Here is a 210,215-nt window from a genome sequence, read left to right as displayed (position 1 = left end):
CTCGAAGAATCATAGGGGGAAAAGAGTTATTCACCTCCGGTCATCAATCGTTAATGTATAAAGGCCAATCCCCGAGAGAGGGATGAAAAAATTCTTATTATTCCCATTTCATCGTTGACTTTACTATCGAATGAATCGAGTTGGGAACTTCCTTCATGCTGACCTCTTGTGTAGGAACCTCAAGACAACCAAAATGGCCTTTATCCAACGCAAAACCCACCGTAGGCAAACAAACAACACCTCAAGATCACACCAGTCGAATTCACCTTGCCCAACTCATGTCCAGAAGCACCATGTAAGTTCCTAAGATGTGCTTGGGCCTTTCGGACCTAACCTGCACTCCCCCATAAATAGTATCAAGATTGCAATATATATATATATATATATATATATATATATATATATATCCAAATCGGGCTTGGAACTTTGAAACCTAGATTTAGTTGGACGGATAGTGACAAATTTTGGAAAAAACGAGTCCGATTGGATTAATTTCAATCGATGATCACATTTACGACTAATAGGATGAAAATATAAATATTGTTACGCGCAGTTTGGGGACCATTCAATTGCCTATCTGTTTTCTCAATAGAAAGTCTCTATCGTAGTACGCGAGATTGAACAACGACGCGTCATAGCACTTTTATTTTATGCCCGCTGTTTGACCTTAATACGCTGCTGGACTTCATTGACTGAGCCAACTTAGCTAGTTAATCGACCGTCGACGCAGTTACTACTTAGCGACCAACCATCGAACACTTGCGGTGCATGTCCGGCACCGTCATCGACCGAGCCGTATCGAACACTCGCGGTGCATGTCGGGGACCGCCACCGACCGAGCCGAACGCTTCTCCGCGACGCGCCGAGGCTTCCCACCGCACTTGGCGGACCGCTTTCCCGTTTCTTTTGTCGGTTTCTTCCTAGGAATGGGTGCATTTATTGTGCCACTCCAAACCGACGTGGATCACGTCTCGTGAGGCCATTTGGTCAATATCGCCATTGTAGGTGTGCTTCCCTCCGTCGGATAGTTGACAAGGTCAGCTCTCGCTTCTGAGACTCCCGCTGGTGGCTTCTGTCGTAGCAAGCTTGGCCCAAGGAAGACGATGTCGATGAGATGGACGCCCAGAGGATGAACTGAAAACAAAGGTATCGGGTCTCCAAGCATCATCGTTTGTCTTGGTAGGTTGGTAAGACGGGAATATGCACGCGGTGAACGCGATGGCGGTGGCGAGGGGGGTGATGACGATGATGATGGCGGCGGGGGGTGGCGGGGGTAAGGGGGAGACCGTGGCGGTGCTGCAGGAGGCGGAGGACATCCCGTTCGGGACGGGCTGGTGGTACGCCTACGCGGGGATCTCGTGCTTGCTGGTGCTGTTCGCGGGGATCATGTCTGGGCTAACGCTAGGGCTCATGTCGCTGGGCCTAGTAGAGCTCGAGATCCTGCAGCGGAGCGGGACGCCCACCGAGAAGAAGCAGGCAGGTCCGGCCTCTTTTGCTTCCCGTGCTTCTTCGGTTTCTTCTTTTGATTTCATCGCTTGATTGCTTCTGTCTCTATCAGTTGATTGAATTATGATCAAGATTGTGTTTTGTCGTATCCCACGCTTCTTCTTTTCCATGAACGTGATGTTAGTAGAGGAAAACGCTTCTGATGCAATCGATGTTCATGGTAATTTCTCGCCGAAAAAAAAAGTTCTCACAGTTCTTTCTATAAACATTAATTCCAATGTCGATTGTTTCTTGTTTTCTCCGTCATCAATCAATGAAAATAAATACTTTTAAACCCTTTTATTAAAGAATGTTTAAGGAAGTTTATTATCGAGCATTTTCACTTTCATTGTCTGACAGTTCTAGTTTGTGATATGTTACTGTTACCCAGCTGAAAACATGGAAATCAAAATACTTGAGATAATTGAATTTGTAGAAATGTTAATGGATTAATCTCTCAAATAAGAGAAAATCTGAGCCACTAGATAGATATGGCAGTCAACACTATCAAAGGATAGATTTTGTAGCAGTCAAAAACATTTTGGCTGTTTAACAGTGATTTACATGTTTTTAGAGGAAAGGGTGAATGAGAATATTTACCATGAGATAAACATGGCCAAACTTCTTATCTGTTTAGATAGAACTTTTTGTACTTGTTTAGTTGGAAATGCATGTAGAGACAAATGCTCATTATTGCATCTTAAAGTTTCTAAATTTGAACAGTATGAGTCCTATTAGAAAAGAAAGTTTGAACTTCCAAGAATTTTCAGAACTTCTACCTCTGAAAAGAAAAAAAAGAAAGAAAGAAATTAAGACATCAAGCATGTTTTCTTCTTTATCATTTTCAATTTTTTTACATCTATAAGAAAACAGTATGAAATAGAGGTGATGAGAATGCCCATGTCCTATGTGGTACAACTTTTTTATTTGCCAATTTGGTATTTATCTAGGACTTATTCTTTCATGGTCCAAGATAATTTATCTGAGCTCTTATTTTGTTGTTGTGCTCTATACTACATGAGTAGGACAATATTACCATTAACCTTGCATAAATTTGATTCCTGGGTCTGCGAACTTTCCACATCCTCGATAGAATTTTATTATTAGGATCGATAACAGGCAGACTCATCAAGTCTTTATATATTGTTAGCTGAATCAAAGTTTTTTATCATCTAGCTCACCAATTTATGCACATTTCTTACCTTTTATGGTTGTATCTTTGACAAATCTGTTGTCTGGTTATTATTGCAGCTACTATTCTTCCTGTTGTTCAAAAGCAACACCAACTTCTTGTCACCTTACTTTTATGTAATGCTGCTGCCATGGAGGTAACAGTTTCCTATTTTCTTTTCAGAAAAAAATTATAAATCTGTACATTCCTGGTCATGCACTTAAAACATATTTATTATATGATATATATATATATATATATATATATATATATATATATATATATCTCATGACAGGATATAACAAACTCCAAAAGGCAGTTTAGCTTTGTTCTTGATGGACTTTAGGATTTTTTATTTTTTCAGCACTCTTAACAACTTCGCTCTGAGGCAATTTGGAACAAAATGTCATAGAAGTTGAAACAAATTAAAAAAAGAACTAAAAGCTGAGTGATCTCATCGTTGTTCTAGATTATATTGTCGAATTGGTAATTTTAGGCCTTTAGGATGCGAGCATTATTGTTCATGTCAGTGCTACAGATGAAAAATGGGGAACCGGGATCTGATTTTTGAATTATGAAGTTGTTGAATAGGAAACAAATTAGGAGAACATATAAATGCAATCTCTCACAGAGAGTTGAATATGTTCATGATGTCTCAATGTGCAATGATGCTTTACCATTAAGGTCAATATACCATTTTCCACCTACTTAATATAATTCAGATCGTGAAATAAGCTTTTGTCTCATTTGTCAAGTTTGCATAACTTCTTTCATTTGCTTCTATTGCATGCACACTAATGCTGAAAAGGTTGATGCAGGCTCTTCCCATATACCTTGATAAGATTTTCCATCCTTTCGTTGCTGTTGTCTTGTCTGTAACATTTGTTCTGGCTTTTGGAGAGGTACTTTAACTGATCGTCGTTTAGCTTTTGACGCTTGGAAGTTGGAAATGCTAATCTTAAATTATACATATAAGAAAACAGTGCTAATAAGCTATGTTTTTGTGCAGGTTATTCCTCAAGCCATATGCACAAGATATGGACTAGCTGTGGGTGCTAATTTTGTATGGCTTGTACGCATTTTGATGATTATATGCTACCCAATAGCTTATCCTATTGGCAAGGTAATTAATTATATGTCAGAAGTAATATATGCATCATTTTGCAATTTCTTTTAGATAGTAGATTGTCCAGAAGTAAACGGCATTGATGATGTGGTTACACTTGACTATGGTAGGAGTAGGTCCACTAGAGCATGGGCAATGTCATGATGGAGACTGTCAAGACTTGGTTCCATGTTGTATCCCCAAATGGGTTTTCTCTAAGAAGGTTTGTTGACCGGGATTCAGGGACTTAAGAAAGGACTAGGATATGTGACAAAGAAAAAAGAATACATAATTCAGTACCATGATCGATGATATTGTGCCACGCCTCTTTGTTTTTTATTTTGTGTCAACCGATATGGACCCTCTGCTGCATCATGCCTGCACATTATTAGCACAGTGTGTGCCTGTGATATATGAATCCTTCATTATGCAAGGTATCTGAATAGCTCCAACTATATCGACTTTAATCATGTTGGTGTCATTGATATGGTCTCCCTTGAACCTAGGAGGGGTGTACGGGAAGTGGCATGGTGCAAAACATCCTAATTCATCTTGAAATACTAAAGATGAATTTTTGACCATATCTAGCCCCTCAACAAGGATGATGACGATGATTGAGTGAGCTTGTAGCACGAAAACACAAAGTAGGGCTTGGGCTCCTGCATGAGACTTGGCTACTACTGGGCATGGGCTAAGCAAGGTCACTTTATCAGGTTATTGGCTTAGTAGGCCAGATCTGGGCCATCACAAAAGGCCACAGGTTTTGTGATTTGGTTGTACATCTTTTATTGCAATCATTGTTGTTTACACACGATATTGCTTTGCTCACATTATTATTAGTTTTCATTACTAGTACTTTACTTTAGTATTGCTTATCTACTTCCTTTATATTAGAGTAACTCTAGGACTCCATGGTTTATGTAAGCTTATCAATTATTATGATTATCAAATAAGTGTAGTTTATTATCTCATCGGTGCTTAGTTAATAATTTGTTTATTGCAATATGTGTCACTGATGTTTTCTTTCAAATGCTATATCAGAAAATTTTATGAATATTTAGCTTTGTTTTGCTTTGAACATTTATTGGTTTAATTTTTCCAAATATGCCATTCCAGATTCTTGATTGTGCACTAGGGCATAATGAATCTGCACTTTTTAGGCGTGCTCAGTTAAAAGCTCTTGTATCTATCCATAGTCAAGAGGTAATCAACTTCTACATTCCGCTACCACCGACTTCTTATATTAGCTGTCCATATTTTCTTGGATTTAAGATTGTTAGAGTCAGCTCAAAATTTCGAATACATGATACTAGCATTTGTTCAATCTTTTAGGCTGGTAAAGGTGGGGAGCTCACACATGATGAGACAACAATAATTAGTGGAGCTTTAGACTTGACTGAAAAGGTATGTCTTATGAAACTTCAATGTTTGTTCTCTTTTGTTTCAGAGTGTACATCTTGATGAACACTTTTTAGTACCTAATCAAATGAACACCTGGTCTCATGTCTGTATTAACTAGTAAAACTACATAAGAAGATGCAGAAGTCATCAAACTTGTTATGTATATAAATCTGGAAAAATCAGCTTCTTAAGACTAGCAAATTAATCTTTGTGGAAGTCCTCGGAAATACATGAACCAGTGGATTTAATTTCGCTGCTTTCAGCTAATTATCTTGATACTAAGAAGGCAATGATAATAATCAGAAAAGCAAACAAATACTTGGCTAAGACATTATGGCATTTGATGAATGTTAGATTTTATCCAAATTTTGTGGTCACACAAACTGACATGTCTATACTTCATTATGTTATTAGCGTCGCCAATAGCTATAGCATAGAGTGGTTTAGACTCCATTCATATATGTCAATCTCTTGACTTTCTGTTTTCCATTGTAGGTGATCTTAGTCATACTATATTATATCAACAAGCCATCTGATTCCTACTACTTAGAGTTGGATACATGGATCTCTTTCCACTTTTGAGCTATGCTACAGGAGATACTGCTAGTGAAACTAAAGTTTACTTGTTTTTTCTTTTTGTTGTCTCTACTGAGGTTTTCTAAGGTCGTCTTTTATCTCTCATCATATCACTAGTTCTAGTTGACTCCTCTCATCTAACTTGTGCATGGGTAGGTTCCCTTTATACATTGATTTTAGTCATGGCAAGGTTAAATAAACCTAGTAAATTTACCTTGTGAACTTAGCACTTATTGGCCCTATTTAAGAAACCCTATCTGTTGAACTACCATCTCTCAGCTATTTAATTGGACAACTGAGCATGAAGATATCAAGATATCTCAGAAAAGGGGAGGGTTTTTACTTTTTATATAACCAGACAGACTGGTTTCTTGGTCATTGTATATTTGTTTGGTAATTGAAATCTCTTCCAGGACACCATGTTCATTCTAGCATCCCATGATTGGAAATAATAATAATAATATTAAGGTTATTACAAAATCTTGGACCATATATGAATCTATTGGAAGATTTAAGAGTACCCAAGTTTCAAAGGAGAGGAGTGTGCTTATTTGTTTATATAGTATGATACGCAGCTTTCTAAACCATCGTGCTTATTTGTAGCTGCTTTTTCCCTTCGGACATATTTAGAGACAGTATACTTACTGGATTCTTGTTAGTTGCTAATTCAATTTAGCTAGCTAAACGGGGATAGTTTATTCCTAGTTTCTCAGCCAATTATAACCTGCATAACTGCATGTTTCTAGAATTTCAATTTGAGATTACGGTTTGGGTATTATTAAATTATGTTTTCATGTGCAGACAGCTGAGGCAGCCATGACTCCCATTGAATCAACATTCTCATTAGATGTCAATTCAAAATTAGACTGGTGAGGGTCACCAGATGGAAATCTTCTCTTTTCAAACTTTAGTTGTACTGTTATTATTTTAATTAAAAAAACTAGATGTTAGGTAGTGTCTAAGCCAATATTCTATCCTTTAAAATATTTTGATATATTAAGTTTCCATTGGCTCTACATTTCATGTAATTTAGAAAATTTCTTTTGTATTTTTGTTCTGCTGGTTATGTGTATAATGGCATGTTGTCCTCAATATTGAGATACATGTAATCAACAACCTTTTTAATTACTATTCTAAAAGGTCATGAAACACAAGGGAATTTCAAGCCCACCACAAAACTATAAATATTCTTTAAGGCATACGATTATTGTAAACAAAAAAGTTTAATAAATATAGACCATTTCCAAATATAATGATCCAATCAGATTCTGGTTCATGTTTGCTGTCATGCAACAGCGATTTACTAAATAGCTTAGTTTGCTGTAGTACTATTGAATGCAAAAAAGTTCCTTTCCCCTCTATTTAAGATAACCTTTTTGGACAATTCTTTTCGACCACAAAGGGTTTCATCCAGAATCCGGATTACTTCATTCTTTTTCATATCCTACAATTATTAAAAAAATTCCCCTATTTGGTTGGACTTTTACCCAGGGAAGCAATTGGCAAGATTCTCGCTAGAGGCCACAGCCGTGTTCCTGTTTATTCAGGGAATCCGAAAAACATTATTGGCCTTCTGCTGGTGGGTTTTAGTCTTCTTCTTGTGTCACCTCTGGATTTATGCTGCTTTTATTTATTTTTCCTTCAACAATACTGCTGATTGTAGTAATTGCTGTTTTCTCATTTTGCATTTGCTTATTTGACACAGGTGAAAAGCCTTCTCACTGTTCGTGCTGAGACGGAAACACCAGTTAGTGCTGTTTCTATCAGAAGAATTCCGAGGTTTACACCTTGTATTGTTAAGCTTCAATGCTTATACAGCAAGTCTCTGCTTATTTCTGAAATTTAACAGGGTTCCAGAAGATATGCCACTGTATGATATACTGAATGAGTTTCAAAAAGGTAGCAGTCATATGGCAGCTGTTGTGAAAGCTAAAAGCATAAATGAGACTCCACCTGCTGAAAGGAAGAAATTGGAAGCGAACAAAGAACCTAGTGGCAAATCTGAATTGATGGTTCCTTTATTATCTGAAGGCGGAGAAAAATCAGATTGTGTTGTTGTTGACATCAACACATGGCAAAATAAACAAGTCACTGGAGATAAGCCAACCCTGCAACAGAATGATGCAGCAGAAAGTATAGTAGCTCGTTTAGCCGAAGATGGAGAACATGGGGAGGTCATTGGCATTATCACCCTTGAGGATGTCTTTGAAGAGCTCCTTCAAGTAAACATAACTATTACATGCTAAAAATTTAACTATTCTTTGTGTTCCATTAATTGCTTTAGCAGAGATCCTCATATATCACAGGACGGACCTTTAGTGTCTTCAGCTTCAACTTCTATTTTCCCATAGATGTCCATTATACCAACTGTGACAACTTATTTTTGTGTACACATTTAACTGACTCTGAAATCAGGAAAAGAACATGGAGGTTATTTTACATAATTTCTTTGTCAATGCAAGTGACATGTACGATCAGGATATCAGCATGTCTCTAGGCCATGATATGTTTCCTACATGATTGATTATAAGTAATGGGGTGGTTAATGCTTCATGCAGGAGGAGATAGTGGATGAGACAGATGAATTTGTTGATGTCCACAAGAGGTATGCTTTAGTGCTATTTTGCTGGTAGTTTGTTGTTCCTGTCTCAATATATCATGAGAAATTATACAATGATATGGCGTTCTCTCAGGATACGAGTGGCTGCTGTCGCCGCTGCCGCTTCTTCAGTTGCTCGGGTTCCATCTTTAAGAAGGTTGACTGGACAGAAGGCAGCAGTGAGTCACTTCCATCAATCTTTTAGTTCTACGTGCCAATATTAGCTCTCGACAATTAGCAGAAATCTCAGGATCAACTGTTTCATTTGTCAGAACAAATATTGTTGTTTTCAGACATCTAGATAATTAATCATGGTAGCCTTCATGATCGAACTTCGATAAAATCCAGAAATGATGCCTAAAAGATAGTTGGTTTTCCTCCTGGGATAGCTCATAACACTGCATCTCCATGATGGGGGCACAAGGAAATTGCTTTTATGGGTATTAAACCTTTCCTTTTTCTTCCCCAGGGTACTCAAACTCGGCAAGGACAACAAGCTACTGGAATCTTAAAGAAACACACTGAGGCTGATTCAAACACTCCAAGAAATCAAGTGAAACAAGAGGCGAAATAAGGGTTTGTTGCATGAGCTGCCACATGCATGTGAGTATCGTCTATAATTCATATGAACATAGATAATTATCTTGTGAAAAATGTGAGGCCATGGTTGCTGCTCAGCTGGGTTGGCCTTCACCTAGCAAAAACCCATCAGGACCATCTGTATATTCGTCCGTGGCATGATCATGATGTCGTTTGAGGTTTGAAGTTGGAAGACGGGAGATTTTTGTTGTGTTTTTTTTATTTGTTGAATTTTAACTTTGGATCTTAATTTTGAAATTTAAGAGTACACTGTTGTTCAATCTGTATGTAGCGAAAAGAGACTATTTGGTATGAGATTTCCTGCCCCTTCAAATCTGATTAGTCTAATGAAATCATATTTTTGTGTATGATATAATGAGTTGATTCATTACTAATTAATATGAGATGATCACTTAATCATCTTATGATCTCTCTCTCTCTCTCTGATCTCGAAACCTACTAATGGAGTCCTTGGAAAGGAGCTCCTGCAAGTTGTGAAGTAAAAGGAAAGCCATTCATATATGCCAATTTGCTCATTCATATATGCTATTGAGCATTTAGGCTTTTATATATAAACAAAAAAATTCATAAAAGAAGCTTCTAATTAGTTGCGGCTCCAAACGGTTCAGTTTCTCTTTGACAAATTATTATCTAAACATATACTCTTACTAATAATAATAATATTATTATTATTAGTATTATTATTATTATTATTATGATAATAACAATATTCTTATTGTCATGATAAAGAGAAAAATATTAAAAGAGATTTAATATTTTTCATATTATAATTAAATGATATTTTATTTAAATTTACGGGAATATACACAGGAAATGCTATTTCTTATTTTTTATAAATAAAATAAATTTCTCGGCCGAGGTGGTGAGTCGGTTTGACAAGGGTTTATTTGGTGTGATTTGATCCAAAACCGAAAAAACCCGACCCACCTGCAAACTTCGCACAGCATCCGATGCAACGGCGAGGGGAGCGACGCTGATGGCTTCCTCGGCTCCCCTGGCAGCAGCGCCTCATCCTCCTCCTCCTCCTCCTCCCGCTGCTTCGTTCGCCGTCCGGGCGGCCGAGTCCGCTCACCACCGCCTCTACGAGTTCGCCAAGACCGCCCTCATCAAGATCTTCGCCTTTCCCTACGCCACCGTGCGTCTCTCCCCCTCGTTTCTCCTGCCTCTCTCTTTCTTGTAGCTCCTCTCTCACACCCTCGTTCTTCGGCGACTAAATCAGGTTTGCGACCTCTACTGCGGTGGCGGAGCGAACACCGACAAGTGGGACGACGCCCAGATCGGCCACTACATCGGAGTCGGTATACTACTATTCTTTTTCTTTCCTTCCATTTCCTTTTTCCTTTTCTGTTCTCACTTTGACTTCAGATTCGTCTTGGTTTTCATTGATTTGATCGGACAGATGCCTCGTTGTCCGGCATTAGCGAAGCCCGCGACATGTGGGAGGGCCAGCGGAAGCCTTACACCGCCGAGTTCTGCGAGTTGGATCCTTCCGTGGTGAGTGCGCTTGTTCAGTTTTGCTAATCTGTGAAACTATACCTAGCAGATGCATCCGCCCGTCTATTCACACGCCACTGATGTGTTAATCAGACGGAGGGATAGAAAACCCTAGACGAACGAGGCCGGATGCTTGTACTGTTGTTTCATAACCTGCAGCCCATACCTAGGGCAATACTTCAGGGCTAATTATAAATTAACCTCTGTAGTTAGTTACATTTAACATTTCGGTCCCTACACTTTAAAATATTATATTGATCTCTATAGTTACGACAGTGAAACATCTAGGTCTATTTATCATAACGTCGTCGGTTTTACCAACGGAAACACAGAAACAAAGAGTAAAAAATATATTTTTAATGTTTAGTTGATGGTAGCGCACAACGTCGATGATAGCGGATGACGGTACCGTTGGGGGTCGCAGATGATTGTTGTGGATGAGAAGAGTGGTGGTGAGAGGTGAGAGCCGCTCTGCACCAGTGTTGACGCATACACAATTGCCGAGCGATCCTTTCGTCACTTTGCATCTGTATCGATGTTGATGTAGTTGTCGAGCGACGAAAGGACCGTTGATACAGATGTCGAGCAGCGTCGCTTTGCATCCGCTTCAACGTCAACGCAGTTGCCAAGCTACGCCATTCGACATCTACATCAATGGCCTTTTTGTCGCTCGGCAACTGTATCGACGCTGACATAGATGCAGAGCGGCCCTCACCTCTCGCCGTCTCTTTTCTCATCCACAATAGCCACTCATGGCCTCCAACGACATTACCGTCCGCCACTACTAATTGAAATGTTAAAATTATAATTTTTACCCTTTATTTTTATGTTTCTGTTGGTAAAACCGACGGCGCTAAGGTAAATTGACCTAGATGTTTCACTTTCGTAGCTATAAAGATGCTAATGTATCTTTTTAAAGTGTAGAAACCGAAATGCTAAAAGTAGCTAACTACAAAGGGGGGGGGGGGGTAATCTGTAATTAGCCCAAATTTCATAGTCATTTAGTCATCTCCTACACGTTGTATTTAATCCTTGGGTGTTAGATCATATCTCTTTGTGATGGATGGCTAGACCAACTTGACGACTTCACATGTTGCATCTTTGGTGAACTTACATGCTATTAACAATTAGTAATCGAAGAAAATTCTGGTTATGGGATATATTCGTGGTAATAATGAGGTGATCACATGTTGTAGGAAAATTTAGACTCGTATTTGCATGACAAGGGTACCCCAGCAGACATCGTATGTTGTTTGCAGCATTTGCAGGTACTTCCTTTACTTCTTTCTTTATAATTCTTCACAACATACTTCTAAAAGTAGACATCTTTGCAGTCATGCTTTGAGAGTGAGGAGAAAGTAAGGAGTCTTTTGAGAAATGTTTCATCATTGCTTAGACCAGGGGGATATTTTTTCGGTATAACTCCTGACTCATCTACCATATGGTATGGATACATTACAGCTTCTTTCCGAAAGTTCTTTATGTTGCAGTTTGAAAAATTGTAAGTAAAACCTGAAAGAAACTAGCACATGTTATGGAAAAGGACAGTAGAATCACAAATTGTCAAGAGAACATATTATAAATTTTGAACCAAGCAATGATTGATGTCACATATGGGCACTTTATACTAGCTATTAACCACCTTCTTGTTTCTTCTGGCTCGAAGCTGCCCCTCATGTTGACAAATTTTAGGAATTCTTATACTAGGTTTTGTTATTTTGTAGGCAAGATTAGATTATGATGTATGAGGTTTTAACTGCAGTAAAATGGTTTACTATACTCTAATGGGATCCAAATAATGCTGTAGAGTTTTGTGTTTGACTCTCTTCAAGGATTGTAGAAGCTAACATTTTTTTCAAACATGAAATGACCCAACAAACATGAAAAACAAAGGCCCTGGTTCAAATTAATGCCTTCATATTTCTTCTTTATGTAACTTTTCTGAAACTGAAACTAACAAGATTAGAGTGAAGAACCTCCAACCAAACATGTCTTTTAACACAGCCCGAACCCATTATTTTCACTCGGTATTCTGAGGTTTAGAAGACACTCGGGAACTACTGTCCTGCTACAAGATATGACAAAGTGTAGTTATAACAGGTCTGAGATATAATGAGAAGGCATAATGGATGTCAAAGAAATTCAATGCCTTCTGTTACAGAAATTGCTAATTTAGATGATGGAAGAATGTCATGATAACTATACTTGGTTGATGACAGTCTTTGCACTTTTCCTGGCTTAGATTTTCAAACCTTGCTTTTGGAATATTTTCATCATGTCATATGGAGATGCTACTTTGTCAGGGCAAAATATCAGAAGAATGTTGAAGCTTGCCACAATAAGGGAATTGGTATGAAGCCGAACGCTGTCCCAAGTTGCATCCGCTCAGAGAACTATGTTATTACATTTGAAGTTGATGAAGAAAAGTACTGAGTTAGTGACAGTTGTCCTTTTTTTTTTCTTTCTTTCGTATGTGTTATTTTATATGCAAATGACTTTCAGGTTTCCTTTGTTTGGGAAAAAGTATCAGTTGAAATTTGCTAATGATATGACTTCAGAAACTCATTGCTTAGTCCACTTTCCAAGCCTGATTAGGTTAGTCTGGTACTTATTTCGTATTATCTAATTTATAGAGACATCTGGTTTGTGTAATCTGAGGATATGACACTGATAAGCCAATTAATTCAGGCTGGCCAGAGATGCAGGTTTGGAATATGTGGAGATACAAAACTTAGCTGAATTTTATGATGATAACAGGTACATTGTGCTTTATTTATTTCTGCATTTATGTATATTCTTTTATTCTCCAGGGTAAAGTTGGCAATCAAGCTATTAAATGTTGAAGCTGTTAATGGTAGAAAGACCTTATGAAGTATGATCTTGTAAATTCTTCTAGCAGATATGCTTTATAACTTTAAATATAAGCGACACAAATAATCATGCAATAGAGGACAGAATAAAGGAGCAAAGACACAGAAAAAGAAGAATTTAGGCAATTATCTAAAACTATTTAAAAATGAAAAAAAATTAAGATGCAACATATATAACATTTATGTGTTTGGGCACATGGTATTTTTCAATTATTTCCACAAAGGATGTCTTTTGATATTTCAAAACTATTCAGATTCCTTTTCTTCTTCCTCCTTTCCTATGACTTTCAATTTGAGTAATCTTTACTTAAAGCACATTAGAGGTATGGGCTAAACATTTTGGGACCAGTAGTTTAGGCCTATCAACTTAATGGATTGATTATCCCAATATTGGATGATGATATGTTGGTTTAATAGAAAATAATATCAGAGTGACCTAGGGATAACCTGTTCTGCTTTGTTATTCAACCTGAAGCTTCAAGGAATCCTGATTCTGTTAATTTGTATAAACATATGATTGTCTGACACAACACTTAAATATAGCAAAATGCGGGGAATAGACATTAGAATCTTTAAATCCCAAAGGACCACACACTGTCCTAGGGAAGAGTCCATAAGTGGGACAAGAGTATCATCTTAAGTAACATTTGTCAATTTCAATGACAGGCATGTGTTGGTGCAACTCCATAATGTTGAGCTGAGGGCTATTATTGTCATGCCCTGCCAACAACAAGGCTTACCATATTTTGCATCAATAGTCATCTATCATGTTTGCGAATAATAAGCTAACAACATGCAAGTTTTTCACATTGTAATTGATCAAAAACATATCAAGCATGAGAAAATATAGATAGAATGTATGATCATTAAAATTTTTAAAATTGTTCCTTGTTTTGCTTAGGCATGTGCTCTTTTTGTACCTCTTGCCTCCGACATTTATGGGATTTAGTGGCTCGAGTGCATTGGCCCTTTTTCTAATGTGCTCAATAATTTTGTTCTGGTTAGAGAAGCCATGGTTATAATTATTATGTGTGAACGTTGTTGTCGTTGTGGAAAATAGCTCCTATAGACATTCTTTGTTACAAATGACAAGGAATAAAGGCTGCATTTGGATCTTCAATCCATCCTTTTTAGATATTCTAGTTGATAAACATGCTTTGGGAATCGGAGTTGGTCAAGCCTGACTTTTACCACTTTTATTGAAAATGTAGAGTTGTAATAATATACATAGCAAAAACACTTATTGACACTTATAAAGTTAGAGACTAGCATCATTAATCTTTGATCCGAGCATACTTAACATCTCCAATCTATCTGAAATATGACAAGATTGATGTTTGTTAACATCTCCAATCTAGCCTAGGGTTGGTTTAATGATTTTATCAAACATTGATGTCGTCCTATTTCAGATCCTATTTTATCGCCAAAGGTTTTTCCCTTTAGTTTTCTAGGTCACCAGACCTGAAGATACATGTCATTTGTTCTCAGAACACAGTTTGCCGGAATGCTCTTCAGCTATGGTGCAAATTTTGTGGATCCTCGAGGGAAGCTTCTTGCTCGTTCCTTTGATTTGCTAGGTGATAAATCTGTCTCCTGTATGATGCTTCAAGGATTCTCCCCATGAGGCTAACTTTAGCATCATTGTTTCTTCAGGTTTGTATTCCACATTTGTATTTCAGAAGCCCGACCCAGATGTCGTCCCACCCGTCGTGACCCCTATGTTGCTTGATGGAAATTACACTCATGAAGAAGTAAGTTGTGATGTTCTAAATTGAACTATATAGCCTTTGCTGACTTTGTTGGACAGAGTCTTATGTTCCTTAACCCTGTATTATTCATCTTATTAGCAGCACGAATGGTTAGGGGGCAGCTGGAGACAGCCGGCTCCTACAGAAGAAGATAGAAATGGGCAAACAGACACGAACCTTGTTCCCGGCACCATCCTTGGAGAGCATGACAAGGGCATCCTAGGCCCTGGACCAGCTGATCTCCGATTTCCAGACCCATTATAGGTTTGTCTTGTTCGGCTGGTGGCATGAATGTGTTTCTGGTTCGACCATCGCATCTATACCCTGTAAATCTGCGTCAGAAAATATGGTGCCTGAATGTTACTACCACTATCCAACAATACTAAAGATGTGCATCGAGTAAACCGAGTTTTAGAATTCTTGAAGCAAGAAATGTGATGTACATGAAGTTCACCTTGTTTTTGTTTATGCCATGCTGAAAGAAGTACTTGACGAAGCCCGACGATGAACCGTATTAGCTTTCCAGTGTGTGTGAGAGATGAAGGATGGAACGGAAGGTTCGTGTTAAAAGTTGATGATACGTGTAACATTATTGCTGCAGTTCCTATGCTCATTTATTTCGATGCTCCGTGTGGTTCTCATGTAAAGGAGTCGGTATCCAAGATTAGTACTTACTGGTACCAAAACATGATTGTGTGTTTCCCTTTTTTGGCCGTATGCATTCCTTACCACTACTCTTTGATTCGTTTCACTACATGCTAACAATAAGTAATATTTTCGTCTACGCATGCTAATCTCTCCATCGAGCCTTTAGTGTATATTTTTGGGTCTCGCAAAGTCACCGGTCTTCGATATTGAATTGCTCTCCCACTTGGACGCATTCCACAGCGAGGTGGTAAATTGTCATCAGATCAAATCGTGTGGGAAACGAACAGTGTGTCCGTCAGCACATTGTCATCAGATCAAAGCGTTTGGGAAACGGACAGTGTGTCCGTCAGCACATTGTCATCAGATCAAAGCGTGTGGGAAACGAACAGTGTGTCCGTCAGCACCGCAAGCATCAAAGCCCAATCGAAACAAGCAAGACAAACCACACCGCCTCTGCTTTTGCTTGCAATCGGGGCGAAGCAGGCTGCGCCTTCGTGTTACCCTCCCACTGGACCGCACTCGCACACTCCCATTGGATTGCGCTTACTATTATTTGCTGCTCCTTTTTCCGAGCCTCATCGACGTCACTCCTCGACGAATAATGGATGGGACGGATTCCTTCCGCAGACGCCAACGACCTTAAGGCCACCTCCCGCCGTCAATATATGCACGTATAGAAACCGCAAGTAACTCATCCTCCTCATCCGCTACTCTTCACCGTCCCGTCTCCCCTCGTCGTCGGAAGAGGGGGAGGAGGAAGCGGAGGAGAAAGTAATGGCGTCCCCGTGCCCCTTGTCCCTACTTCTTCTTGTGATCGCTTTAGCCTCGGCGCTTCATCCGCCGCAGCAGGTTAGCTTCTCTTTCTCTTAAATCAACCCTTGCATTTTAGTTACGATCTGGGCCATGGCGAACATCTTTGCCCCTAATCACCAACCCGATCGAGACCACCATCCGCCGCCCTAGCGGTTCTGCATCCTCCTCGACAGATCGTGTCGGAACACCGGAATCATTCACAAGAATGAATCATACTAACCGATTACCTTTTCCCAATTACTCTACGGATGAGAAGCTATCTCGACATGAAACCTACCTAATCAATCTATGCTTTTAAACGAGTGGAAGTGCACCTCAAATGGAATGTTTCCCGGAATTTTTAGAGACGGGATATTTTAGTTTCAAAGGTGGGAAAGGAAAAGGACAAGACTTTCACCATGGAATGATCAAGACTTCTTCTTCAAGAGATTGTGGGCGTGGACCCTCTAGATTGGGGATACCGAAGAATAGTAACATATATGTCGCTGCAGACAACCGCTATCCTTGTGTTTATGCATTATAACTTATGTCGATCGTGAGAGGAGATGTGGCTATGAGCTTAGGCGTTGTAATTCTAACCTCACAACTTCATCTTTTTGTTCGATCTGCTTGTACACCGACTCTGCTTTTTTTATAATAGTTCTTTCTTGTGTTGTTTTTGTTGATTAGCACCAATGATTCTTCACCTTGTATTTTTGCTTCAGTAATCATGAAACTAAAATTATCCTGTGACTTTTACTTCAAATAAATATATATATCTGTACAGGTCTTTGCAGTAAAACCAATGCCTCGACTCAGGACAGATTCAATGATACTTCAGGTGTTGCTTCATCTCTTTGTTCAGTAAAGAAAATGAACAACTCTGTGTTTTATATGGAAATTTCTTCTTCTTCTCTTTGCTGATGATGATAGTTTTTACATGGCACAGAATTCAATTATTCAAAAGATTAATGCTAACCCTAATGCTGGATGGAAAGCTTCCATGAACTCCCGTTTCGAAAATTATACAGTGAGGCTCCAGACCTAATTTCAATCATTCAGATTTGATTAATTACTTCTGACCATATGTGCCTAATTAATTACTTTCCCTTTTTCATTTTTCTTTTGTAGATTGGTCAGTTCAAGCGTATTCTTGGGGTGAAACCAATGCCTCACAATGAGGTGATGGATATTCCTACAAAAACTTATACAAAATCTTTAAAGCTTCCGAAGCAATTTGATGCAAGGACGGCTTGGCCTCAGTGTAGCACAATTGGAAGAATACTTGGTCAGCTGCCTCAACTTCCATTACTTTCTTTTTGTTGTTGTTATTGATGGAAGCACATTTTGACCTTCATGGAAGACTAACCCTTTTAATTGCGTGCCAACTATGTTGATGGGTCATTGATCAATTTGGTCAACAGATCAGGTAAGCTGGTTGATTTAGCTCATCTCCAGCGTTTAACTATTGAGGCACACCCTAAGGTATTTAACTTGTTCATGATGAGCAGGGGCACTGTGGTTCATGTTGGGCTTTTGGTGCTGTAGAATCACTTTCCGATCGTTTCTGCGTTCACTTTGGCATGGTAAGGCCTGCTCGGCGTTTCTGAAGGTTAAAATCATTTTTTTCATGAAAATGACAAACATAACTTACCTATGTTTTCTTTGTTTACAGAACATTTCTCTGTCCGTCAACGACCTTTTATCCTGCTGTGGGTTCATGTGTGGAGACGGCTGTGATGGAGGGTACCCCATACGTGCATGGCGGTACTTTGTCGAGAATGGCGTCGTCACTGATGAGGTAATTCATGACAATATAGTCAATCCGACTGTTGCAAATTTTCTACAAATCATGCAATTTCTTCTTTGCTTTATTTATGTAAAGGTACCTTTAGGCATTAGCAGTGGTTGATGCGCAGGAGTCTGGTATGAGCTCTTCAGAAGTTTAGTATTGGCATGTGGAGCATCACAGCATAATGTCATAAGTTGGCAGGAGCAAGATACCTTCTAATTTACTTTCTTGTTGTTCACTATCAAGCCATGTGCTACCAAAAAGTCATGTTAGATAAGTTCTGGAGTTTAACCAAAATAAAATGGGTCCTAAAAGCTTGATGATGTGTCAAATTGATCCACGAGCAATTAAGAATGAAATGAATAGATGAGATACCTTGTCTAGGAAGCAGAGTTGGAAGAGTACTTGGTCACAGAGTAGCACAAGTATAAATGTAACAGAATTTTCATTTTCTTGCGCCGATCAATGATGCCAAACACTGAAGAACAGTCAGAATTGGAACGTAATGTGGTTGTTAGATGCAGAAAATGAAGCTATTGAATTTTAATACGGAATGGTATCAAGGATTGATACTTCGGCTCAAGAGACTAGGAGAGTAGCCAAATATGATGTCAACTTCTGTAGGATTTTTAATGAAAGGACAACAAGGACAACAACGTTTGGTTGAACATGTCAATCTAGGTTGAACAAACCTAGAGAATTTGTCAAGGAAGAGTTGGTTTTTTGCCTCATCATGGCTGAAGAATATTAAAAGATGGTACCTCGTCTGGAACTTCTGGAAAGGCTGGGGAGTTTTGCCCTATGAGTATGATGAATTTGATAGGAAGAATGAAAAGAAATATATACGTTTCTGTTCCCTTGAATTTCTTTTTACTGCATTCAACACTACTGTTCTTTTTTCTTGTTTCTTGAAATCTAATCTATATTGCTCCTCTTTTTTAATGTTAAAGATTAACAAAGTTAAAAATACTTAATCTTGCAGTGTGACCCATATTTCGATGACATTGGATGTGCTCATCCAGGCTGTGTACCTCTATATCCAACCCCACAATGTGCAAAAAAGTGTCAAGTTAAGAATCTCTTGTGGGATGAGTCTAAGCATTTTGCTGTCAATGCTTATAGAGTAAAATCGGATCCACCGGCTATCATGACAGAGGTCTACACAAATGGTCCTGTGGAAGTCAGCTTTACTGTTTATGAGGTAAGTCAAATTTAAATTTTTGCCGAGGCCACAACTCATCCAGAAAGTGATAGAATTTATGGTATCACATCAACATTCTCATGGCATTTCTCTGTTTGTCAACAATGGTGTCAAAGAGATTACACTTTGTGCTAACTTAAGTGAAATCTTCCTTGTGCTTAGGACTTTGCTCACTATAAATCAGGAGTCTACAAGCATTTGACAGGCGATGAAATCGGTGGCCACGCCGTAAAGCTGATCGGATGGGGGACTAGCGATGAGGGTGAAGACTACTGGGTTGGTTGATAAAATCTTCAGCATCTTAGACTTACCAAGAAGTCAACCAAACACTGACTGACTTATGTCTACTCTAATAATCTGCAGCTTCTTGCAAACCAGTGGAACCGAGGCTGGGGTGATGTATGTATCAAGATCAAATCACCACAAACACTGCATGAAGTCTTCTTGCCTGTTTGATGGACTGACTCAACATCTGTCTGTTTCGTGCAGGATGGTTACTTCAAGATCTCAAGGGGCACAAACGAATGCGGAATCGAAGAGGATGTTGTTGCTGGGATGCCCGCGTCTAAGAACTTGATCGTAGATTATACTACCAGCGATCCAAAAGCCGCTGCCAGTGCTTAGTTTCACATAGTCCTTGTATCGAGGACGCCTATTATCTATGTTGTCAAGATGTCAAACCTTAAACCTAGCAACAGGTCATATGGTTACTTGGGTGAAGGGGATGATGATGGTCTTTTGCTGAATGATTTCATCTCGTTCTGTGATCATTCCTGGTTAATCTGATTAAGATGGCTAAATATTGAACCGGTTATTTGATGGTCCTGCCTTCAGTGTGCTCTGTAAAAGCTTCGAAAACAAAGATCTGAGGCTGTTCCTCTTGCTTTCTCCATGAAGCAATCAAGTTGGCTTCAAATAGCACGAAGGTAATAAATGAATTCACATTCAGATCTGCGCTTTTAGCTGTCTGGTGATTGAAATCTATGCATAGATATCGATGCGAAGTCTGTGCGCTCAAACATGACACTGATGCCATCACCATAATTACATATTATTACTAGTATCATAATCTTTATTTTTATATATTTTTTTAATTATAAAAATAAAATATTATTTATTAATAAAATATAAAAATAAAATAATTTTAATATTTTAATTGATAATGATGAACGACAATATCGTTGGAGTCACGAATAATTATTATGGATTAAAAAAAACGATAGCGATTGGTGAGGATCATTTTGTATCTGTATAAAACAAAATGATCCTCATCTTTTATCGTTGTTCTCATAATTTATAACCATCATTCATAATTTCTATTGACAATGTTGTCAATCACGAACGATGTTATTCGTTATCATCAATTGAAATATTAAAATTATTTTTTATTTTTTTATTATAAGAGATAATATATATAATTATAGTTTCTTTTGGATTTAAAAAAAATTATTTTTTCTTGCATTAAACAGCAAAAGATACACTTTGGTTGCAGTAAATAACGAGTCCTCTATGCAACTCCTTCGAGTTCGACATGTTATTACTATACCAACTAACAGAATTCATTCATTAGCTTGGATACTTCAAATTATATGTTCCTTTAATCAAAACAGAAGCAATAATATCAATAATAATAATAATCAAGACGGGGAATAATAAGAGTATTCCGAGCATCGACTTGCAAAATAAATCTGCTCTCACATGATAAATTTCCATCAAGCTGATAGGTGGCTGACTGACCATATTAGCTTAGTTTCTTAGCGTTGACCCACACGTAAAAGCTGTTCATAGAGGCCAAAATCACAGCAAAACCCATAGTAATTGACCACACCGTAGAAGCACGCAGCGTCATCCATACAAATATACACATACATGTATAGAATTCTCACACCACGATGAACTACGATTTCTTGACGGCGAGGTCAGCAACATGGAACTGAGCTGTGTACTTGTGAGCTGAATCGCTCAGCTCGTCGCGAGGTGGCTCATTCAGAAACGCCCAGTTGCTCCTCGTCCACCTGCTCCGGCAAAACCCCAAACCATATCATCATCCTTCATGTACGTATGTACTTAAGAGTTGTATACGGTGGCTTCTTCTTACCAGTCACCGGTCTTGGGAGGCTTCTCCATGTCTGGGATATCAGGAAACCCCATGACAGTCTTCTTTAGTCTCAGCCCGTCCGACTCCTACAGACACACACAAAGCTAAGTAAAAGCGAAACAAAGGAGGATGAAACAGCATCGAATGAGAGGAAAGCCACCTGAGGGGTTCTCGGGGAGCTCAAACTGGCTTGGAAGTCTTCTTCCTCTTCTTTGGTCGGCCTGTGCAGTCTCCAGAAGCTGTCGATCTCTTCCTTCGTCAGCGACTTGTTTCTCTTCAGCAGAGCTGTGCGTGTTGCAGCATAACACATCAGTAAATGGAGGAGGAGGAGGAGAACAGATGTAAAGCTTGTGATTCTACCTTTTTCTGGGTCTACAACAGGCGAAGACCAGCCGGCCATGAGAGAACCCATCTCGACTACTTCTTCTTCTTCTTCTTCCAAATCCTTTCTGCTACTGATGTCACAAGAAACTCGAGGAATACGAGCGTGAAGTCCCGTCGTCCATCTATATAGATGGAGAGTGGGGTGGGCTGTGGATAAGAGCACACAGGATTGGGGATGAAACAACTGCGATGCAAATCCATACCGGCTTTCGTACGTCCTCGGAAAAGCATGGAAATAATAATCCATTGAGAGCGACCGCCACCAAATCTACTTTTCTTTTTCCGTCGGATCAAGATTCGGTGAACGATGCCGTCCGCGGTCCGGTAAAGCCCGGCAGCCACGGCCGTCGGATGGGTGGGAGGGAGGTAAAAGTAAATCCAAGAGGAGGGCCAAATAAGATTCGAGATCTCTTACGGTACGAACCTAAGTAGAAGGGCTAATTATTTATTACTGCTATGGTTAAATCCCTTCAGCATTTCGATCTTTAAAATTAAAGAATTTATATTAAATTTTTCATAATTATAAAAATAAAATATTTAATATAATTATAAAAGTAAAATATTTTATTTTACCAAAGATATACGACGTAAGAACGATATAAAAATGATTAATAAAAAGATAATTTTAATATCATAATTTTATTTTTATTTATTATTTTTTAATTAAAATATTTTAGTTGATTATTACGATGGTTTAATGACGATATCGTTAGAGGTCATGGGTGATTATTGTGGTAGTGGTTGATTTTATCGATATCCAAACATTGACGATTGAGATTGTAATAGTCGCCATGCAGCTAACGATCGTTGATAATGAAGATTGTGAATCTCGAGGATACGAGGAAGATGAGAGAGAGACGATAGGAGATGAGACAAAAGGAGAAGTCGAAGAGAACGAAGATGATAATGTCATAGGAGATAGCATTGACATGACCATTGTTCTCGTGACACTGTCATTCTGCGATGGAAGAGGAGGAACGATGCTAGAGAGAAGGAAGAAGAGGTAAGTGACGATGGAAGATGAGGCAAAGAGAGAGGAGATAGTCACTCTTCCCTCCTCTTCCCCCCTAAGAAGTCACATAAGCTAGAAATAATGTCGTCGTTGCACTCCCTCCTTTTCCTCCTCCTTTGCGGGACGATAGTGTCATGAGAAGGATAACCGCACCGACTCTATCTCCCGTGATATTATCATTCTCGTCATCTTCCTCCTCTCCGTTTGTCTCATCTCTCACTATTGTTCTTTCTCTTTTTTCTCATATCTCCAAGATCGACCACCATCATTATCAAACTATCACCGTTGTCATCACCCTCATTTTGATTGTCGATGTTTGGATCGACATCGACAAGGTTGATCACCACCACAATAGCCACTCATGATCCCAACGGTATGACAATCTACGATAATCACAATAGTCAACAAAAAAGTTTTAATTAGAATATAACAAAAGCAAATATAATTAAAATATTAAAATTATTTTTTTATTTATCATGTCATTCTTACACATGTTATATATTTCGTTCATAAAGCTGATGATGTTAGGATAAATAAAGTTAAATATTTCACTCTCATAAATATAAAAATTTTAATATAATTTTTTTAAGTCTAAAGATCGAAATATTAAATGATCTAACTACCAAGATTAATTTATAATTAGTCGTAAAAAACATCGAATGAATTGTTATCTCATCTAGCGAAAAGTCCATCCCAATGAAATATCAACGCACTAATCAAAAGAATACATAGACGATGTGTGCTACACATAGCTCACCGTGGATCAATCATCCAATGTCCACGCTAGATCAATGATAATGTTGCTATTAAATCAAAATAGAAAGATTATATATATAATCATCCTGATTTGAAATATCTACCTAAATATGTGATTGCAAGTTTAAGAGGATATCCTTCACATTATAATCTATAATTTAGATGAATGCAACGATTCAACTTAGAAACTTATATTAGTTACGGATCACTCTCAGCATGACCCTTTCAATATTTATTATCCTCTCTTCGATCTACATCTTACACATAAATATATTCCTAACCTACTCGTCCACTTCAAACTTGTTTAGGTGGGGATAATGAAATCTGGAATGATCATGTCAATAATCTAATAATGCATTTCATATATGAAGGGAATAATCACGTCAATTCTGGTCATCCACTTGTGAGGAACGACCTCGATTTATCCTCCTATAATTCTTTTACGAATATGCCTTAGAAATGCGATTGGTGGATTTAATATTCTTTTAATGACGAACGCAATATATTTTCCGGTAGAATAATTTGTATAATAAATATTATTATACAACTCAGCTGACATCATTTTGCCGAACTAAAATGATATTTGTGGATTAAAAATGGAGATCACGGCAAAATTGCTTCGTCCTAAGGTGGATTCTTCTAAGCCTCCACATACTTTTTTCAACCATCATGGTAATGCTCCATTAATGGGGGACCCCTTCCGGTAGGTGAACAATTCTTTATTTGTGATGGGACATTTAGTATGGCGTCACCATGGACATTGAATCTGGGCGTTTGTGTATCCTCTTTTCTTTTTCTTATAGATATCAAGGGCGATGGAGAAAAAAAAATTCTTAATTTTAATAATTTTTTAGATAACACCCTAATTTATATAATAAAAAAACTCTATAAAATATCTTTTTATATATAAAAAAATTATTTTACTTTTATATTTTTACTCGTAAATGAGTATATCTTCGAGTCTTAGATAACGAGGGTCGTCAAGTCTTTATTACCTTCGACAAAAAAGATAAAGACTTTATATTCATCACTTTTAATGTTAGAGTTATCGATAGATATCAATAGTTGGATTCTCTATGTCGTCTCTATATATGAAAAACGATAATGCGAAGATGTAAGTGATAAGGGATGAAAGCGCAGACGATGGGGCAAAGATAGGAGGGTAAAAATATTTTTTATTAAAAGTATTTTTAGAAAATTTTGAAAATGATTGACACTGCGAGATTCTCATTTGGAGAATTTACCCTTAAAAACAATCGGGTGGGGTATCGGACAGTCCATTGAATGCGTCTCTTTCACGCCTATGCTTGTCTCCAACTGAGCAGGATTAGCCCACTAACTGTTTGCTTGGTTCACTCGTTGACTTCTCCGACTTATCTTACTCTTCGTCCTTATCCACTCAGGATATATATGATGGCTGCTGTTCTGAAGATAATATTACATATTTGGGGGAAACACGGAAAGTTGGAAGGGGGGTAGAAAGCAACGCCTTCTATACGCTGAAGGTCCTGTTAGCATGGGCGTGCGTGCCGACAACCCTTTGTGGAGCATATCGTAGATATTTCTGGCGCCTCCATGCCAGCACAAGCTTCAGGACAAGAAGGTAGAGCCACCGAGTGACGGCAAAATCTGCGACTTTTCTTTGTCATCCAAAGAATCACCATTAGGAATTCTGCCAATGGTAGAGTGTGGAGTGTCCTCTGCATACAGGTTTCTGATAAGGTTTCGACAAATAAACCAACCAGGCACCCCAGGTGGGTGGGATGGCCAACATAGATGGTAGTGATGGCCTGCATCTGCTGTTTGCATTCTGATGGGGTTGGGCAGTACAGAAGCAATTATTGATTGGAATCATGTAACAGTCATCTATTCATTCCCATTTAGTGATCGATGTTAGCTCAGCTGCTGAGCTCCTTTGTGGGTGCGAGGTGTTATTTCTTTTACCATAAAACCACCCCAGGTAGAACCAGTGAGGAGAGTGTGGCACGCCTTTGGGACAGGGTCAGAGCACTGCAGAGAAACCAGGAAAGACAGGGAAATTAAATTAAATTAAATTCATTGATAATTACATAGAATTCAATTAACATGGTGTAAGATTATTTTAGACCTGAACCAAACGCAGCATATCCATGTAGAAGCATCGAGTGTTTCTTCCGCGGACGACCTGCACAATCAACAAATACCATCAGAAGCAAAGCCCGAATCCACGCGATTCGGGCAGCAACAACAAGCACTTGCGCCTGCACACACCAACCTTGAAGCAGAGAGAAATCAGTCAGTGAAGGGAACGGACAATAAAAAACATGTAGCATTGACTACCTGGAAAAGCCAAGAGAATCCGAAATGAGCCACGGGTGTCAGCTGTGCACGGCAAATGGTGGTGGTGGGAAGAAGCCATCGGCAGTCTCAACTGAGATGCAGATGAACGAGAACATCAAGTGGCCCGTAGGAGAAATAGAAAATTAATAGATTGAAGAATAGCCATACACTTGACAGATATTTTGTACAAGGTTAACACATATTTGAGTAAATCCTGTCATTACAACAAACAACAAGCTATTCTGACCTTGGCTCAGAAAAAGAAAAAGGTGAGCTAGTAGGTAGAAACTGACGCATTGTAGCAGGCACACATGGTTTGATCAACAGGCACCATCACCACTGTTCATACTAAAAAATAAGTGACACGAATAAAAGATGGTACATCACCGATCCTGATCACCATTGAATCAAGTACGATATAGCATCAGTTTCACTGAAGCAATCAGTGCAGCATGTTCCGGTTTTGCAGACAAAGATGCACACTTCCGGTGGAGTGCAGCTGAAGGCTTCCAACTTTGATTGCCCAAATGAGTAGTAATTTACGATTACCTTTTGCTTGAGTCATCAACTGCAGGAGGAACCTTGGCAGGGTAATTTGACAAATCAGTAGCAGCCAATACTGAAAAATCATATGGTCGTGCAGAAGCAGCAGCGCTGTCTTTGAGCAATGAAGATTTGATTGCTTCCAAGTCCACTTGGTCTTGCAATCTGTTTGTAATCACAGGGCTTCCTGAGTTTGATGTGGAAACACTAGACAACCGTGTATCATCCAACTTCCCTGGGTACATATGTTTGTTCTTTCTCACAGCATCCATCTCCTGCCCCGTCGGCACAAAGGTTCGTGATCGATACTTTCTTGCTCCCTCATCACCCTCATTGTTGTTGTACAGTACATAATCATGATAAGTAGGGGCGAACTGTGTCAAGATAAACTGATCAGAATATCATCAACAGATAACATACAATAAGCTACTTAAATTCAATACAGGATGAAATAATTACTTTACAAGAGAGATCACCTGATGAACTGTGTCATGGTAGAAATCGTTGAACTTCAAAGCATGAACAAGGCTTCCCCTTAAACCACCAGAACCACCAATGTTAGCACCCGCATATTCCTTGTATGGAAATGCATACAAGTGGCCAACAGCTGCTGCAAGCATCTCAACACATAACACAAAGTTCTGAAATTCCGCAGCTGCTTCTGAATTTTTTATGAACCCAGACTTGGCTGCGAGAAAAACCAAGACACCCTGCATGAAAGATTGGTTAATAACTTTGTTAAAAGAGAAAGACGGTAACAAGCAATAAATTACGGTAAAACAAATACCTGCCAATATGTGAGGAAAACCACAGATTTAATTATGATGAACTTTGGAACTGGGTTGAAAGGCCGGAGCAAATCTTTGCATGCCACATAGAACAAAGCAAGAGCATACAACGCCATGGAATATGATACTGTGTAGATTATTGTGATGTAAAGATAGGCTTGATCCACACTGAAATTTCCATCTTCATATTTCCCTTTTGCATAGAGTATGAAGGTTATCACAACTAGAATAGGCTTCAGGATCACAAACTGCAAACCACCTTGCTTGCACTTTCTTATGAAACGCCTGTTTAACAAGTTCATTCAAAAATGAGTAACTAAAGATATGACTTAATTGAATTCATTGGTGACAAGTGTTTCAACAAGGGATTCATATGATAAACTTTAAATCCATCATTACAGGATAAGGGATTCTCAGAGAACAGACCCATCAAGGGGAATAGAAGGTAAACAGCACGTCATTAGGTACCAAGATGGCTTCAGAGATCGGCCACTTAAACTCAAAACCACTGCACCTGGGCCTCCCACCCATGCCAAGCAGAGCGAAAGGAAGTTATAAATAACCCAAGCTTCATAACTGAAACACATAATTGTTATTAGAACAATTATTGGACAAACTTGAAAAAGACTTCAGATCCTTGAGTCCCATCTGTACTAATGCTTCTCAGAGAAAATCTGAACATATCAAGTGAAACATTAAAAAGGAATCACAATAATCAAAATACAGCTTTCCCTAAATTAAGAAAAATCACAACTGTTATTATTTTTCTTATCCAAATTATCATGTACAGAACATTTTTACTCAGACAGAATAGGAATCACAGGCAGATACTAACAATCTTGGATCAATATTGAAAAGTCAAAAAGGATGTAGTGAGGAACAACAGGCGAACCAAACTTGCAGCTAAACATACCAACAAGCCAAAAAGGATAGAAATATGGAGTCTATTTTCTTTCTGAACTTCTTCTTATTCTCTTCCTTAAACTGCGGTTCTGTTTACTATCACCTTATGTAAATCAATTCCATTCCAACCGTTGATTAAAACAATCTAACTCATAATTCGGCATACCAGTGAATCTTGGAAAAAAATAACTATCAACTTTGAAAGCATGAGGTAAGGTTCAGAATAAGCTGAAGAAGAAAATATGGCTTTGATTTAAATGAAGACATGCTACTTTTGCCATCGAGAATAGAATAATCTCAATTGAACTGGGTTTAATAAATGATTCTGTTAAGTTTTACAAATCTCCCCCCTCCCTCCCTCTCTGTTAGGTTTTGCAAACCTCTCTCCATCATCCTCCTTTTACTCTCATTCCTTTTGCCAGCATGCAAAGCAAAGCAAAGCAAAGCAAAAGGCTTAATTTCATGAGAAGAGGTTTCTCTCAATTCAATCCAGAGAAAACATGAGTTTTTCTTGATCAAAGGAAAAATAATAACTTACCAAACATCTTCCTACACAATCTCATGTATCTATAACAGAAACAACAGGCACCTCAAAGAACCATCAAGTTGACCATAAACAGAGAGTCAAGCTATAAGAAGCTTAGTCATATGTTATAATGTCCAATATTGTATTTAAAACAAGCAACTATTGTAGTTGATGGTTACAGACAAAATGCTACACATGAAACCGCCTTCGTTTTGAGGTGTGCGGATATGCTTTCTCCATTTATCTTATTAGTCATCTTGACAGTGGAGTACATGTCACTGACAAATGTTAAGACCGAAAGAAATGTAATCACAGTAATACAAAGCAAGTTTGACTGATTTTGATCAAGACATTTAGCATGACAGAGATCACAAACATACTTACACTTCTCGAATAGAATTAAAATATATTGATCGATCATTAAGGATGAGAGACAAGAATGACATCAGTGCATAGACCTGCCAAAAAAGGTATAAGCTGATCAGGCAAGGAATTATGCAATTAGTATATGCATACACCAGAATTTGTATCTCAGAGCATAGAATAAATGAAACACTAACAAGAACCATCAAATCAGTTTATTCTTCTGTTGTTTTTCTTGAGGAAAATTACTGAATTAATTTAACTGAACCACTTTGATCCTCCAAAATTATTTTTGTCGGAGAATAGAGGCAAGATTTCAGACAGGTACTATTTATTGGAGATGAAAATATAAACAAGGCACATAAGCCAAAAGAAAATGAGTAAACAAACAACTTATACCATAGTGAAGTAAGAGGATTGAACCTCGAAGTGTTCCCAACACTTGAAAAGAAAAGAAAAGGTGTGGGATTACATGAGAGTTCGGGTAAGCATTTTAACTAAGAAACACATAATTCTTCTCATTATAAAATATCAGATAGGCACACAAAACTATGGACAAAGAATGGTAAATATTGCAAGCAACATTCTCATTCATTTTTCTACAACCAAGAAGTCAAGAATTATTAAGAATGTAGCAATACCAATCATGTCACATTGGACACAATTCATCATTTTACACAGGTAGAAATGCAGCATTCTCATCACTTCAGTAGACTCTGCACTTGTAATCCACTAGTACAATCACATCAGAATTAGGCAAAGACTTGAATTGGTATATAAAAGCTCGATGAATGTAATACTATTAACTTAACCTAGGCTTAAGCATCTTGGATCAGTGGGCTACAATCAACAAAGTAAATGGGCCAGTTGCTTCATTGGGTATTTGGGTTAGGTGATAACAGGCAGTGACAAAGCTAACCTACTATTCGGTATAGTGGGGGCTCCACTAAGAATGGGTTACCCATGGATGGGACTAGAGGACACATCACAACATGGAGCTACCATTAGGTTGGGTCTCACGTGCACCATTCTAGAGCTTAATTCTGAACTATATTGGTACTTGACGAGGATATCAAGTCTTTAAGTGAAGAAACTTGTATTTTCCAAAGATAGTCTCATATCGAAATTGATAAAGACATGATGGAAAATTATAATTCCCAAATATACTATAGTTTGATTCTAAACTACGTTGGTCCTTAATGTCAAGTCTTTTAAGTGGGGAAATTTGTAAAATATAGTCTTGAGGGCATACTACTATTAAACTTAAGAAATATTACCTTGAGATTAATCATTTTGAATTAGTAGTTTAAGCTCAAAAAAGTTAATTGATTAATTATCTCCTCGAACCGAGTCATGATAGGGCTTGTAGCTTGCAGCGATGGATAGCAGGATCTTAGCGAACTTTAGAGTTTACTTGAATCCTCAAGGCCAGATGGTCTTGTTTGTGCCCCATATATGTACACTTTAGAACATCATCTTGCATATTCTCCAAATAAAGTAGATAATGTATCATAGATTTCAACTGAAGCATAGGTTATTCACTAGTCAGAGATATCCAATAAACAAGTTTCAACTTTGTCCCAATGTACTAGGACCTGTCCTTTACTAGTCCATTTCTCAGCAAATTGCTAATTCTAAATGGTGTCTCTGTTGGTCTTTCATAAGAAGCAATATCAAGGTCCTTTAGTTTAACAACTAGCTTATAAAATATTTTTGGGTTTCGGTGCAGTTTAAAGAGTTAACACCATGCTGTACCTCGCCCGCATAATTTCAGCAAAGGGTTTGTCCCATGACAGAGTTGCATTTTAAATCGTCTTGTGTGTTGTTTTGTGAACGGGACATAACTGTTTTGTGAGTTGAGGTCATGCTGTACCTTGCCTGCATAAATTCAGCAAAGGGCTTGTACCATACAAACTTGCATTTTAAATCTTATTGTGTGTTGTTTTGTGAATGAGACATAACTGGTTTGGGACATGCAATGGAAATTTAGGTTCATACATCAGCTGATAGAAATCTAGAAGAGAATAAACAATATACTGAAAAGCATGAAACTCAGAGACATATGATTTAACACTAAAGAAACCATAAGAAGTACTCAAAGTAAACCCTTAAAATTCAAAATACTATAAAGAAATTAAAATCAAGAACCCATAGACATCCATCCACAAAAAACTAAAACATCCATTAGAGATTCCCAATAGATCTTCTAATTTTAAATGCAACTGATGATTGGTAACATTATAGCCATGAAGTAACTAACCCTAGAATATGTGATCACGAAAAATTAGGAGTATGAAAAAAAAATGGTGAGGAAGTAGCAACATTAGCAATTTTTAAATACTGAATAATAATTTCTAAGCAGAATCACCCAGCATGTTTCTAAGCTAAATAGTAAATATTGCAACAAAATGCGATGACGGATTGACGGTATACTTGCACAATCAAGCAAACAAGGAGATGACAAAAACAACAACAGGAACCAAGAACCAACGGAGAAAATAGCATACCGGTATCATGAAGATGATGCGAACTATGTAGCGCTGAAAGATAGGTTCTGTATAATTCAATAGGTGCCTGTATATGTGAAGCATCGCCAGTGCTATGGCTCCCACCGTACATGGGAATGCGATTATAACAAAAATAATGGGCGCCATGGAAGAAGAAACAACAAAACAAATTCCTGCCCTCCTCCTCCACCTGCAAACGTAGACCAATCTAACCAAAGCATACCAAAGCTCAGAACAAGCAAGCAGATCGGAACAAAAAAACAAAAAAATGAGTAGATAACAGTTGCAGGCAGTGTCAGGAACTCGATCGAACCTCAAGTGTCTGCAAGTTGGGCTTTCTCGCACTTCTTCTCTCAAGTAAACCTTGCAGTCTCACCGGTGCCCCTACTCATGGAACAAGGTCTACGACCTTCGATATTTCGGAGTCCTCCAACCAGGCCTAGCAAAAGAAGGGAATCTTGAGGTCAATTCTCGGAAGATCACCAACAGATTGTAGTCAAAACCAGATCCTGGGCGAGGAGAGACGGAGCGAGAGGGCGGAATCTCGGGGGAGTAGGAGCAAGTGATCGACAGACTATATATGGAAGCGTTAGGGTTAAAAGATTGTACCTCGTTAGGGTTGAGATGAAAGGGACGGCGGTAGAGGAGCTTCTTCTTTTTCTTATTCTCCGCCTTTCCTCTTTCTCAGGCGGAAGAGAGGCGACGGGCGACCGGAGGCGGCTCCTCCCACGCCCGGCGATGACGGCCAGGGGAGGAGTGGGAAGAAGAAAGAGGGCAGGAGAAAGACGCCACGGCGAAGAAACCCACTGTACACGCCACCAGAATGACCGAATGGAGCGCAATAATGTCTTTTCTCGCCCTCACTCTGGTTGTTACGGTTTCACCTTTTGAATTCAACGACTCCTGCCGCGAAAGAATGAACGTGGAACAACAAAATTATACGTATATTTATTCCTCATATTTAGTCTTTTAATATATATATATATATATATATATATATATATATATCTATCTATCTATCTATCAAATTTTGGAAACACATATACATACCAAGGATGATAAGCATATAAAGGATTTTAATATTTAGAAGGTAGATTTATAAGAATAAATATGTCATTTTCTAACTTTATAAGGATATATATAAGAAATAATAAATTCTCAAAAAATATCTCAAGTTTCTTTTTTTTCTACCTAGTACTCCTTTTTTTTTTTTTTTTAAGAGAATCCCTTATTTTACAAAAACAGGATTACCCTTGATTGTCGCGACTATCCCTTTATGCTTCGTCCCTCGTTCGTTATTGTCATCATACTCTTACTCTCATTAGTCATTGTTATCATGCTCTTATCATTATTATCTCGATCTCATCATGATTATGTTTGTTCGAATAAAGATTTACATAGACTTACGTGTATAGATCATGCGATCATCCTTGGTAACAAGGTTTTCACCAGTGCCAACTACTTCACCCTAGCCCACTACCTCATCTCATCCCTGGAGAACCTTCACGACACTCTTTTATCTTTTATCATCAATAATAATATCATCATCATCTTCGTCCACTCTCTCATCATCATTGTCATACCATCGTATCTACCTTTCGATGTAATCTTTTATCCGAAACTTCATGAGAAAAAGTGAAAGCTCGAAATATTTTTTAAAAATTTTTATTATTAAAATAATTTATAAAAAAGCCAGTTCCCTATTGAGGAAGTTAATTCAGTACCTATACCTCAAGATTTGCAACCACCTTGATGGACGGTGATCCTGCTCAAGAATGGAAGTCAAAATTATAAGTCAGTAAATCTAGTAGATTTAGCTTTAATACTAATAGTAGGAATTGGCAAGATCGGATGAACATTTAGGACTTATTATTTTATTTAAATATTTTGGTCAACTCATAGAAGGAAATCTATAAATTTATATATAAATTATTGATAAATTTTAAATCGACTTGGTTTGTTTCTAGGTTCCAATAATAAAAGTGATATTCTCATAAAATATTTACTCACATCATTTATTACAACGAGTATATATATATATATATAATATAGACGCAATCATACATATATATTTATATATCTTAAGAAGAGGTGTGATTTGTTAATTCACCCCTTTGAAATTATATATATATATATATATATATATATAAGGTATTGGTATGTTAATGATATATTAGTCCCACTTATCGAGGATCGATTATTTAAAATTTATCTCGATGACTTTATAATAAATAATTATCCAATGAAAGTATACGAGATTCATTTACCAAATATTAAGAATTTAAAATATCATCTTAAAAATTTTATACCTAAATAATTAGTATGTTTATGATATATCTATCTATTCGGATAAGGGTTTGAAATCTAAAATATTATAAAATCTCATTCGATCATTTTATATCTAAAATATTTTTTTTAGTAAATTAATTTAAAATAAAATTAGAATTTACAAAAGGGGAAATGGAACACAAGTCATTAAGTGTGTGACTAATCCATGTCAGAGATAATCCATTAGATCTAGCATAAAATGCTAAACAATGAGCTTGTTTGATTGAGCTTTTAGGAATGTGAGAATAACTAATGATATTTATATTAACTATAAAACATCTAATAAAATATTTTAGATAGGGCGTGGTAAGATCATTTAGTCCCATGTTGGTTAAGGAACATGAGAACCAAGGATTCACAAGTTCGTTAAGTCTCTCTTACCCTTATAGATCTCTTATTCTCAGAGATGTTTTTTAGAATTCATATATTATGAAAGGATAAAATCATACGAGTATACCCATCATTCAAAATGGATAATTTTTCACGAGCCTACGGGCCACACTAATGATCGACCGACCAAATGATCATTTATGTAAGCGATAGGTAAAAATTTTAGGTAAAAGTTTTGAAAAATCAAAACATCTTATTAAGATTTTGAAACGGTTAGTTTCGATTTTTCAAAACTATGAACCAAAATTGAATTATCAACATTTTGATTATGAAATTGGAACCGTTTATTTCAATCCAAACCATCGATTTATTATTATTATTTAGTAAAATAATTTTAAAAATAATATATATATATATATATATATATTAAAAAAATTTAAAATATCTGTATAACTATAATAAGCGTAATGGTATTTTTAATAAAATTATAAAAAAAAATCAAACTAAATACCTCTTTAAGAAAAAATTAAAATTTGAAGTCAGGGCTTCCACCAAAACACTTTCAGTCTCATGCCCTTTTCGCCCTCTGCTCTGTCCCCGTGACGGATAAGGGGATAAGACAAAGACACGGAAAAGAGGCACAGCGCCCAGCGAACGAAGAGGAAAGATGGAGGTGTCGCTGATGAGCAGCGCGCGCTGCTCTACCTTCTCGCCCGCTCCCACTAGGAGACCCACAGCCTCCCTCCTCGCCCGCCCCACCTTCCTCTCCTTGCGCTCCTTCTCGTTGTGTCCTCTCCGCCCTCTCACCTCCTCTGTGGACGTCCTCCCCCAGCGGTGCGGCCGTAGGGTAACGGTCATGAGCATGGAGGCGGGCATCGGCGTGATGGGTACTAAGCTCGGGATGATGACATACTTCGAGCCCGACGGAACCGTCGTCCCCGTCACCGTCGTTGGATTCCGCGAGGGCAACATCGTCAGCCAGGTCAAGACCGCGGCCACTGACGGCTACGACGCCGTGCAGGTCGGTTACCGCCGCGTCCGCGACCGCAAGCTCACCAAACCCGAGCTCGGCCACCTGGAGAAGGCCGGCGCCATCCCCATGCGCCACCTCCAGGAGTTCCGCCTCCAGTTCGTCGACGGCTTCGAGCCTGGGCAGAGGCTCATCGTCGAGGATATCTTCAAGGAGGGCGACCTCGTCGACGTCTCCGGCAACTCTATCGGGAAGGGATTCCAAGGTATCCTTCTGCTCCTTTCTCGAAACCCTGTTTGTTCAAGGGTTAGGAAATCGGACCCCAAAATTATAAGCAACTAATCAAGAATGCATAATCTGCCTTTCCCAATTCACCGATGAACACCAACAAATCAACATTTGGAGATCGTTTTGAAGGTAAATCTCACGAACTGCCAGCCTAAACAAGGTGACATTGGACATCTGCATCATGATTTGCTAGACACGGCGGTTGATTGGTGTAGGTTAACAATTGTGCGCACTATGAATGCTGTGGGCTCTTGGTGTTGTGGAGAAGCAACCAAGGAGGATTTATAATCTTACTTGGATCAATCGTTCGGTTTATCACTAAGATGACTGTATTAGACTTCTACTGGATGCTTCACTTTGGCTCCATCAACTGAAACATTAGTTTTTATGCACAACATGAATGTTATGGCCACAAACTTGGTAGTGTGTCATTGTAATGACCTAAATCTTATCTAATTTTAATGCGACAGCATGTAATTTAGAGTGCCCTAGTTCAAATTTAAATGCTACTTTTAAACAGCAGAACGGAATCAAGGAATATGTTCATTCTACTGACCTTTCTCTTGACACCGTCTTCTTAAAATGAAGAATGAGGATGTCCATGTCAATAGTAGTTTAGCATGCTTAAATTTGGAGATGATTTACTAAACCTGCTGTGAGGTATTTCCTCATCTTTGGTCTTAATTACTTGTATTTTTCTGTTTAATGGTCTACAGATCCAAGCTGCTTGCGGCGGTTTGTTAGTATCAACTTATCTGATTCCCTTTTTTCTGTAAATTTTAAGATAGTCATATCATGGCATCTTGTATCCAAATGTATACATTTAATTTGTAAGAGTTTAAACTGTGTTGACCCTGGATTCTATATCTTTTATGCTTTAAATATTTCCTAGCAGAAATTAGATTTTCCTATTTCTCTTGTGTTATTTAATAAACCTTACAAATAGCCATGTTTTAGCTTTATTTATTGAACACAGTACAAGAAATTAGCATATTCGTTGTGGTGAGAATATATACATGGCAATAGGCGTATGAACTGTTAGATTGAAATCTAGTGGTGGATCATGGAAGCTTGATCAAGGTGGGTTCGAGAAGTTTGGTAGGCGAAGGCCCTTAAAAGTTCAAATTATCAATTATCTATTTTTTTCATGAAATAGCTGGAATTTGGCTTGATAGTGGGGATTGACCTGAAACTAATTGACCTCAATCTATTTATGTCTAAATTTAGAAGGATCTAAGCTTCCTCATGGGTAGTGAGTTGATGTAACTCGGATAACTAACGTATAAACTTATACTAGAGCAGCTTCAAGGTTGATTGTTGGGTGCATTTGCACCCTTCGAGAAGCCTAAGGAGCAAAGTACAATTAAGGAGAGGGATGAGAACTGTAATACCGTAAATTTTACAATTGCAGTGTGCTCTTTGCTGTGGAACTCTTGGAGTGCAGAAAGCATCTGAAATCTTAGGGAAGGATCCTTAAAACTAATGTATGAACCTTTAGCATAAGGGTCAAGGGAGGAGGTTAAAGTATAATATTTTAGCAAGTCATAATAGCCAAAGTGTTCGTTGTGCTCAATTTATGCTGTTGGTTTTGTTGTTCTCTTCAGCTTTTAAGAGATGCCATGTTACATGAGTTCTCACCATCTCTTTTAGACAAGAATGATGGTGAATCCCTTCCTGCATTGTTTCTTAAAAAGGATCAACGTTGTATGGATTCAACAGTGACACCATGAGAAAAACTTAATGTGCCATTGTTATGAAAATTATAAATACTGAGCGGACTAGTATGTATATTTGTCTGTCCGACCAATAATTGGTGTCAAATTCAGTGATATCCAAGAGTATGGTATGCCGTTCTGTCACGACCTTAGCTGGAATTGCCTAAGGCGTGAGGCACCCTTGCGGCCAACGACGCGAACTTAGCTTGCGTTGCCTAAGTCGCGAGTCACCCTTGTGGCAAAGACGCGAACTTAGCTTGCATTGCCTAAGTCGCGCTTCGCCCTTGCGATCTTGCTCCGCAAGGATCAACCCACTTTGTAACCTCTCGAAGGTCCCGAAGGACCTGTAAAAGAGAAAGAAGTTAGTTCGAAAGAACGAGCAACGTACAAGTCCCGAAGTCTCGCGAAAAGGGAAGCTTTACAAGCAATTCGTCGAACACCTTGTGTGCACAAGAGAAAAGAGGGAGAGGGAGAAAAACAAGGCTTTCAAGGATGAACGAACAGCTGCAAGCCCACAAACAGCCGCTCACCTGGTCCCGGGCGCAAAACCAAGTTCCCGTAAAGGTCACGTGCGAACTTGCGAAAGAGTGTTCAACGCCCGGTATATAACCGAAGCCCCATCCAGCCATGTGCCACCCGGGGGGTTCCTGGGGTCTGAGATGGCTGACATTTTGGTGAGCGGAGGCAGCTCTCCGCTCACCTCCCGCGGCACGCGAAAACGGAGCTGTTTTGGGCTGTTTTGGGGTTGTTTTGCTCGGTTCGGTGAACGGTCGCTTTGCAACGCTGCAGCTTGTACGAACTTACATATTTACAAGCAAAATGACCCAAAACCATGAGAAAACATGCTGTCAAGCAGCTGTACATGCGGGTGTGAGCGACGAACGGTTCGTTGAACGGAGTTGTTGCGGGTGCGCGACGACCGTTCGTGACAGTTCAGTATTTTAATGCCATACTGATCTAGTAGGTTACTGAAGCTTTTTAAAATCTTGATCAATATTACCTGCTTTGCTTTTTTTTTTGGGTGGTTTTGGTTGCATGACAAAAGTAAGTGATTTTATAGATAAACCAAAAAGGATGGGGTCATAAGTATGAAAAAGAGAAGGAAAAAGCCTAGAAAGTGATATGCTGTTGGGTATTAAACATTATTTCTGAAGCTATCAACACTTTCTGCTAGATGGCTGTTGTACAAAAGACTTTGGAATAGAACTGTCGTGAATTGGAGTAGTTTAATCAAGAGTTCATTCTGTTGGTCTTGCGTGCCTATATACTTCGGACGTTGGAACCATTTACCTGAACCAAAATGATGGGACCATTGGAGGTGTGTCATTAGCTTTTGTCGGAATACTATGTTGCACAGGTTTGACCATAAATGACTTGTCCTACAAACCCTTCTACAAAGTGGGACAAGCATGTAAAGTTAGACCCATTACATTTATCATATGAGTTTTCTCAAATTTCACCTGAACCTGCCATTTGTGATCTAAGATTGTTTGGTTTTGCACTTGAGTTGCAGTCTCTGCTGGCTGTAATGTTCCATGTTAGCATCATATCAGCATGGAGGATAGTGCGATTAAGAACGGTTGTAAAGAGTAAATTGGTGTCGTCTGGCACAATGTGGACCAAATATTTCTATGGTTGATATTTGCTCTGATGTTACACAATGATGTACTCTAATTCTATCATCTACTCTTAGATGTTCTTTCATACTACATGTTTCTCTGTCTTGCATAAATTACTACTCGGAGGACAAACAGATTTTATCTGATTCAATTAGCACATGGATTTATCCTATAGTCCTATCATGCTTCATGAACTTTTAATTGTTCTTCATCATTATGACTTGTATATGCACATTTCAATCTATAAACTGGATAATCTTGTGTGAACTATTTAAATAACTGAAAAATATTATTTTGGTTGAAGTTCTTTCCTAAATGTACCTCAAGAATGCCGCTCCACATCAAGCGGAAGAGGATTGAGGATGGTAGACAGGAAACAACCATATAGATGAAATGTTCTAATGTTCATAGTTAACACACTCAAATATTTCATGCATAATCCAATTTTTACCTGTTTGATTGTAAGGATATGCCACTGGAATATCAAGTCTCAGTCTTCCTTTTCCTTTGCAGGTGGAATCAAAAGACATAATTTCCATCGCGGACTGATGACTCACGGTTCCAAGAGTCACAGAGCCTTGGGTTCGATTGGTGCTGGCACCACTCCTGGGCGTGTCTACAAGGGGAAGAAGATGCCCGGAAGGATGGGAGGAACCAAAACTAAGATCCGAAAGCTGAGGGTTGTCAAAGTAGACAGTGAACTGCGTGTGGTCATGATAAAAGGGGCTGTTCCTGGAAAGCCCGGCAATCTTCTGCGAATAACGCCTGCCAAGATCGTCGGGAAGAACATTCCCAAGAATTAGAGCTCCCATCTTTTAAGGTGATTGATGGTGGTGTCTTTATGTCTCATCTTTTCTGCGGTACGTATCGTTACTTCTTCTTTCATTAGTCTTCAATTCTACTTGCTTCTACTATGCCGTTTCTTTGTGATCATTTGGAATGTTTTTGACTAAACGAAAGAATTCTATTGATTTTGCATTGCATTTACAATTAGAGGCTTTTGTTCTCGTTGGCGGCTTCGTATTACGAGTCTCCTGTTATCGCGTCCGGTACGTGCAGTCGTAGCTACCCAGCACGCGCACGAACCCGGCGAACTCGTGCAGGAGTCGGATCCCGGCCTTGACTCGGGGATCCGACTCGGGCCCCTCCAGGTCCAGGAAGAACATGTAGTCCATGTACGTGGCCTTCTCCACGATGCGGATCGGGTTGGCTCGGTTGGGCCGGTGGTCCACCCGGCTCACCCGCACCCCGCGGCTCTCGAACGCCCACAGCGCCCGGAAGAGGTCTGTCGGCCCCCTCTCCAGGGAGAAGGCCACCGTCGTCTTCTTCCCGTTCCCCTTGCTGCTGCCCAGCGCCAGCTGAAGGTAGCGGTTGACGTTGGCGCCGGGCGGCTGGTCCTGGAAGTTGCGCTCGAGGACCTGCAGCCCGAACTCCCGTGCGGCCATCTTGCTCCCGATAACCGCGGTGTCGCAGATCCCGTTCTCCGCCACCCACTCGGCGGCGGAGGCCGCGTTGGACGCCTCCTCGATCTCCAGGCCGAGGCAGCCGAGGCGCTCCCGGCAGTGGGCGAGGGCCTGAGGGTGGCTGACGACGCGGCGGAGGGCGGACCGGCGGGCGCCGGGTAGGGCGAGGAGGCAGTGGTCGACGGGGAGGATGAGTTCGCCTACGATGCGGACGCCGGGGTGGCGGATAAGAAGGTCGAGATTGCGGTGGATGGGCCCGTCGAGGGAGTTCTCCATGGGGGCGACGGCGCGGTCGGCGGAGCCGTCCTCGAGCGCGGCGAACGCGTTCTCCATGTCAGAGCAGGGGAGGAAGGAAAAACGCCCGGAGTCCTCCGCCGCCGTGGAGGAGTTGAAGGCCGCGGCGGCAGCCTCCTGGCAGTAGGAACCGCGGACGCCTTGGTAGGCGACGCGGAGGGGGCGGCCGGGCGAGCCAGGGTCCGAGAAGGCAGGAGGGCCGTCCCCACGGTTGTACTCGCGGTAGATGCGCTCGAGGTCGGCCACGGCCATCTCGAGGCCGAAGCGGGCCGCGAGCTCCTCGGCGACCTGCAGCGGAGAAGCAACAGCGGGGGCGCCACCCCCCACCCTTCTCCGCTGCTTGTCTAAGCTACTGCTACATACAATTAGGTTGGTACCGGAAAACCTCCTCCTGCTGTTGCTACTGCTACTGCTACTGCAACTACTTGCGCCGCTCTTCTTGCACGGAAGAGAGGCGTAGGTATGAAGGTTTGCCGGCAATCTAAGAGCCATTGTTATCCCTCCACCCAATGGCGTACGAGACTCCTCTTCCTGAGTCCCTGCTTCTGCAACTGCTCTCTCTCTCTCTATATATGGAAGGGGATGAAGAGAGAGAGAAAGAGGTGGTAGGTGGAGAGGAGGGCGATTAACGCGCGTGGCGTGGAACACTGGCGATTTGTGTTCACTTGTTGACTGCGGCAACAGCAACGTGGCTTCCTACTGCGCTTTTAGTGGGTCTTCGCTTTGGCCTTCTCTCTGCCGCACAAGGCGGACCCCCACACGCTGCCACTCCATTAATGGATGTTGCTGTGGGGTTGGGGTCCCGCTCTACCCGGCCTTTCTTTCTCTTTTCGCAGCTGTTGCCGATTAGAAGTCTCCCCACTCCACCGGTCATTGGATATTAATATATGATGGTGAGGTATCGACCGCATGACGATGAGGTGTCAACAATCCTCAGCTTATCACCAAATCACCTTCCATAATTGTTAGTGTAAACAACTTTAAGCCGTGGCCGCGGGATCGACGCGGCTTGGTTCGGGTCCGGATGATAGGGATCTTCCTGGGACGCTCCTCCCGACTACTGAGGTGGTCGATCACAGTGTTCCGATTGGGACGGGGTCGTCGTTTCCCTCGAGAGAAAACCCCCGCCTGCGTCTTTGGTGGACGACCTCCGCCTTCGCACCTGCACAAAGGTCGGGTTGGAGAGCTCGACCCGACCCCTCCGATCAAGTTAGTGGATAGTCCTAGGGGATTTCTCCCTTTTCTTCCCTCTTTTCCTTCGGAGTGCGAGGGTTTTTATAGTGATAATTATCGTTGTCTGATGTGCTGGCCCGCAGGGAGCGGGACCGTACTTCTGGTAGCGTTTGACGTTATCGTTGGCGTGGCGTGAAAGATCGAACCTGAACAAAGCGTTAATGCGCTTTGGTAGGCGTTCTAGTCTACGTTGACCAGGTGCCTCATCAAGTCAACAGAGGTGTAATGCGTCACCTAGTGCAGCTGATGTCACGTGAGTCTTCTCGTAATTATTACCCTCATCAATAATATTTTTTCTCAAGTCGAAGATCCATATGGAGTCGACAAGTTCAACTCGTGCGGGCTCGGTCCGAGTCAACCCATTATAGATGAACTTTCTCTGCAATGGAATCAGTAAGATGAACGGAGACCAGACCGAGTCATCAGATTCCGCCCATCCCATGCATGGGTAATTGGAACGAAGGTACGGCGAAGAGCTGGGCGTTCAACGAAGTGGAATTAATATAAATGGACTGGTCTTTGAACACGTGCATGCAAATGGATGCATCGTTGACTTGGAAGCACGAGGAAGACTATACCAGCATCTTTCTATTATTCAAACTTTGCATTTGTGTTTTTTCCAGTAACACCTTGTTCTAGTCATAATGTAAGGCCAGAATTAAATTAGTTTATAGAACTAAATTTATTATTATTAGTAATTTAAATTTAAATACTTTGAATGTGATTTAAAATTATCAAATTAATAAGTCAATTATCCTATCGAATACAAAGGAAACTTATTATAGTAAAAATTGCTTGGTCGACATATCAATGTCACTCGTGTCGACTCTATATGGAGGACACATTAGCTTCATGTAACTAACCAGTCGACCCATGTGGCCAACACAATTATGGGTTTGGTGCGGGTCGAGTACAAAGTTAGATCTAAACTAACCTCCAACTCAAACAATAAAAAATTATCTTTAAAAAAAACTCAAAATGACTCCATATATACTATATTAAAAATAAAATTTCAAGTTATATCATTTATCACAACAAAGAAAGCGACTTTTAGTTTGCTCTATGAAATTGATTAATATGCAAATCAAATAGAAAAAAAAGATAAATAAATAACATTGTTAATCTTATAAAACTTAAATTGTTAGGAAAAGATTTAACCAAGAAAAAAAAAATTGCTGTTTCTCTTTTTTACATTTCATAGCAGAATTCCAAACATTAATAAAATCTTCACTTTTAGTAGTCAAATTATATGTGCAGCAGTATGTGATCCGGCACGCAAACATGACCTTAAAAGAAATAGCCTCTCATTCAAGCAGTTGGTGTGCAGAGAGAGAGAGAGAGAGTCATTGTTCAGGGTCGGATGAGTAACAAAAAGGCTCTACTAGTTCTATCATGTGCTTTCCTTCCCCAAATGTTGGCTGCAGCAGATGAACTCGAGGAGACAGACGGTGGTGGCGATCTGCACCACCACGGGGTAGGGTTGTTCAGACACTGTACAGCTTCGCTATCTTTACACTTCTGCTCTGATTTGGTCGGCTGACTTCCTCATTTGCTGAGTGCTCTGAGCGAGCTCTCCAGCTGCTCGTGGTCGAGCCCATCGATGTCCTTCACCGTGGAGCCGTTCTTGTACACCTTGAACGCCACCGGCCCATAGCTACCGATCTCCTCCAACGACGGGCTTTGGCTGAGATCCATCTGCAAGCAGGAACATGATACATGAGAAATCCGAAAAGTGAGATGCACTTGTTATCATATTTTTAGATTTATGATCGAAATTAATTTGATCAAAGACTAGATTACTCGAAACACAAAGAAATGAAGTATGAAAAGAAGCTTTTGGACATGGAGGTCTCGATAACGAAAAGATAGAAACCCTCATAGAATTCTTGAGACGATTCATGTGAGATGATATACAAGATGGAAAATTTTGAGGAGTGTCGTGATAGGACTCGAACCGCGAGGAAATTAACAGTGGGATGTTGCTTGGACATTTTCTCCATGAAAGGAATTGTTTGGCTTGGAAGTTCACTAGATTTGTTGAAGACTAATGCAACAGTGATCCCTGCCAAAACACAAATGAAGCAAGGTTTCTCTCATTCTCCACCGAGTCATTGATAGAATAGTGAATGATGACCCTTACCTGGTGCCATGATGAACTGCTTGAGTTGATCTTTGTTAGTGACACGGACGAAGTTGGCACCAACCTTGGTGTCCATACTGCCTTCACCTCTCTGTTTCTTGAGCTGCTGTCGAGCCTCACTCAAGGCCTTGCCCACCTCCTCGTCGCCCGGAAGCTGGTCGATCAGTGCTTCGTAGTCTTGCACTGATGCCTCCCACCGCTCCAACTGGTAGCCGGACATAAAGATTTCAGTCCTATCCTTTTGTTGCGGAACACGCATCGGAGAAGATAAATTACCTTTGCATTACAGTCGGCTCTTCTGAGACGAGCTTTGGTGTAGGAAGGACGCATGTTCAAAGCAGCATTACAGTCTTCGATGGCCTTCTCCCACTGCCCAAGCTTCGACCGGCACGCCGCCCGATTGCAGAGAAGAATCGCGTTTTGGGGGTCATGGTGGAGGCCTTCCCCGTACGCCACACAAGCCTCCCTGAACTTGGAAGCCTTGAAGAGATCATTCCCCGTCAAACGAGCTGAGGCCACAGCTCGAGTCTTCCGGGCCACCGCACCGACCTCTCTGCTGCTCGGCTCGATCTGAGCAGCCTTCTGAGCTACGGCAACAGCATCCTCAAACCTTACAGAGACAAAACCCAAGCATAAACGATCTGCATACTCTTCGATCTGGTAGAAGAGGAGCACAGAGTTTGGTTCTGACCTTCCTGTAGCCAAGTGAATCTGTGCTCTGACTGAGAGCAGATGTGCACTTCTGGAAGCCCCAAAGAACTTTGTAGACGCATCGATGTTGAACTTTGGGGCGCAATTCAATGTCGTTTCTGCCTCCTCCTGCCTGCCGAGCGCCAGGAGGGCCTCTACATGAGCAGCCACGATCTTTGGAACACAACAGACAAGATTTAGTAGCTCGGATAGATATATCAATCGGAAGTGCATCATCTCTGCATGAGTAAGAGAGTGTAACTGAGAGACCTGGGGAGATGAATCGGCACCGGAAGAGACAGCAGAACGAGCTTCTTTCAGCACCGAGTGCCAGTCCCGTAGCTTGCGGGCTTCGTTGCACTTGGAGAGATGGTTTTGGAGGCGATGTACTTGCGCAATGTCCTCAGAGGTCGTCTCATTTCGTGCTAGCTTGAAATGGTGGATTGCCTTCTCAGCTTCTCCCAACCTAAGACGAGTTCATCACAGATCAAAGATCCCAAGTAGGAAGAGCATGATGTCCGAGTTGCAGGTTGCATACCTGAGATACAATGTAGCTAATCGCCGATGCGCCCTGTCATAAGAAGGATCGATGCGTACTGCTTCTCTGCAATCACTGACGGCCTCGAGAAGGTGGCCCATGGCCATGAGGGCAGCAGCCTTGTTGCTCCAGTACGATGCTTTGCCCGGATCGATAAGAATGGCGCGATCGTAGAGCGCGACGGCCTCGGCGTATCTCCCCTTCTTGTACTCCTCGTTGCCCATCTCCTTCAGCTCCTCCGGCTCCAGTCTCTTTGACAGAGCCCGGCACAGCCCCTCGGGCGCCGCGACCTCCACGGCGCTGCTGTTCGGGGCGTGGCCTGCGGGGCCATTGGTGTACCTGGGCCCTTGGTTGCCGTCGGGGATCCCCCCTTTCTCGCTTGCGGTCTTGGGCAGGAAATCGAGCACGTTCCGGTTGGGGGTGACGGCGCCGGGCGCCCGGATGTTGCCAAGGTTGCTGAAGACCATGACGTTGCCGGAGGACGCGCGGACGAGGGTGCTGCTGCCCATGGAGCGCTGGTGATCGTTAATCATGCTGTCGAGCTCGCCCGCAAGGCCGAGATTGCGCGCGCGGCCCGCGTTGCCCGCGGGCGCGCCAGCCGGCCTTCCGGAGGCCTTGAGGTAGCCCGGGGCGACCGCCTTGGGATTCTGCGGAGCCGGCGCGACGGGCAAATGGGACGCGTTCGCGGGCACCAGGAGGGAGGCCTCGTCGGACGCGGCGCGTCGGCGCTTGGAGTCGGACGCCGTCAGCTTGGGGCTCTCGGCGGCCGAGGTGGGGTGCCCGGGGCTCGAGCTCGCGGTCCCGCGGCGGAAGATGTTGTTGTAAAGGACGAGAAGGCCACACCCCGAGACCTTCTTCCCGTCCTCCTCCTCCATACTCTTTGGTGCTTACTCTTCCAACGACCACGACGACAGGGGAAGAAGCAGCAGGCTTGCGCGCAGCAACAAACGGTAATGAAGGCGCAGCTCAGACGTCGCAGGACACGTTCGTCGGAATCTTGGACTCCATGAACAGACTAGAGAAAGACCGGACAAAGAGACACCATGTAGCCTCAGCCTGTCCCATTCTGCAGAAGGCGAGGGGGAGGGAGAAGAACAACGTACGGAACAAGGGAAACAGGTGTTACATTGACAGGGCAAGGGAAGAGATCCGTTCTTTCCCTTCCCTCGGATTCTGACTAGCTTGTGGGAGGAGAAAGAAGACGAAGGAGAAGAAGTAAAGGGAAAGAAAGCAGCGGAGGAGGAGGACAAGTTTGAGGAAAAGGGGTGGTATTTTGGCTTGTGGGCGAGCGGAGTAAGCGGAGGCGGGAGAGATATGGATCTCAAGAATGGAAGGAAGACAGGGTGGGCGGAAGCAGAAGGCAGCGCTACGTTTGCACACCACACCCCATGGCTACGCTTAAACAATGTAGCAGGCGAGCGTGCGTGTAATTTCATCAAATAGGTAGTTGGAAACGTCCTCCTGACCCATATAATATAAATAAGAGCTAATTACATATGGATCTCATTAAGCACGTAATTTCTATACTTAAAAATTTTATATTAAAATTTTTATAATTCAAAAAATAAAATAAATAACTCTATTTATCCTAACGCTATAAACAAATGACATTAGGATCGATATAAAAATAATAGATAAAAATAATAATTTTAATATTTTTATTTTTAATAATTTTATCAATAAAAAAATAATTTTAAAATTTCATATGTTAAAAATAGATAAAATATTAAAATTATTTTTTTGTTCATCATTTTCTACCGATTTAAATCATGATATCACGTGTTATGTTTTTCATCAATACAACTGATATTGTTAGAATAAATAAAATTATTTGTTTCACTTTCAAAACTATAAAAATCTTAATATAAATTTTTTAAATACAAAGAGCATGATACTAATAGAATCTAAATACAAAAGATAATATATAATTAACCTTATAAATAATGGGCCTAAAGGCAAATGACCCACTTGCAAATCGACCATGACTTCGGGACGATCTATGCCGCTAGTTTAGCCATGAATCGAAGGACTCGCAAACTCGTTTCGCTAACCAAAGTCATATGCTCTAATGTAACATATCTCACCATGGATCCATAAATGAGTGAAAAGGAATATGATTATATAAAAGATTAGCAATTAACTTGAACTTAAATATCATGGATCACATAAATTCAAGCATATAACCATCATGCTGGTTCCCGACACCAATTGCCATTTATATACACATCAAGAGTAGCTTCATCATGTGAGTGTTTTGAGTTTTTTGGGCCTAAGAAGAGAGTCATCGTCTTCCTACTGCAAAAATCTACATATTCTAATCATTCAAACTCTAAAGGATGACAGATAATTTTAACACGAGGTTTAGCTTCAGAAGAGAAGCTTCGACTGCACTACATTTGATTCTATGATCTAAGACACAAAGCTATATTAACAGTCTAAAAGCAGGTACGTCAATCTGAACCATCGCAAGATACATCCTCAGAATTATGGTAGACCAAGGTAAGCAGGTCGTCGACAGTGTACCCTAGATGTGAGGATGCAAGCATAGAAGCACCAACAAGGACAGCCAAGCCGAGGCCGCTCCAAATCCATCTTCGTTGCCGTCTTCTTCTTACACGATTTTGGCGAGCCAACTCTGTGAACACATCGTAAACAGTCAATCATGCATGATCTTGGATGCAATATCTTTTGATCAAACACATGAGATGTCGTAGAACCATGATGAAAAAAAGAGTTCCTACTACCATAATAGAAAAACAAAAGGGTTAGAAGACTGATGTGAATGATTTTATACAAAACACGGCATCGAAAAAAGAGGGAAAAAAAATAAACAAACTAAAGTTAGGTTTTATGTGATTTCTCTTCTAAAATTATTGATGCACTAGTATGTTGAAGAAAAACAAAGAACAGTTTAGCTGTCTACATAAAGAATTCAAATGTAAATGAAATAATGCAAAAGGACTTACTGATGATTTCCTGATTCCTCAGTGACATCTCACGGTTCACAGCCTCATAATAGTGAATTCGTTCTCGCAGCCGAGATATCTCATGGTTCTTCATATCAACAACTGCCTGTGCAGCTGCTTCAGTTTCAGCCCGGGCCAAACCCCTTTCAACAGCTTCAGAAACATATCTTGTAACTAGAATCTCCTGGCAGAGTTCTGCAGGATCTATCTCAAGCTGAAATCCTCCAGCTTGCTGGCTTACAGGATATGTAACTCCAATTTGAGACAGACTCTCTGCTAATCTCCCCCACTGGGTCTGCATATGGAGAAGGGCCATCTCAGTTGTCTTTCGTCTCTCAATCTCTTCAATAAGGTCGACCCGTAAAGTGCATAGTTCCTTTTCATATTTTATACTCGAGGACAGAGATGACTGTGAAGCAGAACCATCTGAGATGAAATCTGCAAAACCATAGCAGTCAGATTCAAAATGTTTAATTTGAGAAACTTGGTAGCCCAAATTAAGTAAAAGGACATCAATTTACAGTTTATAATTCAGATCAAACATATCTAATCTCCAGATATCAATTAGGGACTGCTGTCAGTTCTGATGATTTAACAACATAAAGATCTAATACACTTAAAAGACCTGAGTTTGCAACTTCAATTTGTTAGAAATCTGAATATATTTTGCATCAAAATTGTGCATAAACTAAGAATCTTTTTTAAAAAAAAGAGAGAGAAAAACAAGGATGGAGGAGGGTTGGAAATAATGCTCTATGTTCCTCTTTTCCAGAACAGACCAAAATGCATCTTTTTCCTCTTCATTTTTCTATATCTATATCTCATCCTACAACCTGATGCCAGAAAAAACTGCCAAACCTGCTTCTTTAAGCTGAGGTCTTAACCAAAATGTGAACACTTTCAAGAACCACTTTGATCCTTAGGTTGAATCAATCAAGTAATTTTTTCTATATATGGGTCTCATGATCAAGCCAATTAGCTCACATTGAGCTTTTTTCTTTGCTCCAGTCAATAAAAAAAAGATGTACTAAAAACAAGTTCGGTTGCCCATACATAAATGATTTTTCATAAAAAAATATCTTCTAATATTTATTCTGTAGGAAATATTTTGCTTTTTTTTAGATTGTCATCGCAGATTATATTTTCGTTTTTGGGGCTTAAAAAAACTGTAGGAAGTTATTGAAAACCTTCTTATCATTAATTTTTAAAACATCATCTAGAGACAAAACACTTTTGAAAACACCAAATTGTTAAAGAAAGAGTACTAACAATTTCCTTTTTGTAAAATCATTTATCTTGTCCATAGTTAATATACAAAAGGATGAAGGCTTTACTGATTGTTTCAACATTTCTCTTTCCTTAATGCACCTCTATCTCTTGTAATGGCACTTCCTTTTTGTGTTCTTGATCAATAGACCAGACGACCACTAAAAAACAAAAATCTTATTAGCCAAATACACCTCTATGTGGCCAAGGCCCTTGAAATAAAGACTCCAATCCAACACAAACATATAGGATCTAGAGTTCAAAGCAATGCCCACATATTACTTTATTAAGAATAAACAAGGGAACACTAACAGCTTTCCACATAAACCCATGAACATATGCCTTGGCACTTCCTATGCTCAGATTTATAATGCAAATATGCCTTACTAGCTTATTAAATAGCTATCAAGTTAAATCCAGCTAATCGAACCACAAACCATGTAAGCATATCTGATTGAAGGCGGTATTTAAAACAGTAACATAATTCATGAAATCTGTAGTTGTAAACTTAACATACACTTTACTGGAAAAGAAACTAAATAGGGGGAACTTTCACAGATTCACTTGTAGCAGGCATCTACCACCACAATAAGCACTTCTAGAATAACGAGGATGTCAGGACCAACTGAAACCAAGAATGCTCGAGCAAGAAATTTATTGTGAACAACCGCTATGACAACGAACATATCAATCAAGCTAAAAGCGAGGCATCATCAGAGAAGAACACCATTTCATCATCTCAAGACATATCAAGTGTATAAAAGAAAGACGCGCAAAAAAGATATAGATTTTGGGTACGAGAGAAGATAATACCTTCAATGGCATCATAGAATTCGGTATGGTTAGGTGTGCGGCTCCCAAATCCTGCGGAGCTTTCGCCACTGCAGCAGCTCGTAACGCTCCTTGTCTCACGAGGGCTCCAGAAACCATCTTCATCGTCATCTTCACCAACGTCCCTGTCCAGGACTTCCCTTTCCAGTCCATTTGTTCCCTTCTCCTCCCCTCTGCAAGAGGCATCCAAGCGGCCGCTCTCCTCGTTGCCTTTACGTCTGTCCATCGGAAGCTTCCCTGCAGCCAAGCAAAACTCAACTCCCCGATGAGCATCACGCTTCCGCTGAAACCGGAAGCCACCACAACCTGAAGAGACGGGCCAGGCGCCGTTGTTGTTGCTGCTCAGGCTACAAATATTTCCGTTAAGGACACGAGGGAAGGCGGAGGGGGAGGAGGAGTCGCGAGAGGGTGGGAAGGAATTAGGGAAAGCGAGCTCCTGGGAGAAAAGAAAGAGTTGCTGACGAGCCGAGAGGTACTTCTTGCTGTTGTCGCCATCCTCGGCTTGGAGATCTCGGTCGGAGGCAGAGAAGGCGACGGCGGATTGACCCCCGTTTGGCTCCAACAGCCGCTCCAATGCCATCGCCGCCATGCTGGGCATCCAAACGAACCGGCAGCTACTAACTCGCTCACCAGATCGAGATTGGAGAACACGCTAAGGAGGACGAGCAGGAGGAGGTAGGCTCAGTAGTATTTGATCTCTTCTTCGTCTTGAATCTTCATGATTGCCCACGTTTTCTTGGGAAGGAAGGCAGAGACTTTTGCCGTGCAGGGGCCACTACTAAGCAGCAGAGACCGATCCACGAGCGTCAACGGCGCCGCGCGCGAGCCAGCCGGTACCGTTGAACTGGGAAGAAGGAGAACAAGGGAGGCGCGGCCTGGGTCGGTGTGGTGGAGTCGGCCGCCGGTTGCCCTCCGACATTTGAGGCGGGATGGGTTTGATGGCCTCGGGAAAGTTGCCCCTTTTTGGGGGGTTTCGGTCATTCAAATCAAACGGGCGGAAAGAAACCCTAATTGGCGGGTTCGAAGCGGGATTTCACTTAAGTACAGGCCAAAGAAGATCCGGAATCCGTGAAGGAGTCGGTGGGCCCACCGGGTCCATCACATACCCGCCTCAACCGCTCGCGCTCTCTCTCTCTTTCTCTCTCTCTCTCTCTCGCTGTTGTTGTTCTCCATGTTGGGCTCGGTGATGATGGAGAAGCCCAACACATGGGAGTATGCGGGGTTACGCTTCGTCATGCGTCCCCAACTGCCCTCACTCACCCTGGGGAAAGCCACGGGCTCTAAACCGTGGGCACAAGAAGGTTCATCTACGTAAGTGAGCAGGCCGAATTGCGTTGACTCAGAGAATGGTTGACAAAATTAATAGTCTATGACAATAAATATCAAGATATTAATTTGACTGAACACAGCATGCTGCCGTATATGGTGACGTATGAAAGGGACGGTGACATGGTTGACGTGCATTCATCAGGACTCGAGCGGTTTGGGCGATCAATTGCTTGAAACAGATGGCCGGGCTCGGCTCAGCAAGTCAAATCCGGCACACACGTACTATTCATCACATGATCACCACTGCATGCTTAAATCCCGAACAGTAATTGATTTGGGAATTATGACGTGTGGATGTTTAATTGCAGTTTTTATCTTCATCTTCACATGGTATACATGTCACCCTTGAATGATTGCCATATTATTATTATCTTTGTCAACCTGGCTGACATCTTAACCTCCGTCCAGACGAAGTCTCATCTTAACTCATATGGATGCTATAGTAGTCTCTTTTTTTTAACAATATCTTTTCAAGGAAGGAGTTTTAATAGTATTTTGATTTTTTTTTAATGTTCTACATGATTAGAATGGTAAAATGAATCACTTTTATGCTCTCGAGGTTTATTTCGGTCAGGAATTCAGATCTCTTACATAGTTTAGGGTCGAGATTTCAGATCTCTTATATAGTTTAATGCCGAGTTAGACCATAATTGTATTAGATTTTGTTATTTCACAAATCAGTTGGAGCATATTAATTCCATGTTATAAGGTACAATTAACCAACAACATATTGCCATAATGAGTGGAGGAATAACTGACCTTGGAAAAAAAAGGAAACCCAAGTTACGAACAACCATATTACCTGATTTGGTAGCGTTTATGTTAGATGTTGACGTAGTCAACACTTGTCGAAACTGATGATGTCGTTGAACGACTTCCTTATCATAGACCACTTCTTCATGATGGTTATAATCTATCAAAATTTTTACCAAGCAGGCTAACAAATTCACTTGCTCATTCCATAAATCCACACGTAAGAGAACTTTCAGCAACCTTCTTAGAAGTAACAAGAGTTTGTCCACTTGATTGGTTTATTTGCTAGTGGTTCGCCAATCCGAAAACCAGCGGATAGAAATTAAGTTGGGTTTTCTGAATTCAAGGATTAGCTATTTAAAACTGATATAGTAGATTTTATGGGAATTTAAGGAGATAAAAGAAGATGCCAGAAAGATTACCTCAACCAATCGTACAGCAAGTCAGGATCAGTGGTGGGGGTGTTGCTTACAACATTTGAGAGCTTCTCTTGGATGTGTCTCGCTATCGGTACGAGGTAACGAAAACATTGTTCAGCCTCTGTGATATACAATACAGATGATTGTCAGCTCGGAAAAGAGAGAAGTGGCGGAGTCACCTATGGCGCCAAACTCGCACAAGGTAGATCATGCAATGGATGGCCCTTCTTGTTCCTTTCCATTATCCGCCTGGCCAAGGAGACCTGCTTGCCTACGACAAAGACGTAGGCCTTGCCTTTGCCACCGGCACCACGAGCTGTCCTCCCGACACGGCGGACATACTCGCTAGGATCACGAGGGAAGTCGAAGAGTACCACATGGTCCACACCTGCAAAGTCTATGCCTCGTGATGCCCTGTCGAAAGATCATCAAATACCAGTTAGGAAGAAAAGACTATTTTTTCTTCTTCTTTTCCAACAGAAGCATTAGAAGAACAGAAAAAACAAATATAAGTAGAAGGGTAGAAAGCATGACGAAAAGAATTGTAACATTAATTTTGATCTGAGACACAGTAGCAGATAACCAAGGATTACAATATATCATTAATTAATGTGCATGGTTAAAAAAGAACTATGCTATTATACCTACCTCAGCATGCAATATTAGTTTATCAGTCTATGCCTTTCGCTGCAATTGGTTATTTCAGCACAATCAAAGAATGATAACTCGAATGAGATATGGTAAAAAGTTCATTAGTGCAGCAGCCATGAAACTATATTACTTAAAAGAGTAAAGGACATGTGAAAAAAGTTAACCATCTAAACTGCTATCTGAACACCAGCATTGTAGCTTATTGAGCAACTCTCTCATGTTTCATAAGTGTATTTCCTGTGCTACGGCAGCATGGAATGGCAAGACTTGGATTTGTGATCCTTTTATAACTCAGATGTGTTTTTATAACTTGTTTTCTAATTCAAGCTACATAGAAAAAGTTGAACTAATGAATACAATATTTGCCACATTTCCATTACCTATCAGTGCAGATCAGAAACTTTGAATCTTTTGAACGTGAGTTGAGAAACTCTCTCATGTTTGATAAGCGTATTTCCTGTGCTATGGCAGCATGGAATGGCAAGACTTGGATTTGTGATCCTTTCCTATCAAAGCGATTCAATACATTCTCCACCATTCTGCAGGTTTCAATCTGTGGAACAAAACAAGTTACTGCTTATCATGAAAAGGAGATGCCCGGTTGGTTTCAATCTGCAAAGCTCGAGGAATAATTGCCTAATATTATAAATGAAGATGCCAACTTGAAGTATGAAGGGCTCCTACGCTAAGATGCATTCTTTTTAAATGGATCTTTAAATTTGCCAAAGTAAGAAAAACAATACTACATCCAGTCAGCATGAAAATAATGATCTCCTACACGTACATTCATTACTCATTTTGAATTATGTTTATAATTTCCATGTTTCTAATTAGTCAAAACATAAATTTAGAAATTCAATGTTACCTTATTGCAGAAAACAATAGTTTTAGGAACTGGCAGTTCTAAAAGCTGCAGAAGAGCAGATTTCTTATTTTGAAAAGCAGTATCTGGATTCTTCTCCTCCCCTTCAGCACCACTGCAGTCAACAAGAACCTGCAAGTGAATAATGTTAGTCATTAAAAGTTCCAAATCAAGTTAATTGCTACAGGAAATGGCCCCCATTCATCTAATTGAAGAACAAAGTGATAAGATATTTACAAAGTCAATAAGAACATGTTTCATATAAAGAAATTAATGGTATCTGAAAATTCTGCAGAGAAGCTTTCAGAATATTCACTAACCAAATCAGGATCACAAACATCACAATTCAGTTTCTCTTCCAATTATATAAAAATGGAAATATCTAAAGAATATATATGAAATTTGAAGACATCTGATTTTAGTTCTGTCATCAAGTGGGGAAGGTGATGATGATTATTTCTTTTGTCAAAAAAGCAGCCAAAACTCAGATTTTGTTAACCACCAACTAGCCTCTTATGTTTTCTGCAAACATATCTTTGCCTAACCTTGGCTATAAATTTGTCATTGAATCAGGAGGGTTGATGTCAATTGCCAGTTGGCCTAAAATTCCTGTCCACAATTCCAAGTAACCTGGGGCTTGAGTTGTTCAACCACTAGTGTTATACAAATGGACAAAGTACAAGAATGATAATTATGATGAAATATTTTTCGGGGTTGCCGACGGTTGGTCTGGCAAGTGATATTAAATATTTCATTAAAATTAAAATTGGGAGCAGTCACGAAGTAGGAGAAAACAATTTTGTATTTCTACTTTGATAAATTGAAGGTGAATGTGATTTTTTGTGTATATAAACACACAATCTACAATTAAAAATATCAAGTATTCCACAATCATTCATTCAGTTGCCAGAACCAATTATCGGCCATAATTACAGCTTGGCTACACCTAAAGACTGATTTTACATCCCATTTGTTAAGTAGCCAGAATCAATGATTTTACACGTCACTTCAAGGTAGAAACAAGCAGATAATGGAAGACTAACCTCTTCGAGACCGGAGCTTGTACGGTGCATGCCAGGTCCCATGATTACTTCAGAGTCCGGAAATATTTCAACCACTTTATTATAGATATCAACTGGAAGAGTTGCAGTAACAAAAAGATATTGTGCCGACACTGGTGCAGAACTGATGAAGCTCTCAAGAACATGTTCAAATCCGTCATCTCTGAATAGGATGTCCACTTCATCAAGGACAACACTGCATGTATTAAAGAGATTAGTTCATAGGTGTTTAAACAAGCTCTATTCTTTTTTTTACATTGCAACCTCACAAGAAACAACTTTACTTTTGTGTGCTTGATACTGTCTTAGAAAACTCCCGAGAACATACTGTGACTTAAAAACTTTTGCTATTTCTTTTAGAACTTTTAGTTCAAAACAGATTGTTGTTTATGGAAGCTACATTAACCTTTCAGCAAAGGTACATTAAGAACCATGCCAGTTCAGATCTGTACAAAAGAACATTTCTGCAGTCACATAAAGCAAACCAAAAGAATTCCAATCAAAATTAAATTTAACCGTGATGCTTTGATATAGCAATAACTGAAAAATGCAAACACGGATTACCATCTAAGGTTCGTTAGTTGCAGAAAGCCTTCTTGTAGCAGATACATATAACGGCCAGGTGTTGCAATGAGTACATCGGATTCTTCATTAAGATTGTCTAGCTGAGTTTTCTGTCGAAAGCCGCCTGTTGCAACCATAGATCTGAATGGGACACCATATTTTGCTATTGACCGGCAATTACTAAGAACCTGCAAATATAAAAGGTTCAGGCAAAGTCAAACGCTAACATCAGAAATAGAAGTTCCATGTCATTCACAAACACTTGAGTGAAATTCTAAATTTTATTTCAGCAGTTCCATCAATATGCATCACATGCACTGCATTCATATATATCAAATTCATGCTACTCCATCCGACACAATACCATCGGCAACACCCATTTCTACTTTGAATATGCAAAAGCAAATCCAACTCACTAAGCAATGATCAACATGGCGAAAGAAAAGGAACAAACTATTGAACAATAACAAGAAAGCCAATTATTAAGTGCATGTGAAAAGGCAGCCAATGACAGAAAATGAGAAAAAGCAAAAGAAGAAAAATCACTACGATTCCCAGAAAAGCCAACTCCAAATCATCCACTTCTTCTTTGCTGTGTAAATTTCAAAAACAATTCGAGTTTTTTAGGCAACCATTGTATTGGAGGAAGGACAAAGGAAAAGCAATCCACAATCAAAATGGGAGTCCAAATCAAGCATGCAATCACAGAGGAGAAGAAAACTAAGACATGAAAGTATAAAAAAAAGGACCAAAGGGACAAATTGTCAAAATCAAAACTACAGAGTCACAGACCATAACAACAAAGGGACAAATTGTCGGTTTCCATTTCAATGTAGGCCCTGTGGACTTCTCATTTAACAATTTTTGTGAGTTTGGCGATTTTAATTTATATTGATTTCATTACCTACGTCAAAAAGAGTTTAGAGAACATAAAAGTGATTGGCACAGAGTTATACATGATCGGAGTTATTCCCTTGCTGTACAGAGTTATTTATCTGGCCATATCCCAAGAGCATGCAAATAGATGATCATGCATGTCTATGACCAATAATTGGTTTCTAAATTTATTTGTGCTTTTAAGACTAAACAAAACACAATAAATTTCTTTCTAACTCATGCTCAAATAATACAGCCAGATTGTTCAATGATGTTGTTGTGTTTGGTAGCTTATGATACTCTTGTAAAGGCATTCATCTGTGTTTGTCTTAAATATGTCAATAGTCACTTATTTGGTTTCTCAAAGTGCTAATTATCACTAGATATTACACCTATTAGCAATATTGACCAGATATTATGCCAAGATTCTATATTCACTGTTGATTAATTAGTTGCACCAAACTAGCTAGTTTTGACAAGACAATCAAAACTGAACGGTATAGATCAACTTCAACTATTGGTGCCTCAGAAAGATGAAACACAGAGAGAAAAAGTTGGTGATGGTGACACCAAATACCAACCTGTGAAGCCAATTCAGCAGTAGGCACCAATATTATCACTCTTGGGCTCCTTGATGATGCTTTACCAAGACCTAGTATCTCTTCCTGTCTTAAGCATTGTATAGTTGGAGCAAGATAAGCCAATGTCTTACCAGATCCACTCTGATCAGCAACAATACAAGTCTTTCCTTCTATAATAGGTCCATATGCCATTGCCTGCAGTATTCAAAAACTACATAAACGTACTGCTTGAGTTTTCACAAGTCATTTTATTCCCAAATCAAACCAGTGATCAATTTGGATAATTTCATTGACATAATTGTGAACAGATTCAGAAGCAAGCCAAGGATCCAATATGAGAATTTCGCTGAACAGATAATTTATATAATATTTGCATAAGAGGAAACCCATAAAATTTTCTTTAATCGAATTTACTAGATTTGACAGTATCATCATTTTCTGAGATCATAGAAACTAAGCAAACTTATAAGGGGTTCATCCTATCAACCATGATCAGAGGTTATCATATAGTGTGAGACTTCCGGTATAGATCGAAAAAAAAAAAAAAAGCAAAGCAAATATTCTCAGCAGAAACTAAGAAACACCTGAATATGAGATGGGCGAAGGAACGTCAGTCCCCTCAAAGCACCAACCATGTCATCAGTGCAACCAACATCTTTGAAAGATTTCCTGCTAAAAAATCCAGCATTAGTAGCCATTTTCTTGTGCTGCTTGGACCGGACAGCTGTACCAGCCCGATTAGAAGCAGCACCTCCCCATCCCCTGAAGGAAGCATTCCTTGGAACAGATCTGTCTAGAAATGAAGCATAATCATCTTCTCTAGAATTCAAGCGCAAAGAATTTGTGGCTTCAGTCTCTTCATTCACTGCTGAATTGTCCTTCAAATCTGAATCCTTCAGACCCTGTGCTCTGCCACAACCAAATGAATCTGTTCGATTGGTATCACTTGAAGGTGAATCTCCAACAAACGTGACACTTCCAATTTTAGAGTCATCCATATAATTTTTGGAGGTTTTCTTTATCAAGGACTTCACCTTCTGTGCCTTCAGCCTTCCGAAACTTCTACGAGATCCACCAGCAGGCGCAACTTTCTTATTGCCGGTTTCATCAATAGGCATTGTCACATCAACTCCTGTGGTATAAAAAACCTCTGCAACCTTAGGAGACGATTGACAAGAAAGAATCAGGAATAAAACAACTCATAGTATGAAGACCAGCTCTTACTGAAGAAGCAGCAACCATCAACCTATCCTCACCAATCATGACCAGTTCAACAATGTGTATGTCTCAACGAAATAATTTTGTAGTTTCCAATGCAAAATCAAGAAAAGGAAAAATAAAATCGCATGTCGGGTTTTTGACCAACTCATTACGCGTTCTTTAGAACGTGAAGTAGGGTTTCTGCCTCATGAATGGAATTGTAAACGACGAAGGTTACAAGCGGGGGAGAGGACAAGGATTGCTCACCTTCCTGTCGACCGTCGGCGGTAGGGGGTTTCCAAGAGAGGACCTCCGCGGAGGGGATGGGGGTGTCGGCATCGTCGTTGTCATCGGACCCTCCCCAGACGATGAACTTCTCCCCAGTCTCTCTGTCGACCAGGCGGTAAGCGCCGGCCGTCTCCATGGGGATACGCTCGTAGCCGTGGCGGCCGGACGCTGCAGCCACCACCGGCGACTCATCCCTCTCCCCTCGAGCGGCGCGTTCGAAGGAGCAGCCACATCGGCGGCGAAGGGCGAAGAGGCGCCGAGTCGGAGAAAGCAGAGGAGGAAGTAAAGGGCTTTGGAGAGAGTAGGAGAAGAGGAGGTCCTTCTGAAGAAGGGGAGGAGGAGGAGCGCTGCTCGCCAGCATTTTGCTCTCACGTCACTCTATCGAGAGAGAGCGAGCGAGGACGAGGCGAGGGAACGACGAAAACCCTCAGCTACCCCGCGAGTCGGGATAAGGATTCCTCGCAATAAAAAATCTACATAATTAATTAATTAATTTGTAATTTCTATTCTGCCCTCTTCCTTTTTTTTTTTACCACTTCAAAATCATATTTGAATTAAAAATCAAATAACAATGATGATTTTTTTATGATAAATTAATTATATAATGTTGAAAGGAAAGCGTTGCGGACTTGACTTCTTGCAAATGCAGAGAACGATGCAGATAGAAATGCTCTATCGATGTCGCTCAACAATTACATCGATTATGACACAGATGTAAAACGATGAAATGATCGTTCGCTATTTATATCGGTGTCGATGAAAATACATAGCATCGTATGGTATTTGCATTGATATCAAAGTAGATGGAGAGTAGTGTGACCTTGTCCTTCTTTCCCCTTTTATCAACATACGTAAGAAGGGAGGGAGATAATGAGTGATGCAAAACAATACGAGAATGCCGAGTATCACTCATCCTTCTTCCCTCTTGCACGTGCTAAGCGACAAATGGAGAAAAAATGATAAGGGTCACATCGCTTTATATATACGATGGCATCGACATAGATACCAAGCATTGATGCTGATGTCGAACTGTTTTTTCATCGTTTTGTATCTGTGTTTTTTGCCAACATAGTTATCAAGCAGCTTCAATGCAAATGTAGAGCGTCATCGTCGACATCTTCATCTTCTTTTGCATCATCTCTTGTCATCATTTTTTCTCCTCATTCTCCTCCTCCTCTCTTACAAGAAGCCACATAAGTATCCGGTGTTCTCGTTGATCACTACGTCATTTTCGTCGACCACAACTACAAGAATCACCTATTCTCATCAGGACTCGGGCGGTTTGGGCGATCAATTGCTTGAAACAGATGGCCGGGCTCGGTTCAGCCCATCAACTCGGCGACCGGTCTGGTTCGAAAATGTCGAACCACCACATCAAATCCGCGTCAAGAATGCAGGCATAAAGCCATTTTGGGCCGGTTCGGTCCATGGCAAATCCTGCCCGACACAAACGGAGATATGCGCAGGTAGTTTTTCTTTATTTTCCCGCATAAAGAAACAAATAAACCGGTATTTAAGTGCTGATATGAAAAAACATATTTCAAGTCAGCATCTCGTCATTCTCTACGTGCTATAAGAGACTCGGCTCCATACCATAAGAGTAAAAGGCCAAGACTCTCGTCCTAGATCACCAATATATGCTTAGATCACGATCACTATTTGATTTAGGAATTATGACATGTGGATGGCTACTCGCATCTTTCAAGTTAGATAATAAGAGATCGTGATTATGATAATTAGATCCATTCATCACCATAAAAAGATATTTTCGATATGTCTCCAGATAAGATTTCTTCAACTGTATAAGGAAATCTCGTTATTCTGTCGAAGGAAATCTATAGCCAAAATCTAACGAGGGTTTCTTTTTGCGACGACAAAGTTCATTGCGTACACTTCTGTAACAAGGAAATGTTTTGTGAGGTTGTGGTACAAGTGAAGAGAGCAGAGCATGATGCTGACATGTATCATCCTCTTCTACCTGCGTACACTGATGCTGTTCCTCATTACACTATCGTCAACACTCCGTGCTCATCGCATACTCCACTATGTATGGACGAAAAGGCTGAACTAACAAGCCGGCAATAGAGATCGACAAGCATGAAACCATAGGTGCGCTTCCCTCTCCAACGCCAAAGGGAAGCCGCCTGATGTGGTATGGTATTATTGACCACGACTTCCAGTCTACCTGCCTTTTCCTTTGTCGTGGAGGGAAGACTCCGGCGTGGCAAAGGCCAGCGGTGTGTCGGGCACATCGTGCACCACCGCTACCTCCTCCACCAGCGTGGACGTGTCCCCCTTGGGATCGTACCTCTGGATCACAACCACCGACGCTGTGGTCGAGAACTCTGAGGCGGCCAGGTAGCTCCCCACGGGTCCCAGCTCCGGGCAGTCGCTCTTCTCGACCAGGGCGACCGCCGGCGGCGAGCGGCCCACGATGAAGATGTTGCACCGGCCTAAGTTCTTGATGGCCGCTATGATTCCCGCCTTGTCCGAAGACGATGTCTCCTCGTACTTGACCGACCCATCGGGTGCCGACGAGGATGGCAAATTGGCCCTGAAGTTGGAGATGCAGGCCTCATCTTTGGCAAGCTCATCCTGGTCCACTGTAGCGGCCGGGAGGAAGCGGAGAACCATGAGGGAAACGCCCGGGTGCTCCGCCATGCGCGTGCCGTAGGCTAGGACCTCGCGGTCGTCGGGGCCGCCGAAGAAGAGGACCGCGACTGTGTAGGATACCTCGTTGGAGGTGATCTTAGTGGTTCCGCCGAGGCCGCGGTCCACGAGAATGGCCACGGAGCAGGGTGCGTGGCGGAGGACGCGCTGGTTGACGAGATGGTATGCGTGGCCTATGGATTCGAAGGTGCCGTCGATCTGCTGCAGTTTGTGGAAGGGGAGGAGGATGAGGGCGGCGCGCTTCTGCTGAGCGCTGGTGACGATGTCCTCGTGGATGGTGTCGAGGTCGGATATGGCTGTCATGGGGCGTACGGTGACGGCGCTGAGCTGCCGGTACGCTTCGAAGGCCACGACCATCTGATCGGCGTTGCCCCCCTTGTTCCAGAAGGGTAGGCCGTTGCGGCGGGCCTTGTGGACCATGGAGATGGCTGACGACCGCTCCGAGAGCTCCATTAGGTGCATGGCATACACGGTAAGGCGGCGACGGCGGGTGCCGCGGGATGACTCGATAACGTTGACCATGGTGGGGATATTGCGGCTGCCGTGGAAGCAGGCAAGGACGCGGAGCTCGCTGTCCATATCTGACCTCTCCACCGTCCGGTGCTTGTAGGGCGCTGCTCGCCGGGCAGGCTTGTAGATGCCCATGACGATGGGAGTGGTAATGAAGGTGGTGAACAAAGCCATCAGCACCATGATGGCGAACGTCTCGTCGTTGAGCACCTGTTCGATATAATGTCGGCATAAGTCATACTAATAGGACGGGGGGAAAGGTGTATACATTGTGAATAGAGGAATACGTATCAGACCTTGCGGTCCTTGCCGATGTTGAGGACGATGAGCTCGACGAGTCCCTTGGTGTTCATGAGGAAGCCGAGGGTGACGGCCTCGCGTATGGGGACCTTGGCGACGACAGACGCGATGATGGTGCCGACGATCTTGCCGACGCAGGCGTTGGTGATGACGAGGACAAGGAGGCCCCATGAGCGGCCGCCTTTGATGGTGGCGACGTTAGTCTTGAGGCCGCTGGAGACGAAGTAGAGCGGGAGGAAGAGGCCGGACACCAGGTCCTCCACCTTCTCGATGAGCACCCCCGCGAAGGGCCCATCCTTGGGCACGGCGATGCCCACCACAAAGGCGCCGAAAAGGGCGTGGATGCCGATAGCATCGGTGGTGAATCCTGCGGCGAGAACGAGAGTGAGGGTGGCGCAGATGTAGGACTCCTTGACGGGCTCGCCCTCCGGGGAGCGGCGGGCCATCCAGGCGAGCACGGGGCGGAGGAAGACGGCGACGCAGGTGACAAAGGCGATGCCAGTGAGTAGGACCCAGAGGGAGACGATCGGGGAGCCGTTGCCGGAGAGGGCGATGGCGAGGGCGAGGAGGATCCAGGCGGCGACGTCGTTGACGGCGGCGGCGGACATGGCCATGCGGCCAAGGTCGGTGGTGAGGAGCTTGAGCTCGGCGAGGATACGGGCGAGGACAGGGAAGGCGGTGATAGATAGGGCAACACCCATGAAGACGAGGAAGGGGCCCTGGCGGGTGCCCTTGACGATGGTGGAGCGGAGGACGACAGAGGTCCCGACACCGAGGACGAAGGGGAGGGAGATGCCGGCGAGGGCGATGGCCAGGGCGCCCTTGCCGGTGCGGCGAATGGCCCGGATGTCGAGCTCCAGCCCCACCAGGAAGAGGAAGAAGATGAGGCCGATGTTGGCCACGGTGTCGAGCACCGTCATGCTGTGCTTCGGGAACACGTTCTCCGTGAACCTTGTGCTGCGGCCCAGCGCTGAGGGCCCCAACAGTATGCCGCCCTGCAAACATTTCGTCCCCCATTTAGCACATAAAGCATATTATTATATATCTGTAGTTTTCTTGCGATCATAAATGCAATAAAGTCGGCAACATCGACATGCGACGCTGTGCCATCCTACCAAAGGAATAGGACGTGCATTCAATGCCTCGGAGTCAGCGCTATAAGTGTCCTATCAACAAAGGTTGCTGTCATTTCACGGCACTGGCCTTTCAGTCTTTTAACTAAAGGTTTGGCTCGTATACGTCGCCACGCAACGCAAAGTCAAATCATATGACTCACGTTGGAATCCAAAGTCAAGTCGTACCAGGATTCCGTAGATGCAACAACAGGTGGATGTCTAAGATCTCTTTAGCTTCTAAAATCATTATACTGTTGGGACACAGAACGTCCAGATCTCTGATATCTTCTTTTAAGATTAGGGTTTGGATTCACGACAAGAGGAGAGGAGAAGCATTCTCAACACTCTCCACCTTGATCATCGGGCTCGTAAAAGAACAAAGGGACGATTGTCTGAGGAAGACGAAGTAGGATGAGGAGGATAGGGGCTTACGATGATCTCTGCGATGACGCGGGGCTGGCGGAGGGGGCGGAGGACGAAGGCGAGGGCTCGGGTGACGACCACCACCAGGCAGATCTGGAGGATGATGAGCGGCAGCGCGTGGTGCAGTGGGTTGTCCCCGTCCCACGACCCATTCGACGTCACCGTCGACGGTGTCGGACACGCACTCGTCGTGGCCATAAGTATATTGACACCGAGGAGGAGGAGTGAGAGGAAGAGGAGAGCAGGTTTTTGTCCCTCAAAAGGTAGCCTGGCTTCTTCTTCTTCTTCTTCTTCTTCTTCTTCTTCTTGACGGAGAGACTTGGTGCAGTTTGGTGACGCGCTGCTGCGCTATTTATAGCTAACAGCACTGTGCCACGTGTCACAGCATGCAGACTTCTCTGTGTACTACAGCATGCTGCAATGATAATGGCAATACTTTTATCACATGTATTAAAATGATCGCGATCGACGTGGCTGAATCACATCCCTTATTTAATCACTGATATAAAACAATAATGATCTCAGCAACTGTCATTCGCTCGATTTAATTGACCAGCCGTGGGAAATACTACACGCCGTTGACTTTTGCGCCATGGAAGACCAACCGGTTCGAAGTGAGAGTCAAAGTGTCAGCTGCTCCCGGCCGACATAATGATCTTGAATCGCTGCTGCTGTGTCACGTACTGCTAATCTGCTTATTCCCAATCGTGTAAGCAAAGCATAACCAAATGTGTGGGTCAACAATTCTACATGTTGACCTTATCAATTTTTCCGTCATTTTTTATTCTCAAAGATTAATTAGAAGTGATGAGTTGTTCCGACAAGCTGTCGTAACACACAACAGAAAGCTATACAACGTTCATGAACTGCTGTTCTCCTCTCCTGCTCAAGTCAACCCTGATGACAACGTTAAATTCTATTATTATATTGGACACTCCTTAGGTTGCATGTCAACACATTACATGGGACTCATTCCTATCCTTTGAAGTATCAAACTTGGCATGTTCCTCCTCCTTGTAATCTAATTCTTCAGGAGAAACCACATACACACATCTGTCATGGACCGAGTCGAGTGTGTATTGCTTCCGGTGTGCTATTGGGTTGGATCCATCGATTAGGAAGTACGAACTCAAATGCAGATCTAAATGTGAGCAGTAACATATCAGCTACAACATATTGGATCTGCGTATTGATAGAGAATTACGATTCGATCCAATAGTTTGGTCAACGTGATTCCATACTTCTGTTGCTGCGGTGTCGGGTTAGCGGATCATCCAGATCCATTCACATATTTATACTCTTGAAGTTTGAAAATAACATATTTGCCCCTTTTAAAATTTAGGAGTATATATATCCTTCAATTATTTTGAAAATAATATTCGTCTCCAATCACATCCGGACATGTGGCCTCCTAGTCAGACAAAAAAATCCTCAGCTACCAATTGTCATGTGACGTCAGGCATCCCACGAAAAGAAGGTAACTGGCCACAATCATCGAGGGACCCACCCAAATATCCTCATTCTCACGTGGCATCACCCGGTGTGGGTTCCGAAGGAAGACTTTTGGCAACCGAAGGATGATGCTGCGTGCATGGTGGGGACAACAAGATGGAAGTCAAAGAGTACCCAACGCAATCATCCTTCAGCTTAGGCGTGCTTGAACTCCGGTCAACCGTCGAAGCAGAACTTCTCCAAACACACAAGATACCAAAGATGATGATAAGCGAGACAGGGTGGGGGAGGGTTACAGCCGTTCGCACGCACTCGATATACTTTGGGAGTTAAAGAAGAGAGAGACAGAATAAGTCAGAGACGACTTTTTGATTTCTGTACATCAATGGAGCTGCATCCGGTCAACGCCGTTTGGGCGTAATATTTTATGGGCAAGAATTGAGGTGAAGAGTGCGTCTGCGGAAGACTTGATTAGCAGTAGAGCAGACGGTGCTTTCATCTGATAACTTTTTCGGCGCTGTAAGCAAGGAATCTGACTCGTATCTTATACGTACAGTTCCTCCTCCGTCGCCGGGTCGTCTGCCACTTTGGGTTTTGCCGTCTTTTATCTCAACCTGTAGAGAGAGAGAGAGAGAGAGAGAGAGAGAGAGAGAGAGAGGATAAGTTCTTTCTTGTATTGAATGCATAGTTGTTGAGGTGTGTTCCATCTTGTAGTTTGACGACGATAATATTTAAGGTTTGAGAATACATAGAATAATCTACATGTGAAGGGACGGAAGAAGAACCAGTCATGGCGAAGCACAACAAGATTTTATTGATAGAAGATATATTTTTATGAAATTAACTGACATGTTCTCCCTATTTATAGAGGATATGATCAACAAAGCAACGAGATTTTCTCGTACAAGAAATCTTATCTGATATCATCACCCACTCTTTGGAATTCTTGATAAGCCGAATTGCCAGTCAAATGTTTAAGTCCAAGTTAATGATAGTTATAAGTTCTTATAAATCGATTTAAATCTTTTCTTACGCTTTGACGTGGTACTAAACAAAAGAGCTTGAAGAACAAGAGTCATAAGACTTCATTCTGAACTCATCTGTGCCACAACATCATCGATGCCTTCTCATCGATTCTTCAAGCAATAAAACAGATCTATGTACAAGATCTAAATCCGATGTTGAATTATGCATGCAAGATTTGTATCCACTGCATAGACTTTTTGTTCCCGAATCTACAGAGAATAAATCTTAAAGCTGTCTTAATCGAAGACTGCAACTCTGCAGTTCAGAGGAGTACAAAATTCCTTGTGCATGCGCGAAAACCCTATCCGTGAGCATGACTTGGAAGACAACGATGGAGCACATGAAATTAATGAGAGTTAGCTTTGTAAACCACGCACTTAAAAGCATGCTTACTTGTGTGGGCCTTCACGCCTACCCTCTCTGAATCGTCAACACACTACTCCACTCGTCTTTGTTAAGGTTAGGTCAAACTGTTACAAAGAGAATCTCCTCTCTCTCTCTCTCTCTCTGTGTGTGTTCATACTTCACCGTGATGTGTAACAACACAGATTCGCCATTAACATTTCATATATCCATTGAATTCTTCAGAGAGAGAGAGAGAGAGAGAGAGAGAGAGAGAGAGAGGTGTTTATCTTCTAGATACTATATCAAATTGGAGAATACAACATGACGTGATGCTCGAGGGCAGTGTTTATCTTCTACACACTACATTAATTTGGAGAATACAGCTTGAAATGATGCGAGTAATATTATATACCGAGGTAGAAAATAGAGTTGTCTTTATTCCTGTTCCCACTCGCACGCATGGTGTCGTACGTAAGATGTACGTAAGCCATGCAGATGATGACCAATGCCTCCAAGTATCTCGACGACTTCCGGGGAGAGTTCATTTACATGATTCGATCCAACTCTATAATAGAATATGGAATTGCTAAAGTTAGATAGATCAATAAATTTATTAGATCCAACGTGGATCTTCTATCCTTAACTAGTAACTCGTTCATATCTGACGTATGATGCAATAACTTATTTGAGTGCGAAGATTATCTTCCGCTTGGTCATCCTTAGGTTCTTATCGGATTCAAGTTCGGATCCTAAATGAATCATGCTCGAATCATATCAGAACATTTGAAAAGTATGGTTATCATTGTGACGCATCAACTACTCTTACCTAACACTGACAAATGTTCTTCCTCCCTTTCAGACGATGGAGACTTATCATTCAACTGCATAAGCATTTGGTTGCATTGAACTTTGGAGAGCTCCGCAAGTCGATCGCAACAAGCAAGACAAATGTGGATTGAATGGGGCTTCTTCTGACCCTACTCACCTTTCACATGCAATCTTCCACATTATTCACTCAATATCAACAGCAACAACAACAACAATAATAATAATAATAATATATACTTATATGAGTTTTAATAGATTAAAATATCTACTATATCCTTAAGATTAAGCATCATGATAGAGGAATTTTTAATGATATTTAGATAAATTAAAAGTTTTGACTAATAATTGACATTCAATAATCGATGAAGATCGTGCTAAAACACTTTCTTCAAAGGACTAAAATATATCGTACAAAAGCAATATGACGAATGGTGAGTGCCCACATCAAGAGCCAAGTTAATTGCCTATGCGACTCAAATTAGTGGTGAGTGCGACGTGAACGAGTAGCACGCCACCATGAACGAGTAGCAGTGATGGGTGGCGTTGGATTCGGCGTTCGAGGGTGTGGTTTCCAAGTCGACATGGAGGCGTGTGGGAATGCGACGATCCGTGCGTCACAGCTTCGATCACTAAGTGATAAGAAATATTTTGAACCAACACGCGTCATAGTTAATGTCATACACGAATCCATACCAAGATATTGTTTGACCCACGTGCCATCATGCCAGCCCAAGAATCAGTAAGGGGAACACCCCCACACGCCAAGTCAAAATCCGTACTGAGACACGGGTTCGACATGTCCCGTCCCGAGAACTCGAGGTGGTGCCGTCTGATGTCGCTCCGTGCGTCTCGAGACGACAGTCGGTTAGAAGTGTCGTCTCAACTCTCGAAGATCAGGGGCCACACCGAACCTGCGCGCAACCGACCCTCGTACAAAAGTATAAAAGCCCCTGGTCGGCATCCGCTCAAAGGAGAGAAACAATTTGACCCACAACTGACTTGCTCGTCGGAGGGGCCAAAATCGGAAATCACCCGACGAAGGTCATTTTTGCAGGAAAGCAACCACCTACGACCCGCGAGCGTCCTGACCTCGGAAGTTGCCAACCGAAATCCCCAAGGCAAGCCATCAACTAGTACCCGGACCGAGAGACACTGATCAAGACGCCGTCGTAAGGGCCCGATCGACCTCGGCATCCAGCTCGGTCGACAAAAGACTCCGGACATTGACCCGTGGACCAGGCCGTGCTGACTCACCAACCACGACACGTTTGTTCACCAACAACAAGTAGGGATGACCCGAAACCGGAATCGAACCGTCCCGATAGTTCATTGATTTGGAATGGAATCAAATCATTTTGAGTCGATTTGGCACTTAATTTTTAAAAAATTGATTAAATAGAGTAAATTATATATATATATATATATATATATATATATATATATATATATATATATATATATATATATATATAAAACAAAAAGAGTGCTCATGTTATAATGATTAAAGTGTTGATTTTAAATTAAAGAAACCTTAGTTTGAATCTTTATAATGTCATTTATTTGATTATAATTTTTATAGTTTTATAATTTCATATAATTTTTTTGTATGCTACTACACTCATTATAGTTATATATTTATTTTTTTAAAATAAAATTATAAATATATATATATTTTATATTTTAAAATTATTTTTAATAAAAAAAATTGATGATTCGAACCAAAATCGGAACTGCTTGAATCGGAATAAACTGTTCTGGTTCACTTCCAGAATCTGAACTTGTGTAGTTTAGTTCTGATTTTTAGTTTGAAAAATCAAAACAAATGATTTGAAAATCAAAATCGATAGTTTCTAAGTCACGATCACCCCTATTCCCAAGCACCAAGTCATGAGACATTGATGTAAGGGATGTGGATGATGACAAGATCAATTCAAAAACGACTCAGGTATTTGTTTAGTGGTTGATCTATACAAAAAACAAGATTGGGTGGGATTCTCAACGTGATCCCTTTGACGATTTAGTTAGATTCCAAAACGGTAAAAGTTTTGAATAAACAATCATTGACATCGATTCTTGTAGCCAAATTGAAATTTTATAATAGATTTAATTGAAAGAAATATTTTTCTAATTTACTATTTTGGATTGATGTCCATATGACTTAATTGTTATTAATACTTTTTTTTTTTTTTTACAAACTATGCTATCATATGTATTAAAGTAAATATTTTTCGTATCAAACGCCTCCGTAAAAATTTGAAACGATGACTTTTTCGAGCAATGCTAAACTCACAATGTTTTTGGTTTTTGATATCATGTTCTCCGAGAGAAGTTGGATGAATATGAGAGCTGGTAATTGAAGCGAATTGGTCATGAACATTCTTGGATTAGACCATATCCAATCAATGGAAAGACATCACATCAAGCATGATTAAGGAATAAATTCTTTCAGAATTTATTGATGATCATTCACAAATAATATTGAATGTAAATCGATTGTAATTGATAACTGACACTTGTGAGGATCTTGATGTCCATACAAGAACCATTTGATCCTAGTACTTGCTGATGTAGTTGATAATTTACACTTGTGGGGATATGGAATGTTTCAATGATCCATCGGATCAGAGACATGATGTGTAGATAAAAACAATGTAAAATAGATAAGGTTGATATGTGCCAAAATCTTTCATGACAATGAAAAGCTGTGAAATGAAGATACAGCTTGGAGATGAGTCGACCACTTTATTTGCTCGTAGTTCTCCAATCCCACAACCAGCAGATAGAAAGAAAGCCGGTGTTCTCGAGTTCAAGAATCAGCTATTTGTAAGTTCAGAGCATGATATGAAAAATTTTATGAGAATTTAGGATGAACTGAAGCATAAAAGATGATGTCAGAAAGATTACCTCAACCAATCAGGTTTTCGGTGGTACACGGTGTTGCTCTTGACAGCTTCTCTTTGTCATCTCGCTATTGAAACAAGAAACAGGAGCATCGGTCAAGCACCTGTGGTATAAGATAGAGAGGATCATCAGTTTGGAGAAGAGAGAAGCAGCAGTCACCTATGGCATGGATGGCCTTTCTTGTTCCTTTCCATAATCCTCCTGGCCAAGGAGACCTGCTTTGTCTGTAGGCCATGCCGTTGCCTCCGGCGCCCTGAGCTGTCCTTCCAACATGACAGACATACTCGATAGGGTCACGAGGGAAGTCAAAGAGTAACACATGGTCCACACCTGCAAAGTCTATGCCCCGTGATGCCCTGTCGAAAGATCATCAATATCAGTGAGGAAAAAAGGACTAATTGCCATGTCATTACCTACCGAACCCAGATTCTCGGTTTTCTTTCTTTTTTATTCAACAGAAGCATAGGAAGATAAAAAAAAAAGAAAAAGGCAGAGGGCATGATGAAGATAATTGTAACCAAGGATTTCAATATATCATTAATTAATGTGTATGGTCTTAAAAAAACTATGCTATTATACCTAATTCAGCATGCAATATCAGTTTGTCAGCCATGCCTTTTCCTGCAATTGGTTATTTCACCACAATCAAAGTAAGACAACTCAAATGAGCTACGGTAAAGTGTTCATTAGCCGGAAGCCATGACAGTATATTACTTACAAGAGTAAAGGACATGTGATAAAAGTTAAACCAGCTAAACTGCTATCTAAACACCAGCATTATAGCTTATTGAGCAACTCTTTTTCGCTACACACTTTGCTAGATTTGGAGCAGGCTCCCAGAATTCGAGGATTATGAAACTAAACAAGTCACATGCGTTAGTAAATCAGATGTGTTTTCTAATTTTCATGCTTTCTAAAGCAAGCTACATAGATAATTTTGAGACAATGAATACAATATTTGCCACATTTGTGTTATCTGTCAGTGCAGATCACAAACATTAAATCTTTTGAACATGAGTTAAGAAACCCTCATGTTTGATAAGAGTACTTCCTGAGCTATAGCGGCATGGAATGGCAAGACTTTGATTTGAGATCCTTTCCTGCCGGAGAGATTCAACACATTCTTGACCTTTCTGCAAATTTCAATCTGTGGAACAAAACAAGGTAACTGCTTAACATAAAAAGGAGACACCCAGTTGGATGCAATCGGCAGAACTCGAGGAATGATTGCCTACTATTACAAAAGATGCTGCCAACTTGAAGTCAACATATGAAGGGCTCCTCGGCTAAGACACATTCTTTTAAGATGGACCTTAAATTTGCCGAAGTAAGAAAGCAATACTATGTCCAGTCAGCATGATTACATTACTCATTCTGTTTTATTTTTATAACTTCCATGTTTCTAATTAGTCAAAACATAAATTTAAAAATTCAACATTACCTTATTGCAGAAAACAATTGTTTTAGGAACTGCCATTCTTCTAAAAGCTGCAGAAGAACATATTTCTTATTTTTCAAAGCAGTATCTGGATTCTTCTCCTCCCCATCAGCACCACTGCAGTCAACAAGAACTTGCAAGTGAAAATGTAGGTCAGTAAAAGTTCCAAATCAAGTTAATTGCTACAGGCAATGGCCATCATTCATCTAATTGAAGGACAGAGCGGCAAGATATTTATCCTGTAACAACAAAGGGACAAGCTGTTGGTTTCCATTTCAATGTAGGTCCACTAGATTTCTCATTTAACAAATTTTGTGAGTTTGGCAACTTTAATTTAGATTAATTTCATTCCCTGTGTCAGAAAGAGTAAGGAGAACATAAAAGTGATCTGCATAGGATTATACATGAACGAAGTATATCGCAAGAGCATGATCTTGGGATACACATGATCTGCACAGTGTTATACATACCCTTGCTGTACAGAGTTATTTATCTGGCTATATCCCAAGAGCATGCAAAGGGATGATACTGCATGTCTATGACCAATAATTGGTTTCTAACTTTATTTGTGCTTTTAAAACTAAACAAAACACAATAAATTCTTTCTCATTAATGTCAAATAATACAGACAGATTGATCAATGATGTCGTGTTTGGTAGCTTATGATACTGTTGTAAAGGCATTCATCCGTGTTTTTCTTAAACATGTCAATAGTCACTTATTTGGTTTCTCAAACTGCTAATTATCACTTGATATTTCACCTATAAACAATAATGACCAGAGATTAAGCCAAAATTCTGCATTCACAGTTGGTTAATTAATTACAGCAAACTAGCCACCTTTAACCAAACCATCAAAACTAAATGGTATAGATCAAGTTCAACTATTGGTGGCTCAGAGAGAAAAAACGATAAAGAGAGAAAAAGATGGTGATGGTGACACCAAACACCAACCTGTGAAGCCAATTCAGCAGTAGGAACCAATATTATCACTCTTGGGCTCCTTGATGATGCTTTACCAAGCCCTAGTATCTCTTCCTGTCTTAAGCATTATATAGTTGGAGCAAGATAATCCAATGTCTTACCAGATCCACTCTGATCAGTAATAACACAAGTCTTTCCTTCTATAATAGGTCAATATGCCATTGCCTGCAGTATTAAAAAATACATAAAAGTGCTACTTGAGTTTCCACAAGCCACTTTATTCCCAAATCAAACCAGTGATCAATTTGGATAATTTCATTGACATAATTGTGGACAGATTCAGAAGCAAGCCAAGGATCTAATATGAGAATTTGGCTGAACAGAATTTATATAATGTTTGCATGAGAGGAAACCCATAAAATTTTTCTTCGATCAAATTTACTAGATTTGACAGCATCATGATTCTCTGAGATCATAGAAACTAAGCAAGCTTATAAGGGGTTCATCCTATCAAACATGATCAGAGGTTATCATATAGTGTGAGACTTCCGGTATAGACCAGAAGAAAAAGTAAAGCAAATTTTCTCAGCCGAAACTAAGAAACACCTGAATATGTGAAGGGCGAAGGAACATCAGGCCCCTCAAAGCACCGACCATGTCATCTGTGCAATCGACATCTTTGAAAGATTTCCTGCTAAAAAATCCAGCATCAGTAGCCATTTTACTGTGCTGCTTCGACTGGCCAGCTAAGCAGCACCTCCCCATCCCATGAAGGAAGCATTCCTTGGAACAGATCTGTCTAGAAATGAAGCATAATCATCTTCTCTAGAATTCAAGCGAAAAGAATTTGTGGCTTCAATCTCTTCATTCACTGCTGAATTGTCCTTCAAATATGAATCCTGAGGAGAGTCACCCTGTGCTCTGCCAGAACCAAATGAATCTATTCGATTGGCATCACTTGAAGATGAATCTCCAGCAATCGTGGCACTTCCAATTTGAGAATATTCCATATAATTTTTGGAGGTTTCCTTTATCAAGGATTTCAGATTCTGTGCCTTTCAGCCTTCCGAAACCTCGAAGAGATCCACCAGCAGGCGCAACTCTCTTCATTCACATCTATGGTTCATCTTACCGGTCCATACCAGTGTGCCGATCAGCTGTTGGTACAGTACGTACTGTGTTGTATCAAAGATACCAGACACATGATATATAAAGATATACCAATGTACCGCCTATATTGGTCTTCTATCGGACTGCGTACCGAGCGGTAATGCAAGCCGACTCACATCAACTTCTGCGGTATAAAAAAACCTCTGCAACCTTAGGAGACGATTGATAAGAAAGAATCAGGATAAAACATCTCATAGTATGAAGACCAGCTCTTAATGAAGAAGCAGCAACCATCAACCTGTCCTCACCAATCATGACCAGCTCAACAATGTGTATGTCTCAACAAAAGGAAAAATAAAATCGCATGTTGGGTTTTTTACCAACTCATTACCGCGTTCTTTAGAACGTGAGGTTGGGTTTCTGCCTCATGAATGGAATTGTAATCCACGAAGGTTACAAGCGGGGGAGAGGACAAGGATTGCTCATTTTCCTGTCGATCATCGGCGATAGGGGGTTTCCAAGAGAGGACCTCCGCAGAGGGGATGGGGGTGTTCGAAGGAGAAGCCACATCAGCAGCGGAGGGCGAGGAGGCGCCGAGTCGGAGAAAGAAGAGGAGGAAGTAAAGGGCTTTGGAGAGAGGAGGAGAAGGGGAGGTCCATCTGAAGAAGGGGAGGAGGAGGAGCGCTGCTCGCCAGCATTTTGTTCTCACGTCACTCTATCGGGAGAGAGCGAGCGAGAGCGAAGAGGGAGGAGTTACACATTAGCCCCGACAGCTTACACCTATTTTATTCTAGATTTAAAAAAATTATATTAATTTTTTTTATAATTATGAAAAATAAAATATTTAATTTTATTTATCATAAAATGAGTAAAAAAATAATTTTAACGATGATGACGAATTCGTGGGTGACTATTGTAGTGGTGATTGACGATGACATGGTTGTCGACCTTGCCAATGTCGATTCAAATATCGATGACAAGAAGGAAGAGGAGGAGGGAGATGAGGCATCTGTATTGGCGTTACACCATTCTACCTCCTCTGAAATTGTTCTGCATTTGTGTCAAAGCCGAAGGAGGAAGAAGAGGTAGGTGAGACATCTACGTTGCCAACAACGAGGAGGGAGGAGGAAGAGGAGGCAAGTGAGGTAGAGTGAATATGAACGATCAATCTCAAAACCCTAGCCAAAATGATAATTCTCACAATTCAAAGGCTAACCGTAATGATCCCATCGTTTCTTCGTTATCTCACTCGTTGTATCAGTCATCGCCATCTTTCTGATACTCTCCCCCACCACCACGGTATCGGAGGTGAGCGGGAAGGAGGATGAGGGTTTATTGTCTCTGCCATCATCAGATTTGTACTATTTGGGCCTCCATTTTTCGTCCGATTGGATCCCCTCTAATTGCGGGTGGAGTTGATCCAGAAGCAAGTTAGCGACCATGCCTCTATGGTCGAGACGTATGCATCGTTCGTGTGTCGGCTAAAGCCTGAGAACTCGAAGCAAGTATTCCTCTTCACTGACCTCGCTCACAACCTCTCTCTCCTTCTTGTCGCCCACCATCCTTTTCTCGAATCCACTATGCCACTGGATGAAGTGATAGTCTGAGGATTTGAGCATGGTGTTATGCAAATGCCTCACTACCTCCTCTTCCTTCTCCCTCATCGTTGTCAGTGGCACAAATGCCTCACGTGCCTTCTCTTCTTCCTCCGGCATTGACGCAAATGCAGAGTGGCCTCGGAGGAGCAAGAGGAGGTAAAGTGGTGTGGTATTGATGCAAATGCCTGACCTTCCTCCTCTTTCTTCTTCGGTGTTGATGTAAATGCCTCATCTTCCTCCTCGTCGTCGATATTCGGATTGACATCGACAAGGCCAACCATTGCTTCATTGCCATCGACTACCACCACAACCACCATCCACGATGCCACATATTGTATCTTCCATAAAATCGACGATGTTAGGATAAATGAGGTTAAATAATTATTTTCATAATCGTATAGATTTCAATATAAATTTTTTAAGTCTAAGAACCATGATACTAAAAATGTCTAGCTCGAAAGGAGGATGACGAACCCTGATTTCTATATAATTAATTAGTTTGTAATAAAAAATCTATTACAAACTAAGGAGGATGACAGAAGGAGGGATAAGGATTCCTCGTAATAAAAAATCTATATAATTAATTAGTTTGTAATTTCTATTTTGCCCTCTTCCTTTTTTGTGCCACTTCAAAATTATATTTAAATTTTAAAATAAATAACAATGATGATTTTTATGATAAATTAATTATATAATGTTGAAAGGAGAATTTGATTATATCAAGGGAATGAGCTGTTGGCAAATGCATGTAGAAACTATTTTCTCATTGTAGAACAATTAACTTGTTTGATTATTTTATTACAAGAAGAATCGAGTAATCCTGTTTAAAAAAGTCAAAATAATCTCCATCTGAAATTATTACTACAATAATTAATTCTCTTTAAAAGATCTGAATAACATTTGCCCACTTTGATGAAGTGGAATGGGGAAGTTTGTAATTGCCACTACTGGTGGTTGTTTTACCTGTATAAGAATATTGTAGTAGGTTTCAGTGAGAAGTTAGGAAAATAGAAAGGGAGTTGACAAATGAACTGTTCGCAAATACCATGGATTTGTGGTCGTAGCATCCAAAATGTAACTATAAAGATGTCAAGTGAGTAACAGAGCTATAACATTTACCATGCAGAAATGTTGTTGATGAAGTTTTATTCCGGCTGTATGAGATATTTTTATCCAACTCATGCAGGATATCATGATCAACTACAGCAAGCACGCTGGGACTTTCACATTTTTCTCAGTACACATCACTTGTGTAAGTATGGATTTTCAAAGATCTTAAGGATTGTTTCAGTCATCAACTTTTGCATTGGATAAGCCCAAAATGGGATGTAAAGGAGAGGAAGTCTCGTTCCTGATGTCCAAACGAACCATAAACAAAAATACTGATCCAAATTCAAACACGGGCATAAATTGGACCAATAGCTGCTTCGGTGGCTGAGTTTAGGATGTCTGCTGCCTTCCATCTGGGATCGCAAACAGCACAATCGGCTTAGAAGGCCTTAAGAATGGCACGTCGCATCTGTAGTAGCCTTTCCTTTCAAGCTGTATTACCTCACCCTGTTTCAGGTTCCGCATGTTGGCATCACCCAGGGCTGGGATTTCCCATCTTGTGCAAGGATTTAAGTTATCAAGAAAGTCTTCCCCTTCTTCAAGCTGTAGTTCCACCAAATCAATCAACAGTTTTTCAAATGCCACAAGAAAAATGTCATACTCCACAGGCATTAGGATGTTAAAACAATGAGGTCTATTTACAATTCTTTTTTTTGTAACATGAACAATGACCACGACCAGTTGGTAAAATATTCGTCGACTTCAATTATATTTCTTTTCTCATGGAAGCATCAACCTATTTTTGAAGGTTTTCTGTTTAAAAATAAAAGATACAACTAGCAGAGTAGATGAATAGAACCCAACATATGTAGGCAAATGAGGGCAACCACCCACTGGCACCACATATAGGTAATGGGGTGTAAGCCATCGACTGCACCTGCAGATGCGGGCGCATAAGTGGACGTATGAACCGCTCTTCAAAACTGCAATCTTTTTTGACAGGTTAAGATCAATTTCCAAATATTTAAAGGCCACCACTCTCCCATCAGAAAAACACTGGTTCACTTCCCAAGTTCTATTAATAGACAATACCCCTTTAAGATTATTCAGTGTTTGTATAGTTTCTTTCTCATGTTCGATCACATAATTAAATATAAAATGCATTAACAAACAAAATACTTACTGTTCTACTATACTTCAGATGCTGGAAAGATACCGATTTTCTAATTCTACAAAAAAACAGGGAGGATCTTTGAATTCTTAGCATGCAGTTCTCTCCCTTTGAATTGATTATATAGAACTCACTTTAAGAACATTAAATTTCAGTTCCCAACCTAATTATATGCAGACTGCCAAGTGAACTCATAAATAACAAGAGTTTGGAATTGCCTGATACACATGATGAAATCATATAAAAAAGGTCACTATGTCAAGTGGAAATTTCAGTGGCATCTTATAGAAAACATGCTTAGCCAGAATGGGAAGCAATTGATCTTGTGGTTACTAAATGAATAACTCGGTAATATATCAGAAGATATAGATGAGAGGAAATATTGACCTTCTAGGTATGACGAAACTAAGTATGATGATAAATGAACAAATAGTCACAAAAAGAAAAAATCAAGCATGTTAACTTGGAAACAGTAGCAACTTACCTTCTTCTTCTTTATTAGGTAGTCAAATTCAACCAGTGCAAGATGAACCAACTCCTCAATTTCAGGAAGCCATGTAAGCTTCAATTTTGTTGCTTTAACAGAACCTTCAGGATGGAGAACACCAACCAATTGGGTTATAATTCCATCTTCTTTCTTGATTTCTTTTACAATAGCATTTCCCCAGTCCATTAACGTGACCTCTTCACCCTCTGTAATTGATGAAGCATCAGCATAGTCTAACCATATTCTCTTTGTATACGTTGTAGCCTTTTGGCCAGCAGGTTCATATTTCTTATGCCTAGGCACAATCCTAACAAAGGGCTTCTCGGGCCCATTTTCAAGGATTAATATTACACGTCGTTCCTCAAGGACAGCTGTATGCCTTGGACATATGGGATCAATTATCTTCTTATTGATGGTCCACAATTTGTCCCATTCCATTAGGTTCAGGTTCTTAGAAGCACCCTGCACAAAAGGAAATGCTAAGCATAAATAATGAAATCAATATGTTTCATAGGACAACAGGTTAAGGGAATTATGATGCAACTGACCTGTTGAAGAATGAATTGTACTAGTGCCTCAACCTTCAAGCCTCTACGTACAATGCCCTGGATGGTTGGGAAGCGAGGATCATCCCATCCATCGACTTTACCATTTTGGACAAACCAAAGAAGTTTTCTCTTGCTAAGAAGTGTATATACCATATTCAATCGGCTAAACTCATATATTTGGACATTTCGCAGGCCCATATCCTCAAGAATACGGTAATACTGTGCATTGCGATCATGATATTCACTTGATCGAAGAGCATGGGTAATGCCCTCAATAGAATCAACATATGGACAAGCAAAGTCATATGTCGGATAGACCTTATACTTAGACCCGATACGGTGGTGAGAAACCAGGTTGCAGCGATAATAAACAGGATCTCGAAGGGACTTATTAGGATCCTGCATGTCCAGCTTACCCCTTACACAACATTGCAGACCTCTCTCAGACCCGGCAATCATCTCTTTCCACAACGCAAGATTCACATCAACAGAGTTGTTCCGACATCTTGACTCAATCCCATCCATCCTCTCCTTTTGCATCTGCTCCCTTGGTGTATCATCAACATAAGCTTTTCCTTCCAATATCAACTTTTCAGCCATTTTCATCAAATCCTCAAAGTAATCTGATGTGTAAGTAACCTTTTCAGACTTGATGCCCATTGTCTCAATGTCTTTCAGCACATTATCAACAAACTCATTACTTTCTTTTGATGGGTTTGTGTCATCAAAGCGAATTATTAGCCGTCCTTGGTATCTCTCAGCAAAGTACTTGTTCAGCAGAGCTGCCTTTGAGTGCCCAATGTGGAGATACCCACTAGGCTCTGGGGCAAACCGCAAGCACACATCCCCAACTTTTGCACCAGGAAGATCTACTTCAAAGCCACCAGCAGTTTCCTTTGGCAGAGACCGCACATTTGTTTCTTTGGAACTGCCACTGCTTACTATTCCCTTAGTGTTACCTACAGGAAACTTACCTAATCCTCTTTTCCCAACATATGCAGCAGTGACTTCATTCAGAGCATCTCCATGTTCTGTTAATATGGAATTGAACCAACGAACTAAATTTTGATACCTTTTAGATTTTCTAAGGCTTTCCCACCTCTGCCCAGTGCCTATGGTGATAGGAGGTAGTATCATGATATAAAAAATATCAATAAGAATCCAATAATAGACTAATATTAGAAATATAAGATGTATAAAAAAGAAAAAGCAGCATCATGCACAAGGCTCATGCTAATGCAGAACATCAGAAGGGTCAATATATGCAGCCTTACCACTGCAAGCAGAAAGGTTGTCTGTGAAATATAAGGCATACACATGAAAAAAAATAGAACAAGTAGCAGAAGTTAAGATACTACCTGCAAGAGCAGACCATATTGCAATGTCAGCAATGGACAAATTAAAACCGACCAACAAGGTTCGGAAAGTTAGATGTCCATCAACATGCGCACAAGCATTCTCAAATTCAGAGCCTGATAGAAAGGTTGAAGAAAACTTGAGCCATTTATTAATCTGTCAAAAACACCAATGGACAGTTGGTCATGCATCTTCAGTGATCCAAGAAGCAAAAATGCCTCAAAAGCAAACACTAAGCCATGGTGTTAATACCTGCTCTTCTTCAAATGCATCCTGCCCAAAGAAATTAGGAAGAGCTGCAAATTGCCCAATATAGCGCAGGAGAGAGTTAGTACCCTGCAAGGTCTCTCTGTATCATCAAGCAAACCAAAAAAAGTTAGGTATATAAAGTGACTTAGAAACCAAAGATATCCAAAAGCAGAAGTTATCAAATATCAAACTCGCTTACCTACCTAGGATCATAAAAGGGGTTGCAAAGTCAGATATCCTATAATTTATAAAAATTGAATCTTATGATACGTATATGCAACTATTAAAATTTATAAATAAAGTTTTATGATTTAGTAACTCACAATATTCTTAAATTAATAATTATGTTTTTATTAAAGTGAATGCATAATTTAATAGTAATGTCGCTAATTTTAATAAATAATAATTTTCTTGTTTTGTCTATTTTTTATTTAAAGATCACAATGAGTCAATTGGTATTTCCACCCAAGACCAGCATAGAAGAGCAGAAAAGAAAACAAAAGAAAGAAAGAAAAGGTGAGATTAGAGAATCCGCAAAGGAAGCCAAAAGAATTGGGATTCGGTAACACGCATACCCGTTGAGTAAGAAAAATAAAAAAGTCCGTAGGAACATAACCTATACACTCAATGACCAGCAAAAACCCTCAAGCAAAATCAAAATTACAGTGTTTTCTATACAGAGATCTAGCAGGAACAGAAAATAGAATCGCCGCATTCTTCGACGGCAAAGTTTATCCGCAGACGACAAGATCTATGTTTGATTGACTTCATTTGCACGCCAATAATTAGACTGTACACAGCAGAGAATCGGAATCAACAACAAGATTTTCCGCATTCGCCGAAGGGATCCTAAGCATGAGACCGTCCAAGAACGAGAGAGCAGCAGGAGGGAGGTAGAGTTCTTACCCGGACGCGAGGCGGAGGACGGGGTCGGAGCCGGAAGGGAGGGAGGGGTCCGTCGAGAGAGCGACGCCGGCGACTCTCGCAGCGGCGATGACGGACAACGGCGGGCTGTCGGCGGCGAACGCCACGCTCGGCTCCATTGCTAGTCAGAGAAGGTGTGCTGATCTTCTTCCCGCCGCTGGCTTCGATGGGAATTAGGGTTGTGGCTGAAGCCAACGCTAACTTTTTCCACACTGACGGCTAAATTTTTTATCGCTGCGCCAGCTTTACGCGGGATCAAATCGGTGGGTACCAAAACAGACGTAAGGGGCCATTAAATGGATCGGATCCAACGCAGTCCGATTTGTCTCAGATCCGATTCTCATGAAGTACAACCACAATAAGCCATACCATCTCAACCAAGAGATTGGCTATACGATTTTTTTTTAAATCATAATAAATATTTTAAAAAAGGTAAATTTTCGAAAAAATACTTAAGTTTGAGAATTGTTCGCTGGGCTGAAAAATTTTGGCATAGCACCCCTTTCTCAAAATGATCATTTTATTATTATCGATCATCATCCTTTGTCCTTCGCCCAACCCTTAGTTGTGCCTCTGTCTTGTTGGTCGCCCTTCTCTGCTAAGGCCACCCAATGATAGAGGTGCAATGACCCTGGCCAACGATGGAGATCATGGGTGAAGACGAGTTGTCTCTCCTTCTTCCTTACACGTGATCGACAATAAGAAGAGGGCATGAAGAGACTATACAACTAGTGATAAAAGTGTGATAGTAAACCATCACACAAGAGCCATAGATAGTGACGCCAAACCCTTATGCAACCAATTGCAAAGTGGAAAATAGAGTTAAGAGTGCTAGCGACAAACAATAAGCCCCACATGAGGGTTACGAGCTAAAGGGACAACCAACCATGGGATAAAAAAATGGATTGCTAGAGTTGTGAGTGATATGACAAGGGCTACGTATGATGGTACAGAATGAAGATGAGTTGACGAAGGTCACGATAAGTTTAAAAATAAAAAATAAAAATAAAAATTTATTATAAATAAAATAATCTTTTCACATGACTATGATACAATAAGATTTTTTTATAACTTGAGACACTGGCTGAAAAATTCTTAAACGTAGAGGTTTTTCTAAAAAATTCACCCTTTAAAACATTCACTATTTTCAATAAAATATATCAATATTTCTTTTATCTCACTCCACATCCTTAGTATTAATCAATTCATCTTTTTGTTCATATCTTATAAGACAGATCTTTAATCTGATGCCTTGTGCATTACCAAAGTGAGAATGCATACATACATACATAAGAGAGGAGCAAATTCCAAAGTAGTATTTGCGTGCATAGCACACCGATCTCAGTTGATGGCTGTCACAGTAGGGTGATTCCAAAACGAGCAGGTTAACCTGTACACATGCATCAAAGAGGAGCCTATACACAAAGGCGATACAAAGGAGTAGAATTATGGACAATAAACTACAAAGGAGTATAATTATGGACAATAAACTACGCTATCTCCTAGTCATACATGTTTATCCACAGAAAGCTTTCACTTTGGCAAGAAAATGTAGAAAACGAGGCTAGGAACGACCCGCACGATTCCTACATATCTCGGTATCTACCAAAAACCCGTAACAGCTGAAGTGAATGACCTTGAACTTCCACTCCCCCTTGATAGGATCAAACGATATGAACTCGGCCCCCTGTTCTTGAGTTTTCTGTGTCAACATCTCCTTGTACTTCTCGACCTTGGGGCCTTCTGTATACTGCTGCCCTGTCCTCTTGTTCATGCACTTGACATTCAAAAGAGTTATCTCAGCCGGCTTGTTAAGACCCTGCCCAACTGGAGGCTTCTTGCTGTCATCACCGTAAACAATCACTTCACGGTTGTTGAACTGGATGATTGACTCCAAGTCAAGCTGTCTTACGTCGGTTTCTCCATAAAACTTGATGCTGCCATACCCGTGCCTGCCAACCACAAAATCTCTGACATGGCAGTAGAAGCCTGGTTCTGCAAGCTCTTTTGCAGCCAGTTCCTGGATGCTAGGTTCGGTATAGTAATCAGCATGGCGAAGTTTGGGCATGAGAGCTTCAATGCCTGCATCGTGCTTGTATGCAGTTGCAGCCTCACCAGGCCTCTGCCCATATATTTTCACATATGAAGAGTCTGTTCCCTTCGGCAGCTGATCATCATCGGTTCTATTTGTCTCATGCAAAGGCTCTGTAAGTGGCATAACCGTGTCAATTTGCTCCCTTGTGTGACCGTTCTCAGCACCACGTTCTGCGTCATTTTAAATGCAAGTGAGAAATGAGAATCTGAAAATAGTTATCTTAATAATTCACCCCAAAAGAGAAGTTTTAAGGAAGGTATATAATACTAGGACTAGTCAAAGAAAACTATCAATAAATCTATCCAAGACAACTAAAGAAAAAGTCCACTCAAGATTTGTTTTTAATTGAACTGCATACATCCAGATTATTAATTTGTTGGTGACCTGATTAATCATCTAGAGATGCTAGGCTAAGAACGAACCTAGTTGGGACTTGGGAGTACTACTAGTAATTGATTAATCATTTTGGATCATGTCACTAAAGATTAATCTGTGCTTTATTGGTCTAGCAGGTATTATCAGATCATGGCAATTGGTATCACAAAAATAATCACTAGCACTATATTAATTGCCTTCAATCAGCATAAAAAAGATGACAAGTCAAAAATAAGGCCCTATATATTATCAAATATACACAAACTACATTTAAACCCACACAATTTACAACTAAGCTCTCCAACCATTGAGGAATTCAAACAGAAACATCTGTAATGCCTGTTTGATACTAGAAATAAGGAATTTCCTCTTCTGCTGAAGACAGGAATTTCCAATAGTCTCTCAAAAAAGACAAATAGATGAAATGAACTTACCATCATTGTCACCTGCATATGGTTCTTTAAAAGTTGGAGCAAATGGCTTTTCTGATACATTACCTGAAGAAAGAATCATCGTTACACATGGTTGGAGTAACAAAATGAATCAAGGCTATTACAACCAAACAGAAAAAATATTCAAGTTGGAGCAACATAGAGAGTGACCAAACATTCAGCAAATAGTATTAGTGAAATTAATTTGATGGAACACTTCTGATGTGCAAGACTAATATTTATTTAAAGAATCAGTTGATAGAAATTACAAAGATCCAGGAAAAGGAAACAACTCACTCACAGTGAGCACTGAAGTTACACAATACATCTTCAAATTTGATATCATGTAAGACAAAAGTTCCAAGCAAAGGTACGTTAACTACCTAACATATCATTATCTCACCAATAACTAGACTCGAAATTGAAACTCTGCAACAGAATGAACAAAGAAATCCAAGATAAAATCTTCTCCTTGAATAAGCATTAGCATGCAAGGATGATGGTCCCAACATGCCCCCTCACAACAGCACTATATTTTTAGACTCATCCTGCTTCAAGAAAATGATACGAGATCCCTTTTGCACCTGACATATTGGATCCATCCTAGTTTCAAAAGAAAGAATATTTGCAGTCTTCATCTAATAAATTAATAAGAAGTCATCATTGCATTGATTCACAGAAGTGCCTTGTACAGAACTGTAGATAGGCCAGACTTACTCTGCCCAGCATCACCATTGGGTTTCTAATCTTTGCCACAAAGTCAACTAGATGTCACCGCCGCCATCGACTTACTAGACCACTGGATACCACAACAATCTAATCACAGACATCATTTATATCCTTTAAACAGTTTAGTTAAGACTACATTTTCTATGGTTTCCCTTATTAAGAACAGAAGCTTCTCTATCATAGCATAGTACTTAAAATAATGCAAAATATCTTAAATGTTCTCCACAAGAAATTATGTAAATGTTAGAAGAACTTATAGGTCTAAAGATCAAATAACTTCTTTAGCGAAAATATGAAAAATGAATTGTTGCTAGATTAACATATAAACAATAAGTTCTGAATTTGAATGGTGTAATCAAGAAATAAATATTAAACCCTAATATGTACAGCATATGAAGCCATTGACATGTAAGAAACAATTGTAAATATTGCTGGTGTGCTAGAGAGATCCATTGAAGATGCAGTAGAGGAAAATCAATGGAATTTAATTTGGAAATTTACAATGAAGACCAACTAGAAAATCCTAAGATCACACCATCATCTTGCCACTGTGTGGGCTGTAAGCCCACAGGTGGTCAATATCCATTGTGTCTGACTGGATATGAGTGGAAAATTTTCAAATCAGTAAGGATTAATCCAGACTAAGATCACTGTGACTGCCTGGGGTCGACCAGGATTAGCCATGAGTTACAACTGAGTCTGATCGATCCACAAACTTTAAGGCCACAAGAATTCTCAATGTCGAATTTATTGGATCAATATCACAACTTTCTTGCACAGAAACTTTGATCACGAGGCTTATTAAATGTTGTACACACAATGTTAAAAATAACTGTCATTACTTGCCTTCTGTTTTACCTCTTTACAGCAAAAGCAACAATAACAATTGGATATTGTTACTGTTTTACCTCTTTACTTGCCTTCTGTTTTACAGCAAAAGCAACAATAACAATTGGATAGAATTTTAACGAAGATGGCCTCTTTCTGGCACTTAACCATCCTGATCTGTAACCTTTGGAAACACTTAAGATAGGAAGATAGGACACAACTTACAGAAACAATTTTATCAAGAGGGATAAGGTGGCCCATAAAAAAAAGTTAGGATTGTACTTGGAGAAAGTAATGCTAGCTTCAGCCATTAACTGTGCAATACAAATTTTGTGAAAATGCATGCAATAGTTCTCGTTTAAAGTTTTATACTTTTGCTGAAGAAAAGATAAGTATCCCCTATGCGTTAAAATCTATTTTTCGTAGCTTTAGAGGACAAAAGATTCAGAGACTGACCAATCGACGTGGTCCTTGTTTTTCTTACTCCTGCAAGTTCCAAATCCTTTTTCACCCTAGAACATGCTTACAGTCGAACTTTTTAGTAGTACAATCCCAAGAAAATTACAAGGGAAACAATTTCAGTTTTCTTGCTAGTTGCCATATGTAACTCCAGTTTCAAGGCCTTATAGTTTTGTAGACCAGTTCATTTCTGGTCTGCAAGTTATTGGATTAGTTCCTTTCTGACTCACATCTGCACCTTGTTTCCAGTTTCTGGACATAAGCACAAAGGAGATCCTGGTCAGTGGTCACTCTAAAACCTGTATAAAGATTCTAGGGAACCCTAAAAGCACACGGACCTTCAATGAAAATAAGGTCATCACAGAACACTCCAAAGCACCCAAATTGCTAATGTATCGCTGAACTTGTTTTCTTCTTTAAATGAGCCAGTTGGTTGCTGCACATGTGAGCCTACAATCTTATACTCTTCTACAATTGAATGTGTTGTTGATCAGCTTAGCATCAGCTCGTAATTTCTTCCTTCAAATTTCATTAATCATAACAAGTAATGCAAAATGAAATGGTGTATCCATTTGCATACTATCCAAGTGACGACTCAAATGACAATTACAGCAAATTGCTCTTATATATCCAAGAATCACTAAGGTTAGACACTCTAATAATACCATATTGAATAAATACTAATCCTCCTTTTTTACCTCAAAAAAAGGTTTTATAACCAACCTAATGAGAAGTGAGAACAAATCAAACCAACTGTACCATACAATATATTGGACACTATTAAAATAGTGTATAATGTTAAAAATTTCTGCAGAAAAATCTTGTTGCGAATTCAAAGTAATCAGGTGGTTAATGCATCCTGAGCGGGAAATATTTTACCATTTTCATTAGCAGTATTAGTTGGTCCACCTTTTAAGATACTTTCTTTTCCCAAACTACTTCGTGAAGGCCATTGCTCCTTTGGGTGAATAATCAGTGACCTAGGGTTTTCTCTGGGAATGAAAAGTGCATCTGCCTTGGGTGTTGAAAGTGTGTCTTCATCATCAGAAAAAAAAGGCACCTGCTATTAGAAAAATAGTGACTTTTCCTCAGGAAAAATGATTAATATAATGCAGGACATCTTTCAAACTTACATTTCATTAACTCATAACCAAATAATTCTTTTTGTTGAAAATCTTATAACAAAATTATTATTGTTGTAAGTTGTCCCAATATCAATCTCTCACCCTTGGGCCATCAGTTTTAGGAGAATATTTCCTTGGAGGTAGCCTAATGCTTCTTTGAGATCTGTGTCTAGGAACCACCAATGGAGAAGTTCTTACTGGAAGAGGCTTATCGGCAACCTGTTAACAGCAAAGAAGTTGTTAATAACTTAAAATTCACATAATGAATCTCTGAAGCATGATATATGATAACAGCACAAATCAATGATAAAATCACAGCATGTACAATCACAAGAAAGATTCTGGTACTTTCCTACAGTGTTCCCTGTCTTGGAAAAAAAAACTTACAGGCATGCTAGAAATTCCATATTGAATTGAAGGGGTGGAGCCCAAACGACCAATTGACATCTGAGGCATTGCTGGAAGTGTTCCGAAAGGATTTGCAACAGGTGCTGGTTGCATGACCATATTGGATTGACTAGAAGCACTGGTTCATAGACAAAGAACAGGATATAGACAGAAAAGGTCAAAACATGTACTTAGGAGATAAGACAGGACTAATAGCAGCATTTTCATGAAGCCTTACATACTGTCCCTTAAAAAAAAAAACATCCCACAGGTTGTTCATTTGCCCTACTGGATAACAACTAAACATCACATACTAGCTTGAGCATTTGAAACAAAAGATAGGATAAGTGAACTGTTGTCCGGTACTCTCACTTCCAATGTAGTAAACAATATATAAGAGATGTTCAGAACAGCTAACAGCATATTTTACCACAATATGCTACTATTCACTTTTACTTAGTACCATTTTAGAAACTCTTGAATAAAGAACCAAAACAGTCATAATTACATGGGAATGGCAACTAAAAACTAAATACAACAATAACAAAGCGGTAATCTGAGGAGAAAAAAGAACAGCAGAAGAAAAGGAACATACGACTGTCCAAAGATGCCTTGATTGAAGATATTTGAAATGCCACCAAAGCCACCAGAAGAGGCTGAAATGCCAGAAAGAAGAAAAAATATGTAATACATAACAAAAACAAGTAGAAGAAAAACTCATCAAACATACTTGGATATGCCTGACCAAAGTTGGCAAAAGAAAATGAACTTGATGTCGGAGCTACCGGTACCGATTGAAAAGGTGTCTGCAGAGAAGGCTGTAAAAGACAAGCAGTAAGTTCAACTACAGAATAATGCAACCAAGTCAGGTATAAAAATTTATTACATGCAAGCATACATGTATATGTAATATGTATATCAAAATCTGACCAAGCCAGCATAACTTGAATATTACTTACAGCTGTTTGACCAAATCCAGCAGGAGTACTTGAAGGAAACAGTGACGGTGTTGAACTGCTGAATAAACTCCCCCCAAAACCAGTGGATTGAGTGCTGAAAAGATTTGATCCAAAAGCAGAGGAGGTTTGCTGAAATCCAGTACTTGGCCCAAAAGGTGATGATGTCTGACCAAAGGGTGAAACAGAAGACTGGAATAACCCAGACGGTTGAGTGTTGCCAAAGGCCAGGCCGGTCCCAAAAGCAGAACTTGACCCTGATAATGAGGAGCCAAAAAGTGAAGTTGAACCAAAGGCAGAAGTTGTTGCTCCACCAAAAGGTGAGGATGCTGAACTTGCACCAAATGCAGAACCAGTAGGGGCACCAAACAGTGAAGCCGTGGAAGAAGTGGAACCAAAAGGGCTTGATGAGGATGTAGTGAATGGTGAGCTAAAAAGTGAAGTAGATGTAGAACCAAATCCAGATGAAGCAAAACTAGGAGGTTTAATAACAAAAGGATTGGAAGGTGCTGTGGAGGAAAAGGGGTTTGCAGCAGATTGGTGAAATGCACCGGTTGAACCAAAAGGGCTGGGTTGAGATGGAGAAGAAAAACTGAGTGGCCCTACAGGCTGTCCAGAAGGATTTGGGCCCCCTATAAGATCACAAACAAAAAAGACCAAGTCAATAGTAGAAGCAGAAAATTGTGGGAAAAGAAATAAACATTAAGACAATGAAGAACAATAGTTATGGAGAATAGCCCCAACCAGGATGAAGAATGCTTTAGGACATACAATTACCAGAGAAAGATACATAAAGCCAAATTCTCACGAGGAAACAAAAGTTTCAGCCACAAAATGCTAATTTTTTTGCCTCAGGAAACAAGGAAACAATTGATCTACATGCCAAATTAGGGTTGTCGTGCTACCTACAGAACTTTCAGCTTTAGAATTTTTTGTTTAAACAGATTCAGAACCTCACTTATTCTGCCGTTTTCAGAAGAAAAAGATATCACCTGGTTAACATGAACTTTGGAGTTGTGCAATAATATGAAAAAAGAAATATTAGCTTTACTAACAGACAAATATAGAAGTTATGCAAGTTCGCCATACCCTGAGAAAAGAGCCACATTGAAAGGGTTAGTTCTTACCTTTGTCACCACGTTGATAGTCTTCCCATCGTAATTCCTCTTGACTCTTATCTTTATATGCAGGCATCGCCGATACTGATTCCAGCTTGCCAGCAGGCTGACTACCAGTGCCACCATCAATGTCAGGTGTTGGACTGTATGCTGCAACTCTTGTTCCTCCAAATGCTGACTGTCCAAAACCTGGGCTACCAAATGTTGGTGTCATCGCCTGAGCACCTGCAAAAGATTAGCACAAGAGGGGAGAACAAAATTCAGAATAGTGATAAGAATACCAATAGGAAGGGATCCAAAAGGGTGAGCAAGAGAAGGGCTTTGATAAATGAGTACACTTCTATTCAAAAACGTACTCCAGAGTCCAGAGCACTATAGGATATAAACAAGAAATTCAAAATAATTACTACACAGACATGCTTTTCAGGTTATTCTGACCTCAAGGAGTATAATTTTTTTGGATAGAAGGACAAAAAGAATTACCAAATGGGGAACTCTGAACACCAAAAGGAGATGGTGACACTCCAAATGGTGTACTTCCAAATGCAGATGCTGACTGCCCAAAGGAAGCGGTGGAACCAAAACTGAAAGAAGGAGCACTTGATACACCAAAAGCAGAAACCGTAGGAGACCCAAACGTGGGAGCAGTAGATGCACCAAATGCTGGTGTACTTGAAGATCCAAACACAGGGGTAGTTGGAGTTCCAAAAGATGGTGTCATTGTTGAACCAAACGCTGGGGAACTTGAAGCCCCAAAAGAAGTTCCTGTGGTACCAAAAAGTGGTGCCGATGTTGAGCCAAATGAAGGAGTTGTAGTACCAAATGCGGGCATGCTTGGGGCACCAAATGCTGGTGAAGTTGTGGCACCAAAAGAAGGGGTGGTCACAGAGCCAAAAGCTGGGGTAGTAGTAGCACCAAATGCAGGTTGACTAGATGCACCAAATGGTGAGGTAGAACCAAAGAGGTTGCTCCCATATGCTGGTTGTGTCTGCTGAAATGTACTACCAAAAGGACTTGATAGACTGGAAGATGACCCAAAGCTCCCAAAAGCTGGCTTCTGCCCAAACAAAGAAGGACCTGCGACAGAGTCACAGAACAATAATAGAAAAGCAAATAATTAAACCCTATCACTTGTAAGCACTATGATTCATATCAGAGAACATGGCACACAAATATCCGACAGTATTGACAGGGCACACTATGAACTGAATTGGAAAGTATCCGGCTATAACATATAAGAGTATAGATTTAACAGGACTTGCAATGAAAATCCGTGGTATCAAATCAGCTACATCAGCTACAACGTATTTACATAAAAGATCATCAATATAAAAGGAGTCATCTAAAGAGAATCCATTGGATCTTCCTGCCAAATATTTCCACCCAAGAGTCTTCCACAAAAACATGCTCAGTTATGTAGTAAAACTCCAAATCAACAAAACTAAGATTGTGCAGAACTTTCATGGAGTTATAACCTAAGCACCAATCCTCCAAACATAGTATTCCCAGCAAAGTATTAATCAGTACAAGGCCTTGTTGAAGACTAAGAAATTAGTTGTGTGACACCCTGGTTTAGTCCCACCCTGATCTAGTCTCGCATTGAAGTGAAAGGAGTGAACATGGTTGTATACCGTACTATATGAGATTACTATCATTAACACCAGCATATGTACATTTTGGATCATATGGTTCTAGGCTCATCAAGTTAATGAGTCAATTCTCTCGCATTTAGCTGCGTTGTCAAAATGGGTACCAGAGCACCTAGCACTAGGATGATTAGGTGATCCAAATAGACAAAGGACTAATCATTAACATGGCTACAAGCATATCATGATATGTAGTTAGTTTTTGGATCTCATGTACTACCCGCCAGAACTGATTTTGTTAGGCTTAATCAAGAGATCAAGGCTTAAATGACGGATGTTGTGACATCCCAATTTAATCATAAATTGGAAGTGTCAGGATGAACACAAATGTATCTATGGCTAAACAGACCTAGTACCATTGACAAGGCTTTAACATTTTCAGTGACATCGTTCTAGGCTCATAAAATTAATGGATTAATTCTCTCATTGAGCTGGGACATGACAAGTTGCTCATGAAAAGGCTAGATCCTCATCATCATCTCACCTAGACTTATCTGTAAATAGATCGATGACATCATATATCCAGCTTACTCAAATAAACATTTTCAGTCCAATCAGCAGCAATAAAAGAGAACTTCACCAATGAAGACTGTATAATATAACAAAGCCTGTGGCATTCACGTAATACAAGCACAGACAGAGACCAATGAGATTCCCATAATATATAGATCAAATCTTTATATGAAGAGTGTTAGCTGTTAACTAAAAACAAATATCTTATTAGTCATAGACCTGTCATAAGACAGAGACTCCAGAAACAATAAATGAAATTTGACGTTCCTTAGAGGTGTCCAGATTCCAGACTAAGATTCTCCTTTCGAATGAAGCTATGTTTTTTTTCAAATAGTCTATCAAAAGCTAGTGCAGAAATATTAGTCACGCATGCACTGGGAGACCTAATTCTTAAAGCCCAATGGCCAAAGAAAAAAGTGAGTAAATAAGCATTTACTTTGTAACAACTCCCAAAGGTAGCTTTTTCTGCAGGATTCAATACTGGGATCATCTGGTAAAGAGTCCTAGTCAACCAGACTACCAAGCTCTTAAATGACATAATTACTTTTTCCTCTTCTAATGGAGAACAAAGATCACCATTCATTCCCCAGAACATCCAGATATAAACAGCACCATCGATTAGCTTATTCTCAGAATAACTCACTTATTTCTTCAGATACTTGAACCAAAGAGGCACTAGGAATACCATGTAGAAAATTACTTGCTAAACTTGACATGTACAACACCAAGTTAGCTAGCAAGCAAAAAACAAATTTACGAAGGATTCCATGCATTAAATCAAAAGCATCAAAAAGTTAATAGCCAATACCAAAAGATTTGATTATGACCACACTAATAATTGCCTGTTCGAGATATACTCACCACCAAAGGAAGAGGAAGAACTGCCAAATGCAGGAGTGGACGATGCCCCAAAAGCAGGCATGGGACTCCCAAAAGCCGGAGACGGAGAAGCACCAAATGCAGGTGTAGAAGGCTGTCCAAAGACACCAGTAGATGTGCTACCAAATATCGAACTCCCTGTCTGTGAACCAAAAGGATTTGGACTTCCAAACGGTTTGGGGGAAAACGGATTAGTGCCACTGGTGCTTGTTTGCCCAAACATTGACTGGGAACCAAATGGACTAGAAGGCTGAGCGAAAGCTGCACAGCAAATTAACCATGATTTTTTCAGAACTAGAGAAGAAATAACAACATAAATCAAAACAAGAGATAAAACAACTCCACGGTAGAGAGAATAAAATTTGCAACTGAAGGCTCAATAAAGCACAAAGACGATTAAGCGAGCCACAATATGAACTCTTGAGAACAAGGCGGCCTGGCAAACAGAGCATCGACATACCAGTACAAGCTAAAGCAAGAATTAGAGAACCCTACAAACATACCCTACAAGGAATTGGAAGGGCACACAAACCAATACACCATCAAACTACCACCAAATCGAGCCCACGAAAACACCACCGATCAAGAACGATATCCTCCCACCGAATCACTCTGAGAAGAAATCTTCACATCATGTGGCATTGACCCGGTTCGAACGAGTCGGTGCGAGCAAGTAGCGTAATCTTTGGAAACCCGATCAGAATCCCTCCGACAGAACCCAAAATCAGAAGAGAAAAAGGACCTAAAAGAACGTATACGAGCACGGGAAGAAGAGAATGTGATCGGACGCGTACGGTTGGTGGAGCCGAACATGGTGACGAATCCTCCTCTCCTCGATCGAAGAAGAACGACTAGGGTTCTGCAGAAGCGGAAAGGTGGAAGAGGGAGTGAGCGCACCACTGACGCTTCGTCGGAAGGCCTCTTTCCGCCCTCTCTCTCTCTCTCTCTCTCCAAAAGCACTACTCATAAGGACACACTGTCTGACCGAGAAGTTGCTTGGCTTATGGAGTTAGCTTGAGGCCAACGCAGTAAAATAAAAATAAAACAAATACTAAAGATAAAACAAAATCAAACGTCAGACGCGCTGTACGCGTAAGGATTGATGACGGGGAAAAGGATCAAGGAGCGGAGCGTAACATGTGATGACGTGGTTGGGAGCGAATGGGACCCACCGCAGTAGGGGACTTCCACTTCTGGCCTTTACGTGTGGCTCAAGAATAATAACGCCATCAGCTTACCTTCACCGCCTCACTAAAGATGACTCGATGAAACATCTGGAAATTTGATGCAAAGTGCATCAATCAATTTGAGGGATCAGTATGTCTCTGTCTCTCTGGAGCTTTGGGATATTCTTGTTATAGCTAAGGCTTACGTGTTTGATTGGACGACGTATTTTAATCGGCTATCTACCTATGAAATGCTAAGTTTAGTGGGCATTATTCCAATGGAAGTGTGTTGTGTGTGAAGATGAAAGTGATGAACGGCAACATTTATTGATGGAATATTCATTTGCTAAAACAATTTGGTACATACTTGAACTACAACTGAAGGGTTGGACACGCAAGAATCCTTGGAACTTGAAAGTACTAATTATAGACGTCTTGTGGTCGACTCGGAAAGGATAAAACATGATGGTTTTGGAAATAGAAAAACTACTGCTCCTATTATTTTCTCGAGGTAACTGCATATATTATATATAGAAGCAAGTCCAATAAATATGAGGAAAATAATATAAAGTAAAGTCTTAGAGGGCTAGTAATTAAATCCATATGGTTCCTTTGATCAGCAGATGGGGGAAGGGGGTGTTGATTTCTATTAAAATTAGTCACTAGGGCTAGTAATTAAACAGAGATAAATTGTTTTTATTCTTTGCAACTTTATAGCATTTTCTTGAGGACATTGCTTGCACCATAAGTCAACTTTATAGTATTTTCCTGCGCAAAGGACAGCAAAAAGCAATACCAACATCTCATCGAGTTATCGTCCCAAAAGTTTGCATGCTTTTAAGTACTAAAGTGGCAATATGAATGGTGTACTACAGGCCCAGCCACGGCAGCATACCTTTTAGCCGCAGCTCTCGGCAATGCAGGCGATCACTTGACCACTGATGTCCCATGATATCGTAGCTCGGAAGAGAGATGCCAGCAAATAAGCACAAATAAACCATGAAACACATTTAATAAATTAACATAACTACATCTACCATTAAGAACTACTAGTAAACAGGTTCGGCCGAGTCGTATCATAAAAGCCCAAACCGTAGTGCAGATAGGATCGGCAAAATACGAACCAACAAAATGGTTCTCGTCCGCTCAGTCAACAAGATGCTATGTTTAAGCACAGACTGAATTTTCCAATTATTTCTTCTTTCTTGCACCCACGGTTTTAGACTTCTTGTTCGTCGAAGTTTCTTTGGCCACTTTTTCCAAATCCTGACAAAAGAAATTCAGCAATGTTCTCAGCAAGGTACTTCTATCATTAACATGCAGAACAATCCCAAATATGCTGTGAAGAGGTTAAGAACAATAATTAGCATTTTGCAATGATCGATCAAGTCAGAAACAGAACAATGGATTCGCATGTAACCATTTGCCAGGCCATCTAAGCTGTCCCAATTCTGTGCATTATCTGAACATGTAGATATATCTCATATGTTTATAATGGCTAAATATCTTATCTAAGCTTGTTTGTGGTTTCACTGGTCAGTCAGTTACCTGAAAAAGAAAAACAAGGGTTTGTTCTTTACAAACTCCGCTTTGACAGCAGATACACAATTGGCATCAGTACAGGCCTTCACATTCAATATGCAAATTCACACTACCTATGACTCACGACTTCCTTGATTCTTTTAAAGACAGTTATGGCAAAGTCACATAAGACAAGTAAATGTTCCATCATCTGGATTTCCTGAAGTTTATTTCAAGTACTCACAGCATAACACATTTACTAAGAGAAACTATTACTCATTCTTTTGACAGCCATGAAGACCAGAAAAAGATGCAAGGAGAGAGGTGGTGGCTATGGCACTTACCTTTCTTTTAGGTGGTGTAGATGCACTTACAACAGGCTTAAAGAACGACTCCAGCCTGAGTAAATGAAAGTGCTCTTGTTGATCACAAGCAAAATAAAACTTCAGTTAACAAAGTAATAGAAAACATACCGTCCTTGAGAAGATTTATTCTTGGCTGCTTTAATCTTGTCTACTGCCTAGAAAATATACACACACCAAATAGCTAAGTACAGAGAAAACTATTTCGTGGGTAGTTGCAATGATCAAACTGCACAAAATACATGCCTTTGTAACTCGATCATTGTTGAAACCATTCTCAGTCACCAGAAAGTTCACAAGACCCTAGGTATGAGAAACAGAAATGCCTGGTTAGGTTGTCCCAAGATGTCTAATATATGGATCGGAAGCACCTTTATTATTTTCGTTAGTTACCTCCTCATCTGGAGCAGTCCACTTCAGCTCTGGTACATCCATAATCACATTAGGTTCTTTGAACAGGTGACGAGCTTCTTGATATGGCCAGTCCTCAGGTATTTGGTACCTGCAATAGAAAGTGCATGCTATGAAGTTGTGTGAAGTCTCAAAGACATAATACAATCAATGGGTCTCCAGAAATGGTGGGCCTCTTGCACCTTCATTAACTAAAAGTCTAAAACAACTAAAGATGTCATAGCTGACATTCATGCATATGCTACATGCAAATATGTAAAGTGACGAGCATGGCCTAGGTGTGCTTAGGACAAATGCAACATAATCGCCTTGAACAAGCTTGAATCGAGACAAAGAACTCACAAGTGGAGATAGCCATCATCTCCAAATCCAAATCTTGCAGATACATAATATACATGATTTGAACAAGCTTGAATTGATATCTATAAATAAGAATATATAATCACATTAAGTGTTGGTGCCAACTGAAGTGTCCAATAACAAGTAACTTTATGCGATACAGGGTGACATGCGATAACATAATAGTTGGGGGATGTCAACAACAGTTCCACAACAAGAAATAACAAGAAAGTGGATTTGCATATATGATTTGCATTTTGGCATAATAATTAATAGGCTAGAAGATTATTCAGGTACACATGGTTTCAAATAAAATTGAAAGCAGGAGAGAATAAAGATAGGTACTATTAGGAAGCATTCAATGAGGGAAGAATATATGGATCTAGTTCAACCAGGACTGACAGATAAGTCACCACTTGGTGTAAGCTAACATATGCTAAAATGGCATTAGTAGCAGTGATTTAAAAAGCGCTAGGCGCCAAAAGGCGCCAAGGTCCAAAAACGCCCGAGGCGCTAGGCGCTCGCCCGAGCGAAGCGAAACGCTAAAATATAAAAATATATAATATAATTAATAAATATAATTATTTAAAATTTTAAATAAAAATATGTTATTTAAAATTTTAAATAATTATATTATTTAATTATAATTATTTAAACAATTATAATTATAATTGTTTAAATTATAAATAATTTAAACAATTATAATTATTTAATTGTAATTATAATTAAATAATTATAATTAAATAATTATTGTTGCTCGCCCAGGCGCTCCCGTGAGCGGCGGCAGTGGCAGCGGCGAGCAACGACAGCGGCAGCGGGAAAGGGAGCGGGAGCGGCGAGCAGCGGGAGGCGCGAGCGGCGACAGCGGGAGCAGGAGCGGCGACAGAGGCAGCGTTTGCGAGCAGCGACAGCGGCGAGCAACGGCAGCGGGAGCAGGAGCGGCGACAGAGGCAGCGTTTGCGAGCAACGACAGCGACGAGCGGCGACAGGAGTGACGAGCAGCGGGAGGCGCGAGCGGCGATAGAGGCAGCGTTTGCGAGCAGCGACAGTGGCGAGCAGCGACAACGGCAGCGAGCAGCGAGATCGGGAGTGGCAGCGGGTTAGGGTTGGGTAAGGGTTATATCGGTTTAGTTGGTTCGATTGAACCAACTAACCAACCGAACCAAGACCGAACCAGACCTAAAATCCTGGTTCCGTCGCCTTGGTTTACCCAGGCGCTCGCCCGAAGCGCCCAGCGCCTGGGCTCGGGTGAGCGCCCAGGCGACACCTGTTTGAAGCGCGCCGCCTGGGAGATTAGCGAGGCGCTCGGGCCTCGCCTCGCCTCGCCCGAGCGCCTTTTTTAATCACTGATTAGTAGACACGAAAATGGTGTCCCGTGAGACATCAGGAGCATTTGCAGAAGAATTATGTAATACATGATGAATCCTGACGAGGATGTCAGGAATCTAACGTAGGAGATTATGACATCTCAGTGATGTACTTCTAACATAACAATATTGATCTACACGTCAGGAAATAGTAAGATGGACTAAATATGTTGGTGAACGCCTGCTACACCCAATTATTAAATCAGCCAGTTCCTCAAGTCATAACAAACTTGGCTTATGGCTTAGCCTTGACTAGTACATCCTTTTGCACTGGACTTTAGCAAGTGGCTTCTCTAATGGGCATGCCAAAGCATTTCAAAAAAAGGGAACAAAACCCAGGATCTAAGTCTTCAATATGCTAGCTAATGAATACAACTTTAATACATAGGTTTGAGCCCTGCCAAGTTAAATGGCCAAGAAGCACAAGATAATATAAGGTGGTAGCAAATTTACTGTAGTTATTTCCTTGTTCAGATACTGATGGCATGTTAACTCATTATTGAAGAAAATGAACTTGTTTTTTGCCAACTAATTACCTGTAACATAGTAAACATACATAAAGTTTAGGCAGAAGCTTTAGAATTACCTGGATAATATATAAAGGCCAACAAGATCCAGAAAGAAAAAAGCATATAGCACAAAAGACAACACCTAATAAGCACAGAAATAAGAAACTACAGGAAAAACAGAGTTTCACTCATGATGATGATTTTTTTAAATAGCTTTATTAACTAATTTGTGACAAGCACGAGATAAATTATTTTTTTCAAAAAGAAGGAAAATTTGAAATTTGGACTGTTATCTTAGAGTTCACAAGTGTAAACTAAAAGTTAAACCATTATTACAAAATAAAAGCTCCGGCACCAATTGTCCTAATTGTTTGAGTGAGGGCTATCATGTGTACATACATACTAGTTGTAGCCAAAAAATTCTAGGAAGTTGAGGTTTAGATAATAATTGATAACACACACAAAACTCAATCCTACCATCAAACAATCTAATTTCCAAGAATAAGTCAATCCTATACATGGCAGGAATGACCTAAGCTGATGACTATACATCCTGAGCACTCCGAAAGATGGACTAACCACCAAAGAACTGCTCTCACAGCATACAAATTCATCCAAAGCATTAGTTTATATGCATATATTATCCTCTTCAAAAGGAATAAGCAAAAAATTAGATACACATAAACTTATGTTTCATGATTTTTCAAAAAATAAATTTCCACTATCATATATAACCAACTTCGGTGAAGTTCGGTGAAATATGCATGTTTCAGGTATTATAATAATGACAAATATTATAAGAAACCTTTAATGAAGGTTTTGTCTATTAAGACAATATACAAGAAAAGAAATGGTAACAAAGAAACCTTTTCCCATAAAAGTATTACGCCTGGTTCTTGTAAAATGAGACAAGAAAAACCACGATACACTTGTTTTTATTTTTTTAACAGAATAAGAACCCTCAAAGTAGAATGCAACGTCAGAGCAATCTGAGATGGAAGACAACAATAGCAAAGTCTGTAGGCAAAACACCTCTAAAAGATATATCATCACAATTGCCACCTATAAGTCAAGTCAAAGCAATCTGCAAACTCATACAGCAAGAATGGCAAAGAACCACCATTTTTGAGAACAAATGATCAAGTTGGCATGTTTCATAGATGTTTGTCTTAAATGCAAGACATTTTTGACACACAAAATTCTGAGAACAAAGGATGAAATCAGCATTTGTTTGGTGGATGTTTGTCTTAAATGCAAGGATGTTTGACACACATAATAGATGCATATGGCTACTCTTTCAACAGCAAACTTGTTCATTCTGAGTATGTTATAAACAATAAAAGAACCAATACAAATATCCATTTTTAAGAAATATGATTGAATAAACTTCATGACGATCAATACCTGTGCTTTATGGTTCTTACAGCTAAGTGTATAAATATCATAAGATCAGGGTATAATCTGGCATCAATCTCAACAGATTAAGATTCAATTTTAATCTTGCTCTACCTTTCTTTGTTTATGTTCTCCAAGATATTCTCTATGCAACCATGCTGCCGAATAAGCTTCAAAGCTGTTTGACCTCCAATACCTGCTTCAAAAGCAATTACTTACAGCTATCTAATCTAGCACAGATCTTCAACACATATAAAGTCAGAAAGAATTGAATGTATCACATGCATAATGATGGAAAATCCATTATGAAACTAAAATTACAAGCATACCAAAAGAAGTAATAATCTGTTCTAGAGCTCATATACACTTTTCTAAATTAAGAATGGGCACCTTACATCAAGATTCTTTGAATATAACTCGAGCATGAATTGAGAAAAGGATGTATTTTTATACTATGTCATACGAGAAAATTTAACAAAAATAAGAAACTTCATCAGATAAGTTTCCAAGTCCCTAACCTTTTCTCGCTTATGCTAGCTTGGGGTTTCTAAATATATAAAGGAGACATTTAGCCAAAATAGACACTAGAGATAAATATTTATGGTTAGACCTAACCAAGGTATCAAGCAAGGTTCGTCATACCGTACCGTACCGGAGTTTCGACCCGGGCTCGGTACGGTATGGTACCGGTGTACCGGGCTGTCACGGACAAACTTCTAAACAAGGTGTTTGATGTAATGCTTATGTATGTCCGTGTCGTTTGGCATGTTCATGCCTTGTACAGAATGTAAAGGGGCGGCCGAAGGCTTAATAGTCCCATTTTAGTTGGGTTGGTGGCCTCTTTAGGCTTGTAAATAAAGATTGTGTCATGTAGACACTTGCGAGAGCTTTTCGGTCTATAATGGACCATTTTACCCTTTGTTGTGCCACTGTTCAGAGCTTGTAATAGTCTGTTTGTAATTTGCATTGTCTATGAAGTGTTTTTCGGAGATGTTTGCTTGTGGATCCCGTTGGAGGCGTTCTCTCTAACCCGTTCTCTCTTTTGGTGGTCCTAAGGGACAATGGGAGGCTTCGGGGAGGCTGACCTTTGCGGACGGACGCGCGAGGGTGCCGCACGACTTAGGCAAATCCAGCTAAGTCCGTGTCAGGGCGGTACACCAGGGCGTACCGAGCTGTACACCCTGGTGTACCGATAATTTTATATTATTTTTGTATACTGTAGCAGTGCTACAGTGTAGTACTGTAGTACTGTAGCGGTACCGGGCAGTCCGCGTACCGAGTACCTGTCGGACTGGTACGGACGGTATGCTTCGGTACGGCAGACACTGGTATCAAGAACCGAACCCATAGCAATGTACCAATATACCATGTGTTGGTATGTCGATAAATACCAAATTTCGGAGAATGCCTGGCAAAAGCTCAAAAACCCCAAAAAAGAAAAAGACTATCTCGAGGTTCCCATGAATTGAAACCTGCATTTACTTGGTGCACCACATTAGATTCTTACATCACAAGAGTAAAAGGGCACCAAGGTTGATTAAGAAATCGGAGGGTATTTATTGCTTTGAATCTGGAAATGCTCATGTATGTGCACCTTGTCATTCCTATTTATGCAAACCCATGTATGTGCACATGCCACACCCATGCACATGCACAAGCAGAAAAATGTGCATAAAAACAAATATATAATCATGTGTGGGCCACCTGGCCATAAGCCTAGTTATTATAGTTATTATAGTTATTAACTTATTATTTCATTGAACTGAATCATGGTGAACGTAGATCACAATACCACAAAGCAAAAACTAATGGGTGATGACAAAATTTTAGGAAGACTAATTATAGCTAAATAAATTTTAGGACAAAATAGCCTTGTTTAAAATAGACATAATGGATGTTAAAACTAGCAGAACATCTAAAACATTCCCATTTGTTTAGTGCTGGTACCACATTCAACGTAAGACCTTGTCATTCTTGTTCCCTCTTGCCAGTGACAATGTCAAATGAGGCATACTTCTTCACTAGTGTGTCCCTGGTGATATTTATGTGGATTCATCTGCAATATTATATCCAGTGGCTAAATTGAATAAGATAGTATAGATAGACTTCCTTAAGCAAGTTCTCTAACTTCACTTATTTAGTAATAGTTTAAGCTCAGAAATAAGATATGAAAAAAGGAACTTTATTACATTTGTCACAATGATACAAAGTATATTGGTCCTCGGATAATAATTGCTGCTGGCACTTCCAACACTGAGCCACTAATTGCCCTATACTGCACTGTTATAGTGAGCCATTAGAACTGAAAGTGGGTCAGATGATATCAATCTAAAAACATTTTCATAGCTGGAAAGAGCTGGACATATATATGTATATGCATGTTATGTCCTATATCAATGTGTCCATATTATGAATCAAAACTTGAGAGATGTGATATAAGTCTTATCTATATCTCAATATATGTCTGAATAACCTTAAAAGAGTGACAAGTATTATCTGGAAATTTTTTAGAGATTTACAAGTACAACTATGTCTAAACAAAAAGAGATTGTTCAATACATTCTCTATGTGTTCTATATATTTCCCTTCTTTAGGTTAAATACAACGTCATATGCAAGAAAGTATACTCATCATCCTAAGCATAGAAGTCCGACAAATATTATCGAAAAGGAATCAAGAATCATGACCAAGGATATCAGAAACATGGGAAACATAAACTTTAGTTATAAGACGATTTGTCAATCAATCTGCACAAATATTTGCATCCATGTGGCTTGTGTTGTATACACTGTTAACGTGCAATATGTGCAAGATGCATCTTACCTTTTATGCTATCACAGTAGTCACATCCAGAGAGAATGCACAAATCAATGAATTGATCCATGCTGAGTTCTAGCTCTTCAAGAACCTGAAACATAAGCATGAGATCTGTGTACTCGTAGTTCAATTAACCAGAGTCTTGTCATTTAAAATAAACATACCTTTGAAACTTCAAATTCCATAACAGGGATTTTTTTGGAGCTGGGATCCATTAAGTGGCGAAGAAATTTCGGTGCTCCAAAAGTTAAAGAATCCATGTCTTCAGATGCAACAGCATATACCTAGACATAAAGACTAAAAAAGATGAAAATATGTTTAGGATATCACAATAAAATAAAATTTATGGAAGCGCATCAGTTACCTTGTCACTTTTGCAAAGAGTTGCACATTGAGCTTCTGCTTCACAAGGTGCCTTTGGAATAAAAAGTGAGAGCTTAGCTTTTTGAAACAAGGCTTAAAAATCAATTAAGGAAACACATGCAACTATTCAAAAAATGCTCATATGCCAAGCCAAATGGACATTGTCATCGTTAGCAGTGCTTGTTGAGCTTGATTCATCATGCAATAAGGAGAAAAAGATAACTTGATGAATGGACAATGCAAAACAATAAAACCAAGTCTCCCTGATATGCTGTAATACTTCATCCTGTATGTGTATGAATGCATCTGTCAATCATTCAACAAACAGCAACTTAAACCAAGTAACTTTACCTCAATGATAGGCACACCCATAAGTCTTAAGAGACGTTTGCAATCGTCATTATGTTGTCTAGTTACCTGTCAAAAAATGGAAACTTTTAGCAAGCAAAACCAAAAATCATCATGAAATTAGTGCATAAGTACAAGGTATACTCAGAGTTTTGCAGAATTACAGTTCAAATTAACTAAACAGTTGTCAGCACTGACTTCCCTAATAATTGGTGATGACTGCTACTAATAAATACTTCTTCAATGCTGATACTGTCTAAAATTCTGAATTTTCGAACTTGATACATTTTACGCGTGATTTCTTGAATAACAAGTCATACATCCATCTATCCTCTTCTTGCCAAATATATAGGAGTTAAATTTGTTACTTTATCAGACTGCTTATCTTTCTTTAGCTTCTTATGTTGATGAATTCGAAACAGCTCTTGAACATTCCATTTACCTATTTGTGTCTTAATAAAATTTGACATCTTCAATCCCAAATCCCACCTAAACAACTGCACCCAAGAGTCAGCTAAGTTGGGAACAAAAAGTCTAGGTTCACGTCAGATTGCCTACATTATTGGTTGTTCACTTACCTTGCCAGTTGGTCACATCACAAACATTGGTCGTAAAAAAATTATCTTTTAAATTATATGCAGTTTGAAATGGCTTTTATTGACCCAGATCCATATTTTCACTATATGGGCCAATTTACTTAAACATAATAAAGATGTAAAATTAAACTTTTCTACTTTATGAATACTAGGTCAGGAAAAACTTAATGATCGAACATATTGAGTCCTTTATAAATGTAATTGAGGATTGTTGATTCAAATAATTATACATCAATATTTTCTTGTTTGTTTTCTGTACAAACACTATGGAAGAAATGGTTGTTGTAAGAGTGGTACCAATGGTAATTCCTGTACCATCTCTGGTTGTTCTTGTCCACATATAAGTCAATCATAAGTAACATAAGACTGAGGCAGATTAACTGCCAAAGCAGACCATGATGTCACCAATAGGTGGACAGCCTGATCTCATAAACAGCTTACAGAAATGCAGCCAATTTTGATGAAACTTTGGACATCCATCCAAAACGAGCAACAGAAATAGAAAGCAATTATAAAATAGCAACGAGATGCTTGCAGTTCGCTTTTTCAGATGTCAAATGCATTACACTAACCAAAAATTAGCTTATTCACTTTGAATACGAACTACATCATATTCCTAATGGTATTCATTTCCCCGTGTCAATCAGACAAGCATTGCATTGTAATATAGTGTTTAATAGCTGCCCAGATAGTTCTTCCAAAAGCATATTAAAAAATAGGTTGAAATATTTGGATTACATCAGCAAGAAACAACTTAAAGCTTCCTTGTGCTAGTTTACACAAGTAAATATCAATATCATTTAGGACTAAAAAGTTGTCAACAAGACCCTCACGGCATATCATCTGTTGAAAACTAAAAACATGTAAAACTACCTTCACTGTCCTTTTGCTATACTTTTCAATCCCCTCTGTGTCACCAGTCTGCAATGGTAGAAGCCATCACCTAAAAGGGTTAAAAACAGAACAAGAGGGACCAGAAGCAGCATGAGGGGAAAAAGAAACAACCTATAAAGTACATCTCAGGTCGTAAGAAAGCACCATTATGGAGAAGCACTTACCTCTATTGCTGTGTTCAGATCCTTGGTTGCATCTTCCCTCTTTGAGTATCTAAAATCACAACAAACTTAGAGAACATCATTATTCAGCCATGAGAATGTAAATAAAAGAAAAAAGAATATAGCAGATTAGCAAAGACTTGCCTCTTGGCAAGTTCTTGTTTCTTCAATTCTGGTGGCTGACCATCAAATACATATCTGGCACCACATCCACAAAAACAGAAACTTGATGCTTTTAATCAAGAGTTCGAGGAAAACCAAAGAACTGGAATAACTGTATTCAAAATAAGAAAATGAAAGGATAGTGTTTGAGATTAAATGCTGACTTACACTGGCTTTATTCCCGACTCCAATAATCTAATAGTTCGATTGAACATCCCTTGCAAGTGACTTTTTTAGACCAAACAAAACGTCAGAACAAGAAGAAGAAATAAATAAACCCACTGAATAGAAATGTTTATCGAGATTCAAACTTTTCTTGTCACTTATAAAGAAACGGAAAGAAGAATAAAACTAAAGAAATGCTTTGTAACCTTGTGACTTCGCCAGCCTCGTTGGTGAGGGTTTCCATACCCGTTCTTCCCACGACAATCTATAAGAAACAAAATGACTGTAAACCATGAATTCGCGTAAGATTAGGGGAAAAAACAGAGAGCTAAAAATCTCAGGCGCTATCTGCCAAAACCCAAAACCCTAGAACTCATCTAACAAGCAGCTCTATGCTAATGGCAAATCCAAATAAGTTCCGAACGAGAAACACTAGGAATGAGGCCAAGAGATGGGGAACGGACGAGGAATTGGTAGATGCTCATGCTGGCATCAATCGCGATCTTCCGGCCGAAATAGCTCTCAAACTTCTGCTCCTTCATGGCCTTGGGGGCGTTATCCGCGAGGAGTTTCGTCAAACCCTAGCAGGGACAGCAGGCAAAGAAGAGTAGGAGACCGCGGTCGCGGTGAGGATGCCAAGAAACAACTGCAATAGACGGAATGAAACGAAACCCTAACCTTGATTCCCATGGCAATGACAATGTCGAAGGGTACCAGCCCAGAGTGGGAGACCGCGGTCGATCAAAAGGAGAAGGAAAAGGAAAATTAAGCTCCTGGGAGGGCTGCTCTCTCCTTTCCCGCGTCACTGACTCATTTATACTGCGTTTGTGTCCTCATGATCCGCCGCTGCTCCGCATACGCCTACGAGTCGGATTGAGCACGCGACGAACCCTAACTAGTCAATTCGAAGGAATGGGAGTTGAGCCGGAAGCAAAGAACCAGCATACCGCACGTGACATTTTAGTAAATACACAGGCATTTATGTGCACGTGTACATATAAACAGAAGTCAATTCTGAAAATATTAGATGGTAAGCTGATGTTCTTTGTTCTCTTTTGACTCTTTTGTAATCGTGCTTTATGAATTATTATAGTTTTATATTCTGAAAAAAAGAACAAAAGAGAGATAGAAAATGATTACAATGACATAAAAATTTATGTTTGGATATATCAAGTTAATGTTTAGATATTCAACATAGTCAAAGATAATCTTGCTCCAATATAATTTTTTTATGATATAATAAGAGGTGATGACATGATATACTAAATTATAAGAAGTACATGTGTTAGTGTAAACAACCTCATGGTCTCGGGGTCGACGCAACTGCGTTCGTGTCTAAATGATTAGGGATCTTCCTGGGATAATCATTGAGACTGCTGAAGTGGCCGACTGTGATGGTTCGATCGTGAAAAGGTCACCGTTTCCTCCGGGAGGGGGCTCCTCGCTTGAGCGTTTAGTGGGAGGCCTCCGTCTTCGCACCTGCACACAGGTCGGGTCGGGAGAGCTCAATCCGACCCCTCACGATCAAGTCAGTGGATAGTCTTAGGGATTTTTTTTCTTCCCCCCTTTTTTCTCGAAGTGCGAGGGTTTTTATAGTGAAGGTTCCCGTTGCCTGATGTGCCCGCTTGTAGAGAGCAAGATCGTACTCCCGGTAACATCTGACAGCGACGTTCGTGGCTTGATGGACCGAGCTTGAGCAGGATGTTAATGTGCCTCGACCGGCATTCCGGTCTGTTTGACCAGGTGCTGTCAGGTCAATCGAGGCGCGAGGTGTCATCTGGGGCAGCTGACGTCAGACCGGGTCTTATCTGGGACAGCTAACAGCTACCGTTAGACCGGGTCTTATTATCATTATTACCCTCATCAACATGTTCATTGAGTTCACTGTCCTCCTATATGAAACTAAATTAAGATGATGCTGTATATTTCGAGTCGAATCAATAAGTATTTAGATTGAGTTTAAGCTATATGGACAGACCAAAATAGCTTAATACGTCCATTGGAAACTCACATCTGTCGTGGGAACCAAACGGCATTCCTACCGTCTCTCTCGCTCTCGCCATGGAGACGGCGGGAGGATCGAAATGGAGCTTGATACGTCCCTTCTTGGTGATCCTCCTCGTCCACTCACTCGCCATCTACCTATTCACCCGCGGCTTCCTCCTCACCCGCACCGAGCTTGCCTCATTCAGCCACTGCTCCGATCTCACCCACTCCCCTTGCTCCTCGATCTCCTCCTCTCATCGCCGCAGCAACTTCACTCCCCCGCCCGACGAATCACCTGATGAACTCCATCAAGATCGCCGCTGCTGGACGAAGCCGGCTGTCGATCGCCTTGTTATCATCGTGCTCGACGCCCTCAGGTAATCCTTCTTCTCCGCCCTACCAAGACTCCTCTCGTCGTTCCATAAGCAGATCGGCTGGCGAAACCCCGATTTCTCGATCCGGTTTCCTGATTTTTTTTTTTTCGCTTGTAGGTTAAGTTTCTAGGTTTTCGTTTTCGAGTTCTCACACGATGTTTTTTCTTGGACGTCAGATTCGATTTTGTTGCGCCCAGTACGTTCTTTAAAGGTCAGTGTTCTTTCTCCTAATGTCTATCTTGTTATTTCCAATAATCCACGAGTATATCGGGGTAATATATGCGGTTTGCTGCAGATAAAAAGCCATGGATGGACAAATTACGGGTGTTACAGAAGCTGGCCTCGGCGGAAGGATCATCTGCTAGGATCTTTAAGGCCATCGCAGACCCACCAACTACAAGCTTGCAACGATTGAAGGTTAAATTCTGAAAGTTATTCTCGTCATTCTAAGCTATAGTATTTTAAGAAGCACCATGTATTGATTGTATGACTATTTATGCTAATCTGGTTGTGGCTTGCACGGTGTGGTTAACACATATCTATCATGATTCCACATTCATTTCAATTAAGTGTTACAATTATTGTTGTTTGACGAAGAATGTTACACCTAGTGCTTTGCATGTATGTTTTTTTCTGATTAAGTGACACAATGATGAGAAGTATTTTCCAGTACAGTTATCTTCAAGAAAAAGGGGTAATAACCCATGTTCCTAAAAATTGTTATCTTTTTAATAATTAGCTCCGTTAGCTCGAAATAGATTCATTAGCTTGTCATTAACCATAGCATTGTACTTCCGACATAATTAGGAGTTGTAGAATTGCAGTCACATTCCTGTTTTCACATTACTATTACTGTTTTTAAATAGAGCCATTTTCCATTACACTGAGCTTCTCATTGCAAATATGTTTTTTATTTCAGTAAGAAGTTTCCTTTAGAAAAAGTTTAAAGTTTGTTAAATTGTTCCATCCTTTTTAGGTATTGACATCATGAGAGTGGTGGATTGTCTTTCTTTTTGCCCCCAGGTTTAAAGTTTGTTATCCATTTATACTATTGCTGGCATTTTTTTTTTCAAATTTTCTATCTAATATTCTGATGTACACCTGAATGATTGACCATCTGCAGGCTCCTTAAAATGGAAATTCTTAAAGGAGTAAGTTAGAACACATACACAAAGGAGCATCTTTTTCAATTCATTGATTCTGGCTTAGTGAGGTGTAAGATTTTAGTAGGTTATCCAATGGAGAACAAAATATGAGGATCATATGAGGAGAGAACAACTCCAATCAAATTTGAAGAAAATATGAAATGGAGAGAAATACAGAATTACATTGCTCTAGATGTTTAACTTGTTACAGCTGATACTGAGCTCTGGAGAAGGCTTGATGTTTGTGGTTATACTAATTAACAGCAATCTTTTGTTATCAAGGATGTCGAGTGAGGTGCTTATTTCATAAATATTACAAGAGCATGTTCTTCCTGTTCAAGCTATATCTGACACAACCATATACTTTGTCGCTGGTGTTTCTTTTTCTTATGTTTATAGATAATTTTTGAAATATACTTTATCTGGCATCACAACAATTAATTTCTAAGAAATGTTATAAATCTATTATTTAGTCATAATTCCTCTTCTCCATGCCTCTTTTTTTTTTTTTGTGGCTTGTCTTCCTGCTACCTTGTTTAAGTTTTGAATTTCTGTTGGGACATCTTCAGGGACTAACTACTGGAGGACTCCCAACATTCATCGATGTTGGTAACAGTTTTGGAGCTCCAGCGATTGTGGAAGATAATCTGATACATCAGGTTTGTTTGTCTAGTATTACATTCACGTTGTTCATGCATTGTAAAAAACAAAGTATTTATCGATTGTGGAAGATAATCTGATACATCAGGTTTGTTTGTCTAGTATTACATTCACGTTGTTCATTTATTGTAAAAAGCAAAGCAAGTATTTAAACAAGAAACTTCTCATTATTTGTCTTCTTGGCCTAATATTGTCCAATAGGCTATTATTATGCATTTCAATTTTTGAATTTGTTACTTCTTCATATGTCAAAACAGTTGGTGAGAAATGGAAAGAGAGTGCTGATGATGGGTGATGATACCTGGTTGCAGCTGTTTCCTGATCACTTTAATACATCATATCCTTACCCTTCCTTTAATGTTAAAGATCTTGACACGGTAAGTTCACTTAAATCTATGTTCTCAATCCACCAGAAAATGGTGCCTTATTCTTAACAAAGGACATGATATATACACATATTTTCTACTGATATGAATCAGTCTCTATCTGGCAGGTAGATAATGGTGTGATCGAACACTTGCTTCCATCATTGTACAAAGAAGACTGGGATGTTCTTATTGCACATTTCCTTGGTGTGGTAAGTCGAAATAATTGTGTTATGATAAGTTCCCCTCCAAACTTTAAAATTAAATTACCTGCGTGTAGGTTATATCGATGGATGAACATGCAAAATTTGCTAAACTTTTATACTTGTATATGACTATTTGTATCTTTTTGTCCTTTCATCATAACTTGGTTTTCTGCTTGTTTGGTAAATAATATTTCGTATAATCACATTGTTAATCTTTTCAACAGAAGGCTTAGCCAGATCTTTAATTCTGTTTCTGTTGCTTCTTGGTAGATGTTGCCATGTAATTGATTTTTACAACATCACAAAATTCATGATGAGAGAGAATTTGTTGTTCAAATGCATAGATTTCATGATAAGAGAGGATTCTACATCACTAAAGTTAAATCTCGAATGAGTACTTTGTGATTTATTACAAGTAAAATCAGAGGAACCTAATATTCTCACCTCCCGTTTGACTGCAGATGCTACTGTGTGACTGATTCAACTGTCAATAAGTTTAGAAGGTCTGGTAGGGTCACTCGTATATTTTCTTTCTTATAAAAGATTCATCTTTCATTGTTCAAGTCTTCCATATTCTGATCTCACCTTCATTTAGTTACTAATGCAGTTCCAGTAAGTTAGCCTGGTAATTACTGGTATTTCAGATGATAGGGAAAAGAGGTAAAGAAAATAGAGTAGACATACAACAGGTGGACAGAAAGGACTTTTACATTGACCTGAAGGCATAAGAAGGCTTGTTTATTATACAAAGGATTTATGTGGGCTGATCTCTTTTCCAGCGACATGAATTATTCTTCGGAGCAGATATTATTCTTATTTCACCTAGTCTAGAACTCTCTAGATGTGAATAAAAGGAATTCAGGTGCCCGCAAGACAAAATCTAAGAGAAATACTACTAACTAGAATCCTATGTTTACTTGTAAGAGACCAAATTGCAACACTTATGATATTCAGTAAAAAGGAGAAGAAAATTCAACGATAGAGAAACAGGACTGAGCGACTTGTGTCTCAGGACCTTGCGTTGGTTCCTGAATTCAGTTTGACCTAATCTTATCTGGAACTTATTTGGCACCGATTGATGTGCTTCTATTTTGCTTATATTGACCCCGACAATTTCTGCAGTTTGTTACTTGTTTGGTCTCTGATACAATGCAATGAGACAACTAGCTCTGGTACCCCTTAGGGCACTGAAAAAATACTTGCAACAGATGTGCTTGCTCTTTGAAATTAAGATGCTTGACATCCGATTAATCATCAATGCAATCCATGCATGAGCGTCACAACCTCCTTGCTTTCTCCTAAATTAGGGTAGTCAATTCATTGCATCACATCAGATTTGTGATTATGTAGGACAACTGGGACAAATGTTCTTTGTGTGAGCAGATCTGATTCACAACTCATAATAGTTTCCAACGAAGATTTTGAATTTCTTCAGGAAATCATTTTGATCTGCAACCAAGGAAAGTGGGAACTAATTATCTGAATTTTGTAGAATCCTTCATGTAGCCTTTCTTATGAGAACCCCCATTTCATACTTAGGTTCTTGAGTGAACCATGTAACCCTGAAATGATTTTGCTTAGTTGTCCCAATTAATACATTCAAATAGTTGAGATGTATATGACCAAAAACAACTAAGATGCCACATGTGCTGTGACAGCTTTAATGAAGTGGTATAATATAGAGAAAGTAGGGCAGTGAGATACTAGAAGAAAATAGATATAAAAGAAGAGAAGGAATATGTATGGGCTGTCAGGGCTTAAGGAACTTGCCTTAAGAGGAAACTCATGCATGATAATTTTTCTCTTGCTTTCAGGGCCTCATTGAAATCATCTTTTACCTTTCTTGGACTTTTTAGATACAAACAGAATGCTTCCATCCTGTCATATCTCATAACCTTGGAATCTTCTCTGAATTTATTATCAATCATGCTTCTGTACAAACTGCAAAAATGATCCACAAGTTAATTCACATAAGAGCAAATGAAAGTTATGAAGAAAATTTTGGGGTTTGAAATGTAGATGATATTTATCATGATCCAACTCAAAATTTGAAAACATGAATTGAATTTAGTGTCCTAGTTTCTAGGTTATATTGGTTTTTCCATTTAAGTGGCATTTTGCTTGCATAATTTTTTGCAACATATATGATACTTAGATGATGATCAATTTCTTATTATCAATAGACAAAATAAGATGTGTTCTGAATCTTATCTTTTCTTTTTAAGGTAAGTCCTGTAGTGCTATTTGAGTAAGATAGTTAAGTATTCAGAGGAAAGAGAGGGGACAAAAGGGGCAAAAGGGAGAAAAAACTAAAATTGTTATAGATGGAGCATTAGTCTCACTCCAGACTAGAGGTCTTGATACCCATTCATCTTCATGATGGGTATGTTGATTTTTCATTCCAAATAACTCCAGATTTAATTTCTGAGGATGACATCAAGGTTGGAGTTTTCTGGTAATTCAAAGAATTCTTGCCTTCCACAACATCCAGCAGGTGAATGTGAACATGCCATCTCAGGAATACCTCCACCTCCCATTTATCCTATGCTTCTTCCATACTTGTTAACACTTTTTGACCCTCAGAAGATGTTCACAGCCACTGCAAGTAACATCCTTTTGCCAATTCTGTTTTGCAAAACTGCAGTTTAGGTTGTGATGTTTCATTACATAATGCCAGCCACGTTAATCATAACAAACCTTTGTTATGAGGCATTTCAATCTGTTTAAAGCTGGGTATTCTATAGATTCTGTTACTACTTACTACCAAAGTTTAGAAACTGAAGAAGGGTAAAGAACTGCACCCTCTGTTGACCCATTTTGATATAATAAAAATGTCATCAATTTTGAGAGAAATACCTCTTCTTGACTTAGAGCCTTTTTATGGATTCAAAGTAGTTATTGCATCCATAAGTAAAACACATGTTTCTTTTTGCAAAAGATTTTTCACTTTATTAAATGTGGTGATGCTAATCTTTTAGGATCATGCGGGGCATATATTTGGTGTTGATTCTGCACAGATGATACAGAAGTTGGAACAATATAACAGTATTCTTGAGGTATTTTTGCTGAAACCACTTGCTCAAAATTTTCTGTTTCCTGCTAGCCTTTATTGTTAACTACAATGACCATTGTGACATAACTCATGCTTTCATCTAGTAACAACTAACACTACTCTTCAGGAAGTTGTTGACGTGCTGAAGAGCGAATCTGGAGCAGGTGGCCTTCATGAGAACACTTTTCTCATTGTAATGGGTGATCATGGCCAAACCACAAACGGTGATCATGGTGGTGGCACAGCAGAAGAGGTTCAGTGTATTTCTTATACCATTTTAAAGTTTCGTGAGCAACTTTATGCTTGTTCTCCATACACTTCTTTTTATTTTAATTTGGAGTTTCTTGCTCACCTATCTATTCGTTTTGAGCATGTACTCTGCAGGTTGAAACATCACTCTTTGCTATGAGTTTACAGAGTCCTCCAGCTTCTGTTTCATCTGTTCTTGATTCAAGTTTTTGCCATCCTGATTTGGTATGTTTATGTCTCAGTGAAACTAATTCATTTATTGGAATCAATTTTGTAACTGGTGGCGGTTTCATATCCTTATTCTACATTATACCACAATTATTGTTTTATGTGATGTGCAATCTTTGATGCAGCACTCTTCCCCTTCTAGTTAAAGCTAGTTTAGAACAACTAATATCATCACACTTTGCACATTCATTTTAGTAAATCTGTTTCATTTTTTCTAAAAGCAAAATTGCTCTAATTATGCAATAAATATGGTAACATGTCTTTTGTTATCTGCTTTCCTAGATGCCTTGTACGCTTTTCCAATTGTCATCAACTCTTTCCCTTCTCAAGATTATTACCATATTAAATTAGAGGTAAGATATGATCACCTTTAGGATGGGAAAGAAATTAATTGATGGATGTCAATGGAGATGATATTAAAAGATAATTTAGGAGTTGTGAGGAGGTATATGGGTCAGGAAGAAATAAGGCTTTGCTTTTCACATGTTTCTAGTTTGAAAATGTTGATATTGAAGGCAAAATCTATTATTATATACCCTATGCTGGAGTATCTTACAATTTATTACTAGTTAAAGGCAAATGCAACGGACAATTTACACTATATGACAAAAGTTAGTACATAATAGTTAGGAACTTAGGATAAATTAATAAAGCATTGATGGCCCAAATGAAAGTTGATCAGGGTAAGATGCTGATGACTAGGTTTGCATAGCATCAGTAGCTGGTATTAAGTAAAGCTGAGCCATTGACCAGGATGAAACTGAGCTCTATAATGCCAAATAGTAGGATTAAAAGATGACAATAGTAGGGTTTAAAGTTTAAACTAACATGAACTAGTGGAGACAACAATTTGTGGAGCAAGATTGCATACTACATTACTTCAAATTTTGGTGAAACTGAGGATTCTCTCAGTCGAAAAGTAAAACCTAAGTTTTGTTATATGTATTTTGATTCATCAGTCAGAGTTATGTGGTGCCTTGTTGCATACATTGAAAATATTAAGATGTCTGTGCTGTTAGTTTTCAATAGAATGATATTTTGTTGCTTTGTTTTTAAATTTTTTTATTTCTCAAATTATCAGGATGGTAGAAAGCTATGCGTTGGCATCTTCGAACAGGTTAGGTCCATCCTCATGTTCCCTAATATTGCGAATATAGCAGTTCCTTCAATTCCTTCAACTGTTTTTTTCTTTTCTCACATTTCTTTTTATACATGCAGCTCGACTTTGCAGTAACTATTTCAGCACTCCTTGGTATTCCATTTCCTTTTGGCAGGTACATTTCAGAACCCTTGAAAGCCAGTGTTTGATTCCAGCACATTCAACCTCATTAGCTCATGATTATGCTATACTTAAACCCATGATTTACTGTTTACATATTCTGTTTTGGTAGTTGTAGCCCTTGAACCAAAGGAAGCGACATTGCATCTCGCTGCTCAACTTGTCAGCGTTGCTGATTTGATGTTCCACAAAAAAAGGGATACTTTAAGATATTAAATATTTAGTTTCTAGGTTTTTTTTTTTGTTTTTTCATTAGAGGTATAACCATGTCAGTTTACAATGTTTGTCTGTGTGCTGTTTTCGATGCCATAAGTGTGTGTCTATAGGTTTACATGTATTCGCGCGCGCGCGCGCGTGTGTGTGTGTGTAATATTCATATGTTTAAACTTAGGTGCTTTCTGTTACATAATTTCCGTGTTACCTACTATACATGGTGGCTTACAAGAATGAATTTTTCTCTCTGTAGCATTGGGCGTGTTGATCCTGAAATATATGCATTGAGTGCTCATACATGGGAAGGTCGAGGAACAGGTACAAACGATTGTCAACCATCATCAGATTTGGCAGCATGGAAGCAAAACTATGCTAATGCTCTCTGCATAAACTCATGGCAGGTACTACTTGAAATTGTGTAATAAAATTGTGCTACTACTACAGTGTAGTTAATTTACTTTTGTTAAACTATTTGTAGCTAAGAGTCTGCCCTGATTATGCCAAAGAGGTAAAAAACTATAATATTAGTGTTATACTCGGAATTCTACCTAAGGTTATTTTGCGGATTTCTTAATCAAATTTAGGTTAGCGTTAATTAGGGACATTTTGGCAATTTAACTTGGACATTGGTATCCCTCCTAATTATGTTAGGAATGGACTTTGATTAAAGGAGGGAGGTGGAGGATTGACCAAATCCTAAATTAATTAGGAGTACAAATAACAACAACAATAATAACAAAGTCATAAGTTCCAACTATTTGGGGTCGACTACAAGGATTTGAATACCATATTGTACCGTTCAGAACGGGCGGTACATACCGGTCTACTAGCAGATCGGAATGCGGACCGCCCGCTACCGGGTGGTATCAAGTATTTAGCCCTATATCGAGCGATACGAGGCTGTACTTAGCGGTAACGGTCGAAATTGATCGTTATCGAATAGTAGCAATGTTCTGATCATTGGAGGCCTCCTCAAGGGTTTTTAAACCCTTTCCTTCCCCCTATTTCAATCTATTTTACTATTACACTCTCTTAAATTCTCTCAAACTCATTTTTTTTCATATTCTTTCTCTTATTCTTATATTTTCACTTTCCTAAACTCAACAAAGCAACAAATTATGGATTGAATTAAATTTAGGAGGCTAATTTGGGAGGATTAATAGGAAATTATTTTTAATCAAGAGGTTCTACAACCATCGTATTCACAGTCATTGTATTATGGAGAATCTTATGGCCAACAACAGTATAGTGATAGTTGATCATATTTCTACGAGCAACAGTATGATACGAAGTAGCAGATCAATAGCGAAAGTAAAAGTTGTGACATTCACCAATTCGTACCTCAGGAGCCGCCTCGGACACATGTGATTTACGTTGATCAACCTACAATCATCACCACATTGATGCACCAATGACATACGGTGTATCAATACACTATATATGAGATTAATTTCAGGATTGTGTCCAACAAACATATCATATTGATATATAAATACATAGGATCGAGGACCTCGATCCACCTCCCATAGAGGTTCGTCGTTCGTTTTGGTGGTAGAATTAGGTATATCTACACATATAATTATTTAATTCATTTGAATTTTAATGTTTAAATTATATATAAAATAATCCAACAATTCAAATAATTTTTCTATAGATAATTCAATATTAACGGAAGGATGATCCGGAATGGATCGAAATTTGCAAACCTTGCACAAGGCTACTCCTCAAAGTTCGAAAAAGATTTGTGACACTATTCTTAACTTAATTTACATTAGTTTTGTTAAAACTATACTAAATGTATATTTGTTTCTAACTTAAAAACCCTATCCTAACTTTTTTTTCCCATTTTTCAAGTATTTTCGGAGGGTTTTATGCCTATTTTATACGTATCGCTTGGTATGTCATTTCGTATCGTACCGAGCAAAGCTCTATACATCGGTACAATACGAGATTAAAAACCTTGGTCAGCTACATGGATCTTCTGTCACCATTGAAATATGTAAAAAGCCATAAGTTTAGTTAAGTTCAGAGTACTTAAATATTTATTTATAGTTTCCATTAAAGTCCTTTTAGGTCTTTCTCTATATCCAAATTAAATTACCAAAATGTCCTTACTTAACTTTAACCTAAATTTGATTAGGAAATCCCCAATATAACTTAAGTAGAAATCCAGGTATAACAATTAGCAGTATTAACACTTCTGTTAAGTTCTGCTTCAAGGCAGTTCCTCCAGTACTTTATTGTTGGAAAAACCGAATAAGCCACGAGGTTAGCATCACATAATAGAAAGCTTTTTCTGTTACTTTTCATTTTGGTTCTTGTTTCTATTCTTGTGGCTGAGTGTGATACTCTTTCTGGTTGTGTCAAGCCACGACATTAGTAACAACAAACATTCAGAAGTAAATTTAGCATGCCCATGATATGCATGTGTCATTTCATGTCAAGAAATTGGCATGAGATGACATAATTCAACTCTATATATCTGAGATAATTAGATTGGGCAATCGGTTTTATGTCCATTAATGAATGAATTCAATGTTATTTTTTCTGTAGCCTTTTACCTTGCGTTCTCATGCTTTCTTATGTTCATTTGGACAAAGGAGTTTTGTTTACCAAATTATGGAACTAACAGATAAGAATCTGTATCTAGTTGTAGGAGACATTTGAATCTGGACTAGTCTAACATCAATTTTGTTATTTGCCTATCCCAATTGTAATCTTCAGTTGGGAAGGTTTCCTCCAATTCTCTTGCCATGCTTCTCTTAATTCAGTTCCTTTTTGGTCTGTTGTTTACTTTACAGGTGAAGAGATATATTGATCTTTATTCTGCCACATCAGTTATTGGGTTGCCTACTGAGGATCTAAACCATGTATCAGAGTTGTACAGTCAAGCTCAGACTAACTGGTCAGATACTGTGAGCAGCGGTTACTTACCTATGGGTACCCCTCACAGGATTCAGGATAGCGAAGAGTCACCTTTTCAACAGAAAATTGATGCATATTCTGACTTCTTAGAGAGTGTTGCCAAGCTTGCTCGATCAGCTTGGACAGAGTTTGATGGAACTTTGATGGGTGTTGGACTCAGTTGTATGCTTGTTTCTCTTGCCATTCACCTATTGGCGATCAGAAGGCTAAATATTCTCTGTAAGCCTTATCAAAATGCCCTGAACATTCTTGGTAATTATTTCAGTCTGGTTTCTCCTCTTCTCTTGGTGGCAATACGGGCAGCCAGTTTTCTGTCAAATAGTTACATATGTAAGCTCAAAACTACTATGCACACTGTATTGTCCATATCTTTTACTATTCTAATTGCCTTCAACTATTATGAATGTCATTCAGTGGCAGAAGGAAGCGTTGCAAATTTTCTTTTAGCTACTGCTGGTATTATCAGATTACAGCGTTCGATCAGGGAATGGAAGCTTCCGACAGATGTTAGTATTAGTTCCATGCAGATAGATGTTTCTGATTTTCATATTTTTTATTTTTGTGATATTTGGTTTTTGCAGGAACTTTTCTTTCTTATTTTAAGTACCATTATTAGATTTGGAATAGAAATTGGGATGTCAAAGGAAAGCTCTGCTTCGACATTTTTGTTTACCTTTTCTAAAAATATTTTTGGTATCAATGAAGGAGATCCTCTTTTGACAGTTTTGACAGACATATTTCCAATAATTTTGCTATTCGTTTTGGCAATCATGTTTTACAAGTTCATTTCTGGCATATGTTGTTGGCCACACTTTAGATATATTCTCTATTTTGGAACCGTATGTAGCTATCTGCTCATAGCATTACATTGGGCCTCCGAGAGCAATTTGATGCCTATTTCTTTGTTTGTTCAATATACTGGAAGGAACTTTGCACCTCAAGTGGTTTATGCTATTGGCTTTGGACTTCTGGTATTGTCAGTGCTTTCTCGGTTTCTGGACAGTAGTAGGGTAAAGCCAACAGCAAGGATGACAGTTTTATCTCTGGCCTTAGTTTCTTCATGGAGCCCAACTATCTTGATTCTACTGGGAAGACAAGGTCCCTTTGCTGTTTTGATTTTCATAAGTGGAGGTATTCTTTATCTCAAGTTTTAGTCCAGTTGTTTTGTCTACGTGTAATGATTATAAATCTTAAAATAACAGTCTACTAGTTTGTAGATTTTTATATTACATGCTTGGAAGTTGTTTTGTCAATGATTTTTCTGCTATGTTTTCCTGGAATTCATAAGTGTAATACCGTATCATTTGAATAATCTTTATATGACAGCCTGGTTTATAGTAAAGTCATGGAGGGAAGGATGGATAGAATCCACAAGAAGAGATTTGGGAGCCTTCGTCATTGATCCTATACCTGTGATTCAATGGAGCTTTCTAGCTGTTTGTTTATTCTTTTGCACTGGTCACTGGTAAGTCACATGGATTTTATAAATTTTTTTAATATTAACACCTGTAGAATATTTTTTTACATTTAGCTTAGGCTAGAATAAGTTATCAGGGGACTGCATCAAGTTAACCTGTACCCCATAGCTAATTTCATGCATTGGTTAAGATTTTCACCTAAAATTTTTGCTCCCTGTATATTCACCCTGCACAGAAGATACACTAGCTTAGCATGATTGTGCACATATCTGTACCCACAATTGTTGGAATAATACATATGACCCCCATATCTTTAGCATGGTACCTCAGTTTGTTCTGCATATGGAAGCCAGTTTCGTTCCTGGTGTTCAATTTATTATGTTATTAGTGACCATAATTCACATATTTGAAAGCAGATGGAATTATTTCCCTGGAGGATGCTATACTTTTTCTCAAATTTTTGTGTAATTTTCTTTTTAATGCATACTGTGGAATGATCCTTCTATGACTGCATTTAGAGATATGATGAAGGAAGACAATAGTTTTGTAGAGGTGCATCATTTAAATGCCTGAAATGCTATTATCTGGTAAGATGAAGTTAGTTGTACATTTCTTGTGTACTTTTCCAATATTTTGACTAAAATACTTTTCCAGTATTCGGTGAATATGGACTTCCTCAGTAGCATGTGATGTGAAAATCATGTATATTGATCTTGAAACAATGGCCAATATGATGTGATGAGTTTAGTTGTTATTTTGTTACAAATGTGATAGGTAGACATGCATGGTTTATCACATGTCCGGACAGATTTCACATTTTTCATATCCTGACATATACGTGGAATTTCTAGTCTTTATGTTTGCCCTTTTCACACGTAACCTTTGTGTATAATTATGCAGGTGTACCTTTGATGGTCTGCGTTATGGTGCAGCATTTGTTGGGTAAGTCGAGACGTTCTATATTTCTTACTGATTAAACTGCAGATTTTCTATGATGCATGTTTATGGTTACTCATAGGTCACTACCTTTATAAGTCTTTTAGGTCCTTTCTTCACCAATGCCTTTGCTTTTGTTTGGAGGCTTAAAATCTTCATTTACAAAAGTGATACATTTATTACCTTATTGTTTTGCAGGTTTGATCATTTCAATATCATCCGTCAAGGTCTTCTACTTGCAATAGATACTTTTGGTGTGTCTCACATTCTTCCTATTCTTAGTATTCCATTTATTATCACAATCCAGTTGCAGAATAGTAAGGAAAACTCTGCTGAGGGTAATACTTTTCTCTACCTGACACAGGTAATTTGATTCATTTTTTACAGACCATATATCACATTTTGCAACTTCTCAAAAATTACTTTTCCCTCTCTTGTTCTTTTTTATCGATAATTGCCATGGTGTAGATCAGTGAACATTCTCCCTGTTCACTTCTCTGTCCTGAATTTTCAGTTTATCCCTAATCATTTGTACCATTCTTGTGAACGTTCAGGTCTTCTTGATTTATGGGCTTATAACAGCTACAACAACTACATTGACAATCATATGCGTCACAATTCAAAGAAGACATCTAATGGTCTGTTTCTAAGGAGATCTTATTTTTCAATTCACCATATTTCCTCATAATATTAGCTTTTACTACTTTAAACCAATCAATGATGATAAAGCAATAATAATTAATCAACCTTTTTATATTCTGAAAGAATTTCTTTGATGTTCCCTAAATAAAAAGTTGTTTCAGAAAACTTGTAAAAATCATTTTTTTATCTGGTGATTAGGTACTATATGGGCATGTTTAAATCCATAATAAAGTAAATCTTTAAACCTTTTTCAATTTTCTTGCAGGTTTGGGGATTATTTGCACCAAAATATGTTTTTGATGCCATAGGCCTTCTTGTGACAGATGCATTAATTTTTATGGCTTCTCTGTACTATTACTGACATGGCAGTGATGTGTTCTGTAATGGCATGAAGACTCAGGCTCAGCATTTTCCTCCAAATTTTTTTCTTGGAGAACTAGATTCATTACTAATTTAACCATTTTTATTCAGTAGATAATTAGATGAATTTTGTCATGGTCCGGTCTTCATTGGCTGCTCTGAGGCATATTGCCTAATGGTAACAACTTCTTCACTCTATGGTTATTGCTAACATCTCTTGGAACTTCAAGTTTATATAAAACTATGATATTTTTAATGATACAGGTTTCTTATACAAAGGACATAAATCAATGGATTATTGTTTGATAAAAGGGAAAAAAGTGGCATGCATCTTGGAAATCTCATATTGCTTCAGATCTTTCCTTGGAGCTTGTCAAATTGTTTAGGTCGTGTTTTTCATGTTATGATAAATGGCTATTGATGATTTAGTTGATTTCTTCTTTTACCAAGGGATGTCAATGCGGCTAACTTCAGTTGTCGAACATTGAAGACAATTTTGGTGCCCATTTAGTCACTAGAGCAACCTGGCAGGATAATGAGATCCAGGATATAGCTATTTTATTCCTGATAATTTTATACACTTTATTTGTGAGAACTGATTTATCATTTTGAAAGATGAGCAGATTAGTGTGTGTGACCATCATTTGGCATCTAGTGTACCTGTGACGCTCTAGATAATCCATCATTTCAGCCTCTGGTAGCTGATCTCATATCAGCTTCGCTAGATAAGAGTTTAATGCACGTGAATACGATCTGTTATTATGTTAATGAAGATATGAGAAGCTAAGGTATGAAAACCTTGACCGTGGATGCTCTGTGGTCACTGAGCTTTACTTTTACCTTTTGATGCTTTCTATTCTTGCTTGCTTCCTGTGGTTATGCTCTTATATGGAAGACTTATTTGATTATCTGATGCCTATTCTCTGTATTGAGTCTAAAAGCAGCGGAATGCTTTGGTTTAGAGAGGAGATATGCAAATTATTCTCCATCTTCTACTAGGTGGACAAATTCATTTACAATTTTGTTTCAAGAACTCACTGGTGCATATCGTCACATCAATTGCACAAATGGTTTCAGTTAATCATAGATGTGCAACAACTAATATTTTGTAGAGGCTCTGCTCCATTTTGTATCGTCACTAGGAAACCATTAATTCTCAGTTTCCTGGAACAAATTGTTTGTCTTTCGTTGCTTGCAGCAATATGTTAGGGAGTTCAGTGGTAAAGGTAGATCACATTTCAATAAATTATGATGTCGTGATTATAAAAAAAATCAGAGTCGTTGAACGCACTTAATTCATACCTTGTATTTTTTGTGTGGTAGTACATATAATTAATTATGGTGAAATGACCTATTGCAGGAGAATTTGGCTTGACTTTGTCGTCCTACCTGCGAGCATTTTATTACCTTCAATAGATATTTTGCCTCTTATATAAATCTTGCCTCTTGTTAAAAGAAAAACAAAGTTTATCATGCTTCTCGCTTGCATATTGCTTCTGAATATGTTTCTATCCTAGTTACTCCTGTGCATAAATTGATGTCTTAGCTGCTTTAGATCAGCATGTAACGTGGTCTGGGTAGTTAATAGTTGTTGAATAGTCTGTGGTTTAGACTTTGTATGCTGACTTAAATGAGTAGAAGCATTTTGAACTGACCTGTTTTAAGATGCACATGATTTGGGGACCTTGTGGAACAATATATTGTAGAAACAAGAGCACCAGCATGACCATGGAAAGCGTGCAAAAGATTCTAATCATATTGTTCATCAAAGGTGCGTCATGTTTAGTTTGAAGAATTTTACCTGTCTACAAAAGACCTCTCATCTTTCAAGACCCCAGTCCCATATTTTATTGACGGCATATTAGAACGAGAACATTTTGTTTCCTTGGTTGCGTATTGTCCATGTCTTTGCTTAGTGTTTATTATGTCAAAGCCCGTCGCAATTTTTTGCCCGCACAATAATGGAACCATACAGCAGAAACTGTGGAGCCGACTTCCAGAGTTGTTTCTCGTCAATTAATCACTAAACTCACATAAACAGGGTTGCCGTCTCTTCCCCAGCATTCTCTGGGCCACAAGAAGGTCCTTCTGTGCTCGTAATGCACCCGGAAGGAAGGTAAAGTCTTATTCTGATGTGCATCTTCCACCAGCATATGCAGATGGTTGAGGTGAAGCCTTCACAGCTTTTTCTTCCAGTATTCCTGTTCATGGGGCCTCGCATCGATATTTGGTGAACCCTCTGTTGCTGCTTTCGAGTCAAATCAGGTGGCCAATCTAAATTTCCTTGTTGTACCTGCACCCCTCTTTTTTGTCAGGCTAAAGAATCTGATAGGGAATGGGCACTCGTTGAGCTCGGTAAGATTTCTTATTTTTACTTGATTGCACGTTTGTTGTTTCTTCCTTCGTCTGTTTATGTTTAGAGTTGGTCATATTATTCCTAGTCAAATCACTCCCATCCTGCACGTTTGTTTAGGCATGTGATGAGGTTTCCTGTCAATGTGATGAGGCTCCCATCTTGCACTGCAGCAGGAAGACAAAAAGAGGAGCAGATCTTTCGAGGCAGACTTCCTTCTCCTTCGTCAATTTGGTCTTTGCTTCTCTTTTGATTATGAGCCTTTATGCAACTTACTGCTTGCCAGCTTCATCATCACACAATCGCTGTTCTAAATGATTTCCTCAACATAGTGACAAAGAGAACAAATGTCAGCCTCGGTAGACTATCGAGCCACTCTCCAACTTCTACACGCAACCAGGAAGCGCCTCCTTTTGTGGCACTTTCTTCATGAACATGTATCTTCTCATGCTCAAGTATATATGATTTGTCTCGTTTAATATATAGCTCGAGAATTTAGAGCCTCGTAAGCCTCATGATCGAAGCTGAGGTGACCTGAGTAGTTATCGGATCATTCAGCAAGAGGTAGACGGCCATAAGCAGACAGTGGAGCGCAGTTGCCTTCACAGAATTGATTGTTGACTGCCAAAAGGCAAAGGATTGATGGTGTTAGTGATGAAGGAAACTTGAAGGGGACTCCTTAGAACATAGATTTTTTTCCACTTTTCATGGCAGCATGTCAACTGCATCTATGCAAGAAAACAGCGAAAAAGAAGGAGGTGAAGGTGACTGAAAAGAAGCTTTTATTATCTGCACTCTGTCCCAACCTAAACAATTAAGTTGGGATAACACTGCCACCCTGACAAATTATTCGAAGATTACATAGCTTACGACTGTTCTCCGAGACTTATGTGCATGAGAAAAATCTTGTAACACACACCCACACACACACACACACACCTGTGAACTACTCTGCTGTCTTCTCTTTGCTTCCGAGTCCTCCAATTCAGTTGCTGTTTCCGAGAACTCGATTAATGAATAGCTGTATGCTTCTCTCCATTGCTGATTCCATACGAGCACCGGCTTTGTTTCTTGATCGTGTCTGTCAATCTGATGGTGCCGTTGAGGTACTCCGACCATTTGAGATCCTCTGGCTCGCCTTCGAGATGGATTTCCGCTCCCTTGTTGGGCAGCAGCTCTGACCACGGGAAGATGCCATTGTCGAGAAAGGGACTGTAGCTCTGCAACTCCACTCCATTGCTACTGTTGCCGCTGCTCGCGCTGCTGTTGCTGGTATTGCATGCCTCGAAGTACTGGAAAGGTAGCAGGGAGGCGTCCGGTGGGAGACCGGCGGGCATCGGCTTTAATTCCACCGAGGTCGATCGAGTCGACGGTGTGTTGTAGCTCAATTCTGGGATCACATCGAGCAGCCTGCAGTTCTGGGCAAACCAGAGAGGCATATTTTGGTTGACGATGTCGCAGTTAGAGCTCCGAGATGCATGCTGAAGTGCGATGTAGCTCAATGAGCTGGCCAGGGAGGAGCTCTCCACGCTTCTGGGAAGGCCGAGTTCTTCCGTGGCTGTCATCGACCTCCCAATTTGGTTCCGCTCCAGCATTGGCATCAATGGCGCAATCGGCTGGAGGACGGCGAGCTCCGGATTCCCCGACCCGGGCGGCGCGAGCTTCTTCGGCTCGCCGGATTCTGACGCCTTGTAGCCGTTACCGGCTGCTCTTGCCTCTCCGCCGTCTGCCTCGTTGAGCGGCTTGTGGGTGTCGGGATCGATGCCGCTCTGCTTCAGCTTCTTCTTCACGCAGGAATTCCAAAAGTTCTTGATCTCATTGTCCGTCCTCCCCGGCAACCGGGTAGCAATCCGCGACCATCTGACGGAACAGCAGTCAGAGCTTGCAGACGCATCTCTGGGGATGCCATGTATTATTATTAGTAGTAGTACCTGTTGCCTAACACCGCATGGAGTTCGACGATGAGGTCCTCCTCCTGCTGGGAGAAGGTGCCCCTCTTGAGATCAGGCCTCAGATAGTTTATCCACCTCAATCTGCAGCTCTTGCCGCACCTCTGGAGACCTGCAAGTTCGTAGCTTCAGCTCCGAGCCGAGTCTCGAGCATTGACGCAAGTGAACAACAGAACACGTACCTGCTAACTTGGGCACGGAGCTCCAACATCCATGGCCGTACTTGGTGATATGATTCAGAAGCTTCTCGTCCTCCTCGGGAGACCACAGGCCTTTCCTCAGCTTCTGCTTGAAGCAGCAAGCGTGCCTCCCCATTCCGGCCGGAGGGATTCGACTCAGAAGACGGGGGCGAGCTGAAAGGGCAGGGCGGCCATGGTCAAACCTGCCTGCCGTCGTTGGATTTTGGATTCTCGGCCTCCTTCCTTCACATTCATTCAATCGCCACGGCCTTTTAACGTAGGGGGCTGAGTGCCACATCCAGCTCGTAGACTTAACGTTCTGCTGGTCCAACAGTGGGGGCAGTGTCTGCCACCATTCTTCCACAGCAGACTTTGTCCATGGCAGTAAAAAGTAAAAGGCCATGCAAAAAAGGCTTCTTGGAATTGACCGATCAGCGTATCTTTCCACTGTAAGCTTCGAGAATGCATGTATCTCAAGATTACGTTGGTCTCAAATCCAGGTGGTGGTAAATTTCAGCTCCACTTTCAGGGAGAGAGAGTGCACACGAACGTGTTGGGCATCATGCGTCAGGGGGGAGAACAGCTCCTCTTTTGCTTTTTGGTGGATCTCTGATCACATCCACCGCGATGGAGAGCCTTGTCAAGGTTGTGTGAAGTGGCTGTAAAGGCAAAAAAGGAAGTTGCTCGGCTTCCCCGTCCCGGAAAGAACCACCGACTCCCCAAAACTCTCTCTCTCTGGACAGGGGTAACTTTTCGTGTGCATCCCGAGAGAGTTCCATCATCATCCCTGCAATTACAGAGAGAACCAGCGAAAGCTCACTCCAACATGGCTGCGTGTTCCGAGCAGTTCGGATGCCACGAAATCGATCCGATTAAAGTAAAATAAATTAAAATTAAAATCAATTGGTTCAGTTCGATTAATCGATTTATAAATTTAAATTGATCGAATTAATTTTTGTATTCGATTCACTTTTTTTGATTGATTGATTGATTGATCGAACGGATCGTAGCCATCCCTTTTTAGTGTGGCTCGTGCTGCATTGGGGCCCTCCATTAGAGGAGCAACCTCATCTTCATCGTTCGACACTGCCTGTCCTTGCTGTGTCCAGCTTATGCGAGGGGCCTTTCCAGTAGTCATCCGTCCATGACCACGCCCGCCCAAGCACATTAAATGCTGCTATTGCTCTCAGGACTGAAGTGTGCAACCTATCAGACTTCGATCGACATCATCCATTGCTCCGCAAGCTTCTAAATAGCTGTCGGGTGTCGTGGATTGCCCAATGCAAGAAGAACCGGAAGATGTGATGTAATTCCCCGTCCGAGGCAGCCACATCCTCCTCGTCGTACTTGTTTCTGAACGACACCAAGATTACTGACATGAGAGAGAGAGAGAGAGAGAGAGAGAGAGAGAGCTCCAGCCGATGGTCCTCACAGCTGATGCTACCTGTTCCTGTAGATCCACGCCATCAGAGGTACGACGGATGAGGGATTCCAGTCACGCGACGCGGACGATTCGGAAGGGGGGGGGAGGGGGGCCGGAGCGGAGAACCGTGCGTGGTTCGTCTAAAAAAGAGACGCATCGGAGACAGAGTCGAGAGGGGCGAAACCCCACCGAGGGACGGCGGAGCCACTGCAAATGGTCCAACCGTGAACACCGCACCAGCATTGGTACTGCGTGCTGAAGTGACGGAGGCACTCTCGCGGTGTTAAAAGAAGCATCGGCCACTGTTTCAGCGGGCGGATGCATGTCGACCTCAACCACATAGCCTGGTGGCGGACAACAAGCAACCCACCATCGACAGCACAGCCGCCCTCACTAACGCTCCCTCCATCCATGCATGCGTGCCTTCGGCTCCATTGTTCAGCTCATGACAAAACAGGCATCGAAGACGTTCGATATTACGGTGCGATCGCAATGTTGCTTGGTAGGGGATGAGATCCGAAAACATCTCATACCAATCTTATAACGAACATGCATGCATCTCATGTCCAGCAACATCAAATATTTGTCGGTCAATTTTAATTGGTAAAGACTTTGATGATTTGTCGACTCTCATTTTCATCGTTTATTTATTCATTAAAAAAATCAAATATTATCTTAATAAACTTCGATGTGATAAATCTTTTAACAAATATATGATATGATTTTATTTTCCGAATCATCTCTAGCATATCGACACGTCCGACTATGGGATCAGACTCAGCATCTTAATTATATTCGCTTCGCTTGATCCGAATGTTACTCGGCAAGAATTGGGGGTGGTGGGTTGGTTTGTATCGTAAACAAATGACACAGATGTAATAATTACGATAATTACGATAAGACTTGCGTGACGCTCGCTGATGCCCAGCCCCCATGTCGGACAGCGCGTAGGTGACACGGGTCGTAACGCCAATCGAGGCCCATTAACGACCGCTCAGACTCGATCCCGCACGTCACGCCAACAGCGACGTCAGACGTCATCAAAAGGTATGATCCTACCCCCTGCGAGCAAGCACATCAAGTAACACCAAACTCCCCTATAAAGATCCTTGCATTCTAAACGGGGGGGGGACTGGGACGAGCAACGTCTAACTTAACCATTAGAGGGGTCGGGTCGAGCATCCCGACCCGACCTGCGTGCAGGGACGAAGGCGAAACACTCCTCTCCGGGCGCGTCGGCAAGGAGCCCCTTCCTGAAGGAAACGGCGACCCGTCATCCGGACCCGAACCGAGCCGCGTCAACCCCGAGGCCACGGCTAAGAAGTTGTTTACACCAACAAAAATAATCATTCCTAATGATCTTATTGGTCTTGATATGTAGGAAGGCTTTTTCTTATGTATTTATATGATTCAAATCATTGATTGATTTATGTTATAAAGTTAGTTGGTTGGGGAAGAAGTGTATTTATATGAGTCTAATGTTGTCCATTTTTGAATCTTGATAAATGTTTCTAACATCAAAATATAGTTAAGAGATGCCTCCTATGCATTAGAGATAAGAAGATGTTTACGTTGGATGTTTTGGATTTTTTTGTCTTAAGATGAGATACATTATTATGTTAAGGCCCTTCCGATAGTTTAGATACCTTTGTCTTGTATTGATGCATCGCGTATGAGATAACTCAACTCGTTAAGTTATATCGAACGCTTCGAGTATTTTTAGCCTAGGTAATGTGTTCGCTTAGGATGAAAACATTCAATGGAGCTTAACTAAGTGAAGTGTCTTATACATGTGATACTTATGGCCAAGAGAGGCATTTGAAGTACCCAATGTATCTTAATCGGGTGAAGTGTCTCTTGCACATAATGCATTCTCTAAGACAAAAACATCCAAAATGTCTAACAATATCTTTTGTGAGATTTATCTGCCTAGAACAAAAATATCTTTTGCATAACATCTGACTCATCCTAACGAGACAAGACATGTGCTTGTGTCTAATTCGTCCTCCAAAACCAAACATTCAAAGCACCTTGTAACTAGTTTTTTTAATGTAAATTATAACTATCAAGATCACAAAACAAAATAGACAATATACTTTTACATGGATAAACTATGAGATAATTGATATTGCAAATATAAATGAGCATTAGGAACTATAGTTACAGAGTAAACACAATGAGGGCATGACGCTTTAGATATGATTACTTCAAACGTAATCAAATCCGAGAAAACGATCTAACTCGAAGAACTCCACCCCATCAAATTGACGATCAAAATTAAATTAACAACACTTGAGTTCTAAATGAGGGATTCGATTGTGGTAACAATGCTCAACCTATAAAAATTTAAATTATAGATGCTAAACTAAAGATTTGATGTATCGAAGTATATTGTTCGATTGTATATATGATATGTATCGGTTCGACAAAGAATCAACACATATTAGTACAGCTCAGTGTATCATGTGACGATACGCACGATATAGTTATGTACATATCATACCATTAGTTGATGATCGGTATATGAGTCCAGACCGATAATACTATTCACCATCATAAATTTTACATAAAAAACACTTAATATTACAAACTTAATAAAATATGAAGTGTCATAGAAATCTAGTCAAATAACACTTGTCCGTCCATAAAAGACTGACATTTATGATATATTTTCTTTGGATCCTCTCCTTCTTATGGATACACTAAATACCAAATTTGATATTTAATTATTTATTTAATAAAGGATGGCTCTCGAGTCTTGCTTTCACACCCCAAAGATATGCATGACATCGTGATACAGACACTCGTCGTGGCACAACTCGCACCGCATGTTATAGCAAATCCATGAGGTTTTGACCAACGCCAAAGTAAACAAAAGCCGGCATGTATAAGCAAAATCTTCCATGCATTGTGTGCATGGGATGGGGACAAGCAAGCACTGGAATGGCATCTCCATCTCTATGCCTCCACCTCCACTTGATGGCACCAAATAGAAAACTGAGACCCCCTCTCAAGCATTATGAAGCCGCCCTTGTCTTTACTGATGTTTCCAAGCACAGATGGGATGAGGAAAAGGACAGACATTTTGGAAAGAAATGCTAAACATAATACACTTGTGTTTCACAAAATATTGTAATCCACAGGGCCTCACCTCACCACTGCAAGCCACATGATGTCCTAATTGTCAACTGTACAAGAAGCATCTAGTCTTATCTTTTGCAACCATCAATTATTAGATGTGTTTTCTTTTAGAAAACATCAGGGAGACACATTTAGTTATGATTAAGAAGAGGAAGAAGAAGAAGAAGAAGATTCCATGGCACTGCTGGTGATTGAATTTACTGTGCAAAAGGATCATTGGATATGGATGGTCATGAGACGTCTGCTTGGCTACAGCTGGATGATAGTGAGGTAGCATCTTGGCGTCTACTGGTGTGGAGCAATGAGGCAAAGCTATTGTAGTCCTGTTGTGACCATCACAGATTGCCGTGAGCCCCAAACCTTATCTCGTCCTTGAGGAGGAGGAGGAGGAGGAGGAAGAAGAAGAAGAAGAAGAGCATCCCTGAATCAATGAACCAGGTCAAAGGGTGGTCCACATGCTCGTTACAAGAAGTATGTGTTGTGGGGAATACCACCAAAAGGGACTCCCATCGCCGGTGGACGTTTCTCAGAGACTGCAAAATGAGTCGAGGAAGAGTGCTCACAGGTCTTGGACTGGTTTAGGTGTCTCTTCAATTCAACTCGACCGCATAAGAGATAAATGGTACGATGCGTGAGGTTCCTGCCAACACAAAGTTTGATGAAGGATATTGTATACATACAATCTTATAATTTTAAACAAAGAATGCACACCAAAACATAATATAATAAGATACCTGCCATGCCGGTGTCTTCATGATTTGAGATTCCATGCCCTTTTTCAAGTTAGGGGTTCTCTTTGTACTCCAGCATGCCCCCATATTTAAATTTGATGCAGCAAACTTCAATCTGAATTTGCTTGTCAACATAAGCATGTGAGCCAAAACATGTAAAAGTTTTGTAGTATTCCTCTCCTCTCTTTCTTTTTACATTATTAGCACAATTTGATCATCGGGTGCCAATATTAACTTAAGGGCTGTTGGGGTCCAATCCATCTGCACTGGCAGAGAGAGATAGATGATACCTAATTCTCCAATTCTTAGGGTTATGTCTCTGCACCTTATCTTCCAGTTTCTAGGGTTATGCCTCCCCTCCTACTCAAGGCATGGACAGGAACATGGCATGCAACAATTTTAATTAGGCCGTTACTCAGTTGTCGTACTCCCCCTTCTTCCTATGAAGAAGGAACCACAGTGGGTCATTTATAGACATCTAGCTCAAAAGGATTTCCACTCTTCGATTCATACTAATCCACAGGCTACACTTTAGTTGGGTCCTTAAGTGGCACAGAGAGCAAAGTGCTATAGCTTTTCGTTCAGAAAAGGAAGGTGTGGGAGGCCCAAGACATGATGGCATTTGACCTTAGCAAGAATAAGGAAGAAAGAAAAAGTTCAAAGTGATGAATCCACTAATTATAGGATCCTTGTTGGATTGAGAATGCCACTTCGTCCCCACAACACCCAAGTGATCATGTTCTCACTCTTTGTTATGAAAGTGGAGCCTGTCATCAAACCGTGCATCATTTAAGTGCTACAATTTGAAGAAGGAAGATTGGCCACCGTAGTTAGAAGTTAATTCTTCCACGACGTGTCTCACTTGTTTCCACCCAAATGTCATCTAATGGAATCGTACAAAATATTAGGTCAAGTGGAAATAAAGATGAGGAAACAAACAGTTCAAATTAAACATATCAGCAGTTAAAAGATGCTGGTGAATAAAGGTGAAGTGAAAACAAGAATTTATCATCTGAAAGAAGTCAATGAAGCCCTATTAAGGCAATTACGAGATGGTCCATAATCTTCCAATTTTTTAGTCTTAACTGAATTTGCTATAACACTCTTCTATAAGAGTGATGTTACCAATCTAGTGAAACTACAGTTGTTCATCAACATATAAGTACTACAGTTTATGATTTTAACCTATGTATCATAGCATCAACGAAAAAAATTTATGCATGACAATAAACCATGCTAAAATTACAGTGTTGCCAAACTTTATAACCAGGAACTTCTAAAGGAATAAGGGATCTCTAGTTTACTTTTTGCATAGAGGAATAGGAATTGATCTGATTTAGGGGTCGGCAAAAAGTTGTGCCGATCATAAATTTTTGCCGACCCCTAAATCATCACTGGCTACTGCTGAATCTTCCACCATTATGGAGCCTGTAGGCCCTAAGCATTGTCAGCACTACCACTTGTCACTACCAAGACAAAAGTTTTTGGAGAAAGAAGACAACCCAAAAGTTAATATTGACAATGGACAAACATTTATGGCACACGTCCAAGTAGTTGAAATCCAGGGAGAAAAAGGAGCTGGTTGAGGACGAGAGAAAAAACAAGTAACAAGTCCAAGACATAACTAGATTGACAAAACGTTGTCCCCACTGTTTTAAATAAAAGGGGAATTCTTTGAATCTGATACCTCATTAGTAGGACCAACCAATCTTGAACTGTTCTCTGAATTGACGTCTTCAAAAAGCTGAAGAATGATATAATGCAGCGAGGCAACAAACAGTACCTGTCATTAAATGAAACATTTTGAAAATGATCGATGAATTAATGGCTTCACCAACATATGCATGAATTCCATTAAGACAATAAAACAACGTGAATTGTTTATGTAATTTAAGAGGTGTGCTCACCAACAGCCAATAGAAGATCTGAGGCCACAAAACCATGTTATCGTTGCAGATGTAATTCTGATATCAAATTGTTATCTTCCCAAAGATAGTGTAGCCAAGTTCACTGCAACTCAATGATCCCAAGAGGAGATAACAATGATCAATAAATGATAGAGGAGACAGGCAAGATCTATTCCTAGGTGCTATTGATTTCTGCCAAATATTGTTTAGCAGAATAGAAGAGATCATTGATTTAATGATCTGTTCCTAAATATGAACATGTGATGAGTTCAGTGATTTGTTTGCTTATAAAACGAAGTTCTTGAAGATATCCAATGTTCTAGAGAGAATTGTTAGTAGAATAGTTCTCCAAAAATCTCTCACATTCATTTATGAAATACCTGAACACATCACCTTGAAAATTGTGTTGTCAGATGAGAACAATTTTCTGATGTCAACATTTTAAGTTAGCATCTAACATCATCACAGAAGGATGCTTGACAGCACAAATATAGTCCAAGAGAGACCAATTTGCGGATCAAACAGAACTTCAACATATTATCAAACTCACATCAATCGATCAACAATTGTTGCTTGGTTGTTGCCCATGTCAATTCAGACATGTCAAGGACATTAAAAATAAAGATAACGAGTTGATTCAGTGTAGAACTTATCGAGTTTAGTGTTTCTTAGAAGGATCACGATTTTTCAGGTTCAAAGTCATCAAGATTTTAAAATAAAGAAGATGAATGGATTCGGCTAAATATGGATCACATATTTAAAACTCAACATATCTCAAAGAAAAACAAATTTTGATTGATCAATCCTGTTTCACTACAAGAACAAAAGAGGAAGACTGGACTAGATTCCAATAAAATTTCACATACCCTCAACTCTCAAAGGAAAGAACTCCTTGAAATATCATATTCTGAAAAAATTTATTGCTCCATTTTAACATTAAGAAATAACTATGACTGTAGAGAGGATTAGTAAAAGCCGCATAAATCTAAGGTCTACAAAGAACTCTAATTACATGGCGAGGACACAATATCATAGAGATGGTCAATTGAGAAAGCGTAAAAATGTGTCACTGCATCACTGTCATAGCATCCTTTACCAGTCACATATGGTGATCACTGGAAGAGCTTATCTTCCAACAACCTTCCTATGAGGAAAAAATGAACAGATACATTGTTCTGAAAGAAATCACTTTTTGTGGTCCATATGCAGCATATACACTTGTTATTGCTGTAACCATCACATGGTATAACAGTAGGACAAGAGGAAATTATGCATCCTATATACATCACCATGCATCACTTTACGTGGACGTAGAATAACACCTGATTACAAACAACCTTTTACTTTTCAGGTTCAAGTATCATCACATCAGCAAGTGGTATGGATGACCAACCATGAACATGGACAGTTCAATATTAACATCAAGAATGTATACAGCAATTAAATAGTTGCAGGATTCTTTTTATGGACACTTCTTGGGAGAACTTCTGTTTGATTGATGATTTAATATGTATACACAAATGTATATATATAGAAATTAATATATGATTAGATAGATTGTCTATCTGTTGCTCTTACGCATTAGATATTAATTAATGAAAATTTTTAAAAAATTAGCTTCATTTATTACTTCTTAACAATAGTGTATCAACATAACATAGATTCGATTTTATAATTGTGTTGTACCAAGTGGTAACAGTATGTGCCGATCCAAGCTGGGATCGGTATGGATATGAATTCCAATATTTTTAACCATGACCTAGAATAATTTTCTCTTTTTTTTTTATGATTGGAATAGGATGCTAGTTATTCATTGTGATGTATAACTGTCTATGTTAACATCATAAATAAATTTCAAAATTTGAAATATATGGTACCGTATATGTAAAAAGATCTCTTGCCAAATTTCTGATGTATGACAGCCTAAATTAAGGACTTAACACATCAGCATATTTCTATCATGTCATGCCGGTATCTGTATCTCTATCTTTGTTCCACATATGTCAAAGGAGAGTCCTCTGAACTCGTAATTTTTTTCATACAAAGATGAGCACTAAATTATGATTTGAATGAGCAATCAATAAGTCCAGCTCCAAAGTGACAGGAATAGGAGATAGTTTTGCTCAGGACAACCTCAAGTATATACATGTAGTTAGAGATTCACATTGGGGGATGCTAAACATATACAAGCTCAATAGTTGACTTAGTCTACATGAAACTTGCGCTGAAAATTCAGCCAATCAATTTTCACCCACAATATCATCATCAAAAATTATATGCATAGGACTAGAGTGAATTCTTATTAATTTTTTGCTGGGCATTCATTAAGGACCTATCAGATGAGGATGAAAATTCTCCGTGACCTAAAATGAAAGACAGCAAAAACTTTGTGTTCAAGATTTCAAGTAGATTATCCTAGATTTACCATGTGAAGCATTAGATTCCAATCGATCAAAGTTGACATTTTTTGCCTTAGCCACAAATTTTTACCACAAAGCTCTTTTGCCCTGCCCTTGATTAGAGTCATTCACATAAAACTTCTACTTTCTTTAACTTGTTCGGCCTGACACTCTGCTCCTCGTCAAGTCTGCTCTTCTGAAATTTTAAGAAGGTTAAAGGAAATAGACTATATAAAACTATGAAAGCATTGCTCATGGCAGGTTAGTCCATTGAACTACCCTAACCAGATTAGAACCTTTTTTCGGTTAATATCTCTGGAAAGATAACCGGGCACCAAAATGATCATGTAGATGATTGCAATGAGATATAAGAAAAAGAAAAAGTGCCATCTTGGCTTTGTAAAAGCAACCAGTGAAGGAAAACTAATCAAGGTTTCTGCAAAAAAAAAAAAAAAAAGTCTACTTTTCCCCCCTTATGAACAGCTCGATGATGAGTATACAAAGAACGCTGCTTAAACGATTATAAACATATAAGAAAAAAGAAAAAAAGAACGAAAAAATGGTAGTTTAAAAAAATCTATAATCTCATCATTTCAATCACACGAAAGCTAACTGCGTATCAAACGATCGGTGCAGCCCATCAAGCAGAACACAGAGACCCAGTTCCGGATACTACATGTCTGAAACCAAGATGAGAGTGAGATAAAGTTCTTCAGACATACCTACGACAAGCATCAGATGATGTTGACGATGATGATGACAGAAGCAAGAGGAGAAGCGAGAAGACGACGGTTTGGGTTTCAGGACCATGGAAGGGTTTGGGAGGAAGGATGAAAATTATTGCGCCCAATATTGAGCCTCGCTATCATTTCCCTGCTTAGATGAGAGTAAGATCAAGATGAGAGTAGGATCAAGATCTTCAGACATACCTACGACAAGCATCAGATGATGTCGACGATGATGATGACAGAAGCAAGAGGAGAAGCGAGAAGAGGGTTTTAGGACCATCGAAGGGTTTGGGAGGAACGATGAAAACGACCCGTTAATGGGCCTTATTGGGCCCAATACTGAGCCTCGCTATCATTTCCCTGCTTTGATGGGACCCACCGAAAGATCCCGTCCATGGGCCTAATAATGGGCTCTCTCCATGAAGCCTATTAAATCAAAAACCGTATTGGACCCATTCCCCTACCTTGATGGGGCCTACTTCTGTGGCGCAGTGACTCGGACGAACCTGGCATTGGTAAAGGAAAGTAGCTTATTTTCTGAAGTTGATGTAATTACTTATTCATCTCTGAGAGTTCGTGACAGATGATATCGTAACAGTTATATTTCGTAACAGTTGGGAGATCAAAATCAGATCAACCAACCGCAACATCAAAATATTTCCCCCTTCCAAACTTGATCAGAATACTTCCCCCTTCCAATCTTGATCGGCTATGGCACCGCTGCAGTACATGCACACACGCAAAGATACAGAGAGAGAGCGAGAGAGAGAGAGGATGTGCGGGTTAGGGCACGCCACATGCATGCACGGGTGCTGAGCTGTACCTTCCCGTGGATTCCCCATTGACCGTCACAAGTGCAGTGGATATGGGTGATTCCCATATCGTTTTCGATTGGACGCTTGTCGGGCGTGTGCTCGCTGATGCAGCTGTTTGCTGTTGTTGGGGGCGCAGCCGAGCGGACCTCGCGGGTGATAGGTGCGGATCGGGTGCCGGCATCGGAACAGGGAGTCGCGGTTCGATTACTCACCTCGTCAGCGATTGACGTGGCTGATGGCCGCGCACCAATGACGTTTCTCCAATCGTATTATGTAATGGTGATTGTGGACCGAGGTGGATATCCGATCCCGTTCGAATCCCGTTGGTAGCCCGTTCACACCCCTTCGTGTTCGGCTGCCCTATAAATGAATGACGATGGCAACGGAAGGGGGTGTACGAAGCTCGGTCCTTGCCTGCTATGGCCCGGAACAAGGTGAAGCTGGCATGGATCGTCAACGACGCCACCCGCCGCGCCACCCTGAAGAAGCGGCGCAAGGGGCTGATAAAGAAGGTGCGGGAGCTGAGCATCCTGTGCGGCGTGGAGGCGTGCGTGGTGGTGTACACGCCGCACGAAAACCAGCCGGTGGCGTGGCCGTCCCTCCAGGAGGCTGTGCAGATGATGGCGCGATTCAAGAGCATGCCGGAGATCGAACGCAGCCGGAAGATGGTCAACCAGGAGGCCTTCCTCCACCAGCGGATCGCCAAGCTTCTGGAGCAGCTCCGCAGGCAGCAGCGCGAGAACCGGGAGATCGAGATGACATGGCTGACGTGGGAGGGGTTCCATGGCCGCAGCTTCGACGACCTGGACGTGGAGGATGCCTCCGCCCTCGCCTGGTCGGTGGAGACCAAGCTGAAGGAGGTCAGCGACAGGAGAGAGGAGCTCCTCAAGCGGCTGGCCATGGCCCCTCCGCCACCACCCATGCCAGTGGTTCCCGCGGCCACTGTCACGGGGATGATGCCGCTGCCGATGGAGAGGATCAACACGGTGAACCAGGGCCATGCAGCGGAGGGAAGCCAGAGGCTGAACTGGCTCATGGACATAATGAGCCCGTGGTCGGAGGAGGGGCAGATGTACGTGGATCCCATCAGCTCATGGCCGGACTCGTTGTTCCCTTGAGATCTCAGATGAGCTTGCATGGCGAAGATCTAATAATCTCCTTTGTCCTATGTCCACTAGTTTGTCTGCGCACTTCCTTTCTTCCCCAAAGATCTATGGGGCCTTCTCTTGCTCTTCATGCACTCTCCACCGTGCCATCCTAGTGTTGGATGTTGGTGGTAAAGCTCGCTAGTCAATACATATACATCATTTGTGTGTGAACTTGTGTCTTTTCTTCTTTCTCGTGAATAAAAATAAAATTATTATATTTATGTGTAGCTACATCACTTTATTATCTCGCATGTTTACATAGTGGCATGTGATCTCCCTAAAAAAAATTATAGTTTCTCAACATTCATACATAACAATAATTCGATCTTCACGAATAAATCTTACGAGACACTATCATCCTGAAAAGCATCACTTAGTAACATCGACTTGTGTCAATGATTTGATTGTCTTTTACGTGTAACGTCATAAATTAAACAATTTTTCTATAAATTTTTTTTATATTTTATATGTTTATTAATTTTTTTAAAAAAATAATGTTTTAAATTAAATTTTTTTTAAATGTTTTTTTTCAAAAAATTATCTATTTTATTATTAGTTTTTATCTATTATAGTGTTTTCATTTGGTTCATATATAATATTTTTTAATAATGTTTGTATTATTTTATTAATATATTGAAAACATTGTAAATGATGTCATATCATATTTTTTGTTTGATTATCATTACCTATATATCATTATAATATCATATTTTAAGTTTATAATTAGTTTGATTGATGGTAGTAGTATGTTTAGATCATTTATAGTGCTTTTTTGCAGTTTTTTTTTGTGATGGTTAAAAGACTATAACAAGCTAAAAATATGGTAATAGACCAACACAATATAATAGATAAAAATTATTATTAAGTAGTAATTTCGATATTTTATAATTTAAAAAATACTATTTGAAAAAAAAATTAAGATGAGGATGTTTTCTAATAAAATTACCCTTAAAAAATTATAAATAATTAATTTTTATGTGCAAGAGAAAATGTATATATATATATATATATATATATATATATAATTTTGAAATGGAAAATTATTCGTAGCTGTATAAATTTATGTTTTCTTCTTTCCTCTGCGCTTGTTGAAATAAGCCAAACAACCTACAAAAATCATCTAATGACAAAAGGTGACAATGTTTTCTATGTAGGAAATGAAATTAATTTGGTTTAGAGGTTTTTGAACCAATATTTGGCATAGCTTATGTTGCCAAAATCAAACTCAATTCTTTCCGAGAAAGAAAGAGCATTGGAAAAGGCAAAGAGTGTTAGAACACTCAAATTATCCTCTTTATTTGTCCTTTAGATGATCACTATAAATATTGTAATAGGTTAAAAGAGATTGAGAATTGATATTATAATCAGATTACGAAAATATAGGACAGGATTGAGAAATGAATGACGATGGCAACGGTAGGGGGTGTAGGAAGCTCTCTAGCTCCTCATGCACTCTCCACCATGCATCCTTGTGTTGCATGGTGGTGGTAAAGCTCCCTAATCAATACATATACATATGTGGGTGGACTTGTGTCTCTTCATTTTTATCATGATTAAAAATATAAAATTACTATATTTGTACATTATTATCTTTATTATTATAATATGAGCGATCTCATAAGTTTACTTCATGAGATGTGATCTCTCTCGAAAAGCGTCGTTTCCTAGCACTCAGACACGACAATAATTCGATCTTCATAAGTAAATCTTACGGACTAAAGTTACATCATTATGAAACATTATCTTAATAAAAAACATCGCTTTGTAATACAGACACGTGTCAATGATTTAATCTTCTTTTACGCTCACACATAAGGTAACATCAGAAATCACTCAATTTCTTAGAAAATATTTTATATTTTATATGTTATCAAAAAATTTAATAATATTTTTAAATTTTAAAATATTTTATAAATTTCATCAAAATTGTGTCCTTTTTTGTTTTTTTAATCAATTATAATGTTTTTATTTAGTTCGTATATAATATTTTTAATAACATTTATAGTATTTTATTAATATACTGAAAACATTGTATGCGATATTATATCATATTTCTTTGATTATCATTGTTTACAAACCGTTATAATATTATATTTTTAAGCTTATAATTAGTTTGATTGATGTTGATAGTTTACTTAAATAATTTATGGTGCTTTCAAGTAAGTTTTACAATGTTTTTTTTTAATGATGGTCAAAACACTATAATAAACTAAAAATATGGTAATAGATGAAAAAAAACATTAAAGGATAACTTTGATATTTAAAAAAATAAAAACACTATTTTAAAAAACAGATATGGCAGTACCAATCGGGAAATATTCAAAATTAGTATATTTTCTAGCAAAATCACCCTTAAAAATTTATAAATAAATCATTTTGATGCTCAAACGAAAATTTATATATATATTTTTACTTTTGAAATGGGAAATTATTCATAACTGCATAAATTTATGTTTTTCTTCTTTCCTCTGTGCTTGTTGAAATAAGCCAAACAACCTACAAAAATCATCTAATGACAAAAGGTGACAATGTTTTCTATGTATAAAATGAAATGAATTTGGATTAGAGGGAACCAATATTTGGCATAGCTTATGTTGCCAAAATCAAACTCAATTCTTTCCGAGAAAGAAAGAGCATTGGAAAAGGCAAAAGGTGTTAGAACACTTAAATTTGTCAGGATTCAGATATGGCTTGTATTGCCAAAGTGGAACTCAGTTCTTTCCAAGAAACACAAACACATACAATCTGAAGTTTTGATTAAAAAGGAAAACACGCACATTTCAAATATTTCTCTCTTATTTGCTATTTATATTTCACCAAACAAATATGTAGAACATTATCTTTTCCTTCTCCTCCTAAGAAAAGAAGCCACATCAAACACTGGTGCAGATTTCATGTCACATTGTTGTTGACTACTTTATCCTCACTAGCATAGGAGTGCCATGTAGAAGCTTTCACCAATGTAGAATATCTATCTCATGTCCAGAAGTTGCCTTCAGACTGATCTTTCATGTATCATAAATGGGGGAAAGCATATGCAATGAATTTGGTATTTTTTTTTGGAGGAGCACTGCATTTTTCTTTTTATAGAAAACTATAAATATATGACAGAGAGAGATGTTCTGTGCAATGATGCATGTAGATAGATAGAAAGGTGTAGTTGGTACATGTGATGTATTTGGTTGGAAGATAAAAAATTACTAATAAGAATACAACATTATGGGTCATATTTAATGACTTATTTTCTTAGATGCAGCAGTCGAAAATATAAGATAATATCGGAGCGAAAGGGTCATATATTCAAATCTTATTCGAACCATACACTAAGAAAATATTTATATTTTTCAATTATGTTGCTATCATATGATCAATGACATTTTATATTTATTTATTCATTTTATGTTATTTTTCCTTGGAGAAAGTTAAGGTGTCAAATGCAATGCTTATTTTGCCAATTGGCCTATGGAACAAGATGAGAGAAAATTGTACAAAGATATTAAATCATGATAATTATTACCTAAGATTAAAAAAAGGTATAAACAAAAATATATTTCCTAATTAGAGTTCAAATAACTAATTATTTAATTATATTCAAATATGATGAAATACCCCTTCCTATATTAAAACATCTACTCATCAAGTTGTATCCTTGTACATAAATAATTACCATAATTTGAGATCATATTTGGATATATATATATATATATATATATATATATATATATATATAGTGGCCGTTCATCAGGCTGCGGCACAGCTCTTAAAGTGCCCTACAACGTCGAATTCGAATCTCAAGCAACCGTGATGTTGACCAACGGACGATGGTGATTGGATCATTGATGCAGAGAGAGATGTAGATGACCATTTACAAGCTTCCCCACAATTGCATGGCCAAGTGTTTGTACAAAGGGGACGAACTGCACATCGTGCTTCACCTAACAATGCCATGGGGATTCCAACCAAGGAAAAGGCTTCACAGTACAAAGGCCAAGTCGACTCTCGTTCTCCAACACCAGAGCGATCGTTTGGCCGACCAGAATGTACACCTGCACAACATATAAGAGACTCGGGGGGGTCCTCAGCGTCGGGCATGATCTTCTCCGGGGCTGGACTTGTCGAGGATGGACCACATCACCTGCACGTCGTGGTAGGAGCAGGCCATCACCTCGCCGTGTAGTGCCGTCCTGTGCCGGTCGTGTCCCGCTGCAACCGTTCATGCTACTTCACCATGAGAGGAAAGCGAGAAGAAGACGAAGGTAGCAAAGCAGCAGCACTTCACCTGTTTGCGGCTTCTTGTCTCTGGGTGGGCTGATGAGGGTGCAAGCTTTCCTGAAGGGGGTAGTGATGGTGCGAACCCAAGAACCCATTGCAGCCTCTTCAAGTGTTGTGTTCCGTAACGCTGAATCTGGATTCCCTATGTGCTTTAGATATAGAGGAGAGAGAGAAGAGAGAGAGAGAGGGAGGTCCGGGGGAGTTGAAGATAGGGTGGCAAGATCCGTGAGAGGAGGTTCGATCCGACAGCCGACGTCACACCGCCACATGGATCACCACATCTTTCTGAAATGGTCAGATCCACCACCACCTTATTTAATGGAGACAGTATCAAACACGCACCAAAAAGAAGTCTGAATGCATCGCTTCTCGGCTAGGTTTTGCTGGTGGTTTCAGCCTTCGTTGCAGCTTCGAGGAAGCTGGGTTTCTTGTGCTGAAACAACCTCGTGCAGAAGCTTTGTGTCACGCAAACTGCACACAAGACCCGAGGAACATTAAACGCTAGTCAACAACATGTACATGTCTTGACTTTAAAGCTTTGGGCGTCTTCTTCCCGGAATCATCGCATTCTCGGGACACACGTTCCTCCCACGCGACGGAGGGAGACTGTGGCATAGGTGTCGATCTGTGATACAGGTTGGAAGATTGGTTCGTACAGTTTGAATAGCAGAAAGAGAGGGGGAAACTGATCGTCTCAATTGGGAACGGTGCTTAGAATTCTGATATCACATCTTATGGTACCACCTCATGATAACAATCAGTATCAACACGGAATCTCAGGATTGCTATGGTGCATCAACGTGATACGGTGGACTGGATGGGACGATCACCTACTCCTATGCTATCCAAGGTCGTACAAGACGATATCGCATAGTATAGAACTACTCCGGAAAGTTCGGAATGACATCGCGCAGTGTCGATCCGTGCAAGTCGATCAGTATCCTCATGGAAAATACGAGTCGATCGCCCGAGGAGTCAATGTCCATTAACAAACCATGTACGATCGACTTTCATTCGTAGATATAAAAGTCAATCTCCTGATTGGGGATTTGAACACTCAACTCCTCATAACTCCACTTAACACTAGCTTATGCTTTGATGGGGTCGAGTCAAGAAATTTTCCTCTCGACCTCGGCCTCTATGCAGGAATTCAATGACTAAGAAGCAACAATTCAGTGAAGGAGGAAGAGCAACTCCTTGCTCTACCTCAGACAAATTCTAGAGATAAAACATGTACATAACCTGACATTGATTGCCTCTATTTGAGCATCCACGTGGGCTACTCCGCGCACTCAAGATTGGACCAAGTCATGCTGATCGATTGGCCACGATATAAGGTTTTCTAATATTTTTGATGCTAGAAAAAGGGGTCAATGTTGCAAGAGTGTCCACCATTGAACAACCCTAACGAACACCCTAGCGAGAAGGCACTCGCCACCATCTCCACCTTTGACCTCAGAGGGCAGCTCCCCACTCTCCCACATATGGATGGAAGCACCTTGACTCAAACTCCAAGGCGTTATTGCCATTTGTTCAACAATCCCGGGCTCTTGCCTTCCGGGGTAGCTAGTCATCTCCGCCAAAACATTCCTCAACCTTACCTATTAGGTAAAAGCATTGGCTAGGATTATGTAAACCATCGCATCCCTTATACCCCAGCTAGCTCAGCAGATGGTTCTCCCCCCATAGCCATTGCCCATGATCTAACCTACACTCATCCAAGCACCTCACAATGTTACCCCGATCAACCAACCACCTTTGGCTCCAGATGCCCATCCCCCAACCGGGGAGTAGTTTGGACACCCGAGGCCAACAATAGAGCATAGTGTCCCCGTGCCCAAATATGCTACCTCAACCTTCTTCGAAGCCAACACCCTATCATCCAACTCAGCGGATGACTCGTTCCAGACTCAGTTACGATTGGTGAATCAGTGTCTGGACAATGTTCAGAGGGAATTCTATAAATCCAAGGAGGAGTTCAGGAAAAGTACCTTGGTTGGGTCCCCCTTTGCCTAAGAAATTCGGGACAAGCCTATCCCCTTCAACTTTCGCCTCCTGACGTTAGAGGCCTATGACGGTGGCTTCGATCTGGTGGAGCATATCATCACTTTTCGAGCCTAGAAGGCCCTATATGGCACTTCCGATGCCATAATGTGTTGGGCATTTCCTATCACCCTCTGTGGCCCGGCTTGGATGTGGTACAACCAATTGAGATCGTCCTCGGTCTCGTCTTTTGATCAGCTTATAAGGGAACTCGAGCTTCATTTCCTAACTAATGCATGACTTAAACCAGACCATGCTACTTGAGCTAAGGCAGAAGGAAGACGAATCCCTCTCTCTCTCTCTCTCTCTCTCTCTCTCTCTCTTCATCGCCCACTTCACTACTGAGATCTGAGGGGTTCCAAATGCCCACCCCTCTCTGGTTATGCAAACATTCCTGATGGGCTTGCAGCCTTCAAGGTCCTTCTAGTCGATAGGCCACCAGCGACCATTTCCGAGATGTTCCAGCAAGCTAACTAGTATGTTGCTACCAAAGCACTGGTGGTAAAAAAGTGCGAGGAGTCACACAATTGAATCTCGGTCAGTCATGTGCTTGAGTTATGAATCTTCACCTCAGCCAAATAGTACCCAAGTCATGCACCTCGACCAAACAGTATCCAAGTTGTACACCTCGACTAAAGAATAGGAGAGAAGATTTCCTCCAACAGAATAGAGGATTTTCCTCGACAGAATAAAGAGATTTTCTTGAGAAAATCTTATATGCACATGATGAACATAAAACTAGTATCTCTTAACAAAATCTATTTAATGCTTAAGTGCATCACATATTCGATGTAAAAGAATATTATTAAATATAAATATAAATAATAATATACTTATATTGCGTCTAGAGAGTTCCATCTTTTCTATTTTTTTTCATTTCGTAAATGAGCAGAATGAAATCAAAATTTCACCTTTAGCTTTGAATTAAAGATATTAAAAGTGATCAAGCAACGTTGACCATAGCCCCTAGCCTTCAAGAATAACGATATGGATTCGATTCTTGGCTATGGTTCTGATTGTCTACGGCTAAGTATGATTAGACATGTTAGATGGAGAATATTTTTATTAAGATTTAGTGCTGATATGATAAATATTCTAACATATGAGAACATTTTCCATATTAGAAATATAATCACAAAGCAAGATTAAACTGATAGTCAAATGCATAGCGACAACCACTTGAGACATATAAATTGATATATTGTACGGAGAGAAGGATTCTCAAGTTTGAAGCCGAAGTTAGATATTCCCACTTTTCTCATCATATCACAGCAAGATTCCCTGTCGGGTTTCTGATCCCGTAGGCTTAATTATAATCACTTTATCCCTATTTATTCTTGTAATGTACACAGTCATCATTGTTTAAATTATGTATCTATTATTTATACTTAATAAATAATATGTGTGTAATATATGTTCTTCATTCATGTTAATTTGCACCATACACTTAGACATGTGTCCCTCTCTTTTGATCTTTAACTAAAAATATTTTAAGAGTTTGAAATTTATAGCTATCGGTTTTTCTATGTATCTGATTAAGAATTATTTATGATCAGATCTATCAAAATAATTTGTAAATGAAGTGAATTAAAATATTTTTTTATTATTTTCGATTGATTGATTGATTGACCCAAAAAAGAGAAGTCTTGCCGAAAGAGATGGGAAAGAACATAACATATTGCATGTAATACATCCTCTATGTTCTGTCTCCTTTATACGGTTCACATTGGACTTTTAGCTAGTGAGGTGGGAAGACAATAACGTGCTGCTCCACCCAAGTCAACATAGGTCAATATATAAAAATAACTTGGGTCAAGATGACCTATGTGATTAATCAAAAATTTATAGATGCATATTTTGATTGAGATGGTAGATAGGTCATGGAAAGTAGCATAAGACATGATATATATGTAAAGTCAAAATTTATGTGAACTTAGTTCACTCTCTCATTCATTCTATGAGTTTAAGAGGTTCTCGTTCGATGTCATTCTAAAAATTTTTATCAGATCACACTCTATAATCTATAGGAAAACTAGACTCTTCATCTTCTATTTACTTAGATGATCATTATAAGTGATGTAACAGAAATCAAAAGAGATTGAAAATTGATCTCTTATAGTCGGGTTGTGATAATAAAGGATAAGAGTCTTTCTGAGTCATCTATCATATCATATCATAAGTTTATTATCTTCTAAGAAATCTTAATTATAATTAACATATAATTATATTTATAATATATCTTATATAACTAAATATGATCATAATATAATGGACTATAAATGGATTAATTTAAGGAGTTTAGTCTTTCATGGTTCAATGATGAATCTAATCCATGGTGGTAGAACGATGGGTGATGCTAATAGAAAAAATAATTGATGTCTTAAATTACCTTGATGATCAAAAGATTTCTTTTGCCACATTTATGTTGAAACGAGAGACTGATCACTAGTGAGGAATAATAAAAAAATTACTATAGACGAAGGGCAGAAATAATAAGAACAGTTTATCAATAAAAATAAAAGAAGTGATATTAAAGCATGATATGAGAAATTATAATATTATTAATTTAAGATAGGATTTCAATTACTATAATTCGGGGGGCATGAATCGGTAATTCTATATATTTTGATTGAGAGAAAAAATATGATATTTTATTAGAGTCAACTTGTACCAACTCCAATCAACATTAATGTAAGTCTATATTTAATTAAATATACTTTGGTACCTATAATTTATATAAGACCCATCGTCCCCCTTTCACACTAATCTTATGTTGCTGTGCTGCCAAATCAAATTATGCCAACCATATTAAAACATGTACATTATATTGTATGAATTTGAAGGATATGTTATGATCTCCCCCATATGACAAAGGAGGATGAGGATAAGCTTTTGAATTCCTACGTAAATTTAGCTCACTCCCTCTAAGTTTGGAAGGAGATTTGCTATGAAACTTCAACGTGGAGCACATCAGATGATCATAAAAAAATTGGATCTCTCGCGTTGGATGGAAGATCAAAATCGAATTATAAACCCAATCTTTCCTCTACGATTAATATTTTCATGTCCATTTTCTCATCCTCTCAATCTTTTATTATTCTATCCATTCCATCACGCCAAGGATACGAGGAAGAACGACAAAGTCCACATCCACATCAACTCATCCTACTCTAACAATGTGATCATTCGAGACGCACATCCATATCGTTATCATCAAAAGCATGCATGGCATGGCGAAGACCGAGGAGGCAGCTGATACGCCTCACCTATGTATCTCGTTTGACTTGGCATGGTGGGGAGATTCTTGGATGGTCGAGGAAGACATGGAACTGCTCCCCTCCCTCGTTCATCTCCTTGGAAAGCTACGTTGTCTGCAGTCGAAGCCAATCGACACGAGGAAGTCAATGCTTTTACTATTCCACATTGCATTCCTCATGGAAAATGATAATTAGTCTATTTCTTGAAAAGTATTCTATCTATAGACATGTCTTTCACATTCAGAGTTTTCTTGTCGTATTCTAAAAACAGGTTGACTTTAATATCATAATTTAGATTTACTGAATTAATTGATTTTATTAAATTATTAATTATATATTTAAATTAAGATTAAGATTGATAATAGTAGACCAATCGATTCCCAACAGTCGGACGTCAAAGTGGAATCCCTCTCCGTTCCCATTCTTCCTCCTCCACGTTGGGTTCAAATTGAGAACCGCTTCCCACGCACGTCATCTCCTTTGCGACGTCAAATCTCCATGCACCAAAACCGTCACGTGTTAACGAGTGCCACACGTGGCACATTCTCGTCTCTCCGGTGTGCATCACCATACCTCCTTTCTCTCTCTCTCTCTCTCTCTCTCTCTATATCTATTATGTTCTCCAAGATGCGGTGACGGTGGTGGAGATCACCGTCATCCTCTTCTCTCTATAATGCCATGGGTGGAGTCATAAACAGAACAGCCACAACGGTCGCACCCACGTATTGTTTGTAGAAAAACTATATATATATATAAATATATATATATATATATATATATATATATATATATATATATATATATATATATATATATATATATATATATATATATATATATATATATATGTCAAAGTGGATGTTCATCCAACGCAATGATAGATTGGCCACCTACAATTAGGAGTAGATCTTCACCATCCTTTTTCTTGAATTTCCCACATAACGTTTTGTTTTGAATTAGGGTGGAAAAAATAAATATGTTTTTTATTAAAAAAAGTGAGAAGATTAGCTTTTTAAGAACTTATTTAATATAAAAAAATATAATTTTTTAATAATTTTTAATTTATAATTTTTTCTAGTTGAATCGTTGTTATTTTTTGAAAAAATTAGATTAGCCTCGGCTTTCGCCACATCGATGATCGTCTTCGTTCCGTCATGAGGTCTACTCGTATTATTGTTATCGGCTTTCACTCGTTAAATAATCAATGATGTTAAGATATGACACAAAGGAGATGAAGTTATATAGATTTAACTAATTTTATATTTAAAATAAAAATAAAAATACTTTAGAAACGAAATAAATAAAACGTGCTTAATTTTTGATGAATTTACCCAACATGATATGGAAAAATAAAAATAATAATATAATAAAATGATGGCCACCTATTTTGATTCAATCCGTATCCCCAAAAGAAAAGAAAAGAACCACCAAGACAAGAAAGACAATACAAAAAGGGCACGGCCACGGTGGGGTGGGGGGCGGTCGTTGGCCCTCGTCAAGCCTGTCCTCAGCTTTCTACCTCCCGTCGTCTCTCCTGCTTTCTTCCTCGCCCTCGACTCCACGACTATCACGAGTAGATATACATTGGTAGGTTCGTAGATTCTTCATTTACTCCTTTCTGGCCAATCCATCAATCTCTCGCCTTCTGTCTATATACAGGCTCACAAGCTCAACGTTTCATCTTCGTCGTTAGAAGATTTGACGAGGGGAGGCCCGTCGATCGATTCCGGTCCCCATGGAAGAGGCGCAAGGTAGGATCGCAATCTTCGTTGTCTCTGCTGTTGGCTTTGCTCGTACCGCTTCACAATCTGTTGCGAATTGCCGTCTTCTGAATCCTGCCACGGGATCTTCGCATAAAGTTGCTGCCTTTTGATGGGAAAAAAGCAAGATTTTCCGCGTGTGGTTTCGACCTGACGCCCTTTTTTGTCGTTGATTTGGCTGTATGACAGATTTTTCGCTGTTTTTTTTTGGGAATCTTGGTTTGTGTTTTCATCTTGTCTGCCGCTGGAGAATTTTACTTTCTTCACACCACTATGATTTAATCTAGCTGGTTTCATTATCTTCTTCATAAGAAATCAGTGTGGTTCTGGAATTACAGGGTTCGTGGTTTCAATTGTGAATTTTTGGGGAAATTGAATCCGTAATTATTGTTTTTGGTGGGTGCTTTTGTAGGAAATTGAAGGGATATATGTGTCTAGAATTAGAGTTTTTTATTTTATGTTAAATATGTTGGATGTTTATTTTTATCCGGAATTAGAGTTGTTTTTGATGCGTCAAATTTTTATCCGGCAGAAACTCTGCAACCTGTTCACCTTTGCTTTCTCTTGCTAAACTTGATGTTAATTTTTTTTGGTAAAATTCCACATTTATCCCTTCGAAACAAGTGATTTTCGAATTTATCGCGTTGAATTTTAGTTTAGCATATATGTGTATATATGTTTATATGAGTGTACATCTTAAAAACCTAAAATTTGCATATACGTTATCGTAGTTACATCTCGTTTAGCTACAATAACTTTGCTGTTTGTTGAAACTTGAATTTGCATTTATACTCTTAAAAAAATCATCATGATGCCAAAAATAGTTGGTATATTTTAGGTAATTTATATTGTTATATGCTTGTTTAACTCAAACAAGTAATGTTAATCACGATCGAAGGTGGTTAACCTGTTTTTTCTGGATGAATGCTAATGAACATTGGCATCGGGGAAGAATATAATATTTGGAGAGTTATATATATGCTATTAAAATTTGTTATGGCAAATATGTTCTTTTTCAAAACTTTGCAAGGATATGTAAAGTACTCTATTTTTTTTATCTTCATTTTGAGAATAGCATGCTGTAGTTAGCAAATTTCTTTTATACCTTATCAACATGCTTGTCATTCCTCTGTTAAATATAAAGTAGAGCATGGAATTTTTTATCTTTTATTAGATTTTTATTCATTATCTTTGCACAATCTTGGGTAACAATGACTTTGTCTGGAAAGCATGGAACCGGATCATTTCTAATGTTTTGGTGTTTACAGAGAAAAGCTTATAATCTTCAGATGATAAGCCTTTATTGCTAGAAATTTTATCTGCCCCTTCCACAATCATTCTTTTGTACAAATATTTCATATTTGGATAATCGTTGAGGATGTAATTAAATTGAATTCTCACTTATTGTTGTTGTTATTATTATTTATTGCCATTTGCATTTTGGTCTCAGTGGTGGAGTCAAAAGGGACCATCTCTGTGGCTTCTGCCTTTGCTGGCCATCATGAAGGTAATTGTGTCACTTTTTTGCAATAATTGTTTACAATCCCCTCTTTTGGTTGTACGGTACATAGTATGAAGTGAAAGATATGCTTAGTTGGATGATCTTTCTTTTCTTTTCCTTTTCTTTTTCTTTATTGATCTGAGATTTATTTTATTCCCTTTCCAATTTTTTGTCTCTTTTAACATTGTATTATTTTAAGCAGCTGTTCAAGATAGAGATCATAAATTTTTGTCAAAAGCTGTGGAAGAAGCATACCATGGAGTTGAATGTGGTGATGGAGGCCCATTTGGTGCAGTTGTCGTTCATAATGATGAGATAGTTGTTAGTTGTCATAACATGGTGCTGAAGAACACTGATCCTACTGCTCATGCTGAGGTGGCTGCAATAAGGGAGGTAGGTACATTAGTTGTTCATATTCTTGTATAATCTATCTTAACATGATCCTTGAATCAGCAAAATGCAGTAATATATTCAACTACAACTGATCTAGTCTGAGTGTTTTGCTTATACTTCGTTGTCAGAATCTGATAGTCCAGAGAGCACCTAAACGGTCCCATTTCAGAAGTATAGACTGTAACTTTATAAAACATTTTATCTAAATTAATTGATCTTTCTATGGTCAAGGTCCAAATTTTGACCTTTGTAAAGCTTGCCAACAAGGTCCAACATGCCAAAGATCAAATTATTAGATAACCTGGGAATATATTCCATTTATGTGACCTTCATTTTCTTTCTCCTTTTACCTTCTGTAAAAATCTTTGTTATGTTACCCATGATACGCTCAACATCATTACTGTGTCTGTTCCAAATTCAATACTAGTCGATTAGGTTGAGCTAATATGTGATGGTGTACTTTCTGACATCAGAGCATGTATCACCTACAATGGTGTTGTTGACCTAAGACGGATGCTTTGAGATACTAGTTGCTTGCATCAGTTCTACTCAGACGTTGCTTTTTAAGTTAAAGCATGTCCGAAATACTTGCATCAGTTCTACTCAACTACACCATTGTAGGTGATACATGCTCTGATATTAGAAAGTACACCAGCACAGATTAGCTCAACCTAATTGACTAGTTTCGAATTTAGAACAAAAAGACGGTAATGATGTTGAGCATATTTGACCCGATCAAATCTTTAGGAAGAAAGATGGGAGAGGGAGAAGAGACTGTTTACGGTGTTGACAGGATGTTTCAGGCTTAAGCCAACCCATAGCAGGGGAGGAATAACAAGCAGCCAAGCTCACATGTCCATTCCCATTACAGAAGTCTACATTTTATGTTACATGCAGACCACCTTCAACTCTCAATCTTACCAAGTGCGAATCCTCGTGACCAGCAGTTAGGGTCTCAACTGCTATTGTCTCCATTGTACCGAGTGTGAATCCTTATGACCAGCCAAAAACCATTAGGAAGGAGCTCATCTTTTCCTCCACCTTGTAATTCCCTCCCACACCTGCACTCATATCGGTACAGAACACATTAACCATAACGACCACATATGTTACGATAACAATTCAGGTGCGTGAAAGCTTTGAATCACAGTCCATCAAGACCAACGACAATGCCATTGTCAGCCACTTCGTGGGGAAGGTATCGGCTCTCCGTGGCATGCCGAAGGCATGCTGGAGGAGGTGCTGATGAACTCGTACAACGTCTCTAGGTAGGTGACCAGGCGGCTAAAGTTCAATCGAGGAAATGAGATGACCCTCTTCACTTCCAAGTTCAAGAGAGAAGCGAGAACTTAACGTAATGTCATGGAGAGTGTTGCTACAAACAAATACACTTAGGCTTTTGGATAGAGAACCCAAGACGTTTCGAGGAATAAAGCCTATCTTGTTCTGAACTCCTCATTTTTGAGTTCTCCATGTCCTTTGAAGAGTTTCCTTCGGTTGCTTGATATATGAAAAATTCCCATTTCAATACTTCAGAACTTGTGTTTTAAAGTAGTTGATGGTGTACATATTAGAGGTTAAGTAGTTCAGATTTTAATGGAAGCATCTAAGACACATTATGTAGTTGATGGTCTACATATTAGAGGTTAAATAGTTCAGGTTTTAATGTAAGCATCTTAGACACATATCATGTAAATTATTGAATGAAGGGTAAAATTATGTTAAAAAAAAGTTAATGGTAACTCATTGAGACACACAGGAAGCAATCTTGCCTTATAATCTAGGTTTGAACCATGACTGTATCAGGAACAAACTTCAAAAGAAGCTAGTTTTACATGGATCACTTTGTGTCATATTATCTTTTTGTCATTTCAGGCTTGCAAAAAGCTGGGGAAAATTGAACTTTCTGATTGTGAGATATATGCCTCCTGTGAGCCTTGTCCAATGTGCTTTGGAGCGATTCATCTTTCCCGACTCAAGGTTGCGATTATATCTTTTTGTTTCTTCTGACCTCTTGATCCTACGAGATTTTACTCATCTGGTTTTGCTTCACTGATGAATGCAGAGGCTGGTGTATGGAGCAAAGGCGGAGGCCGCCATAGCTATTGGATTTGATGACTTCATTGCCGATGCTCTAAGAGGTACTGGGTTCTATCAGAAGGCTCATCTGGAGATCAAAAGGGCCGACGGCAATGGAGCCATCATCGCTGAACAAGTATTCGAGAAGACCAAGGAAAAGTTTCAGATGTACTAGAACTCTTTTCAGGCCAAGAAAAAGTACATAATTTCCTGAAAGGTTTTCTCAATGCAAAATAATGAACAATCTTGATGAACTCGCTATGTTCCCAATACTGATGATACCCTCTCTATTCAATGAATGTGCAATTCGAAGCAATTTCATCTGAAAGTTCAGTGCTTTTGTGGTGTAGCTCTCTTTGGCCAAATGTTGTGCAGGTCTGGTTTTGCAGTGGTAAGTATACTCTACATTTGGTTTATGTAAAGTTTGGTACGCTGATACATTTTGCATGGTACACAATGTGCATGTTATGGGGTTGTATTTTATACAATTCTTATCTGACATGGATCCAAAAGATCTCTGATCTTGACTAGTTACTGGATCCACACCCAGGTCTCTTCTTGCTAACTGTCCAATGTGAGGTTGGATATTGGATTCTGAATTAGGATTTATGCTGGACCTGCATATTAGTTTATGTGCCAACAGTGGAACTTCAAGTTGTAAATTGATTTTTGAAAATTATAGATTTATGCATGATCTAGGAGGATTAGAATAGTTTAAATATACCATGGAGAAGCTTGGTCAGGATTTATTAGCAGATATTGGAAGGTAATGACTTGCATACAACTACATTTGTGATGAAGATTCACAACAAAAATTGGGGTGGAAGTCATGTCAAATTTATATGAACTTGGATGAATAACTTTGTTGTATGCTAATACCTAGCTTCTGAAAACATCAGTTCTCATATGTTTCACTCCAAATGGAATCAGATATGAGTCAAGACATTCTAAAACCCATGGAGAAGAAATGAGCTGATGATGTTCTTCAATTTGGAGTCAGCACATTTCATGATATCAAAATTTACTATATATTGGATCCTTTTCTAACAACTTAAGCTTCAGTAAAATCTAATTTTGCTTTCAATCCTTGGAAACTTAACCACGTATGACTTTAGAACGTGAAATTCATATAACATACATATTTTATGGGGGTTTATCAAAGTCTTTCCTACCTTTAGCAAAGTGATTTTATATGTTCCTTCATAATTGTAATTTAGGATTAAATATGTCTCATATAACAACATTATTTTCGTCTTTAAGAATATATTCCAGTGATTAGAGAACAATACAGGAATAGTTTCAGTACAGTATTATATTATTTTGTTATTTTCAAAATTTTGATGCTATTATTAAAATAATTATATTATATTAATATATTATATGTATCACATCGCGATGGAAATGGATTACTAAGGTGATATAGTGAAAATTCAGACCCTCAAATTAAGAGGAAGGGATATCGATATGCATCATCAAACTGCTGATTAGGTGCGTCGCATGATGTGACCATATCAATATATCTTAATATCCCGCCGCTCTAATTAACGTCTTTGTATTACCCTCGCTTTACGCTTCGTGCAATCAGAGGATCGGACCAACGCACGGTCCAGATGCGACCGGACCTCTTGTAGGACAGAGGAAGCTTCCCACTTTCTACTCAACACCCACGTACGGACGAGATATCATCGAATCCAGTATCGGACGGTCGGCGTCGCGCCAGCTGTAAAAATCCTGCGCGTACGATGCGCATGAAACAACGTGCAGCGCGTGGCCCGCACCTTGGTGGTGGTGCGAGATGCCGTCTCCCACTTGCCTAAAGTGACGTCTCTACACTAACACATTCGCACACCACAACCGCACCACAGTGTAGACAGGTGGGGCCCGCGAGTTGGTGAGGTCGACAGAGAGGGCGCTCGGTGAACCGGGGTAGTAGGCAAGAGACCAGTGAAACGAAATAAACAAAAGAAAGTATGACGTCATAAAAGAAGGACCATCTAGCTGTCACTCATATTTCGACCACCTGTTTCATACTGCCGAAGAAAAAAGTGGGTCCCACGCTTCACGGTAGGGTGCGAGTTGGGTAGGGAAAGAGCGGAACCGAGTGCGAAGACTCTTCTTCGGACCTTTTTCCCCTTTTCCCCTTCTTCTTCGCCGTGCGCGTTGATCTCGTTGGAGTCGTTCGTCGGCGGCGTTTTGGGACTCGTTTTCTCTTTCGATCGGCCGATTTGGCGGCACCTCGATCCAGATGAAGGGGGTTCCTGGGATCGACCTATGATTGCTCCGATTGGAAGGTTCTCTTTCTCGAAATTAGCCCTAATATATCGCTCCAGTTGTCTCGATTTTTCTCTCTCCTTTCTTCAAAATTGGCGAGCTTCGGAGTGGAAGCGGATATATACCTAGCACATATTGTGGAATTTAGTGGGTTTTCTGGTGCTGCTGTTCCAGAGATATGTCTAATTTTGGTACTTCTCGCTGCATCTGAATTCCCACACGCGGCACCGGTGCAGGGTTAGCTTCAGTAGTGATTGGAGTTGTTGAGGCTTCTTGCCGACTGGTCCGGAGCTATTGTGGTTATAAGCTCGGTGAGATTTGTTTCTCGGAATCAATGAACCAGGGTTTCTCCGTTGAAAGTTACTGTTCATTTGGGTAATCTTCGAGTTCCTTTGCTTGGGGCTTTTGTGACTGGTATGTGGGTTTCGCTTGTTTGGATCCGCGGGTGTGTGGGTGTCATTTTTTTAGATTTCTGGGTTAGCTGTGAGGCAATTTAGTAATATCATTGGCCACTCTGTTCTCCGTTCCTGGGGTCCGAGTGTCGTGGAATACACTAGCAGTAACTCTAGAACTTATCTTCAAATTTCAGTCTTTTAAATCGCTTTTAAGCTTTTGCCTTGATGGAGGCCAGGGTTGGGAGTGACAGCCATCAGTTTTTTGCTGCTGGGACGTCTAATCTGAATGGTATTGGGAAGAAGAGTTTCGAGTGGGACTTGAATGACTGGAGGTGGGATGGTGAGCTCTTTGTTGCGAGCCAATTGAATGAAATTCCTGCAGACTGTCGAAACAAACATCTGCTCCAAGATGCAGCAAAACGATTGCTGTCAAATTGTTCATCTTCTTCTTCTGGAGGGTTTGATTTAGGCATAGTCGAGAATGGAAAAGGTGAAGCAGAGAAGCGGAGGAGGATTATAGTAGTGGAAGAGGATGAGTCTTATGGCGGAAGTGGATCTCTTAGTTTAAAGCTTGGGGGCCATGCTTTTCCAGTCATGGAGGCTGACCTTGCAAATGGAAATAAGAGCAAACCACAAGGTGGCAGTTCGAGTCATCCAACTTGCCAGGTCGAAGGCTGTGGTGCTGACCTCAGTGATTCAAAGGACTACCATAGGCGACACAAGGTCTGTGAGATGCATGCGAAGGCCAGCTCAGCAGTTGTCAGAAATGCTATCCAGCGCTTCTGCCAGCAATGTAGTAGGTTAGTTCAGCTCATTCACTCAGTTGGAACCCATTATGTATGATCTGCTTTTCCATGGAAATGCTTAGACTGCATTCCATTTTCTATTATATTTGCACATAACAGATTGCCCAGAGTCTTCTTGTAATTCTTTTGTTAAGTTGTTCTTAAACTAGATGAAGACATTAATGATTAAATTTCTGGTGCAAGCTTGTTGATTCAAGAGCTGATGCTATAAGTCACTGTAGAAGTTTTGATGAGCATAAGGCAGAACAAATTTGCAATAGAAGTCAAGTGACTGATTTCGCTTGGTCCGATCTAAATGTTGGTCTGATTATTAACATTACAAATGTTACTTTGACACCGCAATAGCACCACATCATGGGAATTTCAAGGGAAAAGAACAGACATAAAATATATAATGGGAGTTTCATACTATAATGGCATGAAAATAACCATTTAGGCCCGCTTCACAACGTTTTTTGTCTTTTTTCTTGTCACTGAGTTTGGTCTTAATATTATACTTCTGAAGTTCTGATTGCTAAACTTTAGTTTGAACTTACTGCTATTGCTGCAGTTCCAAGTCAAGTTTCTGTTGCTTTTTCTGCTACTTTTACCTCTTCATCTATTGCACGTCAAGGGGATATCAGGTTGGCAGAGTCCCTTGGAAGTGAACCAAGTTGTTTTTGGTGATATAAGACTTTAGATCCTAATTCACTCTTTTATATCCATCTTAACAGCATTAGTACAACTTGAACTTATTGGCTAAACAATCATAATCAAATGATATACAGTCCATATCACAAGTTAAACTTATTGTTGGGTAACCACTTATGCTGATAATTTGAAACCTCAGTTTAACTGAACAAAAAGATTAGGGAATGTTGTCATCATATTTTGTGATGCTAAGGAGTTTGTATTTGATCTGGATAGCAGTTGATCTCAAGTTTGGCTTGTGAAACTTTTCGGGTCAATTTTGGATATGTTTTGTTCTTCTAGAATATCATGCAAAAAGAAATTTTACCTTTTCACTTTATATATTCCACATCCTTTGTTTTAAGCTCTTGATAATTACATATCCAGATTTCATCTTCTTGAAGAGTTTGATGAAGGGAAAAGAAGTTGTCGACGACGCTTGGCTGGTCACAACAGACGGAGGAGGAAAACACATCCTGATGTCATTGTGAATGGGAATTCTTCTATTAATGAACAGGCTAGCGGTTACTTATTGATGAGTTTACTCAGGGTCCTATCCAATTTGCAATGTAATTGTTGCAATCGCCTGTTATTCTACTTGGTTCTTTAATCTCTAGTTAATTGCTTAACTTGCAATTTTCTTATTTGACTTTCTTGAGTTAAACCTTTTTTAGGGCATGTATTATTTTTGTGATATCCTTTATGATCCTTTGGTTAGCATTATCTGTACTCTTTTTGGTGAACAGGACTATCAATAAGGTAAAATCAGTATCTTTAGTAATCAAAATCTTTCTAATGGGAATGCTATTTATTTGGTCCTAGGAAGACAAGTCAGGTAATTGATTAGTTTATCACATAACTAGACCTTGTTTTTGAAGTTTGCTATATCAATGTTTCGCCCTAGAATTAAGTTTTTTATGTACTGTTCCTTCCACCCGCCAACACAGAATAGAACAGGGACCCTTTGTTGTGCGCTGATGACCTACTGAAACTATGTCATTTGTGCATCACATTATGTACCACATATGCCCCATGATTTCTCATGTTCTCCATTGATACTACCTAAGTTGAATATGTGGAGTACTGACTGACAATATTGACATGTGTAAGCATTCCTCCTATGTTCCATCTGTCTGGGGATTTTTCTTGTAAAGAACAAATGAAAAAAAAAAGGACTGATTTTAGGGGGAGAATTATCTTACTTTATAATAGTGGATGATTTTCTCACATAGGGCAGAAATTCATCAAGAGCATGTTTTAGTAGGTCCAGTGGTTACTAAAGGAGTGAGTAATATATAGAAGTTTATGATAACTATAGATGTAGTTTGAAGCATGGTTTGCTTTACCGGTCCATAACAGTGTACCGATCAATTGTCGGTACAGTAAAACCGAGTTGTACTGACATACTGTTATGGGAGTGTACTGATGTACTGCCCGTACCGGTCCCCTATTGGACCGGTATGTGCCGCTTGCACCGAGTGGTATGCTGTGGTACGACGAACCTTGGTTTTAAGTATTTGTCACTCCTCCGACTTTTTTGAAAATTCAGTGAGAACTAGTGAGTTTTGCTTTGATCTGTTTAGTGGGGAACCTTGTCTGGTGCCTTACACAAGGATTCTATAGATGTTTGGCTACTTAGTCTGCCTTGATATTTGATGACTCTGCATGCCTATTGAACTGCAGAGTGCAAGCGAGTGTTAATGTGGCACAAAAGGGAGGATGGTAAGGCTTTTTAGTGTTTCTGATCAATGTCCATGTGCCTTGGGTATTGTGTTGTTCTCTGTGTCCTAAAATGTGATTTATGCTGTCCTATATGCAGCTGCATATATGCATGGTTTCAAATACTGGTATACCAATCACATTGCTAGATACTAACGTATGAAACAATTTTTAGTATCTTTTATATTTATAATGAATTATACTAAATTGTGCCAGTCGGTAGATATTGGTCCGACAATTCCAGTACAGTTATCAATACTAATATCTTAAAACCTTGATATGCCTATAAGGCTATTGCAGCCTCAATGCATGGTTGTTCTGTAGGAAAATGAAATCTATTTCTTGCATATTATGTGGTCCGCATAACCATGAAATTTTGGCTTGCTGCAGACATGGGTTATACTTCCACCTTATTAATACTATTTAGCTGTAACTATTTTTTTAGTACTATGATGCATGGCATCCGCATGACAACATGATCATTCATTACCTAGACATTCTATTGTTTCTTATAGATTATTCCAATAACAGGTTCGAGTATAAGTGTTACTGCACAAATTTTTGATTTGGCTGTAGAACATACTTTTTAAAAATTTAGACTTGACTGCATTTTTTTTCTTTGTGTACTTAATTGAATATGGTTTTGAATGTTTTGGTCAGATTGACTACATGTTGATTTTGCAATATTCAGTAACTGCGCACATAGTGCAGCTGCTTTTTAGAACATAGGTTCTTTGTCCGCTGTGTTATGTAGAAACACAATTGCTGCATACTTCCATTTTTCCATTGAATTTTTGCGTTGTAATTTTGCAGCTGATAACTCTGAGCCACCACAAGACCAGGAGCTCTTGACTCATTTTCTAAGGAACCTTGCCAGCCTTGCTAAGTCCTTTGATCCCAGTAACCTTTCTCAACTCCTACAGGCATCTCAGGATCCACAAAAGTTTGTAACGGCTGCTGGAACATCCTCAGAAGCTGTTATTACGTCTGTTCCAAATGGTGTTCCCGAGCAAGTATCTGGCGGTCCCTTATGTTTGACAGATAAAATAAATTGCAACCCCGGTACTTGTGGTAGGCAAACTGATCATAGTACAATTGACATACCCTCAAATGGAATGATAGTTTCTGCAGGTGAAGCTGTGCCTGAAGTTCATTCTTCACATTCTGCTTTCTTACCCATCGATGCTAATAAAATTCGATGCTGTTCCAGAACCAGTCATTGATGGAGTCAGAATTAAGGACTTTGATTTGAACAATACCTATAGCGAGACACAAGATTGTGAAGAAGGAAGAGAGAAGCCAGCAACTCCCTTGTGTACTGAGATGAGTTCTCCTAATTGCCCTTCATGTTTAGTGCAGGATTCTCATCACTCAAGTCCACCTCAGAGTATTGGCAATTCAGATTCGACATCCAACCAATCACAGTCTAGTTCCCATGAAGATGCTCGGGTATATCATTTTGTTTGCTTTGCATTTACACTGGTTTTACCTCAGTAATTACACAATGATGTTGTTTACTAGTTTATGTAAAGTTGAATTTACAATCAAGCAATGCTTTTGTGAGCCCAAAGAAGTTCTAATATAAGGGGAAAAACTAAAGTTTTTGCTTGCTGTTTTGGGAAGTCAGTCTAGATAAGAAGCACGGACACGAGACACGGACACGGCAATACGTCATTTTTAAAAATCATCTAAATGTAAATATCCAAACAATGATTTATAAAAGAATATTTGCATGTGGTAGCTTTAAACTTTCTATAGCTTATAATACAAGTAGTTTAATTCCACATAGCACTCTTGGTTTCTTTTAATAAAATTTTAACATATGTCCACATAATTTACTTTACTCTTGTTATACATTGATTTGTTACACAGACAATTAACAAGACAAGTTAATCAAAATAAGAATAAGAGACAGTAACAAAAGTTATCATCAATATACGTATGTGACATTATAATTTAGGGACATATCAACATTTACTGGGATACGTCCACCATTATAATTTAGGAAAATCATAATTTGGGGAAAATCAATGATTCCGGTATTTGATGATCTAAGTTTGATAGACTCAAAGATAATTTTTTTTGTTGGGTTTGTGACTCAAATTTACCGTTAGGTGTGATCTAATATGTTTTATATTTTAGGTAACGTTTTATAACCCTTTGCAGTGCAAGCAAAATCATATATTGGATTCAGTTTTTCAATTTGTCGGTGTAAATTGTCAATGAATATGATGATCTTGGTCATATTGTCTTTGAATCCAGGTTCTTATGAAAATTTACCGCTTAGTATTTTCTTATGAAAAAATTCTTGATATTCCTCTCAATTATAATTTCTGCAAGAGAAGTTATGCATGCCCTCCTTCGTGTGAAAAATGTGTCGACAAAATCTAGCTTTGCTTAAATTTAAAATTAAACCTTTTAGTGGGAGTTGTTAAAGTTGCTAAATCTTAATGATATGCTTCATTCTTTTAATATGCAATCCTCAAAAAGTTTCAACCTATGTTTTGTTTGGTACTGACATATTTTTGATCTTTTATTATATCAGTGTCGAACTGATAGGATCATTTTCAAACTCTTCGGCAAAGACCCTACCGATCTTCCTCTCATTTTGAGAACACAGGTAACTTCCTATTTATGTTTATAATTCTTTTTAAGGATAGAACCTCCATTCTTTTCCCACCTAATTTGTTGTTTAATGCTGAACTACAGATTCTTGACTGGTTATCCAATAGTCCAACAGATATAGAGAGCTACATTAGGCCAGGCTGTATAATTCTGACAATATACCTTTGCCAAGCTGAGTCTGCTTGGGTACAGGTAAATTTCCGTGACATAACAGTTTGGTGGTTCACAGGTAACTCTTGATTCATTCTTTCTATTGATCTGATCTACCTATGCTCACAGCTCTACGATGATTTAAGCTCCAACCTAAATAGGCTTTTGCATAACTCCTCTGACGATCTCTGGACGACAGGATGGATTTTTGCTATGGTACAAGATCGTGCGGCTTTTATTTATGATGGTATGTTGGGCTTCTTAGAAGATGCATCTTTCAATAGTCCATTGTTTTACCACTTGGTTTTACAATGACCTCTGAAATAGCTCCTTGTCATTCTTCCTAATGCGTCTGCAGGTCAGGTTGTGCTAGACATACCTTTACATATCAAACATCCCAACCACTGTAAGATTTTGTCTGTCACACCTATTGCTGTTTCTCATTCTACAAAGGTCAAGTTTACTGTGAAGGGCTTTAATCTTTCTCAACCAACATCTAGGTATTCGTCTTCTTTTCCTTTTTTGTTTTCAGCTTCTTGCTATGATTTGATCTTATTTTTGCAAGTTTTTCGACTGGCTACGCAAAGAACATATACTTTCAAGTTTCAACACTTCTTATAATTGTGTAAATTATATTTGTGATTTTTTTTTCAGGTTACTATGTTCGTTTGATGGGAAATACTTGGTCCAGGAGACATCACAAAGTTTAGTTGAAGCGGCAAATAGCAGTGGTGGGCAAGAGTTGTCTCAATGCCTTAGCTTTTCTTGTTTGCTACCTGATGTCATGGGGAGAGGATTTATCGAGGTTCCATCATGTTATAGTCATCTGGATATTATCTTTGGTTTATTTCTTTGTCTAACTTTGCTCTTTTGTTGATTATGGAATTCTTGGTTTTGATTAATAGTTTGAAGACTGTGGCCTTAGTAATGGGTTCCTCCCCTTCATAATCGCGGAGGAAGATGTATGCTCTGAGATCCGTATGCTGGAGAATGCGATAGATGTAGCTTCATGTGATGACCAATTTCATGAAAGAACAAATGCAGAAATTGCCAGAAATCAAGCTCTGGACTTTATAAATGAATTTGGGTGGCTTCTCCGGAGGAATCATATGATATCTATTTCTCGAGAATCTAAATTTTCACCAAGTATCTTTACCCTGACACGGTTCAGGTGGCTTATGTCATTCGCTATGAATAGGGAGTGGTCTGCAGTTGTGAAAAAACTTCTTGATATTTTATTTAGTGGAACGGTAGATGCAGGCAGGCAATCACCCATGGAGCTTGCCTTGGCTGAAAATTTGCTTCACAGTGCTGTACAAATGAAATCCAAGGCCTTGGTTGAGCTTCTTTTGAGATATGTACCCAACAGAACTTCAAAGGATACGGATCCAGATCGATTCTTGTTTAGACCTGACATGCTTGGCCCCTCAGGCATCACTCCACTGCATATTGCAGCTTCCACTGATGATGCTGAGAACATATTGGATGCCCTTACCGATGATCCTGGACAGGTACTCCAATATCTGATACTTGCATCATCATTTATATAGTTGATGGTAGTAACAAGAATCATCTGATTGAAAATTTATTTCAGATACTTATGTCTTCATCTTGCTTGATGTGACATTATTGCATATTTCTGATTAACATGTGTGAGTTGCACACTTTGACCAATACTTTTTGTGGTAGAAGCCACCAACATATTTAGGTGATGAAGCATCTCTACTGTTGGCTGTTTATGTATTTTAGGAATCTTGCTCCATATCCTTTTATTCAGGTCCAAGTAATTTTATAATCCAGTTTCGCAAGAATCTACTAATCATACTATGATCACTCTTTTTTTTGTGATCAAAACATTTTATTTTCATAGTCAAAACGTAATCATTAAAATAGTTGCCATAAGCTCAGTGTCACTACCAACTAATTTCTCACACCATTTTTGTCACTGAATCTCATTTTACCAGCATGCTACTAGGCCAAATCACATAGAAAATGATCTGCAATGGTGTTGCAAAGTGCTGGTAACTTGTCGAACCTACAACTTTTTTCCTTAATGTGGCTACAGTTTCATCTCATACATCTTAGGTTCAAATGCTCTGCAAAGATTGATTACTCCACACCTACATTTTTGGTTCTTTAACTCTTACAACTCTTATGTATGAACTGACTGTAGTTCTTCCTTTTTTTTCCCTAGTCCAGTTAATGCTTACTCTTGTCTCAATTAGTCTCCGCTGCTGTTTTTATGCGGGAATGTTTCACTCAGCCTGTTTTGGTCTCTGCCTGCCAGCTGGGAATTAGGGCATGGAAGAGCGCACAAGACAGTACTGGATTCACTCCTGAAGGCTATGCCCTTGCTCAGGGCCATGATTCATACGTAAGATTGGTTCAGAATAAAATTGATAAGCAAAGCAGCCCGAGTCAAGTGGTCCTCAACGTCTCCGGAGATGCCTCCGATAAGCTAGTAGATGCACTAAAATCCAGTAAACCAAGTGTTTCTGAGATAAGCAGGATCTGGTTGAGCACAAAACCGCAACCCTACTGCAACAGGTGCAGCCAACAGCTGGTTTTCCCGAACTCCGTGGCAAGGACTATGCTGTATAGACCAGTAATGCTGTCCCTGGTGGGTATCGCGGCCGTCTGTGTCTGTGTCGGACTGCTATTTAAGACTCCACCGCAAGTGTTCTTTGTGTGCCCCTCATTCAGGTGGGAATTGTTGGACTATGGCTTCATCTGAAGTGTAACGAGTGCGCCATGATACCGAGTTTGGTGTCATAGACATTTAAGGTTTTTACCGTCTGGGATATACATCTGTGATGACCATCAGTCATATGTTGTTCTATTATATAGTGGAAACAGTGTATTCTTTGCATCGGACTAATCTATTATGCCCATCTGTCACTGCTACGTTTTCGGTCGATTTCTTTCAGCGCAACCGAAGTAACTCGCTCATATTTGTCGATCATGATCATGAGTAGGATCCGGAATTGATGATTGCAGCAGAACTGAACTGTATGCTACATGTATTCTCTGTCCGATTCAGCCCTGACATGTGGATTGTGATAAATCAACGATATCAAATTCTGACAGGGATATCATATGAGTTCAGGTCTGATCTACTCAGTTATCTATACGAATTATACTCATCTAGATAAATTTTTTTTTTCCATATTTCATATTATTCTTGTATTTATTTGTCGGAGTAGTACATCTCTCTCATCATATATGGATAAAACAGGCTTTCAAAAGCAGATCAGATGAGGTCAGTTCAACTCGTCACACCAGATTTCTTAAAATTTAATAATATTTTTGAAAATGATGGAAAATGGTGTGAGGACTCTGACAATTACTGTAAAATTACAGTCGCCTCGAGCTACCCGTGTGGCCTCCGCTCTTCAGGTCAACGTTAATGGCGATCACGAAGTCAGCTCTAGCCTTAATTTTCTACGTAGAGATCGAAGGGGAATTACACAAGCAAAACTTCACAAGAAGTTCAACTGTCATTATTCTTACCAATACTACATCAGCACCTACTTTGTGTTCCTCATTCACGTCTCTCTAAAGCAAGCTCGACGTTTGCTCAACGGCATAGACGAGAAGTAGACGAACGACTGAGTGAGTCAATTATGCAGCGGACATGATACAGTCAATAGCTTGCTTGCAAATTCCAGTCATCGTGGCCTCTGGCCCGTAAACCTGCAACAGAGAGCCAACATTTTCGATAGGCAACCATCTAAAGCAGTGCTGCACGCCGTATAAGACCCACCACCGTCTTCCTCTTCTTCTTATATTTGTGGGGCTTCCGCTTCTTGTTCTACCCTTTGTTCTCCTATTCCTCATCGTTTACAGATCGCAACCGTCTCCTGGGGTTTCGATTTTCTCAAACGAGTTCCTGTTGAGTTCTCATCGCGCAGTAGGTGTGCAAAGGAGTCCTGCTTCCAACCCTCGTGTCTCAACCTGGTATGACCCTCTTACTGCTATGGTATTCTTATCGCATCTAAAGGTTGTTGAACGGTGTCTTGGATGTTCTCATCTCAATTTCATTGCTTGGTCATGATAACATTTGATCCTGGGGGGTGTTATTATTATTATTATCATAAACTATCAATTACTTTATGTTATAACGAACTGTTATAGTTCTTATCAGAGAAGATTATTATAATTTGTCAGAAAGTATTTTCAGTGATTTAGCAATTGAATTTGACTAACCAAATTTTTAGATAAAATTTCATAATTATGTTATACTATTCTTAAAAATTATCCATTCAATGCATATAAATCATAAATTAAGATTTCTATTGTCCAGATAATTTAGAGAATTAGCATATAAAAAAATTATAATTTTAAGTTGATATGATATTTTGTATATGAATATATAATCTTTTGTACCTTATAGATATCTTATTATCTTATTTATAATATTTTAATATTTTATTTATGAGTAACTCTAATATCTATATCGTATTCCTTATAAACAATTCATTATTTTTTTTGAGAAAAAATCTCATGCATAATCGATGTTTTTTTTATACTTAACAAGTCATTATGTTTAGTGTTGGTGAACAGATGTATCGTGGCTATTGAGTCAGCATGACCTGGTCCACGGGTCGATGTCGGGAGCCTCCTGTCAATTGAGCTAGCTGCTAGGGTCGATCGGGTCCTCGCGACGGGGTTTTGATCGACGTTCTCCAATCCGAGGTAGCTCGATGGCGCACCGCGGGGACGTCGATCAGAGACCTCAGAGGCGGGGATGCATGCGTGGCACGGGATACCTACAAAAATGGCTTTCGTCAGGCGATCCCCGACTTTGGCCCCTCCGACTCGCAAGTTAGTGGTAGCTTTGTCTTTTTTTTTCTTTTGCACCCCCCCCCCCCCCGGTGCGAGGGCGGCCCGAGGTCTTTATACTGTCATAAGGGGTCGACCGTACGCGGGCTGGAGTGATGGACTCAACATGGCCCCGGTACATATTCTGGCTTGGCGTGTGGGGCGATGCCGTCCTGGAATTACCGGAACAAGTTGTGTCGAGCAGTGCCTTGGGGTATGGATTTTGACATGGCGTGTGGTGTCGGTTGTGACGTGTCCCCTGGGCGAAATGTGCCCTATCACTTCTCCCCTCCCCGTCGAGGCATGCTGCGGGGTCCTAAAAGAGGCGAAAGATACGCCTGGATCGGGATGTTATGATTGTGTCGGTCGCTTGTGGGTGGAACCTGGATTGGCTCGTCATGGAGCGGTCGTGACATGTCCTGAGGAAGGACCGAAACTGCTGATCGGGCGACCGGACCAGACAAGTCGAAATCGGGCTGTCGTAGATCGGATAATCGATTTTTGGGCTTGTCCGGATGAGGATTGGATTAGGCCTGTGGGCCGAGCGACAGGACTTGGGTTCATGTTTGGTGCCGACGAGTCGTAAGTTAGGATCGATCTGGAGCGACTCAGTCAAGGATTGGACCTGCGGGCCAAGCGACAGAACTTGGACTCAGGTTTAGTGCCGGCGAGTCACAAGTCGAGGTTGATCTAGAGGGACTCGGGCAAAGATCGGACCTGTGGGCCGAGCGACAGAACTCGGGCTCAGGTTTGGTGCCGGCGAGTCGCAAGTTGGGGTCGATCTGGAGCGACTCGGGCAAGGATTGGACCTGTGGGCCGAGTGATAGAACTCGGGCTCAGGTTTGGTGCCGGCGAGTCACAAGTCAAGGTCGATCTAGAGCGACTCGGGCAAAGATCAGACCTGTGGGCCGAGCGACAGAACTCGAGCTTAGGTTTGGTGCTGGCAAGTCATAAGTCGGGGTCGATCTAAAGCGACTCGAGCAAAGATCGAACCTCTAGGCTGAGCGACAGAACTCGGGCTCAGGTTTGGTGTCGTCGAGTCGTAAGTCAGGGTTGATCTGGAGCGACTCGGGTAAGGATTGGACTTGTGGGCCAAGTGATAGAACTTGGGCTCAGATTTGGTGCTAGCGAGTCACAAGTCGAGGACGATCTGGAGCGACTCGGGCAAAGATTGGACCTGTGAGCCGAGCGATAGAACTCAGGCTTAGGTTTGGTGCTAGCGAGTCGCAAGTCAAGATTGATTTAGATCGACTTGGGTAAGGATTGGACCTGTGGGTCGAGCGACAGTACTATAGCTCAGGTTTGGTGCTGGCGAGTCGTAAGTCAGGGTCGATATGGAGCAACTCGGGCAAAGATCGGACCTGTGGGTCGAGCGACAGAACTCGGGCTCAGATTTGGTGCCAGTGAGTCGCAAGTCAGGGTCAATCTGGAGCGACTCGGGCAAGGATTGGACTTGTGGGCCGAGCGATAGAACTCGGGCTCAGATTTGGTGCTAGCGAGTCGCAAGTCGAGGTCGATCTGGAGCGACTCAGGCAAAGATCGGACCTGTGGGCCCAGCGATAAAACTCGGGCTCAGGTTTGGTTCTAGCGAGTCACAAGTCGGGGTTGGTCTAGAGCGACTCGGGCAAGGATTGGACTTGTAGGCCGAGCGACAGAACTCGGGCTCAGATTTGGTGCCGGTGAGTCACAAGTCGGGGTCGATCTGGAGCGACTCGGGCAAGGATTGGACCTGTGGGCCGAGCGACAGAACTTAGGCTCAAGTTTGGTGCCGGCGATTCATAAGTCGGGGTCGATCCAGAGCGACTTGGGCAAAGATCAGACCTATGGGCCGAGCGACAGAACTCGGGCTCAGGTTTGGTGTTGGCAAGTCACAAGTTGGGGTCGATCTGGAGTGACTCAGGCAAGGATTGGACCTGTAGGCCGAGCGACAGAACTCGGGCTCAGATTTGGTGTCGGCGAGTCACAAGTCGGGGACGATCTAGAGTAACTCGGGCAAGGATTGGACTTGTGGGCCGAGCAACAGAACTCAGGCTCAGATTTGGTGTTGGCGAGTTGCAAGTCGGGGTCGATCTAGAGTGACTCGGGCAAAGATCGGACCTGTGGGTCGAGCGACAGAACTCAGGCTCAAGTTTGGTGCCGGTGAGTCGCAAGTTGGGGTCGATCTGGAGCAACTTGGGCAAGGATTGGACTTATGGGCCAAGCGACAGAACTCGGGCTCAGGTTTGGTGCCGGTGAATCACAAGTCGGGGTCGATCTGGAGCGACTCGGGCAAAGATCGGACCTGTGGGCTGAGCGACAGAACTTGGGCTCAGGTTTAGTGTCGGCGAGTCACAAGTCAGGGTCGATCTGGAGCGACTCGGGCAAGGATTGGACCTATGGGCCGATCGACAGAACTCAAGCTCATATTTGGTGCCGGCGAGTCACAAGTCGGGGTCGATATGGAGCGACTTGGGCAAAGATCAGACCTGTGGGCCGAGCGATAGAGCTTGGCCTTAGGTTTGGTGCCGGTGAGTCACAAGTCGGGGTTGATCTAGAGCGACTCGGGCAAGGATTAGACTTGTGGGCCGAGCGACAGAACTCGGGCTCAGATTTGGTGTCGGCGAGTCGCAAGTCGGATCTGAAGTGACTCGGGCAAAGATTGGACCTATGGGCTAAGCGCTTCGTTGGGCATCGTGCCATATTTTTCCCACAGATGGGGTGCCATGTGGCGGCCAGGCCGGACAAGGTGCGGGGTCTGGGGGAAGCTTCTCGCTTTGGATGATTTCTGGCAGGATATTTTGGGCAACGAGGCGTCTTTGGCAGGATTCTCGAGGGCGATGAATCTGGCGTATCTGAGGAGTCATGATGTGTTTTAAATACTGCGTCCATCTCTCTCCTTAGGGAACCCAACCGTTGTCTAGGCAGCAGAGTAGTCTGCTCTTTATAAGCTTCTCCTGGAGCAGTTGCTACTTTTGCTCGATCCTTCGCCCTACGTCCCGGTTTCTTCCTTCCAAATCCGAGGTCGGGATGTCTCCATCTTCTCATTCGCCTTCTTCATCTTCTTCTTTTGAGGCCCTGCGAGCTGAAGCTATTAGTGTGTCCTCCAGTGGCACTCGCTTGGAGGCCGTGGGGAGCTTTATCGCGCTTGAAAGTCTCAAGTCGTGGCATGATGTGGACTCGGTGGTGACCGAGGACCTTTTGAGGGCACTTTGGGATCGCTATCGCATCCTGGAGTGCTATGTCGTTTCCGCCTCTTGGCTTGGCCAGCAGCCATATGATTCGTGCCCCGACGGGTTCGGGTTGACCACGGGGGCCCTCGAGGCAGGGCTGCGGTTCCCGCTGCATCCTGTTATTGAAGAGTGTCTCCATAAGTGGGACATATCGCCATCCCAGATGGTGCCAAACTCTTGGCGTTATCTAGTGGCATTTCTTAGGGAGTGTTGGGGAGCCGAGATCAAGCTGACCAGGACCCTCTTTCTGGCCTGCTTTCGTTTGTGTAGGGGTCAAGGTGGGTATTACTTGACCTCCCATAGTGGGTTTAAGATCAGCGACACTCCTTCCAACAACAAAGGTTGGAAGAGCCGCTTCTTTTTCGTTAGTTGCAGTCGGGGGTGGGGCTTTAATACTGGATGGATCCCCCGAACCGTCGACAATACCCCCCTATTGCTTTCTATTGGAGAAATAGCGGACATGAATCAACTGAGAGGCATCCTATCCTACTCTCGGGCAATCGGAGCGATGACCGAGGAGTGGCTGGTCAAAGCAAGATTGAGCCATGCCACCCGGGGTATGGCTAGTAGCGTGTTATGAGTCGCCCGCTCGTCCCGGGGTACCTGACCTATCGATTTTCTGTTTGTAGAGATGGTGGATCTTCTGCAGGTGAAGGGAATGTCCCACGGCAGGACCGCTATGCCAGTGTCTTGGGGAGACGATGGTTCTAGAGCTGGGGGTGCCCTACGGAGGGACACGCCGAAGAGGGCGATAGGCTCGACGGAGGGGAGCCACCCTCGGAAGAAAGTGAAGGGGCTAGCCCGAAAGATTCCTGCGGGTTCGACCACACACGAGGGTACCGCCCCGGGCTCACCCGAGGTTGCTCCCCAAGCCGGGGGCATGGGGAGTGCGAAGGAGAGGGTGGTACCCGAGTCGGTCCGGCCTCCGATGGGGTGGCACCAAGGCTGTTGAGGCAGCACCTCGGGACTATTCGGCCCTTGGCCTCTTTCCTGCCACCAGTGCTTCGGTGGCGATGTACTGGTTGGCGCACTGGAGCATCTCGGAAATGGTTGATGGCAGCTTCTCGATCAGTGACTAGAAGAATCTTGAGGGCTTTAAACCCATCAGGAATGCTTGCATGATTAAAGAAGGATGAGCGTCTAGGAATCCCCATATTTTAGTGGCAAAATGTGCTACGAACTGGGAGAGGGTCTCGTCCTCGTGTTAGGATAATGCGAGCAAGGTGGCCATAGAAGGCATGGGTTGCACACTGGCGAGGAAATTCTATTCGAACTCCCTGGCGAGCTGGTCGAAGGACAAGATGGAGGAGGGACATAGCCGACCGAACCACGTTCGGGCTGGTCCCCTGAAGGTGCTAGTCATAGGTGCCCAGCAAGCCAATCACGTGAGTGATGACACGTGTGACTTGATATAAAATCTTTTTGCTTATTATATTTTGGCATATATCACTTTATAACATATATATATATATATATATATATATATATATATATATATATATATATATATATATATATATATATATATATATATATATATATATATATATATATATATATATATATATATATATATATATATATATATATATATATATATATATAGTGATGTCCTTGGATTTGTGCAATGGGAATCGAATCGTGATGAGATCATGAAAATGAGATCGATTCACCTTTAAACACATATCCTAAATAATCCCGGTCATAGGTTACTCGAGAGGGACATCGTGATAACCGGACAGACTGGTGTGCTGTATACCCATCCATATGATGGATGTAGCTAATCTCATAGCTGCTCGTGTAAGGACACTAGGGATACAGTACAGGTGCTCATTGGAGAAAGAGTTCACTAATTAATCCGCTTACGGAATGCTGGATGGTTGATAATGCCTTATTATCAGACAGCGATTCCGTAGTCCTAGTGGTATATCTGGTCCTTAGACTTGAGACACCAAGGATGTCTTATATGAGTGCTCCACTCTTTGATACCAGACTTATAGGTTTGGATGTCCCAGATCTAGTACAGCTGGTCATTGGGAGTGGTAGTCGACCTTACGAGGGCTATTGAGTGTCGATAGAGGATCATCCACTCTCAGCGTCATGAGAGGAATATCCTATGTGTTCTTGCTCAGACAAATCCCTAGCCGGGGTCATTCGGGTTGAGAGAAAAAGAGTTCTCCGAGAGAATCCGATTAGAGCGAGACTCGAGTAGAAACCGTATGGGTCTGACAACACCATGCTCGATATACGATCTCTGGGATATTAGATGGATGGGGGACTATAGGTACATGGTAACTGAGGACAGACAAGTCCAATGGATTGGATTCCCCTGTATCGTTTGGGGACTACAGCGTAGTGGTCTAGTACGTCCGTAGTCGATGAGTCAAGTAAATTATTATAGAGATAATAATTCACCGAGTTAGAAGGAGTTCTGATAGGTATAACTCACAGCCAGCTCGATATTGGATCTAGAGAGTCACACACATATGGTAGGCATTACGATGAGTAGAGGTTCGGATATGAGATATCCGACGGAGCCTTTGTCTTATTGGATATCCAATAAGCCCTTGAATTATTGGATCCCATGGACGAGATCCAATAAGAGCCCATGAGAGATTATTGGATAGAGATCCACTAATCTAAAAGACTTAGGTTATTGGATGTAGATCCAATACATACTAGGGGAGGATCCATTAGGGTTTGACAAGGGGCCTCTATAAATAGGAGGGATTCATAGCCTCATTGGCTAGAGTCTTTGCTTGCCTCTCCTATTCTCCTTCCCCTCTCCACCTCAGAGCAGGCTTGGAGTTTTGAGGAGCATTGTCGCAGCCCTGCTGTGTGGATCACCGCTAGAGAGGAGGACGCTTGACCTCCTTCACCCTCTCCTAAGGATTTGTAAGGAAACATGGATATACGATCTCCCTAGGTAACACAATCTATTCTATACGTAGTTTTTCACTTTCGCGAATTTTGCGCACCAATCTTCGCACGACGACGAACATCTTTTTGGGAATCGGAGATTTTGTTTTCTTGCTATTCTGCTACACATGTGATGTCACCCCCAAAGATTTTCCCAACAGAAGGTGGTCGGGAAGGCGCGACACATCAAGGCATCGGAGGTGTCATAGAGAGTCATTTGAGCCCGAAATGTAGCGACATGCTCTGCGAGGTCTGAGCCGCCATCGTATACCTCCAATGTAGGTAGCCTAAGGTTGAGGGAGACCGGCTTGTCTCGAATTTCCTGAGTGAAAGGGGATCCGCTCGAGCTGTATTCGCCTATCTCCCCCCGCAACTTTCGAAACTCACGTTGGAATTCGTCTAGGCATTGGTTGGCTCGGGACAGTTGGGTCCTCAACGAGTCATCCGTTAAGTTGGACGATATGGTATTAGACTTGGAGAGGGGCAGAGCGATCTGGTAGGGTGCGGATATGCCCTGCTCGGGCAGGCCTCCCAGACTCGTTATGTGTTCTCGGGCTCCTCCCGTCCCGACTTGCTCCTTACTCGGCGCTTGTAGTACCGGATTGATCGGGGGAGTTGCTAGCCAAACAATCTAAGGAATGAGAGGAACGAGTGTCTGCATCATTCTTGCCATCACTTGCACTTGCTTGGTCAAGGTGAGGAATGCCTTAGGCAACACGACCGAGGGTCCTATGGAAAGTCCGGGGGGTGACAACCCCGGGTCATAGGACAGGCGCCAGTAGCGATCCGGGGTCGAGGCCAGGATTCCCCTGTCTTTGAGGATGGGGAGGGACTGATCTCCGGGCCCGACGGAGGGGGGACCGGTCGGCGGTTCTCTCTCGGGTAGAGCTTCTGTCGGGCACTCCTGCGACATTACCCTCTTTCTAGCACCCAAAGTGTTGGTGAACAGATATGTCGTGGCTGCTGAGTCAGCACGACCTTGTCCACGGGTCGATGTCGGGAGCCTCCTGCCAGCTGAGCTAGCTGCCGGGTCGACCGGGTCCTCGCGACGGGGCTTTGGTCAACGTTCTCCAATCCGGGGTAGCTCGATGGTGCACCGCGGGGACGTCGATCGGAGACCTCGGAGGCGGGGACGCACGCGCGACACGGGATACCTACAAAAATCTCCTTCATCGGGCGATCCCCGACTTTGGCCCCTCTGGCGCGCAAGTTAGTGGTAGCTTTGCTTTGTCTTTTTTTTTCTCTTGCCCCCCACCCCCCCCCCCCCCCCCCTTGGCGCAAGGGCGGCCCGAGGTCTTTATACTACCGTAAGGGGTCGACCGTATGCGGGCTGGCATGATGGACTTGACACGGCCTCGATATGGATTTTGGCTTGACGTGTGAGGCGATGTCGTCCTGGAATTATCGGAACAAGTCGTGTCGAGCAGTGCCTTGGGATACGAATTCTGACATAACATGTGGTGTCGGTTGTGACATGTCCCCTGGGCGAAATGTGTCCTATCACTCAGTATTTCTTATATATACAGTATTCCTTATATTCTTCAACAAGTCCTTTTTAGAAATGCTACAATATTCCTTATACTCAACAATTCCTTGTACTCGGTATTTGCCACATGTCCGTCGCCCGAGTTCTCCCATACGTTCCTTACGCTTGAAGTCTCGCCATATCTGAGTCGATCGGATTCCTCTGTTATTCTCACATCGTCTGGTCTTCTCTGTTTGTTGAGATTATTTTACGTGTATATATTTGGTTCGCATGAGATTTGCATGTTTCTCGATCGTATAATAAGAAATATATAATTAATGCATTAAACTATATATTTATTTAAATATTATATTTTGGATCATACCAACAAACAAATGTATATGTCAACGCGAAGTCGATACCAAAGCCAAGTCGTTGAATCTTTTTCCGGGGGGGTTTTTTGAAAAGACAAAGGTGGTAAAGATTCATGTTGCGGGGCCCACCTTTTCCCGCCATTGTTAATTCTATTACGATTGCTTTATTTTTATTTTTATATTTATTTTTAGTGGTGGAAAGAAAGAAAGAAGGAACGAACGAACGAACGGACGAACCACACGGGTCCTGTTTTAGGGTTGCCTCTTCCGGAGCTCCTGCGATGGACACGCTGATTCCCGAGATTTGCCGGCTGCTCAACGACACCTTGAGTCCAGAGAAAGCCGTGCTAGCGTCCGCCACCGATGGCCTGGATCGTCTCTCGCGTTTTCCTCATTTCCCCCTCTCCCTCCTCGCAGTGGCCACAGGTTGGTTCGTCAATCGCTGCTCTCCGTTTTTTGTTTCTTTTTTTCGTTCCTCAAGTTCTAGCTGCTTGGATGTTCTTTCCGTACTCTGTTGCTTGGGATTTGATAACCAAATGATGTGTGATCTTTAGCAAGTTTGAAGTGTCGATGTGCAATCTTTGTTGCCTCTTTTCTTGAATTTGACGAGGGAAACTCGTGAATTTTGTGGTCCTTATTTGTAGGTGGTGACAGCCAGGGGGTAAGACTAGCAGCGGCTGCTTACCTGAAGAACTTTGTCCGAAGTTGTATGGATGACGATCCACAGTCTCTTGAACTTCAGAGGTTTCGGAACCAGCTAGCTCAGGCCCTGCTTCAAGCTGAACCTGCAGTTTTAAAAGTTCTAGTCGAAGTTGTATGCAGCTAACTATTCTTTGTTTGAACTTTTTGCATGCTGAGGCTGATTGATTTTGATCCTTATATGCATCGCTTATGCAATGTTTTCATTCTATGAAACAATAATTCTAACTTATTTGTCGGGGAATCATCTCAAACAATCTGAAACTATGCAAACAAGGGCTATGACATCTTGATCGATGGTTTTCTTGTGCAGTAGGACCTTGATGTGAACATATGATGCACCTTTTCAATCTCATGACTGATAATGATTAGCCAATTTCCCTGGTCGGATTCTTAACTGAGAATCTACAATTAAAGCTTTCGTAACTAACCAGTTATCGATCGACGAAGTAAAATGATTACCTTCAGTCAGGATTTCTAATTTTATGTTAGAAATGTATGTTTTACAAAGAGTTGCAGCTACAATTTTCTGTTAAGGATTCTAACTTAGCGATGTGAACATTGTCTTACCTTCAGCTCATGTTCTATTCAGCTATGAGCTTAACTTTTAATTTCAAGTGCTTAAATGGTTACCTTAATTGACCAAATGGCTAAGCTACTATTCTGTTAAGGATTGTTCAAGTGTGAACACATTTGGTGGGCTAGAATATCTTGTTAGTGGCTTCCGGGATTTTAAAGATGAGATCATTTTTCCGAAAACATTGGTTATGGTTTTACTTTTGGTGGAGATATGCTCAGAAAAAATACGATGAATGTATCACTTATATGTACTTCAAAATTTATTAACAATGTCAGTGGTGAGCTTTTGCTGATAATTTTTAATATTTTTAAATTATTTGAGCTAGGTTGAATACGAGTTTCCTGAACAGTGTGCAATGACTAATGATATGTCATGTTTTGTGAAACCTGAATTATTGCGCTGTCTGCCTCTTGTCGAAATGACTGATAATGTATATCCTGAGGCATGTAAAGCAACCAATATGATGTACTATATTATGGCATGGGTGTGTGCTTTTACAGAGGCATGAATGTGCCGGAGAAATATGGCTCATGTTGGATGTGCTGTGCCACAATCTAGTAATCAATTTGCATTGTGCAAGTGTGGCCCTGAAATCAATGCTATGAGTTGCTATCCTGTGTATATGGAAACCGTTAGTTGAACTAATGTTGGTCTTGTCTTGCTTTCTTGATCCTGGTTGAGTTTTTTGTAATAGAAATATCTTAAAAGCATGATGGGATAAGACATATTGCACCTGATCAGTAGCATTGGCGTGTTAGGTTTTTTTCAGTAGGTCAGCCATTCTTGATCGTTTGCCTCCTGGAGCATCAAATTTGAGAAGCCAAACTTGAGGGTTTTCTTCCTTTCATGTTTGTTTTCCTTATAACAATTTTTTAGCAGCACTTTCCATATGTGAATTGTTTTCTTACAGCCCTGTTGTTTTCATGTAAATTATCTCTAAGATAAGTTGTTGCACTATCATGCTCTCAGCTCTTTTGGGATTTTGTCTACTCTTTGTTATGACATTACAATTCATTGTGGATTAACTGTTTTGTCCATTAGTATTTTGACAAGCTGCCTTGTACAAGTGGGTGAAAGAATATCCAATATTCTCCGGTAACACAACAAAATAATTAGAAGTCTCTTTACCATCGTTATCTAGTGACATGCCTCAGTTTATTGTAAAGTTGAAATTTACATACTGCTTATCATGTTTTATTTGGCTCACACTCGCATACCTTATCTAAATTAGTAAATTTCAACATCATTATGAATTGAAGCTAATTTCAATCATGTTATACGTGCTGGCGTGTTCATGTACATAAATTTTCTGTGTCATGCAGTTTCGTCTGATTGTGGTGAAAAACTTTGTGAAGGAGAATACTTGGCCTGAACTTGTTCCCGAGCTAACATCGGTAATCCAAAGAAGCAATCTTATCATCCAAGATAAAAATGCTCAATGGAGTACCCTTAATGCACTTACAGTGCTTCAAACAATCCTAAGACCATTCCAGGTATCTTCTGTACATTCAACAGAAGTTCTCCATGTAATAGTAGTTCTAGATTCTTTTCAGATGATGAGTACCTTTGTTCTGTCAATCTCAATTTAGTTGCTCGCTGAAGCATACAATGATGATGCACAAAGAACACGCTATGAACCAGAGTCTGGACACTGAGTTGCTTTCATGTGAATCTGTTGTAATTCTTTAATAGTGGTTATAGATGCTTCTTGGATGGAGTTTCTTTGCTCTGTTAATCTGAAGTTAGTTGCTTCTGGGAGCCTATTGATGACTATGCACAAGAGCCCATTGTAAATCAGATTCTGGATACTGTGCTACTTTCATGTGAATCTGTTGAATTCTTTGGGAAGTGGATGCATGATATCACATTAAAGGACATTAAAGGAACAATTTCGTTCATGGGTTCATAGCACATGCTCAGTCGAAAAGGCAGTCATTGATCTCCTAACTCCAAAGCTTGAAGAATTCACTTTTCTCTACTTTGTAAGCATAGAGTTGAAACATGATAGTAACTGCAAAATTATGACATTATTCAGACGGTCATTAAGTGTTCAACTTTTGCATCTTTGAAAACTTAGATGGAGTAATTGTCATGATAAATTTGCATTCAGTAACTAATAGCCTCTGCAATTTCTTGCTTACTGACCCATATTAGTGCCCATGTAATGTTCTTCTCCGTGAGATGGATTTACTGTTTATTTAATTATTTGGTGTATTGTGGGTTAATCAGATGTATTTGTCTCTTTTAGTGTCATTAGGTGAGCTAGTGACAGTGACTGTCCAAGATGACTGACAATTGAGTTAAAAGATCTAGCAATTCTCTTCTTCCTAAGTTATGTTCCTGATGACTCTGATTGATTACTTGTTTTTGTCACAGTACTTTTTGAATCCAAAAGTTCGAAATGAATCTGTACCAGTGCAGTTGGAGATAATAGCACAGGAAATACTTGTGCCTTTACAAGCAACATTTCATGACTTTGTTAATAAGGTTGTACTGTTATTATTTATCAGCAATTTTCTACTTATTCACTTAGCTCTGTTGATGCTGATATGCATCCTGTTTTTATTACAGACGTTATCATTTCAAGATCCATTTCAAGATCAAGTACAAAGCAAGCTTGAGGAAATCATTCTTATTATATGCAAATGCATGTATTTTAGTGTAAGTTTTTATTAACATGCTGATCTACTTTGACCTACATTTTTTTATGATAGTACAAGGTTCATAATCGTAACATGCTGACATTTGTTTTCCTGGATAACAGCTGATATTAGATATTGAGCATGATTTTGCAACTTATGTATTGTGTATCTATCTTATAACTAGTAGGGCTTATTGATTGTTAGATTTGTTACACCATAGTTATCGTAAATCAAGTTTATTTAGAGCAATCATGTACCCAACTCTTTAGTCGCAACTTCTGGGGGTACCTACGTTGCTCCTTCACATTTTTGTTGAAGGACAATGTCAAGGTTCAATGACTCAGATGGCCACATGTCATATCTTACTGTTTCCGTCTGGATGCTGCTACACGTCCACCTATCAGCCTGGAGACAGCTAGGACTGGGAAGGGTGGCTGCATCTCTAGTTTATTCAGCAGTTCTGGGAGGGGCCATGAAACCTTCTTTGTGACCTAGGCTTTCTTTTGCCTTCCTATATTTTTGTTTAATTTGTTAGCTTGAACTTGACATAGGTTTTTTTTGTTGAAGAACTGTAAGGTGTTCTATATATTTGCAGACCACCTATGTTCTGGAATCATCTTTTTTTTTTTTAAAGTGGAGATTAGTCTAATTTTTTTAGGCTATAATCATAGTTTATTGAAAATTTTATTGTCATGGAATTTATCTTTTCAATATTGTAGTTTTATGATATCTACATATCTGGATGTGATTCACCATCGTATATTCTGATACATGAGTTATGATTGATCATATGGTCATCCTATAGATTTCTTTTTTTTAGTTGAAGGGCCATATTGGCAGTCTACAAAATATCAGATGCATATGCCCTCGATAATCAATTAATCTTTTTTAAATAATTCCTTCTTGAATAATTGAGTAACATGTTGAAATCATGATGATCTGTTTTAGCCATACCTTCATTATCTGGTCCGATGTTATTAACTATGTGATTCTTTTAACATCTTGATCCTGCTGATTTAATATGGCACCTGCTGCTGATGATCTGCTGATGATATCAAATAAATAATAATTGTACATGTACCAGATCAGATAACATCTTGAGAAGCACTAGTCTTTGATATTGGAAAACATAAGAATGATTGAATAAGGCAGAGAAAGCTGCTTGATACCATTGTTCTATGATATTTCAGCATGTAAATATGACTTGAAGAAGGTGGCCAGAGCTGTTTGATACTTCTCTATGTAAATTAGCATACTATGCAGCTTATTTAGGGTCAAACATGCAATTAACAAACTCCTTATCTGTTTTAGTTTTTTCCCAAATTGGACATCATAGATGTTAAAGACTATATAATTTCATGCAGTAGCATGATGAATGATAAATTCAATTCCAGGTCAATTTCTTTCTGATGGATCTGTATAAAGACCTTGGTCTTGTTTTCCTCATATCTCAACAAGTTTTTGTAATTTAACAGAATTTTGTATTCAACTTTACTATTATATTGTTATGATCTTTATGCTACTCGAAAATTTAAAATATTTGGTTTTAACAGGTAAGGTCATATATGCCATCTGCATTGGGCCCCATTTTACCTTCTTTTTGTCATGACTTGTTTCGGATACTGGATTCATTGAGTTTAGATGGTGCTTCTGATGATGGATCTCTGCTAAGACTGAAGATTGCAAAGAGAGGTTTGATAATTTTTTCTGCTTTGGTGACACGTCATCGGAAACACGTTGACAGGTAACCTCTCATTTACTCATAATTTTGTTTATGCAACAACATATTATTGACCTTGATTTCTTTCTCAGGCTGATACCTAGTGTAGTAGATTGTGCATTCAAAATAGCTAAGCAGAGTGGTAACATATGTGTAAGTTGTTTTCATAAACTTGTTCATTCTTTGTTAATTCATTGCACTCTCTGATTTGTTAACTATTTCACAAATCTATTGCTTTATCCTCTAGAAATGAGCATTGCATGCATGAAAGTTCCCTACATAAAATAAGCCTGCAGAATTTTTGGTTTAGGGGTTTAGTTTATTGTTGCTAATGTACCATCATATTATGGAAATAATTTTTTTGTTTAATTAGTTTGTGCATCTTTTCTTCTCATAGAGTTCTAAAACAGTGAAGGTCATGCAGAATTTGGATTGTATCTCAGAGCGGATTATCTCCTTGGCATTTGATGTCATCTCATATATATTAGAATCAGGCCCTGTAAGTTCTTAATATTTCCTTCTTCTGATTTGAACTTTTACAAGAGGGTGGGCTAAGTGTGGTCAACTGTTTTTGTTTGTTAAGTGGTGAAATCATAGATGAGAATTTATTGTGCCGTGGTTTAGTAATGCTTACTGTAAAGTATTGAAACCATATTTTAAAATGTGCTAGTCCTTTTTGTTTTAACAAGATATGGTGGCTTACTATAGGAACCTGTAGAAAGGGTGGTACAAAACACTGTTCATATGTTACATAAACCTTATACACCTTTTCAAAGTTTTTATTTGTTTTTGGAAACTTTTTTACAGGGATGGAGAGTTGTTTCACCCCATTTTTCTTCACTGCTTGATAATGCAATCTTCCCAGCGCTGGTTTTGAATCAAAAGGTAGTTCATTATCACCAATGATATGGCATTGTGTATACTGTGATAATACATGCTCTACATTGTTTCCTTCATACTGTTAACTATGAAATTTAGTTGGGTTTGCATGTGAGCAGGCTTTTGTATGTCATATTGAGGATGCATATTTTTATGTTTGTAACTATTTTAAACTTTGTTTATCAAGTTGACTGACTGTTGGTTATGGTGGTCCGACATATTGTCAAGCCTAAACTCATAATTGTGATCAGAGTTATTTACATGTTCACTACAGGTCTCAGGCACATATTACAAATGATTTAGGGAGTTTTGAAGTTTTGCATATAAAAAAATGTGTCATCCTTTTGAGTCTTTTGGTTTTAGCCTTGTTTACTTGATTAATTTTTCTTGAGTACACCTAGAAAGTTGTTGACTGAGTTACATTATCAACTTGCCATACTGGCCCATGTAGTCTCTGTAAATGCAATACTTTAATACAGATGGAAAATTGCCAGCCGAGGCAACCATGTAAAAAGTCACTTCCAGTCTTGGTGGACATGTGAAAAGTCCGAGTGCGTGCTAGATGATATTTTATCTAGTTTTCACTAGTAAGGAACTAAGGATTACAACTTTATTTTTTTCCCCTTTGTTGTCTTATTGTATGTATCAAAAGCGAATTGAACACGAAATTTTCCTTGTGAACATTGGATAATTAATATCTTTGATATATCCTTCTGATTTACATGAATACGCAAGAGAGCACCAACTGCTTTGAGCATTCAATTGTTCTAATCAGGCTTTCTTTGTGAAGGATATCTTAGAGTGGGATGAGGATGCTGAGGAGTACATACGGAAGAATCTCCCTTCTGATATTGTATGATTAATGTTACAGATTGTTGACAATACGTTGTGGTTTATTCTTTATGAAACCATATTAATTTTTGTATCACAGGATGAAATTTCCGGATGGGCTGAAGACTTATTTACTGCAAGGAAAAGTGCAATTAATTTACTTAGTGTTATTGCAATGTCGAAGGTTATGACTCTTGACATATTTGTTTCCTATACATTCTTTTGAGTACTACTAATTTGCCTTCATATTGTTCCCTGAATAATATGTTGAACCTATTAAGGTCGTTGAAATTGACCAATATAAAAGAGGGTGACATAATGCACGAGGCTCCTGCTGGAGTGGGGCTTGGGAAGGGTCATGTATGTAGTTTTAATCAATTTCTTCTATCGTCAGCGGTGGTTAATGCAGTAAAATTGGTTTTCTTTTCCACTGAATAACATACATCAGTTTGTGAAATCCAATTCTCAGCATTCTTTTAAAAGGATGCTGAGATATCATGATGAGCCAGAACATGAAGCTAAAAGGTTATTTGACCTTGTAGAGACTATTTGAGTTGGTATGCAATGACTAGACAGTCTGTAAATATCAGGAAGAGTCCAACAATCCAATGGACACTTTTTTCATTAAAATGAGGCATATCCATGAGGCTCCCACCAATCGGGGTCTAGGGAGGCCAACGTATACAACCTTAACTCTAGGTAGATTATTTTCGTAACTGATTTCCCTGGTCGCAAAGGAATGACCTGGTACCACACCCTCAATGGACATTGATTTCATTTTGGAGTAGAAATCATAATTCAATTGTAATGCACTTTAGAAAACTCGGACTTATATTAGAATAAATCAATAAACAGGTTGTAAAGTTTTATTTGCTGAGACAGTTAAGGCTTACATTTTATTGCATCAGGTATTGCTTAATACTGTTACATATTAGGGGACATGAGTTTTGTGTAGACTTTGGCAGGCAGCCTTAACAATGATATGGTTGAAGTGGTTTTAGCTTTTAGTGAAGATGTTTCCTTGTCAGTTTTGAGTATATGTCTATCTGGTCAACTTATTGTCTCAACTTGAAGGTACAATTTATCTTCAGGTGAAACACATCATACTAGCAAGTAGCAAGTTGATTCTGTCTGTCTGTCTCTCTCTCTAACTAATGCCCTTGGTTTTCTTTCTATCCCTTTTAATTGTCAAGTATTGTGTTTGCAGGGTCCACGTATTGCCACTGCCACTACTAAACGTAAAAAAGCAGACAAGAGCAAAGGAAAACAACAGGAATCCTCTATCGGGGAACTCTTGGTTATACCATTCCTGTCCAAGTTTCCTATGCCCTATCATGGGGATAAGGCCTCATCAAAGATTGTGCACAAGTGAGTATATATGACAGGCTGGCATTGTAGTACCAAATACCTACTGCATTAAACTCCATGCATCAACAGATTCTCTCCACATTGCTCTTAACACATCCCCAGACTTGATTTATTCTGTGCTTTTAGTAGTACTGCTCCTGTTAAAATTGTTCATTATATTGGCAGTTACTATGGTGTTTTGATGGCTTATGGCGGTCTTCCAGATGTGAGATGTGTTCTGTTTTCTTTATCCTGTTAGTTTTAAAAAAATCTTGGTAGAGTGAAATTGGAGGATGATTTTGTTTCTTTTACAGTTCCTGAGGGAGAGAAATTCTGAGTATACAACTACTTTAGTTAGAAACCGTGTGCTTCCATTGTATTCATCATGTCCATTTGTTCCATACTTGGTTGCCACAGCAAATTGGATAATTGGGGAGCTTGCTTCCTGCCTTCCTCAGGTGCGCATACTATAACAGTTCTTCAAGCTTTAAAATCATTAATAGCTTTTCTGATGTGCTAAACAGAAATGGTCGTCTCATAAAAAACCACATTTTACACTTTGGATATCTTGGTCATACTGGAATGTTTTTCAAAATAAGAATCAAATATTTAGCCTTCTGATATTAATACAAGTAAAAGAGAAGCGTAGAGTGTTGTAAAACTTTAAGCTTAGTTTTGAGAAACTTGGATTCTAGTTGTGTTATCACTAAGTAAATTAATTTAAACAGTGCAGTTGCCCTTTATCAAAAAAATTTGTCTAGTTTTTTACTAAACCACTATTTTGTGAGTTCATGATAGACAGGATGTTAAAGGACATTGCTAACTACAATAGATCAGTATTATATCAGTGAATAACTTAGTGCTTTTTCTGGGAGGGATGTGCAGTTTCTAACATCGGCTCAATCTTAATGTAGGCCATGAGTTCAGATGTTTATGATTCATTGATCAAGGCATTGACTATGCCAGATATAAATGGTATTAATTGCTATCCTGTCCGTGCTTCTGCTGCTGGGGCCATCATAAGGCTTCTTGAGGTAAGAACCATTTATTGATCTTTGTCTATTTGACAAATGTGGAATTTTCTTTATGTTTGTTTTTTGCAGAATGAGTATGTTCCTCCTGACTGGCTGTCCGTCCTGGAAGTTGTGGTTAACCAGATTGCTAATGGAGAAAAAAATGAGTCATCTTTTCTGTTTCATCTTCTAGGCACTGCAGTTGAGGCTGGACAAAACATAATTTCTGCTCATATTCCAATGCTCATCTCTAGTGTGGTTGGTGCAATTGTCAATCACATACCTCCAATTCCGGACCCTTGGCCACAGGTAGTTTGTTGATTAAATCTTGCCCTATTTAGGTTTGTGATATCCATAATGTCTATAGTTTAGTATAATACTATGCTGTTCAAGTTTGCTTCATTTATATCAACAACAACAACAATAAAGTCGTAAATCTCAATTATTTTGGATCGGCTACATGGATTTTTTATTGTCATTAAAATATGTAAAAAATCATATGTTTAGTTAAGTTTAGAGTATTTAAATTTTTATTTATAGTTTCTATGAAAATTTTTTTTAGGTCTTCCTCTATCTCTTTTCGTACTACTAACATTAATTATTTCACTTCTTCTGATTATTGAATCTGTAGTTCTCCTAAGCATATTCCCGTACTATCTTAAATGATTCTCTTTCATCATATATTCTGTTGAAACGATATATAATTGTGCATGAATAAAAAAAAAAATTCTTCTATCTTTTTTAGTAACTCCACACACCCATCTCAATATTTTTATTTTAGCAATAAATTTTTTTTGTATATGTTGTTTCTTAATTGTCCAACACTCAATTCTTTAAACATTATTGGTCTAACAACTGTCTCATAATTTTTTTTTTAAATCTCAAAGATATCCGATGATCACATAAGACTTTTGATGTCTACTATCATTTTAACTATCCTGTTTTTATTCTATGAATAATATCTTTAACGATCTTTCCATATTATTGAATAATTTATCCGGGATACCAAAAACTTTTACTTAAAGGATCTCTCCATATTGTTGAATAATATCTTTTTGTACTCTTATTTGCAATACTGTATTTCTTTGCTAAATTGAGACACAAGTATGATAGAGAATTCATGACAAGGTTAATTTCTTCTTTGCATTTCTGTGTCATGTTCTTGCTATACTTGCTAAATTGGACACTCAGGTACATGCATCTATTTCTTGTTTGTACATGCAACAGTGCTTGTGAAACCATTACAGCCAGTAAATATGGAAATTTATCTGCCTTTCATCTGTTGTTTGTTCTCACATGAAATGTAACTTATCTTTGTTGCTTGTTTTATTCTGTGTATTATTAACAAAAAAATAAAGTTAATGTTTTGCTTAAGGTGGTTGAGCGAGGTTTTGCTGCATTAGCAGCCATTACAAAGACCTGGGAGGCTTCTAGTGCAGGTGAAGCCCTGGAACATGATGACAGGAAGTGGGAGTCTGCCCAGGCAGTAATTGCAAGGACATTTGCAACTTTGTTGTATCAGGCTTGGGCAGTGTCTGTGCAGTCAATTGTAAGTCTCTGTATTCTTCACTTACCTATGTTATTCTGGAAGCGATATGTCAACATCATTCACTGTTCTCTTGTATTTATTATGTTGATAAGGATTCAGCAGATAGAAGTACATCACCACCTCTATCATGTTTAGATGATGCCTCCACATTGCTTGGATTGATCTTGAAGTCTGCTACTAAAAAGAATGAAATTGAAGAATTGAAAATACCAGAGTTGTTAGCCTTATGGTCTGACCTTATATCAGACTGGCATGGTTGGGAAGAGATGGAGGACTTGGCAGTTTTTGATTGCATTCAAGAAGCTGTCAATCTACAGAGAAGATGTGATTCTACAAACTTCTTGTTGACAAGGATATCATCTCGTGTTTCTCCTGGTGTGGACCAATCGATTATTGAAGGTGTCTCTGCTTTTGTCACCAAGGGCATTATGGCATACCCATCTGCTACTTGGAGGGCTTGTTCATGTGTTCATGAATTACTACATGTCCCTTCGTTTTCATTTCAGATGCAATGTGTCAAGCAGTCCATTATTACTTCGTTCACACAGGCAGCTTTTTCTCATTTTAAGGATTTGCGTAACAAGCCTACTGGGCTTTGGAAGCCTTTGTTGCTGGTCATTTCATCATGCTATATATTGTGTCCTGAAATTGTTGAGCAAGTCTTAGACCGAGACGAGGATAATGGCTTTATGATTGTTGCATGCGGGTTGGCACATGTCTCATCAAGATCTTTTGATTCTGGTATTTCATCAGTATCTGAGATCAAGTTAGCTGGTAAGCCACCAGATACCTTTTAAGCTCTTCTTTTCCTCATATTGTTCTGGTACTTATTTTTTGTCAATTGCAGTGAGGATTTCTGTTAATTGTTCTGGAACATTATGCAGTGATTACACTGGAAAAGTTTGTTGAGCGACTTGTAGCCTTCCCATTGGAGGATGGCAATAAGGTTTTGCAAGATTGTCTTGTGTCCTTGATGGAGGCATTCCTGCATCTTAAAGAAGTCGAGGAGAAAGAAGCTAAAGAGAGTGATAGCGAAGTCATAGATGATGAATATTCAGATGAAGAGATTAGTGATAATGAGGTAAATGAATGCTAAGTACTTTAATAGTTTAAAATGCTTAGCTCAGATTTTGTTTTTTTAGTGTTCTGCAAGTTTCCCATTTTCTGGTATTTGTTGCTGAGCCATACTCTTGAAATCCTTTTTTCTGTAGATGTACTTTTCAAACATATCACATTTATATGAGGCTAAAGATAATGCAATGAACCTTACTGTTGGGAATGTGTGTTCTTTGTTTAGGATTCTGAGGATGACGACCTAGAAGAGACACAAGAAGAGTTCTTGGATAGATATGCAAAAGCAGCTGATGAACTAAGTGAAGTAGTTGCAGGAGACATAGAAGATGGAGTCCAAGATCTTGAACTAGGTAAGCTTCACTTAAATTGATATTCAATTTGCTTGTGCTCAGTTATTTAAAATTACATGTTTTATTTTTCATTTAAATTACCCTCTCATATAGTAAATTACTAGGAATTAAGAGTTTCCAGTACCGGTTGGTATGGTTTAGTAGTGGTGGTATTTACCGATTCAATAGGTTACTGGCATATGACCAAGGTAGACTGGTTGGTAGTTCGAAATGCACGTTATAGGGTCGGTACCACCTGGTATATGATTGGATGGCCATTCATACAAAGGGTGGTATAGGTTTTGTACCAGATAGTTTCTTTTTATCTTTTTTAATTTTTTTTTTCAAAACTCGATATATATTGGTGTACCAGGTGTCAGTAGATCAGCATGGATCAGTTTGGTACTGGTCGAAGCCTTGACCAATGCAGTAATAGTTCATGAAATTATGAACCTTGCCTTCAACATATATTTTTATTTTATGAAAGTTTCTTTTAAGCAAATTGTACATGGTTTTAGGAATACATACATTTATAGGATCCGGTGAATACATACATGAGTGCTCGCTTAGGCGCCAAGGCTATGCGAGGTGAGGCCTACGTGCTTGGGAAGTGGTCCAAGCAGGTGCCTTCAATTGGGCGTGGCCCAAGCGATCGCTTGGGTCGTGGTGTTGGGCGGGCTAGGTGCACACTTGATTCAATTGATGCGTGTGTGGGTCTATTACTTAATTTTGGTTCGATTGAACCACCTAGCCTGCATGGTTCATTCAACCAGAGCCAACATCTATTGAGCCCCACTCACCCCACATGCACGAGCCCCTGCCCCCTTTGGAAACCTAATCGCGACGGCGATGTCTTCCTCTCCAGTGAATGACGACGGTCCCCTTTGAAAACACAATGTAGTACTTTGGTATTTTAAATGAATGTAATTTAATATTTTAGTGGTGATATTTAAAATATAAAGATATATAATTTATGTAATTTATTATTTTTATTTTAGTCATCGTATTTCTCCTTAATTATATAAATTTATGAATTTTAATATTTGCGGGCGTCTTGTTTCGCTTGGGCAAGTGCCTAACACCTCAGGCATCTTGGTACCTTAATGTTTTTTACCGCGTAGTGCCTTTGAGGTTTTGACTACATTAGCATTGAGCACCATCTTATAACCTCAGATATTTGATCTTTAAAAGCAAACTAATGGTAATTGTGTTGAATGTTAGGTGCAAAAAATTTTTGGTTGTTGATAAAACTAATCTTAGCTTCCTAAATACTCTGTATATATATGTGGTATTATTTTTTTTAAAGATTCTCTAGGTTTGACGGGAGAAAATGATTTAAGATGGTATGAGCATGTGCGTAGAAAACCTCTGGATGCAGTAGTTAGAACTTAGAAGAGATAAAATTGTTAATGTTAGTGATACGAGAAAAGGTGGAGGAAGACCTAAAAAGCCTTTAATAGAAACTATAAATAAAGACTTAAGTATTTTGAATTAAACTAAATATATAGCTTTTTATATATCTCAATAGTGATAAAAGATCCATATACCCAAACCTAAATAGTTGGAACTTACAGTTTTATTGTTGTTATGGGTTTGATTGTCAGAAAAACCTTTTTTGTGAAATATAACTAATGAGAAATCAAACTTGAAAATCATCTTTCACCATTATGTTTCTAAGTGCATTTTCTCTAATAAATGACTTTTAGTTCCATTTGATAGTAATTTTGAATTGGCACCTCAGATGTTTTTTTTCTCAATTCATTCTTCTGATCGGACTTCCACATCTCTAAATTTGGCCATAAAAGTCCATCAAGATGCATTTCAAACAGGCACAAAACTGAGTGATTTTGAAACATATGATGACATGTTGCTGTTCCGAAGAACTTTCTTTTCAGACTCCCAAATGTTGGAGACCCTTTTCACCAAATGAATGATAACAGCTTCTAGCCTCTATAGTTTCTTCCATTTTCCAAGTTGTTCTTTCTCAGCCTGATCTATCACTAGTGAAGAGATCATGTTATTTTGAGCAAGTCCCTTTGCTTTCATCCTCTGTTCGAAATGTTGCCTAGTAGAGCAAGAGATGAAAGTTGCTGATCTCTACTAATGCATGCAATACGCACTTCAGGCTAGCATTTTATATTATGAGTATTTTATTTGGTGGTAGTGCTTCAATACGCAATGTGTCTTAAATGGTTATATGTGGCTCTGCACTGTAGGCCCGGTTGATGAGATTGATGTGCGAGAAGAAGTTCTATCCTTAATAAGGAGACACCACCAAGTTCTATTGAAGGGGCAAGTGTTGTCATCGGGCCTCATCCAACAGATGCTTGATGCATTTCCAGAATGCACCCCTCTATTGCAAGTACATTGACAAAGTCAGCTTGGGCATTCTTGAAACCCAAATGCAGATGTTTGTTCTGTTCTCTATATATGTTGTGTGACCCCTACTTATTTTTGAGGATGTCATTTTATTTGCCAAATTCTATTGTGATTAATTTTCTTTTTCTTCCTCCAGCTTGTTCTCTATATATTTACATTGTATATCGGGTTTCTCATCGGTGCAGCTCTGTTCTTTCCTTTTTTTTTTATTATTATTTTGATTTGCAATCAAGCTGTCACCATTGAAAAGAGTTCTTGATGCCAGCCAGTACTCTCACTTAAACTGTTTTTATGAAATTGGGTGCATTAATTTTTTTTTCGCAAATCTTATATTATTGTAAAAAAAGGATACAAAACATTTTTTTTAACAAAAGAAACCGTTGTGTTTCTGATATTTTTCAGTTAAGAAAAAAACAGCGGTAATGCCGGTTGGTTCTTTTATCTGTTTTCCATCAGATTGGATGCTTTCGGGTCCGGATTCTAAGAACACTGGTAATCATTCTTACTCTTTCTTTGTCCAACTTAAATGAATCCCTCACCTTTTTGTTGCGGTTCCAATTAGATTTCTTTGTGCTTATAACTCAAGCTGCTGCTAAACATTTACCACATTGTACCTAAATAGTTCCTGGAACCAACCTGTTTGATGTAAATTGTGGTGTAGGCTTTGGTGTTCTTTTGCTTGCCTTGCATGAATTCCACTAATGATCTGCAATTGCAAGTAATTCATCTTCGATCTTTTACATCTAGTTAGACAACAAGGCTGTAACCTCAGAGAGAGAGAGAGAGAGAGAGAGAGAGAGGGTCAACTCTGTGTCACCATGAATCTAAAAACAAGCAACATGGTAAATGCAGCGACGTCAGGGATCGAAACCTCCCATGGGCTACAGGCTGCCGCACCATCTTGGAGTCAACGAGTTGAAAACTACGTCCCTCCCCGACACAGACAAGCTCGAGACGACAAGCCCCGCCGAACCCAATGCGCTGACTTGGAGAAAGCAACCCAATTATGAGAACCAGAAGTTTCTCGCGCTCTCTCTCTCTCTCTCTTCATGTTTCCAGAGAACCACAGCCACTACTTTCTCCTCAGCTCGTGTCCTCCCGATCCACGCTGTCCAAAACCAGCTTCTTCGGCCGAGCATGGACATTCTCGTGAACTCAGAACTCAGAATCCTCAAAGTTCGCCTGTCGTCAAAAGCTGAAATCATGAGGAAATGACACAAACTCTAATTCTACTGTTTCAATAACAGAGACATGACAGATGCTTTCGCATCTCTCTGCTTTGTATGCTGTGCAGAGATTTCCTTGAGAGTATTGGTTGCTTTAAGAAATGAATCATGGAAATACCACAAACATGTGGTATCATTTTCTATTTCCTTTTGGCTTTTCTTTCTCTCTCTTTCGTTCGTCCTTCTTTTGAAATGGATTCACAAGGTTTCATTGTGACATCGAATCAAACAGGCTGTGCAAAGAAGCAGGGCAGTCAATTTGATAGACTTTGGAGAAATCTAAAGACTCGTTTATAGTTTGCTGAAACACTACATAATCTCCTCTATATGGAGAGGGAGAGAAGTTGCAGATACAATATTTCACATATATGATGGCAAGATATAGCAATCCACCCAAAAGAAAACTACATTCCATCTCTTCTTCTACTTCATTGGAGAATTCAGAGCACCTTCACCTAGCTTGGAAGGTTTGATCTCTCCCATCCTTGGACTGAATGCCCTTCTGCCACCAACCCGAGGACTGCGCTCCGGCCTCAGTTCGCCCACCCGAGGGCTGTAAGCTTTCTCCGACAACCGTGGACTACTGAGGCCCCTGACGTCTGTCGCTGGTGTACCTCCCGAGCTCGTCACTTTAGGACTGTTCATGTGTTTGATCTCGCCTCGGCTCCTCGTCACGATCTCATCCAGGACCTCTCTGGTCTCTGAGAAGGAGTATCCTCTTCCCATGTCGACTTCCTAACACAAGCAAGCCAATGCCATCAGCAAATGCTGCAGAAGAACAGTTTGTTGGATCGGACGTGACCCGAGAGACAAACCGTGGGCAAGTTGAAGGTTATGGCCGGTGATTCTTCGTACTCTGCTGCATCCAGATCGGTAAGGTGGGCACCTTTGAAAAGCTTGGGGAGAATGTACTGCCGCACCGGCACCAGAAGCATGATCATGAGGGGAAAGAGAACCCCTGCGATGGGAATCCACGTTATCCCGAAGCATACGAGCAAGTACGCGGTCTGGAAGAGGGTGAAGGCAGTGATCGCCTTGAAAGGTACGCTTTCCACGAAGGTCGCGTGGTAGTCCTCGAGCACTCTGTGAGATCGAACCCCATGGTTGAGCAGGCAATACAATCGGCAATAGAGCTCTTACAAACTAGTGAGCTTACTTGTATCTTCTGCTTGGTGCAGTGAAGAGCAGCAGAATCCTCTCCCAGAACTGGTTTCCAGGCAGGCTTTCGATGGCCATGAACGCGAAGTATCCCCACAGAACAGACGTGGGGATCTTCTTGAGAAGCGGCATGGCCGCAACACACCCTGCTACCATCATGGCCTGTAACAGGTTGCTTAGACGCTGCTCTTTGACCTCAACCGGAAGAAGGTCATCGATTTCCTTGTCGATATCGAACACCGAATCATCGACAGGTGCGTCCATGCTCCCCATGCTCGAAGCCAGCTGAACCGTAGAGTCCTTTAGCTCCTTCAATCCCTGCACGGTCCGTTCATCACAACCTACAAGCGATTCAGAACCAGAAGACAACAACGACGACTGTAACTTCTCGTACTCGAGCTGACTGTTCTTGGTAGATCAATGGCGTCTGCATTTGCCGATACGCGTCCTGCATGCTTCCATAGAGCTGACTTAAGCTTGAGTTCTGACTCATACTCTGGCGTGCAGTGGCTACCAGCCGATTACGAAGCAGCTGCGAGGAGTTCTCTTTGTTAGGAACTCAGCAAAGCATGAGACGAACAGAGGCAGTGGCTTACTTGATGCTTGAGAGTGGCCAGACTCTTGGTGTGCATGGGAGATTGTGGGATGACACCATTGGAAGGCGGAATTCCGATCAGACCACATAGCAACGTCTGCCATGCAACCCCAAGTTAACCCAAGAGCTAATAATCTTCGGTAGATGCAGTAGGTGTTGCAGGGAGAAAGAGAGGGTACCAAAAAACCCAGAAGAAGCAGGTCATAGTGGAACGATGGTGGCTTTCTTAGATTGAACTCCTGCTGCTGAGCAAGCTGAGATGCTACGCTGTGATCGAAGTAATACAGAACTGCAATCATGGTGGCCGGTATGAAAGCTCCAAGGATGTAGAGGAAGGGTACGTTCAACATGTCCTGTGAGTTGCGAGAAGATGACACGACCAATACACCATGAGAAGATCCAACACGACCAGCAATGGAGTCATGCATACCTTGATCACAGTCCAGTTCTGATAGGCACCAGGTGACCATGGATTTGGGCTGAGGAGGCGTCTCGGAATCCCTCTCGGAACACCACCTGCCGGCATATACGAAACTCCGGTCCACACGAGCACCATGAGCGGCACGCCGTAATCCGCGATGAAACCGCGCAGCCATCCTGCAGAGATCACAATGTTTGATTCTCGCAGGCCATTGCGGTGCGAAGAAGGAGATCGAAGAAGATGCGTACCGGTGCCGTAGCGCCATGATCGTGCCTTCCTGCTTCGCAGCGCGGTGAGCAGAAGCCCAAACGACAGAACCAGAGCAAACATGCCATTGGCAAACCTCCAAGACGACATCAACGCTACATCTCTTGGGTCCTCTCTTTTCGGTATCCGGAACTCATCAACAAGCCCCTGCATGTGTCATCAACACCATGATCTAGTCGTGAGCAGATGCAGATTTGTGTCGAACCAAAGCAGAAAAATCTGTTCTGTTCCTACCTTGATGGCCTGCTGCATGAAGAGCATTGCGATCAGGAGGCCAAAAAGCTCCCCAGCTAAACGAGTAAATCTATTGATGATAGAACAAGCACCTAAAATGGCTAACAGGAAGAGCAAGAACGCAGTCCAAACACATACCCTGCGTGATTCAGACAACACAAAAGATTACGTTGCATCATTCGATGTTTCAGCCTACATACACAAGATTACTTGTTCATTAGCTCACCATCCCGTCCATGCCAGGAACATGTTTCGACCGAGATCGGCACGATCTTTGACGAAGTTGAACATGAAGGTGTACATGAGCACGGTGGGCTCTGCGACTCCAAGAATCAGCAGAGGCTGTCCTCCTATGATGGAGTGTATGATGCCACAGAGTGCAGTCGATGCCAGAGTTTGAACTGCTGTTAGAACACCATCTGCCGAAACCATGCAGGCACAAATATGTCACATGAATCAGATTGCAGCACACAACATGTCGGCTCTTGAGATTATAGTTCAGCTCACCTGTGTTCCTCTCCAACTGTTCTCCAAATGATATGACTGGGATTGCTGATGCAAAGAATATGTATGTAGTGGGAGCCAAGATCCTGAAACAAATAGCTTTGTTGACTAATACTATCATATGTAGATTTGCTTGAGAATTCCTAAAGGAATGACCACTACCTGATGCCTGCGTTGAAGCCACTACTCCAGTCCTGCTTGTAGCACATCAATCTCCCTCGAAGGTCATTCTTGATTCCGTGAAAAGGTTCGAAGGTCTCCTCCATGCTTGTGTTGGATTTGGCCAAATATGCTCTCTAAAACAACTTTATATCGAATGGATGGAAAAACAAACGAGGCATGGAAGCTTAAATTGATGCGGAGTGATCTGCTTGCTCAAGGAAGAATGCAGCTCAAGGACATTGATATCAATGATCTCATGGAGTTTGGAGAAGACACATGCAACAAATGAATCTCCAGTATCAACAAAAGCTGAGAAGGGTCCAAGAGAAGCTTTGAGGCTTTTCTTGCATCAGTTCACTGCCATCAGTGGATGCAGAGGGACACTGGGAATGCTTGATAAAAGTCCAGGTTATATAGGTGGTAAAGCTTTGAAAAGGAAACATGTACATGATGGTGAGCAATATGGTCAAGGTAATCAGTGCGAAGACATCACTATCACTGCCTAAAAGCTTCAAAGAATAATGACTCTCAATTTACTGTGCCATAAAGTATATACCAGACAAATTAAATGTTAGAAGAGGAGTGGTCTCTCTCTCTCTCTCTCTCTCTCTCTCTGTGACTCTGAAAAGAGTGGTTAGGGAAGAGGAGGGTCTTCCTTCTCTTCTTTGGGTTCTTTTACTGGTTTGACAGTCCATGACAATCTGGCTGGAGCAAGAACGAAGCAGATTCTAATGTAATCATTCCACTGAGAAAGAAGCAAAATTTATGGAATCAATGTTGTCAATGAAATGACTGTTACTGGGAACTACTTTTACTCACTGTTTTCTCTGGAGAAGAAACATCCAATACAATCTGAGCATTCGATTGAGTCATGATGCTGTGTTGTGTTGCCATTACCAGCAAATCTCTCACCAACTGATCAATAATTCATTGTGTACTTACTGTGTGCTTCAAAAGCATCTCTTTGATGCATAATGCGCTTTTTATTGTGCTTCTCCCTATTGATTTTGGTAGATGATAGTCTGTTTTGCTGATGGATTCCTATGAGCTTTTGGTATATGAGGTAACCATTTGCTCATTCATATGCAACTGCTTTGATGCCTGGCTTTCAGTAGGTTCATCTACCATTCACTAAGAGAAAACACAAGTGTTTTGATAGAAGAAGAAATTAATATTCCTATGTTTGTACTTGTTGGATGATAATACTTCTTGACCTCTGACATGGTGTCCAGGTAAATGAGCTGAGTCATTTCCAGGATCATCACGACATTCAAATATCATATGATTTTGATAGCAACAAATTTGTCAATGATTAAGGTCAAATTACTTGATATAAACACAAAGAACATGAGGCCAGGTAAGAACTTTGACTAAATTATGCCAAGAATGATAGAGGGGAATGAAGCTTAAGGTGCTTTTGAGGAAAAAATTGTTGCTATCAAACAAAAAAATTGTCCTAAATTTTCAAAGAACAAACAAAAATGAAGTGGTTCCTATTGATAGATACTCGGAAGATGAACCATCTACCTGATCTGATTATTGAGCTCTTTGCATTAAACAGTGAACAGCTTGAGGCCTCAAAAGGGACCACGAGAGATCCTAGCAGCATTCATTTCAAAGATTTTCTAACCATATGATGTTATATCATCATCATGTATGGTCTAACTCAAATTCTTAGTAATATTTTTATCGATGTAGAATTTGCGTATCAGCAGAATTCCTAATTAAACATTTTCTTTATGAGATAAAACTCTTCGTGAAAGAAATCAAACTTGCATTTACTAGCAGCATCACCACAGCTGAGGGGCCTTAAGATCAATCATGATTCCGGATTTGTGACTGCTGTTTGTTCTGTAAGAGGCATCAGTTGTGTGGGGAGATGAAATTTCCTGATTCCAGCATGAGACAACCTCCGGATGCATTTGGTTATGCTTCATTTTCAAATTATGTGGCTGGAAGATGAAACTGCAGATGTTGAGAACTGAGTCCATCAACACCTCATGACCATGTTCTGACCTATTTGGAGATTGCAGACTACCTACTTTTGTAGAAGAAAGGCTATGATCCATTTTCTTCTTGGCTCACTGTTTTGGAGAGTCTAATTTTAGGCACTACGTTTTCTTTTTATATCTGAATGCATTTTTCTTTTACCTCTTCAGTACCTTCTTACCAAATATTGTGTTTGGCTGATCTGTTTCTTTCATTTGAACTCACATGGAGACTCTCTCTCTCTCTCTCTCTCCCCCATGTCTAATGGAGGACTAGAATAAAGATGCTAAGATAAAATTTGGTCAGAAATTTTGGTTAGTGCCAGAAGATTTACTACTGTATGACTTTTGTTAAAGTATAGCAAATTCCAGTAGATAAGATCTGCAGCAGTGATGCTAAATTTCAATCGAATTAGACCATGTTAGCTAGCTTCACCCTGTCCATGAAATGGCAATTTCCAGGCCTATAAATTTCACAATGCTTGTCTTGATTTGTATAAGTTTCAGAAACTGTTTGACAGGCCTTTTCAGTAGCCAAGTTGAAACCCTGTTCCATTATTTGTGGAGAAAGATTGAGATTCTGAAATCTCCCAGTTGGGTGTACTATGAATTTTAGATTTTCTAGATTGTCCTCATGCCTATATTGTCATTACCATTATTTGTCATTTAACAACTGGATGTGACAACATCATTCTAATCACAACCATTACATGTGAAATGTTAGGACTTGTGGCATGGTCCATAAACCTCTCAGTGTTACTCAGCTCTGTGAATTATGTTATTTCTAGAGATGGCAAGAAAAGATCCAGTAATTATTCCTTTCCCCAAAAACAGGAAGGAACTGATTCAGTAAACAAAATCTTGTTGGTTTAGTAGAATGTGAAGGTGAAGATGACCATATGATGGTTTTTCTGCAAGCAATCATGATATGAGGATTATTGTGCCTAAAATCATAATTTTATCTTGCTATATGGTGATATTTATGTAATTCAAACTAGAGTGAGGAAATGGAATTATTTAGATCTTGAAATCATAGTAGGAGTACTTTTAGTTCTCTTTTTGTTTATGAAAAGATTTCTATGAATATCAAAACTTATGGAAGTAGAAAGCTTTTACTCGTAAAATTTTCAAAAGAAAAATTGAAAAAAATGTATTATTATCGAAAACTATTTTTCGACATTAAAAGCGACGGTTATTTTGTGACCAAAAAATCTATTTAAATAAATGAAGTAGAAAACAGAAAAACAAAATTCCAAATACAAAAGACAAACCATGCCAAATGAGTTCTTAGTTGTCATCATGAGAAAAGCATCAAAGAATTGAAGGTTAGGGACAGCTCGGAAGGTCCACTGTCACAGCACCAATCCTAATGTCTAATTTCTATATCTGAAGCAACCTACTTTTGATAATTTAGGTTTAGTAATTGGATCAACTTCTTTTAGAACATGTAATTATTGCGCTAATTATTGCTAGAATAAATGACTTCCATCATTACATAGTACATACATTGTAGTGACTGTCAAAAGCATCCTAAAATGAGCTCATTTTCCACAGTTTTTCATTACTCCTTCCACAACATGACCTACCTATTTAAAATATTCAATGAACAAACAAGAATTAGATGCTTTTGATTATAAACATCAAAATGATCCAATAATGTGCAGAAAGTCAAATTGGGTCTAGAGTGTTCATAGTTCCTTGGAGAACTTGCAGTCTTGTGCCTGCAGAGTGTCTGCATGATCCATCTGTGGACTTGAGCATTTTTAAGAATTTTGTTTTCATTATGAACACTGAGGAAGCAGAATGAGATAGAAAATTAAATTAAATTTTCCAACTTCCAGAGAGATCACAGATCTCCACTACCGACAAGTCACTGTCTCCTGTTGATTTGTGGGGATAGCCAAAGAAATAGGAAGAAAAAGGAGGAAAGACATGCATAGCCATTTCTTGTTTCTGGCAGTATTATTGCAGGTGTGGCTTTCAAGCTATAGATTGGAAGCCTCCAGTGGAACATTATCAATGTGGTGTTCAAAGTGCACGACTGCACAACAATCCTACTCATCCAGTGCTTTTGGATGGGTTCATTTTAGAAATGGTTGAGTGCTTTGAATTCTTTCTCAGTAGTCCAAAAGACTAGGTTTCAGGATGCTTTGGCTTGTGGGACAGGGACTGCAATCCATCTGATTCCACTGTTTCTGTCTGATACATGTCAAGGTTGTCCATTTTCTGTGAATAAAAGCTGCAATCTTTGAGTTTTATTAAAGCATGATTAATACAAATCATAATGGTAGAAATTTACCCCTTTTTTAGTTTTATATCCATAAACTCTATCTACTTTTCATGTTCTAGGCATTCTGTTTTTATAGCCACTGTGTCAAATATAAGTTCAGAGAGAAAAAGTGACACCACATGCTGGTAAAGTAGCCTTTCCCTGTTATCAGTTTTAATTAGTATTTTCTTGCTTAATTGGTTGCACACATCTGTTTCTGCATGTTTAATAGAGAAATAAACATGAATGTGGGCTAAAAGATTGCATGCTCCATGATAAGGCCTAGAAGGAAAAAAAAGCACTCCTCTTCTACTAGTCTTTCTTCTCTCAAGGAATAGGCCATGACAAATATGACCCAACAAATGTTAGATAGGGCTGGACAATCTAACTAGTGAAAATTGAGTCAACTCTACATTATCTTCTCCTTTCTTTTTTTCTTCTCATCAATCACAGACCATGTCTGAACATTTGGAATTCTTAGAGTGAAATCCCAGTATAGCACAAGAAGAAAGATGAAGATGGGAAAATTATTCCTAGCACAAGCAGAGCATCTGCTTTTCCTTTCCTTTTACTTTACTACTGATCCAACACTCAAGCCACTTACAAAAGTTGTTTAGTGTGCAAACAAACTATTATTCCTGGGAAAAAGAGAGGACATGTAAAGTGATCACTGTCACAAGCAAAGTAAAATAGCAGAAAGCAACATTGGATTCATCCTAATGTCATTCAACAAAGTGCAATTGTAAGAAAACTTGAGGTAAAACAACAGTCATACTCATGAGAAAGGAGGCCAACACTGAATCATCTTTGTAATATTTCAAGTAACCTCAAACCAAGCTATTAATATAATGGAGATGTGACTACCAAGTGGTCACATGAGTGACTGTATTAAAGTGATGGAGATGCACATGAGTGATTGTATCAGGACCAGGGAGACAAACTAAAGTAGAGATGACATATGCTTGGTGTCAATGGCACACCCTATACTACACTTTATTATACTTTAAGATTTTCTCTAGAATTCCTACATAAAAATACCCTACAGGGAAGGAAGCTTCAAAATGTTGGAGCTTGTAATGTTTGTGGTGTGTGCCTGTGAATCCTGTGGTTTCATGAAGTGCAAAGAGATCATGCATCATGGTGTAAATCCAAGGCAATAACAACATGATAGAGATTCAAATAAGCTGGTTGGAGTTGTAGGTAAGATGTCCTTTTTAATCAAGGTCTCTCTTTTCCATCGCACACAAAAGAACGGTTTAGCAGCAACAGCTGAACTCATTCTGATCGAGCGTGGAAAGCATAGGACTGTTGAAGAGCAATGGCTCTCAAGCATCCACATGCAATGCATTGTCTGGTGTAGTGGGAGTTGAATGATGCTGTCCAGCACAATGGGCTTCCTTTTTCTTCCTACAGTTTGTGAAGTAATGCAAGCCTCATCGGGGGGGGGGGTTTGGGGATCTCAGGAGTTGACTGTGTGGGACACAGCACCCACGATGCGCTTGTGGCTCCCATTGCTGGGTTGGATCCCTCTCAAGCTGTGTTGGATTTGCTTTCATGGCTGCTGCCTCTGGTGCTGGCCTTGCCGTGCATTAAACTCGTGCCACCGGGCAGTGAGCAGTGCCAAGTCTACCCATGTCAAACCTAGAAGAAGACAACCAAGAGAGAGAGAAGGAGAAGATGGATCGAGGAAATAGAGTGCATTGCTGAACTCTTTTCTTGTGATCAGATTGAAATGGAGGCGCACGAAAAAGATTGAGGAGATGTGACTTCAGGTAAAGGCGGAGTCTTGAGCGGCTGAGAAGAAGCGTTGAAATCTGCATGAAACAGCATGCACAGGACACATTGACATGACAACAGAGACTGTTCGAGGGTTCAAGTGGCCTGCATTGCTACGTCGCATCTTTCTTGGTGGCGATGGCTTTTCCCATCTTTTTCTTCTTGTTTTTTCTGCAGGGACTTCAATCATGGTTCAGTCTCCATCATGTTCATAAGGTTTTTGTTGCTGCGGAAGGATCAAGCAAACAGAATCGATGGAGATTGTAACCTAAGGCATCTCGATTGATCTGAGAAAGATAAATGTGTGACAGTTAAGCCATCATCATCAGATTTGCATACATATATAAGAGAGAGAGAGAGAGAGAGAGAGAGAGAGAGAGAGAGACTGTCTCAAACACAAAGATTGTCAAAATCCAACAGGTTTCAGAATTTAGATGATGAATCCAACAGCTTAATGATTCAGAGAACCCCTTATAGCTCATGCAAAACAGTGAACAGACAGGAATGACAGCCATCAACTATTAGCCCATGGAGATTGGACATAATAATTATGTCTGCGAGCAGCTTAAATAGGATGGCCAGATTAAGTCAAAGGGAAACAGTTATCCTGCCCATGTGATTTATGAAGCTCAACATGACTCTGATCCAAAGCCCATTTCCTCAGCTCCAGAGAAAGAAAATCCAGTAGTGATTGCCAGGAGGACTGCACAGAGTTTGCTTACTGAAACTGATTTTGGAGCTCAAAGATATAGTTCTGTGCCACATGGCTAATCAAAATTGTTTTTCTTTGATGAGATATAATGAGAAACAGTACAAAAATCCCATCCATTTAAAGAGATCCACATACAAATTCACCAAAGAGATTCAATAGGATGTAGGCAAAACTTGCTGACAGATTCTACCTCCTTTTCTTCTTCTTTCACATCTTTTTTTTCATGTATGCTAGGAAGGTAATTAAATTACAGTTATCGCGATGTAAATCGACTCGAGCTTAATGAGTGAATCCGAAACATAAAAATTAAGCAGTGCAGAAGTAATCAAAGGCAAGATTGGGTTTTGAATACTTTGTTGTCAGTATCTTGGAAGCCACTATAGCATTGGCAGCCTCAGTGTAATGAACCCCATCCCAACTGATGTACTTTGAGCCGAGAGGGCACACTTGGGAGCCAAAAGCACCACACTCAATCCTTTGATTGAAGTTGTATGGAGGTCCACCATATCCACAACATGCCATCAGTGCAGTCTCAAAGCCTGCAAAACAGATCACATGGCAGAATCATGGAGACTGTCCATGGAAGCAACTTAGGATGATGGTCTTTTGTTACCTATTCGAAGTAATCATGACCATTTTGATGATGTGCACCTTCAAATGCAATCAAAAAGAAACTTTGGAATTTACAAGAAACAAATATCCAAGTATAAGCCATGGATTTTGCGCTATGCACTTCCCTCTCGCAATGAAATTTTGAAAAGAAACTTGGAACTTGAACTATGAAGATAGCTTGATACATGAATTCGACAGCTTACCGTATGCAGTGTGATTGGCGATGAGATCGTACTTAATAGAGTAGATATCAGTGTAAACAATGGTGGCATTCTTCAACTCTGAGTTCAAGTTATCACAAAGAGCACTCAGTTGGGCATTGAATTCCTTGGCAGCATTGTTGAAGGGAATCAGACATCCATATGGATCGAAACTGCTGTTGTGTTTTTGCGGCAGGGCAAGCTTTTGAGGCAAACATCCCAAGGGGCCAGTGTTGTGTACCCAAAACTTTTTCCCTCCATTGTCATACAAATTCTGCATTTGCACTTCATCAGAGACATAAGGAAACATAGAGATCAATGAGAATAAATACCAAGTAATAAGCTATATTTGCAGGATTAGTAGGTTTGTTGAAGTTGACTATAAGTTCTTCACTGTGGAAAAAAAGAAAAAGAAAACAGATGAAGGTAATCTATTTCATGGTTTCAAATACCGGTGAATATGGTGCGATACCAATCGGGTATTATTTATTATCATTATCTTTTATGAGCAACACTACCAAACAGGTCTGATAGATAACTGAAGCCGGTATCAAACTGAGAATTTAATCTTCAGTATAGTTAGTCAATTTACTTCATATGGACATGGAAATCAACCATCATGAATCCAATGCAGCATAAAACGAAGACACATTCAGATCGATATTAACAATTGGTAAATGTAAGATATGCACATTCAATCCACTTTGATCTTAACCTAATAAAAAGTCAACATTTTGTGAAAACTAATGTAGAATCAGCCAAAGGTTGATTTCAAACTACATCAAGGAATTGACAAAGCTAAGTTGAGGTAGTCAACGCATTCGACACGAAAACCCTCTTTTGTGAAACCATTGCATATTCAATCAAAGTCAAATTCAAGTCAACATCAGGAATCAGTAAAGCTAAGATATAGATTGTCAAATGTACCATAGACAACAGCATAGTGTTTGCAGTAATTCCATCATAAGATCGAAAGACATCTTCCGTGAATCAAACAAACATCAAGTAACTGATGATTTATACTAAGACTTGCCTCAATAGCTTTCTTGATCTCATGGATGACCGATGGGACTCTTTCGATGACCTGAACATAGCTTAAATTTGCAGAAAAGGCTGCTGCTAAATCGTTCTGCCCGATGTCAATGGCATATATCGCGTTGCGGAATCCCTCTGCATCAATCAGGTCCTCGGCACCTGCAACATGCACCAATGGTGCATTCTACAGCTCATGCTAAGTGCATCGCCAATGCCTTCGATTGAAAGCATTGATCTCAACAGTCTGATAAAGATAAGAGATGAAACCTTGAGCAACGAGCTCCAAAGATCGCAACTTGAAGCGGAGGAACTGCCGCACTTGGACGGCCAAGGCGAAGGGAACGTCCGGTGGGCGAGTGCAAGAGCCGGCAACGGCGAAGTTGGCCCCGCTGCTGAAATCCGCCCCCAGCGGCTCCATGTACGGGCTCAGGTAGCTGGTGTTCAAGCTCTCGCCTGCCAACACCGACCCACTGTCATTCTCCGCTAAAAGATCTCGAAGGAGGTCGGCGAGGTAAGTAGGGTTCACTCACAGAGGAAATCGATGACGAGGCGGCCGTCGCAGAGGCGGCCGGAGGAGCGGCGGAAGAAGACGCGGCCCTCTTCTTGGGGGAGGAGGATGCCGAGGCCGGCGGTGAGACCCCCGGTGTCGGAGTTGGAGTCGCCGAAGTTGAAGACGACGGCGCCTGAGCCGCACGCGGTCTCAACCGGTAATGTTGCCGGCAGCAGAGGCAGCAGCAGCAGCAGAAGGCCCGTCGGAATGCTGCGAAGACCAGCAGACCGTCCCGCGGTGCGGACCATCGCGGCCGAGCCTCTCTTTCTCCCTCGACAGGCGTTCGCTCGATCTGTTCAGTCACAGGATTCAACACTGTCTCATCTCTTAAAGTAGTCGGCGTGGATCAGAGTAAAGACAGCGAAGGCGGGCAGGTTTGTCGGCGCGCTCTCGCTCTGTTCGCAAGCGAACAAATGACGTTCGATTCTTTCTTGAACGCGCGAGGATGGGGCGCGAAGGAGGAGCACGTGAAGCCATGGCAGAAGAAAGGTATGTCGTTCAGAGGGGTGCAGCTCACCTGTCTCGTTCCAGACAGAAATCATGGAGCTTCCCCCTTGCTATAGCTTGACGGGTCCCACAATATTCTTGATTCGCTGACGTCGGCATCATCCTTTTGAGAAGGAAACTGTGTTTGCTGCCCGAACCAACACAGCTCGGCCACTCTGGTGGGGAGAAAAAGGCCTCGTCAACGACAGGTGTACCGTAGATCCGATGGAGAGAGAAAATGTGGAGCCCACATGACTTTGACCACGTGGTGAAGGGTAGGTGCGCTGGGTAAGGCTGCAGGGTGGGGTAAGTTCTGAACTTTATCATGTAGTACAGCTTATTTTATTGCTAATTAAATATGGCAAATTTATATGTACTTCCAAAGATAAATCATTTGTGTACTCACTTCCTTAAATAATTTGACGTTACATTTAATTGATCGTTACAAAGTTAGCATTCTTCAATCGATCGTTAATATGACGATACCATTTAATTTTAAGGGGTATATATCGCAATTTCAATTTATACAGGCATACATACGAAGTGTTTAACTAATATACGCGGAGGGCGTGAAGTTTGACTGAGGCACCGCCACATAAGTTGACCCAAACTCCGCACCGGGGCCGATTGTGGGACCCACTGAGGAACGTCTGGTCCGCACGGTTGCCACGCGGGTAGGGGGGGTTGGGGCAAGCGCATGTCTATCGCGTGACATTTTGTTTGAGTCGGCCCGCCTTTTTCTTGTTCTTCTGTGTCTCTCTCGCCACGGAGAAGCTTGTCCACGGTTCTTCTCGATGGGAGAGGGACAGAGATGGGTTCCGTTTCCAAGAAGCAGGAGGAAAGGAGGGATTTAACGCATCGGCCTCGTCTCTTCTCGTCTCCTCATCTTTGCTCAAGAAGAGGAAGTAAGCTCCGAGAAACAACCAAGTAGGTGTTGGGGTTTAGGTCCGCGTGCTGCTTCCGTTGTTGTTGTCGGTGGCGGAAGAAGGTGACCTGATGGCGGTGGAAGCAGAGGCTACGGCCGCCGACTTCGCCCTCTCCGAGGCCAACATCAACTGGGACAGGTTTCCTCCCTTTTTCTCCGTCTATGCTTCTTCTTTTCTTCCTCCCCTAAATTTCTTGGATATTTTCGCTTTTAAGTGTCCCCTTTTTCTTTTCCTTCTTTATACGGTTTTAGGATGAAGACGTTTCTTTGAATTGCCAAGAAATTTCTGGAGCAGTTTCGGCTCGTTTCTTGGATTTCTTGATCAAATATTTGAGTCGTAGTGTACGATACTAGTGCTTCCTGGACGATTGGAAAGAAGGAGAAGTTTCCCTTCTCTTTTAAAGCTCCGAGTTGTCAAGATACTCGTGTTGCAGTTTCTATTAATTTCTTGGATTTCTTGATCAAATAATAGAGCCATTGTCTGTATGTACTAGTGCTTGGTGGATGAACGAAAAGGAGGAAAAAGAATCTGTTCTTCTTATAAAGCTTCGTGTTTTTCTTACATTTCTTGATGCGTTTAGGGTAAAGATCATTTCTGGCATTTGTCAATAAATTTTAGTAGCACTTTCTGTTCATTTCTCGGATTTCTTGATCAAATAGTTGAGCCGTAGTCTATAATAGTGCTTGGCGGACATATGAGAAGAAGAAGGAAAATTTATGCCCGTCAGAGTTTTTGATCCATTCTCTCCGAGCTGATACATTATGTTCATATGTTACCGATCGCCAGCGTCTGATTGTGATGATATTGTTGATTGCAGTATGTTTGTGGAAGATATTTTAACAATAGTGTGTGTTTTTGTTTGTGTCCTGGCAATTTATTTTATCTTGTCCAAAATATTTCCATTCATTTAAATGTTCTACTGACCAGTAAAACTTTAATTACCAAATGCAAAATGCAGTGTAGTCATGTGAGCTAGAATAATCCAGTGGCTGAGTGATGGCAATCCAGAAGGGACTACTCAGGCTGTCTTGTTTGTGATAATTATTTTATTAATTATTTCCGATTGATGAATACAAAAGAGCAAAACACAATCATCGACAAATTTTTTTGGCCTGGTAATACTTGACAACAACCATAGGCACACTATAACTGTAACAAAAACAGAGAGAACAAATCTTGAACCTAATTTTACTGACTCATTATTGACTTAGCAAATACTCATCTAAGAGCTAACTTTTACTTATCCTGTCTCACCTAATCTTCTTCTACTTCACTGGTTGTCCCCTGATATAAATGTAGACCATTGTGTCACAAAGTATGATGCATGCTCATCTAAAAAGCTAATTTGGTGTCACATAAGCTTCTTCCACTTCATTGGTGGTTCCCTGTTATAAATGTAGATCATTGTGTCTCCAAATCTGATGCATATTTATATCTTCATGTCTATTCCTTGGAAAGCATGAGGATGAGGATGTTTTATTGAATGATTTCTGGTATTAGTAGTCACTCTTTGAAGGATGTGCCTGACCTAGATTTATACACTAGCCCACCAAACTACTGTGTTTTGTTATATTCGCCCATATTTCTCTTCTTCTGGTGGCATCCCATCTACCTTGTTTGAAATCTAGTAAATGTTAGTTTGTCCTGCATCTTCTGACAGTTAAAAGATTTAATTAATTGCTGGTTTTGCTGTGGAGTTAAGGTTGGACAAGACGAGGTTCCATGTTATTGGTGCTGTTCTCTTTACTCTTCAATCTGGGTTATTGCATCCAACAGCTGTTGTTAAAACTAGAATTCAAGTTGCTGAAGCTGGATTATCACACATGCATGGATTTTCAATGTTTAGAAGAATACTAAGATACGATGGAATTCTTGGACTGTACAGAGGTTTTGGTACCTCTGCCATTGGATCGTTACCTGGTCGAGTATTGGCTCTTACATCACTTGAAGTATCTAAAGATATGATGCTCAAATACACAGAACACATGGATCTTTCTGAGGCAACACGCATTGCTTTGTCTAATGGAGCGGCAGGGTTGGTCTCAAATGTATTTTCATGTGTTTATTTTGTGCCTTTGGATGTGGTAAGTTATCTTTATCCCATTCATTAAACATTTCTAATTTGCAGCTCCGATTTTATTTTATGTTACATGTTTTTCCATCTAAGCACTGAAGTCCCTGTCCTGATTAGGCACCATTATTTCACACAATTTCTTCCAGTTAGTAATATTGATGTATGCAGAGGGGCTATTGTTTAAAAGGAAAAGGACATTGAATTTGTGCTGCATCATGTTTATGTACTTTTCATTGCCACCTGATTTATACTTAAAATGATTAACAAAAAAAAATGATGCTTTAGGAATACAATAAATTGCAGTTAAAGAATACAGCGATGTGATTTGGAGCAATCAAACAAAAAGAGTGATTTGTCCCTTTAAGATTACAACCAGTAGATATATTCCTCCGGTCCTTCCATTTATTGAAGCCTATCCCCATCAAATTGTTGTCTCATTTGGTGTGTTAAAATTCCACCACTATAGCATGCATTACGTATCCTGATCTTAATAAATATGTTATCCAACTAAGGAAAAAGGCTTTTTAGCATAATAGAAGCAAAACATGAATTTGAGCTAGACTATGTTTTGGTTTCACAAGGGCTATTTGTGCACCCTTTCTTTGTCACACAAATGTTTTGTTTAAATTAGGACAATCAAGGGCATCTTGCTATTAGTCTACTCAACGCTGAGATTTGCAACAATGGATACTTGTTTTGGATTTCAACACACACATCCACCAAAAAAGCCACTCGCACCTGCATCTGCTCACACACAAAAAGGAAAGGAAGCACAGTGACATCACAACATCAGATCCTGTGCATTCTTATATTTGAACTAAGTTTTGCTCATATTCCTAGATTTCCCAGAGACTGATGGTGCAAGGTCTGCCTGAAATGATCAAATATAATGGCCCTTTTGATGTCATTCGTAAAGTGCTCAGGAGCGAGGGACTTCATGGCCTTTATAGAGGTTTCGGGATAACAGTGGCAACCCAGTCACCTGCATCTGCTCTTTGGTGGGGTGCTTATGGTGCTGCTCAACATGTTATTTGGAGGTACGTCTGTCACAATATTGTTCTCTATTTATCGGGTAGCTTTTGTTCAGAAATTACAGGTTGCATATCATAATGGCCAAGTACGTGTATGTACAAACATCTTTGTTATTTTCTCTTTTGGTCAGGAGCTTAGGCTATCAAAATGATGCAGAGAAAAAACCATCTCAGTTAGAGCTAGTAACTGTTCAGGCGACAGCTGGAACCTTGGCTGGTGCTTGTTCATCAATTATCACTACTCCGATAGATACAATCAAGACTCGGCTGCAGGTAAATTTAGTCCTCTAATCTTGCAGAATGGTAACTTGAAAAAAAATTGTATTGAAGAGTGTGATAGAACGAGCTTGCTTTTTTTGGTTCTTAACTGCTACTTTGGCCATCATGACATCAGAAATCAAGTGGGTGCTGATCGTGTTCGACGGATTCATCGTGCCTCAGTCGTAAAAAATAAAGATGAAAGAAGAAGATGAAAAACAAAGAAACTAAATGGGCGCAGGTTTATGAGGTCTAAACTATAAAGTGCATTAAATTCTGTGAAGGGAAAAAGACAAAGCATGTGTAAAAATATATATATTTTAAATATAAGATAATGTTTTATATTGAAATTCATTGATATAGAGACCCTCTGATTGACTAGAAAAGAGAATGATTTAGTAGAGCACTTGGTTAATATTCTACAGGCACATTTTGGCCTACTGCTTTCTATATGACATTGTGGACCTTGGGATGATGGCATGAATTCCAATTATGCATTCTTTTCTTGTCCAACTTTGTATCTGCTTAGTAGACAATGGTCACCGGGCAAGCTGAATATTTTCTTCCTAAAACACAGGTCATGAACGGGTACGTAGGCAGGCCATCAGTTACCAAGACGATGAAGCGGCTTGTTGAGGAGGACGGCTGGAGAGGTTTCTATAGAGGGTTTGGCCCCAGGTTCTTAAACATGTCACTCTGGGGTACCTCGATGATTGTGACATACGAACTCACAAGTAAGACTCCAACATTCTGCTCTTCCGTTGGAAACGTGTTGCCTTTGAATTACTATTTATGAACTTGGCTTCTCCGGTTATTATCTTTAGTTTTTTTTTTTTTCCCAATCTGCCTTATGTACAGCCTCTGAGGTGGTCGCAATCTTTTAATCCATGCTGCTCATGACTGCTAAAATGTGTTGTTGGTTGTGTGTTTCCAGAGAGGCTATCCGTGAAATGCTGAGTGATTCTTTTAACTGGATGAGATACGTGAAAGGGGAGGGTAGGGGATGGCTGCGGATCTTTGAGTTGTCATTGCACTTCCTCTGAAAGTGGTAGATACGACATTGCAGGATATTGGGAATGCACAATTCTTTCTCTCTCTTGTGATGTGTAGAGGTGATGGCACCCGAACCATTCTCCTGCGCTCTCGATTCCCTTGGTGAAGCTGATTCTTTACTGCTAGTGATCAAGGCTGGTTGATGGTCTTAGAGGTGGCCTACTCCACAAGCATTTTGCAGTCTAGATGATATTATGTGCCAGCTGAAAGCTGAAAGAAAATTATTCTCCATATTACTGAGGATCGAAGGAATCTGATCTAAGTTCGTTTTGATTAATTTGACTTGAATTCGTTCATCAACTTTAGCTGATGGATATGGATGATGAATGACATGAGTAGTCATTGCTCACTTGGAATGGCAAGTGTTTCAAATACAAGTTCCTTGTGGGGCCAATATCCGAGTAGCGACCAAATCAAGATTCCTGACTCCCCTACGGCCAACAGGATTGTTAACGAAGCTCAAATTGCATGTTGGTGAAGGGAATAGAGATAATACATTTATTTTGGTTAATGCAGATAATACATTAATATTATTTAATTGCAAACTAAGTGTTCTGCCTTTATTGGGTGGATTGGATGGAATTGAAGAAAAGGGAAAATGGAGAGAAAAGATAAACGACA

The 210,215-nt window shown here is 39.9% G+C and overlaps 23 protein-coding genes and 2 long non-coding RNA genes across 46 annotated transcripts; 10 read left to right on the top strand and 15 right to left on the bottom strand.

Annotated features, from left to right (window-relative positions):
* The first annotated feature begins 964 nt into the window (after positions 1-964).
* LOC135631330 (DUF21 domain-containing protein At4g14240-like) lies at positions 965-9,250 on the top strand. 2 transcript variants are annotated; one of them, XM_065138919.1, is made up of 14 exons: positions 1,345-1,480; positions 1,559-1,666; positions 2,737-2,813; positions 3,475-3,558; positions 3,666-3,779; positions 4,878-4,964; positions 5,094-5,165; positions 6,540-6,607; positions 7,230-7,317; positions 7,444-7,517; positions 7,588-7,960; positions 8,297-8,343; positions 8,432-8,516; positions 8,807-9,250. In XM_065138919.1, exons 2-14 carry the CDS (start codon positions 1,570-1,572, stop codon positions 8,909-8,911), a joined length of 1,371 nt encoding a protein of 456 aa, XP_064994991.1. In that variant the 5' UTR covers positions 1,345-1,480; positions 1,559-1,569; the 3' UTR covers positions 8,912-9,250. The 2 variants fall into 2 exon arrangements, with proteins under 2 accessions (XP_064994982.1, XP_064994991.1); XM_065138910.1 differs by lacking the exon at positions 1,559-1,666 and having other exon boundaries at positions 965-1,480.
* Positions 9,251-9,845: 595 nt separating this feature from the next.
* On the top strand, positions 9,846-15,502 carry LOC135631321 (mRNA cap guanine-N7 methyltransferase 2-like). Of its 2 annotated transcripts, none has more exons than XM_065138899.1 (11): positions 9,846-10,072; positions 10,157-10,235; positions 10,337-10,431; positions 11,628-11,699; positions 11,766-11,875; positions 12,735-12,857; positions 12,934-13,026; positions 13,120-13,188; positions 14,790-14,878; positions 14,955-15,052; positions 15,152-15,502. In XM_065138899.1, the coding sequence occupies exons 1-11, from the start codon at positions 9,914-9,916 to the stop codon at positions 15,311-15,313; spliced, it is 1,149 nt and encodes a 382-aa protein (XP_064994971.1). In that variant the 5' UTR covers positions 9,846-9,913; the 3' UTR covers positions 15,314-15,502. The 2 variants fall into 2 exon arrangements, with proteins under 2 accessions (XP_064994971.1, XP_064994964.1); XM_065138892.1 differs by having other exon boundaries at positions 15,149-15,502.
* A 773-nt stretch (positions 15,503-16,275) lies between these two features.
* Positions 16,276-20,301, top strand: LOC135631318 (cathepsin B-like protease 3). The gene is made up of 11 exons (XM_065138881.1): positions 16,276-16,546; positions 17,277-17,330; positions 17,439-17,519; positions 17,621-17,777; positions 17,914-17,918; positions 18,001-18,075; positions 18,165-18,290; positions 19,264-19,482; positions 19,645-19,758; positions 19,846-19,881; positions 19,972-20,301. Exons 1-11 carry the CDS (start codon positions 16,472-16,474, stop codon positions 20,104-20,106), a joined length of 1,077 nt encoding a protein of 358 aa, XP_064994953.1. The 5' UTR covers positions 16,276-16,471; the 3' UTR covers positions 20,107-20,301.
* Positions 20,302-21,279: 978 nt separating this feature from the next.
* On the bottom strand, positions 21,280-22,181 carry LOC103978898 (uncharacterized). The gene is made up of 4 exons (XM_009394852.3): positions 21,941-22,181; positions 21,741-21,865; positions 21,581-21,666; positions 21,280-21,497 (listed from the first exon to the last, which is right to left on the bottom strand). The coding sequence occupies exons 1-4, from the start codon at positions 21,990-21,992 to the stop codon at positions 21,380-21,382; spliced, it is 381 nt and encodes a 126-aa protein (XP_009393127.1). The 5' UTR covers positions 21,993-22,181; the 3' UTR covers positions 21,280-21,379.
* Positions 22,182-26,178: 3,997 nt separating this feature from the next.
* LOC135585425 (uncharacterized) lies at positions 26,179-32,545 on the bottom strand. 2 transcript variants are annotated; one of them, XM_065138867.1, is made up of 8 exons: positions 32,291-32,545; positions 31,995-32,120; positions 31,682-31,871; positions 29,196-29,269; positions 27,809-27,958; positions 27,382-27,667; positions 27,071-27,304; positions 26,179-26,968 (listed from the first exon to the last, which is right to left on the bottom strand). In XM_065138867.1, exons 3-8 carry the CDS (start codon positions 31,826-31,828, stop codon positions 26,597-26,599), a joined length of 1,263 nt encoding a protein of 420 aa, XP_064994939.1. In that variant the 5' UTR covers positions 31,829-31,871; positions 31,995-32,120; positions 32,291-32,545; the 3' UTR covers positions 26,179-26,596. The 2 variants fall into 2 exon arrangements, with proteins under 2 accessions (XP_064994939.1, XP_064994932.1); XM_065138860.1 differs by having other exon boundaries at positions 31,682-31,889; positions 32,291-32,531.
* Positions 32,546-34,911: 2,366 nt separating this feature from the next.
* Positions 34,912-39,924, top strand: LOC135631296 (large ribosomal subunit protein uL3c-like). The gene is made up of 2 exons (XM_065138852.1): positions 34,912-35,574; positions 39,445-39,924. Exons 1-2 carry the CDS (start codon positions 35,007-35,009, stop codon positions 39,732-39,734), a joined length of 858 nt encoding a protein of 285 aa, XP_064994924.1. The 5' UTR covers positions 34,912-35,006; the 3' UTR covers positions 39,735-39,924.
* Positions 39,925-39,968: 44 nt separating this feature from the next.
* On the bottom strand, positions 39,969-41,180 carry LOC135638937 (arogenate dehydratase/prephenate dehydratase 2, chloroplastic-like). The gene has a single exon (XM_065152545.1). The coding sequence runs from the start codon at positions 41,178-41,180 to the stop codon at positions 39,969-39,971; it is 1,212 nt and encodes a 403-aa protein (XP_065008617.1).
* A 2,224-nt stretch (positions 41,181-43,404) lies between these two features.
* On the bottom strand, positions 43,405-46,284 carry LOC103979547 (inactive TPR repeat-containing thioredoxin TTL3-like). Its single transcript, XM_009395721.3, has 7 exons — positions 45,290-46,284; positions 45,022-45,217; positions 44,753-44,925; positions 44,338-44,671; positions 44,062-44,266; positions 43,877-43,983; positions 43,405-43,616 (listed from the first exon to the last, which is right to left on the bottom strand). The coding sequence occupies exons 1-7, from the start codon at positions 46,162-46,164 to the stop codon at positions 43,467-43,469; spliced, it is 2,040 nt and encodes a 679-aa protein (XP_009393996.2). The 5' UTR covers positions 46,165-46,284; the 3' UTR covers positions 43,405-43,466.
* Positions 46,285-47,469: 1,185 nt separating this feature from the next.
* On the bottom strand, positions 47,470-52,202 carry LOC103978903 (uncharacterized). The gene is made up of 3 exons (XM_009394856.3): positions 50,335-52,202; positions 48,256-48,693; positions 47,470-47,924 (listed from the first exon to the last, which is right to left on the bottom strand). Exons 1-3 carry the CDS (start codon positions 50,948-50,950, stop codon positions 47,740-47,742), a joined length of 1,239 nt encoding a protein of 412 aa, XP_009393131.2. The 5' UTR covers positions 50,951-52,202; the 3' UTR covers positions 47,470-47,739.
* Positions 52,203-52,655: 453 nt separating this feature from the next.
* On the bottom strand, positions 52,656-59,384 carry LOC103978904 (DEAD-box ATP-dependent RNA helicase 50). Of its 3 annotated transcripts, XR_671187.3 has the most exons (10): positions 58,916-59,384; positions 58,033-58,580; positions 57,449-57,643; positions 55,992-56,179; positions 55,410-55,623; positions 54,370-54,498; positions 53,885-54,057; positions 53,033-53,267; positions 52,857-52,938; positions 52,656-52,770 (listed from the first exon to the last, which is right to left on the bottom strand). XR_671187.3 is itself a non-coding variant. In XM_018822767.2 (9 exons), the coding sequence occupies exons 1-8, from the start codon at positions 59,295-59,297 to the stop codon at positions 53,033-53,035; spliced, it is 2,064 nt and encodes a 687-aa protein (XP_018678312.2). In that variant the 5' UTR covers positions 59,298-59,384; the 3' UTR covers positions 52,832-52,938. The 3 variants fall into 3 exon arrangements, 2 of the variants coding, with proteins under 2 accessions (XP_018678312.2, XP_064994899.1); XM_018822767.2 differs by lacking the exon at positions 52,656-52,770 and having other exon boundaries at positions 52,832-52,938; XM_065138827.1 differs by lacking the exon at positions 52,656-52,770 and having other exon boundaries at positions 52,832-53,267; positions 58,033-58,605; positions 58,916-59,045.
* A 1,479-nt stretch (positions 59,385-60,863) lies between these two features.
* Positions 60,864-64,270, bottom strand: LOC135631274 (cation/H(+) antiporter 19-like). The gene is made up of 3 exons (XM_065138807.1): positions 63,964-64,270; positions 62,413-63,411; positions 60,864-62,326 (listed from the first exon to the last, which is right to left on the bottom strand). The coding sequence occupies exons 1-3, from the start codon at positions 64,150-64,152 to the stop codon at positions 61,118-61,120; spliced, it is 2,397 nt and encodes a 798-aa protein (XP_064994879.1). The 5' UTR covers positions 64,153-64,270; the 3' UTR covers positions 60,864-61,117.
* Positions 64,271-70,139: 5,869 nt separating this feature from the next.
* On the bottom strand, positions 70,140-74,726 carry LOC108952307 (uncharacterized). Of its 4 annotated transcripts, none has more exons than XR_010494335.1 (7): positions 73,474-74,726; positions 72,898-73,092; positions 71,948-72,061; positions 71,086-71,653; positions 70,666-70,862; positions 70,510-70,573; positions 70,140-70,422 (listed from the first exon to the last, which is right to left on the bottom strand). It is a non-coding gene; the product is annotated as an uncharacterized LOC108952307 (long non-coding RNA). The 4 variants fall into 4 exon arrangements; XR_010494334.1 differs by having other exon boundaries at positions 70,666-71,653; positions 73,474-74,275; positions 74,369-74,726; XR_010494336.1 differs by having other exon boundaries at positions 70,666-71,653; positions 73,474-74,161; positions 74,369-74,726.
* A 2,097-nt stretch (positions 74,727-76,823) lies between these two features.
* Positions 76,824-81,615, bottom strand: LOC103978906 (glutamate--tRNA ligase, cytoplasmic). Its single transcript, XM_009394860.3, has 6 exons — positions 81,343-81,615; positions 80,440-80,536; positions 80,190-80,343; positions 78,832-79,943; positions 78,281-78,745; positions 76,824-77,228 (listed from the first exon to the last, which is right to left on the bottom strand). Exons 1-6 carry the CDS (start codon positions 81,477-81,479, stop codon positions 77,016-77,018), a joined length of 2,178 nt encoding a protein of 725 aa, XP_009393135.2. The 5' UTR covers positions 81,480-81,615; the 3' UTR covers positions 76,824-77,015.
* A 1,163-nt stretch (positions 81,616-82,778) lies between these two features.
* LOC135631251 (nuclear pore complex protein NUP98A-like) lies at positions 82,779-93,878 on the bottom strand. 5 transcript variants are annotated; one of them, XM_065138767.1, is made up of 12 exons: positions 93,695-93,878; positions 92,883-93,161; positions 90,346-90,939; positions 89,872-90,087; positions 88,748-89,376; positions 88,519-88,606; positions 88,384-88,444; positions 87,789-87,927; positions 87,504-87,620; positions 87,157-87,340; positions 84,265-84,327; positions 82,779-83,625 (listed from the first exon to the last, which is right to left on the bottom strand). In XM_065138767.1, exons 1-12 carry the CDS (start codon positions 93,711-93,713, stop codon positions 82,925-82,927), a joined length of 3,090 nt encoding a protein of 1,029 aa, XP_064994839.1. In that variant the 5' UTR covers positions 93,714-93,878; the 3' UTR covers positions 82,779-82,924. The 5 variants fall into 5 exon arrangements, with proteins under 5 accessions (XP_064994839.1, XP_064994844.1, XP_064994849.1 ...); XM_065138772.1 differs by having other exon boundaries at positions 87,157-87,337; XM_065138777.1 differs by having other exon boundaries at positions 88,519-88,594; positions 93,695-93,863.
* A 1,171-nt stretch (positions 93,879-95,049) lies between these two features.
* Positions 95,050-106,388, bottom strand: LOC103978908 (flap endonuclease 1-A). The gene is made up of 17 exons (XM_065138760.1): positions 106,155-106,388; positions 105,941-106,057; positions 105,683-105,741; positions 105,480-105,539; positions 105,294-105,347; positions 105,153-105,201; positions 104,968-105,015; positions 103,502-103,567; positions 103,152-103,202; positions 102,952-103,071; positions 102,794-102,878; positions 100,085-100,166; positions 96,343-96,451; positions 96,192-96,252; positions 96,061-96,103; positions 95,932-95,986; positions 95,050-95,332 (listed from the first exon to the last, which is right to left on the bottom strand). The coding sequence occupies exons 1-17, from the start codon at positions 106,164-106,166 to the stop codon at positions 95,258-95,260; spliced, it is 1,146 nt and encodes a 381-aa protein (XP_064994832.1). The 5' UTR covers positions 106,167-106,388; the 3' UTR covers positions 95,050-95,257.
* Positions 106,389-107,459: 1,071 nt separating this feature from the next.
* On the top strand, positions 107,460-122,224 carry LOC135585403 (uncharacterized). Of its 3 annotated transcripts, none has more exons than XM_065138726.1 (21): positions 107,460-107,839; positions 108,013-108,047; positions 108,132-108,253; positions 109,551-109,640; positions 109,899-110,018; positions 110,135-110,218; positions 113,191-113,268; positions 113,392-113,517; positions 113,649-113,738; positions 114,823-114,858; positions 114,960-115,015; positions 115,487-115,634; positions 118,035-118,488; positions 118,573-118,664; positions 118,740-119,289; positions 119,485-119,623; positions 120,477-120,518; positions 120,711-120,876; positions 121,067-121,150; positions 121,420-121,692; positions 121,779-122,224. In XM_065138726.1, exons 1-20 carry the CDS (start codon positions 107,538-107,540, stop codon positions 121,513-121,515), a joined length of 2,910 nt encoding a protein of 969 aa, XP_064994798.1. In that variant the 5' UTR covers positions 107,460-107,537; the 3' UTR covers positions 121,516-121,692; positions 121,779-122,224. The 3 variants fall into 3 exon arrangements, with proteins under 3 accessions (XP_064994798.1, XP_064994805.1, XP_064994811.1); XM_065138733.1 differs by having other exon boundaries at positions 107,702-107,839; positions 107,954-108,047; XM_065138739.1 differs by lacking the exons at positions 107,460-107,839; positions 108,013-108,047 and adding an exon at positions 108,813-108,859.
* A 2,408-nt stretch (positions 122,225-124,632) lies between these two features.
* On the bottom strand, positions 124,633-126,281 carry LOC103978911 (transcription factor MYB61). The gene is made up of 3 exons (XM_009394869.3): positions 125,999-126,281; positions 125,799-125,928; positions 124,633-125,727 (listed from the first exon to the last, which is right to left on the bottom strand). Exons 1-3 carry the CDS (start codon positions 126,129-126,131, stop codon positions 124,878-124,880), a joined length of 1,113 nt encoding a protein of 370 aa, XP_009393144.2. The 5' UTR covers positions 126,132-126,281; the 3' UTR covers positions 124,633-124,877.
* Positions 126,282-130,192: 3,911 nt separating this feature from the next.
* On the bottom strand, positions 130,193-136,591 carry LOC108952278 (uncharacterized). 4 transcript variants are annotated; one of them, XR_010494319.1, is made up of 5 exons: positions 136,319-136,591; positions 133,198-135,792; positions 131,294-133,073; positions 131,051-131,199; positions 130,193-130,980 (listed from the first exon to the last, which is right to left on the bottom strand). It is a non-coding gene; the product is annotated as an uncharacterized LOC108952278 (long non-coding RNA). The 4 variants fall into 4 exon arrangements; XR_010494321.1 differs by having other exon boundaries at positions 130,196-130,980; positions 131,294-131,405; positions 132,978-133,073; positions 133,198-136,591; XR_001977001.2 differs by having other exon boundaries at positions 130,198-130,980; positions 133,198-133,300.
* Positions 136,592-137,558: 967 nt separating this feature from the next.
* On the top strand, positions 137,559-138,257 carry LOC135638932 (agamous-like MADS-box protein AGL80). Its single transcript, XM_065152539.1, has one exon. It carries the CDS (start codon positions 137,559-137,561, stop codon positions 138,255-138,257), a length of 699 nt encoding a protein of 232 aa, XP_065008611.1.
* An 11,029-nt stretch (positions 138,258-149,286) lies between these two features.
* On the top strand, positions 149,287-153,920 carry LOC135631222 (guanosine deaminase-like). Its single transcript, XM_065138709.1, has 6 exons — positions 149,287-149,446; positions 149,519-149,610; positions 151,070-151,126; positions 151,323-151,513; positions 153,389-153,493; positions 153,579-153,920. The coding sequence occupies exons 2-6, from the start codon at positions 149,595-149,597 to the stop codon at positions 153,765-153,767; spliced, it is 558 nt and encodes a 185-aa protein (XP_064994781.1). The 5' UTR covers positions 149,287-149,446; positions 149,519-149,594; the 3' UTR covers positions 153,768-153,920.
* A 1,736-nt stretch (positions 153,921-155,656) lies between these two features.
* Positions 155,657-165,131, top strand: LOC103978914 (squamosa promoter-binding-like protein 6). Its single transcript, XM_009394872.3, has 11 exons — positions 155,657-157,058; positions 158,121-158,302; positions 160,266-160,583; positions 160,663-160,901; positions 161,998-162,072; positions 162,162-162,269; positions 162,357-162,474; positions 162,586-162,727; positions 162,882-163,032; positions 163,133-163,738; positions 164,515-165,131. Exons 1-11 carry the CDS (start codon positions 156,484-156,486, stop codon positions 164,959-164,961), a joined length of 2,961 nt encoding a protein of 986 aa, XP_009393147.2. The 5' UTR covers positions 155,657-156,483; the 3' UTR covers positions 164,962-165,131.
* A 10,090-nt stretch (positions 165,132-175,221) lies between these two features.
* On the top strand, positions 175,222-190,241 carry LOC135631203 (uncharacterized). 2 transcript variants are annotated; one of them, XM_065138684.1, is made up of 21 exons: positions 175,222-175,441; positions 175,660-175,829; positions 177,617-177,787; positions 178,671-178,781; positions 178,866-178,955; positions 180,490-180,680; positions 180,749-180,809; positions 181,081-181,155; positions 181,464-181,541; positions 182,326-182,388; positions 182,467-182,550; positions 183,574-183,734; positions 183,900-183,939; positions 184,028-184,171; positions 184,628-184,747; positions 184,817-185,035; positions 186,102-186,275; positions 186,368-187,049; positions 187,160-187,356; positions 187,573-187,699; positions 189,895-190,241. In XM_065138684.1, the coding sequence occupies exons 1-21, from the start codon at positions 175,297-175,299 to the stop codon at positions 190,047-190,049; spliced, it is 3,258 nt and encodes a 1,085-aa protein (XP_064994756.1). In that variant the 5' UTR covers positions 175,222-175,296; the 3' UTR covers positions 190,050-190,241. The 2 variants fall into 2 exon arrangements, with proteins under 2 accessions (XP_064994756.1, XP_064994750.1); XM_065138678.1 differs by having other exon boundaries at positions 175,223-175,441; positions 181,054-181,155.
* Positions 190,242-191,541: 1,300 nt separating this feature from the next.
* Positions 191,542-195,018, bottom strand: LOC135631210 (probable boron transporter 2). Its single transcript, XM_065138693.1, has 12 exons — positions 194,625-195,018; positions 194,466-194,548; positions 194,185-194,377; positions 193,959-194,097; positions 193,706-193,871; positions 193,467-193,633; positions 193,216-193,389; positions 193,038-193,133; positions 192,836-192,973; positions 192,440-192,759; positions 192,099-192,366; positions 191,542-192,018 (listed from the first exon to the last, which is right to left on the bottom strand). The coding sequence occupies exons 1-12, from the start codon at positions 194,726-194,728 to the stop codon at positions 191,707-191,709; spliced, it is 2,160 nt and encodes a 719-aa protein (XP_064994765.1). The 5' UTR covers positions 194,729-195,018; the 3' UTR covers positions 191,542-191,706.
* Positions 195,019-201,455: 6,437 nt separating this feature from the next.
* On the bottom strand, positions 201,456-204,111 carry LOC103978918 (GDSL esterase/lipase At1g09390). Its single transcript, XM_009394875.3, has 5 exons — positions 203,747-204,111; positions 203,484-203,669; positions 203,215-203,375; positions 202,185-202,455; positions 201,456-201,908 (listed from the first exon to the last, which is right to left on the bottom strand). The coding sequence occupies exons 1-5, from the start codon at positions 204,012-204,014 to the stop codon at positions 201,676-201,678; spliced, it is 1,119 nt and encodes a 372-aa protein (XP_009393150.2). The 5' UTR covers positions 204,015-204,111; the 3' UTR covers positions 201,456-201,675.
* Positions 204,112-205,037: 926 nt separating this feature from the next.
* Positions 205,038-209,942, top strand: LOC103978919 (uncharacterized). 4 transcript variants are annotated; one of them, XM_009394878.3, is made up of 6 exons: positions 205,038-205,316; positions 206,881-207,262; positions 208,093-208,289; positions 208,415-208,556; positions 209,119-209,275; positions 209,476-209,942. In XM_009394878.3, the coding sequence occupies exons 1-6, from the start codon at positions 205,249-205,251 to the stop codon at positions 209,496-209,498; spliced, it is 969 nt and encodes a 322-aa protein (XP_009393153.2). In that variant the 5' UTR covers positions 205,038-205,248; the 3' UTR covers positions 209,499-209,942. The 4 variants fall into 4 exon arrangements, with proteins under 4 accessions (XP_009393153.2, XP_065006899.1, XP_065006908.1 ...); XM_065150827.1 differs by lacking the exon at positions 209,476-209,942 and having other exon boundaries at positions 209,119-209,364; XM_065150836.1 differs by lacking the exons at positions 209,119-209,275; positions 209,476-209,942 and adding an exon at positions 208,678-209,101 and having other exon boundaries at positions 208,441-208,556.
* Positions 209,943-210,215: the final 273 nt, after the last annotated feature.

The sequence above is a fragment of the Musa acuminata genome, chromosome BXJ1-3, assembly GCF_036884655.1.
Source record: "Musa acuminata AAA Group cultivar baxijiao chromosome BXJ1-3, Cavendish_Baxijiao_AAA, whole genome shotgun sequence".
Lineage (NCBI taxonomy): Eukaryota > Viridiplantae > Streptophyta > Magnoliopsida > Zingiberales > Musaceae > Musa > Musa acuminata.
Note: the sequence above shows the minus strand (reverse complement) of the source record. Positions and strands in the feature narration are given on the sequence as shown.

Excerpts from the sequence above, each read along its gene's own strand:
- LOC135631330 (XM_065138910.1), top strand. The coding sequence starts at position 1,201 with ATGCACGCGGTGAACGCGATGGCGGTGGCGAGGGGGGTGATGACGATG. Across the intron at positions 2,814-3,474 it reads GTAATGCTGCTGCCATGGAG|GCTCTTCCCATATACCTTGA; the intron begins GTAACAGTTTCC and ends AGGTTGATGCAG. Across the intron at positions 7,961-8,296 it reads TCTTTGAAGAGCTCCTTCAA|GAGGAGATAGTGGATGAGAC; the intron begins GTAAACATAACT and ends TGCTTCATGCAG.
- LOC135631321 (XM_065138892.1), top strand. The coding sequence starts at position 9,914 with ATGGCTTCCTCGGCTCCCCTGGCAGCAGCGCCTCATCCTCCTCCTCCT. Across the intron at positions 11,700-11,765 it reads GTTGTTTGCAGCATTTGCAG|TCATGCTTTGAGAGTGAGGA; the intron begins GTACTTCCTTTA and ends ACATCTTTGCAG. Across the intron at positions 13,189-14,789 it reads GAATTTTATGATGATAACAG|AACACAGTTTGCCGGAATGC; the intron begins GTACATTGTGCT and ends ATTTGTTCTCAG.
- LOC135631318 (XM_065138881.1), top strand. The coding sequence starts at position 16,472 with ATGGCGTCCCCGTGCCCCTTGTCCCTACTTCTTCTTGTGATCGCTTTA. Across the intron at positions 16,547-17,276 it reads CGCTTCATCCGCCGCAGCAG|GTCTTTGCAGTAAAACCAAT; the intron begins GTTAGCTTCTCT and ends ATATCTGTACAG. Across the intron at positions 19,882-19,971 it reads GGAACCGAGGCTGGGGTGAT|GATGGTTACTTCAAGATCTC; the intron begins GTATGTATCAAG and ends TGTTTCGTGCAG.
- LOC103978898 (XM_009394852.3), bottom strand. The coding sequence starts at position 21,992 with ATGGGTTCTCTCATGGCCGGCTGGTCTTCGCCTGTTGTAGACCCAGAA. Across the intron at positions 21,866-21,940 it reads TGTTGTAGACCCAGAAAAAG|CTCTGCTGAAGAGAAACAAG; the intron begins GTAGAATCACAA and ends CAACACGCACAG. Across the intron at positions 21,498-21,580 it reads CCTCCCAAGACCGGTGACTG|GTGGACGAGGAGCAACTGGG; the intron begins GTAAGAAGAAGC and ends TTGCCGGAGCAG.
- LOC135585425 (XM_065138867.1), bottom strand. The coding sequence starts at position 31,828 with ATGGCGCCCATTATTTTTGTTATAATCGCATTCCCATGTACGGTGGGA. Across the intron at positions 29,270-31,681 it reads GCATCATCTTCATGATACCG|GTCTATGCACTGATGTCATT; the intron begins GTATGCTATTTT and ends CTTTTTTGGCAG. Across the intron at positions 27,959-29,195 it reads TTTAATTCTATTCGAGAAGT|TTATGAAGCTTGGGTTATTT; the intron begins GTAAGTATGTTT and ends TATGTGTTTCAG.
- LOC135631296 (XM_065138852.1), top strand. The coding sequence starts at position 35,007 with ATGGAGGTGTCGCTGATGAGCAGCGCGCGCTGCTCTACCTTCTCGCCC. Across the intron at positions 35,575-39,444 it reads TATCGGGAAGGGATTCCAAG|GTGGAATCAAAAGACATAAT; the intron begins GTATCCTTCTGC and ends TTTCCTTTGCAG.
- LOC135638937 (XM_065152545.1), bottom strand. The coding sequence starts at position 41,180 with ATGGCTCTTAGATTGCCGGCAAACCTTCATACCTACGCCTCTCTTCCG.
- LOC103979547 (XM_009395721.3), bottom strand. The coding sequence starts at position 46,164 with ATGGAGGAGGAGGACGGGAAGAAGGTCTCGGGGTGTGGCCTTCTCGTC. Across the intron at positions 45,218-45,289 it reads TTAGCTACATTGTATCTCAG|GTTGGGAGAAGCTGAGAAGG; the intron begins GTATGCAACCTG and ends AACTCGTCTTAG. Across the intron at positions 44,926-45,021 it reads GTGCCGATTCATCTCCCCAG|ATCGTGGCTGCTCATGTAGA; the intron begins GTCTCTCAGTTA and ends TGTGTTCCAAAG.
- LOC103978903 (XM_009394856.3), bottom strand. The coding sequence starts at position 50,950 with ATGCCCAGCATGGCGGCGATGGCATTGGAGCGGCTGTTGGAGCCAAAC. Across the intron at positions 48,694-50,334 it reads ATTCTATGATGCCATTGAAG|ATTTCATCTCAGATGGTTCT; the intron begins GTATTATCTTCT and ends ATGGTTTTGCAG. Across the intron at positions 47,925-48,255 it reads GAGGAATCAGGAAATCATCA|AGTTGGCTCGCCAAAATCGT; the intron begins GTAAGTCCTTTT and ends ATGTGTTCACAG.
- LOC103978904 (XM_018822767.2), bottom strand. The coding sequence starts at position 59,297 with ATGCTGGCGAGCAGCGCTCCTCCTCCTCCCCTTCTTCAGAAGGACCTC. Across the intron at positions 58,581-58,915 it reads CGCCGACGGTCGACAGGAAG|GAGTTGATGTGACAATGCCT; the intron begins GTGAGCAATCCT and ends TTTATACCACAG. Across the intron at positions 55,624-55,991 it reads CAACTAACGAACCTTAGATG|TGTTGTCCTTGATGAAGTGG; the intron begins GTAATCCGTGTT and ends TAATACATGCAG.
- LOC135631274 (XM_065138807.1), bottom strand. The coding sequence starts at position 64,152 with ATGGCCACGACGAGTGCGTGTCCGACACCGTCGACGGTGACGTCGAAT. Across the intron at positions 63,412-63,963 it reads GCGTCATCGCAGAGATCATC|GGCGGCATACTGTTGGGGCC; the intron begins GTAAGCCCCTAT and ends AAATGTTTGCAG. Across the intron at positions 62,327-62,412 it reads ACATCGGCAAGGACCGCAAG|GTGCTCAACGACGAGACGTT; the intron begins GTCTGATACGTA and ends TATATCGAACAG.
- LOC103978906 (XM_009394860.3), bottom strand. The coding sequence starts at position 81,479 with ATGGAGCCGAGCGTGGCGTTCGCCGCCGACAGCCCGCCGTTGTCCGTC. Across the intron at positions 80,537-81,342 it reads GTCCTCCGCCTCGCGTCCGG|AGAGACCTTGCAGGGTACTA; the intron begins GTAAGAACTCTA and ends TTGATGATACAG. Across the intron at positions 78,746-78,831 it reads TACAATTCATTCTTCAACAG|GGTGCTTCTAAGAACCTGAA; the intron begins GTCAGTTGCATC and ends CCTTTTGTGCAG.
- LOC135631251 (XM_065138767.1), bottom strand. Across the intron at positions 90,940-92,882 it reads TTCTTCCTCTTCCTTTGGTG|GTCCTTCTTTGTTTGGGCAG; the intron begins GTGAGTATATCT and ends ACTCTGTCGCAG. Across the intron at positions 83,626-84,264 it reads ATATGCAGGTGACAATGATG|AACGTGGTGCTGAGAACGGT; the intron begins GTAAGTTCATTT and ends AAAATGACGCAG.
- LOC103978908 (XM_065138760.1), bottom strand. Across the intron at positions 103,203-103,501 it reads TGGGTGTGCCTATCATTGAG|GCACCTTGTGAAGCAGAAGC; the intron begins GTAAAGTTACTT and ends TTTATTCCAAAG. Across the intron at positions 100,167-102,793 it reads CTACTGTGATAGCATAAAAG|GTATTGGAGGTCAAACAGCT; the intron begins GTAAGATGCATC and ends CTTTTGAAGCAG.
- LOC135585403 (XM_065138726.1), top strand. The coding sequence starts at position 107,538 with ATGGAGACGGCGGGAGGATCGAAATGGAGCTTGATACGTCCCTTCTTG. Across the intron at positions 119,624-120,476 it reads TTCTTTTGCACTGGTCACTG|GTGTACCTTTGATGGTCTGC; the intron begins GTAAGTCACATG and ends ATAATTATGCAG. Across the intron at positions 121,151-121,419 it reads TTCAAAGAAGACATCTAATG|GTTTGGGGATTATTTGCACC; the intron begins GTCTGTTTCTAA and ends ATTTTCTTGCAG.
- LOC103978911 (XM_009394869.3), bottom strand. The coding sequence starts at position 126,131 with ATGGGGAGGCACGCTTGCTGCTTCAAGCAGAAGCTGAGGAAAGGCCTG. Across the intron at positions 125,929-125,998 it reads CTCCGTGCCCAAGTTAGCAG|GTCTCCAGAGGTGCGGCAAG; the intron begins GTACGTGTTCTG and ends ACGAACTTGCAG. Across the intron at positions 125,728-125,798 it reads CATGCGGTGTTAGGCAACAG|ATGGTCGCGGATTGCTACCC; the intron begins GTACTACTACTA and ends CTGTTCCGTCAG.
- LOC135638932 (XM_065152539.1), top strand. The coding sequence starts at position 137,559 with ATGGCCCGGAACAAGGTGAAGCTGGCATGGATCGTCAACGACGCCACC.
- LOC135631222 (XM_065138709.1), top strand. Across the intron at positions 151,127-151,322 it reads CTTTGCTGGCCATCATGAAG|CTGTTCAAGATAGAGATCAT; the intron begins GTAATTGTGTCA and ends TATTTTAAGCAG. Across the intron at positions 153,494-153,578 it reads TTCATCTTTCCCGACTCAAG|AGGCTGGTGTATGGAGCAAA; the intron begins GTTGCGATTATA and ends TGATGAATGCAG.
- LOC103978914 (XM_009394872.3), top strand. The coding sequence starts at position 156,484 with ATGGAGGCCAGGGTTGGGAGTGACAGCCATCAGTTTTTTGCTGCTGGG. Across the intron at positions 162,475-162,585 it reads TGCGGCTTTTATTTATGATG|GTCAGGTTGTGCTAGACATA; the intron begins GTATGTTGGGCT and ends ATGCGTCTGCAG. Across the intron at positions 162,728-162,881 it reads CTTTCTCAACCAACATCTAG|GTTACTATGTTCGTTTGATG; the intron begins GTATTCGTCTTC and ends TTTTTTTTTCAG.
- LOC135631203 (XM_065138678.1), top strand. The coding sequence starts at position 175,297 with ATGGACACGCTGATTCCCGAGATTTGCCGGCTGCTCAACGACACCTTG. Across the intron at positions 184,172-184,627 it reads TTGCTTCCTGCCTTCCTCAG|GCCATGAGTTCAGATGTTTA; the intron begins GTGCGCATACTA and ends ATCTTAATGTAG. Across the intron at positions 186,276-186,367 it reads CAGTGTCTGTGCAGTCAATT|GATTCAGCAGATAGAAGTAC; the intron begins GTAAGTCTCTGT and ends TATGTTGATAAG.
- LOC135631210 (XM_065138693.1), bottom strand. The coding sequence starts at position 194,728 with ATGGAGGAGACCTTCGAACCTTTTCACGGAATCAAGAATGACCTTCGA. Across the intron at positions 194,098-194,184 it reads TTCCTGGCATGGACGGGATG|GGTATGTGTTTGGACTGCGT; the intron begins GTGAGCTAATGA and ends TGAATCACGCAG. Across the intron at positions 193,872-193,958 it reads TCATGCAGCAGGCCATCAAG|GGGCTTGTTGATGAGTTCCG; the intron begins GTAGGAACAGAA and ends TGACACATGCAG.
- LOC103978918 (XM_009394875.3), bottom strand. The coding sequence starts at position 204,014 with ATGGTCCGCACCGCGGGACGGTCTGCTGGTCTTCGCAGCATTCCGACG. Across the intron at positions 203,670-203,746 it reads CCTCGTCATCGATTTCCTCT|GCGAGAGCTTGAACACCAGC; the intron begins GTGAGTGAACCC and ends CGGTGTTGGCAG. Across the intron at positions 202,456-203,214 it reads AGATCAAGAAAGCTATTGAG|AATTTGTATGACAATGGAGG; the intron begins GCAAGTCTTAGT and ends GTGCAAATGCAG.
- LOC103978919 (XM_065150827.1), top strand. The coding sequence starts at position 205,249 with ATGGCGGTGGAAGCAGAGGCTACGGCCGCCGACTTCGCCCTCTCCGAG. Across the intron at positions 205,317-206,880 it reads GCCAACATCAACTGGGACAG|GTTGGACAAGACGAGGTTCC; the intron begins GTTTCCTCCCTT and ends TGTGGAGTTAAG. Across the intron at positions 208,290-208,414 it reads GCTCAACATGTTATTTGGAG|GAGCTTAGGCTATCAAAATG; the intron begins GTACGTCTGTCA and ends TCTTTTGGTCAG.